Source organism: Canis lupus, chromosome 2 (genome assembly GCF_048164855.1).
Source record: "Canis lupus baileyi chromosome 2, mCanLup2.hap1, whole genome shotgun sequence".
In the NCBI taxonomy this organism is placed as follows: domain Eukaryota; kingdom Metazoa; phylum Chordata; class Mammalia; order Carnivora; family Canidae; genus Canis; species Canis lupus.
In genome coordinates, this window is record NC_132839.1 from 77,156,404 (window position 1) to 77,444,761 (window position 288,358).

Here is a 288,358-nt window from a genome sequence, read left to right on the forward strand (position 1 = left end):
TAAAAAGATTTTATTCATCTATTTGAGGAGAATATGAGTGGAGGGGGAAGGACGGGGAGAAGGAGAAGCAGACTCCCCTCTGAGCAGGAAGCTCCATGTGGGGCTGATCCCAGGACCCTGAAATCATGACCTGAGCCAAAGACAAACACATAACCAACTGAGCCACCCAGGTGCCCCATGAAGATGGTTCTTTATAGAAATTTCTATAAGATTTTTTTGATGTGTTCTCTCCTCACAGATTTTAATGCAGATTTTTCTTATACGTTATCCAAGGTAATCTCACACATAGCCTGTTATTTTCATACATGTGTTTAGTTGAAATATGATATGAAATATGATATGAAAGTACCACCTTTATTGCTATGATATGACTTTTATTTAGGGAGTAACACTTTATGTTTAGTTTTCTTATTTATGATCCATTTAATCCAGTTGAAATAAAGTAGACTTAGTAGTTTAAATGAATATTCTTTAACACTTAGAGACACGTATCATTCAGACTCATTTGCATAAGCTTAAGGTTGATCATTTATGGTTTAGCACAACTTATATCTTAATAGCACCATAGAGACATAGCAAAGTATCCTTGATCTCTAGATTGATTCAACAATAATTTCTAACAACTTTATAATATTTTTGAAGATGTCAGATGTATCTTCCATCAGGACAGAAAGATCCACCGTCTCCCATCCTTCTGAAGAATGAATGTTTTGTTGACTCACACTTCACACCAGCGAATTGGCTTTGCTATTCAATTTCTAGCAGAAAAGATTGCCTAACGTAATCTATTCTAAAGGTAAAACAATTTTTGGTAGTGACCTGTAGTTAAGTAGCTTGTAGCTAATGACTCTGTGACAAAAATTGCAAGTGTTTCCCAAACAGTCATTCCTCCCTTATTTAGTAAAAGAACCCTGGCATTTTAACTGAGCACATGGATGCTGAGGATTTCATTTCTCAGCCTCCCTTAGTGCTAGGTATAGCCATTTGATTAAATTTTAGGCCATGGGTCATGGGTAAAAATACTGAGCAATTTCTAGGTCTGGCCTATAAAACAGTACACTGTGCATTTTATTCTCTCCTTCTCACCAGCTGGGATGTGGATGTGATAGTGAGAGCTAGAGCAACTATCTTGGGCCATGAGATAAATTCCATAGCTTGATAAAAAGCTTGATCCAGTTCTGAAGTACTTTTATGTGAACTAAGAGAGGAATAAGCTTCTGTATTATTTAGGGAACTGTTATTCTGGCCTTTGTTACCACACCCAAAGAAGCAGCATAAAATCCAAATACATGGAAATCCTATATTGGGCTATAGAATAGAGTGGGTAATTCTGACTCAACTAATTACCAATATGAATTTTAGTAAATTACTTAAAGTCTGTTATCCTCAGGTTCCCTTCCCTTCAGTGAAATGTTAGTTTTTATGGATGGGATCAACATACATAATCCATGGAGGTGCTCACCTCTGTAACTGACAAATTAAGTTTCCAAAGATATTATCTAGTCTTATTATTAGACCAGTAGGTCAACCCATTCAGTTATATTGGTAAGTTTTAGCAAATAACTATTTCAAGAGTTTCTTTGGAAGCTATGTTACTAATTAAAGTAGTTAAATTAGTTATATATCATAAATCTACTTTATTGAGCTCCTTAGGGTTGATAACAGCATTTGTTAACATCCACTCACAAATTTTCTAGGTTCAGTTTTTTCTAGAGTATAAATTTTGTGATCTTTATTTTCCAGTGTGAGTTGAGTTGGATTCTAAAATGGATTTTTAAGCAAAAACCTTAACTTTACCCATAGGAACACCCTATTTCATTTCCATGAAGAGGTGTAAAGACTTTCAATTGAGGCCCATATCCTAGAGTCCCTATAATTTTCATTTGAGTTTGTCACTTCTGTTTCCAGGTTAAAGTCTTTGGACCTTGACCAGACATCTGGAATAGCTACACATTGGAAGCATTTTAAAGACGATTGCCTTTAACTCATAATGACCAACAATTCTCAATAACTTTGTGATAAGAAACAATAGTCAATAATCTTCTTCAAGCATTTCCTATAGGATGTGATTCCCTAATTAAACTCCCAGCTTTTCCAAAAGAGTGGTTCAGCAAGCTAAAGGTGTTACACACACAAAAAAATGGTTTCCTGATCCAATAGACTTAAGAAATGATAAGTTAAGCAAGAGTAAACAGGTTGTTGTTGTTTTTTTTTTTTGGGGGGGGGTTGTTTGTTTACAGGACTTCCATAAAGACTTTAATATGATAATGTATGTCATAAATCTCTAGGAGAGAGTATTTAGGAAAGTATTTTCAAACTTGTTCAAGTAGCTTTCATTTTCATAAAACATTACATAGACCTAATTTGGAATTGCTAATTTTATGACTGGCTTAAGCAGGGTCATTGGAGAGCTGCATGGTTTCTCTGCGGGCATAACCATCCCATCAGATTAGGTCATTAGTCAAATGCTTTCTGGAATCTATCTTTGCTCCTTTAACCCCTTTAGAATATGAATTAAGATAATGACCATTTCCGGTGTCTGTCCTCAAGCCTGATTCTCGCTTTCTCTTTTTCCATTGAACCTTGCCACTGCTCCCTATAGGCCTATTCATTTTTTCAAAGCTTTTAATATGCTGTTTTGCCTATAAAGCAAATCTATTTGTTCTGAACTCACCATGTTGCTAATGTTCTTCTGCAAGACCTGCCTGATAATGTTATTGACCGAACCCATTTTTTTTTCTCACAAGCTACTGTGAGTAATGTGATTATCTCCTATGTGCAAAGATAGCACAAGGAACCTGTGAACTGGAATTTAAAATGCATAACAAGACTCCTAGAAATCATAACTAAAACTATAAATTTCATTAACTATCAGAAGAAATGTGATTCAGAACACTGTTGACTATATTATTGATGCAATTAGCCAGAAGATGTGCGAGGGGGTGGATGGATGACTTGGAAGACTTGGGTCTTGTTATTCTTTTGTATTGTTAGTTGGAAGTTTATAGTCGTGTGTAGGCCTGTACCCAGGAAACACCTCACTCCGTGAAAGATTTCTATCAATAACACACAGATGAAAGCTGCTGTTGAATCAAATCTGTTATCTGGGCAAACCTTTGGCTATGCTTGTAAGAATCCATTTAAATGGATCAGCTCCAGTTACTATTTACACTAACAGTCCAGTCCCAAAGGGAGGTAGCCTGTTGCAATAATTGCGATGAGCAAGACCTATGCATCTGACATAAGCTTGAATTCCAGCTCTACCATTTATAAGGTATGTGACCTTGGGTAAGTTAGTTAACTCTTAAACCTCTAAGTAACCTCATCTATAAAGTGAAGCTAATAATAGAATCCTATTCACAGAGCTGGTATGAGGATTATGAGAGATGGTTTATGTACTAAGCCTGCATGTGGGTAGTTAACCCCAGCATTAATAAATATGGGTAGTATTTAATAGCTATGATCACCCACACTTGCTGGCACTCCTGCAAAAGTAAAAGCTTCCAGCCTTGTTGAGGTACTAGTAGTGTGTTCTTCTTATAACTTGTCTCGGGATCCCTGGGTGGCGCAGCGGTTTGGCGCCTGCCTTTGGCCCAGGGCCCGATCCTGGAGACCCGGGATCGAATCCCACGTCGGGCTCCCGGTGCATGGAGCCTGCTTCTCCTTCTGCCTATGTCTCTGCCTCTCTCTCTCTCTCTCTCTGTGTGACTATCATAAATAAATAAAAATTAAAAAAAAAAATAACTTGTCTCTATTGAATGATATACTTGTCCACTGACTCTTACCCATTATTCTCAGTCATGTTCAATGTAGTATGGGCAGCAGTTTGAAGTTCAGCTTTGAAAAAGGTAAGACAACGGTTGATACATCTATGGTAAATGACAGCTGTGTATTTTATTTTATTATTTTTTAAAGATTTCATTTATTCATTCATGAGAGAACACAGAGAGAGAGAGAGAGAGGTAGAGACACAAGCAGAGGGAGAAGCAGGCTCCATGCAGCGATCCTAGGACTCGATCCCAGGACTCCAGGATCACATCCTGGGCTGAAGGCAGGCACCAAACTGCTGAGCCACCCAGGGATCCCTCATCCAGTTGTGTATTTTAAAACGTGCTGAAGACTCTGGGCTGGGTGAGAGGTTTGAAGTAAGGACTCCGTCTATTGAAAGAAACAATGAACCAGGAGGGTGTTGAGATGGGGTGTCAAAAGCTGCTGGCTGAGAGGAAGTATTTCCTGTGTCTCTGGAGCATCCAGTAGAGTCCAGACTCCAGCAGTGGTTAGGAGGGGGTGGTGGTGGAGTGGAGATAGAGTTGGGGAGAAGTAGGAGAAGAAAAGCCAGAAAAATCATAGCTGCACTCACCACTTCAGAGACAGCTTCTCCTCTCAACCTCCTGTTCCTTTTGACCTGATCCTTGAGGGGTCAAATCTAGCAGCTAGCAAATGGGGAAAGAGGTGAACAACTGAGAAAACACATGTCAGTCCTCTAACCACACCCTCACAACACCAAAGAAGCATTCTAGACCTGAAGCAGGCTTGTGGGAAAGGGTGGTAACAGAGGGCAGTATGTTTTGCATGGGATGAACTATATTGGAGTTAGTCTGTCATGCTAGGTCAGACTGGACATGTTTTGTAAAATAAATTAGACTCTTCTTTTCATTGACACAGATCAGAAAATCTAAGGGACTGGCCCTATATTTCATTCATGGGCAGGAGTAGAGTAAATCCAAAAGCACAATTTGGAAGGGACAATGAAAGAGAGACTAAAGCTCCTTATATTTAATTATCGCCTGTTAATTCAGCTGGTTCAATAAAATATGTACCCATCTGATACTGTTTTGCTTTTTATTTGAAAATGCACTCTGCACTTTATGAAGATAACCCTACGGAACTAAATTGGTGCCTTCTTAAAAAATATAGCTTCAGTAAAAATTGTCCCTACTTGTGCAAAAAGACAAGTGACTGATTCTACTGCTGTCTTATTTTCTTGTGTTTTCTGGAGATGAATGAAAACCAAAAACAAAAAACTCCTTTTTTTAGTGTCCTAGTAACTATAATAAAAAAGCCAAGCATTCATGGCCGAATGAATGCATGAGTAGTAGTTCCTTTACAAGTGAAAGAAGAAAAGTTCAATCAAGCATGACTGCCACGGCCTCCTTAATATGCTTGAAAAATGTTCTGAGCAGAGACACCGAGTATTCTGATTGCTAAGCCAGATTGAAGTTGAGGTAGTGTGGGTATGAGAGTTTCCACAGGAAAAAGTACAAAACCATTATACAGGATGCTACCGAAGCCATGTGGAGTGAAGGAAATGCAAACTTGAGAGTGAGGTCTTTGAAGGTCTGTGCACCTGCTGTTTGGCATAACTAAGATGGTATGTCATATTTCTCACACAGAAAATGATCAAATGGCAGATAGATATCTTTTTTAGAAAATGTGTTTTAAATGAGAACACTACTTTTTCAGACAGTGAAACAGGATATATGGATTTTTTTTTCTTTTTTTTCTTTTTTCTGAAGTAAGAACAGCAGAGGTGCCTGGGTGGCTCAGTCAGTTAAACCTCTGCCTTCAGCTTGGGTCACGATCCCAGCCAGGATCCTGGGATCGAGTCCTGCATCGGGCTCTCTGTCAGCGAGAACTCTGCTTCTCCCTCTCCTACTGCCCGTCCTCCCTGTTCATTCTTTCTCTCTCCCTCCTTTTCTTTCAAAATAAATAAATAAAATCTTTAAAGTAAGAACAACGGACATTGATGGCGTAGAAGTTGCTAGTAACCAAGGTGCAAATTATACATAACAAATAAACCTTTAAATCATGAGTCCATTTGTGGCACTCTCAGATATAGAAAGAGTAACTTAGGATCTTCATTGTCAAATCTGTCAAAACTTTTTCATGAAGTGCTGGGGCATTCTTATCCCATGTTCCTCCAATCTATTTTTAATTACCCGGTTTTGAGGAAATGATTGAATTTGTTTATGTAACATAACATAAAAGAGGTAGCTTACAGCTAAAAAAATTAAATCTTCCCTAACATTAGAATTCTGTAGAAACTGGAAGGATGAATTGACTCAATTGTCCATTTTATTTCCCAAAATACAGAGGTATCAAATTATAAATACCAAATTTTTTTATAAATCCCTCAAAAATCTAGTGAATTAGTCGTATCTCTTATTTGTAAGTTAAAATCTACAAATGCACATATACCCTGAAATTTCCACAGATTAGACTGTGTACTTCTTTTGGATAGGAAGACTAGAATAGCCATTAAAAGAGTGGTCCCTAGAATCATATGAATGTGCTGTCAAATACTACATTTGCACCTCAACCTCTCTGCATCTCATTTCGTTCAGCTGATGTATTGGCATCATGATAGTACCTTCCAACAAGGGTTGTTTTGAAGATTATATGAGATGAGGAAATAATTTAATTCTCTTTTGTTTGCATCCCTTCAGTGATTTCCAATTGCCATCCCAATGACTTCTTGTAAAATCCTCAAACTTAGCCATGGCCTATAAGGCCCTACATAATGTATGTGCCTGTCCTTCCAACTCTATCCTGTCTACTCTATCTACATCCTTGCTCACTATCTGAAAGTCCTTATTTCAGTTCCTCCAAAGTTCCTGCTTTTGCTGCCTCTGAGGTTTGACAAATGCTCTTCTTTGCCAGGATTCTATTTCCATCCTCCCACACACAGGCACAACACACATAGCTTACTCTCCCCCTCCCCCAGCCTTTACTTCTCAGTTTAAACATCATTTTTTTTAAAGAGGACTCTTCTGACTAACTGGTCAAAAACCATTCTTCTCTTCATTCTCTTGCAGAGAATTCTCTCTCATTGTTCTTGCATTGTTCATTCCTAATACCACAAAGATTGGGGTGCCTTGTTTGAAATGAATGGAAAGACAGGAGTCAGGCAGACAAGGAATCAAACTTTACTTTTAGACAACATGTCAGGCTCTGGCAGCTATGAATATATTTAAATCTCCCAGAGGTGTTACAGCTTGGAAGAGCAACACAGAATTCTGGCTCCCTGATGGTGATCCACGCTATAAGAAAGAGGGGATGAAGGTGTGAGGCTCAGGCCCTCCTTCCAAGTGTACCCCATCAAGAAGATATTCCACTAGCACAGACAGTATGCAGGGATGAGGAATGAGGGCAAAGTGGGGCAGTAGGGTTAGAAGCTCCCTTTGCATGAAGGAAAGATGGAGAATAGGAAAGCATTTCTTCCATTCACAATTACAATGTAATTGTAAAGCCCAATATAAAGCCCATATACGGACCATTTTTGAGGTTAAATATAGACAAAATCAGCAAATTCATGTGGCTTAAACATACAGGTATGTGTTGTGTACACATGTAAATAGGTAAATGCACATATATGCATGCATAGATCTACTATGCAGTATAGGTAATATATGTATGTGTTATGTATATGTGTAGAACAGCACATGCATGTGTCATACGTATACATATATGTGTCATAATTTGTGTAATATCTGCCTCTGCTCTCATACTCAAGCTTCAAAAGATAGTGAAGTATGTATATGCTTATCTCCGCATCTCTATAAATCATTACATCTTACAATATCTACAAAAATTAGTTGAATGAATAACGGCTACAAAGTGTTTAACATGTTCTGTGACTTACTTTAAGAACTCAGTAGATCCTAGATCAGCCTGCTGCTTCTGCTGATAAAACATTCTGAGTATATTGGGTACTAACTTTTGACCTGGGTTCTCTATTTCTAAGACTTCCATTTTGGAAATCCATAAGCTTACCCAATGGGTCTCTCATATAGCTTGTATCCCGCTCATTGTAATTTCAGGCAAGACCCCATAGTTGCAACCTTCACAGCTCCTAAGTTATAACCTCAAGGAGAAACAGGGGGAGTGGGACTGTTGCAAATTAGCAAACGTCTATCCCGTCCATAAAGGGCAGCCATGTTTCCAGTCAGTTCACACTTGCTTTGTGGGAATATGAGTTCAGTGTTATCAGATATTCTGACTCTTCAAGAGAAGCTGAAAAACTATATTTTAATATAAATCCATATTTTAATATAAAATCTTAAAGATCTGGGAAACTAAAAATTGCTAAACCCTATGTGCTTCTGAAGGACACTTGAACTGCATGCTGCCCACAGCTGGTTTGTGACCTTTGTTTTTATGGTGGTTGCTTTGTGGTATGAGGTTTTATCAATCCCTTTCTTGTTTTCTGTTTACCTTTTGCATGGGTATTAGTCTGTGCTTTTCAAATTAGTTTTTTAATAGTTTAATTTCATTGCTTTATAAGAGATCTATTTCTATCTGTTGTTTTTGTATTTCTAACCTCTCTACCTTTTGCTTCTTTAAATCCCCTCTCCCCCTTGGTTTTCTTGGTGTCAGAAGAGCTGTCAAGGTCAATGATCTATTATAAGTGTAGCATTTTTAGCGAAAAGGAAACAAAAATGGAGCTATACAGAATTTTCAAACTATAGCACAAATAGAATTTTCTGGTGTGTTTCATAAACTCAATTTTGGAAATATATGAGGACGATTGATACAACAAAGTGGAAATAATGATTTTATACTCAGTGAATGTATTTCTTCTGCAAATCCAGTGGGTAATAATTAGGTTCTCTGGAATTCCTTTTAACAATAATTTTTCCTTAAGGAACTTTTTTCCATAGCAAAATAAAATTAGATATTTATGTAAGCAGTGGTAGAAACTGCTGGATGTCAACAACTCTCAAACACAATCTATTTTAAGATACACAAATCTTTTTAAACCATGAGAAAAAAAATCACTGTGACCTAACCTATGACATAACACAAATCACTTAGAATTTTTATTATATATATATATGTGAAAATGCTCTTTGAGAATTATTTCAATGTAGATTTTTTAAAAGATTTTATTCATTTACTCCTGAGAGACACAGACAGACAGAGAGGCAGAGACACAGGCAGAGGGAGAAGCAGGCTCCATGCAGGGAGCCCGACGTGGGACTCGATCCCGGGTCTCCAGGATCAGGCCTTGGGCTGAAGGCAGCAGTAAACCGCTGGGCCACCGGGGCTGCCCTCAATGTAGATTTTGATTAAATATCACACTGCTCTGTTTCCTTGAATTTTTGCAGAAACATAGTGTAATCTTTTTAAAGGCATTGTAAATGACAGTTAAGCTCAACATGTGTTGCACTGTCAATGTAAGTAACCAAAATGATGACAATATAAACACGTGGGGTCAAGTTCACGAGCATGTAGACAATGACAAATTATAGCATGACTACTGCCTGGCCAACAGCAATTCATCTAAAGATGAATCCCTATTTTAGAAGTCGTAAAGTGTGAAGTATGTATCAGTGTCAATGAAATGTTCTAATCTCTAGTTCCTAAATAAGTTTCTGAAACATTAGTTTTGTGGGAAAACTTTTTATTTTTATTTATTTATTTGAGAGAGAGCATGTGAGAGAGCATATGAGTAGGGGTCAGGGGGTGGGCAGAGGGAGAGACAGATAATCTTAAGCAGATTCTACTGCAAGAGTGCTGAGCCCCACATGGGGCTCCATCTCATGACCCTGAGATCACCACCTGAACCAAAACCAAGAGTCGGACGCTTAACCTACTGGGCCACCCAGACACCCTTATTTTTATTTTATTTTTTTATATCCTGTCATTTTATGACACTGAAATTTTCCAGGCTAAAAAATAAGTTATAAACAGGGCAGCAGGAGAAACAAAATTCTCTTTGAATGGTATATTTACAATTTACTTGAGTAAAGTCTTTGCGCAGTTGAAGTCTTTAGTTAGATTTGGTTATCTCCTGTGAGATGCAAACCCCTAAAGATAAAGAAATCTTTCAGACCACAAGAGAATGATGAAGGCTCTGAGGAGATAAGAATTCAGAGGTTTGTGGGTCCCACTGATTTTAAAACTGGCCCCGAAATTTGCTTCCTTTATTCATCTTTTTTTTTTTCCTCTGCTGCCACTAGCCTAGTTTTATCCTTTTGTCAATTCATGTAGTTTTATAGGGAAACTTACGTTCACTGTTTAAAACATTTAATGATTTCTGAAAGACTTTTATTTATTTAAGATTTTATTTATTTATTTAAGAAAGATAGAGAGGGCGGTGGTGGTGGTGGTGGAGGAGCAGAGGGAGAGGGACAAGCAGACTCCATGCTGAGCACAGAGCTCTACTTGGGGCTCCAGCCAAGGACCCTACTATCATGACCTGAGCCAAAATCAAGAGTCAGAGGTTTAAATGACTGAGCCACCCAGGTGTCCCAAAACTAATACTTTAAAAGAAGTTATTTCCACAATCTCATCAACCTTTGGTCAAATTTAATTGAGTACTTGGCATTTCTACTTTGTCTACCTTATAGTAGACATCCATCCACAAGGCAATTAGTTCCCTTGTGGTGAGAAAGTTAATAAAACTTTCAAAACAACTCTTAAAACTTATAATAAAGTATCAAGTATTTAACCTAATGAATATAAATATTTCAACTTAATGAAACAAACATTTATTCAAGGCTCTATGGTGGCGCTTCGGGGAATTTGAATAGTAATAAAAGATTCCAAGTACCCATAAGGCAAGGTAGACTGACAAGAGTACTCTAGTAGAGGTAATGGAAATCCAGGGAACACAAGTAGTAGGAAGAAAAGCTTCTCAGTATCTGTAATGCAAAATCCCCTAACATAAGTATGCTAATAATAAAAACAAGGGTCAATGGGAAAATTCAAGGAAGAGTACCACGTATGCCTGAACATAGGCCATCATTTCTCCCAAAAAATCAGGCATCAGAAAAGATATTCTTCTGGTTGAAATTTTAAAAGTCTTCTCCGAGGCAGAATGCTTGAGACAGGTTAGGCTTTGAATCCGCATTTCTTGGGTTCACTTCCTTTCTCCCTTATTGTTCCTTGATGAGAAAAGGAACTGGCTAAGAAAGGACATAATGATAGTGTCTACCTTCCAGACTTCTTGTGAGGATTGAAAGTGTTAAAACTGTAACAATGCTTGGTCCCTAGAATGTATATAGTCCAGGTTCAAGACCCTTCTGCAATTATTGTCCATTAATCCAAACTGCAAACTACTTGAACTACTAGAGTTAGATGTGGGGCAAGTAGCCTGAAACATCCTCAATCAGGCATAGTTTAGGATACATAAAAAGGTCATCTGAAGGATTTGGTTTAAAAATCATGGAGGTGAAGATATTTAAAACCCGTTAATTATGTATGGAGGTGTGACTACACAATTTTAACTGTCCTACGTTAGTGCAAACATCCTTTTAAAAAGCATCCAAAAAACCCAGAAAAACTGGTGGAGATAACAGATATACATATTTAAGATGAATGACAAAAAATAATATAACGCAAGTGGAAACTTGTGGTTTATAATAACATTCCTGGCGGTGATAAGAAACATAAAAGGATTCAGAAAGGTAGGTCTCTTCAAAAATTTAAAAACAAGTGAAAATAATATGCTCTGAAAAAAACAAAAACAAAACATTGTTGATTCGAAATGTGACTCTCATGATGCAATTATTGATGTCAAAGTTGCATGCTAAAATATGAATAAAATTATTTTATAAAATATGAGTGGAATAAGCAGTGTTTATACATTAGCATATAATTTTATTTTTATAAATATTTGCTTATCTAAAATGAATTAGATATTATAATAGACACGCCTGTTTTATCTATATTCCTGAAGTATTATATTTGGCAAAAATTATATTGGATTTTCTTTTAGAGAAAAATACTTTAAATTCTGTTGTGTACATGATTGTGGGTAGCAGAGATCTGGAAAGGCTTAAGAGAGAGATGGATTCGAACCTAGTTTTGAAGAGTAATTGGAGTAAAGAGACTAGAACTAAATGTATGAAGGGAAAAAAAAAATAAATGTAGGAAGGGACTACAATTCTTTAGGTGCCTTAGACAAGCAATCACATTAAATTCTCTTGGTATTACAATTCCCAGTTTACAGATGGGGAAATTGAGGCTCAAACATTTTAATGAGTCTCTTCAAAATGCTACAACCTACATGGTCAGGCTTCATTTTTTCAGGATAGGCCTTTTTAATTCCAGCACTCTGATTTCCCTAAAAGGCAATCCAGGGCAGTGGGCGGATCCTGGAGAAGACTGGGTTGGACTTCTCTTTTCTTTATTTCCTAATTGATGTAAATTACTCAATCTCTCTTTCTTAACTTTTTTATCATGGGGATAATAACACTGTCTCTTTTAGGAGCTGTTGAGAGAATTCAGTGAGATTTTACAAGAGCTGGGAATAGCAACTGACACCTCAATGCTGTATGGGTGTTAGCCTCCATGATGCAAGGAGAAGGGGAAGGAAGGAGAGGAGGGAGAGGAGGAAGATTTCCACTCTGTCAGATTTCCAATTTTGGAAGCAGAGTGCATTCTGGGTAGGAGGGATAGGAGGAGCAAAGACACAAAATCTGGCAAAGGGCAAGCTATACCTGCTCCCTGAGTAAAAATCTAGGAAAGAAGGGTGGGGCTAAATCATTCTGGAATAAATCCAGCCTAGATGGAAATTCCTGGGAATATATACTCCATGGCCTTGGCAGTAAACAGATATCAGACCTCAGTTTTTATGATGTTAATTTTCTTGTACACTTTGCTGCCTCATTGTGAGGGCTGCTAAGTAATTTATAGTGTACGAATACAGCCTAGATGTGTTCAATTTATACACTACTGACTACTTAACCTAAATCTTAATTAAGCCTATGTTTATAAAATTAAAAAAGGGGTTCTAGCTCATAGAGTTGTTTTATATCTACAACATATATATTAGATGTTTGGCTGGAATCTGATATGGTTAACGAGGAATTAATAAAAGAATACCTTCGACAGATTTCCTCAGATATCTTTTACTTTCCTCCATACATTAAGGTTCTTTTTTTTTTTTATTCTTTAAAGATTTTATTTATTTATTCATGGGAGACACAGATAGAGAGAGGCAGATAGAGAAGATAGAGAAGGAGAAGCAGGCTCCATGCAGGAAGCCTGATACGGGACTCGATCCTTGGACTCCAGGATCACACCCTGGGCCAAAGGCAGGCGCCAAACCACTGAGCCACTCAGGGATCCCCTACATTAAGGTTCTTAAAACCAGAAAACATCTGAACATTCAACGGGGGACCACTGTTTTTCTTTCACTTCCTAGAGCTATTATTAAATCATTGGTGTGCCTTTCAGCTCTTAACTTTATTCCTCCTCAGAGAAGACTGTAAATCCAGTGGTTGTATTGTATTGGCTACTACCATATTCTTAAATTATCTAAACAGTAAGTTCCAATAAATCCGTTAAACAGTAAGTGACTGAATAGTAATCAAGGAACTAAGATATTGATGCAAAGAGACGTAAAGTCCCCACTAGTTTATAAAATCTCCCAAGAGAAGTAGCTTGAGGCCAAAGCAATGCTTGGCATTCCGAGACATACCACTACTAATGTGAGAATTTTTGCTTAGTTATAACCTACCTTGCTCAGAAAAGGACTTTATGATGGTTTACAAACAAATAAAAAATAAATGACAATTATGTGAGAACTCTTAGGAAACAAACAAAACAAAAACCAGATTAAGAACCTAAAATGAAGCCAGGAAAGCCACATAAATACAATTCTACAGGCATCCAAAGAAAAGACAATGCATGAGGTTCAGTAAAACAAAACAACACAACCAAAAACTTTTCCCGGTGGAAATAGGGCTTGCTGTTAAGTACTTAGTTCAAAAGAAATGGAGATTGGGGTCTCTGGAGCCTGTTAGAGCTGCTTCAGGCTTGCAGGCAGGAGGATGCTTTTTGGTGGGAGGTATTTTGGTGAAGACGCCGCCTACCACTGGCACGGGCTCCTGGGAAGCCTTCTATAAGCTGGACTTCACCAATTACCTAATTTTTATAATAAGCTCAACACTTTCCCTAATTGCCTCGCTTCTATCAACAGGTACAGCGGAAAGATAAGGATATTGCATCTTTCAAGGGAGAGAATTTCAGGTACAGTCTGTGAAGACATGTTTAAGTTAAAAATAAAGTATTCAGCTTTTACTGAGTCTTAGGTTTTGGGGCAGGGGCCCGCACAAGTCATCTTGGGTGTTTTTTGTTTTTGTTTTGTTTTTGTTTTGTTGTTTTGTTTTGCGGGGGATTCCCTCCTCTTTTGCTGCCTCGGTATCATGACTTCCAGGAGCAGGATGTCAAGGTCCGGCTCCAATGGGCAAGGTCTTTCCAGCATCTAGCAATCTCGGTGCCAGGGAGACTGGGGCACGGCCCCCCTTCCCTCCAGGTGAAAAAGACGAGAAAGGAGGATTCAGAAAACCAGGGAGCAAGTAGGCTGTTCTTCCTCGGGCTTAGGAGTTCCGACGAAAATCGAGAATCGAGGATCACCCCCCCCCCTCAGGTGGCGTCGGCTTGGCCAGGTTCCCCGGGGCCTCCGACCCCTCGGCTGGAAAGGGGGGGACACTGACCCCCCTGCTCTCGGGCCCCGATTGAAGGGGGGTCCGAGGAGCGCAGGTCACCCTCCGGGGCCGGCCGGACAGCGTCCCGGGCCCGTCGGGCGCCACTTCAGGACGCGCAGCCCCGGAGAGCCGGCGGCCTCGCGGGGCTCGGGAAAGGCCGGGGTGGGGGGGGCACCGGGGTCCTGGGGCGACAGCGGCAGTCGGGGGCGGGCCGGGCCCGGGAGGGGACGGGGACGGGGACGCGGACGGGGACGGGGACGGGGATGCCCTCGCCCACCGGGGCTGCCGCACGCGCCCCCGCAGCCCCGGGAGCCCGGGGAACCTCGGGATCGAGCCCCGGGAGCCTCGCGGCCGCCGTGCGCCAGGTGGCGAGGGTGCCGGGCGCGGCCAGGTCGCGGCGCCCTGAGTCAGCCGCCCAGCTATGCTGCGGAACCGGGACTGCCGGCTCCCCGCCCCCGCCCCGCCCCGCCCCCGCCGCCGAGCCCGGGCTGCCCCCGCTCGGGGCGCCGGCTCCCCGCCCCCGCGGCCCGGGAGGAAGCGGCCGAGGCGCGGCGCGGGAGCACCTGGGCGGCGGCGGCGGCGGCGGCGGCGGCGGCGGGCGCGGCGCTTCCGGAGCTGCGCGCTCCCCGCTCCCCGCTCCCCGCTCCCGCCTCCAGGTGCGCGGCCGCGGCGCCACGAGCCCGTGTGACAGCGCCGCCCGCGCGGCCGCCGCCCGGCAGCAGACACGGTGCGGGCCGCCCGCGGGCCGGGGACGTGGAGGAGGCCCCGCGCCGGGTGAGCACCGGGGAGCGCCGGGTGAGCTCCGGGCCGGCCGGGCGGAGGCGGGAGGCGGGAGGCGGGAGGCGGGAGGCGGGGGAGGCGCCGGCGCCGGGGGGCGGCTCCGCTCCGCGCGTCGGGCGAGCCCCGGGGGCCGCGGTGGGCTGGGCGGCGCGGCAGGTGCGGGCGCGGGGCGCGGGGCGCGGGGGCGTCCGGCCCGGCCGGGGCTTCTGGGCACTTCCCGGGTCGGTTCCCAGAGCGCGGGGGGCTCGGCTCTGGCTCCTGCCCCCTGGATTGCGCTCCCGCGTGTGGGCGTCTAAAAGGAAACCAGAAGCGGGTGAGTGATCTGCAAACTCCTCACTAACGTGATTGGAGCGGGAGGGTGAGACTCCGCACAGACCGCCAGCCCCGCTCCAGCCCCCGCGCCCCCGCCCCCTCCAGCACCCCGCAACACCCCCCACCACCCCCCACCTCCCAGCACCCCGCACCCCCCCACCCCCTCCAGCACCTCCACCCCCTCCAGCACCCCCCACCCCCTCCAGCACCTCCACCCCCTCTAGCACCCGCACCCCCGCACCCCCCACCCCCTCCGGCACCTCCACCCCCTCCAGCACCTCCACCCCCTCCAGCACCCCCCACCCCCCCCTTTGGCGAGTTTCAGGCACCACGTTCTGTACCCGGTGGAGGACGAGCTTGCTCGCCCCCCTCGCCCCGCTCTCTCGGAGAGGACGGGCTTGTCCCCTAGCGTCCACCGCGGCCCCTGGCCTCCGCCCGCCGAACCCAGCACCGTGCACGGGACCCGGCGGCAGTGAGTTCACTGGATCGATCCGGCCCGTTTTGTTTTGGAGACGAGGCTCCGGGGAACGGGTGTCCATCTCATTCAGTAACCTCGGTTCGCCCAGGCTTGGTGTCTTAAGCACTCTCGTCTCCCCTCCTTTTGGCGATCTGGAGTTACTTTGATTGAAGGGAGGGCTTCCTGAAATTATATTGTGAACTGTATCCTTTGATAATTAGAGGAAAAACAGAAGCAAGTGTGCGTAGCAGCATGACATTTTAGGCTTTTGCAAGTTTGTGTAGTGATAGAAACTTTTTTTTTTTTTTTAAAGGTTGTCCTTGAAGTAGGCTGCCCGGTGGAATATATCCTTCGGGCTTAAAAAAAAAAGCTAGTTGAAAAAAACCTATTTTTAAAAGTACATTTAATCGGATGTCATTGTGATTATCAATAATTGTATTGTACTTACAAGCTCAGTATTGATTTCGCCCGCACTTAAGCACTCAACACCCGCTTGAGTTTGTGGAACATTGCCCATAAGTAATTGGAGGATGAAGTTATGGCTGTTTTTAAAAGGAAGCTAACTTTTTTAAGGGGGGGGGAAAGATGCTCTGAAGTTTTAGTCATGACTTTCATGCATTTACAAGAGAAATATTGTGGGAAAATTAACATGATACTGTTTAACAGCGTTTAAAAAAGGAGAAGAGAGTAAAGTGGGTCAAGAACTAAGCTGGAGCCTAGACTGGAAATGTCTCCCTGGCTGCTTTTTAAACATGTATTTAACAGATACACGTTTAAAGTGAGTCGTAACACGGAAAGTGTTTTATATAGATTGGATTTGTTAGTCCTCAATGATTTATTTAAAATTAAAATGTACCTAGAGGGTAAGTCAGTTGACCTGTTAAAACTTATTTAGATGGGCGTGTGTTTGTATTTTTTCTGTCCTTTCTAAACCTGTCAGATTTTATAGGGGTTGTCCATGAAAGGAAAGTTGATTTTTTTTGTGTGTGTGTGTGTGTGTGTGTATACATAAATATATTTATTTATTTTGCTTTTGCTGATGTGATGATATAAACTCTTAGTTGCCTGATATACAAGTTTCTCGCAGTGAAAGACTCACAGATGTTCAATTAATACTATTTACTGCAACTAGTCTTAGTTACTGTGGTTAAGTGTAGGGGTCACATTAGAGTGAATTGCGATATATTTCTTGAGATTTAAAAATAAATATGTATGAGAGCTAGAGAGCACAGGCTAGCAGGGCGGGGAATGGGGTTCCTGAGAGGGGAGGGGCAAAGGGACTGGAGAGGGAGAAGCAGACTCCCTGGGGAGCTGGAAGTTTGATAAGGGGCTTCATCCCAGGATTCCTGGATCACATCGCAACCTAAGAGCCTAAGGCAGATGCCCAACCAACTGAGCCACCCAGGTGCCCCTGAATTGCAGTTTTCTTGGAAACTTTTCCATTAGTACTATGGAACTATGAAGTTTTAAAAACTCTAGGACTCTTAATATCCAAGAAGTGTAGAAGTTTGTTTTTTTTTTTTATTTGTTTCTGTTTTGCTTATTTATTTATTTATTTATTTAGATTTCAACCCTACCTTCCTGGAACTTTAAGAAAGTTTGGTGAAAGATGTTATGAAATTGCCAAGTATTATGATGGCCTTTGCTTTCATAACTTTCTTTTAACAAGAGTTTATTTTTTTCTCATTTATTTATAGACTCATTTATTGAATCCAGTCTTGGCACTTACTAAATTGAGGGATTTTTAGAATTCTCTGCAAAATATTAAATATGTAGAGAACTTTTTATTTTTATTTTTTTATTTTTTAAAGATTTTGTTCATTTATTCATAAGAGACACAGAGAAAGAGAGGCCGAGACACAGGCAGAGGGAGGAGCAGGCTCCATGCACAGAGCCTGATGTGGGACTCTATCTCAGGACTCCGGGATCACGCCCTGGGCCAAAGGCAGGCACTATACCACTGAGCCACCCAGGGATTCTGAGAACTTTTTATTAATGTTGGAATTATTTCTTAGCTTTGACCAAATGTGATTTTTTTTTTTTTTTCCCAAATGTGAATTGATGAGAGTTTAGAACCTGTGAGATGTCTTTTTAATCTTTACTGTGAAGTCCTGGACCCTGAGAGTTTGTCATTTTAGGTTTTTGGTTTTTTTTTTTTTTTTTAAATAGTATTGGTCAGATTAAATATATAATGATTATTGAACCATTTAGTTCGCTTATTTCCTTAGTTGAAGTAATAGTCAATGGTATTCTTTTTATAAGAGCTTTTCTAGTATAAGAATAGCATATTTGTTTACCCATGCTATGGAGGAGATGAAGGAATCCTGATGTGGGTTGGAGTAGTCATTTTGAGCTGCTTAAAGGGCAAAAGGTACTAGTGAATTGATGGGAAGAATTATTTTCCTATCTTACACCATCTGTGTACAAAGCTGGTAGGGTAGGTGAGGGCATACTCAGGGAAGGACTAATAAGATGCCCTCATGGTTCTCACAAAAACGGGAGGCACAAAAGGACTCTATCTATATAGGTCATATTACATAGCTTTAGGAAAAGGAAAGAATCGTTAATCAATTTGTGGCTGGAGAGATGATCAGGAAAGAGCAGAAGAGACCTGTGGTCTGCATGCTGATTATCAGGTGATTTGGGTTCATGGAGGTGGTGATGGTCGCAGTCCTTGCCAAGTCTCTTTCACAGTATCTTGATGAAGTTCCGAGTCCTTAGCCTGGGATTCAAGGCCCTCCATAGGCAATTCCAGCTTCCTTTTCTGGTGTCACCTTTCATTACTTCTTGGACCGTAAGTCTGCTCCAGCTGTTCTCATCTCCTTGCTGTTATTACCAGAAGACCCCTTTATAGCATTTCTTCTGCTTTAGATAGTGCTGCCTGGACCTACATAACCTCCTGCTTGTGCCGAGATTCCCTTCCCTCTCACCTCCACTGATCACTCCATCCGCAAAGCTCTGAATGGCTGCGTGTTGCACTTACCTTCATGGAATGAATTTGAGATTTTTAGGGTTCCCTGGCACTTGTGAAAGATGATGGTTCTCTGTATAGTTAACAATAAAGCAATATTTAAAATGTAAACCATGTGAAATCAAAGTCACAAAATTAGATTTTTCTTATTACAACTTAAGCACTTTTGGGGGGCACATGTCAGAGTGTTCCAGTTTTGCTATTCTTTCTTTACTGGCACTTAACTGAGTAGGAAATAAATGATTGTTTGCATGCGTGCTATTTTCCTTTGCTTCTAGATCTGTCTAAACTTTAGACATTGCATCTTCACTTTCTTTGTGGCACTTATCACTGTTCTCAGATGAGGTAATAAGTGCTATAATCTTGAACTGCAAATATTTCCCGCTATTATTATTCTTGGAGAGAGTAGTTAGTGTTCCTCAAATATTTATTGAATGAATAAATGTGAGTCAGTAAGTTGGGAGACATTTGCTGAGAAATCCTCTTTTCTTAAGAAAAAAGAGACTTTGACAGTAATGGAACCAATAGGAGTAAGCTCCCAAATTCAGCTGGAAAAGAGGTCAGGGTGCTATTTATAAATGCAAGGAGAGGAAACGTTCACAGTAGGCTATTTTGAAACATCTGGTTGTTAGTCTAAAAATGCGACTCAAATTCAGAGAAATGGTGGAGTATACATTTATACTAAAATTTTAAAATTATAACTTATAATAAAGTGCATGTAGCATAAGTATAAGTTTTACAATCTTCCTGTTGAACTATAATATCATGCTAGTTTTGACCTGAGTAAATTAAAGCTATGTTCAGTGTAGCATGAACTGGAACAGAATCCTGGAGAATGTGTGTACGTATCAAGAGATCTAGGGGATCCCTGGGTGGCTCAGTGGTTTAGCCCCTGCCTTTGGGCCCAGGGCATGATCCTGGAGACCCAGGATTGAGTCTCACGTTAGGCTCCCTGCATGGAGCCTGCTTCTCTCACTGCCTGTGTCTCTGCCTCTCTCTCTCTCTCTTTGTCTCTCTCTCTCTCTCTCTCCCCCCTCCCTCCCTCCCTCTCTCCCTCTCTCTCTCTCTCTCTCTCTCTCTCTCTGTCTCTCATGAATAAATAAAGAAATAAAACCTTAAGGGATCCCTGGGTGGTGCAGAGGTTTGGCACTTGCCTTTGGCCCAGGGCGCGGTCCTGGAGACCCGGGATCGAATCCCACGTCGGGCTCCTGGTGCATGGAGCCTGCTTCTTCCTGTGTCTCTGCCTCTCTCTCTCTCTCTCACTGTGTGCCTATCATAAATAAATAAAAGTTTAAAAACAAATTAAAAAAAAAACCTTAAAAAAAAAGAGAGATCTATGTGGTCCAGTTCTCCTTTCAGCTAACTGTTGCTAGTTTGTAGAAAGGGTCAGAAGGGGCTGGCACTGGGGCAAAAGCAGCTGCCCTGCTAGGGGCACACAGGTGGGAGTCCTCCACAATGATGTAGGCTTTGGCTTAATTCCTTTTCACTGTCTCCGCTTTTGCTCTTGTAGGAGCTCGGCATCATGAGGCCTCTCTGGTTGCTCAAGAATTATGGCTCTCCTTTAAAGATCTGTGAATTAGAAATGAAAACAGATTTCAAACATTAACCATTTAACTTAAAATCTAGATGGACAGCTTGAAAGAGAAAGACTTACTGAAGCTAAGGAGATTATCAAGCACTTAACTATTGAGATTATTATCTAAAACACCTAAATGTAGGTACCACTTAACCTGCTGGTAGCTTCTTGTAATAAGTAAATGAAGTATCACTCCTAGCCTTCACTGGATGTGGAAATGGATATTAGGTTCTAGATTTTGAAGGAGTTGAATTTTTCAGATTTTGCAGTAAATAATCAAAATATAACTTATGACAATCCTTTTACCTTGATCCAAGCTGCAGAATGCTTTTGCCCAGGCTCTGGCTATTTTCAGCTCAGACCTTTCCATCCAGCAGACACTAATTAAATGCTGATTGATTGCCAGGGACTGTTACAAGATCTTTATGCATATTTACTCATTGCATTCCCCAAACAGGCACTATTGTCATTATTGCTTACAGATAACAGTGGTGAGGCTCAGAAAAATAAAGGAACTTTCCCAAGGTCATGGAGCTAGCACTTGGCAGAGTTGGTATCACTGATAATCAATCCCTGTGCTCTGTGTCCCAAGTCTGGTCTTCTGGTAAAGTCCTCATTCTAACTAACCTAACCACATCTATTACTAAATTAACCGAACTCTGTTTAGTGCTGTGTTAGGTGCATTGTAGGTTTATTAGAAGAATAATTTACAGTGCTAATGTAAAGGCATGTAATTTTACTAGGCAGGCAGAAGATTACCAGTCAAAGCAAGCGCAATAGTATAGTATGAATGTGACCAAGTGCAACACTGCTACAAATGAGTTAATAATAATAGCCAACACTTACTGTACTTGTACAGCTTGTATCAGGTACTGTTCCATATACCTTGCATATTTTACTTGTTTAATCCTAACAGAAATTCTATTAGTATGAGTTGTATTATCCTCATTTTACAGATGAGGAACTGCTTCTGGGAAGTTAAATAACTTAATAAGATACCCAATTAACAAGTGGGGAGGCTGGTTTGGAATCTAAGTAGCCTGACTCCAGAGTGCTCTGCTTCCTGTACTACTTCTGGGGTGGCAGCAAGGATGGAATAGGTGGGGAAAATTCATGGATATGGTGGTACATAGCTGTAAGATGTGAATTAGCCTCTAAAGGAAAGAAAAAAAAAGTCCCAGTATGTATGGGAAATTCAGTTTAAATAAAAGCCTAGAAGCTGACCCAAACCTTCTGATCTGTCTCCCTGGCTCCTTGTTGTGGTAAACAAACAAACAAACAAACAAACAAAAAACCCCAAAACTGTCACAACATAAAATTTACTATCTTCACTATTTCTTAGAGTATCATTGGGTACTAAGTATGTTTACATTGTTGTAAAATAGATCTCCAGAACTTTTTCATCTTGTAGAACTGAAACTCCACACCCATGGAACAACTGCCCCTCAGGGCCAGCTCATTCTACTGTCTGAATTGTTCTACTTTGGATACTTCATATAAGTGGGATCCTGCAGCATCTGTCTTTTTGTGGCTTATTTCACTTTGCATAATAATGTCCTCAAAGTTTCTCCCTGGTGAAGCACGTTGCAGAACTTCCTTTTAAGGCTGTGTCGTATTCAATTGTCTGTGTGCACCATATTTTGTCTTTTTTATCTGTCAGTGAACATTTGGGTTGCTTATACTTCTTCAAATTTAAAGTTAAACCTTTAAGACTCTGGTCTAGTACCTTTTGGAAGAATACTTCAGTACTTTTCTAGTTCATCTGGGTTTTTTGTTTTTGTTTTTACCATCACCATTGACTGTTCTCACGGGCAGTGACTTCTTACTTTGGTTATATTTGATTATTTGATTGTGACTTCATACTTCGGTGCTATGTAGTGCTATGTAGCTGCCTTTCTGCAATGATAAATACAAAATAAGTTTTAATAAGCTAAATTTTAAGTTACCATTGTTTAACACAATAGTTTCAAAGATACTTTCCCTTAGTTTTGGCATTTTGTCTCAAATCTCATCATAAGTAAAGGTAAATGAATGTAGGCTTCCATTTGTAACCACTTTCATGGACACATATACCCACAATCTGAAAAGGTATATAAAACTTGAGCTTTCAAGACATGGTCTATTGAAAACAGGGCTTCCCCAGTGACTATAAGTGCTTATGCATAGCTAGCGAGTCAAAGGAGAGGAAAACCAAGTCAAAATGCTTGCTACCACTCTCTTGTTGAATCAGTTACGTAACTATTAGGGGGCATTTTGGTTGTGGAGTTGGACGCTTGGAATTCTGGAATTTATCTACTGTTTATCCTCTGTGTGGCTTTGGGCATGGCACTTTCCTCCCAAGGCAGCTTTGAAGATTAGATGAGATTCTACACAGATGGTTTGCAAGCATCTGCAAATATTGTCAATTATTATTAGCAGTAGAAGTCTGAGGGAAAATGAAAGAGGCTGGCTGTGTTTTCATGGGTGGGGAGGAGGAGGAGTCAAGGTAGAGAACATGGCAGTGAAGGTCAGGACCTGTGGGTGACCACAGTTAAGAGAGATGGCCAGGTTGAGGAAACTGGGCTTCCTGTAAAGGCTTTAGTGGAGGTAGTGTTGCCACAAGCTAGGTATGTGAATGGACAGTGGGAGAAAGGGCTGCTAAACGACCAGTTTTACAGTATTTTAGCAGCTAAGCACTCGGGCTAGAAAACTAAGTTACAGTTCTTGACTTTTGACCCTTGCAATCAATTCTGTACTATAGAGTAATGTGACAACAACTATATTTTCTCTAAACCACTTCCTCTTCTACATAGTTGTGGGGGAAGAGTCAAAGCAGAATATATCATCTTCATGAATAATTGGAGTTAACATCTTGGTCTTAAGGGAGTTTGCTTGATATGCAAATACCATAATAGGTATTTCTTGTGACTATATTGAGTACTGAAGCAAAAGTGGAATTTTGTTAAGACCTGTGACCTAAACTAATTCAGTATGTTATCCTTGTGGAGCTCCCTAGTTTTTTAAGGAATTAGCTATTTCTCCACAGTAAGTTTATTCTCAGCTTGAAGTCAGGAGTTAGAGGAATGAAAATTGTATGTGAGGTTTCTACCTTGGAGATCATTGCAAGGTGTTATAAATCAATTTTCCTATCTACTCGTGCCATTCAATCATTATGACCAGTGAAAGCATTTTTTTCACACATTTCTGGGTTTCCCCTGGGAGATAGTTCCACTCCATTGGGAACCACTGTTCTGGAGTACAGTAAACTCTCATTGTTCTTCAAATCAGTAAGATTTGTATTGATAACCTTGAAAGTTTCATTATTCGTGTGGCAGCCTAATTTCTTTCTATTTGGTAGATATTTTCTAAGGTTCCTTTCGGTTTTATGATCCTGTGATTGTTAAACCTATTTTGGCACATTTACAGTCTCTAAATATTCTGAGGTTATGTTTCTGATTTTAAAAAGGTGTGCTTTAAAAAAATGGGCTTAAGTTATGACTGAATTCAATTGTACGGTGCTACTTTTTTCCCTTCCATAAAATATGAGAATTAGGCCAATGGGATTCCAGAAGTTGTCAGCACTGAATACTTTAATGATTTAGTGATTTGATGAAGTGACCCATGGTTTTCAGTTGTTTCTCCCCTAGCTCAGCTAGGGGATATGACTAAGTTCCACCGGTAGCGGGTGGAGGGATGGGTGTTTGGAGTGACTCTGTGGTGGTTTACCTTACTTGAGGCATTAGGAGGGGGAAAGCTACCCCGATTCATGATATTATTTTATTTTTTTATTAACTTAAAGATTTATTTATTACAACCCATGAGTTTTTAGAAGCCCCACAGGTGGGTTGGAATGCTTCCAGCTGACCACCTGCTAACCCCCCAATTCCCAATTTGAAGATTTCTTTTAATGGTTAGATTGATTGGAGAAATCTATGTGTGAATCCTGTCTTCTGGCAAATTTGGTGACCTGCATAGACAAGCTTTAAAACTATGTGTATTTTGTACTTTCTACTTTAAATCATCTGAAAGCTGGAAGAAGTCATTCAGCAAACATTTATTGAGTACCTGCTGTATACCTGAGAGTGTTCAAACATGAAGACTAGAGCAGTGAACAATACACAAGATCTCTGCCCTCTTGGAACAGACCACAGGTACCAGGTCATACCAAAGCCATGAGAGAGTAAGAGAAAGGAATAGCGAGGCACAAGGCTGCTGGCCTGCATAGGGGGAGTAGAGACGTCCTCTCTGAAGTAGCCACATTTGAGCAGAGACCTACTAAAGTGATGGAGCCGTGAGCCATGGGTGTTATGTTGGGAAAGCAGATTTACAGGAGATGTAAGGGTGAGCAGTTAGCTCATAAGGTGAGAATAAAACTGAGGCCAACTGGCGGCAGTGGAACGATGGAGTGGACAGCCAGGGAAAAAATGAAGTTGCAAAGTCCCAAGGAGTGATGTGGTGTGACTTTTGTTATAAAATCCTTTTAGCAGCTCTATTGAGATCATTCTGTGTGTATATCGGGGCGGGGGGTGGGGTGGGGGGAGCAGGACAGAATCAGGAATACGAGTAAGGAAGCTGGTGTAGTGGTGTGAGATGGACAACACAGTGACCTGGATGAGGGCTGCGAGCAGCAGTGGTGAGCAGTGGTTGGTTCAGGATGGAGTTTCAAGGTTGAGCTCAAAATATAAGATAATTTGTTATTAAGTGATATCCAAGCGGGGGATGGAACAGGTAGTCCTAAAGGTTACTTCCCTTTTACTTTTACTTCCTCTTGAAAATTGGTCAGGAGAAGATAGGCAAGCCTATAACCACATGTGTAATGCCAACTATTTGTACATTCTCTAAACATGTACTATATATACATCATACACTATGTTTATAAATAACTAATTTGCCTGGCATTTATTGGGCAGCTTATATGGGCTGGTCATCATCTTGGCAGAGTTACTAGTTTATTACAGGATAATAAAAAATAATTGTAATGACAAACACATAACATTTCTTGCATGCAGTTGGTGTTCTAAATGCTTCACAACAACCATGGGAAATAGGCCCAGAAAAGTTAAAAACTTGTCCGGGCTCACAAAACTAGTAAGTAGAGGAACTGGGATTTGATTCAGGGTGTCCAGTTCCAAAGTCCTGGTTTTGTACTACACTACCCCACTTCTGTAGGTTACTGTGGAGTGAATGGAATATGATTAAATGCTCTATGAAGTAAATGCTGTCGGGATGCAGAGAAGAGAATTTGTTTTTTGCTCAGTAGAGACTTTGTAATGGAAATGGCATTTAAGTTAGACTTCAAAGAATGGGAAAGATTTCAGCTGTGGAGAGATAATGATGATAGGGGTGGAAATAAATAATTATAATGATGGAAGTGTATGTCTACTAAGCACTCTTTTAACACTTAATCTTCAGTACTGAGGTACCTTTGAGTGTTTACACTTTACGGGTAAGGAAACAGACACACAGACATATGCCTATGTTCACACTGCTAGGGAAGTGGAGGAGGTGGGTTTTGAGTCTGACACCAGACTGATGGGCAGTAGGTTAGGAGGGGCATTCCATCCCAGGGGTGGAGAATGATGAGCTTAGGCTCAGGTAAGATGGTATGAGGTATATTCGGTGAATGTGAGGGATTTAAAACTGTAAAATTTTGTTGCACATCCCAGTCCTCTTTAGAGTGTGCTACAAGTACCTATTTCTGGGCCTATCATCAGCCATTGTTGCTGTACAGAAGATCCACAGACCAGTATCTTGGAGAGCCACTGACCCAGAGCACAGCATGCATGCCAGTGTGCCCAGATGGAGGTCAGACTATAGAGGGCTTTGATATTTTACGGAGTGTACACATAGTAGCCTTTGATAGAATAGGCATGTCCATCTCTTTGCATCTGATGTGTATATGGGCTAGAAACGTCTGCAGAAAAGGACAGGATCTGTGAACACCCTTGAGTGGTCACATAGTGCAGAAGTCTGGTGACTGGGGAGTGGAGGTGACAAAGTGCAGAGAGGATGGTAGGGCCTGTGGGAGGGAGCCTCTTCCAAACCTTGAAAAGGAATCAAATTCATGTTCATCATGTTCAATGAGAGCAGAGAGGTGGTTTTGGGTATTTGGTGTATCCATCCTTGATTCAACCACCCAGGAAGTATATGTGTATACTCCAGGGGAAGGAAGGGGTGTTGTGTGTAAAACATACATGCACACACACCACAAAACTAACACATGGGCCTCCCAACCATTTCTATCACTACTGTCCTCTTCTGTCTCTTAAACGTTTCCCGAGCACTTTGCAGAGTTCTGGGATCCTAGTTATACATGTATAAGAAGAATGGAGGGATCCACTGTGTTTTAATAGGTTGAACCTTCACAGAGGAGGTAATACCTGCCTGCTTATTCAGGATTTTAAGTCATGCATTGGATTTTCCAAAATGTTCAGATTTGCAGGCAGATGGAGCATATGCCAGAGGTATGGGGCTATTAAACAGTTTGTTGCTTCAAGAATGATAATTAACAATAATGAGCTCAAGTGAGTGATGGTGTTAGTAGAATGTTTGGCATGGTTGAAATTGAGTCTGGAGCTAGTACATAGGAACACCTACCTTGCAGTAAATAATAGGAGGCATGGTATCTGGCACATAATTGCTGTTTACATCAATGGTAGCTGCTATTATTCTTATTATTAGACTGAGACCGGACTGTGGTAGGACACGGCAACGAGCTTAGACTTTATCCTGTTGAGGATGTGGAGGGATGTGCTAAATTTGGATTTTCAGTAGCTCACTGATACATGGAGGCCGGGCTCAGGGATTTATTTGGAGACTGTTAGAACCCAGGCAAGCGATCTAATGAGCATCTGAACCATGGCAAGGTCGGTGAGGACAGAGGAGTGTATTAGTCAGCTTGGGCTGCTGCAACAATATGGTAGCACACTGTTTGGTTTAAAAAACAAACACTTATTTTCAGGAGACAGGGGAATCCAAGATCAAGGTGTTAGCCAGTTTGGCAATCATTATTTCCATTTGTGATGTGCAAAAACAAATTAGATAATATATTTATTTATAAAATAATTGTGTAGAGCAAGAGCAGTATAGCTGACAATTAGTTTCGTATGTAGTGTTGAGGTTTAGCGTTTTACCTTTTTTTTTTGTACTGACATTTTGTCATTTTGAGTGTAACAGGGATACCTTATTGTCAAAGTCATTTCCTGCCTTGTTCTCTTGTTTATGTTTTTATTTCTCTACTTCTGCAGTGCTGCCTGAGTACAGTGTGTGCTTTCTCTTAGTTCACGTACCTATGTGTCAGTGTTTGCTTAGATTTTTAAAAAGTCAAAACAGTAGCTTTTAGGTTCTTGGCAGATAAGACATGCAGTGTCTGAGTTGTGCTTTTTGGAGAGCTATTTCAATATGTGATTTCCAGAGACATTGCTTCAACACTTGTTCAGATCAATTTACCTGGGTGGGACATGTGCCCTTTTATTATTTCAGCGTATGTTATGCATATTCTATACTTGTTCCTTTTTATTGAAGTATGATACCCAGAAATGTGCACATAGCATACATTTTCACAAACTGCACAGAGTCATATAAACAGCACCTAGATGAATTGACTTTTTAAAACATTTAATAATGTTGGTTGGGAGAAAAATGAACCTATGTGAGTCTGCTGCATATAAAGGAAAATGTGACCTTTAAACTTTTTCCTTTTCCTTTCATGTTGATTTATTTCATGTTATCTATTGTATTTAAGAATTAACTATTCAGCTAGTCTTATCTTGTATATCAATATTGTACATAAAATGCTACTGCATTTTTTAAAAAAAGATTTTCTTAGAGAAAGAGTGTATGTACCTCTCCAGCATGGTAGGAGACTGGTAGAAGGAGAGGGAGAACCAGACTCCCTACTGAGCAGGGAGCCCAATGCAGGGCTCAGACCCAGGACTCTAGGATCATGACCTGACCTTGAAGGCAGACACTTGACCAACTGAGCTACCCAGGTGCCCTAAATGCTACTGCATTTTTGTTTTTTTTTTTGTTTTTTTTTTTTTTTGTTTGTTTTTTGCTACTGCATTTTTGAAATGAAAATAATTTACCTGAGAAGTATGCTTAATTGTGCTTTTTTTTTTTTTTTTTTTTTAAATTTATGATAGTCACACAGAGAGAGAGAGAGAGAGAGGCAGAGACATAGGCAGAGGGAGAAGCAGGCTCCATGCACCGGGAGCCCGACGTGGGATTCGATCCCGGGTCTCCAGGATCGTGCCCTGGGCCAAAGGCAAGCGCCAAACCACTGCGCCACCCAGGGTTCCCTTAACTGTGCTTTTTAAGAGTCTTTGAAGAAAATGTTAAAGGGGAAAGTTCATATCTAGTTACTGTTAAGAGAAATTATCTAAAATTTGGAAATCAAAAGAACGTACAGCATGTTCTTTCATTGCCTTGTGCGGGGGGTGTTATTTAACAAGCCCACCCTAGGGGTATTTAATTCTTATTTTGTGCTCTACTTTCTATTTACTGTTTAGTTAGAGCCCTGAACAGGGAAATTACCTGTTAGCTTATAGATTTTTGTCTGGTAGAGCAATAACTGCAAAGGTTATGGTTTTATTGTCCTGTAGGACATTAACTAGTCTTTGTAATCTAACCTACCAATCTTAGTCTAACACTTAAAAAAAAGGTTTTTCTGATGGGCTGTCTAAACCTGTTCCATAAATGCTCCTGGAAACTAGATTTACCATCTTACTGGTCCTCTCTTTAATTAATGGGTTGAATAAATTATTTGACATGTTTTATATTTTGGGAAAGTCATTGTTTTACCTTTTTGAAAATCATTATTGGTTTGACATGACATTTCCTTCCTGTATCTTCACACTCTACCTAGGAATTGGCTTATATTAGGGCATGCACAGTAATGCTAAAGATTCTAAATTCTGAGTGAGTGGTAGTAAGTATCCTCATTTCTGTTGTGTTTCTTCAGAGAAAGTTTATAAGGTAAAACTAGGTTTTACTAACTAAAATGTCCTAATAAATTAATACTTTTTTTTTTTTAAGGCTTAAGCACATAAAGCATTCACTGTGAAGGAAATAACATTTTGAGACATTTTTCTGCTGCAAGTGATAGAGAAAAAACCAATACAGAAGTGCACTCTCCTATGCGTGTACCTCATTGTACTGCTTTTGATATATCAGCTTAGTAATGAAGCCACCATTATGTCCTCAGTCAGTGAAGTAAATGTTGATATCAGAGATTTCCTAATGAGCATTAATTTGGAGCAGTACCTCCTACACTTCCGCAAGTTTGGTTTTAATACTGTGAAAGACTGTGCAGCAATAAATGATGGTGTGCTACACAAAATTGGAATATCACCTACAGGACACCGGAGGAGGATACTGAAGCAGTTACAGATAATCTTGTCAAAAATGCAAGATATCCCAATATATGCAAATATCCATAAAACAAAGAAGGACGATGAGACTTCAGAGGATCACCACGCTCCATCTTCTGGCCAAAATACCTCCATAGAACTTTCAGATACAGGTGGTGTCCAGGCACCTAGCCCGACGCAGTGGGAGACCGTTATCAAAAATCTTGATCGAAATGACGTTAGTGTAGAAAATAGCCAGTCTCTTAAATCAGATGATAAGCTGTCTCTTCTTAAACACAACTTTCCCATTCCAGAAGAAGAACCACACCTGAATTTGAGTTCTTTTCAACATACTTTATTTGGTAATGAAAATATTAAAATAGAGTCTCTGATTACAGAGAAAACTACAGATTGCACAAGTGAAGAACAACAAACCATAAGATTTGATTTGCTCTCAGAAAATGCGAGCAAGCATCCTGATGCAGATCCTGAATGCCTTTCCTCCCTTGGCTGTTCAGACTCGGAGGCAAATTCTGGAAGTGGAACTAATGGTTTAATAGAAAGATCACCACCATCCCCATTCTTTCAATTTCAAGGAGAAATGGTTGTAAATGATTTGTATGTCCCATCATCTCCAATCCTGGCACCAATGAGAAGCCGTAGCAAGTTGGTTTCAAGACCATCTCGATCTTTTCTACTAAGACATCGGCCTGTGCCAGAGATTCCCGCATCAACAAAAGGAATTTCAGGGAGGTAAGAATTTTTTTTAAAAGATTTTATTTATTTATTCATGAGAGACACAGACAGAGAGCTGGATGCGGGATTCCATCCCAGGACCCTGGGATCACACCCTGGGCTGAAGGCAGTCGCTCAACCACTGAGTCACACAGGGGCCCCAGGAGGTAAGAAATTTTATGATGAGCCATAAGTATTAGATTTGGGGGGGGGATTTAGTTAATTTTAATACATATTTTTAATGTTTGTAAGTTCGGCTTGTAATAATTTACCTACTCAACCAACTTTTTTTTTTTTCCTTTTAAAAGTAGAAAATACCATTTCTTTTGTATACTATTTCTCAGAATCTGTTTCCAACTTATAACTGCCTGAGACTCCTTAGTGTTCTCCCGTGTGATTGGGAGAAGTTCCCTTCCTTTATTTTTACCTGGCCGTTCCTTCCCATGCCTTCCTTTCACACCTGGTATTACATTCTTCTACAAGTGCAGTTCTCATATTGGAATTGCTGATTCTGTCTCCCCACTGGATCTCTTGTTCTTTGGCAGGGGCCACCATTCTAATGTTCGTATCTCCACTGCCTGACACTACATGTTGGCATGAATTAATAATTCAAGGTACATCTAGGGAGCACCTGCTTGGTACCAGTCACTGTGCTAAGTGCAGAGGAGGTAGGGAGGGATAAAGGCGCATGAGGAATAGTGTAGGAGACAGATGTAAAAACATGGTCACAGTACAGTGCGGTTCACTCGAACCTGAATTCTACAGAGGGGCCCACCAGCGTGTTGGACTGTTAGTACTTTGAAGTAACTGCTGAGTCTGAGAGCTGACTTAACAGCAGAGAGAGCTTTCATCCCTTTCTCAAAGTTACACCTAAAATAGTTGTGGTTTTCTCCAGGGTTGTGGTGGGATGTTTTTTTCACTGAAAGCTAACACTTGCCTCTCTACTGGGAGTCATGAGGTGGTTCAACTGTTAACTGCTGTGGTACAAAATGCGATTACAGATTTCCTGCACAGGCTCCAGCCTGGCAATTCTGCAAGATCCTCCTTCCCTGCTTGCATCGACTCTGCCCCTACTGCTGGTACTTTGCCTTTGGGCATCGTTTGTGGTAGTTATAGTGCAAGATCCTGGTTGTGTTTGCAGAAGAAAATGTGGAAGTTTAGTATTTGCCAAAGAAAATATGGCAATTTCTGGGATTGTTGATTTAAGAACCTCTCATTAGAACATAAACTCTTTGAGGGAAGAGGTCCTACCTTCTCTTTTTCTTGGCATCCCTAGTGCCAACAGCAATGTGTAGTCTTCCTTGGAAGTCAGTAGTGGTAACAGTGTCATTTATTAAACACGCTAGGTCTTAGTTTGGTTTATAATTTACCATGGGTTATCTTAATCTCACAGTGGCCCTGTGATATAGATAACATTCATCCATTTTCTTATAAGGTAATTTTTCTAGCATTACATGTGTAGTAAACTGGGCTTTCATTCCGGTACATTAGACTCTAGAACCCACTCACTTTTTAAATCACTCATTTAGAAACTGTACTTAAAAAATGTTGATTAGATATATGAGAATTGAAGTATTAGTTACAAATGTAGAAGATGACCAATTTCGTATGACACTTTAGTTTTAAAATGTTTTGCTAATTTTAAACAAAAGAAAGCAACTGGGAACCGACTGCTGTGAGTACACACATCAAAAGTCTATCTTGGCCAGAACAGAATCCTTTTGGGAGTCATAAGGATAACTTCAGATAGGAAACCTTTGGCTTAAGTTTTAAACAAGATGTGCTATTTTTCATACAGTTTTGAAAATCTTTTGATGTTTATTCAGTTGTAAGTAAGCTTTATTTCCTATGAAAGTCTTGTTATTCACATTGTTTGTGAGTTAGGAGTCTTTGAAAAATGAGAATTGAAATAACGTTAAAACTATTCTTAAGTAACTGAGTACTGGCTGCTTCATAGTCCTGCCAGATTACCCCTGGTAACCCTGCTTCTTTGATTATGGCAGTAAATGGTACCTATGTATCTATGGTGTTCACATCATAAAGTGAGAGTGTAAACTAAATTATTTTCAGACTTCACAGTGTTTTTCCTTGTGGTCCCGGCCTGAATTGCAGATAGTAATTTTGCAAGATTTTAAAATGTTATAATGGGACTTTAAAAATAGAACTGTGGATTATATAACCTGAGATTCTCTGTAATCAGACAACATCTAGATGATATTGTAGTACATTTCTCGATGTACCAAATAAAATTTCTTCGTGGCCAGTGCTTTTAACATTTTTTTTTTTTTTTTTTTTTTTACTAGTTAAGCATTTTATGTATCTGTTAAAGGTATATATGTTTTCCTGGTGTGAGGCCCTTTGTTGAAATCCTCCCCCCTGCCTCTCCACTCTTTATTTAACTGACACAACTGACTCATGGTCAAATGGATTATCTTTGTCCTTGCTTTGAGTTTTTCCTGAATTCCTTGCCTGCTCCTTTTCCTGGAAAGACTGGGCTGGATGGGGCTATTGGACAGTGAATCTCAGGGTCTCTTTTTTGGCTTAAAGAGTCAGCTCTTCCCTTATCAGCTTCACCTGGACGTCTTGCAGAAACTGAGTTCCAGCATCTTGCCCTTTCCCTGGGTTTGACCTGTGACCCTGGAGGATTCTCATCAGTGCTCAAGGCGGGAAAGAGAAAGTATCTTTCAGCCACCTTACCCATCCTGCCAGTTTCAAGGTTTTCATCTTTTCACGCAACTATTTTATCCTTGAGACCAGTCTTAAAGCCCCTCTCTTTTAGGTATCATGCCTCTGAATATTTTTAGGAAAGGAAAATGAGCAGAGATGGAGGGAGAAGGATGATGGGCATCACTGCGTTGTGGTCAGAGAACATCTGTTATAGTTTAGGACTGTCATACCGTATTGATTGATGGCCCTTTAAAAGTTTGAAATCTAAACCTGAAGTCTCCAGGCTTCTTTGAACTTTTTATTAAAAATAGCAATCTTAGATATTTTTCCCTAGATAGACATGATGCAGACATTAGAGATGGTTTATACTATTTTAGACTTTAATGTTGAAATCTATGTGAGCAGAAAATGTACAGTAAAGTACTAAGCAGTTGTTGGGTGCATCCAATAAGAAAAATACAGAAACTCATCTGATCTTTCTTATGCTCAAGAAAAATTGCACATTTCATGTTACAATGAAAAACATTTGTATTAGTAATTCAAAATTCTTTTAAAATGTACTCCTATAAATTCTATGAAAAAATAGGCTGATTAGTTCAATATTCGCAAAATTTTGATGTCATCTAAATAAATCAATTTACATAAGTAATAGTTTGATTTATTCTTAGAGGATGATGATATATGTCTGCTCCATACTTTTTATAAGTAAAAAACATTAGGTTTATACTTTTTTATTTTTCATGATTAAAAACACCACTTTATTTTTTTAAAAAAAATATATACATATTTTTAGTTTTTGCTTAGATTCCAGTTAACATACGATGTAATATTAGTTTCAGGTGTAGAATATGTGATTCAGCACTTCAGTACAACACCTGCTGCTTATCACAGCAGGTGCCCTTCCTGAATCCCCATCACCTATCCCCTCTGGTAACCATCAATTTGTTCTCTATAGTTAAGAGTGGCTTCTTGGATTAACTCCCTCTCCCCCCACCCCTTTGCTCATTTGGTTTCTTAAATTCCACATATGAGTGAAATCATATTGTATTTGTCTTTTTCTGACTTATTTTGTTTAGTATTACACTCTCTAGCTCTATCCATGTCCTTGTAAATGGTCAGATTTCATTCTTTTTTTTTGTGGCTGAGTAATATCCTGTGGGGGTGGTGTGTGTGTGTGTGTATCTTTCTATATACATCACATCTTTTTTATCCATTCATCAGTTGTTGGGCATGGGCTGTTTCCGTATTTTGGCTGCTGTTGATAATGCTGCTTTAATATTGGGTGCATGTGTCCCTTTGAATCAGTATTTTAGTATCTTTGGGCTAAATACATAGAGTTGCTGGGTCATAGGATAGTTCTATTTTGTACTTAATGAACAGCTTCCATACTGTTTTCCAGTGGGGCTGCACCAGTTCACATTCCCACCGACAGTGCAAGAGGGTTCCCCTTTCTCCACATTCTTGCCAATACTTTTCTTGTGTTGTCAATTTTAGCCATTCTAACTGGTGAGATGTGATCTCTCATTGTGGTTTTGATTTATATTCTCTGCCTGATGATGAGTGATGTTGAGCATCTTTTCCTGTGTCTATTGGCTGTCTGGATGTCTTCTTTGGAAAAATGTCTGTTCGTGACTTCTGCTCATGAAAAAATAAATTTTGAGCTACAATTTTTGCTAGTTAATTAAAAAAAGTGAGAATAATGATCTAGATTTTTGTGTTCTAATCCTTTTGTAATTGGATCCTAATTTAATCTAATCCTAAGGACATTTTTTGGAACTTCTTGGATTGAGACTTAATTATCTCTGCCTTGTAAATTTCATATTCTTGATCTGTGCTGTAGTTAATATACTCTAATGTTTTCTGAAAGCAGATTTGTGTGTTTTAGATATTATGTAACCTCAAGGCAGTTTTATTTATTTATTTATTTATTTATTTATTTATTTATTTATTTATTTAAAGATTTATTTATTCACAAGAGACACAGAGAGAAAGAGGCAGAGACACAGGCAGAGGGAGAAGCAGGCTCCATGCAGGGAGCCTAACGTGGGACTCGATCCTGGGACTCCAGGATCATGCCCTGGACTGAAGGTGGCGCTAAACTGCTGAGCCACCAGGGCTGCCCTCAAGGCAGTTTTCAACTGCTGCCTGATGATTGTGGTTTTCTTTTGAATTCATTTCTGTAATGACCTGTAGTTAGTCCGTTGTAGTTAGTCTGTTTTGAATTGCAAGAATTGCATTTTTTTAAAAAAACATTCTGTGAAACGATGGTCCATCTATAGTGTGTAGTTATTTTTTGGTGTGGCTGCCTTGTCTAAGTAACAGGTAAGTATAGATCATAAAGGGAGATCTTTAATTAACCTTCATAGCAGTGCTTTTCTTGGTAGTTTTAGTAATTAAAACATATGTGGAAAAATAACTTCTGTATGTATGCTTAATATTCACTCTAATCAGTTATTTTTTTGCAACTTGGTGTTTTACTTAATATTATTATTTTTTTACTTAATATTATTTTTGAGATTTGTCCACATTGATGCACATATTCTATGCAATAACTGCTGTATAGTCTTACTAGGTTGTTGATGTTTTCTCTATCACAAGTGAAAAGTGAATATTTTTAAGGACTTTAAGAAATAAATGTGCACAGAAGGTTTACTGGGAGTACCAACTGTTTTTTACTCTAATACGTATTATAATTGGTTTATTCTTGCTTGTTTATATTGTGAAGAGCACACTTTAAATGTTTTAAAAAGCATTTTTTCATGAATCCTCATGATATTCCTAGGAAGCAGGTGCTGGTTTTTATTCCCCTTCAATAAATGAGGAGACTGTTAGGTAACTTGACCGAGGTCGCAAAAACATAATTAACAAGAGAAGGTGATAGCTATTGCTTTTCTTTATGGGTTTTTCATTTTTGTAAATCAACCATGCTTTATATTTCAAATTTAAAAGTTTTTAGGATAAGTGGTGGGAAATCAATAGGCAGAAATGAGGAAAAAGTGTGAGCTTTGCCTCTTATTTGCTGTGGGACTTGGGCTAGGAGAGTCTCCTTTCTTTATTGGTGGGATTAGGACACCAAGTCTTATTGCACAGGTATCTTATGAGGATGAACGATGAGATGCAGATATATAAATTCCTAACATAATGCTTTGGGCATAATAGGTATTAGAATATAAAATAGCTTGTGGTGATTTATTCATAGATAAATGAGAATATAAATTACTGATTACTGATTTTCAAAACAACTTATTTTTCTGTATTGAGCTAATCTTTCATTAACAGTAGATCAAATGAAGTTGGTTGAGAGATTTGGTAATTGCTTGCAGGTGGATATTTAGCATAAGAATTAATTAAAATCACAAACTTTTTTTTCACATTTTATATGGCTAATAGTGAAACCAGCAAAATGCTTTAAAATAGCACTAATGAAAAAAAACAAAAAATAAAACAAAAAAAACCCATCACTAATGGTGTTTTATATTTTATACTTAAAAAGTAAAGTATATTTTTATACTTCAAAAATGTAAAGTATATACGTATATTTTTTGTACTTAAAAAATGTAAAGTATATTTTTATACTTAAAAAATATAAAGTGTATTTTTTATACTTAAAAAATGTAAAGTGTATTTATATAGTAAAACCAGCAAAATATGCTTTAAAACACCACTAATGGTATTTTATATTTTATACTTAAAAAATATAAAGTATATACTTAAATTCTAATTCCTTTTCAAATATGTTTTCAGTGTATGTAAAATGTTAACTTCTCATTAATGTTATTCAATATTTTATGTATTAAAAATATAATTTTCTTTTTTGGTTTTGGTTTTTGTATTTAAGACACATTTATGTATTCAAAGTTTGCAAAGATTTTCTTGTGTGTATTTCCAGTTTTAGAGCTTTAGCATTGACATATAGGTCTAAACTCCAGTTCAAGTTAACTTTGTATATGGTATGAAGTAATGGTTGGTATCCGCTTCATTTTTGCATTGAGATAACCAGTTCCAGTCTTGAAAAGACTATTCTTTCCCCAATGAATTGCCTTCACATTTTGCTCAAAAACCAGTAGACCATAGACATGTGGGAGTTAGTGGTACTTTTATTCTGTAACATTAATTTATGTGATTATCCTTTCATCAGTAACACACTGATTTGACTGCAGTAGGTTTAGATTAAATATTGAAATTGTATAAATCTTCCAATTTATTCTTCTGAATATTTTTACCATTCCAGGTTATTTATATGTGGATATAAATTTTAGAGTTACCTTGTCAATTTCTACATAAAAGCTCGCTCGAATTTTGTTCGAGGTTATGTTGACTGTGTATATCAATATGTGGAGACTTGACATGTTATCGATAATTGAGTCTTCCAATCCATTAGCACGATATATCTATTTATTTTGGTTTTTAATTATTCAATGTTACATGGTTTTCAGTGTGCTGATTATGTTTTGATAAACTTACTCCTTAGTATTTCGTGTTATGGATATTATTATAAAAGTTGTATTTCAAACTATTTTCCCAGTTGCTCATCGTGAGTATTTGGAAATACTATTGAATTTATTAACACTTTCCTCTTATTGTGGGACCTTGCTAAACTTATTAATTTGGGAGTCTTTTTGATAACTTCTTAGGATTTTCTACTTAATAGATACCTTCTGCTTATAAAAGATCTTCCTTTCCAGTGTACATGCCTTTTCCTTCATTCACTTACATTGCACTGGCTGAGACCCTCTGAAATAATGTGAATGTAAGTAGTAAGAGCAGACCTCCTTATCTTTCTTAATCTTAAGAAAAACCATTCAGCCTTTAATATGAATTATGTTGTAGGTTTTTCATAAATGCCCTTTATTAGGTTGAGGAGGTTTTTTTCCATTCCTTGCTTACTGAGAGTCTATTATAAATGGATGTTGAATTTTGTTCATTGGTTTTTCTGAGTCTGTTGTCATTGAAAATGTGATTTCTTTCCTCTTTCATTTTCTTAATTTGGTGAATTACATTGAATTTTTTCATGTTAAACCAACTTTGCTCTTTTGGGCTAAAGCTCATCTGATTATAAAATATTATTCTTTTTTATAGGTTGTTAGATTTAATTGCTAATATTTTGTTAACGAGTTTTGCATCTGAGTTCGTGAGGGATATTTCTCTAACAGTTGTCTGTAGTTTTGTTTTTGACTGGCTTTGTGTCTGTAGTACTGACCTTATGGAATGAATTGGGAAATAGTTCCTCCTTCCCTATTTTCTGAAAAAGTTCACTAGAATTGGTATTATTTCTTTTTGAAATGTTTGATGGAATTAACCAGTGAAGTGTCTCGGCCTAGAGTTTTTTGTAGGTAGGTGACTAATTACTAAATTCAGTTTCTCTGACAGAGGGATATTAAGATTTTTGTATTTATTCTTTATATAGTTGATAATTTATATCTCAGAGGATTTTTCAGTTTCATCTAAATTGTTGAATTTATTGACATAAAGTTTTTTCTTAATACTCTGTAATTATCTCTTTAATGTTTGTAGGATTTGTAGTGATGTCCTGTTTTTCATTCCTGGTACTGGTAGTTCTCTTCTGTCTTGCTTTTATTTTCCTTCCCTGAGTTTTATTAGTTTTATCAATCTTTTTGAAAAACCAGCTTTAGTTAAAATGACTTTAAAATTTTGTCTATGTTTTATTTCATTGGTTTCTCTTCTTTATATCCTTGCTTGTAGTTATTTGGGCAGATATATATTTAAGAGACATTAAGGACCCTGTCTTGATCCTTACGTTTAGATGGAAAAATAGAACTCTTTCGTATAGTAGTGGGTATTCATTATAGCTGTTTCCACAGTGTTTTCCTCTGTCATTGCTATAATGTTATATTCTAATTAATTACCTAAAATCTTTCTCTCCCAAGGCAGCAAATTTTTTGAGAAAAGGTCTTGTGTACTTTCATACTGTGCCCATGGAGTCAACATATTTTTGACTCAGTATTGTAAAGCTAATGATGAAAAGACTACATAAATATTGAAATCTAGTTAGAAAATTAGTTTCTCACAAGGGGTATGGCTAGAAGTTTTGAAATTCCAATGAACATACTAGCATTGGGCAACTTCATTCGTTTACTTTTTGTGAATTATAAATGTGTGAGGCAAATACTTGTAATACCCAGTGAAGTCTTTTCAAGGCTATTTAGAAAAAAACAGTTATGGAATTCAGCCATTCTATTTAATTAAAATCAGTTAAAATCTGTTTATTTTTGAATAGTATTTTTTTTCTACTTAGAAGAATGTTTGTCTCTATAATTCATCCTTTACTCGAAATAGTAACTTAAGTATTTTTGCTTATCTATTTTAATTTATCTGTTTTCCACCTTTGCTTTAAGCTATTACCGTGAGAGAAGAAATGTTGCTACCTCAACTGGAAAGTCTGTGACACAGGAAAGTGAGTCTTTGCATTTAAAGTCTTTGTAAATTAGCACTCATTTGACAATCCTAAATATGTGAAAATTGTGATTAAAAAAAAAAGCCCACCTGTGGAATAGAGAATAATGAGAATAACTCTCTACTAGGGTTCATAATACCTTAGATACTTTTAAAGATGAGTGAATAAAAGATAGTAATATATACTTAGACTCCTAAACATCTGGATATACTACTGTAAAAAGATTTTTTTTTTGCACAAGGCTTCATTTATCATTAGCCACAGTTGAAGGCATTTAGCTAAATTAAGTGGTTTCTGACAGTCTGAGCTACAGGACATAGATTTATGGAAAGTGATTTTACCATGGTAACTGGAAAGGGCTGACATTACTTAGGTAAATTGATCATTGACAGAGGCTCTTCTTTTTGAAAATTCTGCTTCTATAAGTTCAGGAACATTCTTCTTAACAATAAGATGGCAAACACTTGGTTACTGACCCTTTAAAATTTTCTTGTTGTAACAAACTGCAAGTGTTAAATTCTTTCTTATAAATCTGTATAATTCGTAGACAGTAGATATTCTCTTGAAATAACTTTTTTACAGGTGTGTTATTGGCTGTGATGTTAGATTATATTAAGTGGATTCTGGTATTTTGAATATAATACCTCGCTGTTATGTTGGTGAACTTTTAATAATTGGCAGATAGTAGACCAATGCTCATTTTTTTGCCACTAATACTGTGGTCTTATTTAAGAATTAGCATTATAAATGGCATCATTACTGTTTGCATCATATGTGGAAAACGTGCATAGTTACATTAATGTGGGTTTTAGAGGTTAACAAGGACATATATGACACATCACACTTTAAGAAATAATGAGTAATATGTTTTGGTTGTGAAGTGAGAGGTATACACAGTGAGTGCTACATCAAGAAGACCATGGGAAGAGTTGATTTGGGGGTGAAAATTAAAAGCATAATTTTGGACTCTCAGAGAAGAAAGATTATATAAGTTGTGATATGGCTATAAAATAATTAAACAATTACCTTTAAAAATAATATTCCACATTATTCACGTCTTTTCATTCTCATTCTATCATTTCTCCAAAAGATTCAAATGAGGAAAATTCATCTTCCATTTTTCCTTATGGAGAGACCTTTCTCTTCCAGAGACTAGAAAATTCCAAGGTTAGTTCCATACATTTTCATTTTTTCCATATCCAAGTGTTTGCACCTCTGTTTATATTTGCCTCTTCATTTTCCTTTAAAATGTTTGAAAAATGAGTTACTTTTTTTTTTTTTTTTTAAGAATGAGTTACTTTGAAGGGAGACATTTCTAGTCAGTAAAATTCTGTTCAGTAAAATCATGGTGAATGTGTTTCTTTATACTTCATAAAACATGTTCAATTTCAGGAATACAGATGGCTGGATTTTCGGAATTTTCCATTTTTCAGAATTTTCCAAAAGATAAGTTAGTTTAAAGACAAACTCCCAGAGAAAGCAAAAGCAAACAAACAAAAATCCCCTTGATTTTGCTTTTGCCTTATACCCAAATATCTACTTCTATTTACATATCTTAATTATTTTGTTTATTAGCCTCTGAAGTGCTTGTGCTCTTTTTTGTATTTTATATCCTGATTGCAATAGAAGAGGAGTTGGAAGACAAAAAGTGGCAAAGTAAAAGTAAATAAATTTTGTTCTTGGTTGGCATCTTCTGTTTTTCTTGATTGAAATGATAAATTATTAATGATTTAAATATAATATTGGAAAAGGCATCAAAAGACCTTTTTTAAATATAGTCTCACTAGTTAAGTTACTTTTACCAAAATTGATCTAAGCAGTTAGACATTTTTGTAATAAAACTAAACTTAGATATTGTGGGTGTTTGTAGAATATTGCTATTCTAAAAATAGTGTGTGTATATATGTATATTTTTTATTTTTATTTTTTAATTTTTGTATATGTATATTTTTAATAGAAGAGGTCTATAAGGAATGAATTTTGGACCGATGAAGAAACACTCAAAGGGGATACAATTAATGAAAGAAACTCTTTTCTCATCAAATCAAGGTACGAGTCATGGCTGATGATGATTAATTCTTTTGAATAAATGTTATACAGTGTTGATTCTTGCTCATACTATATATCTAAGAAAATAGTTGACATTGGTAAGTTCAAATCTTTCTAGATGTTTCAGTATTGGCATTAATTCAATTAATGCCACTTCAATTAATTCAGTATTCATATTAATTCAATTAATAATTGAATTTAGAATCTGTAAATTGAGTGCATAGTGATATTCTGCAGCAGTTTGTTTTCTTGGTTGAAACCAGTTTTCCTGTTCCAAAATTGCAGATACGTGGTCCCCATAACTGCACGTTAAAGATGAGAAGTTATGTTAATATGAAGGATGAAAGGGGCAGTACAAAAAATATGACTGAGGTGCAGAATTTTTATAAATGTAATATACTCTTTTTACTGGAAGTTCAACATTGGCAAGTGGCTTGGCAATTATCCAGTTATTTGGATCACACATGATATTAAACAGAGTTTGTGAGGCACCAGCTTAAATTTTAGTTTTCTCAGCTTTATTAGGTCTTGGTGTACTACAATATTACATAATGTTCATTTTAGTTTTGATTTTTATCCTTTCCTTTCCAAGGCTGACATTGTTGTGAGTTTTTTTTTTTTTGTTTTGTTTTTTTTTGTTTTTTGTTTTCTGTTTTTTAAGAGGTGGGGGAAGAGAGGGAGGGAGAGAATCTTAAGCAAGCATCACATCCAGCACAGAGCCTGAGGTGAGGTACAGTTCCACGACCCTGAGATCATGACCCGAGCTGGAATTGAGAGTTGAACGCTTAACTGACCGATCCACCCTGGCCCCCCAGTTGTGGGTTTTCTTGAATTGAAACTAAATAATTTGAGGACCTTCAGTTAGCATTTGATATGAATGTATTATAATGCAAAATGTGGAAGGGGCCAGGTTAAATCATTCTTTTAATGAAGTAACAGTTTTTAGAATGCTGTATCTGTATAGCATAGGATGTAATTTGACCCCTGTCTGTATCTATTTCATTGATTAGCAAAAACTTCTTTGTGATGAGTTTTATTATACCTAAATGAGTGAATCTGTTTTGTCATTTCTTCAGTCCATAGCAATATGCTTAGCTATTATGAAATGTGTTCCAGTGAATATTACAGGTTATACTGCTTTTACCTTTTATTTTATTTTTTTTTATTTTTTTTATTTTTTAAATTTTTATTTATTTATGATAGTCACAGAGAGAGAGAGAGAGAGGCAGAGACAGGCAGAGGGAGAAGCAGGCTCCATGCACCTGGAGCCCGATGTGGGATTCGATCCCAGGTCTCCAGGATCGTGCCCTGGGCCAAAGGCAGGCGCTAAACCGCTGCGCCACCCAGGGATCCCTGCTTTTACCTTTTAATTGCACCTTGACTCTTCTTCATTTTCTGGGCAACACTGTGGTGCAGTTTTTCCTCATTCATGTTGTAAAATAGTACAAAAGCTTTTACCAGTTGGATATACTCACTGTTTTTTTAATTTTATTTTATTATTTATTTATTTATTAAATTTTTTTTACATTATGATAGAACATAGAATTCTTGGAATTGAATAGTAGAGAGCCAGAGAGGGGCAACAGGTTTGGAAGTAGTATCTCCAAATAGATGAGGTAGTGGTTCATGATGTGGCCCAGGGACTAGCTGTTGGGCTGGCTACATAATGGTGTTGGTGAAGATAGGAAATCGTGATGCAGAGAATATGGTCAAGCTCCACCCTTACTACTGATCTGCATCCAACCCCCCAGAAAAATGATCGGTTTAATGATCAGATTAATGACCTATAAGAAAAATGATACTTCTAGCAGTGTTCAAATATGTCTTAGTATAATTCGAGATTTCTATTTAATATTTATGAAGGAATTTAAAAAATTATCAGATGGGTGAATTGAATTCCTAAGAGTTTTCTGACCTTAAATTTCTGTGATTTCAGGGCACCTGGGTAGCTCAGTCAGTTAAACATCGGTTTCTTGATTTCTGCCCAGGTCATGATCTCAGGGTTTCATGATCTTAGGGTTCTCTCTCAGAACAAACAAATCTTAAAAAAAAAAAAATTGTGATTTGTATAAATTTGCAATGTAACCAATGGTTTAAATGACATATGACACTCTGAAATGTTAACACCATTTATTTCCATTTAGCATATATGATAACAAGAAGGAGAATATAAGTGAAGACAAAGTGGAAGATATTTGGATACCTCGAGAAGACAAAAATAATTTTCCAAGAGACTCTGCTTCAGAATCAGAATATTCAACAGTAGAAGAATGCTTTCAGAGTTTAAGAAGAAAAAACTCAAAGGCATCTAAAGCTAGGACTCAGAAAGCATTGACTGTGGACCCTGTCAATAGGCACAGTTATCCATTAAGCTCAACAAGTGGAAATGCTGAGTCCACAGTCGTTTCTTCAAATGCAATATCTCCCTATGCCTGTTTTTATGGATTCTCTGCAAGGAAAGTTAAATCGGGATGGCTAGACAAGCTCTCTCCTCAAGGGTATGTAGTTACTCTTTTTTTTTTTTTTCCTCTAAGTAGCATATTTGTAACTGTTCAAGTTTATGCATTTCTAAACTTGCTAGGTTGCTGCTACTTCTCACCCCTCCCCCACCACCATGCACACAGTGTTTAGGGACTTTCAGTGCACTTTTGCAAATGTTGCTCTTTAGACATAAGGAGGAACATGTGCAGTGTACTATGTGGAATGATGGGATAAGGTTCTGAACAGCAAATTGAAATGGAAAGTTGCAATTTCACATCTAGATTTTTAATGTTAGTTTCTGACATTACACTAAAATGCACTGTGTCCCAATTTGTGGCAAAGAAAAACAACACAGATTGAGTTGGTATTACTACGCCCACGCTGTTTGGCTTTTGCTCATATTATAACAGTGTTCTGTTTGGGAATACAAGTCTTAATTGTAGTTAGGGAAAGTACATCATTGTTAGATTTTGGGCTTCCCTGTTACTGATATATTGTTTTGATTTTCGTATTTTGCATAGAAGTCAGAGTCCCTTGAATATTTTACTTTTGAAACATCTATCATTTCAGATGTTTATAAAGAAACTTCTGTCCCTTAGGGGTTTTACTGTACTGAGAAATATTTGGGAAGGGATTATATTTAATTAGAATTGTTTTCTGGTGTCCTAATATTTGAATGTCATTTTGAAATACTTGAAATATTCCTCATGAATTATTAAGTTATTTTGGGATTAAAGCTCTTGAGTTTAGGTAATTGACATGGTGAGTCCCTACAATGTGCTGGTTTTCTTTACTCTTCTCCCAAAAATGTGCATCATTTCTGGAAAGCCTTGGTTGGACCTAAAATAAATTTTATTAGGAGAATATTACCAGAAGAAGCATTAATTGACTAGTGGGAAACAGATATTATATTTCTAAAGAAAGTGAAAAAGCCTCATACTTTTATGGTTTGTAATTATATGGTTAATACTTTATACCATTGCATTCTTTTAACAAATTAGATATTGAATAAACTGAAACAGAGTATTTCTTAGTTATCCTGTCTTTTTTTCTGGTTACATTATGATGACAGAGTAGTCAACTATGACTACTTTTCAGTCAGTCATCAGTATTATTGGTAACTACATAGTCTAGTAGCAAAGGTATGAATAAGCACTCAAAAGTAGAAGCAGGTGGCATAAACAGCTATTTTGAATATTCTCAAATCTTTCACTTATGTAAAATTGAAGTGTTTAGGGAGATCCTAGTGCTTTCTCCACTTACCACTGGAAGATTCAGCAGACTCTGGCTATAGAGCCCCCAGCAGCTGTGATTTCCTGCATGATCTCTGGTGGTACCTCACTCTCTGCAGGGTTGATATGTTTATGCTCCTGGCACAGTGAAAAAACTTCACCATCATTGGCTACCTCCGGGACATTTAGAACATTTTTCCTCTCTCTTTATCAGAACTCAGATTTTCCATCCTTTCGATTCTGAATCTGCCTAGGGTTAGATGCTATAAGTTGTCTAGATTTATGTTTTTCCATTTTAGGGGAAATAATTGAGTTTTCTGGCTTAACAGTTTTCCCCCTGGATACTGGGATGAATGAAGACTGTGAAATTAAAGGAACTTGTTATATCACCAAGAGATTAAACTCTTCTCCATGATTTTATTGCTATGATTTGAAAAGAAGTATTTGTTACTGGCCAAGAAGCATGTATTGTTTATTAGATCAGAAGTGAAGTAGAATCTTAATTTCTCCCTTTCCTAATTGGACTCTGTATGCTATTGTAAGGATGTTTAAGATGCTCATTAATTAGACAAAATGATGCTTGCCTACTCCTTAAGTAGAGGTTACTGAGCTTTATTTAACTCATGGTCACATGTCTGTTTGGTGCAGGTAGCACTCCAGTAGATGGCATTCTGAATTCCAGAGAGAAGGTATCAGCAAACTTTTTCTCTTTTTTTTTAAATATATTTTTTTAAGATTTTATTTATTTATTCATGAGAGACACACAGAGAGAGAGAGAGAGGCAGAGACACAGGCAGAGGGAGAAGCAGGCTCCCTGCAGGGAGCCTAACGTGGGACTCGATCCCAGGTCTCCAGGATCATGCCCTGGGCCAAAGGCGGCTCTAAACCACTGAGCCACCCGGGCTGCCCAGCAAACTTTTTCTGTAAAGGATCAGATAAAAAATATTGTAATCTGTATACAGCCTCTCTGAGATATCTATGGGAAATGAGCAACTCGGCAGCTATAGCATGAAAGCAGCCACAGAGAATATGTAAACCTATGAATGAGGCTGTGTTTTAGTAAGGCTTTATTTATAAACACATAATGGGCGAGATTTGGCCCATGGGCCAGTTAGGCATAAAACAGATTAGAGAGTTGGCCAGAACCTTATACCAGCTTCTTCTATCACCCCTGGACCCCAAGTAGAAAATTATAACAGGATACATTACAAAATAGGGAAACTACTTTCTATTATTCTAATAAACATAGAAGTCGTAAGAAGCAGGAACCCTCTTTGAGGACCTTTGCACTTGTTCTTTATGCCTGGAATGCTCTCACCCATGGAGCAACATGGCTTGTACCCTCTCTCCCTCTCTTCTTGCTGTAATGTCTCCTTTGCATTGAGGTCCTGAACACTAAAGTTAAAATTGTCACTACCCCTCTCCTCACTACTCTGCAACTCCCTTAATTACTTTGTCTTTCTCTGTGAGTCTCATGTGACAGATGATTTATTTTATGAACACTCCATGGGGATAGTCATCTGTGTTGGTTTTTGTTTGCTCTGATATCCTCAACAGCTAGAATGTAGCCTGGCGTGTGGCAGATGCTCTTAGTATTTGTTGTTGAGTGAGATCAGTGAAAAAAAAAAACAAGCATTAGATGTATTTTTTCTTTAAATTTTTAAAAAATAGACAGCTTTTTTATATGTAAGGATTTTATAATAAAAACAGCTCTAAACACTATATTGGTTGAAAATCTGGAGGTGCTTTGAGAGTACTATGTACATTAACACTGCAATGGACTATCAGTGTTATTTTTATGGTTCTGTTTCCCTCTTAAAAACATGTTTATCAAAACACAGTTTAAAAACAAAGAACCACACTCAGTTATCCTTCTCTAAATAGTGTTTAAAACTGTCTTCAGTCATGAGGGCCATTAAACAAAATAATTAAACTTATAATCTGAGTTTATTTCACATGAGATTATCTATTTGCTTTTGTAATGGAAATGCCAGTCCTGAATCAGTGCGTGGTATTTGAAAACTGCCTAAGATTTAGTAAGAGTGTAATTGTGTAACATCATGCGGCTGAAGAAATACTAAAGCATTTATAGTTGTGCTTAAAGTATGAACATTCACTTAGCTATTTGAATGATTTAATTATGACATCGCCTGATTCTATCAATTTCAAATATTGTATGGAAGGAACTTAATAAAATGTAGACCCTGGGTCTGTTATTAGTGTTTCAAACAGGTCAAGCAGATGAAAAACTTTAGTAAATGATACCTGTTTTAAAAAAGAACTCACTGGGTTTTGAGGATAAAAAGGCAAGTCTTTCTCCCTCCACTTTCCTGTCTGTAACTAATAAGCCGAAGCTCTTCACTCAATCTGAGTGAGTGCAAATATGGAAGACTGGATAGAATTTATTTCAGCATTTCCCAACTATGTAACTCAGAAGAAGAATCCTAGAAGTTGGTATAAAGAAAGGCAGATGTGGTGAATGTGCTGTACCCCTTCTGGGAGATGCACATAGTGATATATCCAAGCATAATGCAACAAAAGAACCTTTTTGACATTAAAAAAAATATTATATTTATTTATTGAGAGCAAGAGCCCTTGAGCAGGAACAGGATGAGGGGCAACGGGAGGAGGAGAAGCAGACTTCCTGTTGAGCAGGGAGCCTGATGTAAAGCTTGATCCCAGGATCCTGAGATCATGACCTGAACCTAAGGCAGACACCCAACTGATTGAGCCAGCCAGTACCCCCCCTCCTTTTTGACATTTTTAACTTGCTGTTTTGTGAAGATGTTTGTGTGTTCAGTATAACGCACCAGCATTTTTATAAAAATTGCCATGTATCTTGAGGCATTCACATTTTACTTGAGAATATGTTTTGTGACTTTATTTCTTACTCACCTGAATACCTCTTTAACAAATTAACCTTTTCACCGTGGAGAGGCCTTGTGTGATAATCTGAACCTAGAACGGCAGAAGCTGAACATGTGAAGCTCCCTCAGCAATTAAAATATGTAATATGCTTAAGAATTAGTGGAGGGACACAGAGATATGCAAGATGTGTGTGTTCCTTGTCTTTTTCGTGTCTTCCATTTAGGACAGAGAAAAGGAAGCCAATTAAAATAAAACTGAAAAGTCCTCAAGGGTAGAGTACAGAATTGCGAAGTTACAGAGGGGTTGAGAAAACATTCCTTCAAAGACCTTCTAGGCAGGGGAAGTAGCAGTTTAGTTGGCCTTTGGAAAACAGATAAGATTTTAACCAGCATTTTTAGAAGAAATACTTTTCTGGCTGGTGGGAGTGAAAAGGCACTGACGTGATAGCTGGAGTTACTGAAGTCCATCAGATGGATAACAGGAGTTGGCTGGGTTATTTTATTGGAGACTCAAGGTTGGGTTCTAGAACCAGGAGGGAGAAACTGCCAGTGAGTTGCCTGTTCAGGTTGAACAGAGACCTAAGGAGAATGAAAAGGCCAATGGTCAAATACCAAGAAAAGATCAAATCCCAGATAGGAGTTAGGAGTCAGATCACCCAGAAGCCAGTAGTCCATGAGCCGGTGGGAGAGCAGAGCTTTCCCTGTTGACAATCACCTTTGTCAGTGATTGATTTCCCAGCTTATACACAACATCTCCAAGGTTGCTTGTGTGTGGAGCGATTCCTCACCCTGGTACACAATTGTGGGAGAGCCTCGAGTTTCCTGGGACTGCTGGCCTCTGGTTGGCCCTTCAGCGAAAAGCAAATGCAGTGCAAAGTTGACACGTCTCTGTCTGACCGGTTTCTTAGGGACCAATCACCGCGTTGAACTTCAAGCTGAATCTTAAATCTTTGATAAAAAGTATCTAGTTGGCCATTTCTCAAATCACACATCCTTGGTAAAGACTGTGCTGAGCAAATAAAAAGCTTCAGTATTTTATTTGTAGTTTGAGGGAACAGTTTCTGAGTTCTAGTGTTTAGCAAATAACATGACTAATTTCTTTCAGTCTGTTTAGTGGCAGAGAAATGAATGGGAGGGTGTTGGAATCAGCCTGAAATTAGAGTTGTAAGCCATCTGTTGGTTGTTTGCTGTGACTCAGGTTTCCCAGAACCTTCGTTTCCCACATAAAAGTATAGGGTCAGGACTTCCTCTGTGGGATCAGCTGGAAAAGTAGGTAACATTGGGCCTGACACTGAATTGGGGCGCAACAAACCGCAGTTTCCTTTCTCTTCAGAAGAGCATCACTTTATTTTGGGTGACCTCTGATAATGTTGAGTTCTAGTCAGTGCTTACCTTGGAAAATACAAAGTAAAGAAAGCATTTGTTCACATTAAACTTTTAAAGTTAAGTTTTTGGTGATTGTAAAAGCAGGTGGTTTAAAGTATCATAAAGTTCTATGTGGTTTGTTTACAAAAAAAACAAAACACGTAGCAACATTCCTCCCCTTCCACTTCCTGTTAGTAGTTTCTTTGTTTTTTATTTTGTATATATTAATAATATTTTTCAAAATTTGTTTTCTATAGTTTTTTTTTTTTAAGTAGGCTCCATGCATTTGTGGTGGGGCTTGAACTCATCCCTAAAAGAGACTCATGCTCTACAGACTGAGCCAGCTAGGCACCCCATCATGACTATATTATTCCCCTCACTTTTCAGTGTTAGGGATCATCTGTTGAGCTACTACCATGGAATATAATGTTTATTCATTTTTATTACTGTCTCTCACCCCTCCTTCTGGTATAGACACAGTTCCTGTCTATCATCCTTTTCATATAGTTGCATAAAATATTTAGGTTCTATCTGTATTTAGTTTTATACCCTCATGACTGTGTGCATGCTGTTCATATGTGAGCTTTGTAACATAGGATTAATATTTATTTCATTTGTGCTTATCTTTAGTTTTTCTTGATATTTATAATTCTTGACTTTTTTGCTTTTTGTGTGTGTGTATGTGTGTGTGTGTACTTATTATCCATTCACCCCAAATTCTTCCTAAGGGCTGTAAATCTCTGAAGTACCCAAAATACATATCAATTTCATCATCCCACAGCCTCCTAAGGAAACTTTAATTTGGGCTGGTTGTTCTCCAGGCCTGCTGCACAGTGATCCAGTTAGCATTCTGTGATCCCTTTCATTATTGTCTTGGGAATTCTCTGTGCTGTGTATTTTTGCTTTTCCTCAATCTCATGTCATTGTCTGCCCACCTAATACCTACCCATGTTGCTTAGAGCTTCCTCAGAAATGGTGGATAGGAGGGACAGTTTTTGAACTTTTTAATATTTGAAAGTGTTAGTTTTTTCCTAAGCATGCTTACTGATAATTTATCATGGTTCAGACATCTTGATGGGAAAGAATACTGTCTTCAGATCACCAATCCGTATCTTCTAGGTCTCTGGTATTATAGAGCTGATATTGAGAGATCTGATTCTTGATCCTCTATATGTAGCCTGTTTTTTGTTCTGGGAGATTTTTTTCTTTTATTTCTTTGTTTTTCTTGGTAGTTTGGTGTTGTACCTCCCACACTGAAATGTTGATAAAAGTATAGCTGTCCTATTTTTTGTTTCTGGAAAGTTGCTTCAATTGTATTTTCTTTTTGTTTTGTTTTTGTTATCCTATATTTAATATAGAAAGCACCTTCTTTCCACTTTTGTTTTTTGTTATCCTATATTTAATATAGAAAGCACCTTCTTTTGATTCTTTATTTTATATAGCTTACTGTTGTTGTTTCATGGACACAATATTTTCTATTATCTCTGAAGATCTTAATGTATTTTTTTGAGGCTTTCTTTCCCTGTAGAATGTGTTTCTTTCAATTTTATTTCTTTTCTTTGGGGGGGGGAAGGGTTCATTTCCCATTTTTTACCTTAGGGGTCTTTTCCTCAGATGGTTTATTAATCTTGAGTTTTTTTTTTTTAAGATTTTATTTATTTATTCATGAGATATACACAGAGAGAGGTAGAGGGAGAAGCATGTTCTCCACAGGGAGTCTGATGTGGGACTCAATCCCAGGACCCCAGGATCACGACCTGAGCCAAAGGCAGATGCTCAACCACTGAGCCACCCAGGCGCCCCTTGAGCTGTTTATTTTTAAAGTGAGATCCTACAAAGCTGATTGGAACAGGTTCTGATGAGTCCTGTTACTTATTTCTTGTAAGATCATCTTGCTGGACTTCTCTTAATATGTTTCCTTGGTGAGTCCACATGCCAGTATCTTTTATATGAATTTTTTTTTTTTTTTGAGGATGATAACAATGGTAAAACAGCTTTTTGGGAGCTTAGTGGGGAAAATGGACTTTGAGTATAAATATTTATGACACAAATTTTTTATTCTTCTGTTTTGAATATTCCCTGTTGCCTGCAGTTATGTCTGAGTGTTCCAGTCCAGAGACTGTTTGGTTTTCTGCAGTGGATGAAGCTCTGCTATTGAGCAAGAAAAGGGGCTTTTTCCCAGCAGTGTGAAGGGAGGGAGGATTCTGGGATGGAGCAATGAGGGGCACAAGTTTATCTCTTAGGTTGCCTTTCAACAAATCTTCCTATTTTTGTCATCCCCTCTCCTTCTTAGTCCCTTCCAGAGTTACTTGATGACTTCCATCTCCCGAGGCTTTCTGAGATTTTGTGGGTAAATTGGTTTCCTCTCAATCTGATCTGTTGCAGGCTTAGCAATCAGCTTTTGGGAACTTCCTAAGTCAGGCTCCTGTCCTTCCTTCTACTTTCTTGGTTTCTAAATATTGTTCTTGCTGTCTACTTCTCTGGTCATTGTTGGTTTGTAGGTATTTATTTTTGTTTTTTTTAATCCTTTGAACCTTTGGGAAGAGTAGAGGTAAATGCAAACTTTCTGCTAATCATCTTAACTAAAGCTGGTTTCCTGTTTGTGTGTGTGTTTGTAGAATAGGACTGCATAAAATAGTGTGCCATTCGACATAGCTTTTCATATACCATGTCATGTACCCTTTTTATGAATATTATGAAAATTGGTAGTAATGTATTAAAGTGAATGCTTTGTTATTGACTTCTGGAAGTTTTTTTGGCACCTGGAATTTTACGTTAAAATAATATTTGTTTTTTCTCATTGAAATAATTAGGTATAGCAGAGATAGAAGCTGGGATTTCAGAGACGTTTGGTTTTTGTTTTTTGGCTCTAACTTATTTGGGTTCACCGAATCTTGGAAACTATCATTTTGGCTTGTTTAAAAGTAAGGACGTGCATTTTAGAATAGAAAAATGCTGGCATTTTACATTTGATCTTAGCCAAAAGGCCAAGAAGAGATAGTACTGGTATGTTATACAATGATAATTTTTTGTATCTGTACTTACAAAACACTTCATAACTACTACCGCATCATTTAAAAGCCTCATACTTAAAAGAGTAGGTAAAATAATTACTTAGCTTAATAAAAAAATGAGTAATTAGATAAAAATCTACACTTTTGGAAATTGTGGTAGTTCTAAAACATTGAAGCTAGTGTAGTGAATAAGATGAAATATGCATGTAATTCTTCAGGATTATGTAAACAAAGCAGATGCAAATGGAACACCATGTTAATATCTTTTTCAGTAGATACTGTTTACAATAATTGAGAAGTACGCTTGTGATGATTAATAATAGCCATAAATTTGGGGCGCTCTGGATGGTTCTGTTGGTGAAGTGTCTGCCTTTGGGATCTGGCTCTATGGGATCTGGCTCTATGTGGTTGGGCTTCCTGCTCTTTGGGGAGACTGCTTCCCCCCACCACCCCCCCTGCTTGTGCTCTTGCTCACTCTGTCAAATAAATAAAATCTTTTTTAAAAAGCCATAAATTAGACTTAGTGCCTTTGAGGTTCATTTGAGTTGTATCATTTTTAATGACAGTTTGGTAACCTCTGCCACCTTATATTAATATCATTGGTGACCATAGTTGTTTGATTGGGGGAATTTTTTAAAACTAAAATACTGAGTATTTTTAAAAAAACAAACAAAAAAACCCTCCCCAAACCCTGTTGACACTTAAGAATGAAATTAAAACAGGAGTACCGGGATCTCTGGGTGGCGCAGTGGTTTGGCGCCTGCCTTTGGCCCAGGGTGCGATCCTGGAGACCCAGGATCAAATCCCACATCGGGCTCCCGGTGCATGGAGCCTGCTTCTCCCTCTGCCTGTGTCTCTGCCTCTCTCTCTCTCTCTCTCTCTCTGTGTGACTATCATAAATTAAAAAAAATAAATAAAAATAAAACAGGAGTACCTCTGTGTGAGTACTTCATAAATACAGATTTAATTGTTTGTATATACACTATTGTTAAAAAAAGTTTTTAAAATACAGTTTTGAGACAACAAATGCTGACATCAGGTGGTAAGGCTGTACTTATGATAGCAGTTGAAACTTTATACCAGCTGCCCTATATCAGAGCTCAAGGGAAGAATTTATAGAAGTTCGTTCGATAACGTGGCACAAGTCTTATAAATTATTCTAAAAAAGCTTCTTAAGGAAATGTTTCCCTTCAGAACCCTAAAAACAAAATGGGATAAGACCTAGGCTAATATGTTTCATGTCTACTCTACCTTTTTTCCTGAAGGAATTCTGACGCACTTGGCAAAATTGAACTCATATAAAATGGGTAGGGGTCAAATGTTATCGCTGCCTAAAGGGATGTCCAGGATGCCTTGCTATCGAACGTACTAGTCTGTTTGGCGTAGTGGTTCAGAGCAAAGACTGGGACCAGATTGCCGAGATCTGACTCCTGGATATGCTTTTTACTAGTTGTGTGACAAATTATGTAACCTGCCAGGGCTTAACCATAACCTTCATCTGTAAAATGGGAATAAAAATGTTACCTCATATGGTTGCTTGGAGGATTAAGTGAATTAATATTTGTATATGGCTTGCAACAGTGCCGAGAACAAAGCACAACATACTGTTTGCTGTTTTTATTATGAAGCTTATGCCAAATAAATTGAGGCTTTAAAATGTCATTTCTTTATAATAATTCATTATTATTTCAGATCTAATTTATGTGCTACAGGCCAGGATGACACTGTATTTTATACCATGTCTTTATTTTTAACCTTTACTGATAAGCAAATTGAGCTGTTACGTGAAATTTAAGGGAAAGGCAGTAGCTTACATCAGAGTAAATGTCTAAAGTGCTGTTGGAACCTCTAATTGGGTGTAGTAGATTAATTTTATATAATCGCAGTGGAATTATTATTATTTGCCTGATATCTAATAACCTTATATAAATATGTGAAAGAAATATATAGCCCTTGCACAGAAAGGATAGTTCTTAAAACTTTAGTATTCATCAATATTTATTTTAATATTGTACATTGACCTTTAGAAATACAAAATACCTTCTCAAGTTCTCCATTTTATTATTTCACTGAAATTTTAATTAATTTGTAGGGTTTATCTACATTAAATCTGAGTTTCCATTTGCTGGAAAGGAGTATAATATGAGAAGGGATATAAATGTAAGTTATTATCTTTAATTACTAGTTATTAGAATTCAGTATTGAACTTACAGAAAACAGTCAATTGAACATTGACATATTTAATGAGCAAAATAGATTAATATTTATATTAATTTAATTTTGGAAACATTTCATATTGATTAATAATTTTAAATAAGGACATGTATTTTTAAATAAGGACATGTCAAATGCATACATTTTTTAAAAAGCACGTTTTAAAAGTGTTATAAAATATATTTTAAAAAATACATAGATATTAATGATGAATTTTCCAAGCTTTCTATAGGTTCTAGTTTTTCTGTGATTCCAAAGCTTTTATTTTGTCATATTAATAAATATCTTTAGTATTTGAAAAAAGCAAAAGTGAAATTAAGGGTAAAATATTTTATTGGTGTTTATATTATCTCTATAAATAATGCGAATTTGAGTAAGCATTTTTCAGTGAAAAATATGTTCCTTTGTTCATTAAATATTTATTAAGCACATTTTATTGCTAGGAACTGTGATAGTCTCCGCTTTTATATTGATAAACAAAATAGAAATGGTTTCTCCACTCCAATCTCTTAATATCTAGCATGAGAGATGGGTGAAGCAAAACAAATACATAAATGCACAATTTGTTAGGTGTCATTAAGTGAAGAAATGGAACAGGAGACCAAAGGGATCTTAGGATCTGACCAAGGATGGCTACCTGGAGGGAATGCTTTCAAGCTGAGGTTTCAGGGCTAAGGAACTGGCCATGTCCGGAGCAGGCAGGGAGCATTTCAAGCGGAGAAAATTGCATCTGAGAGAGCCAGGCAGCAAGAAAGAGTCTAGAGATAGGTAGCAATATGGCAGGAGGATGGTGCCCATGGAGTAGGTCCCCACAGATTTGATGGCTGGCTGGATAAAAGATGGAAAGCAGAAGGAGAGAGTTAATCAGAGGATTGCAGAGTAGTCTCAACAACACAAAATGGTTGTTTCCTCAGGTGCTACACACCATGTGGCCTCTCCTTCCATTTTGCTGTGGGTTGGGATTTGTCCTATTTACCCATCCCTCCATAGATTATTAGAAGGATTTAAAACGGCTGAACACATCTAATAGTTACCTGGTAGTAGCAAAAATTAAATGGTTGGGAGAATGTCTTGGAAAATGAGTGTGAAAGAGGCTGAGGTTTTGGGTGAGGCTTTGCTCAGAGCTAGGGATAGAGTGTGTCCTTTGTCTTCAGTGCCCGAGAGGAAATGTAGTCAGATGGTGGTACCACTGATCCCTAAACTGTGTGCTTTATCTCTTCCCTTAGTTTTCCTTGGGTACGGATGTTATACTCCTGGGTGATGCCTCAGACCCCAAACAGTTGGCTGTGGAGTCCCGAGGAAGCTTGTTGAGTCCAAGTGGCTGCTTTTATAAACAATCTTTTTTTTTTTTTTAAGACTTTATTTATTTATTCATGAGAGACACAGAGAGAGAGGCAGAGACACAGGCAGAGGGAGAAGCAGGTTCCATGCAGGGAGCCCGATGTGGGACTCGATCCCGGGACCCCAGGATTACACCCTGGGCCAAAGGCAGAAGCTCAACTGCTGAGCCACCCAGGAATCCCTGCAATAAATAAGTAAAACACATTAAAGCAGGTTCTGAAACTTTTTACACTCTGTGCTTTGGCAGATTTTGAAAGTTTGAATTTAATTTTGAGTGTTCAGAAGTTTCCTGTCTTCTGCCAACCTTTTTTTTTTTTCTCTTTTCTTTTTTTGAGATGCTGATTATTTGAGTTCTGGTCACTGAGGTTTGTCATCTTGCTAAAGGGACTACACTTAATTATGTCATTCGTTCAACAAATTCTTTTTTTTTTTTTTTTAGTGCCATATATGTTTCTATGTTAGTTGCTGATTGTGTAGTGAAGGATGAAGCACTCTTGGAGTTTGTCCTTATAAAGCATAAGGTATGATATGGAAGACAGACATTGAGCAAGTAAACAAATACACACAATATTAACGATTGTATTAAGTATTAGGAGGAAAAGGTGTGCTTTGAGAGAGAATAGTTTTGTCTTTTGCTTTGGGTTGGCTCATCAGGAAAGGAATATTTGTATAGGTAGTATAGTGGAACTCTGGAAGAGAAGGAGTGATTAGCAAAGGGAATAGAAGGGTAATGGTAATTATCTCCCTACATGTGTTGACTGTTTTATTCTGAAATGGAAGATTATATATACTATTGAGCTCCAGCTTACCACCATTCACAAAGTAAGGTGGGTAGAGTCCAAAATAAAATCTTGATACACAGAATTATTGCTGACATTGTGTGGGAAGATGTATATTTACCTGCCTTCAAGTATGGCATGGATCAACATTAAATGAGTGCAGAGTGATTAATTTGTTCAGTGTGCAATTGTGTGTTTAATACTTCTTTACCTTTTAATGTTTTTAATGCAAGGGATTTAAAAAACCCTTGGGTTTTAAAAACTAGGTGTCTTAACTACTGCATGTTTCAGTGTTAAGAAAACATGGACCAAGGATAGTTAAAAGGAAGCGGAAAGATGATAGAAAGCTGAGTAGTTATGTTTATGATTTCAGGGTCTTTATTGTTACTTTTTAATTAATTCAGATGCTTCTATATGGAAATGTCTGTCCTGATGCACTTGGAAACTTTTATCCATTTGATCAGGTTTGCTCTAATTTTATGTGAAGCTGAATAGATCAATGTGGGAGGCCTGCTGTATTTCACTTGAGTGATATGTGTTTGGCGCTCAGAAAAAAGCAGGGAAGACGAGGTCTTCACACTTCCAGATGTTCTTTTTCTATCTTTAAATCTTATGAAAATCACAGAATATTAAACTAATCCCTTATCTTAAACATGTTAGCAAGCTACAAATGGAAAAGGTAGACATGATTGTTATTTACATATATGCTTAGAAATGACTTTATTCAAGCGGGAAGTTAGTTTTCATGTATAATTTTTGTTAAAAGCTAAAAGTATCTATATTGCGTCGAGTAGAGAAAGCCACTTAGAGAATAAGATTGTCTGATTTCCGGGAAGGGCTCTGAAAACAAAACAAAAAAAGTCCAAGTGGGAATTGGTTCTTTACTTTTCCCTTATATAGTCAGAAAAAGTTTTTTCTATTAAACCTAAATAGGAAACATGATTACATTATTCTGCTTTGTTTCTTATTTTCAGAAAAAATAATCATCTAAATTTCATTTGCCTTTCATCTGATTCTTTTTGAAAAATGTTAATATTTCAATGAATTTTGGATGATTGTAAAGGATTCTCTATATGGGGCTTTTTTTCAGCTCATTTGATCAAAATTAGGTAATTTATCTCTATAAATCCAATTGACAAAGGTTTGTTATTTTGGGAAAATATTATTCATGCTCCAAAGCAAAAGTTAAGGTAAAATAAGATACATACTATAAGCTTAATGAAGGATGAAGGATGAAAGTTTATATTACTTTTTTTTTTTAAAGATTTATTTATTTATTTGTGTGTGAGAGAGAGAGAGAGAGAGAGAGAGAGAGAGGCAGAGACACAGGAGGAGGGAGAAGCAGGCTCCATGCCAGGAGCCTGATGTGGGACTCGATCCCGAGACTCCAGGATCCTGCCCTGGGCCAAAGGCAGACACTAAACCGCTGAGCCACCCAGGGATCCCCCTATATTATCTTTTGTAAATTTTTAAAAAATTTTATTTATTTTTGTGTAAACTCTCTTCCCAATGTGGGACACAAACTCATGACCCTGAGATAGAAAGTCGCATGCTCTACCAACTGAGCTAGCCAGGCACCCCTATATTATCTTGATTAAAGGATTATTTCTGTTAGGGGAACTGGGGGCAGTGATAGTGTTTCTCACCAAACTTCATTTTGCACTAACCTATAAATGTGCATATTAATACCCTTAATAATATCATTTTTTATTTATTTAAGTTTTTACTTGAATATAGTTGACATACAGTGTTACATTAGTTCTAGATGTAAAACAGTGATTCAGCATCTCTGCAAATTATGCTCTGCTCACGACAACTGTAGCTGTCTGTGTCACCATACAACACTATTGCAGTATCATTGGCTATAGTCCCTGTGCTGTGTCTTTTATTCCTATAACCTGTTCATTCCATAACTGGAAACTTGTATCTCCTATTCCCCCCCACCCCCCATTTTACCCATCTTCCTAACCCTTTCCCCTCTGGCAACCGTCAATTCTCATATTTATAGATTTGATTCTACTTTTTTGTGTATTCATTTTTTTTAGATTCCACATATGAGTGAAATCATAATGTATTTATGTTTCTCAGCCTTGTTGTACTTCGCATAATACTGTCTAGGTCCATCTATGTTGTCACAAATGGCAGGATCTCATCCTTTTTTATGGCCGTGTGATATTCTGTTATGTATCTGTGTATATGTACACACATTTTTATCCTTTTATCTATGGATAGACTTTTGGGTTGTTTGGCTATTATAAGTAAAGCTGCAGTAAACATGGGGTGCATATATTTTTTCAAAATCCTATTTTTGTGGGTTTTTTTTGGATACTCTGTGGTGGAATTATTGGATCGTATGGTATTTGTATTTTTAATTTTTTGAGAAACCTCCAAGACTGTTTTGTACAGAGGCTGTATCAACTTACATTTCCACCAGTGAGGAATTGGTGCATGAAGGTTCCTTTTTCTCCACATCTTCCTTAGTACTTGTTAATTTCTTGTCATTTTGATTCTAGCCATTTTGACAGGCATAATGCCATACCTCTTTTCAGTTTTGATTTGCACTTCCTTGGTGATTAGTGATGTTGAGCATCTTTTGTTTGTTGGCCATCTGTATGTCTTGTTTGGAAAAAGGTCTATTAAGGTCCTCGACCCATTTTTTAAATTGAATTGCCTTTTTTTGGTGTTGAGTTATGTAAGTTGTTTATATATTTTCAATATTAAGCCCTTAATCAGATAAATAATTTGCAAATATCTTCTCCCATTCAGTAGATTGCCTTTTTGTTTTGTCGTTGATTTCCTTTGCTGTGCAAATCTCTTTATTTTGATGTCTTCCCAGTAGTTTATTTTTGCTGTTGTTTCCCTTGCCCTAGGAGACATATCTAGAAAACTGTTGCTGTAGCTGATGTTAGAGAAATTACTGCCTGTATTCTCTTCTAGAATTTTTATGGTTTCAGATCACATATTTAGATGTTTAATCCATTTTAAGTTTATTTTTGTGGATGGTGTTAGAAAGTGGTCCAATTTCATTGTTTTACATGTAGCTGTCCAGTTTTCCCAGCCCTATTTATTGAAAAGACGAAGAGACTCTTCTTTCCATTGTATATTCTTGCCTTCTTTGTGGTAGATGCATTGGCCATATAAGTGTGGGATTATTTCTGGGCTCTCTATTCTGTTCCATTGACCTTTGTCTATTTTTGTGCCAGAACCAACAGTATCATTGTTTTCAATTCCTATGTTAATTCATTAGAAAATGTCATTTTGTTTTTTTCCTACGTGCCATTGCCAAAACTGTACATTGTTATAGCCTAATGCTTTTTATACTGTTTAACAACAAATAGGAGTGTGCTCGACACAGTTACATTACAAATGTATTTAAAATCCAAGTTCACGATACTTGAATGTAAAATAGCATTTTCATGTTTTACAGAAAACGCATGTTTCAGAAGAGATGGGTGAAATTTGATGGCCTTAGCATTTCTTATTACAATAATGAGAAAGTAAGTACATTTTATAGTTCTCAAAGATTGCCTTATATATACAAGGTATACTTCAGTAAACTAAGCAAACAATTTGATTTTTAAGAACAAGCGTTGGGTTATCAATGTGTAAAACATTTGCGTGGGTGAAACCTTCTGTTCATTGCTTAACTTTTCTTTGACACAAAATTTGGATTTAAAAAATTATATATCCAACAATTATTTATAGAGTGTCTTCTGCAAGCTACAGGAATTGTTGTGAATGATATAAGAATGAATAAGCAATTGTCTTTCTCCTAGAAAGCACTAAGGAATATTTACAAAAGGATACTACAGGTAGGCAATACAAGGAGAGGTTACTTTGTACTCTGGGAGGTTATAGAAAAACCAAAGAGGGCTTCTTGTATGAGATTTCATTTGTCACAGGTCTTGAAAAGAGAGGAATGTTTGTCCATAGAGACTAGAGAGAACAGGATGTAGTAACATAGAGAACAATGAGATGGCCAGATGGGAAATCAGTTTTCTGATTGGGAAATATGATATATGAAGACGACTTGAGATGAAGCTGATAAGGTTCTCTGAGGTTAGAGCTCATTGAACATCTTGATGTAAAAGTGGTCACAATTTTGTCTTTAGGCAAGTGACTCTATCTATGTAATTTATTTAAAGATTTTATTTATTCATGAGAGAACCAGAAGTATGTATGTATGTATTTATTTATTTATTTTAAAGATTTTATTTATTCATGAGAGACCCAGAGAGAGAGGGAGAGAGATGGCAGAGACACAGGCAGAGGGAGAAGCAGGCTCCATGCAGGGAGACTGATGTGGGACTCGGTCCCGGGACTCCAGGATCACGCCCTGGGCTGAAGGCAGGCGCTAAACTGCTGAGCCACCCAGGGATCCCCGAGAATATGCTTTTAGATAGAAAGTAACATACATTTACATGCTACAATGCTAAGAACAATGAAAGTTTAGAGAAGTATTAATTACTTGGTTTCACCTTGCAGTGATCCAGATAAAAGCATCAAATAAGTTTAAACACACTTCTTTGAGGTTTGCAAGATGATAGGATGAGTATTTTTTTAAAAGCTGTTTTTCTGTCTTAGCTAATGTTTTTAGTTTGCTTGTGTATTTGAATGTTGAGACAGTTTCTATGCCAGGGATGGGTTTGATTGAACTATTCAGGAGTGAGACAGGCTTCAGTGCCATGAGGCTCTGTTGGTGGTGGCATCAATATCCTCATTTGGGAGAGAGAATTTCTGGTATCTGTGTCCCTGGACTCATTCTGTTTGTCCTTTGAAAGATCACCTGAAATGCAGTGAGATGAATGCCTGCCACATTTTTAGGTAATGATGCAATAAAAATGATGCAGCCTTCGTTTGAAATTGTGATAAGTTCATTAAAATAAATGGTTACAAATTCTTTAGCTTAACAATTAAAAAAAATTCAAATTGTTTTCTGTGGTATTTCCATCCCTTTACTATTGAGATCGTTGGTTTCATCTTGGCAAAACTTGAAAACATTGAGATGGATGTTTTCTAAAAGGAGACACAGATTCTTTTGTGACTCACCTTGCTCAAGGGTGTATTGGAGGACTGGGAAGAAGGCATTTTAGGGCCAGTGTACAGAAAGCATAGGTGTGGCCACAGCGACTGTCTCAGGTGACTGTGCAGTGTTGGTGGTTGTTGGGCCTTTTGGTGTTTAAAGGTGCACCTGAGGTGCGCTTGGCTGGGCAGAGCTGTGTATTTCCTTAGTTTTCTTTCACTTTCCTCAGTGCTGCTCCATCATGTCTCTGCAGGAGCTTTTTCATTATATTAATGAAAATGGCATCATCCCACCAGCCTTGATATCTAGTCACCTACCAGGAAATCTCTCTCACCCCCATTCTCACTCAGCTGTGGGCAGAATTGCCCTGTGGTCATTTCATTGTCGGAAAGTGGTAGAAGATAAATGGCCGACTTGACCTACATATCTGTGTGTTACAGACTCAAGGGGTGCTTTGAAATTTCTGTCCTTAAAGAAAATTTTACACTCTGAAAAACACAATCATTCTGAGCCTGTTGTCTTTTTCCCCCTCCTCTATATTGTCTTTATAATGTGTTGTTTGAAGAGAAATATAAAATCAACTCTACAGTGTTAAAAATTACAGGATTTATTGAGATCTCATAATAGATTGTAAATGAGCCATTAAAGAAACTATAACTTCCTGAGGTGAAAGTGACATAATAGTTTGTTGAGTACATTTTGATCACTCCTGGGGAATTTATTTCTCTATTATTCTTCTGGAGTATTTACTTGTTAAATATGATATTATTATAGGCATGTGAGTGGGTTACTTTTTTGTAAGGAATTGTTTTTTAATCTCTTAAAGCAGACCTAGAAGAGGGAAAATCTTAAAAAATTTCCTATTTCTTTTTTCCTACGACGCTGCTTGATTTTTCTCTACTGAAAAATGTATTAATGGTAACATTTCATTCAACAAACGGTTAATTATCTCACTAGAGATCTAATTTTATGAGCCATTGTAATTCTCAAGCAAACTAAGATTTGAGAATGGATCATCTAAGAGATGAAGTGTAAATGTTTGTGGACATCCTAAATTTTTCAGTCTGATCTGAGCCACTGTAGACTTACAGCCAGACAAGCCCTTGCACCGTCCCCAAAGGTACTGTGCTCCTTCCCATGTCTGAGGTTGTCTGATACGAGGGAGACATTTTCCTACTTTTATCATTCTTGGAGCACTTAGTGGTCTAGTACTGCCTAGCATTGCATATTATACCCCGCTGCATTTATTGGGTTTCCTTTAGCCAGTCAGTTATGTATTTCTTTGCATAGCCTTTCTTAGCGATGTCTGGGTACAAACTGTGGGGAATAGGAACATGTCTTTTTCCTGTATTTCATCTCCCTGTTTTTGCTCTTCCATCTGTAACTTCTGAACCATTACCACCAATCAAAATCCTGTGCAGACTTCCAAGATCCATTTTTTTAAATTCCCTTCTATGAATCTTTTATTTTTTCCAACTATGACATCTGAACAATCATATACAAGAAAGGTTAGAAGGAAAAGAAGCTGAAAGTTGGGAGGCAAATCAGGGGAGTGTGTGGTAAATCAGGCATTAATTATCTGGATGTAGGCTCTGTAGGCTAGTGGAGATATTAAAAAATGAATTTAGAAATATATAAAAAATGAGCTGTCAGAGCTTGATTTGGCTGTGATTGTGACTGATTGGACATAGAATTCATTCATTGAGAAAATACTTCTGCAATGCCAATTATATAAAAGGTCTGAGGAAAATAGATGTATGACCCATCATTTATTTGGGAAGACTATCTTAAATGATCACACAGTAAATATAAGAATCACCATTTAAGGTATAGTTAGTAATTGCTAAAAGGAAAAATACAGGTTGTTATTAGCTTAAAATAAGGTCATCTGCCTAGGTGAGGATGGGGACCTGTGAGAAGAGGCTGGTCAGAAAACCTTTCTTCTGGAGCATATACTTATGCTGAAATGTGAAGGATGTAGAGGCCGTAGCTATGTGGAGCTGGTTATGAATAACATTCCTTGAAGAATAAAGTATAAGCAAAGGCACTAGATTGGGGAGAAACATGCTATATTCATGGAAACTCAAAGAAGGCTCATGTGACTGGAGAGAGTTAGAGAATGCCAGGGAGGAAGTTGATGCTGTCACTGTAGGGAGAGTCCCAAGTTATGTGGGTCAAAGGAGCCATACAAATGAAAGACTAGGATTGACTAGAAGAGTAATATTTTAATGAACAGATATAGAAGGGGGAGGGTATGTTTTCAGGAGAAAAAGTTTGAGGTACTTACGAGACAATTACATGCACCATTGATGACTTGAAATATGAGGCTAGAGTTGACCAAAATGTATAAGGAAGGAAGGAACCGATTTTATAGAGTTTTCCTCATAAAATTGATAGTTACAATAGTAGGAATGGATTTCCTTAGAAAAGATAAAAAAAAAAAAAGTGGAAATCAAGAAGAAAAGTTAGCTTGAAATTACTTCCTGACATCCTTCTTTTTCTATAAGGTTGCCCACTCTTTTTCAGTTCCAATTTAAATATTGTATTCAGTTTTGACTGTGTGAGGGGAGGTGGGAAAGCCTTTGTGGCATTGGCATTAAAAATTATGTCAAACAATGCATAGGATTTTAATACATATATAGAGTCAGGGATAGGAGATTGGAGCCAGAGGCATTAGAAGAGAAGAATCCTCCAAAAAACTAAGAGGGAATGCCATGATAGCATAGTATATCTTCTCAACGGGCAGAGGATAACCTCCCAGTAGAACACCGTGCTGCTGATAGTGACTGTCCCTAACCTATCTGATAGGTGTGGTAGGGAGTTTACCACTGGGAAGAATATGACCTTGGCATTTGTTCTCCACATGGAATGGTTTAATACAGTTTATTCCTAACCAGTTGCTTCATATACTTGGGATCTGCTAAAAAATGAGAGTTCTGCCCCTCCCCCCCAAGAAATAGTTCCCTGAATCATTCTGTGGAAGGGAATAGTAGAAGAAACCTTGTAAAGATGTATCCAAACTCTTCTGATATTTAAGACCTTCCATAATGTGTCCTTGATGTATATTTCTAGCTTCACCTGTTTTGACTTTACACTGTGGCTGCTCTTATATCTATACCTATGCCTCTGTTATTAAAGCTTTGCAGCCGGGATGGCATCCCAACCAGTTATCTGTGTGGTTAAACTTCAAGTTTCTTTGGGTCAGGCTCTAAAGTCATTATGTCTGTGAAAATATCTGACCTCTTTTAAGCAGAATGAGGAATTCCCATCTTTGTACTCATATTTTCCATGGTTTGTACTCTGTTTTAAACTTTTCTCTCATTACATTAGCTAGTTTTTCACTTTGAGGCTCCTTGAATGTATAAATATTATTTGAATTTTCTTTCTAACACAAGGCCTGGTAAATATTTCACCCTTAGTAAATAGCTGAAATTGTCAGGCGGTCCTTATGCTGCATGGTTTTGGTGGATCCAGAAAAATGGAAGACTGAGAAAACTACCAGTAGTCTTCAGAGTGACCTTCTTGAGCAAAATGGTAAAACGCATAGGCCATTTGCCAACAGCCAAAATTGTATTAGGTATATACCAATTGCAAACAGCCACATGCATCTTTTTCATTTGTTTTTTTGTTGAGGAATTAAAGGTAGAGTGAGACAGTTGTGATAATAAGATATTCATTAGAATCATTAAGTAATATGTTTAACTGACATAATCCGACAGACAGTCTGTTTTTGAGATATATTCTTGTTCACAATATGCAGTAGCAGTAGTATTGAAGTAGTTTAGTTACATTACCCATTATGGCCAGCAGATGTCTGCAAACACCATAAAATCATTTTGACCAGATTGTTAAAAAACATACCGTTGGTTTTTGGAACTATATATTGCTGGTCTAGTACAATTGTTTGTATTTGATTCTTTGCCTTTTAATTTTAAATCCCAGAAGAGGAGAAAATTGAAAAGAAATCTGATATGAAAGGGCCATTTAATATTTTCCTTTCTTGGGTGTTAAGTGTGTCTAAGAATATATACTATTTGTATGTCATTTAAAAATTTTAGATTAAAATTGTGAAAGAGAAGCATAATATACTTGTAAATATTTGTAAATATTGTACCATTTTTCTGATAAGGGCATAAGAATTTCATTTTAATCTGTCTCATTTGTGTATCTTTTTCTCAAACCAACACAGGAGAAGTATTCAAAAGGAATAATTCCCCTTTCTGCTATATCTACGGTACGAGTTCAAGGAGACAACAAATTTGAAGTTGTTACAACACAAAGAACTTTTGTTTTTAGGGTAGAAAAAGAAGGTAAGAGTATTTCTTTATCCCTGTAACAACACTTGTAGACATTAATTTCTAACCAATCAGAAGATTGATAAACCAATGACACTACAAATGTCAAGAAATCTTGAAATATTACTTTTAAATGATTTACATTTTATATTATTTTGAATGTCATAAACAAATTGACAAGTTGTGTTCACTATTCCTGCATGTAACAAATACTTAGAATCTACTAAGTGCTTAGAATTCTTCTAAATTCTGGATATATTGCAGTGAAAAAAAAAGACAAAAATCTTTGCTCTTATGGAGTCCCCCTTTTAGCAGATGTTTGATAAAGCAAAGTGGTTATTTAATAAGCAAAAACAATTTTTCTAATTTTTCTATTAAAAGGTTGGTTTTATGGAAGTTTACTTATGCCAGATTCAACTGAACACATAGGCCCAGCAATCATTCTAGTATAGATTTTGGAGTATCCTTTATACTTTTTAAATTTTTACCTTCATCATCTGATTCAGGTCACTTGGTGAAAATTAGATGACATGTAGTTTATGGATAGAAACTAAATCTTTAGGTCCTTTCTAACTTTTGGAGTGGGTAGGGAGGGAGAAAAAGGAGAGCTAAGAGTTTCTGTTGTGTATTTTGACTATCAATATGTTATTAATATATGTTTTACTACTTTTAAATAATGTAGGTAAGGTCATCATTAATTAAAAATTATGATTTCAACTTATTTTAAAGCTTCTATTTTAGTATAGGTTATAACTCAATTTGATTTTGAAAATACTTCCTGGTATTTAATTGAATAATGATGATTTGGAGAACTTACCAAATTCTTGAAATGTGCAGTAAAATACTGTACTACATTATTTATAGTAGTCTTGTAAGGGCTCTAGGTGTTAAAATTATGCCATTTTCTAAAAAGAAAAAAAATTATCCCATTTTACCCTTTTATAAACAACAAATATTAGATATTATGGGGCAATATTTGCCTTTTTGTACTAATAGATTCCTAGAACATACAGCAGTGCATGGCATGAGAAACATTGAATAAATCCTATCTATTTCTAGAAAGCTTTCATTATTCCTTGGCATAATCAATAAATGCATAAGTTCCAGCTGCTGTTCACACTGGGGTACCTTTTTTCAAACTGTGAATCAGTATCTATTTGTGAGGTCAACTTAGTGGTTTCTGATGGTACTAAAAAGAAAAGTCCCCCCAAAACAACAAAAAAAAAGCCAAACATGAAATAGAATAATAAATATCAAAGTGCATTGCTTTTAGTAAGTGTATTATATTGTGAGACTACTTGTGTTTATCATGCATATGTAATAGAAAAAGTGTTTATTACTCGACTTGTTATTTAAAAAATTGTTGAGAGCTGTAGCCTAGAGTAGGGGTTGGCAAACCACAGCCAATAGCCTAAATCTGGCCACTGCTTGTTTTTTGTAACTAAAGTCATGTTAGATCAGTCACTGTCATTTATTTGCATACTGTCTGTGGCTGCTTTTCTGCCTCAGTGGCATCATTGAGTTGTTGCAGGTTCTGTGACCAGGAAAGCCTAAAGTATTCTCCTCTTGACTGGATATCATGACGATCTTTCCTTACGCTTTGGTTTCCTCTGCCCAGAAGGTGACTGCCCGTTTCTTTGAGGTGCTTATCACTTTCGCCTTGGCTTCTCAAAATGAATTTCACACATGCCATATAGCAGGCATTTTAAGATGGACATACGAAATAAAGTTTCTAACCTGTGTGAAAAATCTGTTTAGCCATATTTACTTACTGTAGTTAAAAGTTAAACAGACACATTTAGGTTGAATATATCAACCCACATGTTTAAAAGTTACATGGTGTGGTACATAGTTCATATATCACATAATTATGATATGAACAGTATAAGAATTTCATTAAAACTTTGGTATAAGTTACTATTTGTTAAATAAGTCTTAGGTCTTTAAGCTTTAAAAGCATAAAAATACTGCTTCAGCAAAAATGGAGACTATCCACATGGAATTACCAAGTTAGTTTCATTGAAAGTCATTTTCATGTAGTAACCAGAGTTTTTAAACATAGGTATATGTAGAGGTGTATGTGTGTGTAAATGGTACATGTGTGTCTGTATTTAGTATGGAACCTTCCACAAGATACTAGGTGTGTTTTATTGTTTTTCTTTTTCTCCTTCCATATATATAGATGATTATTTTTTTCTTTGGGGGAACTGAGAAAACAACCATAGTGGGTTATGAAATGTCTGACTTAATGAACTTTTAGGCCAAATGAAACTTTACTTCAATCTTAAGCAAGACAAAAGTTTAAAACAAAGGTGGGGGGATCCCTGGGTGGCTCAGCGGTTTGGCGCCTGCCTTCGGCTCAGGGTGTGATCCTGGAGTCCCAGGATCAAGTCCCACATCGGGCTTCCTGGATGGAGCCTGCTTCTCCTCTGTGTCTCTGCCTCTCTGTCTGTCTCTCTTTCTATCTCTCTCTCTCTCTCTCTCTGTGACTCTCATGAATAAATAAATAAAATCTTAATAAAAAAAATAAAACACAAAGGGGAAATGGTTTGACATCCTAGCAGAAATGCATTCTCCAGTTTTGGTGATAAGGTTCTGAACACCCTGTCATTTGTCTCCTCTGAAGCCAGTGTCACTGTCTCCAAACTGCTGCATTGCCCACTCTGGCATTGCTAAGACAGGATTTCAATTTGGCATTTTTTTCCCCCACAAATTTTCAAAGGCTTCAGCCCTCCCAGGTTTCCTATGAAGTATTGTTATGCTCTTAGTTGAAAGTGAATTATGTTGAAATAATATTTTAAAAATACTCATCCTCAAATAAAAGATTTAGTTGGATTCCTCTGTCCCCAAGGAGAGCCATTGGAGTTGGTCAGAGGGTCATAACAGCTAATGATCTCTCCGGTCTGTATTCCCCTGGCACCTGCGGTCACACATGTAGATGCATTACTTAAAAAAGCAGGTGATGTTTTGAGTCGGCAGTTCTTATAGTGAGAAAAGGGCTTAAGAATTCCGAGTGGTCATGTGGGTTCCTGGGCCTTTTTCAGCACTGGCTTTTAACTGCAGGCTCACATTCCTGTCCACCTCAGCTGATTCTGGATCCCTGCGAAGCAGGCGGGTGTTTTTCCCCTCAACTCTTGTTTCCAGACAGCATGTTAAAGCCCTCCAGTGGCAGCTTTGGTACTGCAAAGCTTTGTTATTGTTCTAAGGAACACTTGGGTAGGAAACATAAATTTCCCTTTAGTTATTTTGGGCAAGCAGACTTACCTGTCTTGAAATACTCAGTGCTGTTTTTGTTGTTGTTTGTTTTTTGTTTTGTTTTGTTTTTGAGGGAGAGAGAGAACACAGTGGGGAGGGGCAGAGCCTGAGGAGGAAAGAGACAATCTTAAACAGACTCTGCACTGAGCATGGAGCTCGACACAGGGCCCGATCTCATGACCTGAGCTGATATGAAGATTTGGACGCTTAACCAACTTAGCCACCCAGGTGCCCCAAAAATATTCACTGTTTTTAGAAACAAGTCATGGAACATTTATAAGCTGGAGGGAGAGCCAGGGGAATTAAAAGTGCTCCATTGTATACGTTGGTCGACTATCGTAATGGGTCACAAACTGTGGAGTCATTCTTGAATCTTTTTCCCCTCAAAGCTCACATCCATCCATCAGCACATCTGATCATTTTTGACGGTGGAAATATGTCTGGATTCTGGTTGATTCTCAACACTTCTGTCATTACTATTCTAATGCGAGCCACCACCTCTATCTGGGTTATTGTAATAACCTTCTTTGCTCAACTTACAGTCCTATTTTCTCTACAGCTGTCAGTGATCATTCATCAAAGAGGTCAGATCATTTCAGTTCACTTCAGATGCTGTGTTGTCTCTCCATCTCCCTGAAAGTAAAGTACTTATATCCAGGAACCCCTATGTGATCTGGCTCTGGTCTCTTTGTCCTTGTCTCTATCTGTGTTCTCTCTCACTCACTATATTTCAGCTGCTTTCTTGTTCCTTGGACATATCAACCCCAGGGCATTGACACTTGCCACTTTCTTTATCTGGGAATGCTCTTCCTGTAGCCATCTTCTTGACTTGCTCTGTCATTTCCATTTCCTTTAGGCTTTTGCTTAACCATCGTGTTCTTTCTGAGGCTTTTTCTAGTGCCAGCTATAAAATAACACTTCCTATGTTACTCATGCCTTGCTTTATTTTGTCCCATTGCACTTGTCACTATGTAATAGATTATATATCTATGTTTTATTGCCCTCCTCCTTTCACAAGAGGGCAAACTCCAGCAGATCAAGGTTGTGCTCTATCTTGTTCATGCCTCCATTCCTAGTATTCAGAATAGATCTTGGCACTCATTAGGCACTTAGTAAATATTTGTATGAATGAATAGGCATGGTGTGCAGGTACTTCTTCTCTGAAATTGATCATGGGTTCCATGGAGGAATTTTTAATTCAATTATATTAGCATATCGAAAATAAAGGTTCATCTAAACTTTGTTAGATTCTGTTAGTAATCTTATACATAGCCCTTATGTAGTAGTAATCTCTAGTATACTCAGTTCTTTATGTTACTAATGAATAGGCCTACTGCTAAATCCAGTGGTCACAGAATATTGTCTCTCTTTTTGGTTTTTGCTTTTTTATTTATTTTTTTTTAAATTTTTTTGATTCTTACTGTAGTTGGTATTCATTCCTGAAAACCTCAAGAACTAGTTTGAGGGGGGTCCCCTGGGTGGCTTAGTGGTTGAGCTGCTGCCTTCAGCTCAGGACGTGATCCTGGAGTTTACTAGATCAAGTCCCACATCAGGTGTCTGTATGGAGCTTGCTTTTCCCTCTGCCTGTGTCTCTGCCTCTCTATGTCTCTCATGAATAAATAAATCTTAAAAAAAAAAAAGTAGTTTGAGGGAATTGCTGGTATCTTTTATTTATGTTCTAGCATAATTATAAGAAAGTGGTGATTTTGCTTCCTTTTCTTTCTTTCCTCTTCTCTTCTTTTTCTCTTCTCTTTTCTTTTCTTTTCTTTTCTTTCTCCTCTTCTTCTTTCTCTCTTCTTCTTCTTCTTCTTCTTCTTTCTTTCTTTCTTCTTCTTCTTCTTCTTCTTCTTCTTCTTCTTCTTCTTCTTCCTCCTCCTCCTCCTCCTCCTCCTCCTCCTCCTCCTCCTTTCTTCTTCTTCTTCTTCTTCTTTTCTTCTTCTTTCTTTTCTTCTTCTTTTTTTTCAATCCAGAATGCTCTCCTTTGAGCAAAGCCATATCTAGGTTAGGGCATATTCTCTAAGGAATAGTGCTTTAGCACAGTGGTAAGATCAAGACAGTAAATATTTGTTATTGGAAAGAATAAAAGTACCTTGGTGTGAAGAGTATATAGAAGCTAGCATAGTATCTAGCTTTGCCCAAGACACTTAGTCTAAGGGAAAAATCAGTATTTTATTTGGAATGTTGTGATTTATCAAAGCATATTCCCCATATCTTAGACACACACATTGCATAGCCAAATACCAATGACACTTGTAATCTGTTTTATTGTGTTTGAATGATCTGTATCACTGTTTATCTCCATTAGCATTGGTAATTAAGAATAAACTGAATGTTACTATTAATACTTGTACTTATTCATGATTGTTTACTTCCTATTAGTAAGTGAGGCACTAAGGAGCTAGATAATACTTCTAGGCTATAAGAGAACCATTTGTTAGATGCAGCCATCATATGTTTAAGTCCAACAGATACAATCGCCAGTTTCAAACTATTTTCCTGAGAAACTGAGATGTATGCTCATAGCAATGTAGAAGCCACAGTTTGGCCTACATATAAAGTTGTGACCTACAACCTACAAAGTGAAACAACTCAAAAAGAATAAATACCATATGATTTCACTCATGTGGAATTTAAGAAACAAAACAAAATGAAGAAAGAAAGAAAAACAGAAAAACAGGCTCTTAAGTACTGAGAACTAACTGGTGGTTACCAGAAGGGAGGTGTGGGAGGGCGTAAATGAAATAGATAAAGGAGGTTAAGAGTGCCCTTATCTGGAGAGCACTGACTAAGGCCAGGAAGTAGTGAATCATGTTGTACTGAAACTAACACAACACTATATGTTAACTACATTTCAATAAAAAATTGAAAGAATTAGAAAAAAAAAAAAAAACTGAGCTTGGTTTCTCTTCAATTAAAAAAAAAAAAACATGACCTACATTTCAAACTAAATGCTTTATGTAGATTAATACAAACAAAAACCATTCTGTACTGTTTATTTGGCAGGAGTATCTTGTGTGAAACTAATGATCACAAGTAATAACCAATGGAAGGTTTGTTGTTATTCCCGAAAATATAAATTATCCTAGTGCAGTCTGGATCTGTTCGTGTGGCTCTAGAATGTAGAGCAGATGCTGCATATTGACATTGACTTAGTTACCTAAACATTTTCATGTGTTTTAGTTTCTAAAGATGCTGGGCAATTTAGGTATATATCTCCACCTGATGAATGGGCACTCTATCATGGGGATTATGTAATATCCGCAGTAAAGCATTGTTGAATGAGTTTTGATAAATACTTTGGCCTTGGTCATTAAAGATGAAACTGTTTCAGTAGCTTGGAAGGTGAACAAAAAATAAAGATAATTTAATAAGGCTCATTATAAAATAGCTTAGGTTTCATGTTTGAATGGGAGGGAGCAAGTCTAGTCTGAAGATTTATTTGACTCCATAATGGAATACTCCTTTCCAGACCTTAGATCTGAGATACTGTCCAATTTTTCAAGCTTGGGCTCTGCTTTTTTTGATAATTTTTCTTATCTGGGTTTTGGTTATTTTTCCTTTTGCCTTGATAATCACTTCTTCCTTTTTTTTTTTTTTTTTTTTTTTTTTTGCTAGCTCATTTTCCTGCTTCATAGATACAGTTGTACCTCAGGATTTGTCCATTTCTTCTCCTTTCACATTAAACATTTATCTACTTCCATGGATCTTATTTTATGTAGGTTACCTTCATTCACACTTCGCTATTAGTCCATTTAGGTGGCATGCTAGGGCACTGAAAACTGGAGGTGGTTCTCTTAATAAAATGGAATCTTCTGCCTTCTTTGGTCAAGTCATGGTACTAAGCTGCATTGTATTTTGATAATTTAAATATTTTGTGAATACCTGTCAAACATACTTAAAACTTAGCTATTTTTTCCCATCCTTTAATGTCTTGACCCTTCAAATATTATTTTGTTTCCATTTTTATCATACTTCAAACGTCTCTTGCCTTATTCCTTATCTCAAAGCTTCCGGTTTGGTCTACCTATCATCATACTAATCATGTCATTTCCTTGCTAAGAATGTTGACCTTTTTCTTTCTCTTTCCGCCCTTCCTCCCTCCCTCTCTCTCCCTTTCTTTTTTTGCCTCTGTAATAAAGTTTGGAGGCAAAATTCCTTACAGGTACTGCAGAAACTCTATCCATATTTCCTATTTTCCTCTTGAGTTCAAAATTATCAATTATGTCCATCTATAAGTCTCTGAGCAGATACTGGTTTTTTTCTACCTTTGTTCTTATATTCTCCTCTGTTTAGAGTCATAAAGTTCTACTCTTCCCTCACCAGACCCCAGTTTTGTCTTTTCAAAGGCTCCTCATTCCAAGACCTAGCACAAATACTTTTTCTTCCCATAGTGCTGAGAACAGTTGTCTGAGTTAAAACATTTGATTCTCCTAATTTTACTAACTTGCTGTATGACCTTCAGCAAATCACTTACCTCCATTGAATTGACTCATATTTTATTTGATGTCATTTATATGACATTTATAGTATTCTGTGTTCTATGTTCATATCTAACTTGACTTACAACTTTGACTGCTCTTTGGGGAATAGATCAGATTCCTGTGCCTGTAATACAGTGTGTTATCCATAGTTGAAGGTCACTTTAGCTTTTGTGGAGGGAGAAAACCAAATTTTAATTTACCAAATGAGATACTGTTGTTACTGTGATGAGACTAGAATGGATGAGTGAATATCAAGTCAGCATACTCCTAAGTAGAGTAGGCTCTAATTAACAGAAGTAAGATTTTCTGGGCATTTGAGTAACTTAATTACCTGGTAAAATATGTTAACTGGTCTCAGTATTACTTCTATTAAAAGAGAAAATCCAATCTCATGAATATCTGGTAAGAGTACTTCTTAAATATTAGCATGGATTCAGATTACCTGGGGATCTTTTTAAACTAAAGATTTTGATTCATTGGGTCTGGAGAGGGGCCTGAGATTTTGCATTCTAATAAGCTCCCAGATGAGGCCAGTAGTATTGGTTACAGAACACCTGTGTAGTACTATTTCTTTTCTCTTACAGAATTGGGCCATTGGCTCTGACTGCAATAGCATTTAGATTGTGGTTGTGGGAAAGAATCTGTAAATTATGTGTTACAGAGAGAATAGATCCATTGCCTATGTTTCTGTTTCTGTATAATTTATATGAGTATGGATGTATATTTTCTCCTGTCTTCATTTTCAGAGGAGAGAAATGACTGGATCAGCATACTATTAAATGCGCTGAAATCACAATCCCCTGCCTCGCAGTCTCAAGCAGCCCCTGCACCTGAGAAATGTGGATATCTTGAATTGAGAGGGTATAAAGCCAAAATTTTTACTGTGTTAAGTGGAAACAGCGTGTGGCTTTGCAAAAATGAACAGGTGAGCTGTGTTACAGTAATTGCAAATTGCGATTCCTTGATTATGTTCACAAATGTGCTTTGTTAGACTTATTAGTGGTTTTACTTATTAGTGGTTTTACTTATAGCGTCTTGCTTTTGCCTTGAGTACTGCACTAAATATAACAAAGAATTGTGTTGTCGAATTTTCTCAGTTCCTTCTGTGGCAGGAAAATAAGCTACATCAAATTTGAGGCTAGACAGCACCTTTTTTGAGGGACTGAGAAGACAAAATCATTGAAAATGATTTTTTGAAGGATATTCTGTAGCAGGAGTAATGTTATAAAACTTCATGAGATAACAGAACCAGTTAACCTTTATAGCTGTTGATGAAATAGGCCCAGCTCTTCACCTGTTGTGTTTCTTTTGTAATAGAAGATTATAAGAGTAGGCACAGGTAACATGTTTTCTTGAGTTTCCAGCATTTTTTTTTTTTTTGAGCAGATATGTTGCTTGTAGAGGAAATAATTTACTGTAGGCTAGTGGTTCATATATGCACGTACACGCACACACCCCACACATATAAATGAAGTTGACTTGAGTTGTTGATCTATGGAATTTGGTAAATATAGAGAAAGACTTAATAGGGAAGTGTTTTGAGGAGACTGATATTAAAGTTCTAACAAATTCTGTTAACTCTGATTCTGTACACTTCCTTTTCTCTAACATATCTGGTTTTTATTTTTATTTATTTGAGAGAGACAGAGCAGGAGTGGGGGTGGGGAACAGGCAGAGGGAGAAGGAGAAGCAGACTCCCTACTAAGCAGGGAGCAGGACAGAAATGTGGGGCTTGATCTCAGGACCCTAAGATCATGACCTGAGCCCACTGAGCCACTCAGGTGCCCCTAAAACATCTGTTTTTTAATATGTATAAGAAAATACCCCTTTTTGGAAATGAATTCTTAATCTTTTAGCCTAGAATATGTTAGATGCTTAGTAATTTATGGAATTGCACGGTGTGCTTTGGATACCTGATAAGATGAACTCATTAATGATATATAACAATGGGTTATGATAGGCTGGGATATAAATGCTGTTTTTATAACAAAAAATACAGATGTCAAATAAAAACAAACAGTTTCAAAAAAATTTAACTATAGGCCTTTAAGATATCTTCTGAACTTCAGTGTGATCTTATTCATTGTATTTTTTGGATAAGATTTCTTAGCCAATTAACTGTGGAAGGCATCATTGAGCACTGTTGGCATATTAATAACTTGGATAGTTAGCATATTCTTCAAGAAGAATAGTGATGTACAGCTGATAATGTGTATGAACTGAATATGAACATTTTCAGTCTGTGAGATGATTAAAACTTTTCTCATTGGAATGGAGTTTAAAAATGCATAATTTGCATTTATTGGTATGGAGGTTTGCCAGATTAATTGAGGAATTCATTTTTTTTTACTTTCACAGATTTGATGGACTTCAGGTTATTAGTTTCATCACTTCCATTAGCTAGATTGTCTGAGTTTATGTTATTCTCCCAATGTAGATGTTTTTTAAAGTTTTATTAATATTCTCTGATTAGAAAGAAATTGTATGAAATTATTGCTTTAATATTAGCAGTTAAACATAAGCATGAGAATGACTACCATCTGGTGAGTACCAGGTATTGTGCTAGTTAACTTATAAATATAAACATTTCCTTTTAATCTTACCCACAAATGTAGGAGAAAGATATTCTCCTCTATGTTCTATAGATGAGGAAAATGAAGATTGAGTCAGGATTATAGATCATCATGCATAACAAAACCAGAACTTTATGACTCTAAGTCTAGCATCTTAGCAACTGTACCAGACTGTCTTTTTAAAGTGTATGTTGAAAATTTCTGGCCTGTAACCTTTAGAAACAGACTAAGCTTCTTTCCTTGGATAACTTAGTTGCTTAGGAGGCTCAGAGTGTGAGTGTGCATTGAATAATACACACTGTACAGGTGAGGCACTCTGTAAGTGATGTGCTAGCTGAGCAGAACACAAGTACTGTCTTCTAGGAGGAAAAGTCCAACACAACCTGTTTATGACAGATTGTGAGCCAAGTGCTTTATTAGGCCTGTGCAAGAGTTGCAGAGAAGTGCAAAAAAGTGCAACTAATGAAGCCTAGAGATTAGAAACATTTCTACACTCACAAGTAATGAATACATTCTCCTTAAAAATTAAAGCATTTTAATGCTGGACCCGTCCTCATCTCTCTAGAGAGAGATGCCTATTTTCAGTGCATGTATATTTCAGATCTTTTTCTATTCATAAACATGTATATTAACACATACACCCTTAAAAAAGCACATACTATTGCCTGTGTATGTGTTATTTTTGAAAACTTGCATCATTTTGTATGGAGCCAGGTCTTCAGGGACTTGATCTTGAATCAAGTCTTAAAGAACTAGTTGGCTCAAGACTGGTTGGATAAATTAAGGACGACCTTCTGTGTTTAGACCCCAACTTAACCATTCCAGTTCTGTGTTTACATCCTGGTGTATGCCTTTTTCGCCAGAGGAAAGTTACTCATTGGTTTTTTCACGTGGTTGAGCAGATTGTGTGAAGGACTTGGATAATGTGCTAAATGGGGAGTCTTTCTCCTGAATGCAGGGGGCCTTAAGCTTGCATTCAGGAAAAGCACCAACACATAATTGTTTAATGCAACTTCTAGAAGTTTTATATATTAACACATTAAATAACCTTGTGTTTTTAAAAAAATATGGAAAAAATATCTACTTATCATAAAAATATGTAAGAGGTGTTACGTCTGAAGCTAATATAATGTGTCAATTATACTTCTATAGTAAAAATTTAAAACTTAAAAAAGAAGTGAGGTGTTAGTTTTGAACTTCCTTACCTAAATTTGCATTGGATCTAATTGAGTGCCATGCATCAAAGCCAAATTATTTTCAGTTTTAAAAAATTTAAAATAGTGAGTTATTGTTCACATAACTTATAGTGTGATAGAATAAAAAATAAGGAAATTTTACCTACACTACCCTAACATATTTAGAACAGTTTTCATTCTTCTAGCCTCTATTTATACAAAATTTTACAAATTTACTTTGGAGGTTACCCCAGAGAGAGTAAACGGATAATGGAAAAAGGTAGCATATGTTGAAGAGTTATTTAAAAGAAAGCTCCAAAGTTCTTTTAGAGCGAAGACAATTAGACAGAAGTAGCAGTTCTAGATTTTCATGCTTTCTCTGCTAGTAATTGGCTCAGGTAATTTAGTTAATGTCTAGATTTAACTGGCATCATGTACAGAAGAGAGATGGCTTACTATTCCTAAGGTCATTATTTAAATTGCATGTTAAAATTCCAGATATCTGGGTTCATTCCGGACTATAGACTAGGAATTTCTGGGGATGGAGTGTTGGAATCTACATTTATATAGGGCATCCACATGTATAAAAAACTGCTTACAGTGAAACATTGCTCTAAGGTTTTTTTTTTTCCCATTAAAAAAAATGATAAGCATCTAGGTAAAGAGAACAAGATATTTTTGGAGTTAGAAATGAGTAAAAATAGCCTTCAGTAACATTGAGTACTTTATCATCCTGCAACTTGGGATTGTTATACCTCTTTTTGTGATTCACTTCCATTTGGAAGTGTTTTTTTCCTCATTGAATATTTTGAAATGTGCCAACAGTTAAGTGGAAAGTTAAGATAATCATGATTAGTGGTAATAAAGTTTGAGATTTTGAAGAACTGTTACTAATTGTGCATAGTTCTGAACTATATCTACTGTTTTTTTTTTTTTTTTTTGCTGAGATCTCAATTTTTAAATAAAATGTAAAACTGTCAGCTTATGAACCCTACAATATCATTTAATTCCTTTTTCTTAACATAGACTTTTATTGCCAGAGTATGATCTGGTGGAGAAATTAAACTCCATTTGCAAAGTCAGCATAAAGGGGACAATGTTTAGAAAACAGTTTGAAACTGTTATTTCCTATACAATCTCATACATTTATTTCTTCAACTTTGTCTGGAAGTATACTCTAATTTTGTGGATTATTGTTAACTTTTCCCAGAGCTTTTTCTCTACTTCCAGAAAGTGCCCTAAGATTATATGTCAAGCATCCCTACAAATATATTTTCAGTAATTCTTTAACTTTTTTTTTTGGGGGGGGGGATCTATCCCTATTACTGAATCAGTAACTTACATTTTCTAAGCTAAAATAGCTATTAGAACAGGCTATCATAATTATTGCCTTTGCTCATTTTTGAAATTCCTTCTCTTTTAAGAAGCATGGTATGATGATAGCAAGGGGGATGCCAATCTGCATTTCCTTATGGACACTTCACTGATGGATCTGAACTCTATGGAATTAACATGGACTTCTCGTTTTCCCAGTTACTCTGTTGAAAGATTCATTTTTGTCTTTCATCTCTGTCTTTCCCTTTCATTCATTAGTAGATTGTAGGAACTAAAATTTGCAGTAGCTCTCCACTGAATAGGAGAAATGTCTTAAGGAATTGTCTCCCCCCTCCGCCATAGGTTGTAAAAATTAGAAAAGAACTATGAAGAGATATGTAAAAGCGTTTATTAGGAGTTTGGCAAAGTCTGCCCTAGAAACAGACACAAATTCTCTAATTACTCAGTTGGAAAACACTGTGGCACTGTTATCACATAAATTATATGTCATCTCTTTATTTAACACCATTTCACAAACGCAGTGTTTAATTTTTACAAATATTGTTATGTTTTACATGCCTGCAGTGTATTATAATGGTTTTTCTTCAGTGTTACTTCCAAGTTTGTATAAAATTAGTTGTGTTTCAGTTTGTATAGGTTATACTACATACAGTTCTCTATGTTTCTGTAATCATCCATACAAGATGGATTTTCATTGGATACCTCCTCATTCCTGGGCACTGCTCTAGGCTCTAGGGGTACAGCAGTAACCAAAAAATGCCTGCTCTTTAGGATCTCACCTTCCAGTGTAGGTATGCTGCATCATGATAAATAAATGAGATTTCTGGTAGCTTTCTGTGTGTACCCTTTTCTTCCTTTTTGATTTTTTTTTTTTTGGCATGGATTTTTATGACCTTTTTCTAAAGAATTGTTTACATTTTAAATGTTAGCTACATGAGTTAGGTGACAGTTTCATTTTAACTTGAAACGTGTTATAATTTTTATGTTCTCAAATTAACGATGTGATTACTTTTTTCACTGACACGTCTTCAGGAGTTTATGGCTGGTAGCTCACACTCCATAAACGTTTTTCAAAATGAGCTTGTTGAATGAATGGTCATTTCTAGCTGTTTTGACTCTAGAGTATTATTTAAAAAATTTTTAAAAATATTTTATTTATTTATTCATGAGAGATATATAGAGAGAAGCAGAGACACAGGCAGAGCTCCACATAGGGAGCCCGATGTGGGACTCGATCCCGGGACTCCAGGATCATGCTTTGGGCCGAAGGCAGGTGCTCAACCGCTGAGCCACCCAGGGATCCCCCCCAAATTTTGTTTTTAAGTTATTCTCTTTTTTGTGAATTGTCTCTTGATTTTCTTTTTCCATTGACTTATTGGGATTTTATTGTCTTTTCTGACAATTTCTTTTAGCCTTTCATATAGTAAAGATAATCATCAGGTCATTTTCTGTAACTACTTCTCTGAGCTATTGCTTACTTTTCATTCTTCAGTTAATTTTTTGTGTAGAAATTTTATTGTAATTAAACTGCTTTTTATCTCAAAGCTTAGGATTTTCTATATCCTAGAAAATAATCATTTTATAAATATATTTATGTTGACATGATGTAGAAGTAGTATATAAGCCAATACTTAAAATTTTAAATGAGATAATAAAATATGAACATACACTGAAGTATATGTAGTGTTATATACATGGTTTTGCTGTTTGAATGAAGTTTCTGCAAATGGTTGTGAAGCACATTTAAGATAATTGGCTTTGGTTTCCATTTGTTAGATTGTCCTGACAGCCAGTCTCCCATCTTTTTGTGATGAGTTTTTTTCAGGATCATGTTAGTATTAGTGAATTCATTACAACCAGATGTCTTGCTTGGTGGTTCTGTGTATCCATTTAATGATAATTGTGGCATTGAGGATTTAACTATATAAATTCACTTGATTAAACATTTTCAAATCAGGGTATAACAAGAGACTCATTCCCCCTCGTTCCCCCTACATAATGTTCCCGGTGTCTGGCACGGGAATGAAACTCTAATAGAATTTAAATAGACCTCATAGGGCTATGGGTTGAGAGGCACAGAAAGAAGCAGCAGGATGTAGGTGGTGGCCTCAAATTCTCTGGGTTCTGTATCTGGCCAAACTCTGCATCTGGTGTTTCCCCGGAAATGTGGTGCCAATGTCATACAATGCCACATCTGTTTTCAACAAATGTGTAAGTACCAAGTTCTTAAATTTCTGGCATGGAAACCTGGCATCCAGTATTTTCCAAAAATAGCTTTGAGATTTCAGGAAATTTGGGGTTAACAAACCCTTCTTTAATTTTTCCATTTAGGAATCCGACTTTTATTTTGCTTTTTCACTATGTAATTTTAAAATGTAGTTTTTAATCAGGTTCTGTTGCTACAAATTCATACAAAGAACCCATTTTAGTATCTTGGCAAATATTTACCATTCATTCTAAACTAAGTATATAATATAGCATCAGTGGTTGAGAATACTTTGAATGATTATATAAATAATATGGAGATACTTTTATTGAAGACAAATTCTGGGTTTAGAACTCACAAATGAAAGAATTATCTGTATTATACCCTTAATTTATATTACGCTCAATTTTTATAACAGTGCTGTATAAGGGAGATATTACTGTGTTTTTATAAATGAGGAATTTTTGGGTTCTACATTAAGTAAATAACCTGGCAGTATAGTCACACAGCCAGTAAATGGCTCAGCTAGGATTGTCCCTGACTCCCAGTGCCCACATGGTCATGGCTCATGGACACTTTGCAGGTGTCCAGATCAGTTCGCCAAGCATTGCCATTGTTATAGTAGTACTGGTGGTGCGATTCATGCTTTTTTGAGATCCCACATTCTATGACGGCAAATTAAATGTAGGATATAGTTCAGTCCAGAATCTGTTCTTAGCTTTTTGCTCTCTTTAGTAATACTCTACCCACTGAATTTTCATGCTCCTGTTTTTTTTCTCTCAGTTTATAGTATTTTAAGTGTTGAAAGTGTGGCTTGTCCCTGACTTGGGCCTGTTTTTCAAAATGAGAATATTATTGAAATCAGATTGTTGTTAAAGGGTCATTTTCTTCCACCTCATTTAAAAAAATATATATATGCTTGCTAGTTATCTTAGGTATGTGTTTTCTTGTAACTAACTTTTTCTTGTAACTTCCTTTTATCTTAGGTATGTGTTTTCTTGTAACTAACTTTCACTAACTAATATGTTCAGCTGGTCTCAAATTCAAGAGGTAGAAACTAACAATAATGATAACAATAGCTAACTGTAGAACTATATAGAACTTGCTGGGTCCCTGGCATTCTTCTAAGCATATGCAATGTTTTGATTTGATCTTCCCCACACTGAGGAAGTGTAGGTACTACTCTTCTCCCCATTGTGCAAATGGGTGAATTGAAGAAGGAGAAATACACCTGATCAAGCTGGTCTGGCTTTCGTCAATGATCTGGTCAAGTTTCACCTCCTTTGGAAAGTCTCATAAGTACACAGCTCTCTTTTTTCAGGGACTGGCTGGATTCAGTGCTTACAGCTATGCACTTACTACAGTTCTCTCTCATTTCCTCCTTAGACTAGAAGCTTCCCAAAGGTGGGTACCCTGTCATATGCTCTTATAAGGATCCAGGGCTTACCACTGTTTCTGGCACTCACTAAGTACTTAATAAACATTGTTTTGCCAGGATGAATTTTCCCGTTTTAAAATACAGATGGCTGTATCTGCTCTGCCTTCTTCACAGAATAATTTACAAGATCAAATGAGAGTTCATGGCTTTCTGTAAGCTTCAGAGCATGACACAAATAGATATTAAACCAATTATGGAGTGCACTGTATATGCTTAACGAAGACCGATACTTTTAGAGCCTCTAAACGTTAACACGGGGGTGGGGACCCAGGAGAAATAGGATCTTGAAAATCCAATGTGTCACTGTATTCTGGCCAGAGTATTTTTCAACAGTAGTCTTAATGATTTCCAATGATTTTTGTATAATCATTGCATGCTTTTTTTTTTTTCATTTTGCTCTACAGAAGGCAGAACAAACTGTTGATACCCTGATATTTAAATATTGCAGACACATCCTGTCTAGATTCTACAGCTGGTTTTGCTGTCTAAATAAGTTTTTCTCAACATTGGCTGCATATGAGAATCATAGGTTGTAGTCTCACTTTTTAACTGAAGATTCCTAAGCTCTGCTTTCCAATTCAGGGCATAAGAATCTCAGGATCAGAGGGAGCATTGAGGAATTAGATATATTCTTAATATGTTCTAAATACAGTCTGAAAAAGTGGCTTAATGTCATCACAAATATTTTTAATAAGAAACGCAGTTGTTTCATACTTAATAGTTCTCAAGAGCACTGACATTTATTTCGTTACTCTGCTGTACATTTTACAGTCCATTTGTGCGGTGAATTCAGTGGATACTCTAATTACTCAAAACCATATGGCCGTGGCCAGCAGCTGATAAATGGGTTACAATTTTCTTCCAGGCTAAAAAATTGTTTTTGCCTTGCTTGGAAGAAATTTGGGGTCCGGAGCTGACCCTCACTTATTTTATTTTTAACAGAAATTGCAGTTTTACATGTAGATACTTCACAACATGCCTGTAGAAATGAGAGGCCACCAATTCAGGCTGGAGCCTGGGTGAGGCTCATCAGCTTCTATAAAAACCTTGTCACTCTTGCCATCTGCTAGTCTGATGGTTTGAGTATGTATCTCTGTCCTTCCTAACACACACTACCTGCAAGCCAGGCCCTCATCAAAGACGTATAACTTGGCATAAAATATAACAGTGCTGCATATCCAGTTCTTGTCAGTTCTTTATTATGGAGAACTGTTTGAAGGACATGCAGTCTATCTAGAGTTACTCCTGTACCAAGTTGGGCCATCAGAAAACTGTTTTCAAAATATCCTTCCTTGGGGATCCCTGGGTGGCGCAGCGGTTTGGTGCCTGCCTTTGGCCCAGGGCACGATCCTGGAGACCCGGGATCGAATCCCACGTCGGCCTCCCGGTGCATGGAGCCTGCTTCTCCCTCTGCCTATGTCTCTGCCTCTCTCTCTCTCTGTGTGACTATCATAAATTAAAAAAAAAAAAAAAAAAAAAAAATCCTTCCTTGGGCAGCCCCAGTGGCGCAGTGGTTTAGCGCCACCTGCAGCCCAGGGCGTGATCCTGGAGACCCCGGATCAAGTCCCACATTAGCCTCCCTGCATGGAGCCTGCTTCTCCCTCTGCCTGTGTCTTTCCCTCTCTCTCTCTCTCTGTGTCTCTCATGAATAAATAAATAAAATCTTAAAAAAAATATCCTACCTTGCCTGACATATGGTAGCTACACTTGTGAGCATAACACAATTTATAGAATTGCGGAATCACCATGCTTGCACATTTAAAACTAATGTAACATTGTATGTGAAACTATAGTTTAAAAAAAAAAAACAAAAAATTTTTTTACCTTGCTATTCCTACTTTATTTCTTCATTTACAAAAGAGAGTTTGAATTTCTAGTCTCTTGTGTTGGAAGTTTCTCCAACAGTTGTTATCCAGCCAAAACACTGGTATGGACAATTGAGAATTTTTGTTTTTAACCTATTTGATTATCCTTGTCCATATAGATCACATTAAGTACTGATTTTTAGATGAGTTTGCCATACAAAGTGGAAGTATATTACATTCTAATTATTTTGCAACACTTAGCATGTCTGTGCATCTTCTCTTTTATATTATTGGCTCTAAATTTCTGGCTTGTTTTTCCTAACAGAACAAGCTATTTGTACTTTCATCAAAAAAAATTGATGAAATGTTTTATAAATGTGTCATTTCCTTATTCTAACTAAACATTGTATGTTAAAAAAATGAAGAGAGGCTTTTCTGCAACTTATGAATGAAAACTCTGCATACTTTTACAAGTGGGAGAAATTTGTTATAATATCATTTTATTTGACTTATTTTATTAGTCAGGAATGCTTTAGAATCAAATGACAAGAACCTGAAAGATGACTTAAATAGAAGGGATTTCTTTGTTTAAACAAATCTCTTGGTGTAGGCAGCAGAGAGCTGATGCCACTAGGGAACAAGGTTCTTCCTATTTTTTTTCTCACTCTGGCATCCTTAGGAACAAGAATTTGTCCTTAGGCTTTTCATCTCAAGGATTCTAACAGCTTCTGTGCCTCTAGATGTTATTTTCGAAGAAGATGGAATGGTGAGGGTAAAAGTCTTTCTTCTTCCAAGATTTGTACCCCCCCCACCCCAGGAATTTTTTATATTTTATTGACCAAAACTAAGACATATGACCCCTCTTGGCTTGCAAGGGAGATAGGAAAATAGCACTTTTCCTTTTAGCCTGTAGAGAGAAGGCGGCCTGTGAACTTCTGCAGCCTCTGCCAGGAGTATTCTTATTGAAAATGTACCAGTATTTTTTGTAGTATGTCTTTAATATGACTACTTTTTCTAGTCAAATTGAATTCAGAAATTCAGAGCACATTTAATCTGAACCTGTTTACATGGATAAATTAATCTTTTGAAGTGGAGAATAATTATGTTTTTTAAGCGTTGAGATTGTTTGATAAGTCAAATTCCCAAGCCCTTATGCTTAGATAATATTTCAAACTTTAATGCTTTTAGAAGGCAGACCTTGTAGCCTTTTGAACAATTTTTAATTTTGGTGGGACAAACTGAACCTAGGGGCTGTAGGTATTGAACACAGGGCAATTTTTCATACCAAAATAGCATTGAAGGAGTGTAAGAATTTAATTGAAGGAAGAGGAAAGTAAGAAAATACTGGAAATGAGATAAAATGGCAAAATCTGTACTGCTTTTTTTTTTTTTTAGAGTAAATGAAAAAAAATACTGTGACAGAGCAGAGGTAACATCACAGTGTAAAACTATCAGCTTGGGTTTCAGTCACTTTCTGCCACGTACAACTAGTTGTGCTTTCCATGTGACTTTAATCTTTTTGGGACTCAATTCCCTCTTCATTTTTAGTAATTTTAACAGCCAAACAGTGTCATTTGACTCCCTTGCTTAGAAATTTTGGGCACATGGTAAGGGCTAGTTACTGTTAGTTTCCTTTACTGAAGAGATAAAGATGAAAAAATGCCTAACTTTGAAAACCAAGCATATAAATAATAGTGAAAGGGAATATAAGGGAAGGGAGAAGAAATGTGTGGGAAATATCAGAAAGGGAGACAGAACGTAAAGACTGCTAACTCTGGGAAACGAACTAGGGGTGGTAGAAGGGGAAGAGGGCGGGGGGTGGGAGTGAATGGGTGACGGGCACTGGGGGTTATTCTGTATGTTGGTAAATTGAATACCAATAAAAAATAAATTAAAAAAAAGACTTAAAAAGAGCAAAAATTAAAGACTATAAAACTATAAAAAAAAAGAAAACCAAGCATATATATAGTTATGATCTATGTCCTAGTCAACCTAACATTTCATGTGAAAGAAGTGTATACTTGATTATTAGTCCAACTGTCCAGCTTAGAATGACACTGGGTTAGCATGCATTGAGAGTCCCTCCCCAAATAAGAAAACCATTGTCAATCCATTTTTAATGACTTATTTCATTCTACATGTATATGTGTAGTAAAATTTAATAGAATATAATTGTACTTTGGATTTTAGAGGATATCATTGTAATTTCTGAATCCATCGTTTTGTTTCTTTATAATCTTTTTAAAAAAGTTTTATTCATTTATTTAAGAGAGAGAAAGATAGTGAGAGAAAGAGCACAAGCAAAGGGAGGGGCAGAGGGAGAGGGAGAAGCAGACTCCCCTACTAAGCAGGAATTCATAGTGGAGCTCCATCCCAGGACCCTGAGATCATGACCTAAGCCAAAGGCAGATTCTTAACTGACTGAGCTACCCAGGCATCCCCTTTAAAATGTTTTTATGTTTTTCTTCCAACTAGGATTTTAAAAGTGGACTTGGTATTACCATAATTCCTATGAATGTAGCAAACGTAAAGCAAGTGGACCGAACTGTAAAACAGTCTTTTGAAATAATCACCCCGTATCGGAGTTTTAGGTAAGCGATATTTAAACATTTGTGTTTGTGTTATTCTAAACATTTGTGTTTGTGTTAAACATTTGTGTTTGTGTTATTCTAAGCTTGGGTGATCTACTTTTAGATTGTTAGTGGTTATTTTATTTCTTATAGATCACATAATAAAATCATGTTCGTTTTCCATATTGTTTAATTTATTAGCCAGTATGTAAAAACACCTTGTAAAATTGACGGGAATTTAGCACACAACCTGCTATAGATACTAATTTCATGAGATTTGAGTCCTTTCTTTTCTTAATTCCTTTTTGTCTTAGTAGCCGTGATAAATATATTAGTATTTTATCAACAAATATGTGAAAAATTCTTTCACATTTTGAAGGAATAAAGAATACTACATTGTCTTTAAGCTGTATTTTTGTTTACCTTCTTTTAGCCTAATCAAATGCAATCCTCCTTTAAAATCAATCCCTGATTACAATTGCTCCATAATGATTTCCTAGAAGGAACTCCTGGTCAAAATGATGCTGTTGGATCTCAGCACTTGCAGATCAAATATTTTAACATTTTATTATATATTTTGTATTTACGATAATCTAGTAATTACTTCATATGAGAATGAAAAATAAAACTTAAAGTTCCTAATATGTTTTAATAATCTATAATAACGCCATAGCTTTGGTACACCGAAGAGGCATAAGTTGGTATCTGTGTGTTCAACCACATTAATTCATTTGTTACAAACAATCAATATATCACGGGTAGTAGGCAGGTCAGAGGCAATTGTCAGAGGTCTTTAAAGGACTACGATTACTTGGCAATACTCCCCAGTCTGGTACTCATTTTATCTGTCAGAATGTGTCAGAATGTGTCTGCTGGCTCATATTTTGAGGAAAAAATAATCACCTAAAAGAATAACAAACTTTATTTTTACCTATGCAGATTCAAGCCTCAACTGAAAAGGTAGACATTGGCTGAGCTATTTTTACTCACAGTACTTCTGACACACAATATGTGGTGGGCTTTTTCCTCACACCAGCCAATCTCCATGTCTCCAGATACCACGTGGGTGTCCTACAATTCAGTCCCAATTCCATTGGCTATTCTGACAGTGGCTACTCAGAGTGAGCACTAGACCCACAAGTTTAAGGGCTCAGTGCCACAAAGCTGCCCTCACCTTATACTCCAGTCACAAATGTTAGGTTCTCATTCTTGCTTCTTTCTAACTTGACTGCCAATTGGGACTCCCATGACTTACCCTACTCACCCAGGTTCAGTAATTTGTGAGAATGGCTCACAGAAATCAGGAGGACAGTTTAATTATTATTACCAGCTTATTGCAAAGAATGTATCACAGCAACATCCAAATGGGAGAGCTGCACAGTGCAAGGTACAGAGCTTCCTTGCCTTCTCTGGGTACATTGTCCTCTCAGTACCTCAGTGTGTTCATCAACCCAGAAGCTCTCTGAACCCTACTGTTCAAGGGTTATTAGAGGGGTTTCATGTTTTAGGCATGATGGATTAAACCCTTGGTCATTGGTGATTAACTCAATTGCTAGCACCTCTCCCATCCACAGAGGTCAGGGGGTGGGGCTGAACATTCCAAGCCTCTGATCACGTGTTGGTTTACCTGGTGGCCAGCTGCCATCCTGAAGCTGTTTAGGCCACCAGCCATGAATTATCTCACAAGCATACAGAAGACACTTATCACTTAGGGCCCTCCAAGGGTTTTAGATTCTGTGTACCAGTAACCCATGCCCAAAGGCCATTCTGCCATATTGGGTGTGACCAATCTCTATGTAAAAGTAGAAACCACTAATAAGTTTATGAATATTATATACTGATGATGGAACATAAAGTGCTTAAAAATATCCATGTAAGCCACTCAGTTTCCTTATGGATTATTTGGAATATATTAATCATCTGTTATTTTCATAATGTTTCAAAACATTTTCCTCTTCAGAAGAGAAAATTTTAATGTGAAACGTTTTGTGGGTCATTGGCCAAGTTTGGAGCACCGTAGCACATTCCTGGCACATCATAGGTACTCAATAAACATTTCTTGGACTGAACCCATGTTTAATGTTTTATCCCTTTACTCAGATATCCAATAAACACTAAGAATTAGGATAAATCAGAACATGGCTAAAAGTGAGTTAGAATTCCGTTAGAATAGTAATCACTTGAAACTTTTTTGATTTCTCAGTTTCTTAAAGCCATCTGGACATTCTTCTAATTAAAAAAGAAAATCTATTTTTAAGACTGAAAAAAAAATCAAAATTTCTGGTGGGTGTTTTTGATAATTTAGTTTCTGGCTATCAAGGCTTACTTTCTTGGCAAAATAATCCGATAATTCTGAAACTCAGCCAGTCTCATTGATTATTATATAACCACTGCTTAGGAAACATGGCCTCTCATTTAAGCTCTTGACCTAACAAGGCACTTTTCTATATCCAGGTCAGAAAAATGTGCATGTTAATTTTGTTCATGTACATATTCAAGATATGTAAACAAATTCATAAGCAATGTGAGATGTTAAAGGAAAAAATAGATTTTTAAATTAGATGATTTTTAACAGAAAAGACTATTCAGCTGCCTGGAAGGCATATTTTTCAGCTGCTGTTTAATTTGTGAGTGAAATGAATATGCAAACTGAACATACTGCTTAATTGGCCTTTACAAGGGAGATCGATAATGCAGAAACATTAATTGTTTCAGCTTTACAGCCGAGTCTGAAAAAGAGAAACAAGAGTGGATTGAAGCTGTGCAGCAATCGATAGCAGAAACTCTCTCTGATTATGAGGTAGCTGAGAAGATTTGGTTCAATGAGTCCAACAGGAGCTGTGCCGATTGTAAAGCCCCGGATCCTGACTGGGCATCCATCAATCTCTGTGTTGTCATCTGTAAGAAGTGTGCAGGTAATTAGTGATAAGTTATGCTCATCACTGTTTGGTGGCAGATTGTCACTGAATGCTCTTTATTGTCGTACATAATGTGTCCCAGCTAACAGTTGTGAAAAATAAAAACAGGGAAGGCTTATTACATTTAAATTGAATTTAGAAAGATCTTCTAGTTCTAAGCTTCTCTTATGCATGACTTAGATGTAAAAATTGATTTTTAAGCATGTAATCATTTTGTGCGCCTACTGGTCCATGTGTGGATTTTAAAAAGACAGTGTTGACATTTTTAGATTTTAAGGTGAGTGTGTTTCAGAATGCACCGTGAACACGCTTGCATCTTTGCATGTTTTGCCCACTTTTCCCAATCATATTTTGTAAGATGTATATTTCATATCTAGGGCATTCTGAGCTCTAAACTTGGTGCACCAGACCTGGTATCTCTTAATGAGAAATTTTATCTAGAAGCATTTCCAAAGAGTATTGGAGTTTCTGAAAGTAACCACTACTGTGACTGGTTATCTTATTGTGACTTTATGGCTTACAGACCATCTGACAGCTCAGTGTATTTATGGGTTCACAGTTTTTTGAGTGAGTGGAGGAGGGCATGGACTCCAGCTTAGGTGTGTGGTCATAGAGTTATTGGAGAAAGTTAGCTACGTCCTAAACTTCACTTCATCTTCCTAGCTCTACCAGGTACTGTGTTGCTCCTGGGAATTAAAAAAAATGTATAAGAGGTTGTTTGTCCTCCATAGGTAAATAAATAATACTAATTATAGTAGAGTATGATAAAGACAAGACCAGAATGGAGTACAGGTTTCTTTGAGAGAATATGGAGGAGGGTTACTTCTTCAGCTAGAGCAAAGCAGAGACTAGGACAGTTGCTTCAAGCCCTTAATACTTTTCAAGAGTTCTGTGCTTCTACAGTTCTTACCAAACTGAGATAGATTTTCTCAGGAGCTAATTAACATCAACGGCAACAAGGAAAAGCATCAGCTATTCCCTCTCTACTTTGTATTTTTTCCCAACCTTTTTTCCTCTTCAGTCTCATTGGAAGAGAGCCTTCGTGTTGTCCAAGGCTATTTTTTTCTACTCATGTCCGTGCTTCTTTCTTCTCTTCTTAGGATCCTCACCCCCATCACTTATTCCCTCTCTGTAATTGTCCAACCATGGTTTCTTTTATTTCAGTACATATACTTATGTAAGTCTGTCGTGTTGACACTAGCTTCCTGAAAACTTTCCATTCCCCTGAATATGTATCATTTCTGTCTTTTTTGCCTTCACAGACAGGGTACTTTCAAGAGTAGACTTCTGCACAGATTTCCTTCATTTCTTTAACTTCCTAGTTTTTCTTCAGCCTATGGTCAGTTTTCTCTTCTCCTTAGTCTGGTAAAAAGTATTTTTGCCATGCATACCGATGTATTTTACCTCTCTTCTGTGTAGTCTGTTCTATCTTTATTGTTTTCTCTGCAGTATTTGGCACTGCAGCATTTGACCAGTGTTTCTCTCTGACTTCCCATCCTCCCTTAACTTCCAAGATACTGTTTTCTCTTTGTGTGTTCTTAATATTCTGGTCATCCATTTTCAGGTTACTTTTCCGTTGCCTGGTCCTGAGATATGTGTGTTCTTTTGGGTTACATCCTCAGTCTTCTTTCACTCTGTTGTTCCTGGTTGATGTTATTTACCAATTAAGTTCAGTACTCATTTGTAAGTGGATGATTCTCCTCCTGTAGGGCACCATACCCTTAGGTCTACCTACCGGACTGGACTCCCTTCTTGGATTTGCCTAAGACACATCAAAAATAGCATGTGAAAAAAGGAGCTCTCATTGCTGCCCAGTTCATTACATAAAACTGAACATTTTCATTTATTCCACATCTTGGTCAGAGGCAGTACTGTCAACCTTATATTCAAGCCTAAAACTGGAGAGTCTCTTAACCCTCTCCCTTTCCTTAGAGCCCACCAAGTCCCAGCATTCTTTTTTATCATCTCAGGATTTCTAAATCTACCCTCCCTTTTGTTTCTCCTCCTGCTGCCTCAACTTAGATTCTATCATTTTTTGTTTGTTTTGTTTTGTTTTTTGCCTCCAGTACTCCAGAGGTTCTTTCCAGTTCTTTTGCCTGTTTTATGAGTTTGATCTCTTTCGGTGTTGTCCTTAGTTGGTCTTTATAAATACAAACCTATGCATATTTCTGCCATTGGGATTTTAAGACTTTGTGCTCTGAGTAGTTGCCATTTTAAAGAAAAGAGGAAAGGCCCTTCTTACTTGTAGAGAGAGGAATGAACTTTTATGTTTCTAGGCAGAAAGTCCTTAAGATAAGGACGATGTCTTTTTTTTTTCTTCCATTTTTAAAATTTAAAATCAGTTAACACAATGTATTATTATTGGTTTCAGAGCTAGATGTCAGTGATTCATCAGTCTTATGTAATAATACCCAGCGTTCATTACATCAGGACAATGTCTTGAACACCTTTGCCCTTCCTGGCTTAGAAAGAGCAGCAGACACACTCCTGGGTGCCCAGTAATGACTGAATAATGATTTATATAGCATAATTGAATCAATGCTAATAGAATGCTGGGCTCTTACTCTCAGGAATAAGAGTAGAATAAAGAATCCACTGCATATTTTTAGATACATGTTTATTAGAGTTGTTGCTAGATTTTTTTAGGAGTAAAGGAAATCTGTGTTTACATACATGTAATTTAAACATACCTGTTATAAAAGGTTTTCAGTAACCTATAATTGCTAGTTAATTTGCAAGTGATGAATGTACACACATACATATGTGTACACACACACACATAGTTTTTTCCTTTTTTTACACATATATAGTTTTAAAACTAGTTTTATACCAGCACAGGGTAGTGATGAAGATGATTACTATTATCTTCATTGTGGTTGGGATTTCTGTATAATTATCACTACTACCCTTAATGCTATTGTATTAAGGAAAGTAGATATTGGTGTGTGTTAAGTTGAAAAGATATATACATACACACATACATGTATGCATAGATACACATTTTTTTAAAAAGATTAAATACATTTACATAAAAACTGAAATATAAATGCAATTGTATCTTAACTTTAGGACAACATAGATCTTTAGGACCAAAAGATTCCAAGGTTAGAAGTCTAAAAATGGATGCCAGCATTTGGAGCAATGAACTCATTGAGGTAAGCCCAACCTAACTGTGGGTGTGGTTACTAGGGATCAGTTGGTCATTAGTAGTGGGGTGGCATGAATTACTTTAGAAGCTCTTTGATGGGGCAGCCCAGGTGGCTTAGCGGTTTAGCACCGCCTTCGGCCCAGGGCCTGATCCTGGAGACCCAGGATAGAGTCCCACATCAGGCCCCCTGCATGGAGCCTGCTTCTCCCTCTGCCTGTGTTTCTGCCTCTCTCTCTCTCTCTCTCTCTCTGAGTCTCTCATGAATAAATAAATAAAATCTTAAAAAAAAAAGAAGCTCTGTGATAAAGTTCTTACCACACCATAAAAATGGCTTATAGCCTGTTTGATAATAGTAGCTTTCTACTTCAACTTTTAGAATGCTTCTTAAATGAGAGAATTATTTTAAAAATAAAAGGTACAAGGAATTTAATAGCAATAACTACTTTGAAAGGGTTAACAGCAGTCTCTTTTTTTTTAAAGTCGGAATTTTTTTCTTTTTAACCCAGTATGGATAAAATATTAGAAAAGTGAATGGAAACATTTGGGCAAATTTTTCTATTCTTTCTCTTGGCCATGCTCTGTCATTAACTGTGCTCATATCTGACTTTCTACTGATTCCATTTTCTTCTTGGATTTCAGTAACCCTCTCAACCACATTATCCCACCTACTTGTGAGCCTCAAAAAATAATGCTTTTGCTGCAATTTGGGTTACTTACAATTTCTTTCTAGCTAATCTTGTACTGTTACTAAAAGCAATGAGGCTGTATTTAAAATAGAAATAATATCTGCTTTCATACTCCATCTTCCTGAAAGATGTGAATTTTTCATGTGTTTTTGCATACTTTATACTAAGTTATATTTTGGACAGGGGGAGAGTATGCATGTGGAGACGGGAGGGGCTGAGGGAGAGAGAATCTTAAGCAAATTCTGTGCTCAGTGTGACGCCCTATGCAGGGCTTGATCTCATGACCCTGACATTGTGAGTCTGATGCTTAACTGAAATAGCCACCCAGGTGCCCTCTAAGTTAAATTTTAATTTGTGAGTCAGGTTTTTGCAAACTCAAGTACATTTTATAAATTGATATTGTTTTACAACTTTCTGACAATTCAGCTCTTTATTGTCATTGGAAACAAAAGAGCAAATGACTTTTGGGCTGGTAATCTTCAAAAAGATGAAGAATTACACATGGACTCACCTGTAGAGAAGAGAAAAAACTTCATCACTCAGAAGTACAAAGAAGGAAGATTCAGAAAGACCCTATTGGCATCTCTCACCAAAGAAGAATTAAACAAGGTATCAGAAAATATATAACAGTAGACATGGGTCTTGATGTCTTTTAAAACATGGGTCAAGGATTTTGAAAGAATTTTAAAAAGTCCTTTACTATCTGCTATAAGTATTGTTTACTGTTATTTTATTTCCATTTGTGAGATTGTACTATTGATTTTATCACCGTTTCGCTTAAGAATTCATGATCAGTAGTGAATAAATTATTTGCCCATAACATGAGGTTCTGGCTAACTTACTCCAATATTCTGGAAACTGTGGCAACTTTCCTTATAGGGACAGGACACTAAACATAACTTCAGCTTGTACATTGCTGACATACGTCACCAAAATAAACATCATTTACTCAGTGTTACAAGCAATTGTTTGCTTAGTGCTGTTGACCCCATTATTTACCTTTCCCTGACTGATTCCAGACCTTCTGGTACCTGTTTTATGCTGCCCACTTGTTCTTCACTTTTTTGGCAGAGGATATGTTAAGCATCCTGCCCCTTTTCATTTTTGAAATTGCTGCTTCAGTTTCTTATGTGTTATGAGGCTCATCCCTGTAGAGATATTTAATACAAGTACTTTTATGTGCCTATTGTTTCTATGCTTAGAGAATATGGTCTTTCATGGTTCTTGGTTTTTTAGTATGCTTTTAGTGGCAGTACTTATGATTAAAAATCCTCAGGTAGGTGGCATGATACTGAACATTTTGGAACGTCAGCAGATAAAGGCCTTTTTCATACGTCTGTAGTAGTTACAAGATCATACAATTGATTTACATTTCTATTGGATTAGTTCCCCTAAACTAAGTTTTTAGTATTTATACATCTTTGGTGTTAATAAAATGAGGCCACCAGTTGATGTTAAAGCAATGGTACACAAAATATGAAGGATTCAGAATGGGCAGCTAAGGGGAGATGGTATGGGGGAGGGGCCTGGGAATTATATATTTATATAGGTTATTACTAAGACATTTAGTTTTGTTTTGGGTGGCGGTTTCATTGGTGCTAATTACATTATTAATATTGACCAGTATATGAGATGTACATGGTATAGTAACAACAGGTATTGTAAACCAAGGATATGATTACTTCTGTGCACTAGAGGTCCATAATAAATAAGTATATAATTACTAAATTGTGGATTTGGGGGAATAACTGGTGAAGTTAGAGAACTAAGGCATATTTTCCTCAAATGGTTTCTTTCTTTCTGATAGTTATGGGTATCTTACTGGTAGGTGTATTGATGTCCCCAAATAAAGTCCTGTCTGCCACACCACACAGTTTCTATTAGATACGTTTTACATTAATTACTAGCAATTGAATTATTCTAAGAATATTATAGAGAAATCTACCCATTGAAATTTATTTCTGCAATGGGCTTCTTAAAAATAGTACTCTTAATGTCAGCAAATAATTCTTACAAAAAATGTGTTTTATTGAATAGACATTTTTAATTGAGATACAATTTACATACAATGTTGTATGAGTTTATTCAACCTGTTGATTTGGTACTGTTGATTTATGTATTTCAGTATGATTGCCACTGTAGCTGACCCCTGTATTACATCACATAATTATCATTTCTGTTTTGTAGTGAGAACATTTGAGGTCTAGTCCTGTAGCAATATTGAGGTAAATAATATAGTATTATTGATTATAGCCAATATGGTGTTCATTAGATCTCCAGAACGTATTTATCTTCTAGTTGCAAGTTTGTACCCTTAAACAACGTCTCACGCCCATCCCCCCACACCCCTTGGTAACCACATTATAATCTGTGTTCCTATGAGTTTGGCTTTTTTAGATTTTACATATAAGTGATATATAATATTTGTCTTTCTCTGTCTGGCTAATCTCATTGAACATTATGCCTCCAGGTTCCATCCATGTCCCAAATGGTGGGATTTCCTTCTTCCTCATGGCTGAATAATACGTGTGTGTGTGTGTGTGTGTGTGTGTGTGTGTGTGTGTATGTATGTATACCATATTGTCTTTATTCACTCATCTGTTGATGATTCTTAGGTTGTTTACATATATTGGCTATTATGAATAATGTTCTAATAGACGTGAGATTGCATATCTAATATTTCAATAGGTGTGCCATAGTAACTTATTGTGATTTGATTTGCATTTCCTTGATTAATAATCTTGAACATTTTTCATGTAACTGTTGATCATTTGGATGTGTTCTTGGAAAAATGTGTCTTCAGTTTCTCTGCTCACTTTTTAATTGGCTATTTTTGGGGCTTGTGAGTTCTCTCTCTATATATATATTAAGGTATTGTTTATTTGAGAGAGAATGAGGGGCAGTGAGCATGAGTGGGGGAGAGGTGAAAGTAGAAGGAGAAACAGACTCTGTGCTGAATGGGGAGCCCAATGCAGGGCTTCATCCCAGGGCCCTGGGATCATGATCTGAGCTGAAGGCAGATGCTTAACCAACTGAGCCACCCAGTTTCCCCAAGTTCTTTATATATTTTGGTTATAAACTCCTTATCTAATGTATGTTTTGCAAATATTTACTCCTATTCTGTAGGTTTGCCTTTTCATTTTGTTGATTTTTTTTCTTCAGATGTGAAGCAGCTTTTTAGTTTGATATACTCCAGCTTATTGATTTTTTTCTTTTGTTGCTTATGCTTTTGGTGTCATCTCCAAAAAGTCAAACTGTCAAGACCAATTTCAAGGAGCTTTTCCTTGTGTTTTCTTCTAGGATTTTTAAGGTATCAATCTTATATTTAAGTCTTTAATCTTTTTTGAGTGTATTTTTGTGAATGGTATAAGATAGGGCTCCAATTTCACTTTTCTGTATGTGGTTATCCAGTTTCCCAACACCATTTGTTGAAGAGACTAACCTTTTTCCATTTAGTGTTCATAGTGGATCGATATTTATTGCACACTTACAAGTTCTGAGTTCTTTTTTAGGTTCTGGGGATACAGTTGTAGTAAAACGTAAATGTGCCTCTTTTATTCATGAGCGTGATAGTCAAGTAAGGGAGACTGACCATGAATAGCCAGAGTCCGGTAAATACACCATAGCAAATACATTGTGCTGTGGAGGAAAACAGCAGTGGGGGGATAAAATATGAGCAAATAAGATTAAATGGGAGGGCAGTCAAAGGCTATTGCAGTGGATGGAATGTTAGCTGGTATCTTTTCTAGCACCCTTATCTTGTAGATGAGGTAAACTAAGATTCAGGGAAGTGAAGGGATTGCCTAAGATCACCTAGCAAAACAGGATAAAGTCAGGCATAGGTTAGGCTGTTTGATTGTGATGCAAAGGAAATTCTGTAGGTCATCTAGACCTTGGTAGGAAATGTTAGGACATTTTTTAACAGTTGACCATCCAGGTCTGGAACCGTGAATGCATTGTGGGATTTCTTGGTTGTATACTCTGAGCTGCTTATTGGGACATTTAATGAGCAATTATTCTGAAGTTGCATTAGCGTAAATTAACCAGTCTAAGTGCACCAGGTCAAGAAGGAGATGAAATGGTAAGTCCAGGGCTACAAAAACAGACAGGATCAGAATGCTGAAATCACAGGATTTAGAACCAAATGGGAAGCCAGTAAAGTGAGGAAGCAGAAAGAGAGGATGAGAAGAGATGTGAAGGCAGCTTATTACTTCACGGTAACAATAAAAGCAGCAACAACACGGTTCGGTTCCAGCAATTCCTAGTGTTTGTACAATGATGTATAACATAAGTCAGTGTTGTTTTATTACCTCCTGCTTGCTATTCCTCCTCCCCACCCATACCTCACAGAAAGGGAAAGATACTGTATTTGCGTTGCACTCATCTTTCAAATTCCTGAAGCACAACAATAGTTTAAAATATGAGATAGATCCCGATTAGGCTGAAAAATACATGCATATAACATTCATATGACAAAACACTTAACAGATATACTTCATTATTACATTTTAAACGTTTTGCATTTTCTTAGCACCAGCCATTATCATAGTACATAAACATAAAAAATGTCTTCCTAAGCAACTCTGGTATGTTGGAAGGTTTGGAATATCACAACAATGGAACAATGAATTAAAATTTGGAGGTCTTAGGTTGTAACTTAAATTCATACAAAGCAGGTCTTTTGAGCCTATTACTTAATTCAGGGCATACTTCTTACTAACTTTCTTGGTTAAAAAAAGGGAATACAACTTCATTTTATAAATGGCTTGGCTGATTTTCACACATTTTAATAGCTAGAATTGTATTTTTCTTCCCTTTAAAAAGTGTATTTTCTTTTAACGACCAGGCTCTGTGTGCTGCTGTAGTGAAACCAGACGTTCTGGAAACAATGGCTTTGCTGTTCAGTGGAGCAGATGTCATGTGTGCAACTGGAGACCCTGTGTATAGCACCCCCTACCTGCTGGCCAAGAAGGCTGGCCAAAGTCTACAGATGGAATTTCTCTACCATAACAAATTCTCAGGTCGGTCTCTGTCCCTTCATTAGCCAGGTCTCTTCTGCTATATCCCTGAAAGGACTAAATTACAAATCTGTTTATTTCTTAAATAAGAAAAACCATCAGAATGAAGACAAGTGTGATTATTAAAAAGATAGAAGGTGCTTAGGACCATATTTTGTTTCACTTCAAGGAAAATGTTTAGGGAATAAATCTTTTATATTTCTTTAATCATATAAATTAAAGATTAAAATAGTTAACCCCACATAAGCATTTTCACCAAAATTAAATCTGATTTTCATATATGAATAATAAACATAGCTTAAGTGATTATTTGCAAATTCTAAGCAACATGAAATAAATATATAGCTATTCTGTGGAAAATTTGAAGTAACTTTTCTTCTAGCAAAAAACTCACCTACATATTCATAACCAAAGGGAAGTTATTTACATTTTAGATTTCAAATATGTTATTTCTGTAATTTTTTCAGATTTCCCTCAACATGATATTCACTCTGAAGGTGGATTAAGTCAGGAGTCCTCCCAATCCACGTTCCTCTGTGACTTTTTGTATCAGGCTCCTTCTGCTGCTTCTAAACTCTCTTCGGAGAAAAAACTGCTTGAAGGTATCTTTTCTGCTTCTTTTTGATTTTGTTATCTGATAAAACTTTCATTATCAAAATAATTATGTTTATATTTTGATTTTTTCCTTTAAGATGTTAGATTTGATCTTTATAATACAGAAATATTTTTTGAGGATTTGTAAATGCTTCAAGGCGCAAATACTATTTCATGCACTGCAGCAGGGATTTACCACTGAGTTGGAATGCTGTGTGAATTCTCAACAGAATTCACTGATGTCTACTTTACGGCCAACCGACTCTTGTTTCAGGATTTAAGGGTTATTCCAAAGAAATGTGAAACTCAGCCCCTTCCCTTAGAGACAGACACCTTAACTGGGGAGATAATATAGATAAATGTCAACACATAGGCAGAACTGACAAGTTTTTAGTACATATTCTATTGGCATACTAAGGGATATGAAGTAGTTCAGTTTATTCTGATTATAAGTTATGTGTGTGTAAGTAGAATAAAGCTTAGGCATGGTTTCAAAAAATGATGGAAATTAATTAAATTTAACAATGTATTTTAGGTTTGGGGAATTATCTGAACAGACACGGTAGGCATTTATCCATCTCTGCAACTAGCTCCTTGTGTCAAGCGTGTCCTGAGCATTAGGAATTACAAAAATGAATAAGACACAGGTCTCATGCTCATTGTTAAATACATATGAACTAATTTGAGAAATATAGGCAGGAATATATAATGAGATCTGTCTTACTGGAACAAAGAGGATTTAAGAGATATTAAGCTGTATAGGCCAATTGGTGGTGGGTGTTTAGAGGCTCAGGAGCCCAGTATTAATTCCCTACATGGTATAATTCAGCCTTACTACTCTATCAAAGGAACAATAGGATGAAAAACTCACTTTAGAGTGTTAATCCTGATCTTTGTGCATTTAAAGTGATTGCTTTGGTATAAATGCTTTATGTCCAAATAAATGATATGTCTAAGTAGAATTATATTGGAATTAACCTTACCTTATTAGATTTTCCAGAAAATAGTAGCTACCCTTTAGTGAACAGGTACTATGTATAAAGCGTTATTTTTAGATACTTTATGTACATTAATTGTAATCCTCATAATGCTGTAACACTTTTGTCTTGGTCAAAGTATTACGACTGGGTGACATTTTGAATTTAGATGTTTTTGGTTCTTTCGGCAGTTGGTTATTAAATGTCTGTACTCAAACTGATAACAAATGGCAAATTTTATAGAGAATTTTCTCAATCTTCCATTGCTCTTTAGTATTTAACCCTTAGGTAGAAGTTGGTCAGAAGTGGCAAGAGGAGTAACTGAATAATCTATGCATTGGCTATAGTAATTATTAAAATAATTCAATAATAGGCAGTTAATGTGCTTGTTAATAAGTTTACAAGTTTTCTAGAATATGAAGAGATCTTAGACCCACCCTTTAAATCTCTTATAGAAAGATGAAATAGGGAGTTTGAAATATGAGATTTTCTTTCTGAGACTTCATAGTATCATAAGTACTCTGCAGCTTAAAATAAGCTTTCATTTATTTTCTGGCAACAATAAAATACAAAATAAAAACACTGTGCTTATAATATTTATAGACTTAACAGTTTGTTTTAATATTTTCTTGGAATAGATTGCTTTTCTTAATCAGTAGAGGAATAAATTGATGTTTTTAAACTCGTAACTAATTCTTTCCTTTTATCTTTTACAAGTTAACTATGGATTTTTTGTTGTTGTTATATTTCATTTCCAAAATTAGAAACTGGTTCATCCTTTGTAATTTAATTGAGGATGTTATCTCATTTGGAATCCTGTTTTAAGTAATATGAATATGCTTTTGTACTTTGGCTATGTAGCATAGCAGAAATGATTTCATTGGGACATAATTTCCTGGTAGTGTAAACTTTGATAGTCTTCATTTTTTTCACCCAGTTTGTCACCAAGTTCTATCATTTCGAACTTAAAATAGGTCTTAAATCAGTTGGCTTTCCTCTTCACTAACATAATCCCAGCCCAGCTACCATCACATCCTACCTGGGATGCAACACTTCTCTTGATTTGTGTCCCAGTAGCTACTCTAGCTTCCTTCCAAAGCATTCTCCAAAAGCAGATTCCATGGTCATTAAAAATGTAAATCAGATTTTGTATTTTCATTGTTTGAGTATATTCAGCAGCTTCCCGTAACAGAATATATCCCTGTTCCTTATTGTCACATAAGAGACCCTCCTATGCCTTCCCCTCTTCATCTCATATTATTCCTCCCTACCTTCATAGGCCTGGTCACACTGTTTTCCTCTCTATTTCTACAACATGTCATGTTCCTTTTTGCCCTTTTGGACTTTTGCAGTTGTTCATTTTGCCAGAAGGGCACTTCCCCCAGTTTGGCGTTTTCTCATTTTTCAGGCATCAGTTTAGTGCTACTATAGTCTGCTGTCACTGGCAGCTCTTTCCTTTCATGGGACTCTTATTCCAGCATAGCATTTATTGCATGAAGATGATCCCTCCTTTATTAGTTTATTTGTGCCTCACTAGCTTGCTCACTTGCTCTCTCTTAATGAGACATTAGCATTTGGTGGTTTATTCAAGATTATAAAATCTTTGGTGCCTAACATAGTGTCAACACATAGTAGTCATGTGTAAATATTTATTGAATAAGTGACCATTTCTCTAATAATCAAGTTATTACTGGTATAAAAGTGTAAGAGACTTGTTAATATTTTGGTTTTGACTTGTACCTAGAAAGATATACTTGTGGGTCAACAGACACATGAAAAGATGCTCAACATCACTAATCATTAGGGAAGTGCAAATCAAAACCATCTTATACCTGTTAGTATGGCAAGTATCTAAAAGACAATAAATTGATGTTGACCAGGATATGGAGAACCCTCATGTGCTGTTGGTAGGGATATAAAGCAGTGCAACCACTGTGGAACATAATATGGAGTTTCCTCAAAAAATTAAACATAGGAATACTATATGATCTGGTAATTGCACTATTGGGTATTTACCTAAAGAAAGCAAACACATTAAATTCAAAGAAGGTATATGCAGCATTATTTATAGTAGCTGAGTTATGGAAGCAAACTAAATATCCCCAGAAGATTAGATAAAGAAGATGTATGTGGTATGTATACATACAATGGAATATTACTCAGCTATAAAAATGAGTGGTATCTTGCTGTTTGGGACAATATGGATGGACCTAGAGAGTATTATAGTAAGTGAAATAAGTCAGAGACAAATACTGAATTTGCTTACATGTGGAATATAAAAAGCAAAACAAATGGACAAATAAACCAAAAAACCAGAAACAAAATTATAAACACAGAAAACAAACCAATGATTGCTGAAGGGGAGGGAGTGTTGGGGAGGTCGGGCAAAATAGGTGAAGGGGATCAAGAAGTACAGGCTTCCATTGTGAAATAATTAAGTCATAGGAATGAAAGCTACAGCATAAGGAAGATAATAATATTGTATAGTGACAGATAGTGGCAGATGGTGACCATGTTCATCGTGGTGAGCACTGCACAATGTATAGAATTACCAAATCACTGGTGTGTGCCTGAAAGGTGTGTTGTACAACTGAAAGCAATATAACATTGTATGGCAACTAGACTCTAATTAAAAAATTACATAATTGCAGATGCAAAATATTTGTTCAGAAATTATCTACTTAAAAATGAAGAAAAAGTCACACTACCAAGAAACAAGTTCTGTTTTGTTGTTTTTTTCTTTTCTTTCTCAAGATGCTATAATGGTGTTACTCCTCCAAGCACCAGCTTTATGGAAACAAATGAATTATTTGGAAAGATTTAGAGATGAAAATGTGGTTGTCACCTTTGCCCCTGAATGGCAAGCACCTGGACCGCACCACTCTGTCGGTGCTTGTCAGGACAGCCATAGAGCAAAATGATTAAACAGGAAGAAAAAAGTCAGAATAAAATGCATGTAGTCCTTCAGAGAGTTACAAGAGGCTTCAAATTGTCAGTTCAGGTTTTCAGGATTCGAAGTTCTTCTAGCCTCAGGTTATGAAGACTGATCTGTATTTTTCTTTTTCTTTTTTTTTTTTTTCTTCTCAATTTAGTGTTCATGAAAAGAAAGATTGATAGCTCGTGTTAAACCTAAGTGTAGAGCTGAATAATAGCATCCTGGTTTTGTTTTCTGTTTTCTCCCTTCAACCTTATTTTATCCCCTTGGTGTCTTACCGTGATTTGTTGACATGGTGTTTGATTTTTAAAAAGAAAGTGGTTGATACAGTTTGCTAGAAACTCTATATCATCTGGTTATATTTAATTTCATAAATTAGCATTGAGGAATTTCGAAGATCTTGTGTTCTATCAGTGCCTAGCTTGTATAGTCTAAAAATGTTCAAGGCTAAAACACATTTATTTTAAATGAAAAGAATTCCTAGTGTGTATTCCTATTTTCAGTGGATGCCGAATACCATTAGTTAAGGAAATCCTTCATCAGGAAACAGCTTCATGGTTTTAACAAATAATACTTTGCCTTTACTATCTTGGATTTACTGTGCACATGTGTATTAGAAGCTATGACCTCTACTCTCTCTAATGTGTTTTGAAAATGGACATACATGCTTCAAATGTATAAGAGGTGCAGAGAAGCAGCATGGTTAAGTGGTCAAGAGGGTATGTTCCTAGATCTTGGCTGCCTGGGTTCTCCTCTCAGTTCTGATGTTAAGTACTTGTGTGATCATGGAGAAGTCACTAACCATTTTGTCCCTGTGGACAAGGTACAAGGAGGGATGTATAATAGAACTGACCTAATAGGTTTTTTCTGAGGATTCAGTGAGTTAATGTATATACGATTTGTAGACGTGTACATGGCACAGAAATATGATGATGAGGGGATAAGGAGCAGCAGAAGCAGCAAAGGGTATATCTAAATAGCTGTTTCTGATTTTCCGTTACCCTCTGAGTTTAGGCATATCCTATAGATGGTAGCTGACACTTAGTGTATCCAACAGTAGTATCCATGTCACTTCATAGTAGTATTTCATTAGGTCAGCTCTGGAGTCCTTTCTTGTTTTTGAGCAAATTCCAGTACTGTTTTTCTTCCCTGTTTTTCTTCCCTAAATATCAAGATTAAATAGAATAAATAACCCCTCCAGCCAGTCCAACCACCATACACACACAGCTTGTGTCCTGAGAGTTGCCCTTTCTGTGGCTCCAGTTGTATTTCTGGTGAACATCTTCTGGGAATTCTGGGAATTAGTTAACCATAAGACTTCTGTAGCAGAGTGTGTTCTCAAAGTCAGAGTTAGGAGAGCATATCTGAATTGGGCTCAGCAGACCAATGCACTCTGACTTCAGCTCTTCCTTGTTTCCCAAATGAATAGGAATGCCAAGATTTCCTATCACAGCTTTGTTACTGTAAATCCTCAAAGGTAATATCTGTGCCTCCTCTGTCTGACCCCTGGCCCATTTCCACTTAAAAAAAAAAAAAAAAAAAAAAAACAGCAAATCAGGGGTTATAGTGATGATAATGCTTTAGGACTAAATCCCCTCAAGCCCATATTTCTCACTGAAAATGGGTTTGTACTCACCTTTTAAAAGGATCTGTCATTTGTTTCCCATTATAATTTACATAATTAGATTCTGCATTTATATTTATTTTATGCATTGTGCATTTGATGCCTTTTGTTTAAGACCCTCCAGTGACTCGCACTTGTCTGCCGAGAAAGGAAGGAGCTCCTGAACACCTGTCACATCAGGCTCCTGGGGCCTGGCCTCTGCTGGGGGTTTGTGGCTTTTTTACCTATTTGCTAACTTCATGTGTAATCTGGTTCTCTGGCCAAGCCGATTTTTGGCAGTTTCCTCTTTCCTTGACTTTTCTCATTGCTCTTCCCAGAATTATGGAGTAGTCGTAGCTCCAGGTGTATTTTTCGCTACTTTAATGTCTTTTCAGTCATAAACTACTACTTCAAAAGCCATGTTTTTCTGTTTATCATTCTAGTCTAAGGGTGACTTCCTTCCATCAGTGCTTCTAACCCCTAAAAACACACCTGCCCCCACCATGGTTATTATTCCAAACGCATCTCCTCTTGGATTGGACTGCAAATTTCATGAGGACAGGGGTAGGATTCCTAAACTGTGCCAGTAATTATCTCTGTACTCAATAAATGTGCCTTTTTTTTTTTTTGCATTATTCTTTGAGAATTATCCTCTTCATCTGAGCCCATTGTTTTGAAGTAATTTTATAACTTCAGTTGGTTAGCATTTTGACACTTTTCCTTATTTTAGATCTCAGAAATCTACAATAAATATTCATTTAAAAAATTAGGGCCTTTCATGATTTTTTTTTTTTAAGATTTTATTTATTTGAGAGAGAAAGCTTGAGTGTGGGGTGGATAGAGGGAGAAGGAGAAACAGACTCCCTGCTGAGCAGGGGACCTCCCCCCCTCCCCAATGTGGGGCTGGATCCCAGGACCCTGGAATAATGACCTGAGCCAAAGGCAGACGCTTAACTGACTGAGCCACCCAGGTATCCCACCTTTCATGATTTTCATATAACTGTGCAGAGTACACACTGAGGCTCAGGATTTGAGCTCAGGTCCTGGATGTTCAATATATCATCTTCCAGTAGGCATTGATTGGGTCTCTGTGAACTTTTTTTTCCAGGGCCCATCAAGAAATTCTTTGTGCTGTTTTCTTCTACCAGTGCTGATTCAGCTTTTCATTTGGCAGTTTCTCAGAATACAGTGATCCTAACTAAGCTGTCAGGATTTCGGCCTTTTAAGTGATTCTTCTCTTGATGCTTTTTGAGGCTAAACACATCATCTTGTTTTCTTTCTTTCTTACCACCCTACCTATGATAAAGAAAAACGTAAAGAGTAGGGTGATCTATAGTTTCTTTTAACTTTTTTTTTTTTAATTGTGTTAACATAATTTCAGGCTTACAGAAAAGTTGCAAGTGTGGTGCAAAGAATTCTCATATACCCTTCACCCAGACTTCCCACATCTTAATACCTTACATTTACTTTATCCTCTTTCTTCCTGTGTATGTGTGCATATATGTACACACACACGTGTAAGTGTGTATATGCACATATTTTTAGAATTATTTAAAAGTTGTGGACTTTATGCCATTTTACCCTTAATTACCTCAGTGTGTATTTCTAAAAAGGGAGGACGTTCCCTCAAATAACTCCACTATAGTGATCAAAATCAGGAAATTATCTGATGTACAGATTGTATTCATTACACCTGTATGTATAAACCGTATTCATTACCCTTAATATCTGTAGATCTAATGTATATTTTAAATGCAACATTATGGGTTGATTATATAATTTAATTCTTGGCAATAACGTAAAATTTGAGAGTTTGTACAATCTCTAGACTCCAGAAATAGGATGGAGAGATGATAATTCAAAAATAATTATCTTTTTACCTCAAGAGACTGAAAATTTCGAATATTTTTTTTTCTTCCTGCTTTCCCTTTTTAAAAATATTGGAGTTTAATATTTTTACCTCACTTACTCAGAGGGTTATTTGGCAAGCTACAGACTATAGAATTACATCGTTAAAACCCATACAAAATAACATCTTTTGGAATTCAGTTTTCATGTTAGTGTCTTTTACTAGGAAATATGTGGGATGATTAGTTGTTTTTTTTTTTTTTATTTCCCTCAATTCTCAAAGCTCATTGTTTTAGTTTTTCAAATAGAAATTAAGACTAATAAATTTTGGCAATGCAAAGACAGGTTATATAAAATCACTGTGTCTGGTTGGGGTTCATCCCTTTCATTTGAACTCCTTTGCGTTTATATTTTTGATGTCTAAAGTTCAATTTGGAAATAAGCTGAATGCAAGGAGTGACATAGGTACTTTTGGAATGTATCATAATGTAAAACCCATTAGAAGAGCAAAGTAGACAAATACATGCTTTATATTTGTACATAATTTCCAGAATTCAGTAGGAGCAGAACAAGCCTGGATAGACCTGTTTCTGAAATGACACTTTCTTTCCAGCTCCACTGTCTTCCATTAGACTCTACTAATGGAGGGTAAGGACACAAAATTTTATTTTCAAAATTAAAAGGAATAAAGCAGCTACAGCCTTTAGGAAGTAGTTTCTGACTTCCATTATTAAGTACTCCATTCAGTTGTAGCAGTTAATGACTTCTCTTTCCCCTATATCATTTCCATGTCAGTAATAATCATCTGTAGCTTAAGTTCCATTTATTCTAATATTGTTTTCCTGTGTATAGACCATTGTTGATACTCACGACTATATTGACTCACATGTTCTGTTAACCTGTATATATTACCATACTTTATGAACTGATAACCTCATAGTTGATGCAGGAGCAGAATTTAGCTCACTCTATACATTTAATGTTCCATGGTTATACTGTTGTGGTCAGGCCTTATTTTTATATGTAGTTCTTTGAGGCTTTCAGTTATTCTTGTTCATCAACCCCGAACCATTTCTAGCTCTGCTTCATCAGCCCTCTTCCCCTTTTATTTGGATCCTAATGGTGATTCCTGAAGCATTCTTGCTAACTTCCAAAATTGCTTATTTCTTTTTACCCATTAAAGAATAGCTTGGCCAGTCTTTTCTATTTTCCCAGCTTCTGCCTCCAGACCTTTGAGATTGCGGAGATTTGCCAGTTAGGGAACCATGCCCTATAAAAATGGCCACAAAAGCACACTAATTGGTGATCTTGTAAACAATTTTTTTCTGATTTTTATTTTACCAAAGCAGTACATGCACATGCACAGTACAATTTTAATGGACAAAAAAGATATTCCTTTTTTTTTTTCATTCTTAGACATTATTCTTTGTCTTTGAAAAATTCTTCTTCTCTAATTTTTTTTCGTGGAAGTAATATTACTTCTTATAGTATTACTTCTTTAACAGCTCCATCATCTTATACTATCATTTTTTTCTTCCCCTTGTTTTGCCTTTTGGAGAGTTTCTTTTCTAAGCTTTCTCTCTTTTTCCTAATTTTTAAAATTCCTGATTCCATTTTTAATTATAAATACTTATTTTTGTGTGTGTGTGTGTTCTTGATTTTCCTTCTTAGAACATGCTGTTCTTGTTTTATGGTTACAGTATCTTCCTTTGACAGTCTGCTATTATTTAGAGTTTAAAAAAATATTTGGTTTTGGTGTCTTTTACGTTGGAAGCTTTCTTTTAAATGTTTGGGATCAGTTTCAGAAGATTCCATCTCTTACTGAGAATATTGGGATTTGGATCTCGATTATCACTGGCAACTTCCTCTGCCTCAACAATGCCTAGAGTCTCTCATTTTAGAATCTGTTTGGTCCAGTTTCTCCAGAGTAAAGGACTCAGCTTTCACATGGATGAGGGGGGATTATTGTTTAGCTGCTTTGCACAGGGAAGAATATATGTGGACTTTACTCCCTTTATGTAATAAACTTGATTCAATTCTACTTCTTACCCTGTGCTTTCTTAGGTATTAGCCTTTCAAGTATTTTATGGAACTTTGTAGAACATTATTTGTTTCCTCTACTTTGCATATCCGAAGTTACCAGCTTTTGCCTCTCAGACAGGTCAGTCATTTCCTTTTTTTTTTTTTTTAAATATTTATTTATTCATAAGAGACAGAGGGGGGGAGAGAGAGAGAGAGAGAGAGAGAGAGAGAGAGGCAGAGACACAGGCAGAGGGATAAGCAGGCTCCACGCACGGAGCCTGATGTGGGACTTGATCCTGGGACTCCAGGATCACGCCCTGGGGTGAAGGCAGGCGCTAAACCGCTGAGCCACTCAGGGATCCCAGGTCGGTCATTTCCAATGTACTATGGATTCTTTGGTTCTTTCTTTGTTCTTTTGAGTTTTTACTTTTATCTCTTCAGTGTGGTTCTGTTGTAGTTTTGGGAGGAAATGGAGATGCATACTTGGATCCATCCTCCTATGCTTAAAAGTAATTCCATTTATGATCTTGTTATTGATTCTTTAACACATTTCTTATTTTTGTATTTCTCTTAAAGTTGGCAACCTCATCTGAGCCATATCCATAACTAATAACAACATTTCCTAATTTCTGAAAATAATGATTTCAACAAACTTCCCCTAGGTTATGCAATGTGGTTGATTCTTAAGAATAGAAAGAGACAGTCCTTGTTACCAAATAACTTATAACATTTCTGGTTAAATGAAAAAAATTAAATTGTTACATTGTTTAGATAGTCCAGTTATATTTAGAAAAAGTATTTTACATTGTTAGTATGAATTTAAACAGCCACTTATAAAGTCACTTTTCGACATGCTTCATGTGTAACATTACATGCTTTGATCACCCCAGCAATCCTATGAATTTGATGTTTTTTAATCTTAATTTTATAGAGAAGAACCCAAGGGAATGGTGAAGTTGTTTTTTGGAGGTACCATGAAGGCATTATTACACTCCAGAGTCTTTGAGTTCCAATTCCACCTTCTTAGGATCCATATTGTGCTGAGGATGCCATAGGAATATACTTAATTCAGCCTGACAATGATAAAAGTTTGGAGAAGAGGTCTAGGAGAGATTGTGCCTCAACCCAGTCTTTGAGACATTGGGTTAGCTGAGTGGAATACCATTTTAAGAAGTCTTCTTAGCTCAGGATTTAACTGTATCTTTCCATTTCTCCTCTGTATTCTCCTCTGTTTTTGAGAAAGAAAATGTTCATCCTCAGTTCAGCTCCAGAAACATTTTTTGATGTTCTGCCATTTGCCTTACCATAGCTCATTCCTTCATTTGAGTTTGATACCTTTTTTTTTTTTTTTAAATGGCATAGGCTATTGCTCTATCCTGACTGATTTCATTTCTTCCTCTTTAGTCTTCAGTATGCTGGAACCTGGCTTCTTTCATTGCACACTAAAGTAAAGTAGATGGTTACCTTCTTCTTAGGAAGACCAACAGATTTTTTTAAGCCCTTCTTTTATTAGATTTCTTTGCTATATTTAATAGTGGCAGTCATCCCTTTTTGGAATGTTTTGGCGCTTTCCGTTTTATACACTGTCTCTTCTCACTTGCTTCATTGCTTTTCACCCCTCCTACAATCATTACTCCTTATGATTTTAAGTTCCCTAACATTTTATCTTTGGTGAATTTATATTTTCAACTACTATCTTTAACGTAAAGACTTCCTAGTTATTGAGACCTTTCCTTGCCCCAAGGTGCAAATCTCTAGAGTGATCTAATAGGTATCCCCACTTGGATTTCCAAAAGCTATCTCTGATTCAATCTAAAAGAAAACTCAAAAAAAAAAAAAAAAAAGAAAACTCATTATATCCTCTAAAACTGTTTCTCCTTTCTTTTAAATAAAAGTGGACCTATTGCCAACCTTGTAATCAAAGCTAAAAATGACACAACCATTTGTGAGTTCTCCCTTGCCCTCTGAATCTAACCATTATATGTTTATCTCCTCAAAATACACACAAGCAGGTATACTTTTCTGTTTCTCCCTCCTTCCCACTCTCTCCTCCCATCCTTGCTACCACTGTCCTGCTTTTGGCTGTCTTCATCTCTCACTTAGGCCTCTGTTGACAGTATCCTAACTGGCCTTAACTTCTTAAGTCTATTTCCCACAGTAGGCAAAATATGTAAAATTCGTATCTGATCATATTCCTCTGCTGAAACCATTCCCGTGGCTCGCCATCAACTACACAATCAAAGCTCAGCAAACTTTTTCTGAAGAGAGTCAGATAGTAAATTATTTAAGCTTTGCAAGCTAGATGATCTTTGCCACAACTCAGTTCTACCCTTTTAGTGGGAAAACAGCCACAGATAATCTATAAGTGAATACATGTGGCTGTGTTTTAATAAAACTTTATTTATAAAAACAGGTGATGATGTGGATTTGGCCTGTAGGCCATAGTTTAAGATCTCTTATGATTTGAATTTTAAATTCCCTAACCAGGGCATTAAGAGCACTGCAGGTTATGGCCCCTTTTTTTCTTTTGCATACCTACCTAACATCAACCACAATCTTACTTTTTACACTATGTTTATTCCTCTAATACTCTCTGTAGACATCAGTCCTTGCTGTTTCAGAGTTGTTTTGCAGCAGTCTCTTTATAAATCTGTTTGCTTTTCTGGTCATCGATGTCATAGTTATTTTTGTCTCATAAATTCCTTGTTTCTAGATTGCACATGTTTTGAGAGCAGAGAAAGTGACAACTGTATATCCCATGCAGCAATAGCATACTCTTTACACAAAATAGGAAATTAATGAATTTATTTGAATCCAGTCATTATTTAAACCATGTATTTTTTAAAAATTAGAATTATGATATAACTCAATTTATTATTTGTTTTAAATTTCTAGAGACAAATAAAAAGTGGTGTGTTTTGGAAGGAGGGTTCTTGAGTTACTATGAAAATGATAAGTCTACCACGCCTAATGGCACCATTAACATCAGTGAAGTTATCTGCCTGGCTGTACACAAAGAAGACTTCTATTTAAATACGGGGTAGGTCTACTATTAAACAGGTAGGAGATGAAGAATATTTCCTGATATTTACCATACCAGACAATAAGAGTTTTATTACTTTAATTCTTCATTTGCTTGTTGTAGAAGAGCTTAATATATTTTTTTAAGATTTTATTTATTTATCCATGAGAGACATGAGAGGTAGAGACATAGGCAGAAGGAGAAACAGACTCCCTGTGGGGATCCTGGTGCCTTACTCCATCCCAGAACTCCAGAATCCTGATCTGAGCTGAAGGCAGATGCTCAACCACTGAGCCACCCAGGTGCCCCTGAGTTTAATAGTTTCTTGAAGCCTAGTTATTTAAAAGTTCTGAAAATTCCTTAGGGAATTTGCTAAAAAGTAGAAAAAATTAAATATCATACTAGGTTCTATGAAATGCTAATGTATTTGCATCTAATCTTAAATAAATTTATAACATTCCATTCTAGAACATGTCCTAAAATTTTTATAATTTACTCATTGTTTAAAATGGTGGAGTAATAGGAACATTTATGCATTCATTTAATGCATTATCATTCAAAGGAAAATACTCAGTAATGACTTATTTGCATTAAAATAAACTAAATATATTTAATACCATATTGAAATGCTAAATTCCCCAAAGATTTACTTTAGCATTTTAATGGTTTCTTTAAAGTTGCAATTAAAAGAGTAAGCATTATTTATTTAATATATTTGACTCAAAGAATGGTTTAATACATTTTTTGTGAGGACTTCTAAAAACAAATCATCTAAGATACTTGATATGAAAGTTATATTTTGTAATGTAGTTAAATTAATGAAAAACTATAAATATGAAAATCTGCATAAGTCAGTTTTATAGGAACATCGTATTTTAATATAAATTTTATGAGAATAGGAAGAGATTTGCAAAACTTCTGTTTACGTCAAATGACGCGTAACATCGTAGTATCATTAATATATGCTGACCGGTATATACTAGTTAAAGTGACTACTGTTTTCTAGTTTAGCTTGATACATTTATGCCAAGAAAACTGATTATTAATTGATTCTGTTTTTGTTTTAATCTTAATAGTGCTTTTATTCTGAAAAAATAATTAATATATGGCTTACTGTGAAATATTAAAATAAATACATTCTAATATTTAATTGCTTAATTAGTAAATATAATTTAAAATATTACTAGTTTATGTCAGCATGTAATCATATTCAAAAATAAAACATTCTTGAAAGAATGTTCTTGATATAAGTAGAAATGCAGGAGAAACCATGGACAGTGAAATAAATTTCTTGTTTGTTTTGTTTTACTGAAATAAGGTTAAAAAATAATTATTGCAGCCAAGCTTTGAGTTTCCTGAAATAGCACTTTATAGAGTTTGAACTCAGTAATGTAGACATTGAGAAGTTACATAGATTTGTATTTAAGGAAGAAAGCTAGCTCAAGTGGTGAGAGAGAGGAGGAAGAGAGTCCACAATTACTTAGAGTTTACCTAGAGGAAAAGATCATGAAAAGAAAGAAAAAACAAAACAAAACAGTGAGTTTAATTGTATGATTGGACTAAAGAGATTAACTGTCTGGACAATCTGGTTGAAAAGCTGCTGTGAATAAATTCCAAGGTTTTGAGCGTAATAAAATAGATGGTGATACATCTAAATTGAACCATGAGGCACATACAACCAGTGTGGGATACAAAAGAGGAAGAAGGAAGAAGACTTTGATATAGGGTATTTCGAGATTTTTTTTTAGGTAACAGCAGCAATGTTAACATGTTCTAGAAAAGAGTTGGAGCTGTGGATGAGGGCCCCAGGAAAGAATTTAGGACCTGAGATGTTACTCTACTTTGATCTGCAGTAAGGAGATAAAATTTTGGGATAATATGAGATAATGGGAGAAAAATATGTGAAGACAAGAAGAGGGCTGATTAGAGAATGGTTTGGATAGTGTTTGCTTTAAACAGAATGTCAAGGTGGCCTGGACTTGGAGGAGGAGTCGAAAGAGAGCGCTTTGTCACGTCAGTCAACTGAAGAGTACATGGGGCATTATTAACATAGTCATGTAGTCCAATGATTAAGTAATTAGAATATTCCTTTTGTCTGATCCAGCGTATTCCATTTATTCAAATGAATTAAAATATAAATCAGTGAAAGAATATGATTGATTTCAAAACATTATCCAGTTTTCAAAGAGAATTTAATTAAAAGTTTAACTTTTGTGTTATTTGTTTCCATAAAAGCCAGACATAAACAGTGGTATCTTTTTATTCATGTGTGCCATAGGCCCATCTTTACCTTTGAGATCTATTTACCCTCAGAACGTGCATTTTTATTTGGAGCTGAAACATCTCAAGCTCAAAGAAAATGGACAGAGGCAATAGCCAAGGTATTTAAAAATTGCATATTCACCCTAAACCAGAGAATATTCTTAACTTGGGGTCTCTGTTTGAGTTTCAGAGAGTTGGAGCTGTGGATGAGGGCCCCAGGGAAGAATATTCTTCCACCCATAAAAATTTTATACAAGATTCTGGGGAAATGTCCATACTTCATTAAGTGTTCAAAGGTTATAGTCAAAAGAGATTAAGAGTTTTCTTCCTAGAGCTTTAAGCAGAGAAAAAAATAATGTAGGACCTTTGAGGAATCATTCTTTGAATTGAGACCATGTTGTGATGATTAAGGTCTTTTCACTATTGTAAAGTCATTTCTATGAATGTTTCTTTATAGGAAGTTATGTTATTCATAGTATACACAAAGGGGAAAGGAATAGATTCAGTAAGAGATAGAAATAGAGACAAACATTGAGGGTTGACATTTTGAAAGATGCCATAAATCGGCATAGAGAATGTCTTCCTATTTCAATTCTGTATATATCAAAAAAAGTGGTTTAAGATCCTGCCATTTGAAAATGCATTATATCTGTGCATTTTTAAGATTGATAGGCTTAAATAATTGTTGTGAAATTTGGGTTACTTCTAAATTTTTAAGGTACAGAAACTATTTTTTATTTTTCTCCCTTCCATCAAATACATAGTTGGGAAGGGATTTCCTATTTGCACTGTCTTTATTACTTTTCTGTATTTGTCTTAACAGCATTTTGTTCCCTTTGTTGCTGAAAACTTAACAGAAGCTGACTATGATTTGATTGGTCAACTCTACTACAAAGACTGCCATGCCCTGGATCAGTGGAGAAAAGGCTGGTTTTCTATGGAAAAATCTAGTTTACGTTTTTGTCTCCAAATGCAAGAAGTTCAGGAAGATAGAATGCACTTAAGAAGACTGCAAGAACTAAGTGAGATGATTTTTCCTCTTTCATCTTGTATTTTGGATGTAATTCTTTATTGCATATAATAGTAGCTTTTAGAGAAAATTTGGACACCTTACTTCCAAACATGATTAAGTCATATTAATAATTGTTTTTATGGGTTTTAATGTCAAATTTTAAATGATAGATTCATGTTTTTCTCCTCTCCCTCCAGCAATCAGCACAGTGGTTCAAAATGGGGAAAAAATGGATATCTTGCTCTTGGTAGAAAAAGGGAGGTAAGTACATTTTTGTTTTTTTTATTCCTTATTACAGTAACTCTAGGAAGTGTAGGTTGTTTTGGTTATTTTCTTTGAGGGAGAGCCCACTCTTTTATAGCCTGTTGGAAATTTTCCGAAGTATGTGTATATGTATGTCCATACACACACACACATACACAATACAGTAGGTATTGGGGATATAGTGCTGAATGAAATGGAGATGATTTATACCCCCATGAAGCATGTGCACTAGTGGCAGAAATAGAATAAGCAGACAAAAAATACATAGTATCATGTCCATCAATTTTAAATGCTTGAAGAAAAATAAGGTGAAGAGAGAGCCTGATGGAGTAGTATTCTGTTTTAGAGAGGGTGGTAAGAGAGTATCTTTGATCGGAGATGTGTATAAGGTCTAAAGTAGCAAAACACGAAGCAGTCTGAATGGAGCTTTCCAGGTATAAGGTCAAGGATATTTTGAAGACCCTAACAGTGTGCTGTGGTTAGCATGTTCACAGTCTGCAAGCAAGCTGCTATTGGCAGCTTGAATCTTCAGATGAGTTTGAGAGTGGAAAGAAATTATTTTAGAGAGCTCCCTGGGCCTGATCATAGAGGCCCTGACAGGTCATGATATGTATAGATTTGAATTTTGATTCTAAGCATAATGGGAAGCTGCTCATTTTGAGAGCCAGAATGTGATCTCACTTCGGTGTTTAAAGGGCTACTCTGACTTCAGGTGAATAAGCTTTTGGGGTACAAGAGTGAATGTGAGTGTCCAGTTAGGATGCTGCTGCAGAGGCTGGGCAAGAGATAGCAGACATAAAGAAATAGTGTTGAGGACTGGTTGGAGTTGCTGTGAAGACAAAAGCCAGAGGGTGTGTTGATGAATTAGATGAGTGCAAGAGATAAGGATACCTCAAGATTTGGCCTGAGTAAGTACATGAATGATAATGCTGCTTTTCTCCAAATAACAAATATAGGAGAGTAAGTTTAGAATATTAGTAAGTTTAGTGTAGTAGATTGAGAATTTGGTATTGAAAATGATACCTTTGAGATGTCTATTTGGTAGCGAAGCGGGGCTGGTGAGTGGGCAAGTGAATATACAAGTCTGAAATTAAGTGGAGAGGTGGTGACTGGAGATGGAGATTGAGAGTCATCAGCACATTGATGATAGTTAGCCAAGGAACTGTTTGGATTCACCTAGATGAAAGACACCTGTCTTTTCTTCCATTTCATGGAAAGACGTCAACAGCTTAGACAGCAAACATATTGCTGATTATTTATGTCAGTGGGTGTTTTTTAATTTAGAGGCATAATTAATATTCTGTGTTTTTATTTGCTTATTTCTGGGACTATAATGGTTCATGATAATTGAGATTCTGATTTTTGGTACCAGTTGATGGTTTCACTGTAATTTCAGAGTACTTTTGATTATATGTTCACAAATCACAATGAGGTAGTATTATGTTTGGATAGTATTACCATTAAAGAACTAGCACAATGCAGTTTTTACAGTCATCCATTCATATTTACAGAATGCCTGTTGCCTCCTACTTTAATGGTAAAAAAGTTATCGGCAGTTTGGATTTGGAGTCTGAACTCCCTAAAACTTATGTTTTTAAACAAATAAACCAATAGCAACTTGTTAGTTGAATTTATTGTATTTATCATTTATATTATCAGATTATTATAGCCAAGGTATTTTATTTTCATGACCATTTTCAGGCTAAGATGGATTTGACCAATGGTATATAGGTTTCAATTAAAATGTTGGAAACATGAATTAAAATGTAGCAAACAGGGATTGGAATTATTCTAATCAATTTGATGACTTTTTATTTAATGCTCACTGCATACAGTGCCCTCCCTTATGATGCAAAATAGGGAAGCCAGAAAACTGAATGTTTTGTTTTTTTGTAACATCTTGACCTTTCCGAGGGAGTATAGGAGTCAGTAGTTGAACTCAGATACACTACACTTGGAGTTCACAGAATAGTTGAAAACTAATGTAATTGCAAAATAATGATCAGAGCTGCTTAATCATGTTTTTGACGATAATTTCAAAATTTTTATCTACGTGTTATTAACAAGTTATGTTGCAAGCATTTCTACTAAAGAACAAGGAATGTGTCAGAGAAATACAGGGGCAAATATATAACCAAGTTATTTCCCTTAAGTCTCTTTGAACAGCTGCCATACAAAATGTACCATTTGAAAACAACTCTATTTATCACATACTTACATCCTGCTTTTACTTGCTTTTCTTATTTTCTCCAAATCAATAATATTCTGACAACAACAAGAATACAACGATGAGAATGTGCATAGAACTCACTATGTATCAGGCACTATTCAAGCACTTTAACAGCCTTCCAGTGCCTGTATGATGTTGAGGAGCATAATCTGTTACCTCTAAGATAAAGCTGCCAGTTATTTCACCAGCAAAAATGGGTTTATTGGGGACAGAGAATTACAATTAGGAACAAGCATGCTACAGTGAAAGCGTAAGCAAGTCCAGAGAACAAAAGAAAAGGAGTGATTCTGGGGGACTTGGGAGTGGGGGACTTTTATAAACAAAGAGTCTTGTGGAGTAAAACTGGCAATTTATAGTGGCTTTTCATTGACTGAGTGGTAATGGTTTCTTTTTTTTTTAAATAAATTTATTTTTTATTGGTGTTCAATTTGCCAACATACAGAATAACACTCAGTGCTCATCCCGTCAAGTGCCCCCCTCAGTGCCCGTCACCCATTCACCCCCACCCCCCGCCCTCCTCCCCATCCACCACCCCTAGTTCGTTTCCCAGAGTTAGGAGTCTTTTTGTTCTGTCTTCCTTTCTGATATTTCCCACCCATTTATTCTCCCTTCCCTTCTATTCCCTTTCACTATTATTTATATTCCCCAAATGAATGAGAATATAATGTTTGTCCTTCTCAAATTGACGTATTTCACTCAGCATAATACCTTCCAGTTCCATCCACGTTGAAGCAAATGGTGGGTATTTGTCATTTCTAATGGCTGAGGAATATTCCATTGTATACATAAACTACATCTTCTTTATCCATTCATCTTTCTTTCCTTTTTTTTTTTTTTTTTTCCCCATTCATCTTTCGATGGACACCGAGGCTCCTTCCACAGTTTGGCTATTGTGGATATTGCTGCTAGAAACATCGGAGTGCAGGTGTCCCGGCGTTTCATTGCATCTGTATCTTTGGGGTAAATCCCAACAGTGCAATTGCTGGGTCGTAGGGCAGGTCTATTTTTAACTCTTTGAGGAACCTCCACACAGTTTTCCAGAGTGGCTGCACCAGTTCACATTCCCACCAACAGTGTAAGAGGGTTCCCTTTTCTCCGCATCCTCTCCAACATTTGTGGTTTCTTGCCTTGTTAATTTTCCCCATTCTCACTGGTGTGAGGTAGTATCTCATTGTGGTTTTGATTTGTATTTCCCTGATGGCAAGTGATGCAGAGCATTTTCTCATGTGCATGTTGACCATGTCTATGTCTTCCTCTGTGAGATTTCTCCTCATGTTTTTTGCCCATTTCATGATTGGATTGTTTGTTTCTTTGGTGTTGAGTTTAAGAAGTTCTTTATAGATCTTGGAAACTAGCCCTTTATCTGATACGTCATTTGCAAATATCTTCTCCCATTCTGTAGGTTGTCTTTGAGTTTTGTTGACTGTATCCTTTGCTGTGCAAAAGCTTCTTATCTTGATGAAGTCCCAATAGTTCATTTTTGCTTTTGTTTATTTTGCCTTCGTGGATATATCTTGCAAGAAATTACTGTGGCTGAGTTCAAAAAGGGTGTTGCCTGTGTTCTCCTCTAGGATTTTGATGGAATCTTGTCTCACATTTAGATCTTTCATCCATTTTGAGTTTATCTTTGTGTATGGTGCAAGAGAGTGGTCTAGTTTCATTCTTCTGCATGTGGATGTCCAATTTTCCCAGCACCATCTATTGAAGAGACTGTCTTTCTTCCAGTGGATAGTCTTTCCTCCTTTATCGAATATTAGTTGACCATAAAGTTCAGGGTCCACTTCTGGGTTCTCTGTTCTGTTCCATGGATCTATGTGTCTGTTTTTGTGCCAGTACCACACTGTCTTGATGACCACAGCTTTGTAGTACAACCTGAAATCTGGCATTGTGATGCCCCCAGCTATGGTTTTCTTTTTTAAAATTCCCCTGGCTATTCGGGGTCTTTTCTGATTCCACACAAATCTTAAAATAATTTGTTCTAACTCTCTGAAGAAAGTCCATGGTATTTTGATAGGGGTTGCATTAAACGTGTAAATTGCCCTGGGTAACATTGACATTTTCACAATATTAATTCTGTCAATCCATGAGCATGGAATATTTTTCCATCTCTTTGTGTCTTCCTCAATTTCTTTCAGAAGTGTTCTATAGTTTTTATGGTTTCTTATTGGCTGGGCAGTTGCTGGGGCGAGAAAAACTTTCTTCCTCCTGCCTGAGTAGTAAAGAAGTATTTGTGGTATTATGGACTTGCCAGATTCCTGTCCTGTTGGATCTGCAATTAACCAACAAGTGGTTGTTCATGAGAACTCCTCTTTATGGCCTCTTGACTCCATTCTAAACAAGATTTTCTTTTATTAATTTTCACAAATCCATTTTGAAATCAAAGTGTGGTCAGTTTATAACTTAACAACCTTAAAGGTTCTTTTCTTTTTAAAACAAGAATTAAGTTTAACTTACCAACACCAAATTATTCTCCAGAATAAAGTAAACAAATGTACCAGGATCCTGGATAAACGTTAGGTTACCAGAACTTAAAATTTCAACATTTTATGGGAAACTTTTATTAGAAAAAAATGATTTTGTTAGAAAAAATATGTATATATCTCAATCTCCATATAATTCTTACCTAATTAAATAGAAAGGGGGTCAGAAGTGAGAATTGTTAAGAATGAGCCTGGGAGATTAGGAGTGTGCTGGTTATAAATCCTGACAGAACAGAGAATGAAGATGTACCAGCAGTGGCACCTTGTGTGGGGCAAAGTAGGCTTTAATATTTATATATCTGTGTATGTATATACACATGTGTACATACATATTTGTGTGTATTCCTATGTGTATATGTTATGTGAATAAACTGGCTTCAAATAGGGAATAATAAGAAAAGAGCAGGTTCGAGAGGGAGCTTGGGAAATAATAAGTTTGATTTTATATATGTTGAACATGGCTTGCTTACAAACATCTAAGGACCAAGTGCTGGGATGAAGTTATATTTATAGATCTGGTGTTCATATAAAGGTTAATGGGGTGGAGTTACAGATTTTGGAGTTACCCATATATAGAAAGGAGAACAGGACATCACTTAGGAAGAGTCTATAGAGTGAGGAGGGAAGAATTAATGTGTTGGAACCTTGATGACTATACAACCTTTTAGAGGCCAAGTAATTGTCAGGGTGGAGTAGCTGCCTTGCCTTGTTAAGCTAGTTTACCCGGAGAGTGAAGCAAGAAACCAAGAAAGAGTTGGCGTCACAAAACCCAGGGAGAGAGAGTGTTTCAAGAAGACAGGAACAGTCAAAACTGGTAGGTGTTGCCTGATGAGGGCAGATACTTCATTGGATAATTGATGTGGAGTCCATCTGGTGACTTTAAAGTGAGCAGAAGTGATAAAGCAGAAACTGGATTAGATTAAGCCTGGGAATTGAGTAACTTGAAACAGCTGGTGAGGAGTTTGGGAGGATGTCTGGAGGTTAATAGGATTAGCGAGGTAGAAGGGATTTGTTCCCAGGAAGGGAATATGTGTGCAGTTTGTTTTAGATGGTTTGAATTTGTGCAAGTTTAAATTCTGATGGAAAGAGACACAAAAAAGGGAGATATTGAAGGTATAGGAGAGAGGACAAGAAGAAAATAAGGTCCCTTGATTGTAACAAGAAGAAAAGAGGAATTGATGGATGGTTTGGATATTGGAAACTTTCTAGATCTCATGGGTGGAATGTTGAGAAAGATCCCCATTTTATGGTTTTCAATTGCTTTGTGAACTAGAATATAAGGATGACTTCTAAGTTTTCTTGGCCTGGGTGACTTTAGGAATGGTCATATTCCTTACTGAGCTAGGGAATGTGTGCTACTCTCCTCTACTCAAAGAAGGCCAGTTAATTAAGATGTGATTGCTTAAGAGCTGTTTTATTACCATGTCAGAAGAAAATTTCATTGCATTGCTCTCTTTTTCATCTCTTTTTTGATCTTTTAGCCTGTTGAGAAATAATGACTGTAAGCTAATGTGTAGATTGTTAGACTTGTCAATGACAGATAAAATTGTGGCTTTAGGAAATAAAACAACTTCCAGTTATTCATGTTGATAGCATGTAGAGATATTGTGAATAATTGGAAGAGAGAGAAACTAACCAGCTATAAAATTAACCTTTTGTTTTTTTTTCTAGTAATACCTTGAGCCAGAATTGCAAATCATAAATAAATTTAATAAATTAATTTCACATCTTTTCCCTGTCCTTGTCTACCTTTGATTAAAGTACTAAAATATATTAATATTTTTTAAAGCCAAAGAGGAGAAAGAACCCCCTGAACTGGAAAATGGAAAAGTTCATATATTGATAATCATCAACTGAATATAGTCACTATTTAGATATAGATTTTAATCTTCATGATGATTTTCTCTGTGCATAGCATGAGTATCCTCAGACAGAAAAATATTGCAATAATATTTTGCACACACAGAGCATTTTTGCTCTAAAAAGCTCTAAACAGAAGGTGTTCCAGATGGTGTCGCTTTAATGTGTATTCTTTGTATACTTTAAAAATTATTATTTTGGAAAATAAATATTTCTTGATTACACTTAACGGTTTCTGGCATGCTATTTGGTACTATTATTGGGACTGGTTTTCTTTTATGTCTTAGGATTTCTATGTGTGAAAAAAAAAATAGTTTCTGAATATCTGTCATCACTGAGTGCTCTGGACCATAAGGTCAGAGGGCATTTTCCTGGATAGTAGGTTAGATATCCACTTTAACTGGAATGTTCAAAACATCCTTTTGTTAAAATTTGAAAACTCTTTTTGCACTTTAGCTTGCATTCTCTGTTTATCTTTTTCTGATGAATAAGCTGCTCTGTTCACAATCTTCACTTTCTATACCTACATGCCCATTTGTCAAAGATACCTATTCTTAAGCTTTTACTGAAAGGTTGTTGGTTATAATGAATACAACAGGAATAATTCAGATATGTTATCAGAAAAAAATCAAAAGACTGGCATGTTTTTTTCTGTTTTTAGTGGGTTTGTGTTTGTTTTTTAAGATTCCTTGGTTGACCCATAGTAAAGCATAATGCCCTTGATGGTGCCCAAGCCTGGCTGCGTTCAGTTTTGATTGCAAATTCCAGACATAAAGAAGCTAACACTGGAGAATAAACACTTCATCAATACAGTCCACAATTTTTTTTTTTTTTAATACATTCCACAATTATGGAACAGACTACTTTTCTCATTTTGGGAGATTAACGCTCTGAATTTAAGATTCTTATTTCATATCAGTTTATTACATATGATGTTTTTTTCCCTCTTGAATTGTATTTTGCAGCAGCTGATATGTTAGCAATACTCTGGAGGGTGAATTATCTTAAAGTGGTTTCTAAATTGTGCATGTAATTGCAAATTAAATAGTAGCCAATTGCCCACAATATCAGCTTGACTGCTTTTGTAACTTTCTGATGATTTAATTCGTAGAGATAGTTTAATCTGAATGTTGCCAAGACAAACAAGAGATTCTCTTCTCTCACCACCCCCATAGGTTTTACAAAAAGAAAGGGACTATTCAAAATTATATTATAGAATGATTTTTTGTTAAATAGAATTACAGTAAAGGGAATGCATGACTATTTAACACAAGGTAGATTTTAAAGTATATATTATTTGCTTCAAAAGTTTCTCTTACTTTAAAGCACTGCTCATATACTGAAATGTAAGCTTATGAATAAGTAAATGTGATTTTATCTGAAAAGTACAAAAGAATGAGAAGATTGCTTCTCAATAAATGGGAGCAGGATAATTTTTTTTTTTTAAGAGAAGTAAGTATATTTAACAGGATTTGGAATTCTAGGTAGGATTTTAGTAGGAAAAAATGAAGGGGCTAAGAGACTAAAGTATTCCAGGAGGTGGAAACAATAGGTTCAGAGGAAGAAGATAGCTAGGGAACAATATCAGTGCAAATTGACCTTGACCTTGAGTTCCTGAGGAGGAATCATGAGCTGATAAATCTGGAAAGATAGATTGATATCATATTAGTATTACAAGTTAAATCTAATTAATAATTTGCTTTGTTCTGGTTCTGGAAAGGATTGCAGGTTCTTTACAAAGATACAGAAGATATATTTTTTAAAGATATTTTAAAACTTAAAAAAATACTATTGTTGAAAGTGTACATTTGGATTTATTCTGCAGCCAGTGGAACATCATTAAAGGTTTTAAGCAGACTAGAAATAGGGCTGTTTCTCCTATTCCTATAGGTGATTGCCTAATAGTGTGCAGAGATGAGATTGTAAAACTGGAGATTTTGCCTTTCTTGAGGAATTAGGTGTTTTGACATTTTTCCTGAACTGTTGGCTTTAGAAGAAATAAGATACTTAGAGTAGTATTTCTTTCTGCATTATTTTTATGACACAGTCTCTGCATCTGCAGATTTTCTTAACAATTGTTTGCTTGCATCTGGCTAAAATTCCATCCTTATTCAGCAAACTCTTATCTGAAGGTGTGGGAAAAAATATCCTGTATCTCTATACATTAAAATAAGAGTGATTATGGATGCAATGACTAAAAATGTGCCAGATTCCTATTTCTGACCATGAAAAAATAATTGGCATGGAACATTCCCTCCCATTTCAAACAGCTAGAAAGCTGGACAAAATATGAAACTATTTTCAGACTTTGGGACAGTTGGCATTACAGGATTGGGATTGTGGAGAGAAGGGAAACAAACGAAGTAAGATTTAAGATCACCTTGTCTTGGGATTTCTGGGTGGCTCAGTCGTTGGGCACCTGCCTTCAGCTCAGATTGTGATCCTGGGATCTGGGATCGGGTCCCACATCGGGCTCCCTGCGGGAAGCCTGCTTCATTCTCTGCCTGTAGGTCTGCCTCTCTCTCTCAGTCTGTGTCTCTCATGAATAAATAAATAAGTCTTAAACAACAACAACAAAAAAAGTTCACCTTGTCTATTTGTAGGCACTTTTCTGTCTGTTCATGGCACAGAGAAAGGTGAGATCAGATTGTGGTGGTTTTACTATAATGCAAAGGTAGAGAGAGAGATAGGAGTTTAAGATTTTAGTTAAGATTTTCTTAAGATGTTCCAGAAAGAATATTAGAATAGAGGTAAATATGTAGAAGAGAGTTTTGGAAATCTTCATAGAAGTTCCCTTTCACCTGTGGCTCAGTATGAATCTGGATATTGGTAGGGTAAGATTCTCAGAGGCCAGGCAGAAAGAACTTCCATGGTACTATGAGATAGGCAGTTTACAGAGCTTGGAAGACATTGGGATATGTTCATATTCCATCCAGGGAAGTTAGGCCTCATTGAGCACACACGGCATTGACAAAGACCCCAAAAAGGTAACATCATAGATTTAAGGCTAAATTAGTCTGAGGGTAAAGGTAGATTTATTTTTACCTTATTTTGCTAAGCCTAAAAAACAGACTTCCAAAGGATCCAAGTGCTCCACAAGTAATTTAGTTTCCCGGGATCAAACAGGCAAATGATGTCAAAATAAACATCAACACTCTAAAAAAAAAGACAACAGTCCCAAACAGCACTCATAATGTCTAGCATTTGGTTAAAATTACTAGTATGAGAAAGCTGCAAATCAGTTCACAGGAACAGACCCAGAAATGAGAAAGATAAAGGAATTAGCAAAGACTTGGAATAGTGATTATTAAATATTATGAATGCATCCAAAGATGTAAAAACATAAACATAATGAGAAAAAATGGATAGTTAAAAAAAGAACCGAATGGAATTTCTAAACCTGAGGAATACACTATCTGTAAAGAAAATTTCACTGGATCAGGAGTGCCTTGTTGTCTCAGTCAGTTTAGCATCTGCCTTCTGCTCAGATGATCTTGGGATCCAGGGAGCAAGCACTGTGTCTGGCTCTCTGCTCAGTGGGGTGTCTGCCCTTCCTCCCTGCTTGTCCTTTCTCTCTCTCTCTCTCTCTCTCTCTCTCTCTCTCTCTCCCCCTCTCAAGTAAAATATTAACAAATAAAATTTCACTGGATCAGCTTTAATGCCATAGAAGATTCCACATAAAAAAAGATTGATGACCTTGAAAGCATGACAGTAGAAGCTATCAAAAGACAGTCATGGAAAGGAAAACGATGAAATAAAATCAACAGAGCCTCAGTGACTGCTTGGAGCAATATCAAGCAGTCTCATGTTAAGTAGAATTCCAAAATGAGAGAAGAGAAAGAAGTAAAAAAGTCTTTGAAGAATTATACGAAATTGATAAAAAACTATTAATCCACATAAGTACTAAGATCATCATACCTTAAGCATGATAATCAAATTTCTAAAAACCATTGGAGGGGAAAAAATTAAATACCAAGAGAAAAAAGACCCATTAAATATAGGTGATAAAGATGAGAATGTCTCGTCACAAACAGTGTAAGCCTGAAGATAGTATATTGAAATCTTTTTAAGTACTGGAGAAAAACAAACAATAATAAAAAACCCTCCAAAATAAGCAGACCAGCAGCTGTTAACCTAAATACTAAATTTAGCAAAAAATATTTTTCAGAAATGAAAGCAAAATAAAGTAGTTTTGGCCAAACAAATGCTGACTTACAAGACTCAATGTTTTCATTTTTGTGTAAATGGTAAGATACTCTCTTCTTCAGTCATGTTCGTGGGGCATGTTATCTGCTTTTTAGTTGTGTTTAAAATGTTCTTTATGGGATTGTATTTATCTTTTATACAGCCAAATTTATTGATCTTATTTGTGAAGATATTCTGATTTTGGGCAGTAGACCAGGCTCAGATATGATAGTCTATCTACACTTTGTGTTATTATAATGTAATTTTGGGAAAATTGTTTTTGTAAGTCCTGAGCTTCATCTCTAGGTATAATTGAACAGTCTTGATTTATTACAGGGTATAAGAATGTTTCTTGATATGACTTTGAAGTGCCTTTTAAAATTTATGTTTGAGGAATGGACAATGAGAATAATTTATTTCTCTGTAGTTAGATTTCTTCAAAGTAACTTTTCAAATTTTCAAGATGTTAAATGAAGTATTATTTTGAAATTCTTTTTTTTTCTTTTTTTTTTTTTTTTTTTGAAATTCTTATTTAGAAATGTAAAATCGTTGTTTGCTAATGCTTGGAATCACAAAGTCGGCCAGCATTTGTGTTGAAAATGTCTTTTGGTATTTTATTTCATGCACAGTGATTAAATAGGAGTCACAGAACAAAGTTGTTGAACTGGGCTATGAAATGTCATACATCTACTTCACCAGATGCTGTGTTTTAGTATTCAGTCTTTGACAAGTTGACTCAGGAGTTAACTTGTCATTACTTGTTCTCTACCCCTCACTAGTTCACAAGGAGACAGCTAAACTTGTCAACATGGGATTTCTTCCAACTAGAAAGAAAATTTAAAGTTTGAAATGTGCACAGTTGATGGCAGAAGTAGACTTGTATTGAGGAGAGTTGTTCCATTTTTTCTTTCTTTCACTACTTGCTAAAATACCACTGTGCCTGTTTGTTTAGATGTAAACAGTATCAAATGTTTTGTATATATTTAAACTATCAAATTAAAAAAAAGAAATTAAGAATCAAAGAAAATTAAAACTTTCTCTTTACCTGAACTCCTGAATTTAGAAGGTCATAATTTTGATTGTCTACATAATATGGGGCTTGATATTTCTCAGGGAAGTTACTCGAGTTACATAGTTTGAGTTAGACAAATGTACCCAGTAAAAGAAGGCTTTTGAGCTGAAGGTGATGTGAGATGAACAAAAAGGCTAAAAGCATGTCAGCAATATTACAGTAAGTATCAGATTTCTTCAAAAAGGAAATTGTGGAAACAGGAGGTCAGGGCAGCTTTAGTTCTGTGGAGAATAAGAACAATAGATACAGAGATCAGAAAGCAAGAGATGAAAATTAGAGGTATGCATGTCAGGAAAGAAGTAGTTCTAGCAAGTTCAGAAGATTTTAGTAATGTGTGTGCTAGTAGATGCTGGTAGCTTTATTTTCTTAGAGAAATGTTTATAGAAAAGAAACTGAAGGAAAGAAAGGTGGACTTTCTTTTTAAATTAGGGCTACTGAATTATTGGGAACATAAAAGATGAGCACCCACTCCCCCCAAAAAAACAAAGCAAAACAAAAGTGTTCTATAGCTCATTTTTTTCTTTTTAGGTTGAATCCTAAGTAGCCCTCTGAGTTTGCAATCAAGATTAAATAGTTTTACTTTGGTAGAAATATATTTATAAAGACATCAGCCATTACTTTAAACTTGTGTTTGAAGTCAGATTTCTTTTTTTTTTAATTTTTATGTTTTAAAAAATTTTATTTATTTACTCATGAGAGACACAGAGAGAAGGCAGAGACATAGGCAGAGGGAGAAGCAGGCTCCATGCAGGGAGCCCGACATGGGACTCGATCCCGGGTCTCCAGGATCACGCCCTGGGCTGAAGGCAGGTGCTAAACCGCTGAGCCACTCGGGCTGCCTGAAATCAAATTTTATATCTAGAGGTAGGACTTTAAAATTGTGACATACCACTAAATACCATGCACTATGCTAATGATTAGAGATACCAAAATGCTTTCTTCCTTGCTTGTCTGTGCAAAGTTTGGGTTCTAGCAGCAAAAGCATTTATACATAGAACAAATGGTATAATGAAAGGCAAATCAGTGATTCACAGTTAGGAAGGGATAATAAGCATCCGGACATTAGGGTTAGAGCATCAGGGAGGATTATTGGGAATACACTTGGGGGAGAGTTGGAATAGCCAGCCAAAGATCAGGAAATATTTGTTGCAGTAAAATATGATTTTTTAGATTTTTATTCATTCATTCATTCATTTGTTCATTCATTCATTCATTGATTTGAGACAGAGAGAGAGAGAGGCAGAGACACAGGCAGAGGGAGAAGCAGACTCCATGCAGTTTGCCTGACGTGGGACTCCATCCTGGGATACCAGAATCACACCCTGGGCTGAAGGGGTGGTGCTAAACCCCTGAGTCACCCAGGCATCCCTGTTTTTTTTTTTTTTTGTAATGTGTGTCTTTAGGAGACTGGCAGAGTTGGAGGGAAAAATATGATCTAGATCATAAAGGCTTTTTAATCTTGAAAACTCCAGAATTGTAGAGAGAAATGATTAGGAAATGATGCCATTCCCTTTGCATTTATTTATCATTTTGCTTTTAAGTTTTTTTATTGAGATGTTGCTGACATGTAATGTTAAGTTTCAGGCGTACACATAGTAATTCAATATTTATGTATATACAGTGAAATGATCGCCATACTAAATCTGCCTGCTATTTGTCACCTTAAAGGATTATTACATATTAGTGTATTCCCTGTGCAGTGCATTGTGTCTCCTGTCTCATTGTATCTCCTGTCTCATTATTTTATTTTATTTTTATTTTTATTTTTTTTAAAGATTACATTTATTTATTCATGACACAGAGAGAGAGGCAGAGACACAGGCAGAGGGAGAAGCAGGCTCCATGCACCGGGAGCCGGACGTGGGATTCGATCCCGGGTCTCCAGGATCACGCCCTGGGCCAAAGGCAGGCGCCAAACCGCTGCGCCACCCAGGGATCCCTCATTAATTTAAATACAGGAAGTTTGTACATGTATTTTCTACTTAGTTTGTACCCTTCCCCCTTTCTCTCCATCCCTTCACCCTCCTACTCTCTGGCAACCAGCTTATTATTCACTGTATCTGGGGGTCAGTTTCTGTTTTTCTGAGTCCACATATAAGTGAAATCATATGATATTTGTCTTTCTCCATCCACCCATGTTGTCACAAATGGCAAGATTTCATTCCTGTATCCATTCATCTGTTGATGGACACTTAGGTTGCTTCTGTGATATGGCCTGTTCTCAACAATGTTGCAGTGAATCATAGAGGTGCATATATCTTTTCGAATTAGTGTTTTCATATCTTTTTTTCAGATAAATACCCCGAAGTGGAATTGCTGTATTTTATAACATTTCTATTTTTAATATTTTGAGGAGCCTCCATACTGTTTTCTATCGTAGCCAGACTGCTTTGCATTCTTATCAGATGTGCATGAGGGTTCCCTCCGTTTCCCATCCTCACCAACACTTGCTTTTGTCTTTTTGATACTTGCCTTTCTGACAGGTGTGAGGTGATAGCTCATTGTGGTTTTGATTTGCATTTCCTTATGATGAGTGATGTTGAGCAACTTTTCATGTGTCAGTTGGCCATCTGAAGGTCTTCTTTGGAGAATGTCTGTTCAGGTCCTCTGCCAGTTTTTTAATTGGATTGTTTGGGCTTTGTTCTTATTTTTCTAGTTCCTGTAGGTGTAAGGTTAGATTGCTAACTCAAGATTTTTTTATAAATTCTTAAGGCAGCTCTTTATTGCTATAAACTTCTTAAAACTGGTTTTGCTGCATGTTATAGAATTTTTACTGTTGTGTTTCCATTTTCATTTGTTTCCGTGTATTTTTTAATTTCCTCTTTGATCTCTTCATTGACAGTTTGGTTGTTTAGTAGCATGTTATTTAGCCTCCGTGTGGTTATATTTTCACCAGTTTTCATGTTGTGATTGATGTCCAGTTTAATACCACTGTGGTTGGAAGACATGCCTGAAATGATTTTAGTCTTCTTAAATTTACTTAGACTTAGTTTGTAGTCTAAATGAGAATTGTCCTAGAGAATGTTCCATGTGCACTGGAAGAGACTTTATTCTGCTGTTTTTGAGTAGAATGTTCTGTATATATCTATTAAGTACATCTTCTCTAACACGTTGTTTTCTTATTGAGCTTCTGTCTGGATGATCTATCCATTGATGTATGTGGGATGTTAAAGTCCTCAATTATTGTGTTACTGTCAATTTATTCCTTTATGTCTTAATATTGGCTTTATATAGTTAGGTGTCCATATGGGGGGTGCACAGATATTTATAAGCCTTCTACTCTCTTGTTGGGTTGATCCCTTTCTCATTATGTAATGTTCTTTTTTGCTGCTTGTTACATTTTTTGTTGTTTTAAAATCTGCTTTATGTAATATAAGTATTACTGCACCAGCTTTCTTTTATTTCCATTTGCATGGAATATCATTTTCATCCTTTCACTTTCAGTTTGTATCTTTAGATCTAAAGTGAGTCTCCTGTAAACAGCATATATGTGTGTGTGTGTGTGTGTGTGTGTGTGTGTGTGTGTGTATAAAGGATATATATATATAAAGGATATATCCACTCACTGCACCCCACCTTGTCTTTTGATTGGAACATTCAGTTCATTTACATTTGAAGTAGTTATTGATAGATATGTACTTATTGGCCATTTTGTGAATTGTTTTCTCTTGTTGGTGTTGTAATTTTTTTGTGCCTTCCTTCTTTCATCTCTTCCCTTATGATTGGTGACATTTGCTCCTAGTGTTAAGTCTATATTCCTTTTTCTTCATTTTTTGGTGCAGCTTTATAGTCATTTGGTTTGTGGTTTTCATGAGATTCATATATAATATCCTTAGTGTATAGTAGTTTGTCATTTATGTGCAAGCATATTCTGAAAGCACTACATTTTAACTCCACCCCCTGCCTTTTATGTTTTTGACGTCACATTTTACACATTATTATCTTATGTGTCCTTTGGCTACTTATGTAGTCCTAGATGATTTTACTACTTTTGTCTTTAAAACTGTATTTTAGCTATGTAGGTTGTTGACTCACTTTCTTTACATTATATTTACCATTACCATGATAGTTATGTATTGCCATTTTATTACTTGTTTTGTTGTTCCTGGAGATTTTCTCAGATCCTTTTTTGTCTTTGTCACTTTTGGTCTTTTGTTTCCACTGAGAGAGACCCCTTTAATATTTCTTGCGAAGCTGGTTTAGGGGTATGACCATTACTTTGAATTTTTTTATCCGGTACGTTGCTTATCTCTGCTTTGTTTAGTTCTTTTACTGGGATTTTGTTTTTTGTTCCTTCATTAAGAACATATTCCTCTTTCTCCTTATTTTGCCTCTCTCTCTGTTTCTGTGTGTGAGGTAGATCAGTTCTTCCAGTCTTGAAGGAGATTAGTTTTGCATATTAGATCATTTTGGCAGTCCTGAGTGGAAAACAAAGAGTCCTGAGTGGAAAACAAAGAAGTGGGAGGGGAAGTTTATTTGGAGGCATTTTAACAACCTTAAGGAGCAGTGTGAAGATCTGAAATCAAACAATGTCGGAATGAAGAGGAAGCAGAGTAAATATATCCAGCAATAAGAATCAACAGAATTCACAAGGCAGTGATGGGGGGTTGGAACCAATTTAAGATTAATTAACCCTGAGGTGCCTGGGTGGGTCAGAGTTGTGAGATTAAGTTCCCAGTCAGGTGTGGTGGGTGTAGAGTCTGTTTAAATTATCTCTCCCTCTCCCCTGCCTAATTGCATGCATGTTGTCACTAAATAAATAGATAAATAAAACAATTAAATCAATCCTAAATTTCTGTGGGATAAGTGGAGAATTTTAGTACCAGTTGGTATGAGAATGGAGAAAGTTTTGAGATAATTGTGGCACGTTAAGACGAGGGTGTTCCCAAATTAATATTAATTAGTATTATGACTTACTACTTAATTATTAATATTACATTCACTGAGTGTTGACATAGGTACTATTATTACCCTCATTTTGCCACTGATGAAACTGAGGCCCCCCAAAAGTTCATAACTTGTCCAAGGTCACAAAGGAAGTAAGAGTGAAAATTTGAATTTGGGAGATGATTACATTTTCCAGTCTCTTGGCTGCTTTATGCTTTTGCTTTTCAGTCATATGGAGATCTGATCTGTGAGATAAATTTGTAACTGGAGGTAGGGATTTGGGAGTTACCACCTCCAAGAGAGGGATGAAATCACTGGCCTGAGTGACATGTCTCTGCAGAATCCTTGGAGTTCATAGGAGTGCACTGAAGTTCAGAAAAGGAAGTGAGCTTGTATAGAAATTGAACCACCAGAAAGATAGGAGGAAAAGCCAGAAAGAATTGTATTACAAAAGCCAAAATGTATTTTTTTTCCTTAAGGAATGAAATCATTGAGTTCTAAAATCTTGAAAAATGTAGCCACAAAATCCAGTCACCCATGATGCTGGCCAGAGTAGTTTCAGTTCAGTTATTCAGAAACAAAATCTAAGGGGGTCAGGAAATGAAGGGAGGTGAGAGCATGAATTCAGAGAACTACCTGTACTTCCTGGAGAGATGTGACTGCACAGGCAAAAGAGAGATTGAATGGAAGCTAGTGGTAGATGTTGGGTTTTTCTTCTCATGTTTGAGACAAGATCATATTTATATGGATGTAAGGATCATCTGTCTAGAAGCAAGAATTAAAACACCCAAATTATAATTTGAAATGCTTTTAAACTTTACAGAACATTATACATCCATGGGCATACCAAGTTGGATTTCACAGTCTGGCATACTGCAATTGAAAAAGCAGCAGGTACAGATGGTAATGCATTACAGGATCAGCAGCTCAGCAAAAATGACGTTCCCATTATTGTGAACAGCTGTATAGCATTTGTTACACAGTATGGTAAGTATCAGAGTTTTTATTCAACCCCCAGAACTCACAGTATCATTCTTAGAGTTTTTAAGTGGTACCTCTATTGGACTGCATTAGAGCTCTTTATATTTGTAAGTACATCAATGAAAAATAAAAATGTAGCCACTGTTCAGCCAAATGTCATTCCTTCTCCCAATAAAATTTAAATCACATAATGTACTTTTACTATTTTTTTCTTCTTTTACATGCATAAAAAATTTAAATGCCATATTGAAAGAATATTTTGTAAAATGCATACTAAAAATAGGTCGAAGACTATATTTTTCAGAAGTTACAAGCCCATATAGTACATCTAGGGAAATGCAAATGGTTGCCTAATAAGCATGTCTTTAGAAGTGAACAATATGTAAAAGAATTTATTTTTTTGGTGCTATATATTCAAAATATGTGTGCACTTATTTCATTCAACATGCTATTGTTCACATTGTTTGCATTAAGAATCATGGTTATTGTGGTAGTTTGACATAATTTTAACAGGCATTTTTATGAATAGCTTGCAAGTAAAAAACAACTGGTTGACACATGGTCTAGCTTCATTTTAATTTGATATGCTATGATAATATTTTAAATATACGTGAAAAGTAAATAAAGTATGCTTTGATGCTTCAATGTTTATTTTCAAATTCCTTTAAATACTCAAATTCCTTCTGTTATATATTTCCTTAATACTATAAAAGATAGAAATTTGTTAACTATATTTTTAATATAAGAATGTTTTCTACCTGTTAATCTGTAGATAAGTGCCATTGATTTAGATTACAAATGTGGGAAAGTAAAATGATCGATCTTATATTTTGGAAGGCAATTAACTTTAATTTTTCTTCTCTCAATATTAGAAGTGTCCTTGGGTGGTTTTAATTTGAAAAGAAGGTGTGATCAGTGAGAGAGCTGCAGTAAAACATGTGTTATTAGTTTGTTAACTTATTTATTGTCTGTTGTGTGCCAGCTATTGATCTTAGTACTGGAAATACAGCAGTGGGAGTAAAAAGTTAAAAGACAAAGCTGTGAATCATGGAATTCAGTATGAGAACTGACAGTAAACTCATATGAGCAAAATGTCAGAAATAACAAAGGCTATGAAGAAAATAATTTTTAGAAATTAAATTTATAATATGTGTATATTAATTTATTTTCTTCTGGGGAGAGTACCATTTTAAGTATTTTGCTTATTTCATATGTATTCTAAGTACAGTTATCATAGATACTCAGATTTACTATGTTTGAATTGTATATCTACTGTAAATATGTATGTTATCACATTATGTGGCTATTACTCTATGAAGTTCCTACCTGTGATACTAGGTCTATTATCCTTATCAATGGTAATCATTTGTTTATTTGAAAATGGAGGAGGAGGGAGGTTATCATCTTCATTTATTAGCCATTAAGTATTATTAGCACACTTGAATTTCATAGGTATATAAATGAATTACACACGTATTATGTTTTAGCAAGAGTGTAACCTCATTGGGAATTTTCACATCATGTTAGTTTCATAATGGCATAGGGTCTTTCTTAAGCTGAGAAATGATTAAAATAACTTTATTAGCTCTAGTGTATCCAATTTAATGTTTCTCTGGGGAAATCAGAATTTTCTTTGTGGTGTTTCTTTGAATTTAAAATCATTAAGCATTAGATTGTTTTCAACCAAATTTCATACATTAAAACTACTTTGTAACTCTGGCACAAGGTACATTAACTTGCATATTAAAGTAATAAAGCCAATGAAAGACTTTTTATGTTTTGTTTTGTTTTTAATGAGCAGAACATGGGGAAAACCTCAATTTTACCAGGATGTATAGAAGAGAAGATATCATATGCACTTACAAAATGCCTAGTGAGGGTGCTTGGGTGTCTCAGTGGCTTAAGTGTTTGCCTTCTGCTCAGGTCCTGATCCCAGGGTCCTGGGATCAAGCCCCTAGTGGGGCTCCTTGCTCAGTGAAGAGTCTGCTTCTCCCTCTCTCTCTGCCCCTCCTCCCTGCTTGTGCTATCTCCTTTTCTCTTAAATAAATAAAATCATAAAAAAAGAAAAAGAAAGAAAGAAAGAAAGAAAATGCCTAGTGATGAACAGAATGCAAGTGGTTGACTCAGAGCTTAAACAGTTGCAATTATTTTGAACTTCCTGACGTTTGTATTAAAATATGAAGGCCATTTTTTATGCTCATAGTGTCAAGGTTTGAACTTGACTGAGTTCACAAATTTTTAGAGTTTTAATTTTTTGAATTAATTATAGTAGTTTGTTTTGGGGATAAATTATGTAAAAAAAGTTCACATGCAGTTAACTTGAGTTAGCTATTAGTAATTCACTCAACTAAGAACATAATATCTCAAAAACTTAGTTTTTTTTGTTTGTTTTTATAGAAGTTGCTTATAGTTGCTTATTCTCACATTAAATAATTTATTGAGCTTTTACTAAGTTCTAGTCACCATGCAGTTAACTGTATACAGAGAATAAGACATAATCTTTGCTTTCTGGATTTTTACAGATTTTTGAGTCAGAGACAAACCCCTGAGCAGTTACATCTCAAGTGTACAAAATTCTGTGGTAGAGAGGTTTAGAAATTGGTACAGGGTGAATTTCACCCAGAGTAGGGGTGGTCATAGAGATTTTCAAGGGTAAGATGTAGTGCCTGCCATGATTAAGAGAAAACAGGAGCTAGTTAGGAGAAGAAGGGAATAGGAATTCTAGGAGGAGGAACAGTGTGTGCCCATGTATAGAGTCATGAGGGAAGTTGTCTGTTGAGGGAACTTTGTGTAGTTAAATGTGGTCAGAACCTAATGAAAGAAGAATGGGCGATAAGAGGCAAGAGGGTTAAGCTTATTTGTGTAGAGCCTGAAACATTGTAATATATACTCATGCCCTTGAGGCTGTGGGAAGGTAGTATGCAGATTTTTAAGCATGTTGGTAACACCAGCAGACGTGTATCTCAGAACAAGCTGTTATCAATGTGGAAGCAAGCTGTAGGGCTACACAAGAGAAGGGGCAGGGTGTTGTGAAAATGTAGTGAGGAATTGAGTGCAAAAAATAACAGTATATGGGATGGAAAGAAGGGGACAGTTTTGAGAGCAAGGTTATGATGAAAAATATATATGACGTGTTTTGTTTTAACATTGTGAGAAAGAAAAGTTCTGACTTATAAAGGACTGAGGAGAAGGCACTGCTATGTGATGAGATACAGGAACAAGACAAAGAACATATTGGGATTGGTAGGTGAAATAGTGAATGGGGCAGGAGACTTAATTTCTCAGATTATTTTGATTTTTCCATGACAATAGTGTGCGTGTGTGTGTTGCATGTATGTTATAAAGTATCTATATATTAAAGTGTATGTGTGTATGTTTGAAATCTTAGAAATGAAAACCTAGATGTATGTAGTAGTAGAAGTGATAAAATAGGATGCAGTCACCCAGAGAATTTTGTGGGAGAGTCAGGAAGAGTTGAGACTTGAGGATGGATTTCTGGAATCATTAGTAAATACTAGATGGCAGTATAAATAGAGAACTGGAAGAGTCATCTAGAGGAGGTGGGAGGAAAGATATGGGGATTGTGATATTGTGATGTTATGAAAGCCATGGAATTAAAATAATTTCAGCGGGGATTTATTTGGAGTGTCAAACACTGTAGTGTTTTATTCAGTGTTTACTCACTGAGTAAAAACAGAAAAGCACCTAGAAAATAGGATGTCATTGGTATATTTGATGAAGATGGTCCCAATAAAGTAGGATTGGACACAGAAGCAAGATTGTGATTCAAGGATGAACAAGAGCGTGAGATGGTAGGAAGCATAAGTACAGGAAACTCAGTGGGTTTTGGAAAGGGGAGAGACCAGAGACTTGGGAGAGGGTGGGGACAAGGTAACATTATTTTTTTGTTGTTGTTTATATCATCATTATTCCCATCACTACTCTTTATTCCTCTTCCTCTTATTCACCACTCCTCCTCTTCCTGGTAGTTTATATGGGGCACTTGATGAATCAGTAAGTTTGAAAAGGAGATGACCCTTGGGGCACTTGGGTGGCTCAGTTGGTTAAGCATATAACTCTTGATTTCAGCTCAGGTCATGATCTCAGGGTTGAAAGATCAAGCCTCATGCTGGGCTCTGTGCTCGGGGTGGAGCCTGCTTGAGATCTTGAGATTCTCTCTCTTCCTGACCCTTCCAAAAAAAAAAAAAGGAGAGGACTCAGCTCTTCATCTTGAAGATGAAAATGTGGAATGGAAATTAATATACAAATATGAGTGCAAGAGCTTTAAAAAAAATATACCAAGATCTTCACTTTTATTGGTAAAACTGGAGACAAGCTTGAATTCTGGGAGACAGAGTGAAGATAGGGTGCTTGTGGTACCATGAAAAACTGGGGGAAGGGCTGACCAGGGGCTTGCTAACAGCTGAGGTTGAAGTACTTTGTTCATCAGGTTTGCATTTTAAATGCTAAAATTAGTGGGTGACGGAGCCTTTTCCCTCCTGATGTTAATATCAACTCTTGGTTAATGATTTTGTCTTGTTCAATATCCCAACACAAAAATTTTCTATTTCTAAGATATTAAAGTGGATTTTGATTTTTGACTTTTTTTGTTTAACTTTTTCTTAACAAAGGTTTAGGGTGCAAATATATCTATCAAAAGAATGGTGATCCTTTGCACATAAGTGAACTCCTGGAGAGTTTCAAAAAGGATGCAAGAAGCTTTAAATTGAGAGCTGGAAAGCATCAGCTTGAAGATGTGACAGGGGTGTTGAAAAATTTCCTCTCTGACATTGACGATGCACTTCTTACTAAGGAGCTCTATCCATATTGGATCTCTGCTTTAGGTAATCATATGATACCAAAGATAATAAATGCTTGCCTTCTAATTTGATAATTATTTTTAAAAATCTTTGATAATCTGAATATTGAAAGGAATGTACATAATGGCTTAGAACAGAAATTGTGCAAATATCAATATTTGTTTATATCTACCTCAAAAGAAACGTATAGTAATGATTGCTAAATAGTGTGTTAAACTAATTCTTAGTTTTCAGATTTCTTAGTGTTTGCTTTAACTTTGGAAGTGTTTCAGTCAAGTCCATGTATGCTATTAATTTCTCTTTAAGATTAAAATGAAAGATGTAAAATAGGATTGGTTTTATACCATTTCCCCATTGGTTCTTTGCCTCTATCATTTATTCTACCAATGTAGGAGTACATAACAACATTTTTAAACTCTTTCCTTCTTCATTTTCCCTTCATTAATTAAAAAAAAAAAAGCAACTTTGCTACAGTGTAAAATGATCTTAGAGAGGTAGTTTATTAAAATACTTACTGGGTTGATTCAGTAAAACTTCAATTTACATCTGTTAATTCAAAATAACTCCTTTTACAAAAGCATTACAAAAATGAAGCCTTTTAAACATGCTTTTATTTTTGTTTTTGTTTTTTTTTAAGATTTTATTTATTCATGAGAGACACAGAGAGAGAGAGGCAGAGACATAGAGAGAGAAACAGACTCAATGCAGGGAGCCCGATGTGGAACTTGATCCTGGAACTCCAGGATCATGCCCTGAGCCAAAAGGCAGATATTCAACTGTTGAGCCACCCAGGCATCCCTAAACAATACTTTTAATCTCACCTTTCTAATAGGACTATTTTCATTTTTATTATTTTGTATTATTTGTCCCCACACCTATAATTTATATATAATCCCTACTAATGAACCACAAACATTTCTCATGTATCTATAGTACTTTCAAAATGATTTTCAGTCTGCATTTTTTAATTAAAAAATTTTCATTGAACGTTTTACTATAATTTACTAATACATTTCTCACTTGTATGTTTAATATATATCATGATTTTTTGCAAAATTCACCTTTGAATTTAACTATATGATGTTTCTCTGTTGAGAAATAGGCTTTTTCAATTAAAGTATTTATTTAATCTCAATGTAAATATGATATTTTAAGAGTTTAATGTAGAAATTATGTCATAAAACATCCACAGGTGAAAAACTATCCCAAGAATGACCCATATTAGTGTCAGTAAGAGGGGAATGGGATTGTTATTAAAATAAAGCTTTTCACAATTTGCCAGTCCAGAAGCCCTTTATTTGCTTCCTGGTATTTCTCAAATCAATAGGTTCAACTCTAATCAAAAAGAAAGTTGATTGCATAATTATATGGGATATAAAATATGGAATCAGATAATATATCTCTTTAAGCCCAATTACCTTGCCACCCTTATTTTTGTCTCAAGATTTTATCATAATTTATAAATATGAAATTATTTATAGCATCTCTATAAAGGCTTCCAAATTGTCTTTATTGTAAAACCAGTTATCAAAAATTTGAGGCAAATATACTTTTGCTCAATTATCAGGTTCTGTGACAAGATGTCTTTCATGTTGTCAATCTACCAGGAGGAGGTAGTTGGTAGATAGTAGCATGTATCAAAGAGAAATGTGTTCACTTTTTACTTGCGTGTGAATTCTTTGAGAATTTACTTGGAGAAGGTTTTGGATACTAGGTCAGATAGTCTTAAAATTGTTTGCTTTTAGATCTAGCATAGCTCACCCTGACTTATCAGAAGTGCTCTGTGTTGGATCTGACAAGAATAACCTGGAACTTTCTGGATGACCTCATATTAGGAGAGATCTCTTGGGTCCTGTGCATTGAGGCAAAGAATGCCTTATGGTGTCATACCACCTATTAATATTATCTATGGTCTCTTTTTCTAAGAACACCAATAAATTGTCTGAAGTCTGTGGCTAGCTGAACAGTTCATTGTATTTTCTATATGACCTGAAATCTATCTTAAGTTTTACTTTCAAATTACTTAAGCTTTGCTTTGAAAATATCTATTTTACCCTTATTAGATTTGTGAAAATATGCTGCACTAGCATGAATTCTTGTTATAAGTGTGGTAGTACTAACTATATTTTATTAAATAAATACCACTAGGGCAGCCCGGGTGTCTCAGCGGTTTAGCGCCGCCGCCTTCAGCCCAAGGCATAATCCTGGAGACCCAGGATCGAGTCCCATGTCAGGCTCCCTGTATGGAGTCTGCTTCTCCCTCTGCCTGTGTCTCTGCCTCTTTCTCTGTGTCTCCCATGAATAAATAAATAAAATTTTAAAAAATAAATAAATACATACATACCATTGTAGTTAGAAACTGGATGAGAAGAGAGTAACTGTTTGGATTGTATTGATTGTACTGTATTGATAATTCTTCATTCAATTCCATTATAGTCCTGTGAATATAATTTGGGTATTTTCCCCTTTTTTAGAAAGTCACCTGCTAGCACATTTAAGTCTATATGATCATGTTTACTTTTATAGACCTTATCAGCAGGCTTAATCAGTATAAAAGAGCTATCAGTTACAGTTTTAAATAGGAGTATACTTCAAACATGTACCACAGAGTTTCTACCTCCCCAGGGATCCTAATGCCCTTTATAAATGACCGTGTACTTTTAAAGAATCATTAATGTGCTGCTGGTTTTCTGTGAATAGAATAGGTAGGGCTAAGCAGAAAATCAAAAAATCTTGTTTCCAAAGGTAGTTGGGAATTGCAAAGGAATATATAAGTGCAATTCCCTTAAGTTACAAAATCAGCACAAGTTATTTATTTGAAGAATGGCCTTTAATTTCCCCTGTGACTTAGCAGGTCAGATCAGACCCTAATTACACATTTTCTAGAGTCTGGAACTTTCGGGGTTCCTGAGTCTAGTTTCTCCATATATTTGACTTCCACGGTTTGGAGAGGGGAGTATAATTCCTTCTCATCTTCCTCTCTATAACTAACTTAAGTTCTGTTAGTGACAGAGACAGAGGGTCCAGCCTCCTCTCAGTCTGTGTCAGAGTTATCAGGGCCTACACATGACTCCTTCCATTGCCCCCTTCCCTTTCCCAAGGAGTTGGAGGTGCCAGGGTTGGTAAAAGGCCTTGTACATGGATCTGCGGAGTAATGCAATTCATAGCTTTGGGATGGTTCATAGTTTTGGTAAGACTTTTATGATTTCACAAGAAAAAAAAAATCAGAAATGTCATTTTCAAATAACAGTGAAATCTTTCCATAGCCAAAGTTCAAGTAATTTTGGTTTATCTCTCAATTTTCACTGCAATTTTAGTTATAAATTGAATATATTCCTATTAGTTGAAGTTCAGTAGTTCATAAAGTGGAAAATGAAATGCAAACCTGGGTTTTGAAAGTGCTTTGTTTTTAATTAGAAAGTATTAGAATTACAGCTTATAACCATGTAATATTGATGTAAATGCTTTTCCAGAATTAAAGAAGTTCAAATGTTTATTCTGTTGAAACTTGATTAGATCACTTAGTGAAATACAGTAATGAATATTGTTTTAAAATACTGTTAAAATGCAACTATATAATCCAGACTATTAGTTTAGGCCTAAAATTGTTTTGTTTTGTTTTGTTTTTAACCTCTAGATACTCAAGAAGACAAGGAAAGAATTAAAAAGTATGGAGCATTTATACGTACTCTTCCAGGGGTCAACCGAGCAACATTGGCAGCTGTAATTGAACACCTGTACAGGTGGGTGGTTTCATGAACTTTCCTAGACGTTTCACACATGGTATTAGATAAGTCATTATTACTTAAATTTAAAGTAGTATAGCTAACTTTCTGTATGTGACTGAGAATTTCCCATCATATCTTAAAAATGGATCAATCTACCAAAAAGCTACTAGAATTGATAAATGTATTCAGTAAGGTCATAGGATACAAAACAAAAATACAGAAATCTGTTGCATTTCTAGAGACTAATAATAAAGTAGCAGAAAGAGAAATTAAGAAAATAATTCCATACATAATTGCACCAAAAATAATAAAATACTTAGGAATAAACTTAATCAATGAGGTGAAAGAGTTATACTCCAAAAAATATAAATGTGAGACCTGAATCAATAAAAATCCTAGAATAAGACATAGTAATTTCTTTGACATTTGCCTTAGAAACATGTTTCTAGATGTCTTCTTGGGCAAGGGAAACAAAAGCAAAATTAAACTATTGGGACTACACAAGATATAATGCTTTTGTACAGCAAAGGAAGCCATCAACAAAACCAGGCAGCCTACTGTTTGGGGGAAGGTATTTGCAAATGATATATCTGATAAGGAGTTAATATTCAAAGTATATAAAGAACTTCTACAAATCAATGACAGAAAAACAAATAATCTGATTAAAAATAGGCAGAGGATCTGAATAGATATTTCTTCAAAGACATACGGATGGCGAACATTCTTTATCATCAGAAAAATGCAAATTAAAGCTACCATGAGATATCACCTTACACTAGTCAGAATGGCTAGTATCAAAAAGACAGAAAATAATAAGTGTTGGCAAGGATATGGAGAGGAGGGATCCCTCATGCACTGTTGATGGGGATATGATAGTGTAGCTGCTGTGGAAACAGTATGGATGTTCCTCAAAACATTAAAAATAGAACTACCATATAGTCTAGTAATTCCACCACTGGGTATTTACTTGAAGAAAGTAAAAGCACTAATTCAAAAAAATATGCACCCCTATGTTTATTGAAGTATTATTTACAATAGCCGAGTCATAGAAGCAACATTTAGTGTCCATCAATAGATGAGTGGATAAAGAAGTTAGCAAACAAACACAATGAAATACTACTCGGCCATAAAAAAAATTGAGGTTTTCATCATTTGCAATATGAATAGACTTAGAGGATGTTATAGTAAGTTAAACAATTCAGACTGAGAAAGACAAATACCATATGTTTTCACGTATATATGGAATTGAAGAAAGAAATGAACACAGAAGGGAGGCAGGGAGAAAGACCCCCCCCCCCCCAAAAAAAAAAAAAAGAAAAAAAAGCCAGATTCTTAAATACAGAGAACAACTGGTAGTTGACAGAGAGTAAGTGGATGGAAGGATGGGTGAAGAAAATGGTTTTACAATGAAATCCCCTGGGCACCTGGGTGACTCAGTGGTTGAGCTTCTTTGGCTCAGGTTATGATCCCAGGTCCTGTGATCGAGTCCCGCATCAGGCTCTCCAGCGGGACCTGCTTCTCCCTCTGCCTGTCTCTGCCTCTCTCTTTGTGTCTCTCGTGAATAAATAAATAAAATTTTAAAAGAAAAAAAAGCATACAGGAAGACAAAAAGTCTTAAGACCACCATTCCCAGCCTGAGCATCTGGATGTCCGAGTGAATGCACAGGAGTGCTGCAGGACATTTTATATTTTTTTAGGAAACACAGCAACATTGGGACAGCTTTTAATATAAAAAATTTTACCATAGGAGGAAGGATTGAGTGATTTGTCGTGTGTTGACATATAGGGGATGCTTCACATCTAAAGGGGTATAAGAGGAGGATGTGAAAGAAACATAAGTACGAGAAATGAGTAGAGGGTATTTTCTAGGAAACAGGTGTGCTAGGGGATGAGCTAGTTTGTAGTTGGCTGGCAGGTGGTTGTGAAAGGCTCAGATGGTCATGTAAAAACATTTATATTTTATTCTTTTAAGCCATAAAGAGTGATCAAATTTGTTTTGGGACAATAACCCATGAATGGGATTGATTGGGAAGAGATTAGAATAGATGCAGAGAAACTAATCCGGAAACCGTTTCCTTGGGCTTCTAATGAGAAGGCCTGTGTGAGAACGGACTCAGTGGGCTGAGTAGGAATCCTTGGGAATGATTGGGTGTGCGGCATAGAAATAAAGGAAGGGAAGGAAAAAACTGTGTAGTGTGGACTTTATGCCAGAAATTAAGGCAGCTGCAGAAATGGAAGAGAAGAGAGATGAAGAGTAGCAAAGGAGGATACTATCGCGGAAGGAAGTCTCACAAAAGGTGGGAACGTTTGATAGAGTTGTCAGAAGTTTGAGAGGTCGATTTGGATAAGGTCAGGTTGATTTAGCATTTAATTCCATTCCTGCCTCAGATAACAGATCGCTTCCTCCATGACTAACATTTACTTAATTCCATTCACCAGATATTTATTACACACTCCAGTGTGATTAAAGCAAGAGTCCCTGATGGGGAGAGATGCTTCGTTTCTAGTAACACAGGCAGACCTGCAGATAAATTTTCTAGATATTTATAATTTAGTGTGATAAAAGTACAGGAGTGGTTTTGAGAGGGATGTCCACAATTATTACACCCTCCTCTATTAACCTGCAATTCCTTTTGCATCTTATAAATCACATATGATGATTGCACTTGTTCTGTCTCTGCTAGGCAATTTGGTATTTTATTGTGAGTTTGTTACATCACCTTTTACTGTTTTTTGTAACTACTAGAATCTCTGCTTTTTATAGACAAGTGTACCTAACTTAGTCTTGTTTTATTCCTTTGGTACATTTAGTCTCCTTTTTTAGTATGTATTTTAACTTTTATAAATCTAATTATGCAATTAAGCAGGGTCCTATTATATATAGTCAGTGGCAAGTAGCATCAACAGATACATCCTTGTGTGTCATTTATAGGTGTCATCTGTGCATTTGTATCTATGTAAATTTCCTTTTATTGGGGTGAAGCCTGTAGTATTTTTTAAATGACTTTGCACTTAACATGTATGAATTGACCCTTGAACAAAGCAAGATTTAGCGGCACTGCTCCCTCACACAGTTGAAAACCCATGTATAACTTTTGACTCCCTCAAAGTTAATAATAGCCTACTGTTGACCAGAAGCCTAACCAGTAACATGTACAGCCAATTAACACGTATTGCGTATGATATATGTATTATTATATACTATATTCTTATAGTAAAGTAAGCTACAGAAAAGAAAATGTTATTAAGAAAATCATAAGGAAAACACATTTATAGTACTATACTGTATTTATGGAAAAGAATCCACATCTAAGTGGACCCACAGAGTTCAGACTGTGTTATTCAAAGGTCAGTTGTCCTTTTAAGTGATCTTCATAAGACACAAATATTGTAGCCTACTCATGGGGAGAGTTGATTCTTCTGGTCATGTCTGTTCATTGTAAAAAGTCATTCTTAGTTATATCCAAGAAAAGTATACTTGTATTTTTAAGTTGTTTGCTTTTTGAAAGATAATATTCAATTTTGAATAACTATACAAACACATGCTGCCAAATATTTTCTCACCTGATTTATTCCTTCCTGGAAAACTCAGCTCTTCCTTGAATCTTGAATTTGGAGCTCTCTCCTATACGCCTCCCAGTTCACCTCTCTTGCCTTGTTTCCGACTTACCTACGCCCCTTATCCCCTCTTTCATTTATGGTTTAGTCCCGTTAGTCATTTTCCACCATTGTGCAAGTGTATCTTAATCCTTAGCCTCAGATTGCACCATTATCTGTGACTATTTGGACATGGTGAGTCCCTCCTCCAATCAACAGACTTGCACTGCTTTATAACCTGTAGTCATATCTTCTTTTATTTTTTTCTTATGCTCTTAGCTAGACTGTAAACTACTTGGAAGAAAGAACTGTGCATTTTTCTTTAAATCACCACCATACCTGTTACGTTAGACACCTTCAGTATGTGTGTGCTAAGTAATGACAAATGGGTATTGTGACTAAAGTTCTGTGAAATTTTCATATAGACGTGTGTTGTAATGAGTTTTGCTTTTCTCTAACAGGGTTCAGAAGTGCTCAGAAATCAATCATATGAATGCGCATAATTTGGCCTTGGTCTTTTCATCCTGTTTGTTTCAAACTAAGGGACAAACTAGTGAAGAAGTGAATGTAATCGAGGACTTAATTAACAATTATGTTGAGATATTTGAGGTAAATATTTTATATCCTGCCCTTGTTAAAATAGTTTTGATGTTACTGTTGAAAAAAATATTTATATATTTTAGGATGTTTATAATCAAGTTTTTATGAATGTCTAAAAATAAGGGATAGTTATATGATCTTTAATATATTAGGTACAACTAGCCTTTTAAGCTATAGCCATTTATTTAATTTTGGCTGTTTTTAAAGCCATGTGGTGGTGTCTTTTGTACAGAATATTTCTACTTACGGTGATTCTGTGGCTTTTTTCCCTTGTCAGTATATGTATGCATTAAGTGTATCTAGACTTTCACAAATTTAGTAATAAATACCAGGCTGATAAATTCTGCAATTGAATCCATTTTAGTGTTTTCTTTTTATAGTGTCTGAATTAGAAGTGAATAAAATCCTGATATAATATCCTGTGGTTTTTTACTAAGTTAACAGTTTTAATTATTTGACTTTCAGTTTGCTATTTTATGAAGTCAATATATTCATGTTTCATCAGAAAACTGTCAGAATGAGGATGATTTCTTAGTTGAAAGAAGTAAAAATAGAGGAAATAAGCCCAGGGTTTGAATATGGGGGTGGGGGAGAATTTAAGGGATCTGGATCAAAGCTCCAGTTTCATCACTTGATTACCACTGGCATCTTAATTACCACTGTCAGAGTACTAACTTTTGGGGCCCTCTGTTAAATGGTGTTGTATAAGACTTCTTGTTTTCCAGGGTTATGGCTATGTTAGTTGAAATCAAGTGGGCTAATGTAATAGGTTATTATTTTTTAAAGATTTTATTTATTCATGTGAGAGAGAGAGAGAGAGAGAGGCAGAGACACAGGCAGAGGGCGAAGCAGGCTCCATGTAGGGAGCCCGACGTGGGACTTGATCCTGGGTCTCCAGGATCACGCCCTGGGCTGAAGGCAGGCGCTAAACTGCTGAGCCACCCGGGCTTCCCTGTAATAGGTTATTATATGTAGGCTTACCTTCTTTTAGTAAGTGATCACAAGATTCCTAAAGGGAAAAAAACTATTTTAGGAAAATAAAAACAAGCATTTTGTATCTTATTTTATATAGGAATGGACACCAAAATTGTTGGATTCTCTTTGCTCTTTGATCTCTTTTTTCTTTCTATATGTGTCCACTGTTTTTGATCAACAGCAGCTTCTTTGCAATAATTGTGATGCTGAGAAATGAAAGAATTAGGAACAAAAATAACATGTGGCTTTACATGCTCTCTTTATTTTCTATTTTTTGTACTGTTACCTGAATAAAAAAAAATAATGGTTATCTTTGTAGTTTTGCTAACTCTAACCTTACGTGGTGGATATTTCATATGCACTTAATGAGGATTTCAGTTTGAGGCATGAGTCCTGTCTCTCAACTTACATAAATATTGTAGCGAATCATTTGTTAGCCCCTTTGCTTATTAAGTTGCTTAGTGATACAGCTTCCATTGATGGAATCCACAGCTTGAAGTAATATCATCAGAAAATGCTCTGAATTTTATGAAGCTCTGTCATGTTGACTTTATTTCTGTCCTACTATATGGGCCTGTGCTGATTAAAATGGCCATTCTCATTTATTTTTAAATTGTTGGTCTTTAAATTCCTGAAGAGTTATGTGAGGACGAGTACCATCACTCCTTGTATTTTATTAGAATGTCCCAAATTATATTTTAAACAGGTTAAAGAAGACCAAGTCAAACAAATGGACATAGAAAATAGCTTTATTACCAAGTGGAAAGACACTCAAGTGAGTAGAAATAGTTAGATCTCCAAAGAATTAAAAACAAAACAAAAAAATTAAATTAAAACAACAAAAAAAACCAAAAAACTTCTATTGTAAGTAAAGATGTTTCTTGTATTTATTTTCAAGTTCCTGTTTGAAGCAAAATAAAAGTAATGGGGGAAAAAGAACCTAGATAAAATAGTTGTGTAATTCTGCAGCATGTTGCTTATATGCAAAATGCCAAAGTATGTTAATGTAAATTTTTCAAAATACAGAGGGAAAAATCATTATTAATCATATCAGTGCCCTTTATAAAATCAATTTTTAGTTACAAATGCGCTATTAAAAATGCCAGTGGATTTCAAAGGAAGCATTTAAAGCCAAAGAAATACCAGAGTAAATTGAAAATTCAGCTCTATAATGATTCTTTCCATTATGATTTTGAAAATATAAATTATTTCCTTTATGCTTTTGCTCTGCATGCTCTCAGATGATTATATTAGTGGAATGTTTCTAATGTCATCTTTGTCACATACGCTGATTTATGTCTTAAATTGACTATTTTCTAAATCTTCTTTTGCTTTCCTGAGTCACATTATATATATTAAATTTGTGTGTTCAGGTTGCCCTGCAGTTTTCTAGTGTACCTTGCCTTGTTTGATGAACATTCACTGGATTGTCTTAAAATTCATATTTAATCTTCTAATCACTAGGAATTGTAGTGGATTCAGGACACCAATGTAAATAATATCAATGGGTGAAATATATTCTTTTTATAGATATACACAGGGAATGAGGTAAATGCTAACTTATTAGTCAAACTCTAAATTTACCTTATTCCTGATATCAGAGAAGTCATTGGAGGTACCATTCCATATGAAGCCGGGGAGTAAAGGCTTCCATTCTAGTGCTCGAGATCCCTGAGTACTAGTACCGTGATATCCTACTTACCTAAGAAAGCTTCTCCTCTATTTTGACCTTAAGTAAGAAATGCAGCCTCCAGAGGAGTTAACACTAAAAAAAATCTGACTTACCAGTTCTCTTGAATTACTGCTTTTTGGGGAGTTTCAGTATTGAAATAAAGTGTTGTGTGAGCCCAAAGGATAATCTTTGGCAGCATTACCTATGTTGTTATTAGATGAAGTATGAGTGTCCTCCTGCATTTTTATCTTTTGTATTCATACTACAACAATGAAATGAGTCTTGGCTGCTTTTTAATTAAGTACAAGTCAGTAAATAGAAGAAAAGAATTGTCTATAAAATAGAGTAATTGGACAAGAAAAGTAGAGGACTTCGGAGAAACCTGTTCTTTTGCTTGTGTTTTTCTCTAATGCATTCAAAACTCTGCTATGGTGTATTTTTTTGACAGCCTCCATGTCTTCTCCCTGTTTGAATTTCGTAGCTATTCTTGTTTTGGCTTCTCTTTATGAGTCCTTTGTGTTTGCGTTTTTAATTTTTAAAATGTGTCCTTCCTGGAGAGCTGTTTATGCAAACACAGTGAAAAGTAGAAATGTCAACTGTATCTTTTCTTCCCTTGAATTTTTGTGTAGCATATCGAAAGTGAGGAAGAAAAATTAGAAATAAGCTATTCTAAGTCGGTAGAGCCAGAATAATGAAGAACACTTCCTCAAAGTACATTTTTAATGTTTTCCTCACTAATTTGTTCATCAGGTTTTATTTTTAGGCAAATTTAACTTCAGAATGATTGTTTCTCCAATATGATCATTTTTTTTTTAGTTGGGAGATATTATTTCTAAGTGGTTACATAACTTGAGGCAATTTCTGAAAAAAGCTATCCCCAATTTTTTCATAGATTTATTTGATTCTTCGTTAATCTTTTCCACATTATGCTGTCGATATACATAGTGATAGTTTATGGTTTTTGTTTTCTGGATTTTCTCTTCTTCACTAAATGTCTCCTGGGTTATCATAGTGACCCAAATATTAGAACGGTAAATGGTTGGCTGAAGATAATTAAAATAAAAATTTATCTTCTTCATCTACTTTATTCTATCACTTCACTTTTTTTTTTTTTTGGCTAAATACACTTTCTCTATTTTTAGTTTTAATATAGCTCCAACCTAATTTATCCTCAAGTTTCAATTTTTCACATACCTCTTTGAAAATTTAGCAACACCTATTTCCCCTTTTAATTATTGATATGATACCCACACTGTAGATTAGAGGGCAATTACATATGGATCATTTTCACTTCTCATTTTGCCTATCCTATTAATATACATAGTGATGGCTCTTATAATTTCTGTTGTTGAAGTCAGCATATTCTCATTGTAGCCAGATGCATTATTTTACTAAGAATAATGACTATTTTAGGACATTAAACTCTTGACTAAGAGATAAAAAAAATTGCACTGTAATTATATCATTTGTGTAGATTCCTTGTCAACCACATCTGGAAAAATGGGTATCATGCTATTGACAGGCTCATTCAACTACTTTGAAATATTTAGCAATAGGACTAGGATTTTCTGTCTTAAGTGTCATACTTATATTTGCTGTTTTCACATCTGCCCCTTTCTAGGTTTCCCAGGCTGGAGATTTACTAATTGAAGTCTATGTAGAAAAGAAGGAACCTGACTGCAGTATTATAATTCGGGTGAGTCCTCAAGGTGGATGTAAACTTTTGGAAATTGCAAGTATTAGTATTCAGTAATTAGGTATCTTGAATTTTCCATTATTTTTTTGTATTTTTATCTGTCCAGTTCAAAGGACTGATTGATAGGATTGACTTTTTATTCCAATATCCTCCAGAAATTCCATGTTTTAGTCATTTGGAAAGAGAACATCTTAGATGCTCTAGGTTATGGCTAGGAGTTTCTGTAGGTTCTAGAAAATAACCTGATCTCAAATTTTGTTCCTCTTACTCTGAGTTGAAATTGTTTCACCTGTAAAATGGGGAAAAATTAGAGTATTTACATTTTATCATTGATGTGAGTCTTCACTAAAATACTGCATTACAAAACAGTAAGTTGCTTGGCACATAAGTGTTTAATAAATAATTAATACCACTAGTCCTGTATTATTTTTATTATTTATTTTATTATTTATTTCAGTTGGTCATTACCTCAGCCCCAGGGGGTAGGTGAAGCAAGTAATGTCTCAAGTTTACATGAAAAACTGGGAATTAAAAGTATTAAGGCCAACACACACTGGGGTCATCCCATTTCTGACCTCATGGTCATCATACTGATTTGTATATTCCTTAGAGTAATAATTCCCAAAGCATGCTTTCCACTCTTGTGTTCTAGACTTCCTGTCTTTCAATTTACTTGAATATTGGAAATTCTTCTCTGTTTTAGGAATATGATACTTTTTTTTTTTTTTTATCGTGAATTAAAGTATCCTCCTTATGGGGTCATATCCTGTACTTAGTCTGCCTGAGGGAGAGTAACAGTGATAATTCAGATTCCTGCTTAGTTAAGACTACATTCTTGGGATGAGGAAAACATTCTGCTATCTAAAGTCTAAGATTTATTTATCTATCTATCTATCTATCTATCTATCTATCTATTTATTTATTATAGTCACACAGAGAGAGAGAGAGAGAGAGAGAGAGAGAGGCAGAGACACAGGCAGAAGGAGAAGCAGGCTCCATGCACTGGGAGCCCGATGTGGGATTCGATCCCGGGTCTCCAGGATCGCGCCCTGGGCCAAAGGCAGGCGCCAAACCACTGCGCCACCCAGGGATCCCCTAAAGTCTAAGATTTAAAAAAAGTTTTATGTATTTCTGGACTTTAGTTTTGTTAAATACATTGTAATTATTAATCTGTACTTTTTAATTGATTACATATTAAGTCTGTGTAGCACTGGTCATTAACTCACTGAGAACATAGAGTGAACTACTGTAATCATAAGTTTTGTCCCTAAGAGGGCAGGAACCTTGACCACATCAAATTTCTTATGCTGATGGTGGTATGTTGGTAATAGGGGACACAAGGAAGTAGTACATACAGTCAGCACAGGTTCATCAGTAACTAGAAGAGGTATTCAGAGCACATGACCTAACTCCCTCTACACACAAACTCTCTAATAGCTCATTTTAACTTTGTCCTACTTAAAAGACCATAACACAAGCTATTACAATTGAACAAATTTCTTACTTATTTTAAGTGTATGCCCATAAAGGACTGTCTAGTTTCACTTATAACAACTCCCAAATTCTCTTTAAAAACAACGAAAACATATAAAAATAATCATTAACATTTGCTTCATGCTTAAGACTTTAGAAAACTCTTCAGTTATATTTATTTCAGTTGGTCATTACCTCAGCCCCAGGGGGTAGGTGAAGCAAGTAATGTCTCAAGTTTACATGAAAACAAACTGGGAATTAAAAGTATTAAGGCCAACACAAACCGGGGTCATCCCATTTCTAACCTCATGGTCATCATACTGATTTGTATATTCCTTAGAGTAATAATTCCCAAAGCATGCTTTTTGTAGTTCTAGTAGTTCTAGGAATTTTTTTTGTCCTTGGGAGTCTTCTGGGACAAGGAATGGAGTTCTGTTTCTCCATTCCTATGTCAACCTGAGTCACTCCCTGCTGACTCTTTCACAGTTTGGTTTCTCCGTAATTTATTATTTTAAGAAAGGGTTATGCTTCCGGACACCTGGGTGGCTCAGTGGTTGAGCATCTGCCTTTGGCTCAGGTCATGATCCCTGGGTCCTTTGATGGAGTCCCACATCAGGTTCCCCACAGGGAGCCTGCTTCTCCCTCTGCCTGTATCTCTGCCTCTCTCTCTCTCTCTCTCTCTCTCTCACGAATAAATAAATAAATAAAATATTTTTAAAAAAGAAAGAAAGGGTTATGCTTCTTAAAAAAAAAAAAAAAAAAAAGTGAGGGATCCCTGGGTGGCTCAGCAGTTTAGTGCCTGCCTTTGGCCCAGGGCATGATCCTGGAGTCCTGGGATCAAGTCCCACATCAGGCTCCTTGCATGGAGCCTGCTTCTTCCTCTGCCACTGTCTCTGCCTCTTTCTCTCTGTGTCTCTCATGAATAAATAAATAAAATCTTTTAAAAAAATGTTAAAGCTATTCAGATGAACATCATTGAAATGATTCATCTAATATTTCTGTTACTTAAAGTTTTCTGATTTTCCCAGATAGAGGTTTTTTTAAATTCTTTTTAAGATTATATTTCATTGGACTTTTAAAAATAGAAACCAGTGTACTTTATTGTATCATTAATATATTCCACTATACATTCCACAAAGTCCAGGAGATAGATTGTAGGAGTTAACTGTAACAAAAAGTGTTTTGTTTCTTATATGTGTGTAATATGCTTGTGGTCAAGAATGGACAGGAGAAATGGTAATGAGCACATTCTTTTTTGAAGAAACTTTTAAAGAGATAACATACTTTACTGAAATTATACAAAGTAGGTTGCAGTTGCAATATCCTAATGTTTAAAACATCTTCTGTTTGTTTAACATTATAACTAAATTCATACTGAGAAAAGCCAGCTTGCTTTTGTCCAGTATGCATTTAAGATTGGCAGAAACAGAAGAAAGAAGAAACAAATCAAAAATCCCAAAACTCCCTGAAGAAGATGGTGTTGCTTATGCCATGGCCTGAGGCTGTGGGACTCTTGTGGAGCTGGCCCCAAGGCTGGCACTGCACACTCTGCCCTCTGCCCTGCAGTCCTGGCTCCAGCATGCTTTGGTAGCCCACCATCTGTCACTTGGCAGGCAGGGCACACCACAGACCACTGAAACCCTGGGGCTTTTTGGCATAGTAGACAGCAGTCGATTGTGTGTAATTCAGGGCCCAGACTGAACAAACCAAACCACTTTGAACTCTTGATTATTGAACTGATGAATGAAAATTGTTAGTCCTGGAATACCACTGGATTCATTGTCTGGTGAAGGTCTTTCTGCGTATGACTAGGTATAGTCTTCCCTCCTTGAGTGAGCTAATTAATCACTAAGCAAGAAAAAAAAATTCTTCCTGATGTCTATATTATAGTATCTTTTTTTTTGCACTCATATTAAAATATTTTATGGAGAAGATCTGAACAGGCTGTGTTTTCTATGTGCTTAGAGAAGCTAGGTAAGCATACTAAGTAAGAAACTTGGAGCACTGTAAGTTGGTAGATGGGGTGAGAGCACTACTAGCTCTGTCATTAGTTGACTTCTGTGTCTGACATTCCTTCTGAAGAAACTTTACCTCTCTCGTAGATATCTCCAGTGATGGAAGCAGAGGAATTAACTAATGATATATTAGCAATAAAAAATATAATTCCTACGAAAGGCGATATCTGGGCCACATTTGAAGTCATTGAAAATGAAGAGCTAGGTAAGTGATTTTCATGCTAAGATTCTTAACTTCCTTACAGTGCGAAGAAGTACTATTTTTGTGACAAGTCATTACAGACATTTTATGCTTTTTAAAGATTAATATCTCATTTTGAATTCCCTTCTGCCTCGGTGCGTGTGTTAGTATGTTATTGCCCCTTGAGGTTGCCCTCCTATGATTTTACTCATCTCAACAGTTAGATTATTTAATTGACTATAAAAATATAGTGCAAAGCATTAGGTGCTATGTTGCTGCTTTACGAAATAGGCCTTTGTTTATAAGGACAAGCGGTTTGATTTGTAACAATATTCTAAATGGCCACCCACCTCATTCCGATATGTTACCCTTTTAACAAAAACAAAGAATGTTCATTTAAAAGATGATTTGTTATTTTAAAAGACAATTTGTGTTAAGCCTAGTGGAAGCTTCTTTTTTGGGTTTTCCCCTTTCATCTGTCTTTAGTGGAGTGAATCAGATATTTGTCATCTTTTATCTCAGACGTGGAAGGATAAAGGGAGCTTTGAAAACACCTTGACTACCCCAGTAGTCAAATGCTGAATAAGCTTTACATTCTAATGACACCATTTGGTGGTTAAAGACCTGTAGGAAAAAAAAAAAAAAAAAGATGCAGAATATCTTTGTACCTTGACCATCTGTCTAGCTGATACCTCCTAAGGTCTTGGGACCCTTTCAAGTATACTTGTCAAACCGCCAAAAGTAGTCTTGCCACCTGCAAGCTCAAGATAGAAATTGAAATTCAACGTTAAAATACCCCATCGTGTATTATTAGGAGTGTTGCAGTCAGTGTTAGAAGGAAATGGGATGTCAGATACTTTGTCTTTTTGTTAGTTCATCTTGATGTTTTCATACCAAGCATGAAAACATGGTTCTTTAAAAATCTAATTTGTATTAAAAAGTAATTTTATACTATTCATTGTGAGGAGTCAGTGGCTCCCATGTTTTAGTGTTGGTTCACACTGTGTCTCCCCATATTCAGTCATCCCCATGTACAGAAAGTGCTCCGGCAGATGAGCACTGCGGCCCACTACTTCTAAGCTCAGGTGAGCTTAGAAGCTCACCCTCTTTGCTTCAGGTTTTGTTTTTTTGTTTTGTTTTGTTTTGTTTTGTTTTTTTCCTCTCTGTAGCCTTTATTGTTAATGGCCATTCCCTTTCCCTTTCCCTTTGAAGGTCTTCAATGTTTTTGATGCTGTGTGGTTTCTCCTCCTGGCCCTCTCACTGTTTTATCTTATTTGTCACTTCTTCTTCTGTCTATCCCCTACGTGGTAGATTTCTGCTGACTCCATCTCCTTTGCTATCTTTTCTCACTTTACATGTTCTTTATAGACAATCCCCTCTTCCTCTGTGCTTGCCCAACCTGGAGGAGCTGGGGTTTTCCCACTGTACCTTTACTCGCCCCCATCTGGCCTGCCTGTTGACCTCCTTTAAAACCCATACTAAAGGTTCCATTGCACTTTGTCTTATCTTTTCTTATAGTGCCTATCATGTGGGTTTATGTTTGTCTCTTGATGAGAACTCCTTAGAAGGAAAGAGGGGCTTTCTTTCTTTTGTCTTTAGTGTCTGGCATAGTCCCTTGTACATAGTTGCCATGCAATTAAAGTCTACTGGTGAAGCACAGTTTTGCATTACTATAGGTATATGGGTGGTATAGTCTTTTGATTTTTGTTGCTGCTTCATTTTAAGGAAAGGGGGTATAGGTTACTAGATTCATCATAATTGTGAGTAAAAGATAACTGTCAGTATTACTGCCAAAAGTATCTTTCTGAATCACAAATAAGATCATATTGTTCCACCCTTTAAGGGTTTAAAACCCTTCGTTATTTTTTCATTGCCCATCCTTCAAGATCCAGTTCAAATAACCCTTCTTCCATGTTGATGTTTAGATGAACATAGTTTTCACTGAGCTTTTTCTGATTATTTGTTTATTGATCTATAATACTGCATATTATCAGACTAGTAGAATAGTAATGTATATACATCTGATTCTGTCCTAGACCATATGTTTTTTAGGACATTTACCACATTTTTTTAGACATTTACCATATTTTTTTAGACCTTTATATCTGTCACTATCTCTAATATAGTGCATTGGTGTGGAACATTTCCTACAAATATCTTGTTAACTAAGGTGGAACAAAAAATAGATGCATTCTGGACTTGAGTGACTTGGACTGTGATTAGCTCTATCAAAATGTGAAAGGTACATGCAAAGTGACTCCTGCTTACAAATTAGGAATCACTAGGAGATAGATCTCAAGGCCCTGGTTAGTTCTTAGATAGCTGATTGTTTCCTAAATGCTTCTGTTTCTGTTGTTTTTATTAGGATATCCTCAGCAAAATCATGAATCATGGATTTGGGGGTAGCCAGCCTCTCCCTACTGCCCTTAATCTCTCAGGAATTGAGTCAAAGCATTTCCCTGTGTCACATCATTGGAGCTCTGTGCCTTTGGGCATTGGTGCTCCTGACTGAAGGAGCAAGCAGAATGAAGGAGGATAGGAAGGAAGTATAATATATAGCTAGAAGAGAGATTGCAGTGTATCTGGAAACATCATTATTAGACTTTTCTTGGGAAATGAGATCTCTCTTGCTTCCTCTGAAAATGAGTATCAATTTGCATATGACAATCAGTTCATCACAAATGTAAGACTCTATTGAGTTTTTACTTGTTGTTCCTTCTCTCCAATTAAAAAAGTTATCTTGATGAAAATATAAAAAGACGTAGGAGACCTCAAGTTGTTTCAATTCGTGACTATCTAAATATATAACCAAAGGAACACCCCATGCACACCAAGAAAATACATTTGATGGAGTTAAGAATTCAGATTTGGCATGGTTTTAATATTTGGTCAACTTTTTAAGTAGAATTCTCCAGAAGAGGAAACTAAGATCATTTTTACTGCTTCTAAGGGACCAGTGCTAAGAAAGCATCAGAGGGGCCTATGATTTTGCTGGCTTCTGAAGCAGATGGGAACCTGTGCACTCCACCTGACCTTCTGAAATGTTAAAAGCTTTATTTCTAGTAACATGCAGGGAAGATAAAGTGAAATATAAAAAGAAGATAAAAGTGAAGGCGTTGGTAGTCACAAGATTGTAGTTGATAGGAAGAATGTCAGCAAGGAATTGCCGCTTTTTCAAATGTAAGTATAAATCCCCAAGTAACAAAGTAACCAAAAATAAATCAATAGGTAAATAGGTAAATAAGTGAACCAGAAGTGCTGGATTTTAATATCATATCCATTGCCCCTTTTTATAATAAATATTTTGTAATGTTCCCTTTACTCTTTGAGATAAGCTATTATACTTTTTAAGAAATTAATATGCTTCCCTAATTATATAAAAATAAGAGGAAAATATGTATTATATAAATGCTCAGATACTCCTATATGGTTCAGGATAATGAAAATAGATTTGTAAACCTATAAATGGAATTACCATAGATGTGACAACTAATAATGCAGACACATGTTGATTAGTGACTCATGTATCATTACATCATTATTGTCATTGGTGAAATGGTGTCTTAGTCCATTCAGACCACTATAACCAATCTGTAGATGGGGGCTTATAAATAGTAGAAATTATTTTTCACAGTATAGTTCTGAAGGTTAGGAAATTTCACAAAATCAAGGTGACAGCAGATTCAGTGTCTGGTGATGGCCTGCTTTCAGCTTCATAGAGGGCTGTCTTTGCTCGCTCACATGGTGGAGGGAGCTCTTTGGGGTCTCTCTTATTTTACAAAATCCCATTCATGAGGGTTCTGTGCTCATGACCTCCAAAAGGCCCTGTCTACTAATACCATCACATTGGGGATTAGGTTCCAACAGACAAAGAGTGATCTTATTTTGCTAATATGGTAGTCAGATTGATGGAAAAATGTGTCTTAGTAAAACCTATATTTTGAGAATTTATATGTAAAGCTGAGTTAGATGGATTCTAGGCTTAGATAATTTATGAATTAGTTTTCCCTCTAAGTGAATATCTGGTAAGACCTTTGAAATTTGTACTAGATAGAAAAAAAGTCATTTTTTGTCTGATTCTTTGAAAGATACCAAGCATCCTTAACCTACTGCTTGCCAGTCATTAAGACATGCTGAAACCCATCCAAGAAGAGGGTATCACCTTTATCCAGAGCTAACCTTCTCAAGTATGCTTTTATTTTAATACTTCATCTTAAAACCAAAGCTGTCTTTTGCAGATTAGCCCTATATCCTCAGGGCATTCACATGCTGGAAAAGAAAATAAACTAATAACCACTGGGATGGGGGAGGCACTCATTTAAGTAGGCTTCTTCACTGAGAGGTTCAGGTTTATGAAGCAGTTACTTTCTCTGAAGCAATATCATAACAGCGTTTTCTTGTTTCTTCCTCATAGTTACTGTGATATGGAAGATGTGTACAATTTTAATCAAGATTCTTTCTAGCCCCTCTCCTGATGACACACAGAAAGTACTTTCACCCTCTGATTGTAGACAGGACTCTCTGATTGTGTGGACAGGACAGAGAAAAATTTGCATAGCTCTTAGTTTGGCACTAAGAATTTAACTATTGAGGGAATCATCATTTCAGGAAGTCCTGTGTCATTATTGCCAGAAATTTAAGGACAATGCCTATTATTTGGAGTGGAAAATGGATAGCTCTCTCTTTAACAAGGGAGGCCAGGTTTATTCTGTGAACCTGATTTTAAGATATTGATAATGTGGTTTACCTAGCTAAATAACCACCTTCTTCACCTTTTCTTCTCAAATAACTGCAGTGAATTTTCAGCAATTTTTGTACTAGACACAGTGTGCAACTGAGTTATTTATTTCTAGTAATGCCCTAATGCCAGATGACATGCATACCATATAATCTATCATGACAGATGGTTGCAAATGGAACTATAAATAAAAACTTTTTTATTGGTAGGAATTTATATTCCAGCAATGTTTGATGTCTCATTTTTTCCTGCCTTATTATCTCTTAAGGTGGATTTTAATGCCATTTTATAAATGTGGCATTTGATAGTCTAATAATGCCTATCTTTTCATCTCATGTTTCAGCTCTTGCTTTAAATGAAGAAACTTGGATCCGTCAGGATTTTCATTCTTCTGAAGTATTTCATACTATGATACTGATGAGAAAAACATACTCGACAAATTTTTTTTTTTTGCAAATCTATATTTACTTCTATATCTACAGTCCCAGTTATACTGTGACTTCACTATAGCTAAGAACACTTTAGAACTATCACTGTAGTATCTACTTGTAGTGACCCTCTTTTTCATATAAATCTTCTTGTAATAAAGAAGAGGGAGATTTTGTTTCAATCCAGATACTGTGTTCCAGTTAGGAATACAATTCTCACTTCCAAACCAATTGTGGACTTGTCCATTTCCTTAAGTGCAGGATGTTGAAACTTTCTTGGTATTCTTTCTACCATCTTCTCACCAAAGATAAGCAAATTAAGAGAGAAGTACGAACTGACCCTGTTTTTCACTTTTGTTACCTGTTTTGGCCCTCAAAAAAATCTTAGCAAGTTGATGCTTTTTTTTTTTTTTTCCCGAATTTCATGTGAGAAAATCATTTTGGGGATTTACTTAGTTACCCCAAATAAAAGTTAAGTGTGGAGTTTAAAAACATTGGGCTTGGAAGTCAGATAGATTTGAGGTTCAAATCTTTGTTCTTCCCTTGAACAAGGTAGGGTTTGACTTTAGGGATGTTGACTCTGATCCTTGGGTTTTATGCATGTAATATGAATGATACCTAATGAAGAATGCTGTGTAGATTAAAAGTGACAATGGATGCAAAGTATCAGATATATATATAATGTCTCATACATAGTTATTCCAGAAATGTCAGCTCTTAATGGTGTCAGTAGTGTCCCAAAGATTGCAAGTAGTAGAACCAAGAATTAGATAATGTCAAATGTGAAGAGTACTCATGATATTACTAGTTATTTTCATTAAAAAAAAAAAAATACAGTTAGGACAGCCTGGGTGGCTCAGCGGTTTAGCACCACCTTCTGCCCAGGGCCTGATCCTGCAGACCTGGGATCGAGTCCCATGTCGGGCTCCCTGCGTGGAGCCTGCTTCTCCCTCTGCCTGTGTCTCTGCCTCTCTCTCTCCTCTCTGTATTCTCATGAATGAATGAATAAAATATTTTTAAAAAAATAGTTAATTCTAAGTATAACCTCCATTAATAGAAGACAGCTATTTATGGAGTAGTCAACAATTGAATTTATAACTTTGGCAACTTATGGGAAATTATAATTTTTGTCAAATGTTTTAGAGAATTACTTCAAGAAAAATGGGATTGATAAAAAGCACAGAAGATTTTGTCTGGTTTACAAAGAATTTTGTCTAGGGATGCCTGGGTGGCTCAGCGTTAAGTGCCTGCCTTTGGCTCATAGTGTGATCCTGGAGACCTGGGATTGAGTCCCACATTGGGCTCCCTCCATGGAGCCTGCTTCTCCCTCCACCTGTGTCTCTGTCTCTGTCTCTCATGAACAAATAAACAAAATCTTAAAAAAAAAAAAAAAAAAAACTTTGCTGATTCATTTGCAAATATTTTCCCTAGAAATTGACAAGATACTTCACTCCTTGAGTATTTATTTATTGAATGTGTTATATACGTAGCTGTCTATGTGGAAGACGTGTATTTGTAAATAGGTAGATTTGTCTTTAAGATGTATGGCCTAGTTGCTCGAGTTTTTTTGTTGTTGTTGTTTGTGTGGTTTTTGTTTTTTTCTTGTAATTGCCATTGTCATAGTGAGTAGGCTTGCTCCAATAAGCACAGAATGCAGAACTGCATTTCATTATACTGAACAGTTAGCAGAAATCTGATTCTTTACACTGGAAGCAGAAAATTGTTTTCTTCTTCTGTGGACTTGAGATTATTGATATTCTGGAATGCTGTGGTCATAGCAGGGAAGATCAGTATTGAGGATGTGATATATTTGGTCATTTTACTTTTTGATTTTACCACCAATGAAAATATCGTGGTTACCAAATGAATATGATGCTCTTGACATGCTCTTTCCTGTTTGTCATTAACATTCTTACTTCAACTGAAAATGAAACCAGAATGCGGTGCTCTTTGTATTTAGGAAGAGATGAAAGAGTTGAACTGACTTATATATGGCTATGATCTTGAGAGACCAACATCAGCATCTTTATGTTAAAGCTGATGTTCTTGCTATTTCAATTATGCCATTTTCAGGGTGCTGTAAAAGGTTTGAATTTCCTTCTTTCTGAGCATGTTTCTGTTGTAATATTTTATTAACTGATTGTCATATTTTGATCAGGAAAAAACTATCTATGAAGCTTTGATTGTAATTGTAAAAACCAGATTTTTTTAACTCTACGCTAAAAATTTGTGATACATTTAAAAATATGATTACCTAAAATAAAACATACAGATGAGTACTTATTAAGAAGAAGTCTGTAAGATGTCATTAACTTCTTGCTTCTGGACTATTATATCAACAGTTAATGTATAATATTATATAACATTTAATAACCACATAACATTTCTGATTGAGGGATCCCTGGGTGGCACAGCGGTTTGGCGCCTGCCTTTGGCCCAGGGCCCGATCCAGGCGACCCTGGATCGATTCCCACGTCGGGCTCCTGGTGCATGGAGCCTGCTTCTCCCTCCACCTGTGTCTCTGCCCCCCTCTCTCTCTCTCTCTCTCTCTCTGTGACTATCATAAATAAATAAAAATTTAATTTTTTTTTTTTTAAAACATTTCTGATATTTTCACTAATAGACATAAATGACTTAAAAGTATTCTATGACTGTTTTGATCCATTCTCTGTTGAAGGCACATTTTATAATTTCTATTAATTGACTATGATATTATCAGCTATAAATTGTTCACTGGTATTGATAAAAAATTATAACATGATAATCATGTTGGGATAAACAAAGGTTATTACTACTGAACAAAATTAACTTTGCTAGTCCTTTTGCAATTAAGTACTTGCCTATGCAAATAGCTTTCCATAAGCAAACCACAATGTTACCTGAATTAAAAAGAAAATAGAATAAGAAACTGGTTTCTTTTACAAAAGGATAGCATTATTTCTGAGATTTTTATCTAACGGATAGCACCTCTGAAGTTTTTTTTTAATAGCTGAATAACAAATGTCCATGAACACATTCATTTATGAGCTAAATTTCATCATATTCTTAATGGTGTTCTAGGTGTTAGGGTCTCTTTTAGGTAGTCTAAGAATTATTATGGTATAACATAAGATATGGTTATATTTTTTAAGGCACACAGATCTTTTTTAAATTTATAAAAACTGTGATAATTTTTTTTCAGTTTGATTTGGTTTTATTTTTTGCAGAACGCCCCCTTCACTATACAGAAAATGTGTTGGAACAGGTTCTTCGGTGGAGTTCATTAGCTGAACCTGGCTCTGCATATCTTGTGGTGAAGAGATTCTTAACCATTGACACAATTAAACACTATAATGGTAGGTGTTGTTATTTCATGTTGCAACCACAATTGAAAATTCAAGTGACAAAAGGCTACTTATTATGGCATAAGTATTATTTGATAATATAAAAAAATGGGAAGCTAAATACAGAACCTACTTGATACAGTATTGTAGAATAAGAGGAAAAATATATAGACAGGAGTACCAAGTGTCAGATTCAGATTTTTGGAGAATAGCACTTAGCTAATAGTGGCTAATTTGACAGTCCCAAGTTGAGGTTTTTGGAATGAATGGTTTATTTTTAAAAGGAACTTTTTGTAATACTTAATGTACTTTTCTAATTTTTAGGTAGATAATGATTCTTCTTCCTGAATTCTCTGGGCATTAAGAGGTGCAAGTTATACATGCTCTGACACTGAGTGCTTGTTGTTATTCCCACTTATTTTGGGGTGATATTAGAAAAAAATAAGTACAACATGGCATACTTCCAATAAGGATACTTGCCACCCAGATGGGAGAAAACGTGTACACATGTAATGTTAAATAAGTTAGCTAGCACAAGGAAAACATGCCAGCCTCACAAGGGTTCAGAGACCCGTTTATCTCAAAACTGATTCTTCTGTTGTCATTAACTGACAAATTGGAAAAAAGATTTTCAGCCAGGACTCTATATAAACCAACTCTGAAAGCAAAGGATTTGAGTTTTATAAGATAAAACTTACAACTTTTTCAACTTATATTAATAATAACTGTTACTATTTATTAATCACATAGCATTAACTGAGGTCTGTACCTAGCAAAGCTCAATTAAGGTCTTTTTTAAACTTCCCAGTGATTATATTGTCATTTGAAATTTCCAAATGGGGAAAGAGAAGTGCAGAGAAATGAAGTAATTTGCCCCAGATCATACAGTTACTAAATATTGGATTTGAGAACAGATTGGTCTGTCTTCTAATTTTATCTGTATGTACAGCTCTTAAATGCTGTAAACCTGCTTAGAAGAATTTCACGCTCTCCAGCTAATAGCCATAGAGCACTAAGCTCTTAATTGTACCATAGCCAATCTGATAAATTTCTGATTTCATGATAATGTCCTAATCTGTTCTGGTGGCTATAACTACAATAGTCTGGCTGGCTTATAAACAAAAGAAATTTATTTCTCACGGTCTGAAGATTGGAATTCTGTGATGAAGATGCCAGCATGGTCAAGTTCTGGTGAGAGCCTGCCTTCTTCAGGTTGCAGACTTCCTTTCTTCTTGTATCCTCACAGGGTGGAGAGCAAAGAAAGGAAGCAAGCTCTCTTGTGACTCTTACTAGGACACTAGTCCTACATGAGGGCTCCACCCACTGGCCTCATCTAACCCTAATTACCTTCCTAAAGGTCCCACTTCTTGCTATCATCATACCAGGAGGTAGGGTTTCAACATATAAATTTGGGGGGGACACAAACATTCAGTCCATCACGTGTCCCTTATATTTTATATATCTATCCTTTATCTTATAATTACCTGAAAGCATTTTTTTCAGAAGGTGAGCAATATAACAACTTCTGTGTCACTCTGGTCTTCTAGGCATCTAAATAAACAGAACAAGCATTATTGTTCTTGCTGGAGAAATTTAGCCTTTTAGGAACCATTATCTTGTTTTAAATTCCTTTATTATGTCTGCATATGTGTTTGACAACATGCCTATACCTCTTAAGGACTGCAACAGAAATTTTCTCTAGTCCTACAAATGGGACATGATGTTGTAGAGCAGTGGTTCTCAGGTTGGTGCACTTTTGTTCTCCAAGGGACATTTGGAAATGTCTGCAGACATTTCTGACTCCCAACTAGATGGAGTGGTGTTTCTGGTATTTAGTGAATAGTGACTGGAGATGCTGCTAATCATCCTACAAAACACAGGAGAGCTCTTCACAAAGAATTATTTGGCTCAAAATGTCAGTGGGTGCCCATGTTGAGAATCTACCATTTAGATAATCTATGAAATCTCTCCTAGCTCTTAAATTCTCTTATTCTTTCATGTTGACACTGAGATGAAGAAAAAGTATTGAGCTTATGAACCAAGTCCTGTCAACATTATGAAGTATATATAATAGGTTCTCATGGTTTCTTTTCTTTTACTAAGTCATCTTTTCAGGTACATTTTTGTTTTCCTGGTATGAATTCTCCTTTTCCTTTTTTCAGTGTTCCTCCTAAATGTCTCCAAATTTACCATGTTGCAAAATAGTTGAACCCATACCTAGGTATAATACCTTAGCCCTTTTGAATGCTAATGGATTGGCTAGATGAATAAAAACAGACTAGACCTTAAAAGGTTGTGATATAAAAGAAAGTTTTGTGCAGGTAGGGGTGAGAGATAACCAATGCAAGGATACCATCAAGTGCTGTTGATCTTAAAGAAAGGAAAAAAAAAACCGACAGTGTGTACAATGAGCTGGTTGAGAGCAATCACATCTAAGTAGAATCTTTAAGTTGTTTAAGGACCCAAAAAATGGTAGAGTAGAGCAAACTGCATTGGCTCCTTTTACAACTGGGTCAGAGATTAGGTGTTATAATGATGCCTCACATGTTTCTGTGTGTCCTGTTTATAGGGTTATGAGTGTCTCTCTGGTGTGAAAGCATCAGGATTCTGTAAGGCGTAGACAAAACATCTGCAAGAAAACTGGAGAACCCAAGCAGTGGAAAACAGGCTCAAACGATAGGTTGAGTGATTTGGATGAAACATTCTCTAGGGTAAAATGGCAGCAAACTTTTGTGTTAGTCTCACATCTTGTTCATTCCTCTAATGGAGGGAGAGCCATAAAATGCATGCTTATCCCCTGCACTATCCCTACTGTTTGCCAAACCAGTATCCAACTTGTTATTATAATATCTGTAGTTCTTTCTACCAGGAAATTATTTCTCTTTGCATGAAAAAGAAGAGTCAGGTTTTAGAGGAACATATCAGCAAATAGATCAACTGGACCATTTTGTATTAGTAATTATGTATTTTTGGTCAAAAATAGGAGTACCTATACAGTAAATATTGCAAAAATTTTTGTCTTCTACCCAATAAAATTTTTATAAATGCTTTTAATTAGAGCTTGATTTATATTCAGATTGTCAAAGCAAAATAATCTCCTTCATTATGGTTTGTTCTGCATCTGTGTGAATTTAGGATTGCCATTTTAAAGCAACTCTGGCCTATTGTTTATTTTTAAAATCAATTTCTTAAGTCATGATTTTTTTTTCCTATCATTGTATCTTGCAGTAACCCAGAGCTTATAAATACTTCTTATGGGGTATATTTTGTGATAAATTTTAGGTCAGTTAGATATTCAGTCTACTTTATCTCTGTCTTGGCAAATGTCTCCTAAATCAATCACAATGACCACCTACTCCAGAATTATTGCTCTGTTCATTACACCCACTGCTCCTTAAAATTGAGATCTAAAAGGAAAGTAATGAAAGTAAATCAAATGTGATTCTCTGTCAATTTGTTAGCAGAAAAACTGGAATCATCTCAGAAATACATTGTTCTGCACGGCAGAAAAGGAATAGTGTGATGGATTTCTTTTTCTTAAGATTTTATTTTTCTAACCTAGGGATCAAGTGGAAATTAGCAGAATTTGAAACAAGGGTAGTTGGTTGGGACCACATTTTTTTCTTAGTAACAAATAGCTAATGTTTTAACATTTTGTTAAGATATAAAGTAGCCCTACCACATCCTTTGCACTCTTTCCATACTTGATGTCTAGTTGCCACAGGTCTTACAATCTGCCCACCTGTCCCTATCTCTATTCCCATATCTACACATACAAATATATGTGTGTGTGTTTATACATATATACGACTTGGATTTTATTAAGTGTATGTTGGTTTTTCTGATTTATGTAACAAATTACAAGCATATACTTTTGTTTGAACATTTCGGCACCTATTTGCTAAATCAAGAATTTTATCAAATAATAAGTTAAGGGCTTAGGGTAGTTTAGAAGTTTTCATTTCCTTAGTTTTTTACTTTATCTGAACAATTTAAAATGTCGACATCACAAGTAGGAGTGGATTTTAGAGTCATCCAACACTTAATTTCTGCCCATTGATTTAAGGTAATGAGGTAGCATACTTTACTTTTATAAAAGTATATGAGCATAAATAAATTTTGTGCTGCCTCTAGTTAGAAATCAATTCTGTGTTCTTCAAAAACAGCATTTTATTTCTTAGAAGCATCTTATGCCATTGCCATTATTGTAATGAGGAGTTAACTAACTTGAAATGAAAGATAATAGTCCTCAAATTTCTTTTCTACCCCATGGATTATGACTGAGACATTACGATAGGGAGAATAAAACTTCATTTAAATTGCCATTTAGATTTTGTCATAGCTAATCTCATTAGACTGTCTTTTGTTATCATTATGTCTTGTATTGAGTTAAGCTTCAGTATCTCTATCATGAGTAAACCATAAATGAATACCTTCTGTAAGGCTCCAGAATAAATAATTTTATGTTGCTAAAGTCTTATTTTAAGCATTAAAGATCTTTAAAATTACCCCAATAGAATGTAATACATTGGAATCAAGTTTTAATGATCTCAATGGGGATGAAACACTTTTAAAAAGATAGAAGATGTAACTCAAATGTGTATCCCTTTGGGTTTCTAAATTTAGATTGCTGCATATGACAGATGCTTTGGAATTAAATTTGCATTAGAATAGGATAGTTCAAAATGCAACTGCTTCTGGCAAATACAGACCTGGAAAGCTGAACCATCCTCTATCAACTGACTTAGGAAAATAAAAGAAAATAGTGTGAGTCCATAAATCATAGTCTAGCTGAAATAATTTACTTTCCACTCCCCATCAAATCTTTTTGAATCCAAATGTGTATAAACGTTGAAGGTAAGCCTTGTCCATGTCAAAAGGAAGTATCCTCTTGGAAATCGATAAGTCTTCGACACTTACTATGAAGCATGAATGTTCTGACTACTTTTAATATTATAATTCTGTAGTGAGAAAACCAACTGCTGAGTTTCTATTAGGAATCTACCAGGCATCTACTGTGGAAAATTTAAAGGATTGTTAAGCATTATCTTTCCCTCACAAGGAACAGAAAATCTAAATGTCTGAAATCTATTTAAATTATAAGGCTACGAACACACCATGCAGACCATGACTGCTATAGGCCAAGAAGTTTATGAAGAGCTTTCAAGCACAGAAAAGTGGTTCAATTAGTTGATTGTTGACCTCTCTTCCAACACTGGATGTTGGAATATCATTTCTTGTTTAGTAATTCTTATATGGGTTGTCCTCTGTAACAAGACTATGTCTTATTCTTTTACTCATTAAAAGTATACATTTAGTAAATTTTTAAAAATATAAATGAATAAAACACTTGTTAGTGGGCAGGTACTGACAGTTCCCCAGCGGGGCAAACTCAGCTCTTACCTGGGTAGTTAGGGAATGCTTTCCAGAGGAAATTAGCACTGTGTTATTACTGAGAAAGTGGTTTATGGTCCTAGGTTTCTTAGTTTGAATGCTTTGTGATAGATTAGGATAGGGAGAATAGAACAGGTTGCTGGTTGGGATGATAGAAAGGTGGGGTCACTGAATTTAGTTCTGGATGCCTTGGGTTTTAGTTGTCAAGTGTCTGTGGGTATATGTCTGGAAGGGATCTAAGTACCCATTGCTACAGAACACATTATATGGAGCATGGTTTTAGTCTTTAGAGAATAGAACATCCTGCAGTGGTAGTGTTGAAGTAAAAACATGAGAGAACTGTGAGCATAGAATTTACCAGCATTTAAGGCATGGATGTATCGAGAGAGGCCCTGTGTATGAAGGAACAATCAGAAAAGTTGTCAGAAAACAAGGACAGAGCAATGTCATGGCATCATCAAAGTAGTAAGTTTTAGGAAAAGTGTGTTTAACAATGTAAAATGGTGCATGAGGCCAAGAAAGGTGCCCACACATTTATTATTATTGTGGTAATGATGGAGGTGATCATGATAATAATGACCATTACTTAGAAGTGTCTCAGTATAGAAAACAGAATTATATGTTACATGTTAAGAGATAAGAATTGTAATTATATAGGACATTTGCTTTCTAACCTTGTCACAAAGCTTTTGTGAGTCACAGTTTTCTCATTTACAAAATGAGATCATATTACCTGTCTTTCCTACTATAGAAAGTTGTATGAGGGGCACCTCGCTGGCTCAGTCAGTGAATCAGGGTTATAAGTTCGAGCTCCACATTGGATGTAGAGATTACTTTAAAAAAAAAATCTTAAAAAAAAAAAGTTGCATGAGAAGCACGTGAGATAAAATATATCAACACTTTGTAAAGTCTAAAGTGTCACCTATGTGTTTATTAAGAGTATACTAAAAACAACATTATTTAATATAAAAACTATATAATTTACTATAAATTTTATTTCTAAAAGTTTATTATAATTCAGGTAACAGTAAAAACAAAATAGAAAAGTAGTTTCTACTTTCTGTAATTTGCTGCATTGTCAGTAAAATAGCATGGAATTTCTGGTACTTTTCTAGTCAATCCTTCAATAGCAATTATAATTTTATTATTTATGGAGACTCTAATTGTAGATGAATGTCAGCAGGCTACTAGTTCTATTAAGCATTGCTTCTTCAGTACAAGTAGCATAAAGGAAAATAGACTGGGGATGAACCAGGGGACATAGTTGGCTTTTCCTAAGAAATAGATTACTTTCCAGCAGCTATTACCAGTTTTGTTTCTACTCAGTCGTAGAGAACTAAATTTTACTAAAATACACTTTGAATATCATCCAGTGAGTACAACATAACTGAAATTCTGCTTCCTTCAAATTATTAAGAATACACATGATCTCTGTCACACATGGTTGTCTTTCTCAGTATGACTTATCTTAGAATAATACCCTCTAGGTCCTTCACAAAAAAAGTGAATAAATAGCATAATCAGACCTATAAATACAGAGAACTGGTCATTGCCAGAGAGAAGGGGATGGGAAGGGAGAGGTGAGCAAAATGGTAGAAGGCAGTGGGAAATGCAGGCTTCCCGTTAGGGAAAGAATAGTCATAGGACTAAAAGGCACAGAGTGGGGTGGGGGGCACCTGGTGATGGAGTCAGTTAAGGATCCTTCTTGGTTTCAGCTCAGGTTGTGATCTCAGGGTTCTGAGATTGAGTCCCGTGTTGGGCTCTGTCCTGGGCACAGGGTCTGCTTGGGATTCTCTCTCCCTCTCCTCCTGCCCCTCCTGCTTATGTGCTCTCTCTCTCTCTGTCTCTCTGTCTCTCTGTCTCTCAATCTCTAAAATAAGTCTTTAAGAATAAAAGGCATAGCATAGGAAATACAGTTAATGCTATCATAATAGTTCTGAAATGGGACAGATAGTAGCCTTACTTGTGGTGGACATAGCATAAACTTGTCAAATCATTAAGTTGTACACCTGAAACTACTGTAACGTACGTCAACTATACTCAAGAAAAAAAATACACATCTTCTATATAAGTAATGTCAAAGGCAAATGTGTCTAATTTTCAATTTGTAAGAAATTTTTAGCTGTTAGGCAACAAATATTGCCAAATATCACTTGGCCATGATGTGTTTTCAAGACGTCTCCTGGAAACTGCCCATTTGTAATCTTTACTGTTCACAGGGAGAGATGGAACAAGGAGTGTTTTCAGAGAATGTTACAACCCTGAAGAAATAATCTTTACCAGCAAAAAAAAAAAAAAAAAAAAAAGCGGGGGGGGGGACGACGACACATACAGATCATGAAAAATAGAGCATTTTAAAATTCCCTTGTCTTGTTCAGAACATATAATAAGAAATATAAAAACAATACATTGTAGTTATTATGCATTTACTCTATGCCAGATGATGGGTTGACTTATTTGCATTCACCATCTCATTTATTCTTCCTAGATAGTCTACTAGTACTTAACTAGGCCTTCTACAGATGGAGAAATTAGGATATGGAGATATATTACATAACTCCCTCAAGGTGACCTGCTTATAAGTGACAGAGCAGGCATTTGAATCAACATGTGTCCAAATCCAGCCCGTATATGCTGTCCTAACCCACCTCCCATATTGAAATCAAGGATAAGTAAGATTGTAAGTTCTTTAAATTCTTAGAAACTCAGTCTGTAAATCATCAGGACTTTGGAAGTACCGTTCTTTCTGATTTTGCTTACCACTGACTCCGTAGTACAGATTAAAAATAATGTCTGTAATCTGTTGATTAAACAAGCAGTTACGTACTACTTGCTCTGTGCCAGGCACTGTTCTAAGCACTTCAGAAACCACATCCATGTGAAGATTGTATGTATCCCCATTTTGCAGTTGAAGAAACTGAGATTCAGAGAATACTGCCTGAGATTGAGTGAAGGATGTGGTTCTCATTTAAACCTGGTCTAAACTGTTTTAGTCATTAGGCTATGTCAGCTATCACAGAGGTTGGGGAGGAAAATACAAAGTACAAATTGTTTTAAAAAGCAAATATGACATTATCATGTTACTTAAAAGCTAAACTATTAAGCAACTATGGTTCATGCATTCAGGAACTAAATTAGATCATAAAGTTTAGAGACATAATAACAAGTATGAACTAGAATAGTTAGAAAAATTTCTGTTGGATAAGTGGGGTGCAGAAGTGGGATAGAATTTGTACAGAGGCAAGGAGAAAGGAATTTCTCTCATTTATTCAGGTGATCAACTTGAGTCATGCCATGGAGAGGAAGATTGGTTTTCCAAACAGTATCTATGATCAACTGAATCATAAATATATTTTAATTAATATTTTATAGAGATGGGTAGGAGAAATTCAGCTTATTTAGCCCTTTAAATGTCAGGAAAAGGAGTTTAGACTTTTAATGGTTCCAAAGTAAGTCTTAAAATAGTGGAAAAGTTAGGCTTTGAACGGGAGTTGTGAGGAAAGGATTAGGGTGTTAAAATGGCATTTGCATGAGATGAATCTGGATCATTTTCTGGAGCCTTTAGAAAAGAGGGCATGGAGTTATAGAATCCTGGAATCCCCAAGTAGTGGGTAGAAAAGTCAGGTGTTAGAGTGGTAATGTCAGGAATGAAATAGAATTGAACCCCAAAGAGAAATTCTCAAAGAATAATGGCTGAATTGCTGCTGACTGACTGCACATGAAGGATAAAGGAGGAGAATATATTTTAGAAGTACCATTCCTGGATTTATGTTTCTTTCTCCCCCTCTCTCTGTCTCTGCCTCTCCTTCCCAGGACGCTTCCACCTCCTCTGTAGATAAGTTCTTTTATTAGGATTATGGACCACTAGTTAGGAATTGTTCTTTTTGAGTAAGAACTCGAGGGATCCCTGGGTGGCGCAGCAGTTTAGCGCCTGCCTTTGGCCCAGGGTGCGATCCTGGAGACCCGGGATCGAATCCCACGTCGGACTCCCGGTGCATGGAGCCTGCTTCTCCCTCTGTCTATGTCTCTGCCTCTCTCTCTCTCTCTCTCTCTCTCTGTGTGTGTGTGTGTGTGACTATCGTAAATAAATAAAAATTAAAAAAAAAAATAAGAACTTGAGGTTTTCAGATGATTTGGGAAAAACTGTTTTTTGTTGTTTTAATTTGTCCCAGTAATATAGTCTGTTCTGTTTAAATAAATTTGGCCTTTCTGTTTTGTTTCATTCGTGTGACTTTTAAGGGCTTTTCTAGTTAATAACAAAATTATAGCACAACTAAGAATAGTTGTTTTTTTTTTTTTCTTGCTGTTCCACTGTTAACTTGAAAGATGCCTTAACTCCAGTTGTAATCTTCCTTGTCCTAGCATTCAACAAGAAGGGGAGAGGGATTTATGATTTTTCTAGAGACAGTATGCTGGAGTTTTATTGGAATGAAACACAAAGGTAGTAAAGGAAATTGTACCCATTAGTGTACATCCCAGAATCTTTCTTTGAAGGAAATAATTGCTTTGGAGAATGCATGAAGTCTTTAGATTTGTTACATTTGCGAAAAAATTAGATGATTTTCCCGAGTTACTCAACGGCTTCTTATAGTACATTAATGATGTGCTATAGCTGGTTTCTTTTTCAATTAAAAGCACATTTACAGAGTGTGTCCTATGTCTTTCTTTCCTTTTTTTCTTTTTGTAACATTCTGAGTACCTAGAAGTATTCCATGCTTATTAACTTACAAGATGCCAAGGATTGATAGCATGGACCCTGCCACATGTGAAATCCATCTTTTTGATTAGATCAGAGGGATTCGGTGTATGGCTATAGCAAAGGGTGGAGCCAGGAGGACTACATATGGCATTAGAAACACTAGTGCTCTGAAGTTTAGATCTTAAAAATAAATAAATAAAAAAAGAAGAAAAAAAAAACATCTAGAAAGATCACTGTGCTGGGACAGACTATGAAAAGAGCAAGATCTCTTGGAACTGAGAAGCCCAAAGCATAGCAGGGAGACAGCAGTTCTGGCCTGAGTCTCAAGAGTTATGAAGCCGAAATCCCACTGCAAAGAGCAGAAATTTGAACTCCTGCTCAGTAGAGACATGCAGAGCATAAAGCTTATATTCTGACAAGTTAGAGTTGAATTCAAACCTGGATAGGGTCTGGATACAGGTACAGAGGACACAGCTGGCATGAACTTTTACTGAACCAAGTTCCTCTGGAACAGAGGACCTTAGTAAGCTTTCTGCCTGAGATGAAGGGGAGGGAGTGAAAATATTAAGAGTGAAGTACCCCACAGTTGAGGGACCAATCAGTACTGGAAAAGTGAATTGTTGGAAGCCATTTAATTCATAATCTTGTTTTTGTTACACGCTGAGTTACACATGATGTCCCCCAAAGTATGTAGCTTCGTTTTGTCCTTAAGTGGTGGGTAATCATTGCACATGTTTTAACATTTTGAGAGCAGTTTAGTTGTGAGGGCTTTTCAAAAGTCTTTAAAGCCCTTGATAGTTATAGAACTTCATTTCAAAGTTCTTTCCATTCTTCCCTCCTTCTTCACATATATTTCTCTCAGAACTTCTCTCCAGTTCCATAATAATGAATGCTGCAAGATGTAGCTAATATAATCATTACATAATGATTAAAATGATAAATTTTAACAAATATGAACCCAAACACAGCAACAGTATTTTTTTTTCCCTAAGCCTATTTTCTCTTACAACCTACAAATAAATGGTTTACTTGGGCACTGGACATATGATTATTGGAAAGGTTTATTTAGGGCAAAAATCTAAGTGAAAAAGTACGATTTAAAGGCTTGAATAGAATTTGTTTGGCTTAAGCAATATACAATATCTGTATCTCACAACTTGATTATAATTTAAACTTTTAAAAAATGATGTACCTGTCTCTAAACCAACCATATTGTAAATACCTTTCTCGACTTCCCTATTCTAAATCAGCTGAATCACTAAGCTACTGAATATTTTTTGAATTGTTCACTTCTATCAGAAGATACAACATTGTTTATCAGCCCATATTTAACTCATTGCCTCCAAGATTGTATGTTACTAGAATTAAGTGCACACTAGACCCTAAATACTTTATGAAGAAATGAATGATTTGGTGTAATATGAATTTCACTGAATAGTTTTATGTTTACTTTTTTCTTGACCCTATTAAAATACACCTTACTCTTCATTGAAAAGGTTATTTTTAATTTAAAAATAAGTTAGTTGTAAAATATCATTTGAAATATTTTTCTATGGTAGTGAATATCTAGTAAGTGTATAAGAAGAGACATTATGGCAATGTTTTCAGATATTAAAGTCACCAAACACCAAAAAAGAACTTCTTTTAGTATGTGTGATTAAAATAATGTGTCTGTGGCCAGTATATGTATCATGAAAACTATTGGGGTTTGTTAATTACATTTGTTTGTATGTCTGTGGTTAGCATCAGGGACTTTATTACTCTTGGGGGTTTTTGCTTCCAGGTATTCATACCATGCTCATATTTGAGTTATAATTACAAAGAACTGTTTCTATTTTTTAAACTTTTGTTTTCTTATACTAATTATAATTGTGAAACTGTGTGTTATTTGTTGTGTAAGTACAGGTTTTCCTCAAACCAAAGAAATGTTAGGTTTAAGACTAAGAGTTCTTTCTAAAACCATTCAAGTTATTTTGTAAATTTCAGAAACAATGCATGAATGTTTAAAAATTGTATCAACTGGCTAGCAAAAGATTGCTAAGGATCCTGGTCTGATACAGTGTCCCACCTTACATCTTTTTGTGGTCATTATCTAGTAGGAGGCCCACAGTATTTTCCAGGAAGAACGGTTGTTGACACCATAATGACCGTGTCATAGCTATTTGGCTTAAGGTTCGTCCCCGCCCCCCCCCCCCACACACACACACTGTTCAGTTCTCAAGTAGGCAATTGAAATTGTTTAAAATTTGGGAAGAAAGTTGTAGACTGGACATGTATTGATGAATTTATACATGATAAATTTATACAAGCACAAATTTGGTGTTCTTACCAAGAAGTATTTTTGTAAAATTGGTTGGATGGTTTCTAAGTATGGGGCATGGCCGTATTGCACATAAAGTAGAGTTGTTAATAAGTGCTCTACCTTAGCAGTTTTGCCTTTTTAACCCTTACTTAGTTCATATGTATTGGATTTTTTTTATTTTTTATTTATTTATGATAGTCACACAGAGAGAGAGAGAGAGAGAGAGGCAGAGACACAGGCAGAGGGAGAAGCAGGCTCCATGCACCAGGAGCCCGACGTGGGATTCGATCCCGGGTCTCCAAGATCGCGCCCTGGGCCAAAGGCAGGCGCTAAACCGCTGCGCCACCCAGGGATCCCTGTATAGGATTTTCTCTAGTGCCCTGAGAATTCCTGAATTCCTCAATCAGAATTCTGGGAGAGAATTTTTTCCCTTTGTATTTGCATTGTTTTTTTTGAGAGCTGTTCCAAAGAAATATAATGTAAGCCGAATATGCAATTTTAAATTACCTAATAGCCACATTAGAAGATATAAACACGTGAAATTAATTTTACTAAAATAGTTTATTTAAACTCTATTTAAAATATTATAATTTGATCATGTAGTCAATATTACGAAGTTATGATATTTTTACCTTACTTTTGGTACTACGTCTTTGAAATATGGCATATATTTTATACTAAGGGCCGATCTCAGTTGAGAGTAACCACATTTCAAGTGCTTATTAGCCATCAGCCAGTTAGATAGCATGGATAGGCCTATATTACAAGTAGATATGAATATCCTGACACATGGTGTTCCCAGAAATTAACCATAGGCTTCTTACTGGTAAGAAACAAGTTATTATGCATTATCAAAACTGAAAATATAGAAATGTTTTATATTCTATTCCAAATAAATGAAAATGTACCTCACTTACAAAATGTTGTACATTACAGAGAGGAGAACCCTGGAAAGTATCAAAGAAGGAGTCTTAAAGATTAAAGAAGAACCATCTAAAATTCTGTCTGGAAATAAGTTTCAAGACCGGTATTTCGTTTTACGAGATGGGTATCTCTTTCTCTACAAGGATTCAAAGGTAGTTGTGTATTTAGTATTTGAATATGTGTGCATGTTTGTGTGGTTATTAGCAGTGTCATTTATACCTTTGTCAGTATCTTTTTGGCAGTCAGGCCCTGGGAGTAAATAGAACACACAGTAAGCTTGTGATTTCTTGCAGCCTCTGGATGGAACATGAATACACCAAGTGACAGAGTAAAGAACTTCATGTGGCACTTCTCATTTTTTAGTGCAAAGAAATCCTTAAAGAAAAAGCTAATATGTGTTACATAAGCTAGCATGTAAATAAGCATCTTTATCAATAAAATTAAGAGCCATCAAAAAGGATGAAATTTTACCATTTACATTGATGTGGATGGAACTGGAGGGTACTATGCTGATTGAAATAAGTCAATCAGAGGAAGACAATTATCATATGGTTTCACTTATTAGTGGAATAGAGGAAACTCGATCTCAGAGGGAGGGAGGGAGGGAAAACTGAATGGGAAGATATCAGAGAGGGAGACAAACCATGAGAGGATCTTAACTCTGGGAAACAAACTGAGGGGGTGGAGGCATGGGGTAACTGGGTGATGGGCATTCAGGAGGTTATGTGATGTGATGAGCACCAGGTGTTATTTGCAACTGATGAATTACTGAAGTCTGCCTCTGAAACTAGTGATATACTATATGTTGGCTAATTGAATTTAAATTTAAAAAAGAGAGAGGGAATGTCATGCCCTGAGGCAAAAGTGGCTTGAGTTTAGCTGATGGAAGTTAATAGAATGTAGGATAAAAAGGCAAAAGCCTTTTGCTGATGTATCCCTGTAAGTTTGAATTTTCAAAAGCTTTTGTTAAGGAGTTGTGGAATGGAGAAGGAAAATAGAGATGAGAAAGGGAATAGATAAACTTTGGAATCATAAGAATATTGATTAATATCAGAAAACCTCTAATCCACTAAGTGGATTATATGAATAAATAACTTAAGCTCTCAACCTCAATTTCTGAATCTGTAATATGGTGATGATAGTATGAATCCTGCATACCAGTTTATTTTAATGCTGTTAAGAATATATGTTCTTTTAAACCATGAAACATTACATATGTAATATTATATATATTTATATATATATATATGTAGTGTGAAACACTATACAGTAATAGTATAGTATTATATATTGGTAATAGCAAGACTTCATAAAGAATATTAATAGGCAAGTCCCAGACAGAGAAAAATATATTCATAGTACATATATCTGAGAAAGAATGCATATCTAGAATATGAAGAATAAATCAACACTAAAAAGACAATACAATGAAAATTGGGATGCAGTATTGAATAGACACTACATGAAAGAAGATGGAAGAATGGCTAATATAACCATTGAACTAAAAGCACTCAATGTAATGGTCACCAGGGGCATGCAAATTGAAACCACACAATACTATTTTATGCCTCCTGATATGACTAAGGATTGATTAACTGTGTAGAACTGCTTGGTAATTTTTAAAAATGAAGTTATTCATATATCTACCCCATGATCCAACATCTTGATTCCTAGGTATTATGTCCACAAAGCACTTGTTCCAGAATGTTAATATGCAGCTTTACTCATACAAGCTAAAACCTGGAAACATTCCAGATGATTCAACATCAATAAAAGAATGACATATTCATACAATAGAATACTACTCAGCAGCAAAAATAAATACTGATGAATGTAACAACATGGATGAGTCTTTGAGCCCTTATTGAGCAAAAATAGTGATACAAAATGGTACCATATGAGTTTGTATATTAGAAGTCTAAGAACAGGCAAAACCATTTATGATGAAAGAAGTCTGGAAGTGTCTGCCTGGTGTGTAGAGAAAGATTGCTGCAGCAGCAGGATGATGGAGTCAGTAAGAACCTTTTCTAAGATGATAGAAATATCTCTATCCAGTTTTGGGTGGTGATTACAGGAGTGTATGCAGTAACATCTCCACTTCCTTGAGATTCAAATAACATCTATATAATTATTTGAAATGAAGAATGACAGCAGGATCTAAAGGCACCTTTTTTATATTGAATTACAAGACTCACTGGGGTAAACATTGCTCGCATACTTTAAGTGTGTGGTGCTTCACTGTGATGTGTTGTGGAGATGTATAAAGACAAACCAGACTAGTAACATCTGTGAATATGTTATGAAGAAAGGATTCCTAGGCAGCTTTCCAAAGTTCTGTGGTCTCATTTTGTTATGGCTTCTGTTGAGCTCCCCACATGCTTTGACCGCTTTCCCTATATGTTCCTCCAGCAGTGAGGCCTCCACGTGGGCATAAATAAATCTGAGCAGCATTCCTCTTTTGATTAGGACAGTGGACTGTCCAGGCAGGGGGGCTAACAAAACAGCACTGATTCTGCAGCCCTCATCAATTCAGAGCTGTATTAAATATTGTACTGGAACTCCTATCTTATTATTCCATCTGAAAGACCCAGCAGGAAGTCTGTATAGGTATCAAATGGTTATTATTTGTTATCATTCTTCCGTTTTTCTAGTGGAGGAAGAGTGGAGTTTGCAGAAGTAAGGCACAGAAGAATTAGGGATTGTGTGAACTGAACACATCAGATTTTAAGGTTCATGAACTTGAGATTTGTGTACATGAAGTAAATTCAGGACGTCACAGCTGATTATCCTAGCCATCTAGAACCGAATCTGATTAAATTTTCTTTGGTTTTCTTCAATCTTCTTTAGACTGATTTTCTTAATCCTTGCCCTTCTATATACATAATATGTTGGTTAAGGGCCAATTTTGTAGTTGGATATCTACTTAGCATATTTAAACATGAACCTGAACTTTTTAGTCCCATTAAGGAACCAACACTTGTATCGTGTAGCAACAGAAGGTCACTAGAAACTAGTGGTTAGTCATAGTAAAGGCAGTGGAGTCATAATGGCAGCAATTAGCATTCAAGATTCAGCTGGTTGCTTTATAAAAAGTAGAGTTCTATACATTTCACTTGTATTATCTCGTTTTACCTTTATCATAACTATGTGAAATTAGTACTATACAATTCTCCCACTTTACCGATGGAGAAATGGAACTTACCAAGATGTTACATTACTTGCCCAATATCCCATAGCCAGTAAGCAACAGAGTGTTCATTCCCAAGTGTCGGACTCCAAAGGCTCCAATCAGGGACTTACTAAACAAATAATAATTTTGCATTATTTTAACATGGTGGTTAAGTCTTTTTCCTTTAAGCAATACCAAATATTATAATCCATGTAAATTCAGTTTTTTATAGTATTTCCCCCCAAGCTGATATAAATTTAAAAATCTGCCACAAGGAGCTTGTTCGTAGACAAGTGATTTTTTTTTCAGACAGATTGATTTTGTGAGATAAAGAATCTCATACCCTTTAACAGAACATGTTTTAAGAATTTACATCTTTTTGAAAGCAACATCCTGTTTAATCTAAGATAATTCATATAGTGACAGTGTGTATATGAGTTTGTCTAAAAGAGTGGTTGTCTTTTTTTTTCTTATTTTGGAGTTTGAAATACTTCTTTTTCCCAGCCCGAGATATAATTGACAAAAAATTGTATGTATTTACATTGTACAAGGTGATGTTTTGATGCATGTACACATTGTGAAATGATTATTGCAATCAAGCTAATGAACATATCCATTACCTCACATAGTTATCTGTTGGCTGTGTGTGTGTGTGTGTGTGTGTGTGTGTGTGGTGTGTGGTGAGAACATTTAAGATGTACTCTCTTAGCAAATTTCAAGTATGTTGTACAGTATTAACAGTAGTCACCATGGTGTGCGTTAGATCTCCAGGATATCTATTCTGCATAACTGAAATTTTAAACCCTTTGACCAGCATCTCTCCATTTCCCCCATCCCTGACAACAACCATTCTATTTTCTGCTATGATTTCGACTTTTTTAGATTCCACATGTAAGTGAGATACACTATTTGTCAAAAAGACAGTGCTCTTTAAGGACAAATTTTGTTTTTGTAACAGTGACTTCAGAGGATGGGGTTATAATTATTGTGCTTAAAAGCTGTATTTGCACATCTGTCAGAATAAATTAATGCAACTGATACTTTAATTTGCACATTTAGGCAAGCAGAGGAGTCTCGATTTACAGTTTTCCTTAAACCACCATTATTTTCAACATATGACTTTATGTGGCTGGTTATTTTTTCATGTTGCTGCTCTGTCCCTTTTAATATTGATGGTCGAGTCATTGGTAATGTTAACATTTCCAATTATCTTACAGTAAATAAGCAATAGTGAAAATCTCCTAACTTATTTGAATAAACATTTGCCTCTGGTTTTGACAGTTACCATTAATATATGTATATTTGTCTATACTTAGAAAATGATTTGCTAAGAAGGAAGTGGAAATTATAAATTGAAAAGTGTATTTAAAAAGACTGTGTGTTAATTAGAGATAATTTATGAATGCTCATTAACAACAAATTAGGGTAATACACAGGGGAAGATATATTTTGTTTTGAGTTTTCCCTGCACAGAAAATGTTAATTAAAATGTTTTCAGACTTGATTTACATAAAAGGTGAGAAGTTTCAAAGAATATTACCATTATACTGTTAATGATGTGAAAAAACCAAGTGAGTAAGGGAGGGGTCATTAGTTGCATGCACTAATAAGCAAACTCCTTTTAGTAGCAAGAATAATTTTTTAAGCACGCTAATTTAATTGGCTAAGTTAAAAAACTTTATTTTAAATTATAGTGCCTGAAGTAACATGTTAGAGACTTCCCAAACAGTCCAGTATTTTGAACTTTTCGAAGCAATTCTCCAGAAAATATACATACCACAGGAGAGAATTGTAATAAACCAACAGTAAAGTTATCTTGCCAAATGAGGTTTCTTTTTATAGAACTTCCATTAGTATCCTTAGAGTTCCACTTCATGCATATTCAATTTAAAGACAAACTAAAAAAAGCTTGCTTTCCACTGTTGTGGATTTCCTCTCAAATTCTGTCATTAGCATTCTTTTTGGACAGGATATGGTATAAAGTCATGAGCTTGCATGTCAGGAGTGGCTTGAGAATCTGTTGTAGGACTTCAGACAATCCACTGCCAAAAGCACTTGACGACGTAGGCAGTCCCGGACTTACTGATGTCCTGTTAAGATTGAAGACTACCCGCTTCAGCAGTGCTTCTCTCATTCTGAACCATGCAAATCCCATTTTACCCACACTGCTGGAACTCCTGCCTCTCACCTTACCTGGCTGCCTCAGTCCGGACTGAGTCCAAGGGAATAGCAGTCTCAACTACGCAGATGGACATTCACCTCAGCTGCTGTCTCATGTAGTATCTCACAGGTGTGGCCAGGAGGCTCCACACCTGTACACGTTCCTAAGTTCTCCTTGCTTTGAGTCTCTCCTACATGGAATATGTCCTGCCTTACAAAGCTAGCTTGCTCTTCTATATTAGACTTCAGTGCTAATTAACATTCAGTAAAGTAGCACACTACAAAAACAGTACCCCCAAACCAGTCCTCAGTTGGGATAAAAGACAAAACATAAACTACCAGAAAATGACCTTAACATTAGAAGTAGAGGCTTTATGAAGGAAACTACAGAACTTCACTGAGAGAAATAAAATTTATGTCAAGTCTACTAATGTTTATTTATAGGTCTGATGTAATTCTTTTCAAAATTCCAAAGGAATTATTTTTAGAATCTGGCAAAAATGATGTGCCTCCAAGTGTAAACAGATAAGAATACGTGCAAACATTTTGGGGCATAAAAAATAAAATAGGGGCTCCTGGGTAGCCCAGTCAGTGAAGCATCTGCCTTTGGCTTGGGTCATGATCCCTGGATCCTCGCATTGAGTCCTACATTGGACTCCCTAGTCAGCAGGGACCCTGCTTCTCCCTCTCCCTCTGCTGCTCCCCCTGCTTGCGCTCTCTTTTTCTCTCTTAAAAAAAAAAAAAAATAATTGCATAGTATTTTCCATCCAACTGTCATGCTATACAATAAAGCTGAAATAGCCAAGATAATATGATCCTGGCATGAAAATGAACAGAGATAGCTGTGCTACCCTTAAGTAAGGTAAAAGACCTAATTGTATATTAAGATTTACTTTTGGTAAATATGCCATTATAAATGCATGACTAAAGAAGAGTTTGTTTATTAACTAGGGCTGGAATAATTGTTAAAAATTTCAATTTAAAAATTCTCATCTTTACTGTAAATAAAATATATACTCCAGATTGACAGAAGTAAAACTCTAGAAAGTGCAACCCTTCAAATTACATGGCCACACAATTCGGTATTTGTCAGCTATGTGAGAATCCTTTAAAGTTTAAGAGATAAAGTTCAAAAGAAAAGATCAGTATGACTTCATAAAAATAATAAAAGTAAACAGCAAAATTAAGGCAAACAGCAATTTGTGTAGAATATTTCATTTAAAAGGACAAGGCAGTTTGATATAGATAAAACTAATTCAAACAAGACAAATTAAAAAAAAAAACAAAAAGACAAATTGTTGACCAAATCAAAAGTGAAAATTACTAATGAATACATGAGTGTATGTTTAATTGTAAGTAAATGCACACTATCAGTTTGGCCAAAATCTTATTTATTTTTTAAGCTTTTATTGAGAGGGAATGAGAGTATGAGTGGGGGGAGGGGCAGAGGGCATGGAACAAGCAGACACCATGCTGAGGATGGAGCCCAAGGCAGGGCTCGATCCCATGACCCCAAGATCAGAACCTGAGCCAAAATCAAGAGTCAGTGCTCAACTAACCAAGCCACCTAGACACCCCCCAAAATCTGAAACACGTTTCTAGCCTTTAGTCCAGTGATTCCATTTCTAGAAATATAGTCATAAGAGAAAAAATATCCAAACTATTTTAAATTATCTACCCTGATAATAGCAAACATTGATCATAGTGACTAGGAGTAAATTCCCCGTGTACACTCCAGGCTTCATCAATGCCATAGAGCACTGGTCACCCAAGCATTATTCTTGATCATCTGCTTCCCTTACTTTTACCTTTTTATTTTCTCTGTATTCTCTTAACCTTTTTTCTCTGTGAAAGGCAATTTTTAATTTTATAAACGTATTTCCATCCTTTACTTTTTAAATACAACTGCTTTCATGAAAAAAAGACTTCAGAGTCATAGTTTAACTCATATAGAACTAGTACTAATTTCAGCTAAATGTACTTAGTACTGAATTTCAGCCAATATTTGCTAAGTGAGCTTTTGCATCCTGTCCTAGGATTCTAACAACGTGTCTGTATCACTGCGTCTCTGAAGCAATGTGTTCTAAGTTCCTAATAACAGCTGTAATTTATTGCACACTTACTACATGCTGATTACTGGACTAAATGCTTGATAGACATTTTTCTCATTTAATCTGTAGAATAATTCTATTAGTACCCCTTTCCTTACTCAGCCTTTTTTTTTTTTTTAAGATTTTATTTATTTATTTATTTTTTTTTGAGAGAGAGAGAATGAGCAGGGTAGAGGGGCGGAGTGACATACAGACTCCCTGTTAATCAGTGAGCCTGACGTGGGGCGTGATCCAAGGACCCCGTGATCATGACCTGGGAGCCGAATTCAGATGCTTAACAAACTGAAGTGCCCAGATGCCCCCTTACCTAATAATAACCCTCTGAGTGCTCGCTTCGGCAGCACATATATAATAATAACCCTCCGAGGTACTCAGTATTTTTATTATCTGTGTTTAATAACAAGAAGAGCAGAGAAAAGTAATGTGAAGTCACAAACTAAGTAGCAAGCCAGATTTGCACCTAGGTTTCCATGATCCCAAACCCCTTGCTCTTAATAATAAATGCTATATTCCTAACACTTTGAAATATATATTTCCTTCAGAATTTTTAGGAGAGAAAGCATGTGGTAATAATCATTTCCAAGGCTATTATCTTTATAAAATTATTTCAGTTTATCCAAGGATAAATAACAAAATGTGTGGTTTGATGAAAGTTGTGAAATTAGAGTATAATGATTCAGGTTTTGCCTCATGACCTATGTTCCAGTATTTTAAACACATATTAGTTATAGATAAATATGTTAAGATGTGTATAGAGAATAGATAATGGGTCCAGAGCAGATGTAAATTTTTTAATAGTCTACTTTTATGAATTATTTGTGAAAAATGATATTAATATGAATACTTGAGATCAATATGTACTCACAAAGGTTCATAGTATGTTTTCCATCATTCTAAAATCCAAAAGTACAGAAAATCATAATACATTTGGTAGCAAAACCATTAACATGACAGTAGTTTCCTTAGTTATATGAATACAGGGTGCTGCCTCAGACAACGCTGGTGGAATTACATGGTATTGTATATTATTCTATTTTTAAATTATGAAAAAAATGAAAAATTATCAATTCTGATATATATCTGGTCCTAGGTGTCTTGAATAAAAAAATATTGTGTTTATGTATACATGTACACACATACATAAATATGCATGTATATCCAAAATTTTCTACTTAAATGTATAACATTGTAATCAGAACAATCTTCATGTGCTGAGAACTTGGTATAATATCCATAAAACATTGAAGAAATAAACAATTCAAAGCCCAGTCATTATTACTCAAGAGAAATATAAAGATATTTATGAAGTCTATTTAATTACAAATTATTTTTTTTCCTTACAGAGTAGTAAATATGACAAAATGTTTTCTCTTGCTTCAATGAAGTTTTATCTTGGAGTGAAAAAGAAAATGAAGCCTCCAACAAGGTAAAGTTTGAAAGGGGAAGGTTTTTGAAAAAGTAAAAGTTTTAGGAATCTGTGTCTATTTAAGGATTTGGAGGTCAGAAGCATTAATCAAGCTTTTTATAAATTAAGCTATAGACAAAATCTTTAAGTTGCCACAGACATGGCAGGGGACCTGTTGAAGATTGTGAGAACTTGTGTAGGCAGATAAAAAAGCATGATGTCAAACTTCTACTAAAATCAAACTTCTTGGTCTCTGCTGTGTAAAGCAAGAAATCCCCATAAGGACCGGTCTACTGAAAAAAATGCATGGATTTTTCTCTGCATTCCATTCCTTGATCGGTCTCACAACCTGGGAACATAAGGAATGTCCTAGGCAATTCTACACACTGGAAAACAGCCTCTTGATGCCTGGCTGTGTAATTTGCCCTTTTCATTTTGCCAAATTCGTTAGTAAACCTGCAGCATAGCTGAGAGGAAGTGGACTCCTCTTATACATTGCCTTCCTCTTCAATATTTGAATCTTGCCAGCAGGTAGTTTATGCCATACTTTCTTATCACAAATTAACTTGATTAGCTAATTAATATTTGCAATTAATATTTGCATGAATACTTACAAAACATTTTAATGAACATACTCTGGGTTTCTGTTACTGAAAATTTTATCTCTTTCCCTATATGCACAATTTGTAAACTCAATACATATACCTGTGTTGCTGTTGACACATTCTTTATTTCCCACAATATCAGTAACAAGGTATATATCTTGTTTTGGCCATTTTCCCAGATATCTATCCTTTCTCAGCCAAGAGTATCTTCTGAGAGATTTCCCACACTTTCCCATGACATCATAAGACCCCTTCCCTCTCTCCCTTGAGCATATTTAAATTTGTAGCTGAACCCCTCATTTATCATTCAACCTTAGATCAGTCATAACCATTGACTCATTGCTTGTGGGTATCTGTTCTGTGTGATAATCACAATTTAATACCTAACCCTGTTTTCAGTCTTAAACAATTTCGTTTTTTAAATGTATATATGTCTGTGTTTTTTTCCCATGTGATTTAGTTGGGGATTGACGGCGTATTCTGAAAAACATCACTGGTAAGTTAATAGCTGGTCATTTTTGGATTTGATATATTGATAACCTCAGTAAACAAATAATGTTATTGGCAGATATATCTACCAACAGGAAATGTTTCACCTAAGTGAAGCTAATTTTTTTTAATACTTTGAGAAGAAGAAAAATTTGCTTCAAGGTTTATGTCCATTTCAATCCCATGAATCCTAGTTGCTAGTGCTTCTTAAGAGAAACTATGTCTGATTTCTCCTTAGTTATGTGAGTGTGGAATCTCAGCTTTTATGGGATAGGCAGACAGAATTCAGTTTTATATAAAGGATAAATAACCAAAACGCGGTATTAAAAAAAATCTTGGGGGATCCCTGGGTGGTGCGGTTTGGCACCTGCCTTTGGCCCAGGGCACGATCCTGTAGACCCGGGATCGAATCCTACGTCGGGCTCCCGGTGCATGGAGCCTGCTTCTCCCTCTGCCTGTGTCTCTGCCTCTCTCTCTCTCTCTCTCTCTCTCTCTCTCTCTGTGACTATCATAAATAAATAAAAATTAAAAAAAATCTTGGTATAAAAAAACTTGGAATAAAAAAAAATCTTGGCTTCAAACCTTTTCTTTCCAAATATGTAAGTTTTTTCCCATTAATGTCACAGGATTTAGCCAGTCTCCCTCAATATTGTACTGTGTCCCCTTCTCCCACCCTAGCTATGTCTAACCAACCACTAAACCATACTAGATCTGCCTCTTAATTGTCTGTCTGATGAGGCCATGTGTTCATTCATCTGTGTGGAATATTCCAATCATCCTAAGTGCTCTTCATGCCTCTAATTTTACTTTTGTTTTCTAGAATATTCTCTACCAAGCCACCAAAGGGGCTTTCTAAAATGCATTGTGTTTCTTTCCTGCATTAAAGCTCTTCTACAGGATAAAATAGAAGATTGTTGGCACAGCATGCAAGGCCCTTTAAATATGAGGCTCCATCATCAGCTTTATGTCCCATGAGTTCCTCCTCCCCCCTTTTTCAACCTAATGATAAAATAGTAATCTGTCTTTAATTCACCGTAGATTCCTTGCTCCTTCATCTCTACATGTCTAATGTATGTAATCCCTTTACTTAATCTTCTTCCATACTCTGTGCTACAGCCATCCTCTTCCTGCTGATGTGATAGACTCCATGTCATTCTTCTTTCAAACTACAGCTCAGATACCCCAAAAGTCTTATCAGATAACTTTTATCTCTAATCATTACTTATTTTTTCTTGGCATTGGTAGTATTTTGCACACGAGTACATAATTATAAAGAGGATTTTTTTGGGGATCCCTGGGTGGCGCAGCGGTTTGGCGCCTGCCTTTGGCCCAGGGCGCGATCCTGGAGACCCGGGATCGAATCCCACATCAGGCTCCCGGTGCATGGAGCCTGCTTCTCCCTCTGCCTGTGTCTCTGCCTCTCTCTCTCTCTCTCTCTGTGACTATCATAAATAAATAAAAATTAAAAAAAAGAGGATTTTTTTTGGACATGGTAATAGAAAGGTAGTCTTTATGAGAATCTAATGAATGAAGCAAAAATGTTTTACAAATTTCATTTTAATACTTTTACAAATTATTTTTCAAAGAGGAATAATATATATCAATATATAGCATTGCATTATATAATATATATATTATATATAAATATTAGCATAATATTTATATATGAAAAATTATCTTGAAGTGGCCATGTCATTTTAACATCACTTACAGAATTTTCCTTTTATAAGACTCCTTTAGTGCATCCCCAAGTGTGCTCTTTCTGTATTTGTGTTCAACTTTACTTTCTCTTTTTCTCACTGTGTTATAATTTATTTGTTTACATGCCTAGCTCCTCTAATAGACTATGTGAACCTTGAAGGCAAGATCTCTGTTTTATGTAGGTTTTCAATAAAAGGTTACTGAATCAGTGTTATTGAACATGAGGTAGTAGTTTTTCATTTAGTTCATTTTTCACAAGTCTTGTGGGTATTAATGTTTATAATCCTAATGATGGAGACTGTCTAAGCCTACTCTTAAGAAAATGTGCACGTTTTTCTTCTTAGGCTCAGAGTTTCTGGGGAAAAAGCTGTTTAACACCATGTACCTGAATAAAGTAAATGACCATGGCCTTTCTGCCTATACAAAAATATTGCTGGTCCTTTTTTAGCAGTTACCAAAACCTGTAGCTATATTGTGTTTAAACTATCATATATTACTATTATTTTTGATCTTGTACATTTAACAGAAGCCTGAAGCAACTTATACTGAAATACTCCTGTTTTGTTTGCATTAAGTCATAAATCAGGAAATATTCAAAGAAGTTTGTGATCACTTAATAACCAAACAAATACACTGGAGAACAGTTCTATCTTTTTGAATTATGTATTTTATAAACCTTGTTTTACAGGCACATTTGTTGTGATAGTCTACAAACTCAGATGGAGTGGATGGCCAATGTCTTCATTGCCCAGGTATGATCTCTGTTTCAGCTCTCTAGCAAAGTATAACCACTTACAGAAAACGTGTGATTTACAAATAATCTTTAATAAGAGTTTTATATGTGTTCTTTTATTTTCCAGTTTATATATTTTTTAAATATATGAGAATCCGAATTTATCCATCACTCTTTGAAAGAGAGTTCACTCTCTTTTTTGAGGCTCCTTTCTTGGCACTCCAGCAACTCTACCTTACGAGCGGTGTACTGCTTCAAGATGATAGTATAAGAAAGAGGAGCTTGTTTTACTAGAGTCCCACATTCATCTTCATTTAGAAAAGTGTACTGTTTCCCTTCCTGTTCTCCCTATGGCCGCCTACTCCCACACTTCCCCCACCCTAGCCTTTCCAAAAACAAGGACAGGAACCTACATTCCTTTAATACTCATTGTGTGCTGGATTCTTCAGAAGAGTTAACTCATATTCTTTGCAACAACAGACCATGCATGATGTTGCTCATAGATGAGGGAATAATGGTAACAAAGATTCTGACACTTGCCCAGCACCATGCATTTAGTTAGTGGTTTAAACCCAGGGGGGGACAGAAGCTAATGCCTATACTCAATTCCCCATTTCATCTCCTCCCTATAGGAAGACTGTTGTCTTTGGGGGAAGGGTTAAATAGTCTCATTAACAGGATTGTTCCCCCACACACACACCTTGTCTGGCTGAATTCCCAGCAATGCTTCCCACAAGAGCATTGAAATTCACTGGTAACGATTAAGTTGCCACTCTTTATTACTGAGGACGTACTTCCCTGTTTTTCTTATAAGTGGGAAGTTAATTCACCCCTAAATCTGGCCCTTACTTGTTTTGAAAACCATTTTCTCTGTTCATTTAATTTATTAACCTTTCCAGTGGTTAATAAACACTGCTCTTCTCAGCCTGATGTGCCTGCTACTACCTGAAAACACATAAGCAGAAAGGCTTAACTTTTTAAGAGACTTTTCCTCTTAATTGTGACTTCAGAAATTTAGATTTTTAAGTCCTTAAAAAGAAAGCAAACTAGATTTGAAATGTTTCAGTTAAATTGGAACTATAGAGCCAAAGCCATAGTGTCTGTGGTACAACTACACTGATTTGTTTTGTTTTTAAAATTGAAGTCACTAGACTCTGTGGTTGAAAATCAGGGTCTAAATAGAAATAGCCAGAAAGCAGAGGTTGCTCTCATGGCCAACTTATTTCTCCCTGTCTCACCTATCCTTCATCGTCCTGGCCCTAGAGATTCAGCCCAATTACTTTTCATCTGCTCATTCCACTTCTTTGGATTAAGATAAACACAAAGGTCTTCTTGGATTTAAGGATGTAATGGCTCACCTCCATAGGGAGATAGACAGGAAACTAGCAAATGCTCTATACCTGTTGACACACACACAGTAAGTGCTCCTTACTAGGCTTCTTTAGGGTATACAGAATACTTTTCTAATATCCAAACCCAGCTTCACCCCTGATTCAGAAGTCCTCTAGATTCCCACTAATGTGTCACATTCTCAGAGAAATTCTCCTTGATCTTCAGACCAGTGAGGTCTTCAAGCTACAGGAAACCTTAACATTCTGTACTTCAGTTGTATTTCTAATTAGAAAGCATTGTGTAATTAGATTTTTTATGCCTGCTTCTCCTACTAAAATGTAAGCTCCATTAAAAGAAGGGCTCCCTCAGTCTTGCCTACAAGACCTATGTGTATACCTGCACCAGAGAACCCAGTGCCATTTACAAAGTACATGCTCAGTATTTCTAATATAAGAAAGGGGAGAGAGAACATAAATAATTTGACAAAATTTCAAATGGATATTAGTTTAATAAAATAATAAAGTAAGAAAAAGGGACGCCTGGGTGGCTTACTTAGCGTCTGCCTTCGGCCCAGGGCGTGATCCCAGAATCCCAGGATTGAGTCCTGCATCAGGCTCCCTGCATGGAGCCTGCTTCTCCCTCTGCCTATATGTCTCTGCCTCTCTCTCTCTATGTGTCTCTCATGAATAAATAAAATCTTAAAAAAAAAATAAGAGAAAAAATGAGTGAGTGTGAATGAGGTAAGGAAGAACAGTAACTAGGAAAGTTTCTCAGGAAAATGCCTTCTGAAAAGCTGTCAGGTGTGCTGAGACCTGACTGAACTTAGGGAGCAAATCATTAGGGCCCAGCAAGTACAGGGTCCTGAGATGTGGTCTTAACCTTTGTTCCATGAACATCATGAAGGGCTGTGTGTGGAAAGATAGAAAAGATCAGGAAGGCAGTAGGCAGATAATACACTTCCAGTTTAAAAGTTTGGGAAACAAGAGAAGGATTTTACCTCTTTTATATTAACTGAAGAAATAATAATTTAGTTCGTTGAGGGCATGCTGTTGGAGATCCAAGATGGAGGCAGAAAGAACAACTGTGTGGAAGATGGCAGCTCCGACCAAGGTGGTAAAGTGGACAGATTGAGATATTAAGATTCAAGAACAGTTGAAAATGGAGCCAATAAAACTTACAAATTGATTGGCTACAGCAGTTTGAGAGAAGGGGTAAAAGTCAAGTAAGAGACATAGGGTTTTTTTAGCCTCGGGCAACTGGCAAATAGAAGTGATAAGATCAGAGATGCAAAGAAAATTGAGAGCTCTCTTTTGACCATATGAAATTGGAGATGCCATTAGACATACAAATAAGTATGTTGAATAGCAGATTGATTGAGTTTTTGATCTATACATCCAAAGGGTTCCTGGCTGGCTCATTTGGAAGGACATGTGACTTTTGATCACAGAGTTGTGAGTTCAAGCCCCATGTTAGGTATAGAGATTATTTAAATAAATAAATAAAAATAAACTTTAAAAAACTAAGGTGAAGATTTGGGGATGAAGTGTCAATTTGGGGGAAGTCAACATTCAGTTTGCATTGAAAGCCCTGGATTTAGGGGAGATCTCAGAATAAAACGAAATGAGTATACGATGTAGGGAGACAGAGAGAAAAGGACAGAAGAATAAGCCCTGGGGCATTGCAAACTTTAAACGTCAAGCAGAAGAGAAAGAAAAAAAGAAAATCAGGAAAAGAAATAAAAAGGATTGAGAGGGAGGAAAAACAGATGACCAGTATAGAAAATCCAGGCAAGGAATTTGCTATGCACATAAAGGAGGCTGTGTGACTAGAAAGAGAAGGTCAAGGTAGGTTTTGGGGTTTCAATTTATTTGTCTTTAAGATGCGAGGGCATATACTTTGCACATGTGCTAATGGAGAAAATTCAGTTATTGGAAAAAAATTGATAGAGGAAAGTGATTTTTGGTGTGGGATTATTGGAACTGGGCTTTTTTTTTTTTCTTCTAAGTTTTTATTTTTATTTTTTTAAGATTTTATTTATTTATGAGAGACACAAGAGGAGAGGCAGAGACACAGGCAGAGGGAGGAGAAGCAGGCTCTGTGCAAGGAGCCCAATGTGAGACTCGATCCTGGGAATGCAGGATCACACCCTAAGCCAAAGGCGGATGAGCCACCCAGGCATCCCACAACTTTTTATTTAGTTAGTTAACATATAGTATAGCCTTGGTTTCAGGAGAATGTAGTGATTTATTACTTACATACAACACCCAATGCTCATCATAAGTGCCCTGCTTAATGCCCGTCACCTGTTTTATGCACCCCCACCTCAATCCTCCATCAACTTTCAATTGGTTTTCTATAGTTAAGAGGGTTTTTTCCTTTAAAGATTTTATTTATTCATGAGAGATGTAGAGAGGTAGAGACATAGGCTAGGGAGAAGCAGGCTTCCTGTGGTGAGCCTGATGCAGAACTTGATCCGGGAGCCCCAGATCACAATCTGAGCCAAAGGTAGATAGTCAACACTGAGCCACCCAGATGCCCCTATAGTTAAGAATTTCTTATAGTTTGCCTCCCTCTCTGTTTTTATCTATTTTATTGAGGAAAGTATTAAACCAGCGGAAAGTAATTATTAAACCAGAAGAAGCCCTGAGCAGACATGATGCAGTGTGAACAAGTGCACATTTGGTCATCATTGCTGAAAAAAATCATTGTACAACAGAGCGCCACACATTATTATTGACTGTATATTGTAGCCCACTGAGCACTTATGACTGGAAAAAATTAACAGTAAATACTGGCAAGAAAAGGGAGCCTCACTTCTATGACTATAAGATGCAGGGAGAGTGGTATATTTCATGGAGGGGAAAAATGAAATTCTTCAGTGATTAATAGTAATTTTTAAAATGAAATCAGTGAGCTCATCATCAGTGAGCTAGGGAGAGCTATTGGAATGGTAGGGGTGGAGAACAAATGAGAAATAATCTTTAGCTAGTTGCCCTATATATATATATATAGTTGAACTTCAACTTACTGCTGAGTGCTTACTTGAACTTTAAGTTCAAATTTAAAGTGAGATGAATCTATAGGGTGACTGTCTTTTTTTTTTCTTTCTTCATCAATTTTTAGGCACTCAGAGTAAGTAAAATTGAATTTAGCTAGATTGAGGGCTTTTTCAAGCAAGTATGATGAAAGGAGAAAGAGGAGAAGACTTGTAAATATTTATACTTACTGACTATGAAGTCTAAGATGGGCTGAGAAGGAAGTGAGGCAAGATGTGGAAAGTAGAATGATGGTAGAAAATAAATGGGAAGTCTCAAAGAGTCTAAAGAAGTGAACAAAACTAAATTGTTAGCCAGAAAAGTAAGAGGTCAAGGTTACAAAGAGTAAGAGGCAGACTCATGTTCTTTGTAGCATTATTCACAATTGCAAAGGTATGTAAATGACCTCAGGTCATATCAAATGACCTAAGACCAAGGATGAATAGATAAAAATATGTATGTGTGCATGTACACACACAAATATTATTCACCTTTAAATAAGAAAGAAGTCTTGTCATTTTTGACAATGTGGATGAACTTGGAAGGCATTATGCTGAATGAAATAAGCCACACAGACAGACTGCAAGTATGGTTTATATGTGGAATCTAAAAATAAAAGTTTAATTCCTAGAAGCAGAGAGTAGAAAAGTGGTTGCTGGGTGGGTAGAGGAAATAGGGAGAGGTTGGTAAAAGGGTACAAACTTTCAGCTATAAGATGAAGGTTTCAGGATCTCATGTAAAACATAGTCATTGTTGAGATAGTTGATAATACTGTTATCACTGAAATTTGCTAAGAGTTGCACTTCCCTGTGCTCACCAAAATAAATGAGATGGTAGATGTCTTAACTAGTTGGGGGAGAATCCTTTCACAGCTTATACATAGATCAAATCATCACATGGTATACTTTCAGTTTCCTATAATTTTGTCAGTTATGTCTCAAAGCTGGATGCGTGAGAAAAATAGAAAGTGAGAGATAGAACTGAAGATTTTGGGGTGTGATCCTCAGCTATATGATCCATATAGTAGAACTCTTCAGGTCACTTTTAATAACCATAAATATCAGAGTGTATTACTAGATACTGTGTTGGTATGCTGGAAAAATACCTCTTGGATCACAATCTGGGAAGAACTCATTAGCAGATATACACAACATCGTGTATCATGTCAGAAAAAGACATACTTATTTGAGACTGTTTGCTCTTAGATTTCTCTGAATATCATTTGGCACATGTATTATACATCAGTAAGTACAAGTGTAAGCATAATCCATAGGGTAATGAATTCCTTGCTAGCCAGTTTTCTATTAGCTTTACATGTTGAGAACATCCCAATTATATAATATCAAAATTATTTTTACCAAGTTTGGGGCTGTGACATAAACAAAGCATTATGAAGCTTATAACTTTCTCTCTGAAATATTTAACAATCTACCATTATAGATTGCTGAACCAAAATAAATGCTTCACTAAAATTCAAGGTCACATCTAATGCATATACACTCAAAGATCTACGCTGTAGGACTGAAGATTAAATGAGATTGTATTTATATACAGATATAAATGTTAAGTAAAACTGTATATATTTATATGATATACATTAAATGAGATTATGCACCCTGATAAGCACAAAGTCTGGCAGTATGTCCCTCAGTATAATCTCACCTTTATATATGTGTACACAGTAAATACTAGCTGAAATGAATTATTTGCCATAAAACACATTAAAATACTAATTGTAATGTAAGACAGGAATGTGTTGTCATAAGAATAGGCATTTAACTATATAGTTTACCAAAAAGTTCTCATTTCATCAGAAAATCTGTAAAGCTTATAATTTTATAATTGGTATTCTATATTTCTTTCATAGATGGTTGTCTGAAAATCAATTTGGTTTTGCCAACTTCTGAAAAGTTAATCTACCCTGAGGAGTAGAAAATTCTTTAAAGATTTTTCTTTTATATGCATATCTGAAGGATTTATCATTCAAGGGCTTATACTTTTACCTGTAAAAATGTCTCCCCATTGCAAAATTAATTTTTCTCTAGTCATATCTATTATCCAGTTGACCAGAATATGTAGTCAATAATTTGAGAACAAATGTGCCATAGTCTGTTATGCAATGATTTTCAGTATAAATGACTGTGTGCAAGATAATTTCTTTGGAATACAATTAGATGAAAAAGTAACATTTTTCAAAAGGTCATAAAATGAATCTAATTTTTCTGATAGCCATGCCTTAGGTTGATTTGAGGTCTAGGAGGTCAAATTATTTTTACATTAAAGTTGTCTTTGGTGGAGGTAGAAAATGAATGCATTGTGACTTTGATTACAGGGCCTAGAAATACAGACAAGTGTATTATTTTTCTCCCACAAAGAGATTTGCCAGTTTCCTCAAATATTTTGCTCCTTTTGATTTGATAAGTAGTACAGAAGCCATGTATTTGAAACTTAGAAATTGAACTGAGACCTCAAAGCTCTGTTCATTTAAGAGTCTTATATCCTCAAGCGATGCTGCTGCCAGAGTCAACATCATAATTACAAATGGCATTCTCATGGAAAGCAGATCATTTGATTTGGATATATGGAAAAGGAGCCAAGTGACTCTATAACATGATATGCCACATAATAAAACACACCAACAACAAGAAATTGTGTTTCCACAGCATGAAAATGATATATGGCCACCAGCTGGAAAGGAACGAAAACGTTCTATAACCAAAAATCCCAAAATTGGAGGTTTGCCTCTAATTCCCATCCAGCATGAGAGAAGTGCAACCCTAGCCCGGAGAAATATTGAGGTAGGTCAGGATTTTATTTGTTTTATATTAATGATAGCATTTATTTTCTTATGTCTTAATATGATTAAGTACATTAATTACTTCTTTGGCTTCAAAAGCACAACAGTAGTCTTTGGAAAGCATAGTAAAAAAATCACATCCAGCAAGAAAATATTATGAATAACTCTGTGCTCCTCCTTTAAGTTTTATATTTTAATTTTTCTTATAGAATTTTAGTAATGTCACTGACCGTCCAATTCAATATGCATAATACCACTTATTTTCTTACCCCTCACGTAGTCAGATAGTTTTAAATGTGTATACAGAAGTCTGCCTGGTAAAAATCACAGTCTCAAATTAGTCTTACGAGTTCACTTCTAACACCCTTAGAATGAGCCCAGGGCCGATTATGTCTGGAGCCATGGTAACTAGACTTTCTAGTAACACAATCAAATTCCAGTGGTTTGGGAACTGATGGGGTGTCGCAGTTAATTTAAGGAACTGCAAGATGACCCCTGAGCATCAATAAAGAAGACCTGGCATTTTTCAGGAAAGTGGCTGTTTGTTTTCCTTCTCACCTTGCGGGGAGGGGAGAACATACAGAGCATCAATCTTGACTTGAAGTTCAGTCTATTCAGGAAAGGAGAAAAGCTGTTCTCATCAAAACTCATTAGATACTTTGGGATTAATGTGTGTTTCAGGGCCTTAATTGAGCCCCCTCAAAGCAAAGAGAAAAGCATTAAAAAAGTACTATTTCCTCAGGGTTTGGGAGTGAACTGTTTGAATCTCTGTCTTTCCAAACAGAAATAACTTATTTTAAAAGACTAAAACTATTTTAATTTAGTGGTCAGATTAAAAATATTTTTCCAAGTATATATTCCCTTGAACATTTATTCCAGTATAATATTCCTCTTCACTAAAAGATACAAACAGTGAAAATAATGGTTGTTTCCTTTGTTGCCTATTTGGTCCTCCTGCACTTGTAGGTATTCTTGGTTTAAAAAAAAAAAAAAGTCTTCTCTGCAACAATGGATTCCTCGGCTAATCTAGAATCTTAAAATTCTAAGAGTCATATTTCCAAAAAGCCCTGATTAGGAAACAGAGTTTGAACAAATGAAGCAAACGTAGGAGTAGATGTGCTCTGCTGGGACCACAGCTTTTTCTCATGTTGCCTTAGGATCAGTTATGGAGCAAAGCAAAAGATAAATTATTAGGACCAAATCAAAATACATTAACTGGAATCCAGTATAGAATTAGGATGATAACTAAATATATAGTATAGTAGTTTGTTAGCTGATCTCAAATCCAGAATTTCAGAGAAATTTTTTTTTCTGTTTTAGCATACTTAAGATCAGAAAACTGATAACCTCCAAACTGCAAAGAACTTGTTATAGGTTCTTAAAAAAATTCATAAAATATTAAATTGCTAGAAAATTTATGAGTAGTTTAGCTAAATTAACTTTTTTGTAAATTTTATAAACATGGTGATTCAAATTTGGCAAAGAAAAATTTTAAATGCTCCAATGTTGGAAAAACATTGGAAGGTTAAAAAGCATTAAAACAGAAATTAAAAATTTCATATGAACCATTAAAATATCTGTTATAGGATTAGATTCATGTAAATATTTAAGAAAATATATTAATAAAATGACTAATCACTTTTGATCCTTGTTTTAAAAAGGAAAAATGGCTAAAAATATTGTTAAGTGGGGGCAGGGGGCTTGTGATGCAGTTGGTTTATCATCCAACTCTTGATTTCTGCTCAAGTCATGATCCCAGGGTCATGAGATTGGTCTCCCTGCTCAGGGAGGGGTCTGCTTGGGTTTCTGTCTCCCTCTGTTTCTCCCTCACTCTTTAATTAAATAAATCTTTAAATAAATATATTGCAAAGTAGGATATATTCATAAGAAAAATGTTTAGTCACATCAATGGATATATTCAATAATTGTTTTTCATACAAGGTGTCAGGAGATTGGTAAATTTGGTGCTTTGGCCATATGATGACTTCCCATTTCATGAGGTTCTATTGAAAGTTGTATGAGGATACCTCATTCAGGCAGGAAATCTTCCTGGAAAAAGTGACTTCTAAGATTAATTAAGTGAATTAGTAGTAAGCTAGCAGAATAAGCCAGAGAAAGTAAGTTGTTGTCAAAGGAAATCACACATGAAGAGGCAAAACATAGTGCTCAAGAATGCACATGCTAGATCCTATCTCTGATTTGGGTGCCTCCTAACTTCATTGTGCTCAGCCTTTTTATCTGTAAGCATGGAAGGATAATAAAAGGCTCTACCTTATAGGGCTATTGTGATAATTCAATGATATCATACTAATAAGGAACTTGGAAAACAATTTGTGATCATTTATTTCCAAACAAAAACAATGAGCAAAGAGGAATGATGCAGTTCCAGCACAAAATGGTGACCTAGACTCTTACCCATTACACACTTCTCTCGCCATCCTGGAACACATAAAGAGGCACATTACTTCCAGAGAGGCCAACGTTGGCATCCCATTCCAAATTCCCACTATGTGACATTGGGCATATGGTCATTTCTTTGCATTTCTATTTCTGTCTTAAAATATACTTTATGGTGCAAATAATCATGTTTATTTACTGTTGATAATACACTTAAAGCAGTAGTTTGATAGGATTATATACAACACAGAGATTATCAACTAGTATAGTGAGTTTAGTAGTGCATTTCTGCTATAATCCACATGTTGGTCATTGTACGTTCTGGTATTGTGAGGCCTCCATAACCAGTGGCCCACATCTGGATATAATGGAAAAATGGATGTGGGCACAGACTAAAGCCATGTGAGTGGTTTGCCCTGAGAACATGTTCCTGCACCATGTTCTGGCTGTGATATAGGAACTACTCTCTGCAGAGAGAAAGACTACTTTTCGCACTGCCATTTCCAGTCAAACAACTACTTTTCTCTAAACATACTCTGACACCCACTGGCATCATCTGGACCATGTTACGTCTCACTCCTGTAATTTCATACCTTATCTATCCTTCTTTCTAAATTATTAATGCCTTAACTTTTAAAGACAGCATAGCACATAACTATGTCCTCCTTTCCCCAGAACATGAAAAGCACTCCCAGAACACCATGTTGTTTACTCAAAACCTCACTCTCTCCCATCCTGTCAAGTTTTTCCTTTTTAAAGATTTTATTTATTTATTTGAGAGATAGTGAGTGAGCAGGTAAGAGGGAGAAAATCAGCAGACAGACTCCCCGTTGAGCACAGAGCCCAATTGGGGCTCGATCTCATGACCCTGAAATCTTGAAATCATTACATGAGCCAAAATCAAGAGTCAGATGCTTAACTGACTGAGCCACCCACACACTGTCCCATCCTCTCTACTCTTAGAGGTCATTTCCACCACCTCTCCACCTTCATACAAGATTGAATCTCTTAGCCTAATATTAAAGTTTACTTGAAATCTCAGCATTACCTGTGTGAATATTTAGCCCCTAAATTCTACATCTAAGAAAATCCAAAGTCTATCTGCTAATGCTTGAGAGATAATGAGAACTGTTACTGTGGACCCTAAAGACTCCACTAAAAAACTATTAGAAGTGATAAACGAATTCAGTGAAGTTGCAGGATACAAAATTAATATGCAGAAATACGTTCTGCTTCTGTACACTAAACAGAATATCAGAAAGAAATTAAGAAAACAGTTGCATTTGCAATTGCAAGAATATAATAACCTGGGAATAAAACTTAAAGAAGTGAAAGACCTCTACTGTGAAAACTATAAAACATTGATGAAAGAAATTGAAGACAACATAAACAAATGGAAAGATTTTCCATGCTCATGGTTTGGAAGAACAAATATTGTTAAAATGCCCCTAGTACCAAAGGCAATCTACAGATTTAATACAATCCCTATCAAAATGCCAGTAACACTTGCCACAGAACTAGAATAATTCTAAAATTTGTGTGGAACCACAGAAAGATTCTGAATAGCCAAGGCAATTTAAGAAAGAAGAACAAAGCTGAAGGTATCACAATCCCAGGTTTCAAGGTCTACCACAAAGGTATAATATCAAAACAGCTTGGTACTGGCATAAAAATAGACATAGATCAATGGGAAATAGACATAAATCAATGGAACAGAATAGAAAACCCAGAAATGGATCCATAGCTATATGGCCAACTAATCTTTGACAAAGCAGAAAAGAATATCCAACAGCAAAAAGACATCTCTTCAATAAGTCATGTCAGGCAAACTGGACAGCTACATACAGAAAAATGAAATGGGACCATTTTCTTACACCATATACAAAAGTAAATTTAAAATGGATTACAGACTTTAAATGTGATACCTGAGCCATAAAGCTCCTAAATAAAACAGTAATCTCTTTGACATTGACCTCAGCTACATATTTTTGGAACATCTCCTTGAGCAAGGGAAACAAAAGCAAAAATGAATCACTTAGAACTATACCAAAGTAAAAAGCTTTTGCACAGCAAAGGAAACCAACATAAGGCAACTTGCTGAATAGGAGAACATAGTTGGAAAATGTATCTCCAATAAGGGGTTAATACCCAAAATACATATAGAACTTTTACAACTCAACACCAGAATAACAAAGAATATGATTAAAATGGGCAGAGGACCTGAATAGACATTTTTCCAAAGAAGACATACAGATGGCTAACAGAAACATGAAAAGATGTTCAACATCACTAATCATCAGGGAAATGCCAATCAAAACCACAATAAAAAAAAAAAAAACCCAGCCATCCCACAATGATGTATCACTTTACGCCAGTCAGAAAGCTGGTATCCAACACACAGGAAATAACAAGTGTCAGTGAGGCTGTGGAGGGAAAAAAAAAAACAAAAACAAACCCTCATTCACATTTCCCTATTGGTGGGAATGTAAATTGGTACAGCCACTATGGAAAACAGTATGGCAGTTACTCAAAAATAGAAATACCATACTATCCAGTAATTCCACTACTGTGTATTTACCCTAAGAAAATTAAAAAAAAAAGAGAGAAAACATTAATTCAAAAAGATACATGTACCCCTATGTTTATTGTAGCATTATTTACAAAAGCAACAGAAGCATCCCAAATGTCCATAGGAAGTCACATGGATGAAGAAGTGGCATATATGTATAGAATGGAATATTAGCCATAAAAAAGAATAAAATCTTGCCATTTGCGACAACATGAACGGACTTAGAAGATACTACGCTAAATGAGACCAGTCAGAGAAAGATACCATGTGATTTCACTTACATGTGAAATCTAAAAAACGAAACATGGGAAGGATGCCAGACGGGAGGAGGGTTGGGAATGGGCAAAAATGGGTGAAAAGGAGTGAGAGGTATACAGGTTTCCAGTTATGGAATAAATAGGTTATGGGAATAGAGTAGTCAAATGATACTCTAATAGCACTATAGGATGACAGGGGTAGCTACCCTTGTGGTAAGCATAGCATAACACAGACTCATCAGATCACTATGTTGTATGCGTGAAACTAATGTAATTTTGTGTGTCTACTATAATTTTTTTAAGGTCTCTATTGCTCCTTAATTTTCCCTAGGTAAGAGATGCCCAGTAAAACATAATGTGTTTAATATTTATAAACTCCCAGTCACATCTCTATGCTGGTCATCTCTATGCCATCATTCTCAATAATTTTTCATTTTTTTTACAAGGCAGGAGTTATTTTGTTGTAGTGAAATAAATGTAACATAAAACTATTCATCGTAACCATTTTTAAGTGTATATACAATAATGACATTCACATTGTTATGCAAGCATCACCAATTTCTCAGTATTTTAACATATTCAAATGAAACTTTGGAATTAAGCTAGATACTAAATATTTCATCAGTTTTTAGGGTAGAAGAAATGTATTTGCCTAAGATATTTCTATCAGAAAATTCCAAGTTATGAAATGTATAAAATACATTTGTGAAAATACTTGTATTCAGGCTGAATTTGTATGTTTCATTTCCACATCTGAATTTGATGGAAGTTAGGGAAATAGAACAGTGTTATTATACATTTGAAAAATTTTAAACCTTTCTTTATTTACTATTTAATAAGTAAATGGTCATTTCCTAAGTAGGCTGTGTACTAGGTTCACACTTCAGTGAACAAATCAAACAAAAACCCTGCTTGCGTGGAGTCTTTCTAGCAGGGCATTCAGATAATCACATTAAGTAACTGCCATAGAGAGAAATAGAGCAAGATGGGGTGTTGTCTTTCAAACATTATTATATTGAAGATCTTTTCTGTTTATGCTACTCAATTTCATACTTATATTACCATTTTCATTACATCTTCTTCCAATATTCTTAAATTCTTCTTCAGATTTTTGCTTTGTAGGCTTTGCAGTTTTTACTGGGGAAATTTTGAAGACGTTTCTTTAATGCTTTTTGTGAAAAGAAAAATAACTTCTCTCTCTTCTCCACCTCCAACCTCGTCCAGTTCATTGGGCATCCTTTCTGTGTGGCTCCATACTGCTCTATGCTTTTGATTCTCTGTTGTTTGTTCTTGTATTTTACACTTGATTTAATTGTTGTACCCTTTGATAGTCTGATGCTCTGTATGCCAGAAATTGCCCAGTCACAAGATTTTCTGAACCCTAGTTAGGAAAGCACACCTTTATAAAAGGCTCAGTGAATTAATGTGCACTCTAATCGCTGGGTACAAAAGTGGATTTAATACATAACTATTTATGTATATATTTCAGTGTTTTCAGAAATGTATCTGTGGGATTCTAAAAGGCACTGTGTGGAAGAAAACAAAAAGAAGTTAAACAGATCTCTGCCATAGAACTTCTCAGCATTTTTAACATACTAATATGTACTGTTAGTCTCAATGAGGGGGCTGTAGTACAAGTATAGGGCCTGTCCCCAAATCACATGGCCATAGACATGATGCTGTAGGAATTACAGATACATGAACATGACACATTCAAGCAAAATGAATTGGAAGAGGCGAGTTTGAAATAAGAGTCAAGCTGAATAACTAACCCGAGAGACTTCTTTGAAGCTGTACATTAAATGCATGTTACAAGGGATTTCCACAATCTGCCTCTCCGTTGATTTTGTAGCTCTAAGGTGCCCATATTGATCTCTTGGTTGGTCTATTCCAACACACCAGTTATGTCAAAGTTAGAACCCGAATCCTAGAGATAAGCACGAACATAAGAAGCATCAGTGTTTAGGTGGCATTTGGGCCTTTTAAACTTAAATTGTAGCAAATCTTGCATTCCTGTGAGATGTTGTGTTTTGTTTTCAGAATGCGAGGGCAGAACTGGAAAGACTGCAGCTCAGTGAAAAGCGGGATCAGGAGTTGGGGGATAGCAGCATCAAGGAGAGAGCCTCCATGGTGGCCCACTGCCTGGAGCACAAGGACGAGAAACTTCGAACTCGAACCAGAAAACACCGGAGTTTCAACTGTCTGGAGGACACAGAAGCAGAGGTCCTTCCTGGGCCACAGAAAAGCCATAAAGGCCTCAAGACATTGAGGAAGACGGAAGACAGGAATGGCAGGGCTGCTTTGGACTCTGATAGTAAGTTACCATCGAGGGTGATTGAAGAACTCAGCGTGGTGCTGCAGCGGACGAGAACCTTCCCGAAAGACTCACAGGGTGAGCACATCTTGCCGAAGGAGATTAATTAGTTTTGCAATTAAAAAAAAAATATTGTGTACAGTATGTATGTGCAAACCAGAAACCAAACAGTAAAATTCATGGTTTGTGAGATTTGTCTGGCTATACATAAGCATTTAAATAGCATTTTAAAAATATCTGTGTACATAATGTGATAAGTAGAAGATGACGCTTTTTTTTTTTAGGTCTGAACAAAGCTTGTACAGTTCCACTGTATTGACCATGTTTAAGAAGGCATCGGGTTACTTTGACTCAGCCAGACTTTTGCAGCAGTTGCCTGTTGAATGGTGTAATTTATGAGCAGAAATCTCAAACTGTACTGTACTGTATAAAATGCTTTGTTTAAATGAAGCCTACGAACCTGTATGTAACACGTTTTGCACTTTGAGAAACCTTGTATATTCAGCTACCATACGTTTTTAGGTTTACATAGGGTCCATCTTACGGAAAAGAAAGGGAAGTGGAAAGGAGAAGGATCATTTTAGTGGCTGCCTATCAGACATTGGGGTTTTAAAAAGGGGCAAGGAAACGAAGGGGGTCAGTGAAGTCCTGATCCGTAGTGAACGAGGAGGACTCTTACTAATAAGGAACTGCTTGTTAAGAGAAAAGCCTAGTGACTGTTTCCCAAGACCACATTCAGCCAACAAACACCAGTGACGGCACAGGCCACGCTCACTTGCCGTGTTACTGAACGGGCCACAGAACACACTCACTACACTCGGCTCTGCAGAGGTGGCTGCCAACAAGGAGCGTCCGCTGCATTGAAGACCGTGTATGCACAGGACCTGCCATGACGCCGTTCGCACTGTCACTGTAGACGTTTTGTTTTCGTACAAACTCACTGTCACAGGGTTTTGTTATTGTTTTGTTTGATGCTTTTGTTATATTTTTATTTTGTATTTCATTTCTTATTTTAAGTCAGGTGGTGATGTGTTTCTCTGCAAGGTCAGAATTAACTGGAAATGTACAACATATGGCCATTTTAGGGTGGAGGATAGTTTACCCCACGGATGGCAGCTACCAGTTCACATTTAATCGAGTCTCTTTATTTAAAAAAAAGTAGTCTCCTCCTTGTGCTTAATAAATAATAACAAAGCCCTCTCTTAACTGCTTCCACATCAAAGTCAGCCACTGAGTTAGTGATTTTCCTCTGACAAATACTATCTAATTACAGTTCATGTTAGGGACAGCGCTTTTCATTGATTAAAGAATTTTATTAGGTCTAATGAGTTTTGATTAAAATTACATAGCTAAGCTCTATTTCAGCCACTTATTTTCCCCCAGTTTTCAGGTTTCTTCTTCAAGATCTATTATGCAAAGGCCCATACTTTGGTCAGTCCATCATAGTATAGTAATATACCCTCAAATGCTCTAAATTTCTTCATTGTAAAATACCGATTACTTATATTTGGTGGTGATATTATAGTTTACTACCATGGGTGTGTGATATTTATTCTTTAAAAAAAATTCCAATCGATTTGGATTTAAAGAAACTGCAGGCCAGTTTATAAAACAAGTACCACTGCTGAGGACCCTTCATTTAAAGCAAAAATTATGGTATTTAGGAAAAAAATCTTAAGCTATTATTCCTAATAAGTGATAATATTTATGAAGTAAGTAGGCAATGACAATATTTGACACCGGAAAAGTATCTGGAGGTTTTTTTTTTTTTTACCTGTGTTGTCTGAATATTTTTGAAATTGGAGCTTAAAATCTGGTAGTTGTTCCCCTTTCTTTTTCATGAGTAAAATAAGGGCTAATGATGACGTCTCATACTTTGAATAAATTGTCTTACAAGTCCATTTGAATGTGATTGTTATTTCAAAATAATCTTTAACTTCTGAAAATAAATCGAATCTTCCTTCCTTTTTTCCTTTTTATTTTTTTATTTTTTTTGAGAAGACTTTTTAAAAAAATTTTTAATAATAAATTTATTTTTTATTGGTGTTTAATTTGCCAACATACAAAATAACACCCAGTGCTCATCCCGTCAAGTGCCCCCCCTCAGTGCGCACCACCCAGTCACCTCCACCCTGCGCCCTCCTTCCCTTCCACCACCCCTATTTCATTTCCCAGAGTTAGGAGTCTTCCATGTTCTGTCTCCCTTTCTGATATTTCCTACCCATTTCTTCTCCCTTTTTAAACATTTGAATATATACTTCAAAGAAAAGCTATATCATACTGTCCAAATGTGAATATGTGAATACTACAGTTGCTTCAAATAAATTTGAATATTACTCTATTTTAAATGATGAATATATACGGAGATAGGACACAAGCATATGGATGGTACTCTTTCATTTCTGTAGCCCTAAACTTAATTACTAGACATTTAAGTATTTGACTTCTAAACAAATCATTACTTGATGATTTATCAAAGTGGCACTGAAAATTCAAAACTAAGCAAAAGTAATTGAAGCAAAATATGACTTGTGTATATAACTATAATAGCTGCCAATATGCATTATTCAGATGGCAATTTATAATTCTAAAATACACAAACTATTGCAAAAGGAAGTATTTTTGAAACTGTATCGAATTTATTTGAAGCAACTGTAGTATTCACATATTTTCATGTTATCTCAAACTTTTGAAAATCATTGTGGGGAAAAGATGATGAAAACTTTTACCATCTTATCAAAATTTGCACCAAGACTTTCATAATTATCATTCTCTCAACAAAAGAATTCTGTTTATAATGTGAACAATTGTCTGTCATGTGTACAATCATGTTTGATCATCTGGAAATGCAAAGCACAGAAATGAATATTAGGTTACTAAAATTAATCTGTTTTTTATCAGTTATTATTTTGAACAATTTTTTATTGCAAATGTGCTAGGTTATAATGTACATTCCTGCCTTCTCTGCCATGGCTACCATATGAATGTAAACTTAGTAACATAGCTCTATAGACTTAAGACCTTTTATGAATTATGGATTCATGTTCAGAATCTAAATGTCCTCATCTGAGAAGTGGGAATAACACCTATCTTGTAGACATCTTGTGATGACTAATTTTATATATATATTTATATATGTGTTTGTGTATATATACATAAACACACACATCTATCCCTTAGAGTTTTAATAAATGTTGCTTATTAATGTATTAGTTTTTCTAGCTCTCCTTTGATTCAAGTCCTGAGACTTCTTACTCATTTTCAAATTGTCTCTATCAGTTTTTTTTTCCCATCATTTTTAAAATATGCACTGATACAATAGATTACCATAGGTTGTGGGCTGAATTGTGTTCTCCCAATCCCCAGATGTTGGAGACCTAGTCCCTAGCACCCTAGAATATGGACTATTTGGAATGGGGTCTTTAAAGAGGTGATCAAGTTAAAATGAAGTTATTAGTGTCAGACCTAATCAAATCTGACTGGTGTCCTTAAAAAAGAAACAAAAACAGGAAATTTGGACACATGAAGAAACATTGGGGCTATATGTGCAGAGAGGAAAGGCCATGTGAGGACATAGCAAGAAAATGGCTATCTGTAAGTCAAGGAGAGAGGCCTCAGACAAAACTAATATCTTGATCTTAGACTTATAGCCTCCAACCCTATAAAAAAATCCTATTGTTTAAGCTCTACCCTAATGAAAGCCCTAGCACACTTTTGTGTTAATACAGATGCCAAACAGAATACTCTCTAGTATTTGTATGTATTGGTTCTTACACTCTGGTTACTCCACATAGCGGAAGGTAACATTACATCAGTGTAATCAATACAGTGTAATATTATAGCTACCATAAAGATTAATGGAGGATAAAGCATGTTGAGATGTAGCTACTTGGAAGTCCACTAGCCAGATAACTTGAATGCTGAAATAATATAAATGAAAATTTGCCCAGCAGAATTTTAGTTTGTGTCTGCCTATAAAGATTCAAGTTCTATGACCTCAAGAACACTATTCCAGCAGAGTGAAGATACTGACCCTTTACACATCCGATAGAGAATACTGTGAATCCTTCCAACGAACAGCCCAAAGAGATCTTGAGTTCAGTAACTGAGTTTTCACTAGACTAGAGACACAAAGTCACTTCAGTCAACCCAAACTAATCTCACTGCCTAAGAGTGGATCAACACTAACCTTCATCAAATAAAAGTGGCATTTGCATCTCATTGGAGGGGATCTCATCTTCCTTCCCCTATAGCAAATTGTCTCATTTGCCACCTTTTTAAAATCCTCTCCTTGTTTCTTCCTTTTCTTTTTTTCTTTTTAAATATTTCTTTATTTGGGAGAGAAAGAGCACAGGAAGGAGGGGAGGCAGAGGGAGAAGACTCTCCACTGAGCAAGGAGCCTAATCCGGGGCTCAATCCCAGATCCCAGGATCCTGGGATCTTGACCTGAGCTAAAAGTAGATGTTTAACTGACTGAGCCCCATATTCCCTCCGGTTGTGTCTCTGAATTCTCCATCCTTATGTTTCCTGCTATTTGCCGTAACTACTCCTGCAAGATCAGAACAACCACATTGCTAATTCAAATGGTCCCTTCTCCGTTGTTGTACTGACCACCCATCATCATTTGTAGCATATCACACAGTTGATTACCTTACCTTTGTGGAATACATTCTAGCATTGGTCTCCAGATCTTTCTATCATACGGTTTTCTCCTTCTTCACTAGTCAGTCTTGGGTCCCCTACTGGATACTCAGCTCTATATAACTGAACTAGAAGATCTCAATTTCATAGCTTCAAATACAGTACGTATTCTAACGAAATAGTTTCAATCTGGACTTACCATTGAGCTCCAGACTGTAATTTACATTTCTACTTGAGTGTCCAGCTGTCATCTCAAATATACCTAAAACTCTTTATCTTTTCCTCATCTTTTCCATTCCACCCTCCTCTGTTCTTTCTAGGATTCGGGTACAGAAAGATGAAGATTATTTAGGTAATGATCAGCAGAGTTGGCATTTGAATGCAAACAGTCTAGCTCAAAAATCTACACTTATAAACTCCACATTAGATTTCCCAGACCGCTGTCCTTTCTCACCTGAATGATTACAAAAGATTCAACTTGTCTTACTTGTACTATGTGGAACAAATCACAAATTAATCTTTTTAAATATAAGAAAAAGCCAAATTAATCTTCTTAAATATAAAATAGTCTCTCCTAACAACCCCTGAATAGCTTTCTATTTCTGTTAAATGGGAAGTATCTATAAATACAAGCCCTGGAATAATTGGTTTCAATGTACCAACTACTGCTTATGTCATCTCACCAATCTTCACCTCCCTCACTTTGCTACAAGCATACTTGTTCCTCAGAATCAACAGACTTGAAGATGCTTTATCTTTGCATAAACTAATTCCCTTTCCAGACACACACATATCTCACTGCAACCTTCATGTAGGTCACCATCAAATGGCTCAACAGACCTCTGTTATCCCATATAAAATGGCATCATCACTTTCTATCCCCTTTATCTTCAATCATAGGACTTATCACCACCTAACAGTTTATATACTTACTAGTATACATTTTAATGGTCTAATTACTTCCAAAAGAATCTGTCAGTGTAGAATCTTAGGTTACCACTATATTCCCAGCAGCTAGAACAGTGCCTGTACATAGCCTATGGTCACTACTGAAATATATATTAAATAAATGAAGTCATAGTATTAGGAAATAGTTTGATGAAGCAAAGTGGTCCCACCAAAATCTAGGAACAATGGATTAAAAAAAAATCTGTAAAGGCTATTACTAAAACGAATAGGAAAAACTGTGGCTACATTCTGAGGAAGTAGGACCATTCAAGATGTGAGTGGATATTGTACAGCTGCTGTTTACCTGAGGGTATTCAGGGAATCTATACAAAGGGAAATAAGTTGAAAATAATCTGGTCTTTGATCAAGATGCTTTTTGCAGTGAGATAAATCAGAGCTTTAGAACCCTTGTGTAGCTAAGGAGGCAAAAATGGAGACTCGAGGGCCAAAAATCCTAGGAATAAGGGAACCATGAAAATTAACGATAGCTGGCTTTCCACTTAAGGCAATTTGCTGAATAATGGTGCCACATAGGGCAGTAGTAGGCTAATAAGTTCAGCAGGAAGGCTTCAATAGCAGAGTGAACTTTTTGGTAGGCTTACAGTACTAAGAAGGCAAACATTCAAGTTTATTTACTATCATGAAGAGGTTCCCTTGTGAACATACAAGCTCTAGTCAGAAACCTTGGAGATCCATATGGTTAGAGCATGTATGAATTGGAATCTTAACAGAACATGGTGAAAACTGCCTCACAACCTCAATTCATCTCAGTCCCTAATTGGGTCAAGATCAGTTTTCTCTGCTGAAACAGGAAAAATAGTATTATGTAGAACTGCAATTTTTTTTTTCACTGCCTGGCATGAAAAAGAAAAAAAAAAAGGCATCCCCCTTCTGGTGCCAAAACCAGATAAAGATACTACAAAAAAGAAGAACTATAGGCCAATGTCCCTAATGAACATAGTTGCAAAAACTCTCAGCAAAACAGCAAACTGCATCCAAAAATACATTAACCCATTTACCATTATCAAGTGGGGTTTATTTCAAGGATACAAGGGTGGTTCTGTATTCACAAATCAGTAAACATGATACATCAACAAAACAAAGGATAAAAACCATATGATCAATAGATGTTTTAAAAAAAGCATTTGACAAAGAACAATATTCATTCACAATAAAACCCTTCAACAAAGTAGGGTTAGAGGGAACTGAGCCACAGTGATCAGAAAAGGAAAAGGAATTAAAAGCATCCAAATTGGTAAGGAAGTAAAACTATCACTATCTTCAGGTGACATGAGATACTATATATAAAAACCCTAAAGATTCCACCAAAAAAGTATTACAACTAAGAAACGAATTCAGTAAGGTAGCAGGATACAAAATCAATGTTGTTGATTTGTTGCATTTCTATTAATAATGAATCAACAGAAAGAGAAATTAAGAAAGCAATCCCATTTACAATTGCACCAAAAATATAAAATACCTAGCAAAAAACTTAACCAAAGACCTGTACATGAAAACTATAAAATATTAATTAAAGACAACACAAATGGAAAGATATTTCGTGCTCATAGATTTAAAGAATAAACCTTATTAAAATGTCCACACTACCCATAGTAATCTACACACTGAATGTAATCCCTATTAAAATACCAACAGCATTTTTTCAAACTAGAACAATCTTAATATTTGTATGAAACTACAAAAGATGCTGAACAGCCAAAACAATCTTGAAAAAAATACTGGAGATATTACAATTCTAGAGTTCAAGTTATACTATACATCTATAGTAATCAAAACAATATGGTACTGGCACAAAAACATAGATCAATACAACAGGATAGAAAGCCCAGAAGAAAATCCACAATTATATGGTTGATTAATCTTCAACAAAAGAGGCAAGAATATGCAATGAGAAAAATATAGTCTTTTCAACAAATGGAACTAGGAAAAATGGACATCTACATGCAAAAAATGAAATGACCATTTTCTTACACCATTCCAAAAATAAACTCAAAATGGATTAAATCCTTGAAAACCTGAAGCTATGAAAGTCCTAGAAGAGAGCACAGGCTGTAATTTCTCTTGACATTGGCCATAACATTTTTCTAGGTATGTCTCCTCCAGCAAGGGAAACAAAAGCAAAAATGAACTATTGAGACTATCTCAAAATAAAAAGTTTCTTCACAGCAAAGGAAACAACAAAACTAAAAGACAACCTACTGAATGGGAGAAGATATTTGCAAATGATATATCCATTAAAGGGTTAATGTTCAAAATATATAAAGAATTAATGTAACTCACCACACAAAACACACAAATAACCCCATTGAAAAAATGTGCAGAAGACATGAACAGACATTTCTCCAAAGAAGACATATAGAAAGCCAACCGATACATGAAAACATGCTCAACATCACTCATTGTCTGGGAAACGCAAATCAAAACCACAATGAGACATCACCTCAAACCTATCAGAAAGATTAAAATCAAAAACACAAGAAATGGGCACTTGGGTGGCTCAGTGGTTGAGCATCTGCCTTTGGCTCAGATCCCGGAGTCCTGGGATAGAGTCCCACATCAGGCTCCCCGGAGGGAGCCTGCCTCTCCCTCTGCCTATGTCCCTGCTTCTCTCTTTGTGTCTCTCGTGAATCAATAAATAAAATCTCAAAACACACACACACAAGAAATAGCAAGTGTTGGCAAGGATGAGAAAAAAAATGTGCACTGTTGGTAGGATTGCAAACTGGTGCAATTACTCTAGAAAACAGTATGGAGGTTCCCCAAAATATTAAAAATAGAACTACCCTACAATCCACAATTTGCTCTACTAAGTATTACCCCAAAAATAGAAACACTAATTCAAAAGGATAAATGCACCCCTATGTTTATTGCAGTATTATTTACAAAAGCCAAATTAGAGAGGCAGTCCACATGTCCACTGATAGATAAATAGATGTTCTATATATACAATGGAATAGGATTCATCCATAAAAAGGAATGAAATCCTGCCATCTGCCATTTCATGGATGGAGCTAGGAGTATAACGCTAAGCAAAATAATTCAGAGAAAGACAAATATCATGATTTCACTCGTGGAATTTAAAACACAAAACAAATGAATAGTTGGGGGCTGGGGAGATAAACCAAGAAACAGACTCTTAACTATAGAGAACAAACTGATGGCTACCAGAGGGGAGGTGGGTGGGGGAAGTCAGTAAAGTAGGTGATGGGGATTAAAGAGTACACTTATCATGAGGAGCACTCAGTAACCTATAGAATTGTTGAATCACTATATTATACACCAGAAACTAATACAACACTGTATGTTAACTATACTGGAATTAAAATTTAAAACCTAAAAATTAAAAAGATAATTATACAGAATAACTATGTAAAAATTTCAGATACAGTATTATATTCAGATAGAGTTTTCATTAAAATTATATTTGAAACGACCTTTAATTTCAAGGTAATAAATTGATGGAATATTTTATTTAAAAAAAAAAAAGCATCTCAAGTTTGGGGAAGATGGCAAAGTTGGAAGATCCTGAGCTCATCTCATCCTGTGGGCACACCAAAATAACAGCTACCTCTGTGTGACTAGCTGAAAATAACCTGAAGACTCAGAACAGACCTTCCACAGCGAATCATAGACAGAAGGCTACATGGAAAAGGCTAGAAGGGGTGGAGATGTGAATGGGAATGGGAGGGACGTCACAAACATGGGGGAGTGAGAGGATCAGACCCTACACCAGGTCTCCAGGGCATTAGGGAACTGTACTGCAAAGACGAATCCCCATGATGGCTGGCTTTGAAAACCAGCAGGGCTTAATCCCAGGAGCTTGAAAAATCAGCAGGGCTTAACTTTGGGAAAGAGGGCAGTAAGAAACTAAGTTCCTGCCCTTAAAAAGTGAGCATACTAAATAACTTGGCTCAAGACAGCAAAGCAGCAGCAGTTTGAAACACCCCGAGGTATATGTGAAGGCGATAGATTGACTAATCTTAGAACATGTGCTGGAGGGACAAGGATCTGCAGGAGATTTTGCCAGGAACAAAAATACTGGCAGGTGGTATTTTCTCTTCCCTCCCCCAGCCTAGATAAAGCTAGATGCTTGTGAGAGCCAGCAGTAACACCCTTTGTCTGCCTTGCTAGCACCAGGTGTCCTGCCCCAATTTTTCCCTGCCAACCACCACATCTAACCCATCTGCCCTGACAGACATCCCTCCAAAGCAACTCCTGCCCAGCCATACCCAGCAGGCAAGTCCCAGCAGGACCAGCACCGCTCTGAAAAGATTCCTACCCTGGGGATCAGGGGTAGATTAGCTCATACACCCCCATACCCACAGTTCGGGCAGCCTAGTTTCTTAGTTGGCCGTGCAAAGAGTGAGACCTGCTATTCAATGTGCCTGAAGCTGTGGCAGAGAGGTTAACTGCAGACAGCCAAGCCGACTGCTGCCCGGCCCACCAATGAACCACCACCGCTACAAACAGGCCTCCCAGTACTGCAAGTAAACACTGCCCAGTGCATCCACAGGAGGCAAAGCCAGTCATTGCAGCTGGCTGGAAAATCATGGATCAGCTACAACAGGAGGGTGTGTGCAGCCCACACAGGGGCACCCCTGGAGTGCCTGGTTGTGGTGATCAGGGAAGATTGCTCTCCAGGACACCACAGGTCCTCTTCACAAGGCCACTACTTTCAAGACCAGAAAACATAGCTGACTTACCTAATTAACAGAAACACGGAGAGTTAGACAAAATGAAACAGATGAATACATCCCAAAAAACAAGGCAAAATCACAGTAAAGGAGCTAAATGAAAAGGAGATGAGCAATATGCCTGGTAAAGAAGTTAGAGTAATGGTAATGAAGATACTTATTGGACGTGAGAAAAGAATGAATGAACACAGTAAGAACTTCAAAAAAGAGATAGAAAATATAAAAAGGAACCAGTCAGAGATGAAGAATACAATAAGTAAAGTAAGAAAATCGAGGGAGTCAACAGCAGATTAGATAGAGAAGAACAGATCAGTGACCTGGATGACAGAGTAATATAAAGCAACAAAGATGAACAGAAAAATGAAAATACTAAATAAGAATAGGTTAAGGGAACTCTGTGATACCATTAAGCATAATAACATTTGCATTATAGGGACCTCAGAAGGAAAGAGAGAAGGAGACATAAAACTTTTTTGAAGAAATAATAGCTGAAAACTTCATTAATTAGGAGAAGGAAATAAACATCTGGGCCCAAATAGCCCCTAACAAGATTAACCTGAGGAGGTCCACAGCAAGACATTTAATAATTAAAATGGCATAAAGTAGTGATAGAGAATTTTAAAAGCAAGGAGAAAAAAGAAAAGTTACATTGAAGGGAAATCTCATAAGGCTAACAGCTAATATTTTCATATAAAAAAAATGGACAACGTAGAAGAAATGGATACATTCCTAAAAACATATAGCTTCCCAAAACTGAATGAGGAAGAAATAGAAAACTGGAACAGACTGATTACAGCAGTGAAATTAAATAGGTAACCAAAAAACTCCCAATGGAAGTCTAGGACCAGATGGCTTCACAGGTGAATTCTAATAAATATTTAAGGAAAAGCTGATAACTATTCTTCTTAAACTATTCCAAAAAATAGAAGAGGAGGAAGATTTCCAAATTCAGTTTACAAGGCCAGCCTATCTCCAATACCAAAACCAAACAAAAACACCACACATACACAAAAAAAGAATACTGCAAGCCAATATATTTGATGAACATAGATGCAAAATTCTCAACAAAATATTCAGCAAACCACATTCAACAGTACACTAAAAAATAATTCATTATGATCAAGTGGGATTCATTCCAGAGATGCACAGTGACTCAATATTTGCAAATAATGTGGTCCATCACTTTCACAAGAGAAAGAATAAAAACCATAGGGCCATCTCAATAAATGCAGAAAAATCATTTAACAAAATACAAATCCATTCATAATAAAAACTCTTAACAAAGTACGTTTAGAGGGAACCCATCTCAACATAATAAAGACCATATATAAGAAATCCACACCTACCATGATACTCAATGGTGAAAAACTAAGAGCTTTTCCCCTAAGATTGGAACAACGATGTCCACTCTTATCACTTTTATCCAATATAGTGCTAGAAATCCTAGCCACAGCAATCAGACAAAAATAAAAATAAATAAATAAATAAATAAATAAATAAATGGCCGCCAAAAAATGATTACAACTGATAAATGAACTCAGTAATGTGGCAGGATATAAAATAACAGAAATCTGTTGCATTTCTATACAGAAATAATAAAGTTGCAGAAAAAGAAACTAAGAAAACACCACCATTTATAATTGCACCAAAGGGATAAAATACCTAGGAATAATATAACCAAGGAGGTAGAAGCCCTGTGTTCTGAAAACTACAAAACATTGATAAAGAAAATGAGGATGACACAAATGGAAAAATACACCATGCTCAAAAAATATCCATACTACACAAAAGCGATCTACAGATTCAATACAATTCATATCACAATAGCGATAGCAGTTTTCATAGAACTGGAACAAATAATATTAAAATTTATAAGGAACTACAAAAGAGTTTGAATATCCAAAGCAATCTTGAGAGAGAAGAACAAAGCTGAAGGTATCACAATCCCAGATATCAGAGTATACTACAAAGCTATAATAATTGAAACAGTTTATAAACATGCATGGTCAATTAATCTATTACACAGAAGGCAAGAGTACACAATGAGGAAAGGGCAGTTTCCTCTAGTGGTGCTGGGAAAACTGGACATCTACATGCAAAGAATGAAACTGGATGACTTCCGTATACCATACACAAAAATTAAATGCATCAAAGACCTAAATGTGAGACCTGAAACCATTAAACTCCTAGAAGAAAACATAGACAGCAATTTCTTTGAGGTTAGCTTTAGCATTTTTCTAGATGTGTCTCCTAAGGGAAGGGAAACAAAGTCCCCAAATAACTATTTGCTACACCAAAATAAAACGCTTTTGCACAGTTAAGGAAACTGATAGAATGAGAAGGCAGCCTACTGAATGGGAAAAGATGTTCACAAATTATATGTCCAATAAGGAGTTAATATCCAAAATGCAAAACATAACAAAACAAAACCTCCTGCAACTTAATACCAAAGAAACAAATGATCCAATTACAAAATGGGCAGAGACCTGAAGAGACATTTTTCCAAAGAAGATCTACAGGTACCAGGAAGACACATGAAGAGATCCTGAACATACTAATTATCAAGAAAATGAAAATCAAAAGTACAATGACATATCACCTTTTACCTATCAGAATGGCTGGATCCAAAAGATGACCAAAAAAAAAAAAAAAAAAGAGGACAAAAATGTTGGGGAGGACATGTAGAAAAGGGAAGTTTTGGCCACTGTTGGTGGAAATGCAAAAGAGTGCAGCCATCGTGGAAGACATCTCATGAAGAAGAGTGTGTGCACTTTGCAAAGAATTCCATACACTCATTACAGATAAATCGAATCTTATCTAAGATTTTTAATCATCTTATAAAATTTCTGTAATTGAGGCTTATTTATAGGATTTTAGTAGAATAAGAGACTTAATTTAGTGACAGATGTTGTACTCACATCTATAGACAGATTGAATCACTTTTTAAATATTGTCGATGTGCTCTTATGCAACCAATACAATTCAAATACTGGAAACATTTAAATTATTTCTAAGTTGGTTATTCAACTGACAAAATCAACACCATGAGTTGTTGCCTATTTTTAAAGATATAATCTGCCAATCATTTAGTCATTAAACTTGAATAATAAATTTCTGGAAATACACATTGTAAATTATTACTGCAAAACAAATTCCTGGCCTCATTTGTAATCAGCAATCATTATAAAATGTACTGTAAGTAGACGATAGGCCCTTAGGGGATTTTCTATTATGCCACAGGACAAGGTGCTTAATAAATATTTCTTGGATGACTGCAAGGATAGGAACAGACATCAGCCTTACAGGCAGTGAAATGTTTTTTCCAGATTTTGATAAGTGTTTATCTGGCAGTTTGTAGTAATGGTGTAGTATATTTTTGTTTAGTGTTATCTTGTTTACTCATTTGTTCATTTTGCCCTTTTCATTTGCTTTTTATCTCCCTTTGTGAATGGTATTTTAAATAGAAAATTGAGAAAGGTTCTTACATTGGTTCTATAAAACCATCATTTTATATTGCATTGTCCAGATCTGGTCTCCCTTAGTTCTGATTAAAATTCATTTTCCAGCTCGGTCTTGAAGATGCGTATCCTTATAAATTCCCATTGCACTTCTGAAGTAGATGAAAATTGAATTGCTTTTAGCATGGAATACTAGAAACTTATGTATCTTGCTTATCAGAAATTCTGTAGCATTTTTAACTTACCAATTATAGTAAGAAAAATTCTGACCCTGAAATAAAACTGGTAATTTTTATAGTTCTTAGAATGGAGCAATAACTGATAATCAAATGTCAATGGTTTACATATTCATAAGAAGTTCCTAAAGCTACTCTTTTCTGGTCCAGCAAAATTTGTGGATATAAAAAAGTTAGTGTTAAGCTTGCTGCACTTGGAGTAATCCAGTTGTTGCTCTGATGTTCTTGGGGGTTTAAAACCCTGGAGTAAATTATAGCCTGCACAGTTCAACAGTTATAGTGATCCATTTAGTTAGGTTATTGTGATATATTGTGATTTATCAGGCACAGGGCATTAGCAAAGTATACCTAACTCAGAGGATTGCTTTAAAGAAAAGCAAGACCGTATTTTAAAAATATGTAGCATTCTGCTAGTCACATTTCTAAACCTTTAGTAAATATTAGTTCCCTCCTCAATCTTTCTGTTGTTTAAACTACTTAGCAAATATTTATTATGTATGTACTGTATGGCTGATATTGAGCTAGCCAGGAATTTCAAAACAGGATCTAACTTTGTGAGAGAAGTAGGTGAAGAACAGGAAATGTGAGCATGCGTCATCGTAATGAAGATAACTATCTCTCTGAGATTCGATGGAAGGTGCCTACTGCTCCAATCTTCAAGTACACATAACCTCCCTTTAAATATTTACTTTAAAACTCCAGTTTTTACTCAACTATTTGAAAGATGCCTTAAATATTTCACAATTATAATTTAAAACATTATTCTTTCAATGAGAGAAAGTATTGTCAATGTTTTTCCAATGTCTTTGGAAAACAGAAGCCCAATAGTTGAATAGATGATAATTTCTTTTTAGTTGATCACCTTTAGAAATGTGCAGCATTGTAGTAGAAAATCTCAGGAGAGTTAACTGGGTTTTAAGCATTAATTTTCAGTGTATGCATTGGGGGCAGGGTGGTTCCCTCACACCACCAAACAATGCTCCAGTACCAGCTGGGTGTCCCACAATTCAACTCAATTCCAACATTAACTACTTTGAGATAGTATCAGATTCCACAGGTTAAAGTTTCAATACTGCAAGACTGTTCTCCATCTTTCAGATACCAGTTGTAGCAGGGCCAGGTTGTCCCATGTGCTTTTGACCTATGGGCTGTAAGTTGGAGGTTCCAACAACCCCCTTTCTTGAGTTCAATTAACTTGCTAAAGTGGCTCAGAATTCAGGAAGACATTTTACTCTCTAGATTATGGTTTATTATAAAAGGATAAACCAAATACATATTTCTTATAAGTCACAATATGACAACAATTGTCTTGAGTGGAAATGGAAATTGAGTGGGATGATGAGGTAAATGTGGAGTGGATAGATTCTTATGTTCTGTATCATGATAGAAGTTTGAACTACACAGGTATGTATTTATCAAAACTCAGAGAATGTGCACTGAAAATATGTACACTTTAGTTTACATAAATTTTATTAAAGAGCTGCATGCTCCTGTATTTGAGGAAGTTGTTGACAGTTTGCAATTTAAATGAATAGAAAGTAAGATGAATTCATGGATGAATAGAGAGAAGGGTAGATAGTATGAATGAGAAGTATAGTAAAATGTTAATGGTGGAATCTAGGTGGTAGATTTTAGGTTGTTAACTAAAGTTTTTCCAACTTTGCTGCATGTTCAAATGTTTGCATAATAAAGTGTTGGAAAGAAAAGAATGCAGCATTAAGGGTGTATATAATTTATTCACTCTGTCTACCATTTCTGATGTTAATAAAAGTATTCAGGACTTAATTAAATTGTATTTAATTTCAATGCTGCCTTTTCATATGTACCCACAGTTCATAATAGTGAAAGCTGTTTCCTGCATGTGTTCCTTTTAGAACTCAATTAACATTGATTTGTCCACTGCTGCAGACTATATTAACACTAACAAGTTAGAATAAATTAGTGTTTGCTCTTTATGAATAAGTTCAATAACTTGCTGCTTTCATTCCAACTTCCTTTCCAATGTGTTCAAATTAAAAGCTATTAATGTTTCTGTTTCCTGGCAATTTTATTTTTATATTCATATTCAAATTGCATTACTAAAATGTATATTTTTCCTAATAAATGTCAGATTTTATTGTTTGCTATTTCCATTTAAGAGTTTAATGGCTCGATTTGGATGTTCAACATTTAAATTTTTTAAAAATTTCATTTATTCATTTATTAGAGAGGGTAGGGCAAGAGCAGAGGGAGAGGGACAAGCAAACTCTGTGCTGAGCATGGAGCCCCTTAGAAGGCTCAGTCCCAGGACCCTGAGACCATGAGCCAAAAATCAAGAGTTGAAGCCTCAACCAACTGAGCCACCAGAATGCATTGTTCTAATAGAAAGCACTAGGGTAGTGGTCGAGAAAATGGCTAGATTCACTGAAAGTGTCATAAAAGTAAATAAAACTATCTGATTTTTATTAAAAACCATATTGAGTATATGGATTGACCAGGACATGCTCACTTGGTCTTTCAGTCACATATCACATACAGTATGGTGAATTTTTTAAAGAAAAAATGAGTTTTGCAGTGTGGAAGAATTAGCACTTATGCTCATTGTATTATACTGTAGTTCATACCAGACTGTTTAAGTGGATTCCTAGCACTGACCTCTGAAGTCATATGGAACTCAAAGTTGCTGCCAGCTTGGACAGGATCCCCAGAGAGGGGAGCTCCTAAATGACCTTGACTGTTCAGTGAAGAGTGAAAAAATTGTTTGTAGTTAGTAATTATTCATATCAGAATATCTTTTGTTCACATATTTCTGTTAGTGAAGTCATCTTCCTGACCTAATAAGATCATTAACTATGTGTCTCACTGTTAACTGTTTTTGGATTTTTGCTGATCTAAATTAATTAGTTATGCTTCAGTCCGGAAAGAAGAGAAAAAAACAACCTTCTCGGTTTCCCTGTTATGATTATTGTGGTTGATGAATGTGTTTGTTCTTGTTTTTACATGCCTGTGGGCCAGGTCTGTGGTCTACCTTTGGCAATTATGGTCTATATTTTTTCCACAAAATTTCAAAAGAGATTCCTTCTGTGTTCTGCATGAGAATTTCTAATGTCCACATAGGAATTCTGTACTCACTAGGATTTATATGGTAACCTAGATCAGGGAATATTAGAAATTCTCTTACCTTTAGGCTGCTAGAATGAACATATTTAGGGACATACACTCAGTTCACAGTGAGCAGATTAATAATTCCTCTCCTCTACTCAGGAAGAGACAGCACAGGGTAGAACTGAAGAGAAGACTCTTTGGAGTGGGGCAACAGAGATTTTATTCCAGGTCTCTCATTTGCTAGCAGTAGAACCAGGGCAAATTTTGCCATGTTCCATCTCAATTTCCTTGTTTGTAAATGGCTCTGACAATGGTCTTCCTCTTCCTTGAAGCCTAAGTTTTCTGTCTCTGGCATTATTATTGTCACCAGCATACAAACATCCTATGAGAGCTTCCATTTTAATTTTTTTTAAAGGAGGAAAAAGAAAAACTCTGTCTTTATACTATGTACTCCTCCTGCTATCTCACAATTTCCCAAAAGCAAACCACCTTAAAATATCCACTTTACACAGTCCTATTTACTCCCACTCTCTCTTGAACTCTCTCTGATCAGGCTTTTCTCCCTCATCAATCCTCCCCTCTACCTTCTGACAAGAAAAAACAAAACAAAACAAAACCAAAAAAAAAACCCAAACCTATTACTAGTCAATATGATGAATGACCTCCATCTTTGCCAAATAACTTGTTTCTCAAACTTCCAATAACTCAATCAGTAGCCTTTGACACAGTTCATCACTCCCTTTTCAAATCCTTCCTCATTTGGTATATGGGACACCACATTCTATATGAGCACACACAGAAACCTCAAAGTATTGGTGGGCTTAGTCTTTTGACTTCTTTTCTTCCATATTGGTATTTATTTCCTGAGATATTGTATCTAGTATCCAGGCCTTAAATACCATGCATTTACTAATTACTATACATTTGTATTTCAGACAGTTTATTTTCCTCTTTGAATTACATGCTTTTAGGTTCTGGGACATGTATATATGTTATTATAAATTTATAAAATAATTTCTGTTACCTGTAACTCCAAAGTCCAAATACAGTTGCCTTATTAGCCTTCTGAAAATGTTATCTGAAATAAAGTTCCTATAGCTAAAACACAGGCAAGGCTATTTTTGCCAAAAGACTCTGGTTAAAACATGTAAGTGAGATATAGAAAGAAAAATGGAATTCTCCAAAGTTCCTTTTAGTTTTTTTTCATATTGTCAAGAATTTGTCGATAACATGTGTGATTATTTCATTGAATGTTATACTGTATGTTGGCAAATCGAACTCCAATAAAAATATATATAAATAAAAATATAAATAAATAAATTAATTAATTAATTAATTAATAATAAATAAGTAAGTAAAATATTTCATTGAATGCAGAGACCCAACACTTGGATGTCAGGGGCTCACTGTCCCTTAATGGGTTTTAGTTATGAGTATGACAAGGCTGCAAAATCAGAAAGAGAAGATGTTGGCACATGACAGTCCATAAAAATATTTTAGGAAGAGGGATGCACTGAAGATAATGCATTCATTATTAAATAAATGAATGGCCAATGAACTCTGGATGAGAGGGAGCCATTAGCATATCCACAAAGGAGATATCTACTAAACCATATTTAAAAGGCATACTTAAGAGCTTTTTCCCCCTCCCCATCCCCAGCAAGATAAACAGTTCTCGTTTTATTTGAAGTGATCTGTCTAGGGAATACAAAGAGTGAAGAAGTAGAAGAGAGACATTATGAGGTATTGGAGAGTCAAGAATGATCTAAAACACTTACAAATACCTAATCTTTTGAGAAAATAAATGCAAAAGAGCAAGGCACATTGGAACAGTCCCATAATTGTGTCAGGTCCCTAAAGGTTCATGTCTGGCACATTAGGCATGTTATAATTGAACGGTTGAGAAACAAATTAAAATTTTAATGATCTCTCCTCCCTTTGGAAGTAAACTTAGCTCCCTATTACTGATGCTGCCAGAACTCATAATATCATTGTCTAACCAACACTTAATGGCCCACTCTTAGTGCCTCTAATTTTATATAATTAATGTACGTGTAAAAGAGCCCTGCAAATCTTCTATTTTCATATGCTACATGTTGGAAAAATATAAACAACCTAGTACTAGGTTCTTCCTTTGGAATCTCCCGAGGTCTTGGTCAGGATTTTTGCATGGATATGGGAAGGGTATGGATATTGCCTCTATGTGGACAAATTTATACAATACAATATATTCCTCTGTTCACTAATCTCCTCCGACTCTGATGGTCACCCATCTTGACCTGTCACTAAAAAGATTAGCAAAGTAAATAGTATTAAATCTATTTTACATAGATAATATGATTCAATTTACCAATGCTAAAGTTTCTCATTAATTTTAATGAAAAAATAATTCTTTGAGGGTGGTCATAGGAGCACATTTGTACATTTTGCCCTATCTGCCTTCTCCTAACAAATCCCTTTACATATAAATTTACATCTTCTGCTGAAATATCATTCTTACACAATTTTCTCTGAACTGAGAAAGTCTGTTACTTTCTTCCTTTACAATTCACTGTTTTCTTTGTTGCTATTCATCTTTTAGTAGCCTAGTTTGTCTCCTATACAAACTTTTCCTGAGTTACTATGTTTTAGGGTATAAAGCTTGTCCTCACAGCAGTTTTATCCTTATGTGCTATATGGTCTTCTTGCTATTACGTAAGGCACCTTTCTCAAGGCATACTAATCCCCTTTATCACAGACACTCGCTGAGTCAAGAGTATTTGGGGAGACTCAGAATAATTTCATTCCAAAGGCGTCAAACATAGAACTCACGTTGTAAAAGCAACTTGTTTTAAGGGAAATAGGGCAAAGAATGGACACAAGATGTGGAAATTAAGGATGAGTATGGAGAAGAGGGTTCAGAGGGTTCTGGCTCAAAATGGCAACACAGGAGGATCCTGGACTCACCAGCTCCCACTGACATGCTGAATCTACAACTACCTATGGAATATCTTTCTCTGAAAAAAAGAAAAACCTAAAAACTGTCTGAACAACTTCTCAGCATCAGGTGAACAAGTAAAAGTTCACATCAAAATAGGTAGAAGAGGCTTGCCCTACACAGCATCCCAGGCTTGGTGACCCATAATCAGGAGGGAATTCAAAACCCAGAGTTTCTCCCTGAGGAGTGAAGGGTTTGAACTCCACACTGGGTACCCCAACTTGTCAGACTTCCACCTGAAATGTGAGCCATATCTAGCTCTGAAAACCAATGAGGTAGGTTCACATTCATGAAACCCATAGGCTCACACAACCTGAGAAATGGCTCGTAAAGGGTTCACCCTTTTGGATTCACTTTTTGCCTTAGGGACCGGCACAGAAGCAGCTGATGAGAAGTGCCTGAGTTTGTTAATACAGCCCATTTTCTAGTTTAAAGCACTGGCTTGAGGTCAGACATCTAATTTAGCACACATTTAGGGGACTACTGGCCCCCTTTTTTGCCTCCTTCGTCCTCATTCTAGCCAGTAGGTTTCATTTTTTTTTTCTTTTCTATGGGTGCCATATATGAGGTCTCTGTCTGCCTTGTTGCAGCTAGTGGGCATCATCTTTGTGCTCTCCTTCTGCCAATTCCAGAGGGCCAGCATTTCCCAGAGGGGATATTTTACACATGTCTAGTATATGAGTTTTTATGGCTGCTGCCCAGGGGATGTATCTCCTGATCTCTTTTGCACAGTAAGAGGCAACAGACCCAGGAGCTCAATCTTTCTCTGAAAGTGGCCTATTAACTTATCATCATAGCTGAAGCCTAAGGGGCAGCTTCTAGTGATACACACATCAAAAGGCTGATTTCAATTCTTTCAACAGACCTTAGAGGGCATGCATTATCTTCAAGCTCTTCCCTGGCCATGCTCCAGAACATCAGTATTGCTTGGGAGGGAGCTTTTACACACATCTGATGCCCCAGATTTTATACCTGGTGTCCCAGTTTTTGTGCCTATTACCTGGAGTATGCCCTTTGATCAACTGGATCTGGTAGCCAGGAGGCTTATGTTTGTGTGTCATATGAAATTGTAACAATTGGAGAGAGTGTTCTTGCCAGGCTGCTGTTTCCCAGGGCACTGCAAGGACAGCGGGCTGAAACATACTCCCAGTCTTCCTGTGAAAGAAGCTTATTTGTTTGTCAAGGAGCCTTGGCTTGAGGGCCATATTTCTGGTTTGACTTATAGCAAGGGGCCCACGGAGGTACTCTCAGGGAACAGAGGCCAGTAGACACAATCTTTGCACACTCCTTCTCCTCTGTTCATGGATGTCTCCCAGAAATGGGCTTATACTCTTATCTAGTGCCTCCAGTTCTATGACTGCTATCCAACGGACACCTCCAGATCACCTGCCTCTGGTGACCAGTAGGGCTTATACTTGTGGCCCCATAGGACTGTAAATATTCACATTCTTTTTTTTTTTTTTAAAGATTTTATTTATTCATGAGAGACATGGAGAGAGAGGCAGAGACATAGGCATAGGGAGAAGCAGGCTCCCTGCGAGAAACCTGATGTGGGACTCAATCCCAGGACCCTGGGATCATGACCTAAGCCAAAGGCAGATGCTCAACCCCTGAGTCATCCAGGCATCCCTATTTACATTCTTTAAAAACTTTTGCCTGAGGATCTGGATTCCAATGACTCTGACCCTAGGTGGTGATGGAGATTCTTCCCTTTGGGACACTGACAGTTCATAGCATATCCTCAACTACAAGGAGCCATTAAAAATAAAATAGTCTGCTTGGACAATCACAAAATTTGGGGAGAACAACGAAGAGCTAGAGCACGGTTGAACAATAAGGTTCATCTACATCAAGCCCCTCACTCAAGACTGAAAGAGATGGTTGCTTTATCTAATACATAGAAACCAACACACAGAGGTGCCTGGGTGACTCAGTCAGTTAAGTGTCTGCCTTCAGCTCAGGTCATGATCTCAAGGTCCTGGGATCAAGCCCTACACTGAGCTTCCAGTTCAGTGGGGAGCCTGCTTCTCCCACTCCCTTTGCCCCTCCCCTCCACTCATGTGCTCTCTCTCTCTTGCTCATAAATAAATAAATAAATAAATAAATAAATAAATACCAACACACAAAGAGTGTTCCAGTCTAATTAGCAATATTAGAAGACCCTGAACTCACCTCCTCCACAAAACACACCAAATTAGACCTAGTAATAGAATAATTCCTCATGAAGAAGAACTGAGGGCTGATGAACAGCTACTGAACAACCAAAGATAGAGAGATTGGCAAGAGAACTACAAGAGAGATGGTTACAGGGTAACAAAGGGAACCCCCGAACCCCACACTGCAAATGGCAGTGGGGAGGGATAGTACTGAGGGGCCAGAACAGGTCCCACTGTAGTTGGGACCAGAAAAAAGGCCACAGCTTAAAAGAGCAACTAGCATATAAAAACAATAGCACTCTACCAAGATACAGTGGAACTACAGGATTGCTCTCCAGACAGAGGGACTGGAGAACAACATAATTTACATTCTTACCACATCTTAACAGCCTATATTGAAGCAGAGTCTGGACACCAAAGTGGGGAGTTCTGATCATCACAGCAACCTGGCATCCTCAGTGAGTCCAAGGTCTGAAAGCCCATACAAGTCCTGGTTATGTTGGGACATAGAAAAAAAGCTGACATTTAACAGAAGGGTGCCTGAGTGGCTTAGTCTGAAGGGCAAGTAATTATTGATCTAAAGATCATAAGTTTGATCCCTACATTGGTTGCAGAAATTACTGCCATAAACATAAAAAAAAAAAGTCAAGGACATGTGGGAATGCTCTTTCCTACTCTACCTTAAAAGACCAGATCAGGGGATCCCTGGGTGGCGCAGTGGTTTGGTGCCTGCCTTTGGCCCAGGGCAAGATCCTGGAGACCCAGGATCGAATCCCACATCACGCTCCCGGTGCATGGAGCCTGCTTCTCCCTCTGCCTGTGTCTTTGCCTCTCTCTCTCATTCTGTGTGACTGTCATAAATCAATAAAAAAATTAAAAAAAAAAAGACCAGATCAGAGCAGGGGCTGGATGCCATACCAGGTAGGGCAGATCATCACAGAGAGCTTGGCGTCTCATTGAGCCCAGGGCCCACAAACCCACACCAACCTCAGTGATTCTGGGGCACAGAAAATAAGCCACATGATTTTTAATTGGTTTTTTTTTTTTTTTTGTTTTGGAGGGAGGGTTAATCTTTGAATTTTATTTTTATTTATCTTTTGTTTTTCTAATTTGTCTTAATTTTTGTTCTTTTGGGTTTCTTCTTTTTTCCCCTTCTTTTTCTTTTTATTCTTTTATAATTTTTTATTATTATTTTCTTATTTTCGTAAAAAGCCATGGTTTAAGAAAATATCCAGCAAAAACAGCCACACCTCCAGCCAGCCAGCAAAAGTCACAGAGCACACACAGTCTACATAAGGAACAACATACAGAAGACCATTGCTTCAAGTTTAGGAAAAGTAGTTGTTCCATCTAATCCATAGAAACAAACACAGAAAATCAAGAAAAATGGAAAGACAGAAGAATATGTTTCAAAAGAAGGAAAAAGAAAAAAAAGACAGAAAAAGAACTGCATGAAACAGAAATAAACAATATGCCTGACAAAAAAAAATTAAAATAATGATCATAAAGATACTCACTGGGCTGGATAAAAGAGTGGAAGATTTCAGTGCGACTGTCAATAAAAGGATAGAAAATATTAAAAAGAACCAATAAGATTTGAAGAATACAATAACTGAAATAAAAACATCTCAGAAGGAATTAACAGCAGATTAGAGGATGCAGAACAACTCATCAGGAATCTGGAAAACACGGCAATGGACAACACACAAGCTGAACAGCCAAAAGAGAAGATAATTTAAAATATGAGGATAGATTACAAGATCTCTTGGACAACACCAAGTGAATAAACATTTGCATAACAGAAGTCCCAGAAGAAGAAAAAGAAGAGAGAGAAAGGTGTAGAAAACTTATTTGAAGAAATAATAATAGAAAACTTCCCTAATATAGAGAAGGAAATAGACTTCTAAGTCCAAGAATCACAGAGAGTTCCAAATAAGATGAACCCCAAAGAGGTGCACAGAAAGGCATTTCATAATTAAACTATCAAAGGTTAAAGATAAAGAGAGAATCTTAGAGTTAGCAAAAGAAAAATAAAACATTCCATATGAAGAAAGCCTATAAAGCTATGAGATGTGTTTTCAGCTGAAACTTTGCAGGCCAGAAGAGAATGAAATGATATGTTCAAAATGCTGACAAAAAGGCATCTACAACCAATAATACTCTAACTGGGAAGGTTATCATTCAGATGTGAAGGAGAGATAAAGAGTTTCTCAGACAAATAAGTTAGGGGAATTTAATCACCAATTTATCACCACATTTAACAAGAAATGTTAAAGGGAAAATATGGCCATAATTAGACATAAGAAAATTAGGAATAAGAATATGGAGGATGGAGAATGAAGTAAAATGAAAATTTTTTTTCTTTTTAAATGTGTTTGAACCTAAATGACCATCAAAGTAATATAGATGTGTTATTTTCTTAGGTGTGTCATACATGGACCTTACGGTCACCCCAAACCCCAAACCTTTTATAGATAAACAAAGAATAAAGAAAAAGAGAGCTAAACTTAACACTATAGAAACTCATTAATCATAAAGAAACAGAGTAAGAGAAAAAAAAAGAACATAGAAGAACAACAAAAAAAAAGCAAAAAAAAATAATAATAAAGGGTAATAAGCACATCTCTATTAAGAATTACTTTAAATATAAATGGACTTGGGGCACTTGGGTAGCTCAATCAGTTAAGTATCTGGGTCTTGATTTCAGCTCAGATCATGATCTCAGGGTCATGAGATTGAGCCATGTGGTTGGCTCCACCCTGGGCATGAAGCCTGCTTAAGTCTCTCTCTCTCTCCCTCTGCTCCTGCCCCTTCCTCTCATGTGCTCTCTCTAAAATAAATAAAATAAAGTCAAATAAAATAAAATAAAATAAAATAAAATAAAATAGGCCTAAATGTTCCAATAAAAAGACATAGGGTTGCAGAAAGGATTAAAAAAGCCACCACCAACAAGACCTATCTTTATGCTGCCTGTAAGAGACTCTTCTGAGACCTAAAGACCCATACACACTGAAAGTGAAAAGAAGGGGAAACTTTCACCAAGCAAATAGAAGTGGGAAAAAAAGCCAGGGTATCAGTACTTTTATCAGATAAAACAGACTTTAAAACAAGAGACAAAAAAAGACATGACATCATAATAAAGATATCAATCCAACAAGAAGATATAACAGTTGTAAAGATATATGGACCTGACACTGGAGTGCTTAAATACACAAAGCAAATATTAATGGACACAAAGAGAGAATTTGATGGCAATACAATAATAGGAGACTTTCACACCCCATTTATATCATCAGACAGATTATCCAAACAAAAAAATCAATAAGAAAATAATGTATTTGAATGGCACATTGAACTAGATGAACATAGCAAATATATTACAGATCATTCCATTTTCAAAAAACAGAATGTACATTATTTTCAAGTGCACATAGAAAATTCTCCAGGGTAGATCACATATTAGTCCACAAAATAAGCCTCAATAAATTTGAGAAAATTGAAATTATACCATGTATCTTTTCCAATCACAATGGTATAAAACTAGAAATAAATCTCTCTGTCTCTCTGTCTCTCTTTCTCTCTCTCACACACACGCACATACACACAATGGTTTAATATTTGCAAACCAGTCAATGTCATACACCACATCAACAAAATGAAGAATAAACATTACATGATCATCTCAATAGATGCAGAATAACATTTGACAATATTCAACATCCATTCATGGTAAAAAACTCTCAACAAAGTGGGGGTAGGTGAAACATAATAACATAATAAAGGCTATTCATGAAAAACCCATAACTAATATCAGAGTCAATGGTGAAAAACAGAGCTTTCCCCCTAAGTTCAGGAAGAAGATAAGAATGTCCACTCTCACCACTTTTATTCAATAACATATTGGAAGTCCTGGACACAGCAAGCAGAAAAAAAGGAAGTAAGATGCATCTGTTTAGGTAAAGAAGTTAAACAGTCACTAATTGCAGACAACATGATAGTATGCATAGAAAGCTCTAAAGACCACCAAAAAACTAATAGAAGTAATAATCAAATTCAGTAAAGTGGCAGGATGCAAAATTATTACTTGGAAATCACTAGCATTTCTATATACCAAAACAAAGTAGCAGAAAGAGAAATTTTTTAAAAAGTTATAATTCTACCAAAATAAATAAAATACCTAGGAATAAACTTAACCAAGGAAGTGAAAGACCTATATTCTAAAAACTATGAAGCACTAATGAAAAAAATTGAAGAGAACACAAATAGAAAGATAGGTCATACTCACAGATTGGAAGAATATTAAATGTCCATACTACTCAAGCAACCTACAGATTCAATAGCATCTGTAGAACTAAAAACAATACTAAAATTTATATGGAAAAATAGATCCTGAATATCCAAAGCAATTCTAAGAAAAGAGAACAAAACTGAAGACGTCAGATTTCAAAATATACTACAAATCTATAGTAATCAAAGCAGTGTGGCAATGGCACAAAAATAGACACAGAGATTAATGGAACAAGATGGAGAACCCAGAAATATACCCACAATTATGTGGCTAATTAATCTGTAACAAAGAAGTCAAGAATATACAACAGGGAAAAGACAGTGTCTTCAATAAATGGTGCTGGGAAAATTGGACAGCAACATGCAAAAGAATGAAACTGGACTAACTTTTAACAGCATACACAGAAATAGACTCAAAATGGATTAAAGAGATTATGAGACCAGAGAGCATAAAAATCCTAGAACAGAGAACAGACAATAATTTCTCTGACATCAGTTGTAACATTTTTTCTAGATAAATCTCTTAAGGCACAGGATACAAAAGCAGAAATGAATTTTATTTATTTATTTATTTATTTATTTATTTATTTATTTATTTATTTATGATAGTCACAGAGAGAGAGAGAGAGAGAGAGAGGCAGAGACATAGGCAGAGGGAGAAGCAGGCTCCATGCACCGGGAGCCCGACGTGGGACTCGATTCCGGGTCTCCAGGATTGCGCCCTGAGCCAAAGGCAGGCGCTAAACCGCTGCGCCACCCAGGGATCCCCAGAAATGAATTATTGAAACTATATTAAAATAAAAAGCTTTTGTACAGCTAAGGAAAGCATCAATAAAACAAGGCAACCTACGGAATGAATGAAGATACTTTCAAATGATAATTCTGATAAGGGCCTAATATCCAAAATATATGAACAACACATACAACTTAAGACCAAAAAATTAATAATTTGATTTAAAAATGGGCAGAGGACCTGAATAGCTATTTTTCAAAGAAGACATACAGAACATGTCTTCTTTTCAAAGAAGACAACAGTCACATGAAAAGATGATCAACACCACTAATCATCAGGGAAATGCCAATCAAAACCACAAGAGATAATACCTTACAACAGTTGAATGGCTGGTATCCAAAATTCATGAAATAACAAGTGTTGGTGAGACTGTGGAGGAAAAAAAATATTTTGTGCACATTCCTCTGTTGGTGGAAATGTAAACTTGTATAGCCACTGTGCAAAACAGTATGGAAGTTTGTTCCTCAAAATTTTATACTATATGATCCAATAATTTTATTATTGGGCATTTACTCAAAGACAATAAAAACACTAATTTAAAAAGATACATTCACCCTTATATTTATTGAAACATTAATTGCAATAGCCAAGAAATGGAAGCAATCTAAGTGTCCCTCAACAGGCAAATGGATAAGGAAAATGAAATACACACACAGACACACACAAGAATATTATGCAAGTATAAAAAAGATGAGATCTTGCCATTTGCAACACTATGGCTGAACATGATGGTAAAATGCTAAGTGAAATAAATCAGTCCAAGGAAGGCAAATATTATAATTCCACTCGTAAATGAAATCTAAAAAGAAAAAAAGAACAAACAAAAAGCAAAATCAGACCCACAAATACAGAGAACAAACTGATGATTGACAGAGAGGAGGGGGACAAAGAAGTGGGCAAAATGGGTGAACGGCAGATAGAGGGTCCAGTTGTGGAATAATAAGGCACAAAAATAAAAGGCACAACATAAGGAATACTGTCAACGATATTGTAATAGCAATGTAATGGGACAGATGGTGGCTACACTTGTGATTATTGCATAATGTATAAACTCATCAAATCACTAAGTTGTACACCTGAAACTAATGTAATATTGTATGTCAACTATACTCAATTAAAATAACTAGCATAGAGTCAAGCAAAATGAAGAAACATAGCACTATGTCACAAACAAAAGTGTAAAACTCTAAAAAAAAAAACCTTAATGAAATGGAGATAACTTGTCTGATAAAGATTTTGAAGTAATGGCCATAAAGATGTTCGCAGAACTGAGAATGGGTAACAGTGAGAACCTCAAAAAAGGGATAGAAAATGCAATATAGGACCATATAGAAGTCCCTGAGCCAAAGAACATAGCAACTAAGTTATGAGGCTTAAACAAGAGGCTTTCAACGTAGATGAGGCAGAAAAAAGAAATAGCGAATTTAAGACAGGGCAATGGAACTCACCCAATCACAGTAGCAAAAAGAAAAAAAAGAAGGAAAAAAGATGTGAAGATAGTTTAAGGGATATATAGGACAATATCAAATGTACTAATATTCACATTACAGGAATCCCAAAAGGAAAAAAATAAGAAGGGGGGGTGGGGCAGAAAACTTATTTGAAGAAACAATGACTGAAAACCACTCTAACTTGGGGAAAGACACAGACATCCAGATACAGAGAGCTCAGAGTTCCAACTAAGATTAACTCAAAAGAGTTAAAGAAAATGAGAGAATATTCTAGAAAAACAACTTGTTATGTACAAAGAGTGCTTTTTAAAGAGTGCTTTAAAATGCCATCAGCAGGTTTTTCAGCAGAAACTTTGCAGGCTGCATGAGAGTGACATAATACATTTAAAGTGCTGAAACAAAACAAAACAAAGCAACTTCCAACCAAAAAAATTACCTAACAAAATTATATTTCAGAATTGAAGGAGAGATAATGAACTTTCAAAATAAGCTAAAGCTAAATGAATTTATCACCATTAAACCAGCTTTAGAAGAAATGTTGAAGGAACTTCTTTAAGCTAAAATAAAAAATGGCATTAATTAGTAACAAGAAACATTGGAAAGCATAGATCTCACTGGTAAAGATAAGTATGAATTTAATGGACTACTCACTTATAAACCTAATTTAAAGGTTCAAATACAAAAGGAAGAAACATAACCATAATTACAATAATTAGTTAAGTGATACAAAATAAAAAAAGATATAAAGTGGGACACCAAAAATAAAATGTTGAGGGTGGAGAACAAAATGTAGAGCTTTAGAATGTTCAAATTTAAATTGTTATCAATTAAAATAGACTGCTATAAATATAAGCTGTTATATGTAAGCCTCATGGTAACCTATAGTAGATACACAGAAGATAAAGAAATCTAAGTATATTAATTTAAAAAGTCATCAAACCATAAATGACAGCAAGAGGAAAAAGGAACACAGAAGGCCTATAAAAACAGTCAGAAAACAATGAACAAAATGGCAATAAGTACATACCCATGAATAATTACTTTAAATATAAATGGACTAAATTATCTAATCAAAGGGCAGAGTAGCTGAATGGCTAAAAAAAAAACTTAAGAACCATCAGTATGCTACCTACAACAGGCTCACTTTAGACCTAAAGACATATATAGACTAAAAGTGAAGAGTGGAAAAAGATATCTCATGTAAATGGAAATAAAAAGAAAGCTGGAGTAGCTATCCTTATATCAGACAAAATAATCTTTAATACAAAGGTAAAAGGAGATGAAAAGGGCATTAGGTAGTGATAAGTGGGTCACTCCAACAAGAAGATATAATGTTTGTGAAGAGTTATGCATCCAGCAAAAGTGTGATCATATATACAATTGACCATTGAACATGGCTTTGAACTGCACAGGTCCACTAATATGTGAATTTTTTTCCCCTGACAAATACAGTACAGTGCTATAAATGTGTTTTCTCTTTCTCATGATTTTCTTAATTTCTTCTTTATTCTAGCTGACTTTATTGTAACAATGCACTATATAATAGGTATAATATACAAAATGAGTGTTGATAGACTATTTATGTTATCAGTAAGGCTTCCAGTCAACAGTAGGCTATTTGTAGTTAAGATTTTGGGGAACTAAAAATTACATATAAATTTTTTACTGCATGCAGGGCCAGTGCCCCTAACAACCATGTTGTTCAAAGATCAACTGTAAGACAAATATTAACGATCTAAAGGGAGATATCACAATATAATAATAGTAGGGGACTTTATAATCTGCTTACATTCAATGGATATATCATTGAGATAGAAAATCAATAAGGAAATATCGGCTTTAAATGACAAATTAAACCAGATGAACTTAAAAGATATAAGCAGAATATTCCATTCAAAGTAAACAGAATACACGTTCTTCTCAAGTGCTCATAGAGTATTCTCCAGATAGATCATAGGTTAGGACTCAAGACCAGTCTTAATAATTTAAAGAAGACTGAAAACATATCAAGCACCTTTCCCAACAATAGTGGTTTGAAGCAAGAAATAAATGACAAGAAGTAAACTAGATTGATAAATCTTTAAATATAATCAACAAGAAAAAATTTTAAAAAACCCCACAAAATCATGAAAGGGGAGACATTGAAAATGATACTACAGAAATAAAAAGAATGATAAGAGACCAATATGCATAATTATATGCCGGTAAATTTGATAATTTAGAAGAAATGGATAAATTCCAAGAAATCTCTAGCCTATCAAGACTGATGATGAAATAAAAAATTTGGATAGACTGATTACTTGCAGGGAGATTGAATCAGTAATCAAAAACCTTCCAACAAACAGAAATCCAGGATCAGACTGCTTCTTTGGTGAATTTTTCTAAATATTCAAAAAAGAATATTAATCCTGGGGCATCTGGGTGGCTCAGTTGGCTAAACATCTGACTCTTGATTTCAGCTCAGGTAATAATCTCAGGGTCTTGAGATCAAGCCCTGTGTCAGGCTCCAACTCAGTATGGTATCTGCCTAGGATTTTCTCTCTCTCTCCCTCTCCTCCTGCCCCCTCTCTGAGTCTCTTTCCTCCAAAGCAAAAAAAACAAAAAACAAAAAAATGAAACAACAAGAAAGGAATATTTCCTAACTCATTTTAAAAGGCCAGTCGTATTAGGGACGCCTGGGTGGCTCAGTGGTTAAGTGTCTGCCTTTGGCTCAGCGCATGATCCTGGAGTCCTGGGATTGAGTCTTGCATTGGGCTTCCTGCATAGAACCTGCTTCTCCCTCTGCCTATGTTTTTGCCTCTCTCTCTGTGTCTCTCATGAATAAATAAATAAATAAAATCTTAAAAAAAAAGGTCAGTATTATCCTGAGAGCAAAACCACACTAAGATATTACAAGAAAGCCATGGGCCAATATCCCCAAAAACATATAAGCAAGAATCCTCAAAAATATTAGTAAACCAATTTTAACAATACATTAAAAGAATTCTGCACCAGGATCAAATGGGGTTTATTCCAGGGATGCAAGGATGGTTCAACATCTATATCAATATCACACACCAAGTTTACTAAAAGAATAAAAATCTGCAATCATATCAATAGATAAAGCATTTAACAAAATTCAATATTGATTTCTGATAAAAACTTGCAACAAAATTAGTTTAGAAAGAACACACCTAAACATAAAGCCAACTATGACAGGCACACAACTAACATCACATTCAGTGGTGAAAGCTGAAAGGTTTTCATTAGATCAAAGAACAGGACAAAGATACCTCCTCTTGCCACTTTTACTCAGCATAGTACTAGAAGTCCTAGCCAGAGTAAATAGGCAAGAAAAAGAAATAAAAGACATCCAAATTGGAGAGGAAAAGTTAAAACTCATTATTCATCATTGATATAGTATTATACATAGGAAACTCTAAATACTCCACTAAAAAACTGTTAGAACTCAAAAAAAAAAAAAAAAAAAAACACAAAACAACAACAACAACAACAAAAAACAACTGTTAGAACTAATTAATTCAGTAAAATTTTAGGAGCCACAAATCAAAATGTACAAATCTGTTGTGTTATTTACATTAAGAATAATAAAGTCTCTAGAAATAAATTTAACCAAGAAGGTAAAAGATCTATAACAAAAAATTAGAAGATATTGATGAAAGAAATTGAAGATGACACAAATGAATTGAAACATACTCCATGCTCATGGGGATAGGGAGAATTAATCTTTTTTTTTTTTTTTTTTTTTAGATTTCCCTACTACCAAAGCCCTCTACAGATTCAATGCAGTTCCTCTCAAAATTCTATTGGTATTTTTCACAGAAAAACAAAATCCTAAAATTTGTCTGGAATCACAAAGACTGCAAAGGGCTGAAATAATCTTAAGAATAAACAAAGATGGAGGCATCATGCTTTCTGATTCCAAAATATATTGCAAAGCAATAGTAAAAAATACATTATGTCATTGGCATAAAAACAGACACATACATCACTGGAAAAAAAATGAGAGCCCAGAAATAAATTAATTGATCATATTTGTGTGAGTTTATTACAAAAGAGCCAAAAATATATGCTGGGAAAATAATAGGCTCTTCAATAAATGGTGTTGGGAAAACCTAACAGCTGCATCAAAAAGAATGAAATTGGATCAATTTTATACAAAAATTAACTCAAAATGGATTAAAGGCTTAAACATAAGAGCTTAAACCATAAAACTCCTAGAAAAAAACATAAGTGGTAAGCTCCTTGATATCAGTAATGGCAATGATTTTTTTTTTTTTAATTTGACACTGAAAGCAAAGTCAACAAAACCAAATATAAATAAGTAGGACTACATTTAACTAAAAAAATTAGTAGACAGCAAACATCAACAGAATGAAAAGGCAGCCTACTGAATGGGAGAAAAATATCTGCAAATCACTTATCTTATGAGGGGTTAGGACCAATATATACATAATTCATATAACTCAATAGGAAGAAACAAAGACGAAAACTAATTAAAAAGATGGGCAGAGGACTTGAGTAGAAATTTTGCCAAATAATACATACAGATGACCAACAAGCACATGAAAAGATGGTCCACATAGTTAATTATCAGGGAAATGCAAATCAAAACCATAATGGGGTCTAACCTCCTATCTGTTAGTATCTATATTATCAAAACCATAAGAGATAACAAGTGGTGGTAAGAAATGTGAAGAAAAGAGAATGCTGTGCACAGTTGGTCAGAATGGTATAGCCACTGTGGAAACACTATGGAAGTTCCTAAAATATTGAAACTAGAATTAGCATATGATCCAGCATTTCTGCTTCTGGGTATTTATTTGATAAACGAAAACAGTAATTTAAAAAGATTTATGCCTCCTCATGTTCATTGCAGCATTATTTACACAGGCCAAGACATAGAAACAACCTAACTGTCCATCAATGGCTGAATGGAGAAGTATGTGGTATACATTATAAATAAAATATTCGGTCATAAAAATTAATTCTTGCCATTTGCAACAGCATGGATGGACCTTGAGGGCATTATGTTACGTGAAAATAAGTCAGACAGAGGAGAGTAAACAAAAACCAAACCACCCAACAAAACAAAACATAAACCACCCAACAAGGTTCTGGTCCAAGATGCTGACATAGAAAGACCCTGAACTCATCTCTTCCATGGACATACCAAATCTACATCTATTTATAAAGCTGTTTCTGCTAAACAGCTTCTAAACAACAAAAATTAGTCCACATAGAAAATAGCAAGAGAGACAGAGACACAGTAACAAAGGGAACTCACATCCTCATTGCTGAGGTAATGGCAGTTGGAGAAACAGTAAGCAGATTTGTCTGCCCTGAGACATGGGATAAAAAGCTGTGGTTTAAAAGAGCAGCTAAAGGGCACCTAGGTGTCCTTGGTTAAGTGTCTGCCTTTGGCTTTGGTTACGATCCCTGGGTACTGGGATCAAGCCCTGCATTAGGCTCCCTGCTCAGTAAGGAGTCTTCTTCTCCCTCTCACTCTATCCACCCACCCCTCACCACTCAATATGCGCTCTCTCTCTCTCTCTCTCTCAAATAAATAAAAATATTTTTGTTTTAACTGTAACTAATTATAATGGGCCCAGGCTTAGAATTCCATCAAATGGTGGGAGAGCTCTGGAACTCTCTTTGGGTCAGAGGGGCTGGTAAGCACCGCAGTTTACACTCTCCTCCACCCTGATAGCATAGATTAGAGCAGGGTCTGGATGCCATAGCTGACTTGCTGTCCCAGAAAGCCCCAGGCTCCTAGCCCACATCAGCTTTAGATACTCTGGGACACAGGAAAACAAAACAAAACAAAACAAAACAAAAAAAAAAACAAAAAAAACAAAACAAAACAAAAAAAAAAAAACAGTGCTTTAAAACGGTGGGTAGAATATAGAGAAACCAGCCCTAGAACCTTGCCAATCAGTGGGGAGCTGCTGAAACTCTCTTCCGGTCAGAGGGGCTGGCAAGAGCTACAGTTTATGTTCTCTTTCTACCTTATAGTGTGTATGGCAGCAGAGTCTGGACATGTTAGTTGGTCTAGCACCTCAGTAAGCCCCAACCTAGCCTACCTCAGCCCCAGCCAACCCATCAAGGTAGCCCCAGAGTGGCACACACTAGGACACCCCAGGTCAGCACTCATTACAGCTCCAGTCATCATGCCAAAGTGATAAATGCAAAGCATCCCAGAATACACTCCAGGTCCATACAACTTTGGATGCTCCACTTCAGACAACTTGCTAGGTTACCTTCATCACAGAATGTTCCAGGACTTCCTAACTCAAGTCTGCTTCACCTTTAGCCACTCCACCTGGGCAACCTTTGCATGGTGTACCCTGAGACCTCCCCCAATCCACACCCCACACCTCAGCTCCAGCCACCCACCAGGGCAATCCTGGTGGTGAAGACCCTGAGACACTCTGTCAGGCAACCACTTTAGCTTCAGCTGACTCTCTGTGTGGAGAGCCCCAGAACACCCCAGCTTGAAACAAACCAAAAGAACAACACCCACAAAACAATGAACAAATGGCAATAAGTACATACCCATCAATAATCACTTTAGATGTAAATGGTCTAAATGTTCCAATCAAAAGATATAAGATAGTGGAGTGGGTAAAAGAACAAGCAAGAGCTATTTATATGATCCCTTCAAGAGACTTACTTCAGTCCTAAAGACACATACAGGCTGAAAGTAAAAAGATGGAAAAAGACATTCCATGTAAATAGAAGCAAAAAAAAAAAAAAAAAAAAAAAAAAAGAAAAAAGAAAAAAGAAAAAGCCAGAATAGCATTACTTAGATCATTCAAAATAAACAAAGACTTTAATAAGAGACAAAGAAGGACATTACATAGTGCTTAAGGGCTCAATTCAACAGAAGGATACAATTGTAAGTATCATTGCACCCATCATTGGCACACTTTACACACAAATAAAATGTTAACAGACATAAAGTGAGAAATTGACCAATATAGTAATAGTAGGGAATATTAACACCCCACTTACACGAATGGAAAAATTGTCTAGGGAGAGTATCAATAAGGAAACAATATCTTTGACTGGTATATTTGACTAGCCAGCATTACCCTGATACCAAAACCAGACAAAAAATACTAAAAAAAAAAATAAGAACTACAGATAATATCCTTGATGAATAAGATACAAAATTCCTCAGCAAAATATTGGCAAAGCACATTCAACATTATATTAAAAGGAGCTTTCACCACAGTCAAGTGGGATTTATTGTGGGGATTTAATGATAATCAATATTTGCAAATCAATCAATATCATACCACATCAACAAAACAAGAATCATATGATTATCTCAATAAATACAGAAAAAAATTGATAAAATTCAATATTTGTTCATGATAAATCATCTCTATAAGGTGGACTTAAAAGGAACATACCTAAACATAATAAAAGGCCATATATAAGAGACCCACAGCTAACATCATACTCAATGGTGAAAAACTGAGAGTTTTTCCTTTAAAGGTCAGGAATAAAACAAAGATGTCTACTCTTAACCACTTTATTCAGCATAGTACCGCAAGTTCTAGCTGTGGCAATCAGACAAGAAATAAAAGGCATCTAAATTGGTAAGGAAGAAGGCAAACTCTCACTTTTTCCAGAAGACATGATACTATACATAGGAAACCCTGAAGACTCCATCAAAAAATTCTTGTAAGTAATAAATAAATTGAGTAAAGTTTCAAGATACAAAATTAATACCCAGAAATCGGCTGCATTTCAATACACTAATAATGAAATAGTAAAAAAGAAAATTTAAGAGAACAGTTCCACTTACAATTGCACAAAAAGGAAAAATACCTAGAAAAAACTTAATCAAGGAGATGAAAGATCTGTACTCTGAAAACTATAAAACACTGATAAAATAAAGAACACAAATAGAGAGATTTTCCATGCTCATGGATTAGAAGAATATTGTTCAAATGTCCATACTATCTAAAGCAATCTACAGATTAAATGCAATTCCTATCAAAATACCAAGAGCATTAAAAAAAAGCAGCATTTTTTTTACAGAACTAGAATAAATATTCCTAAAATTTGTAATGGAACCCCAAAAGAGCTTGAATAGCCAATGCAATCCTGGAAAAGAACAAAGCTGACGGTATCACAGTCCAAGATTTCAAGATATACTACAAAACTCTAATAATCAAAATAGTTCATGCTGGCACAAAAATAGACAAGCATATCAATGGAGAAGAATAAAGCCCAGAAATAAACCTATGCTTATATGGTCGATGAATATACAACAAAGGAGACAAGAGTATAATGTACAAAGAGGAAAAGACAGTCTCCTCAATAAATGGTGCTAGGAAAACTGGACAGCTACATGCAAAAGAATGAAACTGGACCACTTTCTAACACCATACACAAAAATAAACTCAAAATGGATTAAAGACATAAATGTGAGACCCAAAACACATGAAACTCCTAGAAGAAAGCTGACACAAATATTTTTGAGATCTGCCGTAGAGTTTTTCTAGCTAGGTCTGAGGCTGTGAAACAAAAGCAAAATAAATGTTTGGGACTATACCAAAATAAGAAACTTTTGTACGGCAAAGGAAACCATTGATAAATCAAAAAGGCAATCCAATGAATGGGAGAAGATATCCACAAATGATATATCTGTAAGAGATTAGTATCTAAAATATATAAGGAGCTTAAGCAACTCAGTACTAATAAATAACCCAATTAAAAAGTGGGCAGAGGACTTGAATAGATATTTTCCAAAGAAGACATATGGATGTCCAACAGACACATGAAATAGATGCTCAACATCACTAATCATTAGGGAAATGCAAATCAAAACCATTTGCTATCATCTTATACCTGTCAGAATGGCTAAAATAAAAAATATAAGAAATAAATGTTGGTAAGAAGTGAAGAAAAAGAAAACCTCATACACTTTTGGTGGGGATGACAATTGGCACAGCCTCTGTGGAAAACAGTATGAAGTTTCCTCTCAAAATAATAGAACTACCATTTGATTCAGTAATTCTACCACTATGCATCACCCCCCCAATAAATAAAAATACTATTTTGAAAAGTCATGTGCACTACTATGTTTATAGCAGCAGTTTATGTGCAAGAGATGCAAGCAATCCAAGTGTCCGATGATGAATGAATAAAGAGGTTGTGGTGTATGTATATAAAATGGATTATTACTCAGCTAGAAAAAAGGAGATCTTGTCATTTGTAACAGCATGGATGAACCTAGGGGGTATTATACAAGTCAGAATATACCATATGATTTTGTTTCTATTTGGACTCAAAAAACAAAACAGATGACCTAACAAAGCTGTGACAGATTGCAAATATAGACAACAAACTGGTGTTTGCCAGAGAGGAAGGTTATTGGGGAATGGACAAAATGAGTGAGGGGGAATGGGAGATACAGGCTTCCAGTTATGGAATAAATAAGTCATAAGAATAAAAGGTGCAGCATAGGGAATATAGTCAATAGTATTGTAATAGCATGTGTGGTGGTAGATGGTAGCTACACTTCAGATGAGCATAGCATAATGTATGGATTTGTGTCTCAACTCTACTACAAAACAAAAACAAAAAACAAAAAACTGAAGATCCTAGATATAGAGAACAGACTGGTGGTTGTCTGAGGTGAGGAGTAGGCAAAAATGGGTAAAGGAAATCAAGAGATTTTGTTTTAAAAGATTTTATTTATTTCTTATTCATCAGACAGAGAGAGAGAGAGAGAGAGAGAGAAGGGCAGAGACCTAGGCAGAGGAAGAAGCAGGCTCTCTGAGGGCAGTTTGATGTGGGATTTGATCCCAGGACCCTGGGATCATGACCTGAGCCAAAGTCAGACACTCAACCATTGAGCCACTCAAGTGACCCCATATTTCCAGTTTCATGATAAGTTATGGGGATGTAATGTACAACAGGGTGACTATTGTTAATAATGTATTGCATATTTGAAAGTAGGAGAGTAGATCTTGAAAATTCTCATCACAAGAAAAAAATTATAACTATGTATGTTGATGGACGTTAACCGGACTTAATTGAGGTTACCATTTTGTAATATGTACAAATATCCAATCACCCTATAATTAATATAATGTTATGCCAATTATATTTCAATGAAAAAAGCATGAGTATGAAGCCAGCCTGGAAATATAAGAAGGATTTTCAGGCTCAGCATTCAAGCCAGGGACTACTTCTAAAAGTTCAAACCAATCAGGGTTCACAAACAGAAGTAACTGAAGGTTGTACAGGCCAATATTGCACAGACCCAGGGAGGCCCAAGTTGGGAGGGAAGACTTAAGCAGAAACAATCCAACAACACAGGCATGACCGCACATTTGTGCTCAGTCTAAAAACTACTGGGAGCAGATGACTAGAAACAGCAATTTGCACTTTTGTGGGTTGGTGTCTCCAAAACAGAAAATGGCTTATTCTTTTGCACTGTTTTAGTCCCTTTTCTGAATCTTTGTTAAAGGGAGTACAAGTGTGACAAAGGGATATAAGGAACGCAATACTTCCAGGAGAGGCAGAGCTTTGCAGGGAACTGCTGTTTGCCCCAGGAGGTGAATTTGTCACTGAACTTCTTCCTCCTTAGCTTCCTATTATTGACAACTATCTTGAATCTCTCTTTTATACCTTCACCTGATTTTTCCTTGTCTGTATCTCTGGTGACAAAGACAGTGATAATTATTTAAATAATATGACTACTTGTCAAAGGCATTTAGCCATATTATTTTTCCCCTTTAATGAGGTAGGAGTGATATTGGGGAAGTTTTACATTTAGTTGGCATAAATGTTCTTGGAAAATTAAAATAAATGCAAAAGATGACATTTTACAAGATTGCTTTTCATTCTTAACATAATGAACAATCCAGTCACTGTTGAATAGCCCAATCTATTTTATTTCTTTGAACAAATTCCATTGTAAGAGCCAACATCATCTATGTGCTTCCAAAGCAGAAAGTAATTATCATCACAATTAACTTTTACAGAGATACACATTTTCCTTATGGCATTGCTTCTCATCTTCACCTTCCTCCCCAATTTGTATTCATATCTTCAAAGTGGCTGTATAAAATAGATTACCCCTTTAGCATTTACGTATATAGCTTTGTTGAGGAATTCTGTAAGGACATTAAAATATAGAGAACTGTTGCCTGAGTCACCAAAGTTACATTTTAGCCAATATGTAGGGTCAAGGCATATTGTTAAGGTCTCTAGAGAGTCTGGAGGAACTCCAGAAATAGAGAATATTATCTTACACAGATGTAAAGATATTCAAAAGAATTTCTCTTTGGATATTTATGGTAAATATGAGGACTTTAAAACTGCTTTTATGACCTCTATTAGTGCCTGATTCTTCATAGTCTTGAGAGAACCAAGTGCTTTTAACTGTAATTGAAGATGCCTTAGAATAGGAAACAATGGGACACTGGAGAGAATGGATCTCTTTCCTTCACTATAAAGCGGTGCAGACAGGGATGTCTAATCAGAGATATCACTGGCCCTCTCAGATACTCCAGGATGATGGATATCTGAAGGGGTAATGTTAATCACATCACTCCCATGGTCAAACCATCCAGAATCCACTGTAGCTCCCAATAGATGGCACAGAGGGACCAGATAGAAAAGGTCCAGAGAAGGTCTTACATATGCATATGGCTACATGACCATCATTTTTATGACTAGTTACTTGGTTGAGTAAATTCATGTGGGTGATAGTGAGGAGCTTTCTTGGAATTTGGAAAACAGAAATAAGGATGGTCTCTAAGAATTAAGTTATAACATCCACCTAAAATGATAAGAGAGATTCAAAGTCACCTTTGGCCTTCAGAATAGAGCAAAGCAAAAGATGTTAAGGATTCTAAAAAGATTTATTAGAAACAGGTATTAGCATAAAATATAGAAAAGTAAGACCATTCAGCAATCAATGTCAATAGTCCTTCCACTCAGCCCTGGGATGGAGAGAGAACACATTGATAAAAGATTCACCCTGCGTGGTTTCAGTGGGAGGTGTCTCTCTATTCTGATGAGTGATATTTCTTACTATCAGCCCTCTAAAAATATTACACTTGGAACTAATAATGCCCCTTGCCCTAATTTTATGCACACAAATCAATTTTATGATTATAATTCTATTTGGCAGGAAGTGTTTTTCTTTCAGGGAGAGAAGACCAGCTACAATACATGGCATGGATGGAAAATCTTCCCTTTCAAGGTTGGTATGATTATATCCCCAGAGCAGAAGTCCCCACTTCTACCAAAGTTAGGCAAAACCAAGGTATGACATTGATGAAATCAATGTAAATATCCGTTTGGAAGGCCTCTGAATGTCCTGCCAGGCAGCTTCTCTGATGACACCACAACTTCAGTGTGTTGATAGTAGTAGGGAACCTAATTCAAAATGAAAAGATATCCCTAGTCTACTTTTTTTGAGATCACAACTAAATAATGGGCAGCACACTGAGAAGTGTGAAAAGTACATGAAAGTCTTGGGGTATATTCAGAGAAGGCTAATCATCAAGGTGAAAATCATGTTTTATGAATGAAGGAAACCACTTAGCCCAGAGAACGGAAGGGAAGAAGCATAAGGACACAGACACTGCTCCGATGATCTCAAGAATTATCTATGGAAGAAGATAGAGACTGGATTAAAATAAGAACCAAAGGGTGCAAACTACATGGAGAGAGATTTTTTGGATCACTATAAGGATATCTTTAATATCTGAAGGAGTGGACTCAAGAGAAAATGAATTATCTGATTTTGCAGCTATTCTAATGGAAGCTGTACAATAGCAATTTGAGAGGGATATTGAAGAACAGAAGTCTGGAAGAAGGGCAGCCCTGGTGGCTCAGCGGTTTAGTGCCACCTTCCGCCCGGGGTGTGATCCTGGAGACCTGGGATCGAGTCCCATATCAGGCTCCCTGCATGGAGCCTGCTTCTCCCTCTGCCTGTGTCTCTGCCTCTCTCTCTCTCTCTCTCTGTCTCATGAATAAATAAATAAAATCTTAAAAAAAAAAAGAAATCCACTAGTTGCAAACTACTAAAAAAAGAAGTGTGGAAGAGTTACTTTTCCTGATTACTTTATTATTTTTTTATAATAAATTTATTTTTTATTGGTGTTCAATTTGCCAAAATACAGAATAATACCCAGTGCTCATCCCGTCAAGTGCCCTCCTCAGTGCCCATCACCCATTCACCCCCACCCCCCGCCTTCTTCCCCTTCCACCACCCCCAGTTCGTTTCCCAGAGTTAGGAGTCTTCATGTTCTGTCTCCCTTTCTGATATTTCCCACCCATTTCTTCTCCCTTCCCTTATATTCCCTTTCACTATTATTTATATTCCCCAAATAAATGAGAACATATAATGTTTGTCCTTCTCCGACTGACTTACTTCACTCAGCATAATACCCTCCAGTTCCATCCACTTGAAGCAAACGGTGGGTATTTGTCGTTTCTAATGGCTGAGGAATATTCCATTGTATACATAGACCACATCTTCTTTATCCATTCATCTTTCGATGGACGCCGAGGCTCCTTCCACAGTTTGGCTATTGTGGACATTGCTGCTAGAAACATCGGGGTGCAGGTGTCCCAGCGTTTCACTGCACCAGTATCTTTGCGGTAAATCCCCAACAGTGCAATTGCTGGGTCGTAGGGCAGGTCTATTTTTAACTCTTTGAGGAACCTCCACACAGTTTTCCAGAGTGGCTGCACCAGTTTACATTCCCACCAACAGTGTAAGAGGGTTCCCTTTTTTCCGCATCCTCTCCAACATTTGTGGCTTCCTGCCTTGTTAATTTTCCCCATTCTCACTGGTGTGAGGTGGTATCTCATTGTGGTTTTGATTTGTATTTCCCTGATGGCAAGTGATGCAGAGCATTTTCTCATGTGCATGTTGGCCATGTCTATGTCTTCCTCTGTGAGATTTCTCTTCATGTCTTTTGCCCATTTCATGATTGGATTGTTTGTTTCTTTGGTGTTGAGTGTAAGAAGTTCTTTATAGATCTTGGAAACTAGCCCTTTATCTGATAAGTCATTTGCAAATATCTCCTCCCATTCTGTAGGTTGTCTTTGAGTTTTGTTGACTGTATCCTTTGCTGTGCAAAAGATTCTTATCTTAATGAAGTCCCAATAGTTCATTTTTGCTTTTGTTTATTTTGCCTTCGTGGATGTATCTTGCAAGAAGTTACTGTGGCCGAGTTCAAAAGGGGTGTTGCTTGTGTTCTCCTCTAGGATTTTGATGGAATCTTGTCTCACATTTAGATCTTTCATCCATTTTGAGTTTATCTTTGTGTATGGTGAAAGAGAGTGGTCTAGTTTCATTCTTCTGCATGTGGATGTCCAATTTTCCCAGCACCATTTATTGAAGAGACTGTCTTTCTTCCAATGGACAGTCTTTCCTCCTTTATCGAATATTAGTTGACCATAAAGTTCAGGGTCCACTTCTGGGTTCTCTATTCTGTTCCATTGATCTATGTGTCTGTTTTTGTGCCAGTACCACACTGTCTTGATGACCACAGCTTTGTAGTACAACCTGAAATCTGGCATTGTGATGCCCCCAGATATGGTTTAATTTTTAAAATTCCCCTGGCTATTCGGGGTCTTTTCTGATTCCACACAAATCTTAAAATAATTTGTTCTAACTCTCTGAAGAAAGTCCATGGTATTTTGATAGGGATTGCATTAAACGTGTATATTGCCCTGGGTAGCATTGACATTTTCACAATATTAATTCTGCCAATCCATGAGCATGAATATTTTTCCATCTCTTTGTGTCTTCCTCAATTTCTTTCAGAAGTGTTCTATAGTTTTTAGGGTATAGATCCTTTACATCTTTGGTGAGGTTTATTCCTAGGTATCTTATGCTTTTGGGTGCAATTGTAAATGGGATTGACTCCTTAATTTCTCTTTCTTCAGTCTCAGTGTTAGTGTATAGAAATGCCATTGATTTCTGGGCATTGATTTTGTATCCTGCCACGCTACCGAATTGCTGTATGAGTTCTAGCAATCTTGGGGTGGAGACTTTTGGGTTTTCTATGTAGAGTATCATGTCATCGGCGAAGAGGGAGAGTTTGACTTCTTCTTTGCCAATTTGAATGCCTTTAATGTCTTTTTGTTGTCTGATTGCTGAGGCTAGGACTTCCAGTACTATGTTGAATAGCAGTGGTGAGAGTGGACATCCCTGTCTTGTTCCTGATCTTAGCGCGGCTCCAGGAGCAGCTCGGGGGGGCTCGGGGGCGGCTCCGCGGAGGGGGCTGCGGGGCGGGAGCGTGAATCCACCAGCGCAGGCTCCGGAGCACAGGGCGCCGGGACACAGCCCAGGATCCAGCCTCCCCCCGGGACAGGCAGAGGCCGGGAGGGCCCAGGACAGCGAGGACGCTCCTGCCCCAGCTGAGCAGATCAGCGGCCCCGCCCTGGAGCCTCCAGGCCCTGCAGACGGAGAGCTCCGGAGTTACTGCGGGGGCTGAATCCAGGTCTCCAGAGCTGCCCCGCCACTGGGGCTGTTCCTCCTGCGGCCTCACGGGGTAAACAACCCCCACTGAGCCCTGCACCAGGCCAGGGCACAGCAGCTCCCCCAACTGCTAACACCTGAAAATCAGCACAGCAGGCCCCTCCCCCAGAACACCAGCTAGACGGACCAGTTCCAGGGGAAGTCAAGGGACCTAAAGGATACAGAATCAGAAGATACTCCCCCGTGGTTTTTTTGTTTTTGGTTTTGGTTTTGGTTTTTTTTTTTTTTTTTTTTTTTTTTTTGCTTTTTGATTTCTGTTTCCTTCCCCCACCCTTTTTCCCCTTTCTTTCTTTTTCTTCTCTCTCTTTTTTTCTTTTTATCTTCCCTTTTTCTTTATCCTTTTTCTCTTTTCTTTCCTTCTTTCTCTCCTCTCTTTTTCTCCTTTTCCCAATACAACTTGCTTTTGGCAACTCTGCACTGAGCAAAATGACTAGAAGGAAAACCTCACCTCAAAAGAAAGAATCAGAAACAGTCTTCTCTCCCACAGAGTTATAAAATCTGGATTACAAGTCAATGTCAGAAAGCCAATTCAGAAGCACTATTATACAGCTACTGGTGGCTCTAGAAAAAAGCATAAAGGACTCAAGAGACTTCATGACTGCAGAATTTAGATCCAATCAGGCAGAAATTAAAAATCAATTGAATGAGATGCAATCCAAACTAGAAGTCCTAACGACGAGGGTTAACGAGGTGGAAGAACGAGTGAGTGACATAGAAGACAAGTTGATGGCAAAGAGGGAAACTGAGGAAAAAAGAGACAATTAAAAGACCATGAAGACAGATTAAGGGAAATAAACGACAGCCTGAGGAAGTAAAACCTATGTTTAATTGGGGTTCCTGAGGGCGCCGAAAGGGCCAGAGGGCCAGAATATGTATTTGAACAAATCATAGCTGAAAAATTCCTAATCTGGGAAGGGAAACAGGCATTCAGATCCAGGAAATAGAGAGATCCCCCCCTAAAATCAATAAAAACCGTTCAACACCTCAACATTTAATAGTGAAGCTTGCAAATTCCAAAGATAAAGAGAAGATCCTTAAAGCAACAAGAGACAAGAAATCCCTGACTTTTATGGGGGAGGAGTATTAGGGTAACAGCAGACCTCTCCACAGAGACCTGGCAGGCCAGAAAGGGCTGGCAGGATATATTCAGGGTCCTAAATGAGAAGAACATGCAACCAAGAATACTTTATCCAGCAAGGCTCTCATTCAAAATGGAAGGAGAGATAAAGAGCTTCCAAGACAGGCAGCAACTGAAAGAATATGTGACCTCCAAACCAGCTCTGCAAGAAATTTTAAGGGGGACTCTTAAAATTCCCCTTTAAGTAGAAGTTCAGTGGAACAATCCACAAAAACAAGGACCGAATAGATATCATGATGACACTAAACTCATATCTTTCAATAGTAACTCTGAACGTGAACGGGCTTAATGACCCCATCAAAAGGCGCAGGGTTTCAGACTGGATAAAAAAGCAGGACCCATCTATTTGCTGTCTACAAGAGACTCATTTTAGACAGAAGGACACCTACAGCCTGAAAATAAAAGGTTGGAGAACCATTTACCATTCGAATGGTCCTCAAAAGAAAGCAGGGGTAGCCATCCTTATATCAGATAAACTAAAATTTAACCCGAAAACTGTAGTGAGAGATGAAGAGGGACACTGTATCATGCTTAGAGGATCTATCCAACAAGAGGACTTAACAATCCTCAATATATATGCCCCGAATGTGGGAGCTGCCAAATATATCAATCAATCAATAACCAAAGTGAAGAAATACTTAGATAATAATACACTTATACTTGGTGACTTCAATCTAGCTCTCTATACTCGATAGGTCTTCTAAGCACAACATCTCCAAAGAAACGAGAGCTTTAAATGATACACTGGACCAGATGGATTTCACAGATATCTACAGAACTTTACATACAAACACAACTTAATACACATTCTTCTCAAGTGCGCATGGAACTTTCTCCAGAATAGACCACATACTGGGTCACAAATCGGGTCTGAATCGATACCAAAAGATTGGGATCGTCCCCTGCATATTCTCGGGCCTTAATGCCTTGAAATTAGCACTAAATCACAAGAAGTTTGGAAGGACCTCAAACACGTGGAGGTTAAGGACCATCCTGCTAAAAGATGAAAGGGTCAACTGGGAAATTAAGGAAGAATTAAAAAGATTCATGGAAACTAAAGAGAATGAAGATACAACCATTCAAAATCTTTGGGATGCAGCAAAGGCAGTCCTTGGGGGGGAAATACATCGCAATACAAGCATCCATTCAAAAACTTGAAAGAACTCAAATACAAAAGCTAACCTTACACATAAAGGAGCTAGAGAAAAAACAGCAAATAGATCCTACACCCAGCAGAAGAAGAGAGTTAATAAAGATTCGAGCAGAACTCAATAAAATCGAGACCAGAAGAACTGTGGAGAACAGATCAACAGAACCAGGAGTTGGTTCTTTGAAAGAATTAATAAGATAGATAAACCATTAGCCAGCCTTTTTAAAAAGAAGAGAGAGAAGACTCAAATTAGTAAAATCATGAATGAGAAAGGAGAGATCACTACCAACACCAAGGAAATACAAATGATTTTAAAAACATATTATGAACAGCTATATGCCAATAAATTAGGCAATCTAGGAGAAATGGACGCATTTCTGGAAAGCCACTAATTACCAAAACTGGAACAAGAAGAAATAGAAAACCTGAACAGGCCAATAACCAGGGAGGAAATTGAAGCAGTCATCAAAAACCTCCCAAGACACAAAAGTCCAGGGCCAGATGGCTTCCCTGGGGAATTCTATCAAATGTTTAAAGAAGAAATCATACCTATTCTCCTAAAGCTGTTTGGAAAGATAGAAAGAGATGGAGTACTTCCAAATTTGTTCTATGAGGCCAGCATCACCTTAATTCCAAAACCAGACAAAGACCCCACCAAAAAGGAGAATTACAGACCAATATCCCTGATGAACATGGATGCAAAAATTCTCAACAAGATACTGGCCAATAGGATCCAGCAGTACATTAAGAAAATTATTCACCATGACCAAGTAGGATTTATTCCCGGAACACAAGGCTGGTTCAACACTCATAAAACAATCAATGTGATTCATCATATCAGCAAGAGAAAAACCAAGAACCATATGATCCTCTCATTAGATGCAGAGAAAGCATTTGACAAAATACAGCATCCATTCCTGATCAAAACTCTTCAGAGTGTAGGGATAGAGGGAACATTCCTCAGCATCTTAAAAGCCATCTACGAAAAGCCCACAGCAAATATCATTCTCAATGGGGAAGCACTGGGAGCCTTTCCCCTAAGATGAGGAACAAGACAGGGATGTCCTGATTACTTTAAAATCTCATTATCAGGGCACCTGGGTAGCTCAGTGCTTGAGCATCTGCCTTTGGCTCAGATTGTGATCCAGGGTTCTGGAATCCAGTCCCACATCAGGCTCCTTGCAAGGAGACTGCTTCTCCCTCTGCCCATGTCTCTGCCTCTCTTTGTGTCTCATGAATAAATAAATTAAAAGAAAATCCTTAAAATCTCATTTTCTGGGGCACCTGGGTGACTCAGTCAGGTAAGTGTCTGCCATCAGCTCAGGTCATGATCCCAGGGCTCTGGGATCAAGCACACATTGGGGTCCCTGCCAGGTGGGAAGCCTGCTTTTCCCTCTCCCTCTGCCAACTGCTTCCCCTGATGATGATCTCTCTGTGTCAAATAAATAAATAAAATATTAAAAAAATAAAATAAGACCTCATTTTCTGAAATTTTCTGCATTTAAAGATATAGTTGAAGGTCTGGATTCTAAACCACTGAAATATTTATATAGTATGGTATGTGGGAGATTAGTTTTATTTATAAGGTGACATTTTAAAACTTATTTTCACAGAATTATATTAATCGTTGGCTTTCCTTCATGACACAGTGACTAAAAATATTTTTTTAATTTTGAATAATGGAGTAAATCCAAGTAAGCCACCATCGCAACATCAAAAGCCAACATATATATATATATATATATATATATATATATATATGTATAGGAATAAATCTATAGAAAATCATGCAAAACCTCTACACTGACAACTATGCTACTGAGGCAGGTTAATGACAATCCAAATAAATGGAGGAATATGCTATGTTCATAGATTGGAATATTCAAACTAGTAAGCATGGCAGTTTTCCTCAAAATAATCTGTAGACTCATTCCAATGCCAGTATAAGTCTCAGTATCCCCAAGGTGTGTTTTGTGTGTGAGTGTGTGTGTGTGTTGACAAGTTGATTCTACAATTTTTCATGGAAACATATAAGAAAAAGAAATAGCTGCAATTTTAGAGATAGGTTAAAGATTAAAACTTTATGAGATAGTGAAACCTATTCTAAAGCTATAGTAATTAAGACAGTGTGGTTTTGTAACAAGAATAACATTCCAGAAATAGAAATAGACATTCTAGAAATAGACTTATACAGACTTGTCACTCTATTTGTGATAAAAGTGATATTACATAATAGGATTGTCTCTTCAATAAATGTTTCAATTGGAGAGCCATATGGGAAAACATCTTAACACCTGTCTCATACCACACCCTCACTCCATCAAAACAACAACAACAACAACAACAAAAAACCACTGGGCTCCAATACAAACATGATAGGTAAAACAATAGGACAAGACAGTACATCATTAGTATCCTGGAGTAAATGATACCAAATATTGGTAAAGATATGGAAAAATAAGAACTTGCATAGACTCTGGTTGAAGTGTAAATAGCCACAAGTACTTTGGAAAATGGACCCAACAATTTTACTCCTAGGTATGTATTCAACAAAAATGCAAAGGATGTATTAGAACCTTCATAGCATCACTGTAATAGCTAAAACCTGGAAATATACTATTATCCATCATAGAACTGATAAATGTATTCAAACAATGATATAACAAACATTAATGAGAAGGAACATTCCACAATTATAAGCAATAATATGTGTGAATCTTCAAATAATGTTATTTGTTATTTGTTGTCAAGTGACAACAGTTTGACGAAATATGTACTAGAGAATATTATTCAAACAATAAAAATATAGATCGTGCTTACTTATGCTATTAAAATTCAGGAGACTGATTATACTTGGTGGGGGTTGATGACTGGAAGGGGGTTTAAGAGAAACAGAGGTGACTGATTTTGTTTCTCAAACTGGGTACTAAAGGAATGTTCAACATTTGAACTGTTCATATATGATAGGCACACATTTAAGATTTTATTTATTTATTTATTGGGAGGCCTGGGTGGCTCAGCGGTTGAGCGTCTGCTTTTGGTTCAAGGCATGATCCTGGATTCCCGGGTTCGAGTCCTACTTTGGGCTCCTTGCATGGAGCCTGCTTCTCCCTCTGCTTGGGTCTCTGCCTCTCTGTGTGTCTCTCACGACAGAGAAAATGAGAGAGAGCACAGGCAGGGGGAGCAGCAGGCAGAGGGAGAGGAAGAAGCAGGTTCCACACAGAGCAGGGAGCCCAATACAGAGCTCAATACCAGGACTCTGGGATCATGATCTGAGCTGAAGGCAGACGCTTAACTGATTGAGCCACCCACCCACCCAGCTGCACATTTCTATATGTTTATAATAATCCAATAGTTCAAAAAACAAAAACACTATTTTAAATAATAGTAACTAATTATTTTTGTTGGGGTATAAGCCTGCACTTGACTTCCACCTCTGTGTAAGAATAGGTCTTACTTGGTACAAGCATATTAAATTCCACATGTCAAAGTTAACAAATAGATTTTCTTATGCACACATGGATCACTTAAAAATGGATCGTACATTAGTCTGAAAGTTAGCCTCAACATATTAGAAAGTGAAGGTATCACATATCATAGTTTTTGATAGTACAATTAAAAAATATGCTTAAAAATAAAAATTAAAATAAAAAAATAAAAAAAATTGCTTATTTTTGGGGCACCTGGGTGGCTTAGTCCATTAAGCATCTGATTCTTGATTTCAGCTCAGGTCATGATCTCAGGGTTGTGAGATTGTTCTCTGCAAACAGGCTTTGTCCTGAGTGTGGAGCCTGCTTAGAATGCTTTCTCTCTCCTTCCGCCTCTCATCTCTAACCCCTAAAAAAAAAAAAAAAAAGAAAAAGGAAAAAGAAATACACTTACTTTTAAAGATAGCTAAGAAAAATCATTTAAGAGTTAAAAATTCAAAAATACATTGTTAAAAAATTCATAGTTTAAAGAAAAAAATCATAATACAAATTTAAAAACACTTAGAACTAAAGGGTAATAATAATAATAATAATAATAATAATAATACCTATGTATCAAGACATAGGTTTAAACCAAAGGGATGCTTCAATGGAAATTTATATCCCTAAATATTTTCAGAAATATATATATATGTATGCATATATATACATATATATATTTAAGATTTTACTTATTCATTCATGAGAGAGAGAGAGGCAGAGAGAGAGAGAGAGAGAGAGAGGCAGAGACACAGGCAGAGGGAGAAGCAGGCTCCATGCAGGGAGCCTGATGTGGAACTTGATCCCAGGTCTCCAGGATCAGGCCCTGGGCTGAAGACGGTGCTAAACCGCCAAACCACCCGGGCTGCCCAGAAAAATATATATTAAAGAAAGTTATTTTACAGATATATAGGTAGAAAAAGAGACAAGGATGCAAACTAATGTGTAATATCCATCTGAGCTTGAAAAACAAAATAAATCCAAAGAGATTACAAGAAATAAATACTAAAAATAGGAGTGTAAACAAATGACAAGATAAATACCATATGGATGAATAACAAATCCAAAAAAAACCTTATGAATATATATCAAAAAGGCACACTTTTGGTGGTATAGCTAGGAAAAATAAAAGATATATAATAATTTTTAAAACTAGTTGTAATAGATAAAAAGGAATTTCAAACATAAGAGGAAACCGCTAGAAACTATTTGCCAACATTTTGGTCAATTTCAGTGAAATGTACAAATTCATGGGGGAAAAGTATAAATATAAAGGTTTTTTCTTTTAGTCACTTAAATACTTTGCACCTATATTCTCCTTCTAAGTAAATACATGGCTATAACTTTTCATATTTGAAGTAGTCTTATTCCCTTTGTTAATTTGTAAAAGCACAAGTTTCTGGTGGAACTAAGTAATATCTTTCTACAGATTCATTTAAAAAAAAAAGTCCTAACCACCTATACTTGAATTTATTAAAGTAGAATGCTAATTATGTGCACTAGCTCTGTTGAAATTAACTTTTCACAGAAAAATGAAAATCTGACATAAGAAAATGTCGACAAATAGCAATGCTAATGTTATAATTTCATGATAATTTTAAGAGAAATTAAACCCTCTTAATAATAAATTGATTCTTATACTCTCTAAACCCTTTAGAGGAGTTCAATTTTCCATCTTGATTATTATAACTCTATTTTTGCTTTTAATATGTCTTCATTAAGATCTCTTTTACCTATGGCATCTTCTTTCTGCAATTTGTTTGTCTACTGTGACTGAAAAAGTAACATGGTCTTGAGGAGTAGAAATTAATTTGTGATGGTCTTGACAGACTACCTCGATCAAACATTTTTCAAGCTTTCAGATATGATTGACATATAATATTGTATAACTTTAAAGTATGCAACATGTTGATTTTATACACATAGATTATGCAATGATTACCATCATAGCATTAGCTAACACCTCCATCATGTCAATTACTATTTCTACTTTTTTTGTCACATATTTGTGATCTATGCCCTTAGCAACTTTCAAGTACATAATATAGTACTATTAACTATAATCATCATGCTGTACTTTAGATCCCCAGAACTCACTCATTTTATAACTGGAGGTTTATACCATCTGACTAACATCACACATTTTTCCCTACCTACCAGCCCCTAGTAACCCCCACTCTTACTGTTTCTATGGGTTTGGCTTTCGAGTGTGTGTGTGAGAATGTGTGTGTCAAAAAGAATATTTATTACTTATTTATAATAGCCTTTTATGCTTTTAAGCTTTCTTGCCAGATGCTTTCGGAGCAGGTGATTTCTGGGTTGGATCTTTGTGACCCTTCTGAACCTTGGGAGGCACTGCTTTCTGGTCTGCAGCTTTCAGGGCAGGAATCTTCTGGGCTGGGGTCTTCTTGCGGCAGTGGCTATCTTTTTTGCTCAAAGCTTTACAGAACCCTTAGCAGTGGGTGTTTTTTTGGTAGAAGCTTCCAGGAGAGTTGCTTTCTGTAGCTTCCTAACTTCAAGTTTGATTATTCTGTTCCTCATTTTCTTTGCCTTCAGTAACTTTATAATGATCAAAGCTGTCATCTTGGCTTTCCTTTCTCTGGCTTCAATCTTCTCGGCCCATCTTATGGCCACCTATTTTGTCCTGATACCTGCCTTCTACCAGATTTGTTAGATACACTTCTGGCTGGCACCTTGTGGGCACTTGAGGATGAGGTCAGTGAGCCACATGCATTTGAAAGGCAAAGCCTGTCTTCTTACCTGAGTGCAAGGTCCATCAACCCAAGGCGTGTTCTGATCAATAACATCTAGAGTCTTAACCAGCTTTGCCGCATGAAGGCCAAAGGAGGTGTAGGCCACCTGGCCAACCTCTACAACATGCTTGAACACCATGTTGGTGGCACTGGGCAAGAGGGATTTGGTCTTTTTGTATTCAATGTGTAAGTTACCTCACACTGTATTGGTCTTTCTCTGACATTTCACTTAGCACCATGCCCTCAAGTTTCATCATGTTGTTACAAGTGATGGGATTTCCTTTTTTGTCATGGCCGAATAACGCTCCATTGTATGTATGTGGGTGTATATACAATGGAATGCTTTAAGATTTTATTTATTTATTCATGAGAGACACACACAGAGAGAGAAGCAGAGTCACAGGCAGAGGAGAAGCAGGCTCCATGCAGGGAGCCTGACATGGGACTGGATCCCGAATCTCCAGGATCAGGCCCTGGACTGAAGGCAGGTGCTAAACCACTGAGCCCGGGCTGCCCCAATGGAATGTTTTATACATATGTGTATGTGTATTTATATAAATATACACATATACACACATACACATATTCCCCACATCTTTATCCATTCATCTGTTGATGGATACTCAGGTTATTTCCATATCTTGGCTACTGTGAATAATAACTGCAATGAACATAGGAGGACAGAGCTCTCTTTAAGAACCTGTTTTCACTTCCTTTGAATATGTATTGAGAAGTAGTTTTGCTAAAACATGGAATTTCTACCTTGGTGATTCTAATGTGCAGCCTTGGTTGAGATCTGCTGCCTTAGAGGAACAGTGTGTGCTTTGCCATGAGCTGCATGGGGCCTCCTCTGTCCATATCTACCTCACTAGTCACCAGGTGGGTGGCGACTTTAATAACCGTGAGTCACACCCAGGCTGATTAGAACTGCCTGAAGATGACCATCCGGAAGAGTATAGTTTCTCAGACATTCTCACTTGTGATGAAGTTTGGGACCTAAGCATCAGTAGCTCTGAAGGTTTTCAGTGGTTCTAATGTACCATCAAGGTGGAGAAATTCGTCTTAGAAAGGATCTGATGGGCAGGAGACTTTCTTTTGCTTCCTGACAAAAGGTTGATGGTTCTCAGAGAATCTCTGGGGCCTGAGGCAGGTGAGTCTAGGAAAGACTTCCTGAGATTTGACACTTATTCCTATGGGCATGTGGATTTAAAGGGAATAATTTCACACAATTTTAGGGCTAATTATCTTTCTAAAGATGAGGAAATGGGATATTAAGTTTTAAACCTTAGGGGAAAACCTAATTTAGGAGAAACTTTTTCTTTTAAGTTTGCTTTTATTTATTTTTAAATGATCTCTACCCCCAGTGTAGGGCTCAAACTCAGGACTCCAAGATCAAGAGTTGCACGCTCATCCCACTGAACCAGCCAGGCACCCTTAGGAGAAACTTTTATTGTGTCTTTGTAAAACATTCATCTATGAAATTTCTTGGATAAATTTTGAAATGAGAAAGGCAACAGAGTAGGCTCTTGGGAGGAAAAGTATTTGAAGTTAATGAACGTATAAAGTGATACTAGATGTTCCTGTGTGAAGGGAAGTCACAGGTCAAAAGTATGGGTGACTCTGAGGGCTGGTGGTAGCTTCTGATGTGCCAAGGAAGTGATTAAGAAGTATTTTATTTTCCAAGATAGAAATGGAGTCTTTTAGCTTTCTAAGTGACAAAAGGAAAAATAAAGACAACTAAGTATTATGAAATAAGGCTGAGAAAGGGGAGAATTTTTTTCTTAAAGATTTATTTATTTGAGAGGAAGCAAGAGTGCATGCATGTGTGCGTACATGTGTGCAAATAGAGGAAGGGGCAGGAGAGAATCCCAAGCAGAATCCATGCTGAACCTGGAGCCCCACTTGGGGCTCAGTCTTACCTGAGATCATAACCTGGGCTGAAACCAAGTCACAGGCTTAACTAACTGAGCTACCCAGGAGCCCCAAGAAACTATGGCAATTTCTACCTAAATGGTGTCATGTAAAGCTGAGACGCCAGAGGAGACGGGGCCAAGGAAACAAACACATACAGTGATTCACACCATAAGAGAAACCACCTTCCCAGGCTGAAGACAAGAGAGAGAGCGAAATAGAGAGAGAGAGAGTTCAATTGATCAAATTTCAAGAGGCACCTTTCCATAAACAAGGAGGAAACAGGATGCCTTTCCCCTTGGCCCCTGACTTTGCTCTTCAAGGGTCAGTATTACCTCATAAAGGGACATGCATTTTGCAGTGACTTAGAGCTGCTTCTATTTTCAAGGATATGAAAGGAAACTTGTAAGCTGATAGAAAATCACCAATTTTAAAGATTTTTTTTTCATTACCAACATGAAATACAACTTAATAAAATGCATACAAACAACATTTTGGAATAAAAGGGCATCTGGAAGGAATGGAGAGGACTGTTTGTAAGAGTGATTAAGGTTTCTTTTTTTATTTTTTATTATTTTTTAAATAATAAATTTATTTTTTATTGGTGTTCAATTTGCCAACATCAGAATAACACCCAGTGCTCATCCCGTCAAGTGCCCCCCTCAGTGCCCGTCACCTATTCACCCCCACCCCCCGCCCTCCTCCCCTTCCACCACCCCCAGTTCGCTTCCCAGAGTTAGGAGTCTTTATGTTCTGTCTTCCTTTCTGATTAAAGTTTCTGTGGGTATGTAATGACATCAGTGTTCCTGGGGAGAAATAGCTATCAAATGAAAAGAGGTTTGAAGAAGAGAAGTCAGGAATCATGGGTATGAGTGGGATCCAAGAGGAGTTTCTGCTGAGCCCTGGAACTAGTGCAGTTATATCTGTAGCTAATAGGGAGTCATTACCTGCTCTTTAGTAGCAAAATAAATTTTTTAGGGAGAATATCAAAGCTTTTGGAAACATGAGTCTGGAGTAGAGAGAATAGCATGTTGGGTCCATTTATGACACTCTTGGCCAAACTGAGAGGAAAGACTAATGGAGAGGCTAAGATAGGAGAGTAGGGAACAGAGGAGTGATTGTCACATTTCCTGGCAGTGAATATATCAGAGTAGAGGGGACTTAGAGGCCCCAGGGGCAGAAACTGGCCCTGATATCTAGGAACTGGCCACCATCCACAGTGGGCACTGGGCATCAAGACCCTGGTTTTTAATATAAGTACTGTGTCTTAGCATCCCTACTTGATCTGTGATCCTGGAACACATCCTATCTTCTCTCTGAGTCCTGGTATCCTCCCCTGGAAATTCAGGCAGGTGACAAATCTTACATATGATTGAGTCAGACTAATCCTGGACAGCAGCCTTTTTGATTAATTCAAGGATTGGGACTTTGATCCCATCTGCCAAGTCCCTTCTGCTGTACCTAAACTAATGTTTGGATAACTGGGAGAGCATGTGATTGGCTTCAAGTAGCACAGGAGTTCAAAGGATTCTGGGCCCCATACCCTCAACTAAATAAAAGATTGTCTCATTTTTGTAAATGCACATTCCTGACTCCTGATTTTTTTTTTTTTAACTTCACTGAGAGCTTCTGGTTAAACAGGAAGTGCCGAAACCCCAGCCTCTTTAAAGCAGTGGAACTAGCTGAGTTTTCTTCACTCTGGTATCAAAATAGATCTTTCATTAGGGATCTTTCCCATGACAATAGCAAGAGCATTCTAAGGGGTACCCCACTTATATTGCTTTTGGTGTTCAGACCAAATCTCCTTACAGAGGTTTACTAGACAGAGGCATTGCTCCAGGGGTGGAGGGAGGGCCTCCAAGCCCTTGTGGTGGTGGCCTGGTCAGATGTGCCTACACCCACGCTTGTCAGTGGCAGTTGGGTTGGATCCTCCACGTCTGTGGGGCTCAGCTGTGACCTCTGTCTGGGATTTAACACAAAAGTAGTGGTTCCTAACCAACCCTACCTCAGCTACAAGTGTTTATTTCTACCCCAGCTAATGATAACGGGGACCCTTTAGTGATCTATCTGCCAACTCAGATCTCACAAAGCTTATATTCTCCATGGGTAAGCAATATTGTCAAAGGGCCTGCATTACTAGTTATTTTAGTCATTGTTAAAAGAGTGCAAATAAGGTTGTGCATGTGTATGTGAATGATAAAGGTTGTCCATGAGAAAGATTTGTGAAATTGGGATCTGCACAACATGGAAGTAAAATAACTTTCTACAAACTTGGCTCAGGAAATGGAGAGAAACAGGTCTAAGGGACACAACAGATCTAAAATAGTTTACCTCATATACTATGTTTTCACATCATCCAAAAAGTGGGTGCTGAGGTTAAGAAGCATCAGCTCACAAAAAGCAAATTAAGGCCCAGGAACTTCAAATAATGAGACTCTGTTCACACAACCCAAGAATACTTATAGCAGAATTTCACTCTACTGATTGATTCCTTTCTCTACAAGTTTCCCCTGTGGTTAATGACCCTCTGGACACCAAAAATTTTGGGAAAATGGTGTGACACAGGAGACAGATCCCAGAAGGCCAAGCTCCTTCCCTGCCTTTTGGCCTCTCTGTGTGTATTTGGATCCCATCCAACCCCTGGCCAATAGCAGAACTTGGGATTGTCCAGTTCAATTTCTCATTTTTTATTTACTCCTTTGGTATTGGGAAGAAAAGGACTCATGAAATCCCTTGTTTCTCAAGTGGAATTGGGATCCAGGTTGAAATCTTCAGTTTAGGATCTGAGTCAGAGACAGAGGGTGGGTGACTGCAACCGGGGATGAGGTCTGCAGAGAGAAAGGCAGGTATATCAGGCACAGAGATCCCATGAGAGGCTCAGTGTAGGGCCCTCATCTAGAGCATGTTGAGGGAGGGGAGACATAGTTGGAGAATAGGAATAGATAAAAAAAAAAACAAAAAACAAAAACGGAATGATAAAGTGAGAAATGACAAATAAGAGTGTACTGGACATAAGAAAAAACTTAAGGAAAGGACAAAATAATCTTAGCAATTAAGACTAAATTTGAAGTAAAAGTAGTCCAGATTCAACTGAAAATATAATAAAGGACTTTAGGCAAGATATGAATCTACTTATGGCAACAAAAAAGAAGAAAACAAAACCTAAAAGAAATAGCTAAAAAGGTTCAGAGAGAATAGTGATTTTTAGTGAAGGGAACATCTGACATATGCATACTTGAATTCTATGCAGAAGAAAAACAAAACAATGCAACAGAATTCATATTTAAAACTATTCTCCAAGAAAACTCCATGTAAATAAAAGACTTTCAGTGACATATAAAAGGACACCTGGTGTATCTGGAAAAATTGATTTAGATTTGTCATCTCTAAGACATATTGTAGTAAAAGTATTTGATTTTAAATATAACAAATTTCCATAGAACATCAATGAAATACAAAAGTCACTTACATAGAAAAATCATTTTGACCTTATAATTTTTGACAGTAACGTACAAATAAAGAAAACACTACAATAGCTTAAAAATATCAAAGAAAGAAATAGGTGATCCAAGAATTATATTTCTAGCTAAGTGTTTTTTCAAGTATTATGGTTACAGAAATACAGATTTGAATACACCAAAACTCAGGGAACATTGTATTCAAAAAGCCTTTTTAAAATAATATACACACAAAAAAAATTGAGTGTCATACAACCAGGAGTGAATTATGAAATTTTTGGCAAAAAATTTTTGAGGGACCATTGGATATATTTAATTGTATATCTAAGAAAGCAAAAGGTAAAAGAATAGAATTGTTGCTTGCCTTGACATTAAAAAGCAATAGTACTATAAAAGGAAGAAAGGGAAGATTAAGAAGGAATTAGAATAGACTCAGCACTGGCCACAAATAATAGGTGAACTCAGTGGATAACATTATAAGCTGGTAAATCAAACAGTAGAGATCTAAGTAAGGGACAGTAGACTAAGGACATTATTTAGGATGTTATTTAAAAGGTAATCTCAGGGAGAAGACCTCAAACTTTCATAAATAATGGAAGAAACTGAAAAAGAGAAAATAAAAAGACATTCAGAAAGCGAAAGTATATATAAAACACTATACCTAGTTGAGAACAAATATCTCAACTATATCAATAAAATATCTTTAATTCATCTACTAAAGGTCAGAGCTTTTTACATTGTCTTACTAACCAAAAATCAACATAGAAAGATAAAGTTGTTCAACAAGACAAAAAATAGAGGGATGAGCAAGTATATACAGGACAAATATATAACAAAGTGAAGCTAACTAGAAACCAGAGGTTTAATCCTAATACAAGATGATGGGGAATTCAGCCCAAAAAGCATTAGATGATGAACATCTCAAAATATTACAGAGCAAAATGTAGGATGATATAAAATAACGACATGCAGCAAATAACACAGCAATTATGTAAAGTAGAAGCTGCAGGTGGTGCAAAGACAAATAAACAGAAACACATGAAAGACTTTGACCTCAAAAGAAAAAAAAAAAGAAAGACTTTGACCTCTGCAACATTATATTTAGTTCAAATTAGAACAAGCAAACAAAAATAAGTTAGGATATAGTAGATCAAAATAACTTAAAGTAGATTTTATTGATATGTGTTGGCATGTGTTTATATGCAAAACTTTACATGCTTAATATCACCTCACACCTGTCAGAAAGGCTAAAACAACAACACAAGAAACAAAACATTTGTTGGAGAGGATGTGGAAAAAAGTAACACTCATGTACTGTTAGTGGGAATGCAAACTGATGAAACCACTGGAAAACAGTATGGAGTTTCCTCAAAGAGTTAAAAAAAGTACTCTATGATTCTGCAATCATACTACTGAGCATTTACCCAAAGAATAAAAAAGCATTTCATTAAAAATTATTTACAATAGCTAAGAAATAGAAGCAGCCCAAATGCCCTTGATTGATGAATAAAGATGTGAGATTTATATATATGTAATATATATATTATATTATATTTATATATAATTATATAATTATATACTATATATATAATTCCATATATATATAATGGAATATTATTCGGCCATAAAAAATGAAAGCTTGCCATTTGCAACAACATGGATGGAGTTAAAGAGTATAATTTGAGCGAAATAAGTCAGTCAGAGAAAGACAAATGTCATGTTTTCATCCATATGTGGAATTTAAGAAACAAAATAAAGGGAAAGAGAAAGAGAGAAATCACAAAATAGACTCTTAATTATAGAGAACAAATATTAATAGTTACCAGAAATGAGGTGGGTAGGGGCATGGGTGAAACAGGTAATGGGGATTAAGGAAGGCACTTGTCATGATGAGCACCAGATAATCACCAGATAATGTACAGAATTGTTGAATCACTATATTGTACACTTGAGATTAATATAATACCATATGTTAACTAACTAGAATTACAAACTTAAAAAGCCAAAAAAGAGAAACTTTACATGTTTATAATACAAAATATTTATACCATAATAATGAGATCATAATATCATATTAAAGCACTCATTTAACTTTTATACAATTGATCATATATTAAATAACAATGCCTTATTAGCTCCTTAAAGTATAAATGTTGCAAATAATGTCCTTTGGTCATAATACAATGAAACTAGAATTAATAACAAGAAATAAATAGTTCCTTCATCTGGGGGAAAGTCTCTATTATGCATCTATAGTGGGAAAGATAAAATAGAATTCAAAACTGTAAAACTTTTAAAAAATAAAAATGAAAAAAATCAAGGAGAAAAAATAAAGGATTAAATACATCCCAACTTAAAAGCTGGTGTGAAAAAAGAAAAGTAGATGCAAAAACTTAAGATAAAAAAATATAAGAACAAGGTTAGTGACAGATAAAACAGGAAAAAAAATTGAATAAGTAAGTCAATGGACTAATTATCTGGAAAGAAAAAATAAAATAGACAAAAACACTAGGTAACCTAATACAAAGAGTAAAGGAGAAAGTACAAATTTACAAATTGATAAATGGTAAAGTATCATAGCCACTGAAACAGAAGCAATTCTTGAAAAATTATTAGATTCTTATATGGATCCATACAAATATATTTGAAAACCTAGATGAAGGGAAAACATACAATCGAAATAGAATTTACTAAATTTTACTGGAAAATTTGCTAGTTAATTTATTTAGAGATAAAATAGCTAAACCAAGGTATTCCCATGAAAGAAAGAACATTTTTAAAGAAACATTACTCAAAATAGCACCACATCTAGATGCTTTCATGAGGAATTCTTACTTTATGGAAACTAGATAATCATAATCATAAGGTTACTTATGTTTTCCAGAGGGAGACATTTTAAAAAATTCTTTTAAAGAAGCATATTAGGTTTAATATCCATATTGATAATAATAGCATGTAGGCATGCAGATGTAAAATTACAAATGAGACATTAACAGGTAAAATCCAGTCTCATCTTAAAAATAATAAGTACATCATAAACCAGTGAAATTTTCTGGAAATGTAAGAATAGTTCAAGATTAGCATATTCATTTGTGTACCTCAGTCCTAGAGCCAGTAACATACAGTAATTTGACGTGTCATTAATTAGTGGTATTTCCAGTGGCTCCTGCCACGGATGACTTAATGGGTAGGCACCCAGTGCATTCACACAGGTATTCATGCTTAAAAGAGACCACACTTGGTTTAGTGCCCTGCTATGGCTATCTTGAAATTCTCAACTCCTTCACTAGGGGTCCCATATTTGGCATAGGCAGATCTGGATTTGGATTCTGGCTCTGTCATCCATTATGTCCCTGTTCTAGGGCAAGTCACTTTGCTTGGCTATACCATGCTATTATGGAGTCTATGGTAGGGATGGAAGTTGGTATAGGGCAATGATAAGTGCATAATAAGTGCCATAGTAAGTGATAGATATGTGGTAATTATTACTGCTGTTGCTGTGATGGTGGTGGTAGCAATTGTTAGTGGCTAGTTTGTATTTATTTATTTATTTATTTATTATTTCCCAAATCTAGTATTAGTTAAAAAGAGAGAGTGGGCAACTATTTTTTTTTTTTTTAAGTATCAGTGATTATTTTATAAGGAAAGGAATTATTTAGCTGAGTCTTGAAGGCTGAGCCCCATCAGCAATCCAGAAAGCCATTCAAGATGAGTGGAGAGCAAATGTAAAGGTAAGGAAGTTTGCAATCATATGGGCATCTATGGGAAGAAGTAGCATGGTGGCCAGGAGCATGGATTTGCATTAAAATCTCCTCTCCACTATCTGCACCTTGAGCGAATCACCTCACCTCTTTGTGTCTTAATTTCTGTATCTTTAAAAAGTTGTAATGATAATATAGTACTTATGGGGTTATTTTGAGAATTGAGTGAGTTTATGTATGCAAAGTCCATACAGAGCACCTAGCAAATTGTACATGCTTAATGGGTAGTGTATTATTATGCAAGGAAATCTGGATCAGACAAGAAATTTCAAAGAAGTAGGTAAGGGCCAGCTTGGAGGATTAGTGTGCCATGCTAAAGACCCTAAATGTGATGTTGAAAGTAATGGAAGGTAATTAAAGTGTTTAAGCACTATTGTGACATGATCTGACCTGTCTTCTGGAAAATTGCTATGACAGCATTATAGAGATTTATAGAATTAGAGAATAAAAACTGACTTCCAGTCACCATTGCTTTCCCTGCTGGGACATCTGACAAAGACAATTTCAATTTCTAGTGTAAGCAATAGTCAGCATTGAGCAGATAAATTCTCAGCTCCAGAAAGTGCCTTCTGGCTACAGCATCTGTCCCAGGAGGCACCCTGGTGAAGCCTCATCCATAACTCATATCCTAAATACCACTTATACTCTGCACCCAAGAAAGAGTTAGGATATGCTCTAGATTGCCACTCCTCGTGATATCTCTTCCAAACCAACTCCAGGCTTGTGGAGTCAGAGCTAGAACCTGCTGAGAGCTTTAACGCTTCTAGTCCCGTGATGCCCAGTTGATGTCCTCACCATTTGCTCTTGCTGCCAGAGGATCCTTGGAAGCTTCATTCACAGCAGATGTAATGGCAGCCCATAAACCATGTTTATTGAGCACCCACTGCGCTTAGAGCCCAGGAACAGGGCTACAGAAAGCTGCCACAACAAAGGAGGCAGTGGGAGTTCGTAGTACCTCTTGTGTAGTGTCTGACACCCCTGTCAATAGCATTAGCTCTTCCAGGCCATTAAGAATTATTCAATATGACTAAAATGTGACTCATAAATTGTCCTTTTGCCAATTTCTAAGGTGTCTAACAGCTGGGGATTCACCAGGCATTGGACGATTCTTAGAAAAAATGTTCAGAATTCTTTTTCTGAATTAAAGAATGTTAATTTGTCATGCACGGTCAATTATCTCTGAATTTCAAGTTGATTTGATTTATTTATTCATAGCTTTGACCACCAACTACTTCATATATTGAGAAACATTTTTTTGAGTTTTATATTTTACTTTAAAATTTCCAATAATATCATTCCTGGGTATGTATTTCTTCCAGAAATTTGGGAGGCTTTGTTTTGCAATACGAACTATTTGAACTCTCAAGAAAAACATGGTGCATATAGTAAAATTGTATTCTGAAAGTTTGTTGATAATATATTTGGACACCATTTGTTCCATTATTTAAGAAATTCTTAGGCAAAAAAAAAAAATATCCCTGACATTCAAAACAAAATTTCTCCATTATATGTATAAATATAGTTACCTTTTTTTTTGGTAATTATTTTCTGAGTTTATAAAAACCTTTACATTATTTCATTGTCAGTCACAAAGTAATATTGAGCTGTGGTGAGTGGTTATCTTCTGTATTTCAAATTTTCTTTTTTTTTCCTGCAAAATATAATTCCCCACTGCTATTCCATAATTCTATTTACAAAGATAGATGAAGGACCTTGTTACAGATCTCAAGCTTGTTCAAAAAATGAGATTGAACGGGATGTCAGATTGGTCAACTATTCTGTGAGAAAAACATTCTGGAGATCCATTTTGTGTGACAACAACATGCATTTAACAAAACAAAAAATAATCAATTCCATGCCAGTGACAGGAGGTGATTCAGCTAGCTGGCTGGCAGTAAAGGTTGTTCAGCAGGTTTCAGATTCCTAATTGGGTGTCTAGCTTGCTAAGTAGCAGCTGGTCTTTAATTAGTGGAAAAATTATTACCACTAAGAGTTGCTTTAAAAAGAAAAAGAACAAAATAATTAAAATGTTAGAATCCATATGGTGAGTGCTTATCCTCACTTGTCAATAGCTGTTTTCCTTCTTTATCACTAATAAGTTTAAAAATATTCCTATGCCACTTTTTAAAAAATGTAACTCCATATAAACATAAAATCCCCAATAACTCCTATAATGGAACAGGCAAAAAATAGCTATGTGCCATTTAATAATTCTTTCTCACCATGAAATTATCTCTGATACCCCCAACCCCATGGATTGAATATCTAATTGATAAGTAAATCTTACAAAAAGCCTCGTTATTGTAGGGGTTAGTAAAACACTCTGAGTTGATTTGTTATAAATACAATGACACTGGTGAAAATATCAGTACCTTATAGGTACAGGAAAATTGTACACAGATTCCATTTAATGAATAGCAATAAGTTAATATTGCTTATAATTACAGGAAATCCAAATTTACCATGATTTTGTAATTATATTTCTACTCTACTTAGAGATGAAGTATTATAAAAATGTTAGAGATAAACCAGTCTACATTTACAATGAACATGCCAGAAACACTACAGTTAATTATACACATAGGACAATGTTCTTACCTCCCATATGGACAAAGCTGCATTGCTTAAACTGATTATTTATAAAAATATTTGCTTTTAGTTTTCATTATTTGAGTTGGGAGGTGATGGTATAGCAGAAAGTGTGTGAATTTTGGTGCTAGCAGGACTAGATTCAAATGTTAACTCTTCCTTTTATCCACCTAATATGTCCTAACTCATCTTTGGCTCTTTTTTTTCCTTCTGCAATGTAAAAAAAATAAAATAAAATCCAACCTGTCAGATTATTTTAAACTCTACAAAATACTTAGTGCTATTTCTAGATACGTTACCCACTCAAATGCTTTTCTTATACTTATTTCAATATACATGTAATGCTTTTCAGATATCTGGAAAAATCAATGATTGAGTCCACCTCATGCTCCAACGACATGGTATCAATGAGAGATTATTTACATATGTATCTAATGTAATTTTGAATACATATATCATTCATTAATCTTCGAGACTTGCATACTTTTTGGAACTTGAAGATCATTTGATTTTTATGCTGTTCACCCCATGGTTGCTACAGGAAATAAGACTGATTTAAGTGGAAATTTTAATAAAATATTAACTCTCTATTTTTCTGGGGTTTCTAACTCACATAAAGAAGAGTTCTCATATGAGTATCCAAGTTAATTCTTAAATGTACCAATGTCTTAATGTGCCTGCACTTATGGAAAAGAATTATAGTCACACCCAACAGTGTGGTCCTTAGCGGCTGCTTCAGGACAACTTGCCTTTTCTCTTGACAGAATGGGAAGCTTACTTTTTTTGTCTTTTAACCTTTAAAATCTTTTTGAAACCGCTTTTCCTTGTTTTAACATTCCTTCAAGTTCACTGCAGGACAATAAAAGGAATCCTTCCCAATTAAATGTTTTGCATCAACTTTTGTCCCTCCTTTTCTGCTTGCTTTTCAGCCCCATCTAAAGTCTCTGCCCATGTAATTTCTCCATCATTATGTTCTGCATGTTGCTGCTCTCACTGCTGATGTTCAGTAAATTTCAAATTATCATGATCAGGCAATGCCAGTTGGGAGAAACACTAACATGTGGTACAGTAAGATGCAAATCAGGCTATCTAGATTAATAGCAAACATTTGGTTGACATCTCTAATTTCGCTTGGGTTGAAACTAAAACTTTATTGCACTTCTCTGTGGCCTGCCATACTGCCAGCTGCCTTTTCTACAGATGTTCTCAACATATGAAAGGGGATCTGAGCATTAACCCCCTGCTGCATATCAGCAAGATGCAGATGATCATGCAATAATTTGCTTCCTTTTCAAGACCTAACTGTTGATATGACATGATGGAAAACCGCATTGTTATACACTGTTACAAATGTCTGTAATTACTGCTGCTGCACAACTAAATGATTCAGTTCATCCATTCCATCACACTCAAAAGATACCCAAGTGACATTTAACTTTTCCTGCCCTGGGTTTTCCCCCAATTCATGGCAGCTGGAAAACTCTGGCCTAATCACAAACAGTCTAGCTAGAAGATTTCAAATATTTCACTGTTCTACTCCATGGCAGGACAGTGATGATGTCTGATTAAGGATTAAGGATGATTAAGCTGATTAAGGATAAAGTATGAAAAATATTGGAGGATTCTCTGGCCACAGTGTCCTGAATGCACTGGGGAGTGGGAAAGACCAGAAGTATTCTGCACAGGGCTTTACCATAAATGCAAATTAACAACAACAACAACAACAACAACAACAACAATTGCAGAGAAAGGAGGCCTGTCTCAGACTTTTGTATAGTTTCTACATTCTTTTCCTTTATGTATTCACTAATGTTGCTTAAAGGCACCAATACTACAAGAAACTCCCAAATTTGTTTTTTATTTTCTCTTATGACCTTGAAATAAGTTTAATGCAACATGCCAAATAGGTTATCCTTGCTCAACAATCAAAATGGGATCTCTTGGTCTATCTACTTTTCATCCTGCCCCCTTTGTCTGAAAATAACAGATTAAACTTAAACTTCAATTCTTCTTCCTTTTTAAAAAATTCTCTATTTATTTGAGATAGAGATAGAGATAGAGATAGATAGAGATAGAGATAGATAGAGATAGAGATAGAAATAGATAGAGATAGATAGAGAGAGAGAAAGAGAGAGAGAGAGAGAGCACAAGCCAGGCCAGGGGCAGAGGGAGAGAGTGAGAGAGAAGCAGACTCCCTATCAAACATGGAGCCCAATGTGGGGCTTGATCTCACAACCCTGAGATCATGACCTGAGCCTAAACCAAGAGTCAGACACTCAACTGACTGAGCCATCCAGATGCCTCTCCGTTGTTCCTCTTGAACATTATCTTCCCATTATGCCCTCTGTAATTCGACTTTTCTCTGAAGATAATGTTTCCTGTAACTTTGAGAAAAGGCTATTCTTCTGGAAACCGTCTTGAGATGTAGTTGATGTCCTTGTATCTCTCAACTGTGAATCTATATGATTATTTCTTCACTCTTAAGTACATGTATTTGCTTTTTTACATTCACCATAATTCCTCTCCCAGCTGCCATCTGTTGATTAGACTGCTCACCCCACACTCATCAGAAGCATAACTATCTGGCTTACAGTCCCCCTTTTCTGCCAAGTTCTGCCATTTTCCTGGATAAGATTTAGCCAACACCCCGGTCTTTCATTCTTTCATCTCTTTATGTCAAGTGATCTTACCTTTATAACAGCCATCTTCTACATGTATGGTTGTAATCCTTCAACATGAATTTAGCTGGATTGTAAGCCCAATTGCAGACAAGAGTTTAGTCTCCTTCCTACTCTTTCTCTCAACTACTTCCAACATTAACCCATAAACCTCATTGATGTGTTTACCCACAAACCTGTTTTCTCTCCCTATCTACTTGTAGCCACCAGTCTTGGTTTCCTTTTCAATACCATATATTCTATTTTTTTATATTGTTGTTCTTAGTACCTTCAATACTCTTGCCCCATTAGCCACCTCTAAGTCAACATTTCCGAGGGAATGCATTATCTTTTCTCCCTTCTTATTCCTCTATTCCTTCTCTCATTGTCCTAATCTAATTGAATGACACTAACTTTCACCCAGTTTCTCAAACAGCTGGAATTCACTCTGTATTTTTATATCATCCATCTAATTAGTAATTTAGTCCTGTAGATTCTATCTTATAAATAGTTCTTGAATCATCTGCTGTCTCAAACTTTACTATCACTGCCAAGGTCTAGGACACTACTACATCTAACTTGACCTTCCCAGCCATTTATTGATCTCCCTGTGTTAGATAGCCTCTTCATCCAATCATATATCTACATTGCAATCAAGAATGAACCTTCAGAAACATAATTCATATCATACCAGTCTCTAGTTTATATCTTACATAGGTTTGTCTCTTCCAATAGATTACAACATCCTCTGGGTCCTCACTCTTAGCTTACCTCTCACTACTCTCCCTGTCACACTCTATGCCTAATCCTAGACTTTTGTATTTGCTCTTTGATCTACCACTGATTATCATTCTTCTCTTCATTTGGCTAACAACCTCACATTATCCTTCTCTTGGTTTAATAATCTCTTCCTACAGGATGACCTCCCTTTGGTCTAATCCTAGGTGTGTGCACATACATAAGTGAAAAGACATATAGAAGACCAGGCCATGATATCTGATGTCTTTCCTGTTAGTCTTCCATTATAGAATGTATCATAATGTTTTTCAAATTGTTTTTTAATTATCTTTCCTATTAGGCCAGAATCGCTGAGATTTGAACAATGTTTGTTCACCATGGAATCTTTAGTTACCAGTACTTTGACAAAATAAGTATTAATAAATTAAAATAGTTCATTTTTTCGACTGAAAAATAATGTGTAATCACCCAACTAATAACATAAATGATACAATAATAAAATGCCTCTCATCAGGAGCAATATCAATTGGGCCATTATGTGTAGTCTTCATTATAACTTCACTACCTACTCTACTACTGAAGAAAGCAATGAAAAAGTTTTATTATTGTAGTGGTAGCTTTCTTTTATCATGGTTTTTAAAGTGGAAGTATTTTAATATTGTGTATATTAGTTAAGATATAAATTCAGCAGCTACTATCAGAGATTGCAAAACAACAGTCACCTACAAGACATTTTATTTTCTTACAACAAAAATCTTCTGTCCAGGTGGTTTCTTTTGCTTGACCATCCCTGGGGTGTTGACCTTATGCATATTGTTTATGAAAGTTGAATACCATGTCTACTTTCAAGCTAGCACCAAGATATATAGAGAAATAAATAATATCTAGTCTTTTTCCAGGTATGTACTAGAATTTGTTGTGATGGTTAATTTTATGTGTCAAATTGGCTGGGCCATGGTGCCCAGGTATTCTGAATGTTTGTGTGAAGTTTTTTGAGGGGGCAAAACTAACACTTAAATCAGTGGACTTTGAATGAAGGAGATTGCCCTCCATCCAATGGAATGGGCCTCATTCAATCAGTAGAAGGCCTTAAAACAACAAAGACTGAACTTCCTCTGAGCAAGAATGAAATATTCTAGCAGACAGCCTTCAGTCTTAAACCACAGCATTGGCTCTTCCCTGAGTTTCCAGCCTACTGGCTTACCCTACAGATTTTAGACTTGCCAGACTTCAATAAACATGTGGTCCAATTCCTCAAAATAAATCTGAATATATATGCATGCTATTATTTCTGTTTCTCTGGGGACCCTGAATAATGCAGTTGCTATGTTACTTCTGCTTCTATCTGACTGAACAGAATGTAGTCACCTTTGCCACACCTGGTTGTAAAAGAGGACTGGTAAATGTAGTCTTCATTTTAGAAAGGCATATACCCACACTAAAGTTTTACTTAGATGGAAGATGAGAAGAGTCAATATTGGGAGATAATAATCAGTCTTACTCGCATTTGCTTAAATATAAGTATAATTTATTTGCTAAATATTGCAAATTACATAGATCATTGTGTTGTCTTGCCCTATTTACAACAGAGGTCTGAAGTTATGGATTAGCTTCATAATTTTTAGATAATTGTAATATATTTGACTTTTCAGCTGAGGTTTTGAGAGGTGTTGAGTGAGTTCTATCTCATACTCTGTAAAGTATCTGGTTGTAACAATTCTAGGCTGCTGCTGCAGCCTGCACTGCTGGTCCAGTGCAGAGTCAGATGCTTTAACAGGTACCAGAGCTAGCTTCAATTGGCAACCTCTCATAGAACACTGAGGACCATAACAAACAAACACCCAAGTCAGAACAGGCCATTCCATCCCTAGGCCATTCCAACTCATTACACAGGGCCTGGGACATGTACTTTTCAAGAACATTTGGGTCTGCTCTAACATGGGGTAAATAAGTAGTGGACTGCCCCATAGCTATATTCCATGGCCCTAATTTTATACTAAAAACATTTTAAACTAACTACACTTTAAATTATACACTGAAAAACTAACTCATTACATTATGAATTTGAAACTGTATAGTTTTCAAGAGTCTATATGTTCAGTAAACACATTCAGAACTTAACTACTGTGATTACAATATGCTTTCTCTAAAATAAACAGAAATAGGAAAATAAAAGTAACCACACATGATGATTTTTGTTGTTTCCTCTATCCCCAGATATCTTGATGCTCCAAGCAAGGATCATCTCTTGCCTCCTTATGGTCTTTCTGCTTCCATCCTTTCTTCTCTGCATTCCATTCCTCTGCTTGGAAATTCTCACTGAGTATAATAGCCAAGGTAGTTACAGTTGCTTTTTTTTTTTTTTAAGATTTTATTTATTCATGAGAGACACAAAGAGAAAGGCAGAGGCACAGGCAGAGGGAGAGGGAGAAGCAGGCTCCATGCAGGGAACCTGACGTGGGACTTGATCTCGGGTCTCCAGGATCATACCCTGGGCCGAAGGCAGGCGCCAAACCACTGAACTACCCGGGTGCCCTACAGTTGCTTTTTAAAACTGTCTTACTAGGTTCCTGTGTGAACCCATATTACTCTGATCTTTTCTCTACATATTTCTTTACTCACCGCAGCAGTCATGTGATTTGCTGTTGCTTAGGCAAATTAAGAATATTTCCCCTTATGACCTTTGCATATGCTATTCCCTCTGCCTGGAACACTCCACAGAGAACTCTTATCACTTTCCAATGTCTCTATTTAAATAATGATTTATAAATTAGACATTATCTGGCAACCACTCTCTATAAAGAGTAGCATGTTCCATGTTTCCACTCCTCCTATCATCCTCATCCTGGTTCATTTTACTCCATATCGCTCATCACAATCTGACCTATGCAATAGTTTAGTTGTTGTCTGTCTCTCCCAGGTAGCATGGGACGCATGAGGGAAAGGACTTAATTTTGCTCTAAAAACAGTATTTGGGCTGTAGGAGGCTCTCTATGGTATTGGCTAAGTGTGTAAATGAAGGAGTCTATCTCATTTAAAAAACACCAAAATAAATGATAAGAAATGGATATCAAGTTTTCATTTTTAATTTAACACTGAATATATATTTGAAAATGAGTTTCATAAAAATTATCTAAAATATTTTAACTGTTGCTTTATGTCCTGGGCTTCAGGCGTTTCAGGCGTCTGTGATTTCAAATAGCATATGGTAAAACAAATGAGCTTTGATTTGACACAACCTGACCTTTAAATGACAATGAGAGCAAAAGGGCAGAATGAATATGGCCTTGTCAGACTCTTATGAGAATAGAAAATTTCCAGTAGCCCCAGAGAATGTCAAAAGAAGTGTTCCATAAACGGAATGGGGAACCAACTGAAAGGTTTTCATCAAATAAGGGTGACAGACAGAGGTCTCTCAAAGAATATATAATGAGGATCATCGAAGTCATTCAAACTGAAGAATGGGCAAGAGGTTGTGTGATTTATCTCACATATTCAAGCAAGGAATAATCATTATGGAGAAATACTATATTTTAAAAGGTAACATAATATAAAAATTCAAAGAGTATCAAAAGATATAAAGTGCAAGGTCTTCTTTATATACCCCCCAGCTCTCTGATTCCCTTCCTCAAAGACACCCACTGATACTAATTGGTTTTATAAATTTCTAAAGATATTTTATGAAAACACAATTTGACTTTAAATATTTCTTAACTCTGAAGAATTTAAAGTAGGCAAGAACTATAGAGGATAATAGAACAGACACCAATGTATATACTGGACAGATTTTATGAATACTATGTGTCCAAATTGTTTTAGATGTATATTAAAAAACAAACAAACAAACAAAATGTTGCAACTTCTACTGCATTCTTCTCCTCCCAGTCCCCAAAATAAACAGTATCCTGAGGCTGATTGGTATCTTTACTAATATTTTTTTTCATACACTTACTATATATTGTTATGGATGTGTATGTATCATATTACTTAATTTTACATAAGTTCTCTAAGACTATATGTATCCATTTAAAATTTTCATTTGAGATTATAATTTCAAAATCAGTACATATTGATACATATAGCACTAGTTCATTAATTTTAATTAGCTACCATACAGTTACCCATTTATAAATAGATTCTATATCTACAATTGGTGGAAATTAAATTTGTTTGAATTATTCAATAAACATACAACTTTGGCATCTGTATTCTTATACTCGCTTTCCTGTACACACATGTAAAATTTTCTTTAGAGTTTATCTACAGATGTGAAATTGCTAGTTTGGAAGACATGTGTATATCTAATTCTGATGTATATTGCCAAGCTCTTCCTGAAACTTATCAAAGTTTTTATACCATCACCAGCAATCCCTAAATATTTACAAATATTCTTGTTCTAACTTGGATAAGAGTTTGGAGACATCTCCACAACAGTTTGTAGCTACTTCCTTCAAGAGGTAGAGTTGGTTTCCCACCCACTGATTTTGGACTTGCCCTGTGATAGACTTTGTCAGATTGAATATGGTAGAAATTAGATTATGTGAATTCTGATGCCTGGATCTCAAAAGGCTATGCAGATTTTGCCTTCCGCTCTTCAGAGCATATGTAATATCCTATAAAGAAATCCAGTTTATCTTACTGGAGAAAGATAAAACACAAGAAAAAAAAAAAAAAAGATGCCAGAGCCAACAGCCAGACAACTGACTGAGACCTCCTTGGATCATCTGGTCTTTTCAAACTGTCAGAATATTATGACAGCATGAGTAATCCCAAGGAAGATCCAACAGAAGTGCCCAGTAGATCCTAGCCCAAATTGCTCATCCTCAGTATTATGGGCAAGTAATGGTTCTTGTTTTAAGCCACCAAGTTTAGGGATGATTTGTTATACAACAAATGCTCAATACCCTTGATATCAGACATTTAACTTTGCCAGACTGACTATGATCTATGAAGATAGTATTTATCATTAAGTATCCTTACATCAGAAGAATGATTTCCAATATCAGCTGATACAGTACAAGAAAGTATTCAACTAACCAATGGTATCTTAAACAAAAGAAAATACTTTTTCTTACATAACAAGAGAGCTGGAAGTGAGCAGTTTCTGACACTTGTTTTATGTCTTAATATCATGTCTCAAACTTCTAACTTCTCTTGTGGTCATAAGTTCCTCAGCTTCACAAAGCACATCTGCATTCATTACAATGAAGAAAGCCTGGAATATCACAGGACAGAGCATTTTAAAAAATATACACTATGGTCTTCCTAATAGGAAAATCTGCCAAAGAACCACCCCAGCAGATTCCCCCTACATTCTATTGACCACAATAATTACTCTAAACAGGAAATTAGTCCACCTTCCTTCAGATCAAGAAATATCTGGGGGAAAAAAACTGTTTAGTTAACAAGAATAAGTATAGAATCATTTTTAGCTAAACAAGAAATAATGTCAGGCATATTTTTTAAAACATTTATGTAATTTTATTTATACAATTTTCCCATGTTTATTTGGACATTTTTCCTAGATAGGAGAAAACAGATTTTTCTATACTAGTGAATGGGATATTGTGTTTAAATGACATTTTTTAGTTGGTTTAGCTGGCGTATGGAAACATGACTGCGCTTCTGTTTTGATATAGTAATAGCAATTTTGTTGAATTTATTTGCTGTAATATAGAATTTCATGGATTTTTTTGTTCATTTGTTTAAGTAATCACATAAACTCTGAGAAAGGACAGCCTTGGCTATTTGTACTATTCCTGCCCTCTCTTCTTCTCCTTCCTCTCTTCTTTCTCTTCTTTACACCAGTTAGAACAACTAGCGAAGTGTGGCAATGGTGGATAATATTTATTTTTATTCAAGAATTTGATTTCCGGTTGCCTACTGATGAGAAATCTGTTTTACCTTATTTAATGATCTTGATGTAACTGCTCTCATGTTTACTTTCTCTCCCTTTCAGAGTAAAACTTACTATTTCAACATGTATGGATTCTTTCATGTCTATTTTTTTCCCTATAATTCTTTGTTATGAGAATTGGTGGTATTCATCACTTACTGTCTTAAGATAATTATATTAAATACCATAGTAAGCTAATTTTTAAAAATGTCAGACTCTCTCCATGTTGGATCATTTCCTGATATAATCTGCAATAACTTGTTTTTTAAATTTCACTTGCTCCTACCAAATATATACTACCCTACTTTCACCTACATCTGTATATGTTACTTTCCCTCCTATAATATAACCTCCAAAATCTAGATTTGCATGCTTCTCACCTACCAAATACCCTGTTCCTGTAATTCTCCATTCTCTTTTCTAACTCATGTGTTTCTTGTACTCTACTCTGTTATTTCAGTCAGCATTAAAAAAAACATGCTAAAATATCTTGAAAATACATCGACATTCAACCAATTCTTCACTCTTTACTACCTTATTCAGTAAAAATCATCAGGGAGAGATTTCTATACTGGCTATAGCAACTTCTTATCCTCATCTTCCTTGGGCATACTCCACAAATGGTCCCACACCATTTAGTTAAAGGTAATTTTTTCTCAAATGATGTAAAAACTATCTTTATAAAATTCTAAATTCCCATAAATTTTGGGGGTCATTCCCTGATCTTTCTATCTTTCACTGGTCATGAATGAATACTTCACTTTTAATATAGTATTACATAGAACATTTTAAACCTAGCAGAAGTAGTCCCTCTCATTGATATTTTTCCCACTTCGGATTTTCCTATATATTTTTTCATATTGACTTTATGATCAGTTTTTCTAGTTCAAAAATGCCAATTTGCTTTGGGTTCACATTAAATCTATTTATTACCTAGGAAAGACTTAACATAGTTATGACCTTAAATTATTCTATCCAAGAAAAAGAGATGTTTTCTGTTCATTCAAGTCCACTTTAATGTCTTCCAAGACTTTTTTTTTTTTTTTTTTACTTTAGGATAGTCACAGAGAGGGGAGGGGCAGAGACATAGGCAGAGGGAGAAGCAGGCTCCATGCACCGGGAGCCCGAAGTGGGATTCGATCCCGGGTCTTCAGGATCGCGCCCTGGGCCAAAGGCAGGCGCCAAACCGCTGCGCCACCCAGGGATCCCCCAATTAAAACAATTGCTTCATATGTATCTTAAGGAGTTCTTATTGTTTATTTTTAGATATTTTATTTTTATTCTACTATTATATTTATCTTTTTCTCTTCCATTATGTCTTCTACATGATTGCTTGAAAAAATAAAGGCTATTGATTTTTGAATACTAATTTTGTATTTTGCTACTTTATTAGTTTTTTTAGTTATTGATTCTTGCAAGAATTAATGTCAACTCATCAGCTGATAGAGATAATTTTACTTCTTTATTTTTTGCCTACTCGAATGCCTTCATTTTCTTGTCTACTTCCATTTGACTAATAACTCTGAAACAGTGTTAAATAGCAGTGGAAATAGAGGGCATCCTTCCTTGCCTTACTTCTGATTATAGTGGGGAGATCTTAACTATTATGGTACCAAAATACTTTGCAAACAGTAGAACCTATAATCCACATTGAATTTCTCATGTATCCATGTGTTTCAAAATGCACATCTCTCAACTGTATTTGAGTGGGTAATTTGTCCAAATATGATTTGTTTGAGAATTATATAAATTTATATTTCTCCTTTAAATTGTGATTAATTTAAAGTTTGCAACAAACTTGTCAACGAATCATTTAAAGATCTGCAAATGAGAACTGTATTCTCTGACATTTTAGTTTTTTCTATAGTGATAATATCATATATATATATATATTTTTTTTTTTTTTGAGAGAGAGAGTGCACAAGAGGAGGGGAAGGGGAGAGGGAAAAGGAGAGGAAGAGAAAGAGAGAGGGAGAGGGAGATCTTAAGCAGGTTCCATGCCCAGTGCAGAGCCTGATCTCACAACCTTGAGATCATGACATGAGCCTAATTCAAGAGTCAGATGCTTAACTGACTGAGCCATGCAGGTGCTCCATACAGTGCTAATATCTTGAGCAGATTTTATATTACAAAAGTCTTGTATTCAAAATAGTTTAATATTAATAAAAGAGAACTACAGAAAGATATTTGCTGAAAGATGCTTTCCTATCCATTAAAACCTAATGCTGACAATTGAACAATTGAAATAGCATTTGTGGAGAATAAAAACTTCATTAAGCTACAAATACCTCACTATGTAACATGCCACATACCTATTAACCCTTTCAATGTTTTCTCAAGTACAAACTTACATTTTGTTGCTTTGAAAGGCATTACATTCTTAAAAGTTTGGACTGTGATTTTATTTTTACTCATTTTAATGTATTTTACTAGCATAAAGTTTGGTAAAGGAGGCAAAACAAAGCCAGTGTTTCATGATTTTACTAAGCTAGGTAGTTATGAGTTTTGGAGAAAACTCCATGACCTCCACAGGAAAAAACCAAGGTTGGAATGAGAAACAAACTCCCAAGGGAGTTCTAAATAGCAGTAACACGAGTTACCTGGTGTGCACTCTGTTCCACAACCCTGGAATCTCTTTACTACTTGCAGGAGAACTGGGTATACATAATAAAGTAGTAAGCCTTTTGGAAATGCCAGCATATACAGTTAAGGACTATACAACCCTTTGAGATCATTCTTTTGATCTCTTAGGAGCTGTGCATTTTGAAAAATGTGGGTGGGCGAAAAATTCAATGGGGATTATATGTGCTTCTGCTGTCAATTTTATGAAATTGTACAGGTTGGGATGAAGATGTTCAGGACAAATCAGAAAATGTCTGTCACATTTACATTAAAATAGGCCCACTTACATAAATATCGATAAAGCAAGGGCACCCTCAAAACCAAATAAATATGGAAAAATCATTAATATAAAGATATCAATGAAGGCAGCTGGCTGGCTGGAGTAGTTAAATATGTTTAGCAATGAAGAAATGGCATGTTTTCCATTAAAACTAGTGTAGTTTAGCAACTCAAGGCCCAAGTTGTACCTGACAAAAATGAAATGTCCTGAGGTCATGGAACTAACACTTTTTGCCTCAGCAAAATTTTACATCTACAAAAATAGCCTCCAAGTGAAAACCACAGCCTTTTCTAAAAAGGTCACATATCACATTGAGATTTTCTGAAGAATCAAAGAAATTAATTCACACATTCTAAAAGTTACAAATTAAGCATCCTCTGTAAAATTATTTAATGATGATAAACAAATTGAAAATTTTACTTGGAGACCCATTCACTTATGATCATTCCACCATGCTTTGGATAATTTGAAATTATTGACACATTTGACACATTATTGCTTTAAATTATAAAATAATAATGCATTAGTACCATTCATAGTTTTAAAAATATTTACACTCCCATTAGCTTCTTTTTTTTTTTTTTGGAACTATTTTAAGGCTGCCATCATGTCTTTTTCCTCATGAAGTGAGAAATGTAGTCCTCAAATTTTTTGAATGCATTTGAGATTTCCCTCATTCCATCACTGTTTACTTAAAACTTTTTATTTTATTTTTAAAATATTTTATTTATTTATTCATGAGAGACACAGAGAGAGAGAGAGGCAGAAGGAGAAGCAGGCTCCACTCAGGGAGCCTGATGTGAGCCTTGATCTCAGTATCCCGGGATCATGACCTGAGCCAAAGGCAGAGGCTTAAACACTGAGCCACCCAGGTGCCCCAACTTAAAACTTTTTAAATTATGAAACATACTACACACTCAAAAAGGTATATGTAATCATATATACACTTAAAAGAATGAAAACAGAAACACTTTTACACACAATTCCTGGTGTAAGAAACAGAATGCTGGTGATTTGAAGACTCTACATGTGATCTCCATGATGCCATTCCATTCCCTCCCTGTCAGAGGTGACTAATTAATAGCATTGATACACTGCCAATCAGTGTGCTCTGTGGGTGTTTCTGAATGGCTGTGGCTAAAGCATTGTGTGGTAAAGTGCTGGAAAACTTAATGTTTAAGTGAAATTACAAGGCAGAATGTATTTACAGTGGGAATTCAGAACCCTAATGTGTTAATGAACATGAGAATCCCCATGCAACCTCTATTTTCTGCGAACTTAGCATGGTACATATTTTACAAAACATCAATCTAGGTAGTTTACCAAACTTTTGTGTAACTCAGAGTGAACTAAAGATCAGACAAATGCAGATTTTTTTTTGGTGTAAGACTAGATAGACCTTTAATGGAAACTGAGCCTATAGGTGGACGAATAACGCATCCTCCAAGGCAGGAACTAAATTTATCATGAGCATAAAAGAACAAAAATTTATTTCTCCTCTGTAATATATGTCCATTTTAGTTCTGCTAGAGTCTCTGTTCTGCACAGTCTTCTCTTTGGGCCACTCTCACGTGGACAGTGCTGATCAAGACATTTCTACTCAATTCGCCTGCTAGAACCTGTCAAATGGCTACATCCCAAAGCAAGAGGGCTGGGAAATGCTATGTGAGAAATATTTGGAGGGCAGAATTAATGATTATTCTCATCAGCTAAGGGGCATGGCCATTGGTCTATGCAAGGAGTTGAGTTTGAAAGGTAAGGGTATCTCTTATGTCATTCAGTTTGGAGAAAGCCTTAGACCTCACCTGAATTGATTAGGACGCATTGGGATGGCATTTTCCCTCCAGAAAATTCTATCTCCTATTCTTTGAATCATAATGATAAATTTTATACATGTAAGTAAATAATTATCTTTTATACATTTCGTAAGTGTATAATAGGCAAAGTCACTTTCTTCTGAGCCTGCCGGAGAGTTCTGTTTGCTTAGGATGATTGCCAATAATATCTAATATATTTTTCAAAATAGTGTACTTTGCCGTAGAACAGCTTTTCTTAGACATAGATGAATTGTTCTAAATTATATTTTCTGTTCCAAAAGAAAACAATTTTTAAAGAATTTTTTAAAAGTTAAATAAATGCTATAAAATATTCAAATTTTTAGGAAAAAAAACCACTCCATGCTAACCCCCTGTGATTGATAACAGCTGTGGAGTCTAGACTTTTGAGTGAGAAATTCTGGCTTCAGTTGTTGGCTCCACTGTACAACAACCACATGACCTTGGGCTAACCTCTTAACTTCATTTTGTATCTACAAAATTACATCATGATTCTGTCAATCTATGAGTCATAATAAAGACCCTTTCGGTGTTCAGGACAGTGGTAACATTCAATAAGTACTCACTAAGTAGTCATTATGATTATAGTAATAATAATATATAAAACAATATTAAATATATAATTATTATGATATTTATGTTATTGTAATCATTGTCAAAGACACTTTCATAAAATCAAGGAAGGACAAAGTTCCTTCTAAATAGTCCAGTTTTCTATGAGTAGGCTCAAAATTAATTCGTAAGGGACCCCTGGCCCTACACATGGTATTCACCTGACTTGCCTCTTGGAGGAGTTGGGATAGTCTTCCATTTATAACATAGCCAGGTTGGGCTCCTCATTCCCCAAACCCTTCTCTATTCTCATCCATCAGTTAAGGCTTTGTAGTAAACTGCTAACATAGAAGAACAAAAATTTAAAAACTCACTAGTGAATACAGAATCAAACTCCCTGCCATATCCTATTTCTCAAAAGATTATCAAAGAGAAACAACAATTGGAGGGAAGTATTGCCTGGAAGCTTGCTGCATCAAATGGTTCCTTTTAAGGAATTTTTGTAGGAAATGCACTTACCTTTAATGCCATGGGTCACTTTGAGAGGGGATATATGGGGGCGGGGGCAAATGGGGACCTTGCAGCTCTGAAGACATTGTTCACTCCATTACACAGGATTTCATTTTGGAAATCTTAAAAGATATTCTTTTCTGATATTGTCAGGAATAATTGTGATTTTCCTGTTTAGTTGGTTTCCTGTGTCTATCTTAAGGAGAGTTTGAGATATAAAATTTACTAATTTTCTTCCTTAAGTTGTTTGGCCAACAGCTTAAAAGCAAAATTATAGTTAGCTCATGGCAAATAATAGAATTTGATGGTATATAATCTTGATTTAGTCTCAGTTATTCCCACTTCATTAAATTTATTCTACTTAACAAATATGTCTACATTTGTCTTTTAAAACCACCTGAAATCATTTCTGTAACAAACTGGAATAGTAATAACTATGCCATTTATAGAAGAAATTTTAAAGTCTCTTTCATAATTTATAGCTTTTGAACACAATAGTATGTCAGTGATTAAAAAAACCTGGTAATTAAACTAGAAATATTTAAATGACAAACAGTAGAAGTTGAAGGTATATTGGGGAATGATGCAACTCTTTAGGCTCCATTATAAAAATAGTGAAAGATGACAACTTTTTACTTATCAAATGTTAGTAATGATATCAATTAGATATTAAAAATTCTTCACCCAAAACATTTTAAACTTCCTCGAAATGAAAGAACAAAGTCTCCATACATATTATATTTGGTTTTTCCTTTATAAAACTTTATTTCTTCACAGCATATAAACTGCTGCCATACATCTTAAAATTTTCTACAGAGGTTTAGAGAAAAAAAATTACATGCCAAATGGTAACGATATATAGGATAAAACAAACATGATCTATTAGAGAAATTACTTTCCTTTTATGAAGTATGTCCCTTCAGTGAAATTTTGTGATGCAGGATTGAGATTGCTACCAGGTGAAAGGTTAACATTTGCATTTTAGTAAGAATATTTTATGAAAAATCAGCAAGCATAGAGTTATGTTTTTTTCTTATTCATTTTGACAAAATGCTAAATTAAGAAATTCAGGGGCTGTGTCTCATCAGAAGTATAATTATGTAAAGTGGCTATCATAGTCTTCCTCCGTAAATTATGGGAAGATATTAATTTAAAAAATACAGGACAAGTAAATCATTAGAGAAAAAGATAGTTTCTTGTGTTAACATACGTTTGTCAAGAGAAATGATCTCTCTTTTAGATCTTGCTCTTTGAGCACGCAGGAGTGACAAGCATTTGTTACCTATGCTCAGCTGACAATGAGGCTGTCTCTTGTGAAAGACAAATGAAGAGAATTGGATTAATTTGGTTATAAAGAGATTTACATTTTGCTGTTTCTAACATGTCTTTTGGAGATTGATGAATAAGAAATGAGATAAGAAAGCCCTTCAGAAGCTACTATTGCTGAATATGGTAGAAAGATTGCTCTTGCTGGGAGATGAATCAAGTTTTTGTCAGGTAAAGCCAGGGAAAATTGTCTTGTGTTATCAACTAATCTTACCGGAGAGGGAATATTATGCAAGATGTATGACAGTGCTTTCTCCCTCTCCCAGAAGCAAAGTGGTTGTGCACTATACCAATCTAACAAGATTTCTACACCTTCACTTTATTTATTTACCAGCTTACTCATGAGTATATAACAAGTATCCCCTGATCTTGCCTGTCCACTAAGCTTCTGGAAGGTTTTCACCATTTAAAATTAGTTATTAAATCTTTTGTAATGACAATAAAATTCAATTTTCTGAAGTTATTTGCTTTGCTTCATTTTTTTCTGATTAAAATACATGCTGGTAAGCAAAATATAACTAATATAAATTCAAGGAATATGCATTTTATTTCTCGTGCTTACAATCTTCTAAGTACTTACTTTTCTGTCAATCAAAATCTTAATTTCGTTCTCTTCCATAGCCTTTATATTGAGTAAATATAGTAGCACAAATCGCAAAACTAATTCTGTATAATTCTAACGCTATATGGGGATTTCACTAGTGTTTTGCCAAGCACGACAGTTGCAATAAAAATCAACTTACTGTGAAAACTCATCCCAATAAAAATATTTAAGTAGCCTAGACTTAAGTATTCTAGAGTAAACAAGCATGAAAAAGAAATGCCCATTTCAAACAGCTAAGATATTTCTCAATCCTGGTAAGAGCTACTTAATTCAGTACTTCAGTGTCCTGAAATAACACTCTGAGGAAATTTGGAGTGGAGTATCTTTTGGATACTTGTAATAGCTGGTCCAATAGTGGTACCTCAGGGGAACAAAAGAGGAGATGCATGATTCAAGCACTTTTTACTGTCAAAACGGATCAAATTGATTGCAATTAGGTCCTATCATTCCTTCCTCATTGCCCTGGAATGGCATCCTATTGCACTTCAAACAGAATCAGTGTTCCTTAGCAGGCTTTCTATCCTGCACCTGCCTTCTGTTAGTCTTCCATTCTGGCCTCACTGTAAAACCCTCTCCCTTAATATTCACTGTTCAAGTCACACTGGCTCTTTCTGATATGCTAAATTCTTGCCTTTGGGCTTTGCCCTAGCTGTTCTCCCTGCCTGGCAAGTCCTGCTTTGAGATTCTTTATCTGGCTTGCTCCGTTTGATATTTAGTTTTCAGTTTAAATTTTACCTCTTTCAGCAAATCCTTTCTTGATTATCCAATCTAAAGTGGACCTTCAATCCCTTTCCATTACATTACCTTGTTTGTGCTTTTCAACACACATAGGAACTACCTGGTATGTTTACACTTGGTTATTTATTGCTCATGCCCTACTAGTAAACTATGCCTTGTAAATAAACAGCAGATCCCTTCTCTATATCATTCATTGGTCAGTGTATTGTGTTCACTAAATATCTGACAATTTGAGGATTTTTTTTATTCATTCAAGAATCACTTAACTTGATATTACCTGATTTGTATCCTAGAACCTTACTATCTCTCTCTCTCTATTTTAATATTTATTTTTATTTATTCATGAGAGACACAGAGAGAGAGAGGCAGAGACATAGGCATAGGGAGAAGCGGGCTTCCTGCAGGGAGACTGATGTGGGACTGGATCCCCAGGTTCACAACCTGAGCCAACGGCAGACAGATGCTCAACCACTGAGCCACCCAGGGGTCCCTCTCACTACATCTTTTTTTAATAAGTTTGGCTTATGGATGAAGTTTTTGAAACTTCTCAGGTATATGGATGAAACTGTATTCAAGTCTTTGTACGATACTGGACTAAATATTATCTACTGTAAGTGATAGAACAGAATTACAATTTACCCTTTCCTGGTTAAAACCGTGAGTACAGGCAGTATGTTCTGCATATTTCAGGTTCTTTTACTCTTTTTTATCAGTTTCTCCTACACGGTAGCTATTGGCCAAAGCAAAATCCGCATATTTCAGTTCTGCATGTAGTTAATACCATTCCTAGTTTACAAATGAAGGAATGAAATATCAGTCCGAGAAAATCAAAAGCAGGTCTTCTGATTTTGATATCAAGGTTCTTTCCACAATATCACTCATTTATTCCTTAAAATTAAGGCACAATAAATATCTTATATTTCTATATACCCTGGGACAAAAATGTAAGAATAGTGTTACAAAATTTTTTAAATCCCGGATACAAATTAAAAGGTATACTAATGTGCATACTTCTTCAAGTTAAAATTCAAGGTGGTGGAACAATATTGAATAAAATATTATTAGAATTTAGCTAAATAGAAAACTCTAGTTTTCTATCTAAAGGCAATAAAGGCAAACTTGTTCACTGGAACTAGAATCAGAATGAGGGAAAAAGCCAAAACAAAACAACAACAACAAAATAAAATCCAAACAAACAACAAACGAAAAAAAAAAAAGAAAGCAAACTTTTATTTTATTTTTGGATTTCAAATCAGTGCTGTGATGCTAGATGTGTGATTATATTTGTGTAGCTTGGTTTCTTCATTTGTAAGATAAGAATCATCCATTTCTTAGTAATCTTTTAGTACTGCTAAAGGGAAAGTTCGAAGTAATGTGGAATTTGCTTTGATAAGGTAGAAATAGGATTCTTAGAATGACAAGTACAGAGAAGCAAGGTGACATATCACACTTGAAGCCTGTGATCGTTTAGTGAAAGTCAGAGTTCACACCTTAGAAATTGTACGATTTGCTCCTTTGTTTGGAGAAGAAGTTTGAAGTGTCTACGGCAAGTGAATTTTTAATCAAATCTCAGTCTTGTTTTAGACAGGGTAAGTGTTAGCATTAGGAATATTTTAATATTTAGCTTTTACTTCCTTTCCCCCCATGACTGTTTCATATGTGCTTACTTAATAAGAAAGAATTGAATTCAACATAATGCAAGAAGTAAATATGTCCTTACGAAATTTGAGTCAAATGGTAGACTGTGGCAGTATGTCTGAACTCTAGTCACGTACTGTGTGTCGTAAAGCTGGAGTTTTGCCTTGTTCCAGGAAAGTAGCTGCCAAGGGCTCATGCTTTTCTTAAGACTGTTTATGGCCACAGAACATGGTGATAGGATTTCTTCTATCCTTTCCTCACATATCACTGTCACCTATGGCTTCTTTCCTACTGATGCAGTTTCAGTTTTTCTTAATAGAGTGACTTCTCCCTTGAGTGTAAGAACAAATTGTGAAACCATGTAAACAAGCATTTCAGTTTGTAAATACCAACTAACTATGTTCCACAGGACCCCATAGAAACTGTGGTTTAATATTCTCTCTATAGTGTAACCACCATTGTAGATAAGATCTCTCTCCCCAAAGCTCAAAATTTTCAATCTTAGCCCCAAATACTTAAAGCATAGAAAATAAAATAATGATTTCCATAGAATTATTACAGAATCTAATTTCATGCTAATAAAATTAAAATATAACTGGATTCAATAAGATTATAAATCTATATAGTGATTTGCTAATGGAAATAAGGTGCCCTATTTGTCAATGGAAACTCGGTATATCTGGGCTGATCATTTCATTTTATATTTTAGCATTGCAGTAAGGACATAGTTTATGTATTCAGAGAGCTAACATTAAATGAGACAAATATAAAAATGGATTTCTTTTATTCCACAGCGAAAAGTTAGAAAAATTTATCCCAGCATTGGATCTATTTTTACATAATTTTACATATTTTAATTCAATATTAACTTATTTAGATCTTATTCAGATTACAAAGATCTATTTTTGCCTATTTCATATTAACCACATTACATTTAAGCAGTGATTCTCACACTTGAGTATGGATCTTTAAGACCCACTTGCAGAGTTTCTGATTCTCTAGGTCAGGGACAGAATCCAAAACTCTGGGTTTCTAAAAAGTCCTCAGGAGATGCTGATGCTGCTGGTCCAGAAGCCACAGATTGAGAAGTTCTGCCTTGGATCAACCACTGGATTTCTTGTTCCTCACCTTTCTCATCTGTGAACTAATGATGTTAAACTAAATGACCATATGGCAAATGTGAACTAAGTGACTGAGATTTCTCAAGTAGTTATGCTGGGCATGGTCCCTACTTTTAAGAAGATCATGAAGGAAATGGCTGATTCTGTCTATGATAAAAGAATCTGGGACCACTTTATATAGGAGATGTATTCAAAAGTGACAAAGGTTGTAAATAGTTACCATACAGAAATACATCACTTTAGACAAATATTACCTCTTGTCCAACATCCCCACCTCCACCCTTCTTGTATTTTCCACTTCTTAGAAAAAAACATTAATAATTTGATGTGAAATCTGTCAAAATGTCCTAAATTCTCCAGCCTTCTGGGGTGATTCATTAAATATCCAAATAAAATGACCTAAGCTCTTTTTCTCACATATAATTAGAAAATTGAGCAAATAGTTCCAAATATTTTCTGGGATTCTCTAATTTCTAAGGAATATTGTACTATTACCTCTAGCTCTAAATTCCCGA

At 36.2% G+C, this 288,358-nt stretch overlaps 1 protein-coding gene and 1 pseudogene across 10 annotated transcripts; one reads left to right on the forward strand and one right to left on the reverse strand.

Annotated features, from left to right (window-relative positions):
• The first annotated feature begins 13,961 nt into the window (after window positions 1–13,961).
• ARAP2 (ArfGAP with RhoGAP domain, ankyrin repeat and PH domain 2) lies at window positions 13,962–206,030 on the forward strand. Of its 10 annotated transcripts, none has more exons than XM_072808051.1 (33): window positions 13,962–13,980; window positions 29,550–30,616; window positions 39,622–39,680; window positions 40,771–40,847; window positions 41,638–41,729; window positions 43,874–44,227; window positions 60,450–60,519; window positions 66,235–66,355; window positions 74,823–75,001; window positions 87,084–87,199; window positions 89,894–90,093; window positions 93,166–93,251; window positions 94,357–94,539; window positions 98,777–98,951; window positions 99,416–99,550; window positions 111,823–111,967; window positions 114,228–114,330; window positions 115,035–115,233; window positions 115,421–115,484; window positions 133,025–133,188; window positions 137,814–138,026; window positions 141,640–141,745; window positions 145,789–145,936; window positions 147,609–147,677; window positions 150,196–150,270; window positions 153,846–153,963; window positions 162,312–162,440; window positions 175,760–175,902; window positions 184,531–184,613; window positions 185,658–185,693; window positions 188,076–188,139; window positions 195,151–195,285; window positions 202,548–206,030. In XM_072808051.1, the coding sequence occupies exons 2-33, from the start codon at window positions 29,709–29,711 to the stop codon at window positions 202,929–202,931; spliced, it is 5,133 nt and encodes a 1,710-aa protein (XP_072664152.1). In that variant the 5' UTR covers window positions 13,962–13,980; window positions 29,550–29,708; the 3' UTR covers window positions 202,932–206,030. The 10 variants fall into 10 exon arrangements, with proteins under 10 accessions (XP_072664152.1, XP_072664134.1, XP_072664127.1 ...); XM_072808033.1 differs by lacking the exon at window positions 13,962–13,980 and adding an exon at window positions 15,084–15,212; XM_072808026.1 differs by lacking the exon at window positions 13,962–13,980 and adding an exon at window positions 15,107–15,233.
• Window positions 206,031–255,129: 49,099 nt separating this feature from the next.
• On the reverse strand, window positions 255,130–255,746 carry LOC140610526 (large ribosomal subunit protein eL14 pseudogene; annotated as a pseudogene).
• Between the last annotated feature and the right edge of the window lie 32,612 nt (window positions 255,747–288,358).

Coding starts and splice junctions, on each gene's coding strand:
- ARAP2 (XM_072808051.1), top strand. CDS start 29,709: ATGTCCTCAGTCAGTGAAGTAAATGTTGATATCAGAGATTTCCTAATG. Junction 40,848..41,637: donor AGAGACTAGAAAATTCCAAG/GTTAGTTCCATA, acceptor TATTTTTAATAG/AAGAGGTCTATAAGGAATGA. Junction 94,540..98,776: donor CCAAAGAAGAATTAAACAAG/GTATCAGAAAAT, acceptor TTTAACGACCAG/GCTCTGTGTGCTGCTGTAGT.